The following is a 288,358-nucleotide window of genomic DNA, read 5'->3' as shown; positions in this document are numbered from 1 at the left end:
CTGTTCCCTGTCATCTGATCATCGGTCTGTGTATCTATACCCCTCTATCTGCTCTGTTTCTTTGCCAGTTCATCACAGGACTTTTTTCAGTCTCCTTCTTCTTCACAGGTAAACCATGGCCACTTTGTTCTTGCTGCATGTGTTTTTTCACATCATCGCTGTCACACTGTCATTAAGAGAGCTGTTTAGAGCAGGTCAGTCATTGTGTGCTGATTGCATTAACTGAACTTTCCATTACATTTACTTTTATCACCATGACAGAATGGATTGCTAGAGTCCTCTATAAACAGTACTCTACAAAACATTACTCTGTGTCTGTGTGTAGTCTGGTGCTTCCTGTGTAAAGTACTCTGTCTGTGTATGCAGTCTGTCTGAAGGCCCTGTTTCCCCCCTCTCACAGACCCTGAGAGTGCACTGAGTGTTAGCATCCCTGTGGAGCGCTCACTGCACCCCCTGGTGGTAGGGTCCCTGGTGGTGCCTTGCTACTTCCTGGACAGCACCTCCAACCAGGGACAGGGAGTCAGTGGTGGTGGTGGCCTCAGGGGGCGTTGTGCGGGTGGAGTCCGAGTACACAGTCCGGGTCTCCATGTTCATCTACCCCCAGGTGATGACAGACACCAGTATGGAGATCACACAACTGCGCTCCTCGGACTTGTGTATGTGTATGTATATATATATATATATATATATATATATATATATATATATATATATATATATATATATATATATATATATATATATATATGTATACACACACAAGTCCGAGGAGCGCAGTTGTGTGATCTCCATACTGGTGTCTGTCGTCACCTGGGGGTAGATGAACATATATATATATATATATATATATATATATATATATATATATATATATTTATTATTATTATTATTATTTATTTATTTTGATTTGTTGAAACTTTCCTTTTTTGATTGCCTGAGATTCTTCCATTTTATTGGCCAAGACTGGCTGTCTTTTTCATGGACAGAAAAGCTGTACTTTGTGATGCTGACACTTCCCTAGGGAGGGAAAATTTTAAAAATTAACAGACCCAAGTAAATTAGATAAAAATGGCCTTGAAATTTGATCAAGATGCTTGTTTTGATTGGTTGAGGCAGAGGGTCTCTGCAATAGAATGTGTTGATTACATTACAACAATAAGACTGTAAGGTTGTGTTCCACTACCGTGCCATCTCTTCCCACAATAGTCTGACTTTCGAGCAGGCCAAGATGGCCTGTTCCCAGATCAGCGCCACGATCGCCACCCCAGCGCAGTTGCAGGCTGCCTTTGAGGACAGGTTTCATCAGTGTGATGCAGTCTGGCTGGCAGACCGCACTGTCAGGTTAGGCAAACCGCTTCAGCTTCATCTGAGTGACCTGCCTTATGGGAGTACAGACGCATTAAATGAAGGCCTCACATCTATGATATCGTGCATGAATCATAAGTTTTGAAGGTGTATTATGAATATTCCTGTTTAATGTGGTCTCCTCTCCTCTCAATCCATTACCAATCACAAAGGAGCAATATGTACTATTTCATTAAGCATACTGCATCTATATGTAATAACAAAAGTGAAGTGGATAGATCACATCTTCAGGGTTTGGTAAGGTTTTGTAATGAATTTATGCCTTTCGTAGCACAGAAGGCATTCTGTCCACGAAAAAAGGTCTGTTACATTTGGTGCCCCATACAGTTACGGGTTAAACTGCCCCCTCAATTTCACTGCCCCCTCAATCTCTATCTTATAATAGTTTGGAATTTGGATTGAAGTGGGTTCACAGGTGAAACACAAGGACTTCTATGCCCTGCATTAAATGTATCAGTGATTATCACTTGACATATTATGCCATGATATTATTTCCCATGAGACTACTGTTGTGTTGTGTTGTGTCCCTGCACAAGGTACCCCATTCATAATCCATGGGAAGGTTGCTATGGTGACAAGGACAAGCTTCCCAGCATGCGAGCCTACAAAGTGAGAGACATCACAGAGACAAACGACGTATACTGCTGTGCATACAAGATAACAGGTATGATCCTCCCCTGCATATCTCACTCATTCAACCCACTGTTCCTGCCTTGCCTTGGTGGAGGACTGAGCAGCCCACACACCACTCTCCTCTCCTCTTCCTCTTTGTTGTTTCAGGGAGGTTGTTCTACTCCATGTCCCTGGAGACGTTCACATTTGCCGAGGCAGAGCAGCAGTGCAGGAAGCTGGGTTCACACCTGGCCTCAATGGGGCAGCTGTACCTGACTTGGCAGGCTGGCATGGACGTGTGCAGCGCTGGCTGGCTGGCAGATCTCAGCGTCTACTACCCCATGAGCGTAGCCCGACCCCTCTGTGGTGGGGGCCTCGTCGGGGTCCGCACTGTGTACCATTCCCCAATCAGACAGGGTACCCCCTTCCAGACTCCTGCTAGGACACCATCTGCTACCAAGGCAAGCCAGCCATCTCCTCACATGGGAGTTTCCCTTCTGACAGAAGAGCACAGACTCTTGTCACAGGAGATCTGGGGATAGTGCATGTTTTCCAGGCCTGCAACACTTTATTAATGGTTTAATTATGCAGCCACACTTAGAGCAGATCAGGCTGACTTCTTGTTTCGGGGAAGTGACCAATTCATCTGATTCATCTCTTTATCCCTGTTTAAATGATCCCAGAACACCCTCTCAAACATACTGTTCCTGACTGCAGATGAGGAGGAGGTGGACTCAACCATGCCCACACTGATTCCAGATCAGGTGGCCCCCTTTACAGAGGGTATTGAGGTCTTCCTCATGAGTACTGCCACAGAGACCGAGCTGTGAGAGGAAGTGGTGGCACTTCAGCATGGGAGAGTTATCAGAATCTACAGCAGGCTGCCCCTGGCCCCACCCCCTGCCCGCCTGAGGACCTATCCCAACCGCCCAAGCGAGGAAGTCATCACCACAGTGACCCCCCTGCCCTATGCAGGAGAAGAGATCCTCCAAGAGAATGACACTGAGGCTGTGCTGCCCTCCACAGGTCAGTAGCCACACTGGGGTGCCTGTGTCAATCAGTGCAGGTGAATTTAACCTGTGAGGGGATATTAGCTTTGTTATTGATTGTTATCTGTTTGGTGGTGGTTTAGGTTTTGTAGCGCGGTCATAGGTTGTTTTCTTGACTTCCTCTGTCATGGCATGTCCCCAGCAGGTGTGGTGTTCCACTACTGTCCTGGCTCCAGCCATTATGGTCACACCTGGTTGAGGCCCAGCGGGCATGTCAGAGCGCAGATGCAGTCATTGCCAGTCCAGAGCAGCTGCGCTCAGCACAGCAAAGTGGCATGCCTCAGTGTGACCCCGGCTGGGTGCTGGACCAGTCCGTGAGGTGACACCACTGACAGACTGACCGTCAGCCCCAGTGCACTCAGCCAAAAATGCCACTCATTGGAGAATGAGGCGTCATGAACCCCATGATGAGTGAAACTGCCATGTGCTGTCAATTTCTGATTTGGCCGGACCAATCGAAATACTGTTCACCACAGCAAAGTCATATTAGCGGTTCAAATCAATGAGTCCTTAACAACATATCCACACATTCTGGCATTCCTGGAGCCTCACACTCATGAAAAAGCTCATTTATGTGTTGTGTAAACAAGTACTGGTGTGAGAACATTGGGATGGTGGCCAGCAGACGAGCCCTACAATGTATACTGCTATGCCCATGAGCTGAGGGGTAAGAGCACCCCCTGAAGGACCAATGAGGTGCTTCTGTATGTGAAGTCATGTCTCTCTGATTAACTGTGTTAGCATAGTGGTTAAGGAACTGGACTTGTAAGCAAAAGGTTGTTGGTTCAATTCCCTGCTGGAGCATTGCTGCTGTACCCTTGGGCAGGGTACTTAACCCCCAACTGCCTCAGTAAAATATCCAGCTGTATTTGTTAAAAAAAACTAACATATGTAAGTTGCTCTGGGTAAGAGTGTCTGCTAAATGCCAATAATGTAATGTAATTTTTGTGCTGGGCCAGGAAAATTATATCATGGGTCATAAGCTCCTCGTAGTCAAAAGCTAGAGGCAAACAGAATCTCCAGGATCATAGTCACTGCAAGAGTAGGCACACATTACAGTATAGGCACCTGAGCTACAGAGCAAGAGGGACACACACCCACACACATACATACATGCTCTAGTTTTAAATTAAAATCCATTATGTTTCTCACTGATGACTGGTGTCATACAGTTATGATGAATATTAAACACAGGACTGGGTTCACACAGGAAAACTAGGACAAACAGGACAACAGCAGCCACACTGGGCTATCCCTAGTTCCTATGTAGCAAGTGGTGAGTGAGCTGGCTTAGACTGCTGTGAGAAGCATTTGCCAAAACAGACTCAGATATTCTAGCTGGTAGCTAAAATAGAACTAGATACACATGTACAGAGCACCAATGGTTTGAGCTTATGAATGAATTGTAAAAATTAATTTAGTTAAGACAAATATGATATTCCAGTATGATGTTCTCAGTAATTCTATAGATTTATAAAAGTGGAGCTGTCTGTGTTTGTATCTCAGGGGAGGTGTTTCATGTGGGCTCCATTGATGGATCCACGTATGAGGAGACTGTCTCTCACTGCCGTGAGCAAAGTGCCACCCTGGCCTCCACAGGACAGCTATATGCTGCCTGGTAGAGGGGTTTCGAGAAGTGTCATGCTGGCTGGCTATCAGACTGCAGTGTCAGATACCGAATGCACAGCACTCTGCCCCAGTGCTCTGAGGGAAGGACCTCAACCTCACAGGCTACCCTGACCTCAGCATCCACTATGACGCCTACTGCTTCCAGGGTACAGGCAGCTCCTAGCTAGCATCCCCATTCTCCTGCAAAGCAAACCCCTGCTCTCTGTTTCAGCAACCAGTCACTGAGCTGTGTGCATTTGTTACAAATTAGTTTCTCATCAGGTCAGCTCATTGTTAAATTGTATCACAGAGACAATGTTGATTTGCTTTCTAAGTGTGCAGTATCTTGTCTTCAACAGAGGGCCCAGGAGATATTTTTGCTCCAAAATGGTCTCGTTCGTTTGTGCCACGTTTGTGCCGTAAAATTTTCGTTTGTGCTGCTATGGATTTGTAGATATAAACATTGCATTTTTGGGCAATGACGTCACCCAGCACCCCAAGCTTCTCTGAATTGCTCCAAAATGGTCTCACTCGTTTGTGCTATGTTTGTGCCGGTTTGTGCCGTAAAAATTTTCGCTTGTGCTGCTATGGTTTTTTAGATATAACAAATTATATTGTATGTGCTGTGACGTCACCCAGCACCCCAAGCTTCTCCGAATTGCTCCAAAATGGTCTCATTCATTTGTGCTACGTTTGTGCCGGTTTGTGCTGTAAAAATTTTCGTTTGCGCTGCTATGATTTTTTAGATACAAACATTATATTTTTAGGCGATGACGTCACCCAGCACCCCAACCTTCTCTGAATTGCTCCTAAATGGTCTCGTTAGTTTCTGCTACATTTGTGCTGGTTTGTGCCATGATAATTTTCGTTTGTGCGGTCATGCTTTGGATAAACACTGTACTTCATGGCAAAAATTCTGTGACAACTTCCAGAACGCTGCCTTCTCCATAACGAAGAAAGTGGCTTCTACTGTGCAACGTTTTGCTGGTTGGTGCCCTGAAAAAACTTACATTACATTATTTCCTGATAGGCCTACACAGAGCGCTTCAATGCCAAGAGCAACTTCACGCAGGTCATTTTTGCATATCATGGGCATATAATCTATATGACATCTTACTCTAAGGAATTGTCGTGTGATCCCCAGGATATATCTCTGTCGACAGGCCTCATCAAATCTCATTTATTCCAGACATATCCATATATATATATATATATATATAAATATAAATTTAAATTAATAAATGTAAACATCTGATATTCTAATAGCTTGATAGCAATTGAGGCAACCGTACTTAAGTAGGCTACTTGAGTCGACAGTTATTAGTCATAGTCATAGCCATATTAGCTGCTCTTAGTAGTGATTTTATTCTGACACTTCTGAAGAGATTAATTATTCTTTCATTAATCATGTTAACTGTATGGAAAGTGTTTTGTGTAAAAAGAAATGATCCTGTTCCTATTTCCATCTGTCCACAGCTTCCCCTTTCATTGCCCTGTCTACGGCTGTGGACCCGCCCGGATCTGTGGAACCACACAGCTCTCGATCTGGACCAGTGACAGAGTACATCTCTGGGAGTGGCAGTATGGATCATGGGTCAGATGTTGCTGTGACCCTGATGGGGAAGGGGATGACCCTCTCTGGCAGAGGCTTGGTGTCTGGGACACTGCAGGAGGCCAAAGAGCAAGGCACAGGGGACATCACCTTCCCCATGGGGAGGGGGTCAGATAACCTGTTAACATCAGGCTCCAACTCTATCGAAGGTGGGCTCCCCTCTGGCTCTAGCAAAGGATTCTTGGGTTGCAAGGGTGGTGGGGACTCTGTGATCACTTTGTTGATGAAGGGTGGAGGGCCCTCCTCACAGAGTCCGTTAAGGTTGGAACCAGTACAAGGACCTCTGGAGATCAGCGGTTCTGGAGACGTCACAGGATTCAGGATTAGTGGATCTGGGATAGACAGTGGTTCTGGACCCCCAGGTCTGTCGTTTGTGGATTCCAGCTTTGTGGACTTGCCAGGAAAACCCAGAATAGATCAGGAGGCATCTGGAATTCTGCCATCAGGATCCAGCAATGGAAGCAGATTCCATTCCAGATCTGGTCTCCCATTGGGCAGTGGTGACGCCTCTCTTTAGCTCTCTTACCATGGAGTGACTATGCTAATGCATCCACAGTCACACAGAACAAATGACTAATCATCACTGTTTGAACCTTTGTGCACTTCACATGAAATTTATAAGTTTCTAGAAAATTTCTAACTTCAAACAAAAAATTGTGATAAGGATCTCACGTCTCTTTCATACAGACTAAAGCATTTCTTGTAACCAATCTTTGTGCAAAACCCAATCGATAGTAAAGAACCTTGTTCTCTCTGAGCTGTCACCACAGGTATAGATTTAGGGAGGGATGGAGGAATATGTCCTGTCCAGTGTCAGAAGGATGTAATTAAGTAACTACATTACAATGCAGCATTCACGTTAGGGCTGGGTGGTATAGCTGTCGCGACATATCAAATAGCTATTTTTAGTGCAATAACAGCTATCCCCAGGATGCAGTGTTAGGTTTCTTCCCGTATTGTTTTCCCTTTAGTCATACCTGGTGCGGGAGCACACCTCCAAAGTTCAGCGAAATGCTTCCGGGGCAGAAAAATGTCACTTGTATCTATATGTTGGTTAACTTACCTATTAGCTTTAAAAACACATAGCATATGTTTTCACTCTTTATCTTTGTAGCCATGTGTTTCTATCTACCACATGGAAGCAGTATAGTGCTGTTGCTCTGATATCAACATTAAATAGATACGAGTGGCGTTTTTTTCTCCTGGAAGCATTTCACATGGCCTCGGAAAACTGGAGGTGTGCTCCCGCATCAGGTTTGACTAAAGCAGTGTTTCTCAACCTTCTCCTGGAGGGCCCTCTCCCCTGCATGTTTTAGATCTCTGCCTGCTCCAACACAGCTGATTCAAATGATCAGTTTGTTATTAAGCAGCTTCAGGAGTTCATAACGAGTTGATCATTTGAATCAGCTGTGTTGGAGCAGGGAGAGATCTAAAACATGCAGGGCAGGGGGCCCTCCAGGAGAGGGTTCAGAAACACTGGACTGAAGCCAAAATAATGCGGGAAGAAACCTAACGCTGCATGCCGGGGATAGCTGTTACAGCGCTAAAATAGCTATTCAATATACTGTCATGGCTAGCTAGTTTTTCTGCCATTCCCATAAAATTTTTACAAGAATCAGATTTAAATGTGAAAAAATTATTCTTTGCAATTGAAATACATAAACGTGGTTTGCAATAAGCAAAAAATATACGAAGTACCTAATCTATAACTGCGGCTCTGTCTATACTGTAGGTGACAGGGGTTACGTGCTGCAAAGTGTTCAATTCTGTACCTCAAAGAAAACGCAGACATCAGCTCTTGCCACAGTTCACAGTTCCTAAACATTAGTTTAGGAAAACAAACTAAGATACAAAAGTAAACGAGCATATTGTTATTATCTGGGACTACATATACCCCAGCAAAATAGGCCTAAATAAGATAAAGGTAGGTGAAAATTAGCAAACATTAGTGCTATTCTCTTTTACATGTAGTTACATTCTGAAAACCTAACTGATAACACTGCTGGTATACCCACAGACACCAAGGAAGGTTGAATACAACCGCATACAAGCATTCGGTCAGTAATGATGTGTACTGTCAGTACACAAAATGGATGTGGATGAGTTGGACAGAACAGGTGGCATGACAGAGCAGATACTGTATGCAAGCTGACACTGGTCTGCTGGTTCCTCCACAATATGGCTATGAAAGAAGCCATTTGGTCACCACTAGATGGACAGCAACAAGAGGACCCTATGTCCGAATCGGGGCTACGATTCTGACCTTCACAGAGTTGATGGTATGGTACACATTACATGTAGCCGTGCACCTTCTACCCCCAGGTTACATCTGTAAAGTCTATTCCCACATGTGTCGGTTACAAATTATATGTCTAGAAAAGACAACATAAGGACAAACCTTTTGATCTAAAAATTTGATTTATATAATGGAGTCCTGTCAAAATCGTCCTTTATTTTAACCAATGATTTACCGATGTTCTGGATATTCCACTGCTCACACAACAATTTTTTTCATCCACCTTTGTCTGTCAGGACTGTCTACATCTCTGAATCAGAGAAAAATATCTTTTTTCTCTTTTGGCAGCATTGGCTTGACCTGCGACTCACAATGCCCTTATATGGGATTTTCAGGCGTTTACTTATGCTTATTACAGATAACATGCACAAGCATCTAATTTAAGAACAGTTGGGGTTCATCATCATGCGAACAAGGGTAAGAAAGAAATTGGGTGTTTCCGCAATGTTCATGCATTTGAAGTGAGTTTTTCGTACAGAACTTTGCCGAGAACAAAATACAAAATGTTTGTATCTTTAATACAAACATTTTGATGAATGAGCCCCCCTTTCTATTCTAATTCAATTCAATCCTGTCTCCCTCTCTCCATTTCTGTGCATACTAATGGTTCCTTCCGCATTCCAGAAAACGCACAGGACTACCAGTGGATTGGACTCAATGATAAGATGGTAGAGAATGACTTCCGATGGACAGATGGATCCACAGATGTACCATTCAACTACCACCTGCCGTTCACCTGCAAGACCAGCCCAGGTGAGGACAGTGGCCTGCTGCTTTGAGCCAGGATTCATATAGGGCTCTCCTAGCCATTGGGTTCAGTCAGTGACCTCTCCAATGGTGGAAGTTGTTCCCCGCTTAGTGTCACCATTTCATTCTGTTTGAGTGCACCAACAGATAGGAGTCATTGCCATGGTATCTTTCTGCCCTCCGCAAGCCACCTGCGGCCTGCCCCTAGAAGTGGAGAATGCTAGGACTCTTGGAAACAGGAGAGATCGCTATGCAGCTAACTCTGTGATCCAGTACCAGTGTAACCCTGGGTTCACACAGCACCACCTGCCTGTGGTGCAATGCATGCAGGCAGGCTGTGGGAGAGGCCACGGGTGGAGTGTGTAGGCCATGAGTGCATTCAGCTCCTTAACACGTAACGCATTCTCATAGACCAAAATACACACTCACACACACATCACCAAATACACACATACACTTTCACACAGTAAATACAAAAACACACTCTCACACACCAAATACACATTCACACTCATACACATAATCACACACACTCCTTCACAGACACGCTCACACAGACTAAATATACAACTCATATACAGATGCTCCTCAACTTACGATGGGGTTACGTCCCGATAAACCCATCGTAAATTGAAAATATCATAAGTCGAAAATGCATCTAATCCACTAAACAGCGTAGCTTAGCCTAGCCTACCTTAAACGTGTTCAGAACACTTACATTAGTCTAGAGTTGGGCAAAATCATCTAACACAAAGCCTATTTTACAATAAAGTGTTGAATATCTCATGTAATTTTGTAGACGTGATGGGATGCGAAAACACAAAACACAATATCCAAAAAATGCTAACAGCACAGTACACTGTAGAGTATTGATTGTTGCCTTGCTGCCGCTGCCCAGCATCACGAGAGAGTATTGTACTGCATATCACTAGCCCGGGAAAAGATCAAAATTCAAAATTTGAAGTACGGTTTCTACTGAATGTGTATCGCTTTCGCATCATTGTAAAGTTGGGGACCGTCTGTACACACTCTCTCACACACACTCCAAATGACATTAATCCCTTTATAAGAATATGAGAAAAGGCAAGTAAGAGCACAGGGCTGCCACAACAGTCTTGTCAGACTGGTTCAGCTTCATTCACTGTGTCTAACCGATTAGCTTAGTTTAAACCATTGCATCTAATTGGTCCAGCTTCATTCAGTGCACTTCACCTATCAGCTAACTCTCAATCACTGCATCTCTCTGATTGGTTCAGCTTCACTCACTCCCTCACTGTATCCTTCTCTCCAGCTGACAACAGCCATGGTCCCCACAGAAGATCAGCCCAGAAATGGCCAGGGATAAGACTGCTTTAAACAGAAAAGGAGGGAGGAGAAAATTTGAAGGGGTTCAAAGAGCATTTACACAAAGTCTTTTCCTGGAAAAGGGGGATCTCATAGCAAGCAAATACAGTCCAATGGCGCAAATACAGTCCAAACTCCAAGCAGGCTGAGATTAAAGGTTGTTCATCTGCCCACTGTATTCATTTCCGAGCACGCTCTACACTGTCTTTAGCGGGATGAAATGAGTCAAGATTTTTTTTTGTGAGTTCTATGTGCCAGACACAGTGAACTATTTGAACAAATACATTACTTATATTACTATTTAGTGGGGTTTGCTTTAATGGCAGAAGGCTTATACTAGACTTATGGTAGAGGACTTGTGTGCTGCTTGAAAGGTGGGAAAGGATGTTGATGAGATGTCAGCACATTAACATCCTTCAAACCTACTGGACCTCCTCAGTCAGCCTTTATTGGAAATCTCTGGGTATTTTCTCCCTTTGACAACAGCTTCTCCCATCCAATCCTAGCAGCAACCAGCCATTCAGCAAGAAGAAGTCAGCCCATGTGAAAATATACCAAGCAGGTAGAGACTGTATGATTTAAGACCACATGGTTATGTCTTAAGACCAAACAATTATACATTAAGACTACAGTTATATTTTAAGACTACAGGGTTCTGTGTCAGGGTGTGGGAAGGTCACCTGATTGGTGAATGAAGAACCATGATATTGGTGTCACATCAGCATGATGTCACCCAGAGATTCCAGAACCCCACTACAAAGTTTACTAGGAAACAGACTTTCTGTCTCACTCTTGCTCTATCTCCCCAGGTGTCTCCAGGTGTTTTGTGGCACAGTAGGATTGTTCATTCTAACTCATTGCCTCAGGGGGCTATAATTAGATACCAAAGCTGTGAGTAAACCTCTGCTCTTGACAATAGATTGTGAGACAGGACATGACAGGTGCCAAACACCTACATAATGCCATGTGGCACACTCTTTCACTACAAATTGCTCCTGCTACAGGTGTCACAGCATGTCACTTCTTATACATTCCATTGTCTCTGGATCAGACAGATAACTCTCTCTCTCTGTATGGCAGAGATTCATAGCATGGAACATGTACATGAAAGGTTGTCATGATTATTACACTTCAATGCTGTGTTTACAAAGATAGACTATTTATTTATTTTGCAAAAAATAGGGCTTCTTTCTACACACTATTTTTCATACAAAATGGAAGCCCAGAGCGTGTTCAGGAATAGATAATTAATATTAAAAGACAGAACAGGCAAAGACAAAACAGTTATTTTTATCATTTAGTCCAAGAGAGCCACAGATCATATTATGTACAAGGTATATAATAATACTTATAATATTAATATGTCAGTTACAGACGTTTGAAGCATAAAAGGTTTGTCGCCCCTCCAATAAAATGTAAGTCCATTTACAAACTAATGATAAACTTCTACAGTACTGTGTGGTTACTTCCTGTGATAACTTCTTGGTACTCTTGCTGTCTCATATTTCCTGTCCACTCAGCATGTGTGTTTGTGTGTGTGTGTGTGTGTGTGTGTGTGTGCACGCGCATGTTTGTGCCTGCGCCTGCATGTGTACATGTGTGTTTGTATGGGTGTGTTTAACAGCAGTTCACCCTGTGTGTCAGCGATGCTGTCATGAAGACCGAGAGTGAATGCTTAATCCAATTACTTGAACTGTATTCTGATTGACAGACCAAGGGAGGGTGACCCCACCCTTCAGTAGCAGTGGTGGGGTTCAGTGTGAGATGTAGCAGTACACTCCGTGCCTGTGATGGTAGTAGGGGAACCCAAAGCTGCGCACTCCGGGTTCTGGGGGGCCGCAGTTGGGGCGGGGATGGGCAATGGGGTAGCGTACACTCCCATCCGCCAGCCAGCCTGCATCACAGCGATCTAGTCCCATAAACCTCCAGGCTGCATACAGCTGGCCCACCTTGGCGATCTTGGCCCCGTCCCCCTCGCATATTTGCGTGGCTTCTGTGAAATTAAGCCCATGTGGCTGCTGCAGGAAATAAACATGTCCTGGGGGAACACAGAGGACATAGAACAAGTCAGCACGCTGCACAAAACATGGAAGCATCTAATACCCATAAATCACCGCATCAGAGATATCAAAACACTTTTGGCTGGTCCTCACCTTTCAGGGAGGAGGAGAAGCAGAAGGCATCGTAGTGGTGCGCGTGGCGGTGGCGTGCGCCATAGTTCCGGATGCCAGGAGCCATGTCTGCACCCCCGCAGGCCTTGCGGGGCATGGTGATGGGGTACTGCACTGTTCCATCTGCCAGCCACCCAGCGTTGCACCAGTCCAGCCCCTCCTCCCACGCTGAGAAAAGTTGATCGAAAGTGGCCAGAGCAGAGTCCTGCTCCTCGCATGCCTTCTGTGCCATTCCAAAGTTCAGATGATAACGCCCCCCAGAGGGCTGGTAGGGGAACACCACTCCTGAAGGGGGGAGAGGAGAAAGCAGGCCTCTTATTTCACAGGGGAGACACTAAAGGACCACGAGCAGTGAGCAGCAAAAAAGCAAGAAGCCCTTACCTCGCAGCGCCAGGTCGATGGTGATGCTCTCATCCTCCAGGCCATCGATGACCTTGCAGCGGTAGCGGCCCGTGTCATTCAGCTGCAGCTTGGCGATGACAAGGGACACCTCCCCTGGCATACTGCGGCGCAGGCGAACACGCCCCTTGAAGTCCCCAAAGCTGCGGTGCAGCTGGCCCAGAGCCACCAGCACATCTGTCTCATGGCCCCTGTCAGCTGGCAGCCAAGACCATTTCACCCTTGTCCGGCGGGGGATGCTGAGCTCGGGTTCATAGCGGTAATGGCAGGGCAGCGTGGCACTGCTCCCCCGCACAGCGAACACTGGACCTTCTGTTGTCTCCACATGGAGCCGCACTCCATTAAAGTAAACTGCAGCATGGACAAAGCACAGACAAAGCAAACAGAAAACCAATCAGGAGATGGGCTGACTCTTAGAGAGTTAGATTACTTATGGAGGCTACAAAATTACTATGCAATACATCTCCTGTTTGAAAAGTAAGGGGATGTTAATCTGTGAGCTTTGTACTAGCATACTCTCTTTTTCGCCGTTGCCGTTGCCATTGTCTTGGTAAAAGAAGCCGTTGGAGTAGCCCACAGCAGCTGCGAGGAAGCTGAGCAGCTGCAGTTGCAGCACTGTGACCAGCAGGGGGAGAGCATTCATCATCTCCCTTGTCATGCACTGAAACTTCACGGCGCAGTCCGTCTCTAGCAGTGAAGCTCTGCGTGGAATGCACGGAAATGTAGCATTACGTTGATTATGTAAAGTACTCACAGTATGTTCCTTTCAACAGTTGGTATATGAACATGTGGTATGAGGATGCCACTAATGGTTGTGCAGCAGAAGACAGTGAATCACCATTGATTGAATCGGACCTCACTCACTCCCTTATTACACTTTCTTATTATTGTAAGAGAACTGCTTGAAAAATCACTATGCTTTCCATACTTCCAAAGACATCCTCTGAATACAGTTAATATTTTATGTAATAAGATCAGTTGTAGACACAAGGAGTATATATATGAAGAAAGAAACAGACTGTCGAGGAAATGACTAATAAGATGTACAAGGAATAAACGTCACCTTTTAAAATGGAAAATACAATGCATTGCCACATGCACTGCAGGTGATCCCGAAAATGAATGACTTCTATATTACTGCATTGCAACAAACAACAATAGTGCAAATAAGTGTGAGGTGTAAGGCTGCTACTCAAATGCTTACCGACTTGGTAAGCTTATGATCAAATCACTTCTTAGAGAAGGCACTTTGTAGCCTTAGACTGAAGACCTGCACTTAACACGTAACCCTCTCCCAGTGAACTCCAATTCACCTGATATTCATTCCTCTATGCAAAACGACTGTGTTTGAACAGTGAGAGTGGCAAGTGAACAGGAGAAGTCAAGAGAAACTGTGAACCAAGTGCCATTGTTGAAAAGTTGGTGTAAATGAGGAATATGTGATGATTATATTCCTCTAAAAATGATTTAGTGCATCTTTAATTTACAGTTATATTCTGAAGATAGGGGTGAGGTTTTTAGGCTATTTGTAACAAATCCTTTTTGTTTACACAAATAAAGAATTGACTCTCATGATACTGTTTGATAATCATCTTACTGGAATAAAGTTTCAGAAGAGTTCACATAGCGCCTATTAAGAATTTTACCTGTACTGTTATCCAGCGAGTTGTGGGGCTGGCAGTTATCTAAAGCCCTCTGACTTAATGTTCAGTATTTGCCAGTCATTGATAGACCAACATTTGTTTTGTAAATGTAAATGTAAAAGTAAATGTTTTCAAATAGTGGTGTTTCTTTCGAAATGCTATTTGTCATCTACGTAAAAAGTCCTTTCAATATTTTATCACTGCCTCCTATATATTACAGCTGTTTAGTTATGTTAAGCCAATGATTTATGCAGCCTTGCATCAACCTAGCGAGCAATAATTTGTTAATAATTATGTTTAAAAATACCAGGGCTACATGGTTGGCTTTTGTTGCCTTGAAAAGATCAATGCAAAAGAGTAGAAACGCAACACAGTGCTTGACTCAATATCTCTCTGCCGCTAGGAGGTGCAATTACACCTAAAGGAGAGAGCAGCCTGTCTTCTGAAAGGACTTTGAACAATTGTCTTCTACCGATTACAAATTATACTAGTTCATCTGTGTGAATTAATATTAGTTAAATGTTTGATGACGGGTTTGAATACATAGTTTGTTTTCAGATTTTAATTTATTAGTCAAGTCGCTCGCTGTGAGGACTGTCTGTTCGTTTGTTTTAATGACCATTTGTGTCACATCCTTTTGTTACACGCCAGTCATTCTTGGTTAATCAACTCACAAATCGTTTATGAAATTAAAATATTTCAAAGTATTAACAAATCAGAATGCATCTTTCTGCGTCACTCGATTGCCAATTTTTAACTTAGGTTAAAGGAAACGTGTTTACATAATCATTCAAATGTTACCAATAAGTGCATTAATGTAACGTAAAATTCTACGCATTAATGATTACGTTCATTTGTATGATATTGGTGCGAGAAGACCTACTCATTGAAGTGTAATTTGGGATCTGATTACTCACAGATTTAGTAATGCGTGTCCGTCCAATGGACTGGGTGACGACTGAATTAGTTGTTTCTATTCCTGTTTCACCTTCCTCGCGCGAAAGTACGTTGTAGTAAATACAATTTATCGCACGCATTTGAATTAATCTCTGGAGGAAATGAAACGTGCAGCCGTGACGTCACCAAAGCAAGGCACCCCTCTACGAATTTGGTGACCGCCTGCTGTTAAAGCAACAGGACAACTTTTCCAAGAAGCAGTGCAGAGTTTACAGCCAACTTGAATATAATCCGGTTTAAATCTGAATCTAAATGGAATGCCTACCTCTGTGAAAAGAATTGGGAATTAACAACACCGTTTCATAATATGTTGTTGAAAAAAGGTGTTTGCAGTTGCACAAGAACAAAAGATGACCGGATTTAATCTGAACAATGAATACAAGGTGAGTAACATACTTTTATGTATCCATTTGTCCGTTCTCTAAGCCCAAATATACAGCATTCAAGACATGTGTAAACACAAGAAAATATTGTGTTGACCCCACGCAGCTCCTCTGGGGCCAAGAGGGGTTCAGGTTACTCTTTACACCCTCCCCATCGGGCTTGTTAAATACCCATTATGTCCACTTGAAAAATGACTAGTTTACTGCACTGACCTAAAGTGACACCATACACAGTAAGTCATATGAACAACTTCAGGCAAATTGTAATTATAGAACCTGTGATGGAAAAAGGAGATGAAATTCCATTGATCCCAGATGACTTCTGAAATGTGTTGATTTCCTATAGTTAATAGCTAAGCAAAATATTGTCATCGCTGCAGAAATGTTTCCTCTGTGAGTCATATGTCCCTGAACTGGGACTATCATTAGTATCCCCCTCATACACCTTGCCCTACATTCACCCCAGCAGTGTCATGAGCCAGGGAACACACATTCAGAGGATTCCCGCTTCCTACAAACATCAAGGTCTTTCCTCCCCATAGCCGTTATTTCAGCATGGGGATGGTTCTAGTAACACATCAGAAACTGTGATAAACGAATACATTGTCGCGGGAGGAAAAAGCTGCCAGGCGGCCTTTAATGCTAGCAGGAAACCCCATGATATACCTCTGCGCTCTGCGTGTCTAGGGCCGAGGGGGGGGGGGGGGGGGGGATATAGACTCGTGCATCCTTCTAAACCACAGCTGTGTCATGACATCACTCCCACTTTCTCTGTCTCTTTCTCTCGCTCTTTTTTCTCTCCTCTGAGAAACACACGCCCTTCTTCCAGATGCAACTGAAGCATGCCTGTCAGTGCTCTCAGATGAACCACGCTCAGATGAAAGCATTTGCCAGAGGTCACAAATACCAAGACAGTGTTGACCATGGGAGATCAGGAGGAGGCTATAATTTGTACAATAAACCTTGGCTCGGAGGGGCGCTCAGTGCTCAGCACGTCTGAATACAGTGCTGCGCATGAATGGAGCAGAATGAAATGCAGTTTAACCCACATTGACAATCCCACTGTGACAGGGCTTTTTTTTACAATAGAGCGGCAGTGCGTGGCTGGAGAAAGACTAGGGATAGTTTATGGACCTGGCATTTGATTCCGCCCATGGAATACTAAGACTCTTGGCTGCCATATAATTGTAAAGGACAAATAGCAAACTCAAAACCAGTTGTTTAAAGATGTGATCACACAGTCCAGGTCTGCACATTGAAAACGCAGTCTTCCATTTGAAATGGCCATTCGCCCCTTTCAAAAAATTAGAAGGTCTGTTCCCTTTCATTGAGTTACCTGGTCATTTCTCCCTCTTAATCTGGTCAAACATAGCCATGATACTGCAACAGCAAGACTAATCACGAATAGAGGCGTAGTGCGCTTTGGTATAAAATAGGCCTAATATACACTCAGTGACCACTTTATTAGGTACACCTATTCATTGATGCAAATATCTAATCAGCCAATCATCTGGCAGCAACTCAGTGCTGAGTGACTATATCACAAAGACATAGTCAAGAGGTTAACTTGCTGCTCAGACCAAACACCAGAATGGGTAGGAAATGTGATTTAATTGACTTTGACCATGGGGTGATTGTTGGTGCCAGACAGGGTGGTTTGAGTATTGCAGAAACTGCTGATCTCCTGGGATTTTCATGCACAACAGTCTCTAGAGTGTATAGAGAATGGTGTAAATAACAGAAAACATCCAGTGAGCAGCAGTTCTGTGGGCAAAAACACCTTGTTAATGACAGAGGTCAAAGGAGAATGGCCAGACTGGTCCAAGCTGACAGGAAGGTGACAGTAACTGTCGGGGCTCAGGCAGGGACTCAGGCGCGGACCACGGGAGCGTCGGGTTCCGTGCGTCTTTAATGGAATCGTCAGGCAAATCGCTAATCCGAAAACAAGCAGGGTCGAAAACCGGGAGACAGTCCGTGGACAAAGCGAGGATCGGGAAATCGGAGCAGGCAAGGTCGGGGAACCGGACAGGCAGGCAATCAAGCGAACGAGGCAAGGAGGCAGGCAAAAACGAGGTCAGGGTACAAGCAGGGTCGAAAAACGGGAAACAGGCAGACAGAAGCATAAAGCAAACGCGGGGGCGAAACAGGCGAAAAACACTGTGACGAACTAGCAACAGGACAGGGAAAAGCAGGGAACATATAGGGCAGGGCAGACGAGGGGATGGAAAGCAGGTGTGCAGGCAATCAGGCGGGCGGAGACCGGGCGGGGAGCGGGGCAGGAAAAACACAAGGAAAACAAAAGCACGACAGCTAAGGAGGCGGAGCACTGACAGTAACCTAAATAACCACACGTTACAACAGTGCTATGCAGCATTTCTGAACATACAACACGTCAAACATTGAGGTGAGTGGGCTAGGGGCAGGCGAAAGCCCCTCCAGGTACCACTCCTGTCAGTTAAGAACAGGAAACTGAGGCTACAGTGGGCACAGGCTCATCAAAACTGGACGGTAGATGATTGGAAAAACATTTCCTGGTCTGTCAAATCTCGATTTCTGTTGTGACATGCAGATGGTAGGGTCAGAATTTGGCGTAAACAATATGAATCCATGGATCCATCTGCCTTGTGTCAACGGTTCAGCCTGGAGGTGGTGGTTTAATGGTGTGGGCAACATTTTCTTGGCACACATTATGCACCTTAATACTAATTGAGCATTGTTTAAATGCCACAGCCTACCTGAGTATTGCTGCTGCCCATGTGCATCTCTTAGACCACCGTCTATCCATCTTCTAATGGTTACTTCCAGCAGGATAATGCGCCATGCCACAAAGCACATGTCATCTCAAACTGGTTCCAGGAACATGACAATGAGTTCAGTGTAGTCCAATGGCCTACACAGTCACCAGATCTCAATCCAATAGAACACCTTTGGGATGTTGTGGAACGTGACATTCGCAGCATGAATGTACAGCTGACAAATCTGTAGCAACTGCGTGATGCTATCATGTCAGCATGGAGCAGAATCTCTAAGGAATGTTTCCAGCACCTTGTTGAATCCATGCCACGAAGAATTCAGGCCATTCTGGGGGCAAAGGGGTGTCCTATCCAGTATTAGAGAGGTGTACCTAATAAAGTGGTCACTGAGTGTATATATACATATATGCATTATATTCAAAGGGGACACAGGGGCTTCCCTCTCTGTTTTCTAATTTGAGGGTTGCTTTTAACTTGATCAAAAATTATTGTGTTGCAAGTTTATCAAAACCTGTGTTCGCACAGGCTCAATTAATGCTACTGTATGGATGCACAGAGTAATTAATCGTAAGTGTAACAGGGAATCAATGTTAATTTTGATAGGAGCTTCTCCGACCGCACTGTTTGTTCAGTGCACGCGCATGATGTAGAGTTAAACAGAAGACAGTGGGGTACGTGATGAATAGTGGTAACCTGACTGTAGAGTTTAATCACAACCCAGTGGTTTAAAATAGAAGATATTTTCTGTGTTAGCACATACTTGATCTGAAATAACTTGTTTTCCAGGGGAGAATCCTTCCTGGCAGAGCCACCCTGGTGCCTGATTCTTCTGCCGATTCTGCAGTCCCGTTCTTCCTGCGGGTCTTCAGGGTGATACGCAATGTACCGCCTCCCATCCCCTTGGCCTGATAATACACCCTTTAAGGACAGGTCATGTACCCTCAGGTTATGACCTGTTTAGTCCTAGAAGCAAAACTGTCTTTATGCAAGTTTTGCTGAGCTCACCTTTCAAATCAGCGTGTTCTGTGGTGTTGGGCGGGCAAAAGATAGGAGGCCCATTGCTCCTCAATATTGTCAACCGCAACTACAAATTGGCATGAGGTTATCTTGCCATTTTACATTTGTACAAAAGCACATTGTTGTTGGGACAGATTTACAGGGCACCTTCCACTTAACACAAGGTTGCTATATTGCACTTGACATTGAAACCCAAAAAACCAAAACCTGGAAAAACAATCACATTTTCAGAGATCACCCACCTTTAATGACCCTTTAATTCCATGTAATCAATGCCTTTATTTACTATTTCAGTTAAAAACACCAAACATAATGGATTTTGCTTCAGAAACAAGACAAAGTCAACATTTTCTATGTATTGCTATTATTATCCAATTATGTAGTGTAAAAAAAAACATCAATTTATTTTTTGATAAATCATAAAAAACTCTGGTCAAATGGGGAAGGGTGACCGAACAAGTCTGCTACTGAGCTGATGTCAACAGAAAACCTTTGTGTTTAATGACAACTATCAAAGCAAGACATTCAAAACCCTGCACAGCCAGAGCCAGAATCATTATAGGGAAAACAAAGTCAGTGTTGAAACCACTGCAGAGTCAGTGCCAAAACACTACTGATTTCTGTTAACCATGCTTCGTTAGAAAACATCAAAATAACAATTTTGATGATAGCCTGTACAACACATATTTTACAGTGTTTCACAATATTAATCATTACCCTTACATCTATAGTTACATGGGCCTTAGTGCAACACAGCTCAATTCTAGCTCTATTTAGTCAGCAGTTTATTGCACATCCCCTGATTTCACAATCTGGTGAAGGTCTTTGTCGTTTAACTATATATGAAATCTATGTGGTCTTGTGAGAGCTTCAGTGCCACTAAAGAAAACCTTTTCAGTTCAATCTATTTTCCATTTCATTTGTCCAACCTCAGCTGTTGGTTCTCTGTACACTTCACATCCATTTAGTGCAAACAGGGGAGAGTACGTATGTGATGGATATTGCACACTCCTGTTGCAGGTTAAGTCAAACATTTTGTATCTAGCTGTTGGCAGCATTCCTTGGCACTGGCAAAGGAATGAATGGGTATTTTAAGAAATATAAAAGGCCCAAAATATCCTGCTTCTAACAAGAAAATATTCCAAATAGCAAATAAGCCTATAGGGGTCAGTGATTCAATTGACTGGAGGACAATTAAACTGCTAAACACCACTTGGATAAACATTTCTTAGAAACAGATTTATGTTTTCTATTAAAATTATTCATGACAGTAAATTTAAACTAATCACTAGCACTCTGATGCTCATTTTATAAATTCTCCTTCAACTAGCTTTCAGAGCAAATGTGACCCACAAACTGTACATATATTCTTCTTGCTTTTCCCCCCTTATGCAGTCTTGTTTTTGGAATCACTGGCTTTATGTTGTAATAAGCTCGTCACCACATCTCAACCTCTGCACCTCTGAGCAACTCTCAGTAGCCTGGGAAATCGCAGGGTGGCTGAGAACAGTGAAACCAGCAACCCCCGCCAACAATACCCACTCCCATCCCAGGCGGAATAAGGGTAATGACACAGCTGGGGTGGAACCCAGGCCACAGAGCTTGTGCTCAAAATTTTACCTATTCATGATACTGGTGCCACCAAAGAAATTGAAACGAGGTAAAACCTTGTGAAAAAAGGAACCACAAAAATATTTAAAAAATAAAACAAAATAAGCAAAACAATTCTATGATGTTATTCTGACAGGAGAGATATTAAATTGTCTACACTTTGGTAAACTTGCAATTCTAGCAAGAGTCTCTTCCCTGTAAAGTGCTAACTGTTGCCAAGGATAAATAAATGTCAGAACCTGAGTAGAACCAGATGTCCTTTTTAAAATTCCATCAAGTTTGAATAATTTCCCTCTTGTATTATGATACACAAAATCATTTTCACAACTCCTTCAAATAAAGTATGTAAGATGGTATCTGCATTAAGCTAAGAATTTCTAAGTTAATACCACCAAAAGAGAGAAAAAAATCTCCATAAACTACGCTGCAAAATCACAGAAACATAAGGGATGGACTTTTAAGAAGGCTACATCACTCACCACTCACCACAATCAGGGAGCAACTATGGTGACAATATTCACAGCATGCTTAATTCTTGGAACAGGATTACAGATTTAAAATATGGATCTGATGTGTGAAAGAGGATGAGTTTCAGGCCATGCAATGCAAGGTTTCAGCCAACACAATTCTGACAGTCTGCTGCTTCCCCCTGTGGTTGTGGACGTGGCAGTGCAGGCAAGGCAGGTGGGTGGGGCTCAGACAGAAGGGCATGGCTATGCATGACCATGGGGAAGACTTCAAGAGAGAGCGGGGCTGCATGAGGGGGTGGGGCTCTAGTCCTCACAGCCAAGGAGCTCCAAACGCAGCGTTATGCGCTCGTGCCACTCCCACGGGATCACACGCACAAAACGGGCGTAGAAGGGCGGCTCAAACACATTCCTTTTGTGCACATTGTTGTCACTGTTGCCTTCAAAAACCTGGAAATAAAAACAAATAAAAGTCAAAAATATACTGGCAATCAACAGTAAGGACCAGGTGAATAAAGCAAATATATCAGGAAGCAAGGCATGCCGATTTAAAGCTTTCAATTTAACAGGTTATTTTCACATACCCATCTGGTCCTGACCATCACTCAGCAAGAAGGTAAATGATGGGGGGTTAGCACATCACAGGAAAACCCTCCCAGGATGCCAGTCACTCTGAGTAGGGTTCTACACTGACCTTGTCTGTCCTTGTGTTCTCATCCTTCACCACACTCCAGGACTGTCCATCATCACTGTACGTCACCTTGTAGGCAGACACAAACTGCACCACTCCAAAGTCTTTGGCTCCCTGGGTGATGATGCCTGTCACACGCTTTGGGGTCTCCAAGTCCACCTGTCATATGAGGGCAAGGAGAGGTGGGGCAGGGCAATGCAGGGTGTGAAAAAGCAGAAATGATTTTAAGAAAGACTGAAAGCAAAGGTATTCTTACTATATGCAGGCATGTCCCCTACCCACTGAACCCAGACTGCTAAATGTGGGTGTGTCTCCACCTAAAGAACCCAAATTGCTAAATGTTGGTGTGTCACTCCCTACTGAAATTGGATTCCTAAATGTGGGCATGTTTCTACCTACTTTACCTGGACTGCTAAATGCGGGCATGTCTCCACTTACTGAACCCATACTGCTAAATGTGGGCGTGTCTCCAGCTACTGGATCCAGACAGCTAAATGTGGGTGTGCCCTGCTCCATGCTACTGACAGTGTGCCCCTACCTGCAGCCACTCTGTGCGCTCATTGGTGGCTGGCGACCAGGCATTGGTCTTGCCCTGCTTGTCCAGACGAGCGTAGTGTGGGTGCCAAGTAAAAGCATCAATACCCCAGGTGCGGAAGGTGCTAGATGCAGTGAGCTGCCTGTCTGAGATCAGGCGAGACTTCACACCCAGAGGCTCAGAGCAACCTGTCATGTTTAAATACACTGTGAACAAGACACCAGGGGGAGAGAGAGAGAGAGAGAGAGAGAGAGAGAGAGAGAAAGAAACAGCATGATAGACAGAGCGCAAGCACGGGCGCATGCAAACACACAGATGAGGGCAACAGGCAGTAATGGCGCATGGGAGTAAGACATGCATTGGCATGGTGAGCAGAGCAGTGGGCGACAGGCAGACGCAGCATGCAGCAATGCATGCTGGTGTGTACAGAGACTGGCCCTCATCCTGCACATCCTGCAATCATGTGACCTAATAACCTAACTACTGTTTTGCCTGGGCCTGGCATGTTAGCACAACGAATCTGCCTCCAGTCAGTTAACTCTAAGAACTGCAATTCAGGTAGAACAGACAATATATACAAAAACTGTTTTAGAGCTCAAAAAAGAAATGCACTTTGCCCACTTAACATCAAGCAAGGACATTGACTGGGAAAGCCCCTGCTGTTTTGCTGTTTCTCTAAATGCATGACACATTTAACTTTCAAAGAAGAATCATTTCTGGTGACTGGGGTCTCAGCTGTGGTCAGTGAGCCAAGAGAACCCCATGAATGAGCCAACGAGAGATGCACACTGCAAGACTGAGTCAATGAGAGATGCATTGCACAAATGAGCCAACAGGAGACAGAGAAAACACAGAAGAGGAAATAAACGAGAACTGCACCTACTAGCCAATGAGAGAAGCACTGCAAGGATAAGTCAATGATAAGTCATTGCTTAAATGAGCCAATGAGACAGAAATGAGTCAATGAAACACAAATGAGTCAATGAAAGTGAGAGAAGTAATTCAGGACTTTGCCATGTGAGAGACAGTCAATGTGACTGTGTACATTGAGGCCCATAAGTGGAACAGATTTAGATTCTACTGGAGCGCTGATCACCATCTTCTACAACCCCTGGCAAAAATTATGGAATCACCTCGCTTAAAGGATGCTCACCCAGCTTTTTTACTTCATAGCAAATAAACAACTCACAGACATGACACAAAACAATTCTTGTCGAATAGCTGAACATTCTGGCTTTGTGAAACATACACTATATGGACAAAAGTATTTGGCCACACCTGTTAAATATTTAATTCAGGTGTTTCAATCAGACCCGTTGCCACAGGTGTATAAAATCAAGCACCTAGCCTTGCAGTCTCCATTTGCAAACATTTGTGATACAAAATGGGTCATTCTGAAGAGCTCAGCGACTTCAAGCATGGTACTGTGATAGGATGCCACCTTTGCAATATCACGGTTCGTGAAATTTCATCCCTGCTGGATATTTCACAGTCAACTGTAAGTGATATTATTAGAAAGTGAAAGCGTTTAGGAACAACAGCAACTCAGCCAGGAAGCGGAAGACCACGTAAAATCACAGAGCAGGGTCAACGACTGCTAAAGTGCACGGTGCATAAAAGTCACCAATGCTCTGCTGATTCCATAGCTGAAGAGTTCCGAACTTCCACTGGCATTAATGTAAGCACAAAAACTGTGCGGCGGGAGCTTCATGGAATGGGTTTCCATGGCCGAGTAGCTGCATGCAAGCCTCACATCACCAAGTCCAATGCTAAGCATCGGATGGAGTGGTGTAAAGCACACCGACACTGGACTGTGGAGCAGTGGAAACGTGTTCTGTGGAGTGACGAAGGGAGTCACGCTTCTCTGATTAGCAGTCAAATAGGTGAGTCTGGGTTTGGCGAATCCCGGGAGAACGTTACCTGCCTGACTGCATTGTGCCAACTGTGAAGTTTGGTGGAGGAGGGATAATGGTATGGGGCTGTTTTTCAGGGTTTGGGCTAGGCCCCTTATCTCCAGTGAAGGGCAATCTTAATGCTTCAGCATACCGAGACATTTTGGACAATGCTATGCTTCCAGCTTTGTGGCAACAGTTTGGGGAAGGCCCTTTTCTATTCCAACATGACTGTGACCCAGTGCACAAAGCATGGACTATAAAGACATGGTTTGTTGAGTTCAGTGTGGAAGAACTTGACTGGCCTGCACAGAGCCCTGACCTCAACCCCATCGAGCACCTTCGGGATGAACTGGAACGGAGATTGCGAGCCAGGCCTTCTCGTCCAACATCAGTGCCTGACCTCATAAATGCTCTACAGAATGAATGGGCACAAATTTCCACAGAAACACTCCAAAATCTTGTGGAAAGCCTTCCAAGAAGAGTGGAAGCTGTTATAGCTGCAAAAGGGGGACCAACTCCATATTAAAGTATATGTATTTGAATACAATGTAATGGTCAGGCATCTGAATACTTTTGTCCATATAGTGTACTTCAAACAAATTAAATTATTTTAATTAATGGCATATATTTTTCCAGATCAAGTAGAGAAAAAAAATCATGGAATCACTCAATGTTGAGGGAAAAAATTATGGAATCATCAATAAAAAAATCACAATTAGTACTTTGTTGGGCTCGGGCTTTTATGATGGCCTGGATTCTTTGAGGCATGGACTTCACTAATGAAAAACAATATTCTCCATCAATCTGATTCCAACTTTTTTGAATAGCGGTTGACAGATCAGCTTTGCAGGATGGAGCCATGTCATGGACCATTTTTTTTTTAAATTTCAACCATAAATTTTCAATCGGATTGAGATCCTGACTGTTTGCTGGCCATGTCATTGAGTTGATATGCCTTTCCTGAAGAAAAGATTTAACACTCTGCTCTGTGGCAAGATGCATTATCATTTTGAAAAATGACTTCATCATCACCAAACCTATTTTCTATCGATGGAATGAGAAAAGTGGCCAAAATTTCAATGTACAGCTGTGCATTGACTGTTGAGTTAATGATTGCCATCTCTCCTGGTCCTTTACCTGACATGCAACCCCATATCATAAATGAAGGGGGAAATTTGATTGTTTTCATCAGAAAGTCATCTTTATATGTTTCATAAGAATGGTACCAAACAAAAGTTCCAGCATCATCTCCTTGGCTAATGCAGATTTATGATTCATCACTGAATATCACTTTCATCCAATCATCCACACTCCATGATTGCTTCTCGTGTAACCTTGTTTTCTTCTGTTGAGGTGTTAGTGCTGGTTTTCGTTTGGCTTTTCTGTATGTAAACCCCATTTCATTCAGTCCATTTCTTACAGTTCTGTCACAAACATTGACTCCTGTTTCCACACATTTGTTTTTCGTTTGTTTTGTTGTGCATTTCCTATTTTCAAGGCATACTGCTTTGAGTTTTCTATCCTGATGTTTTTACATCTTCTGTGGTCTACCCATATGTTTTACTTTTATAATCTTCCCATTTTTTTGTACTTGCACCAAATTGTAGACACAGCTCACTGGGAACAACCAACATCTTTTGCCACAGTCAGCGTTGGATTTCCTTCTTGAAGGAGTTTTATAATCCTTTCCACTGTTTCAGTTGACAACTCTCTTGTCGGTGCCATGTTTCCTTTCAATTAGCCAAGTCCAACAGCTTGTTAAGGTCTGCAAGCACTCTCTAGTAACTGCAGACTAATTTGCATTTTTGGACTTGTGCTGGTATTTGTTTTAGAAAGGAAAATTACAAGGTGATTCCATAATTTTTTCCTCAACATTGAGTGATTCCATAATTTTTTCCTCTACTTGATCTGGAAAAAATATGCCATTAATTAAAATAATTTAATTTAATTTGTTTGAGGTATGTTTCATGAAGCCAGTATGTTCAGCTATTCAACAAAAATTGTTTTGTGTCATTTCTGTGATTTGTTTATTTGCTATGAAGTAAAAAAGCTGGGTAAACATCCTCTAAGTGTTGTGATTCCATAATTTTTGTCAGGGGTTGTATCTCAGTTAAATATGCCATTTATTCATTCATATAAGAGCACAACACTACCCAGTGTTGTGTCCAGTTGCTGACACCCGTTCTATGCAAGCCAAATCCTACAGCTCAGACCTATGTTCCAGTCTCAGTCATGCCGTTCACTGACAATGGCCAGGACCAGGGGCATCATAACACAGTTGGTTTCATTGTGGCAGACTTAGGCGGGTTTTGTAGGCATGGGTCTCTGCCCCTCTTGGATGAGGTCAGTGAGCAAATCACTGTTTGCTGCAGTGCACTCTGGGACTTGTAGTGTGAAATATAGCTACTGGCAGGAGTGTATCTGAAGATGAAATTCATCTTGCTCCTAGAGAAAAGACTAGTGTAGTACAATAAGTTAAAGAAGGAAAACAGCACAAAGAAAATATAAAGAACAACTCCTTGGCCTGGCTCTTGGCTTATTATGTACGTGTGCAAAACATAATCAATCCTGATTCCTCTGAGAGGTTGAACATGGGAAGTTCTCCTGTTATGTGTGGAATCTAAGGGGAACCTTCCACATAGATATTGGGATGGAAAAACCATTTTAATGAAACCAAAGCAGTCTTATCCAAAAGAATAACCTAAGAGCTACTCACAGTCTGAATGCTAATGAACCAAACCTGTGACTTCATTGGTGACTCCTGACTGTGAGATAACTTCCGCAAGAGCGGCCATTGTCCCTGACTATGACAGGTGTGACAGAGCGGTCACTGTCTCATAGTCTGTCCCTGACCATGAGAGGCCTGAAAGAGTGGTCACTGTGCCTGACCATGAGAGACCTGAGACAGCGGTCACTGTCCCATGGTCTGTCCAAGAACATGACAGGCCTGAGAGTACGGTCACTGTCTCCTGGTGTGTCCCTGATCATGAGATGGCCTGAAAGAGCAGTCACTCTCCCTGACCATGAGAGGCCTGAGAGAGCAGTTACTGTCCTTGCACATGAAAGGCCTAAGAAAGCTGTCACTGTCTCTGACCATGAAAGGCCTGAAAGAGCAGTCACTGTTTCATGGTCTGTCTGTCCCTGACCATGAGAAGCCAGACAGAGCGGTCACTGTCCTTGAGCATGAGAGGCCTAAGAAAGCTGTCACTGTCCCTGACTGTGAGAGGATTGAGAGAGTGGTCATTGTCTCATGGTCTATCCCTGACCATGAGAAGACTGAGAGAGTGGTCATTGTCCTTGACCATAAGAGGCCTTAAAGAGCGGTCACCCTCCCTGACCTTGACAGCCCTGGTAAAGTGTTCACAATCTCTGACTATGTGACTGCTTTACTCAGGTGTGTCAGTGTCTGAAGAGGAGAAGAAAGTCTTTACCATTTAGCTCACAGCCCACCAGTTCCATGCGCAGCGTGCAGGCCTTGCGACAAACCAAGGGGATGATGCGGATGTACTGAGCCACGATTGGAGGGTCAAACATGTTGGTCTTGGTGCCATCGTTATCCACGTTCCCTACAAACACCTGCGGAAACAAAGAATAGCAGCTACCACACCACCTTACCCCAGACTAACATCTGAGCACCTTACCCAGAGACTGACCCTACACTTGATTTGGCCTCCAATGGGCTCCAGTTTCTAGCATTAAACTCTCCATTTAGATTATAGTGACAGGTACACTCCCTCAGGTGCTGCACCTTGTCCTTCCTCTGGCCCTCGCCTCTGTATATGCCATAGGTCTTGCCATCGTAGCTGGATGCCACTTTGAAGGCTTTGATGAACTCCGCGGTACCCATGCGACTGGCACCCTGTGTGACAATGCCTGTCAGTCGCATCCTCCTCCGCAGGTTGATCTGCAGCACACAGAGTGGCAGGTCAGTCACAGAAATCACCACCAAAGTGCTTAGTATAGGCGAAATGCAACTACTCACCAGGATGGCTTTAAGGGGCAATCTTTCATAACAGTCCAAAGTGGATCCATATTTCAATAGTGGTTTTATCTGTGTACAACACTGCGGATAATGCTGCAGTTTTCCTGTTCCACTGACACACACACACTCATGCACACACATAAACACAGGCAAACACACATACCCATGCATGCACAGGCACTCAAGCACACATACACACATACATATAGGCACACACACAGAGGCACACAGGTACATTGCTTGCTTGCGGTTGTCCATCGTATCCGATGATGACGTCCACGTCTTTATTGGTGAGTTTTCTGGTGGCTGAAAAGTCCTATCCTGGATCCACAGGTTCTATTGCAAATGTGGCATGTGCATGAGGTGTTTGGGGCAACCGTGGCTGTGCCTCCCCTGAGCCTCTTCTGCTGTTTCCTGGCTATCCACAGTGAGTGTGAAGCGTCTAGTGCAGTAGTGTAGAAGTCTAGAAGTGCTTGTAGTTATTGCATGTTAGTGCATGTTAGTGCATGCTGCATGCTGCTTTCTGCTTGCAACTTTCTACTTACAACTACCGCTGCTGGCTAGCCCCCTCTAGGGGTGAAAAGAGGAGCCGAGTGCGTAAATCTCCCCTGCCAGTACACAGCATCTCCACCACCAAGACTACTGTAGTGCCTCCTCGTGGCCACACACGGTAACTGGGCTCTTTGTGGACCCAGGCTAAACTACAGGGGATCTCGGAGCAGCAGTGGGCCCTAGAGACGCGGTGTGCAGGCCCACCATAGTGTGGACACGCCCTGATGCCCGTCAACCACAGCCCCAACTATGGATAAATAGTCACACTGCCTTGTGGGTTAGCGTTTTAAGGCAAGGCTAAGGGAGCACACCCTGACAGAAAAGCACTGCGCTGGTGGTGCGCAATAGGCGGGTCTTGATAGACCAAGGTCCTGGCAACCTCCTGCAGCCAAGATGAAGGACTGGTCGTCCTGGGTTTACCCATGCCATTGGGTTTACCTCATCATGGCGAAGATAGTGCTACTGGGAATGGTGCACCCCCTATGGCACTTTAAACACTTCCTCGCGCAGGTCTCAACCTCTGACCACACAGGTACATATACACATGCACACACACATGCTCACCTCAATCCAGGGGTTCTTGTCATGGGGAGCTGCAGTCCAGGCATTAACAATGCCCTTGTTGTTGAGCCGGGCGAGCTCTGGGCCCCAGCGCTGCAATCCCAACATGCCATAGTACACAGAAGAGGCGGAGATCTGGGACTCAGCAATGCCCCCACCTTCCATCCCCAGCAAGGAGATACATCCTGGGGACCATAAAAAGAGGGGGAGACAGGGGAAAAGAGAGAAAGGCTCATTCAAAATGTTTCTATTCATTGTTTTGGTCTTTCCTTTCCCCATATGTATACTATATGTACCATATGTATAATATATATGTATTCTGAGTAAAAATGATGGTTGCACTTTAGTGACAGGAATGTATGTGTGTCATACCAATAAAGCTCATTGTATTGAACTGACAGAGAAGGACAGAGAGACATAGTTACACAGAGAAATACAGCTAAAGAGAAATACAGATATACCCAGACAGAGAGAGAGCAATCAGAAGACACAAGATGGATGGAAGGACAGATAAAGAGGGAGGATACCCATTAAAACTGCCAAATTCCGACTGTGTATTCATCACCCTAATATCCTTTAGATGGGCATGTATGACATATAAGACATTCATAGGATATTATAATTATGAGGAGAGGGGTTGGCAGGTGATACATTTGGTGCAGATCCATGAATTACAAGAGTCCGGTCATTTCTGTTCCAGTTTTAGTTTTGGAAAAATGTATCTATTCTTGACACCAGGCACCATGTTAACTGGTAAGCATCATTCTTCCTGCATTTGTCATGGGTCATTGAGTGAAATGTCACAATTAAACAGTTTCTAGTGACCTATAACTCAGAGTCTCCCTGCAGGAATAGCAGGAGCATTTCCCCCAGTTACCCCACCAGGTGCAGAATGTGGGCTAGAGAGAAAAGAGCAAATAACCAGTTACTACGTGTGTGAGGTATACAAAGTTGGACAAGTAATAGCAATGGTTCATTCAATCACCACTAGAAAAGTAATATATAACACCGTTGACTCTGATATTTTCATGGGTACTAGCAGGCTAGTAAATGAATATACTGTTACACTGTGGCCTAAATAGTATCTGATGAAATACTATTTATACTACACTAGATACTATTACATACATAAACAGAAATAACAGAAAAGATTCAAGCCCTATCATGGGTCACTATTGCAGGATGTAAGGAAGATGAAGAAAATATATAGGAACTAATTGGGGAAATAAAAAGTAACCAGAGCATGAAATTCCTAACTACTTTTATTGGATCATGAGATACATGCTGGGCTATTACCAGCTAACATGACATCCAGTGAAACACTTAGCAAACCATGGTTCCACCATCTGTTAGTCTGGTGGAAAGACTTGCCACCAGCTGGCTCATCGATATCACTCTGAGCTGTAAACCGGCTTTCCCCTACAGTGTCTCTCTGACCCCCCCAGCCCAGATGATGAAATGATGATGATGAAATCACGCAGGAGAGGGGCAAGGCTGTAGCTCGGTGATAGAAGAAACTGATTGGTGCTTGTGGTGTTGGGGCAGGGGTGATACTCACGCAGTTGGCAGTGCTTCCCAACATAGGGGGAGGAGCACCTGCAGTTGTAGTCCCCATCCAGGTCGCGGCACACACCTCCGTTCTGACAAGGCTGTTTTGCGCAGTCATTCACATCTACAGAAACACAGCACTCCATTTCCATACTATTCGTACACCACAGGACACACTCAACAAAAAACATGCTTTAGCCTGGGTATACTGTCAGATCCACATACAGTAACAAATTTAATGTATTTTCAAATACATTCCAGATTTCAAACACTCTGCATTGGATCCATTTGATTTTTTTAATATGAATACTTAAAATGTAATATAAAATATTTGAAAATGCAGTGAAATTAGCTTTTAGTGTTTCAGATATATTTTCAAATAAAAATTATTTCATTCAGATATACTGTATGTTGTGGAATGTGGAATGACAAATGTTAATCATGCACACATCTATATGGAAATATATATGATTCCACCTCTATAGAAAATATCATTTTCTCACATTTATAGCCATATAAGTGATTGCAAAGCCATGTCAACCAAACAAAATATCACTGTGCAGCAACTGCAGTCAGTACTGTGTGAAATGTACATGTGAAACATATTAGCTCCTTATTCTGAAGTGTCTGGAATGCAACCACTATTTGATTTTAAAAAGATATAAAACTTTACTTCCCCTGACCATTTTCTCTGACCACACCATCAGCTCCTGGTTTCAGTCCCTGTACACACTCTGATGTCCACTAGAAGGCATTGTTGTCTTTCAAATTCTTTTTGGCATTTGGCAGTTCTTATCACCCTGTTCTGTAGTCAAGTGGTTGGATCATCATGTTGTACAGCAAAAATAAGTAAAAATATGCAGGACCATCACAACAGAGTGGTGAAAACAAGTTTAGTCTATACTGGTAGCATGAAGTCCAATATATAAAATAAACAAGTCTGATTGCCCCCCTGAAATGACTCAAGTGAGTTTCAAAGGAAAATGCACTGACATAATTTTCTCTGATCAGAAAGCCCTGACTGTGACCCTTATATCTGTTCTCTTTAAAGATCCAATATTTATCTCATCATGATGCAATCTGTTTATCACAAACAAACCCATGGTTGTGAATGCTCCTAGTTGAGGTCAGTTCTTGTCACTTGCAATAGATCTTTCCAGTGGCAACATGATGAATGATCATGTGTGCCACCAAGCCTTCTGCTGCTGCAGGGGGGACAGGTGGTGACTAACCTGGAGAACAAGGTAAAACCTGATGTCGTGGCTGTCTTGCTGTTAGACAGAGTGGAGGGACTTCATCTCTCATGAGGGTATGGAACACAATACTGATGGATGAACTGTCATCACAACACAGGCAGCAGAATCACCGGCAGCAAGCGCTTTAATATCATAAACCTGAATGTCCCTGTCAGAGACAGCACCCTGGATCGATAGCTGCTGATGTACATGGGACAGAGCAGAGCATGAGAGCTGAGAACCATCACACACTGGCAAAGAGGCACACACAATCGCCTAGCACTGCCATTCACTTTCCTCCTGCTGTACGCCTGTGTTCACAAATCCCTCTCATGTGGCTATTCACAAAAGCAGCATGAACTGTTCAGTAAAAGCCACAGCCTCAGAATGGAACAGACAGGGGGATGCTGCGATCTATCACTGTCAATATCAGCCTTGCTAGCACAAAGCACAAAAAACAAAAGGCTTAGAGATCTGTATAGCGTATAGTTTTCAGTATAGATTGAGAGGGCTATAGGACCAACATCAGTATGCAGCAATATCATGCAACACCTGCCTGTGGGACCACTATAACGGATCTGAACAGCATATACGGTCACCAGTGTGATTTCACAGTACAAATAGCTGCTTATTTATCCAAACCACTTCTCTTTTTCTTACTTAAAACTGTCATGCCACAACCCGAGGGAACAGAGAACCATGTGTTAGGCTACAGAGTAAAGCACCCTGACCTGGCCTAGACTGGCCTGGTTTGGACTGGCCTGGCCTAGTCTAGAAACCTGAGATGCCAGGAGGAATCACTAAATCATTGTGACAGTGCCCCAGTGGTGATGTGATGCAATGTGAGGGATTAGGTGCCTGACACAAGGGCTGGAGGGCCAGGCCACCCACAAAGGCCCAGGGCACCAGAAAGAGCCAGCTCTATACGTGACTTTTGTCAGATTGCTGGAATGACAGGTGCACACATCTTCGATGTAGGATTGTGGCAGGTCAATTTTGTAATTTTTTTCACTAAAAACACACAAACTGTCACTATCTTGTAAGTCAAGAGGAAAACAAATTAAAAAGAACTGATGATTAACAATTTAGCATGTGGTTAACCAGAAAGCAAAGCATGCAACACTCAGCACATCCACTGCATCACCCAGCAACAACAAATTGCACACACAAATACATACACACACACACAGCCCTGTATGCCACTGTGGCAGAGGAAGTTCCCCTGGGGCTAGAGGGCACACTATCCCACTCCTCTACAAGCAGATTCATTCCCTGCTCGGGTTTAAAAGAGGCTTTGACAAAGTATGAGAACCATAACTGGGTCTACCTTTCATCACAATGCAAACGCTCTGGAAGTGAGCCTGAATCAAGGTCCACAGATGGCAGTTTCCTAACCCATTTCACAGACTAAACAGAGCAGACAGCAGCAGCTGCTCCACTTGTGACTGAATCTAATTAAAGCAGCCACCCACACACCCCCTCCTTTAGCTCCCAGCACTAGTAGCAGTGCTGGGAGGGGGCTATCTTCTGATCAGGTGTGCAGGGCTGCATGTCCACCTGGCTTACACACACACAAACACATACATGCCAAATACGGTTGTTCCCGTTGAGACCCGTGGACACATCCAGAAATAGCTGAACAGCACAACATTGTAAAGAAGAAAACCCAACTGAATTGAAACCAAGCCGGCTCTCCCCATAGCCCAGGGAGGCTTGATGTCCTAAATGACACTGCAATCAATTACTGCAAAGAAAATGCTGTACAAGTCATGGACCACAACTCCCAGAGGTTCAATATGTTACCAGGTGATAGTTTATTAAGCTTTGTAATACCTAGAAAGTAAAGGAGTTGTGGCCTTAAAGGTTTCCTGGCTTAAAACTATAGCATCAATAGACCATGTACCTCTAGTTGTGATTTAAACAGGGTTTATCTGCTTGTTGCTCCAATACTCCTGGTGCAGTGTGGAGGTTTTGGCCATTGGACAATCTGATGGGTTAGACTTCACAATGAGAGCCGGATTCTGCCGACCACAGCCGGTTTGTTTTGACCCCCCAACCCCCCACCCCTCTCCTCAGGGGCTGTCAGCCAACAGAAGTGCAAACACAGACAAGTGGGTGCGTCTGAGTAAACAGAGCTCTGAATTGCTAGAAAACACTAAATCCACCGCTGGTGCTCACAGTGCCCAGCTACCCTGCAAGGCACTAGCTTTTCTGAAATTCACTGTGTGTCAAGAAATCTCCCCTGCCAAGAGTATGGAAGAGCTCCCGTGAGAAACCACTGCATGTGCACTACCAAGACTTTACAGCAGCAACTGAAGGCCTACTCTGCTCCCATAGAGAGAGAGAGAGAGAGAGAGAGAGAGAGAGAGAGAGAGAGAGAGAGAGAGCGTGTGAGAGAGAGAGAGAGAGAGAGAGAGAGACCCTGAACTGTGTCATTTCTGGGCACGTCAGTTATTTTTCTTGAAGACCGCAGGAATGACCACAGCTGGAGGGGACTCGTTGTGCTATTGGATGGCCGGGTGGGGGGGGGGGGGGGGCAGCTTACTGTTCGTGCAGTGGATGCCATCGAAGCCTGGCTGGCACTTGCAGACATATTCGCTGAACATATCCCCACGGCGGGAGTTGCTGATGACCTCGCAAGTAGCATCGTTTTTGCAAGGGTTGGGGCTGCAGGGACCTGGGCACACATTAAACAGTGTCCTCAGCACCAGCCATTGCCAATCAGGCCACCAAACAGTATTTACAACCATCGCAATGAATATTCATACCTAATAAAACATTCATATCACATCTGTAGTGTGCAAAATGTAAATCAGTTAATTACTGGTACTATCAAGTACAGCTAATCAATAGTAGAAATGTGTTGTGGTGTAAGGATTCATATCAATGCAGACTCAATGACACAGCTGTATCAATATTGCATGCAAGAAATGATACTTACCTTTGATTTCTTATTTATTTGTATTCATATTAATGTATCAGTTAGGATGAATGCTTGAGACAACGCTACTGTATGATAAATAACACACTTGATTATCTTTGAACATTCACTGTTATTTCAACAGAATATAATTAATCCATGCTAAGATACACATTTCTTTAAAAGAATGGCATCAATTTAAGGTTATATTGAATCATACTGTATTGAACTGAATTCTTACATAGACAGATAAATAGATCTTAGATAGACAATATATTTCAATACATTGTGTCATTTCTAAGGTACAGATAATGTTATATTGTTGTTAAGCTAGAGGTGCCTCATGAAAAGGCCCTGAAGGATATACACACTGACCATGTACAGCGACTTTCATCTTATCCATCTGCAGTATTATTACAGCTGGATACAAAGAGACACCGTTTAGGTTAAACACTTTGATAGATGGTGAAACTGCACTTTCACACCTTGGGACTGTAGACTGACACCTACTGGTTACAAGATTGGCTCCCAAGCCACTACAGTACCCTGTCATTCTCACCTGTCTCAGTAGAGTTGCAGGTATCTCCAGAGAAGCCGTCGGCACATATGCAGATGAAGGGGGCATCACCCACCCCTGTCACACAGGTGCCCCCATTGTGGCAAACGTTCACCTCACAGTAGTCACCTGGGAAGACAGAAAGGTTAGCACATTAGCATGTTTACCCTGGGCACTACCTGGTGTACTTTGGTAGGCCATCAACAGCATTCCCAATCCCAACACTACCCTCCTCTCAACCCACTAGCTCTCACAGTCAATGATAAAGGATTCAGAAGTGTAACTGGCTGCCATTTTACTGCATGATAAAAGGGCGGCAGTGTAGCATAGTGGTTAAGGAGCAGGACTTGTAACCGAAAGGTTGCCGGTTCAATCCCCGCTGGGACACTGCTGCTGTACCCTTGGGCAAGGTACTGAACCCACAGTTGCCTCAGTAAATATCCAGCTATATAAATGGATAACATTGTAAAGAACTGTAACCTATGTAAGTCACTAAATGTAAAAGTGAGATTTTTTTTTACTCCTGCTCTGCTGAAAACCTTGCTCTGGTGAGAGCAATCTCCTGGACACTAAAACCCATGAAGAGGTTACTCAGGGTCAACCCTTTTAGAAAAACCAAGGAAAAACAACCTCACAGAATCACAAGAGCAGCATCTTGTATCATCTTTGAAAGAAGGGGCACATTTATCTGACCAGTCTGATACACTAGAGCAAACCTGCTGAACTAAGGAGCTGTAATGCCACTCAGGCCTGGCTGGCAAAGCACTTCCTTATCTGATTCAGTCAGCTTATCTTTTCTGTGGAATGTCCTCTGCCCAGGTAAGGCATAGGCCTCATTTAGAGTGTTAGCCTTTAAGGTCAAGACCTGCTCATGTTTAAGATTGGAAAAGCTAAGCCTGCCTCTACTGCAGTACATGAATTTATTTAGTACTCCCACCTTAGCATTTCAACAAATATGGTCTGAATTCTTTCCCATTTTAGGAATTGCAATGGCATAACAGGGGAATGACATCAGTGACCACATTTACATAAGTGACCATATTTAGGGAATTGACTCCATTGACAGAGCGGACAATGTTCAGCAAGGAAAACATTCTTTTCACTTCAAATAATGGGTTTTTACCACACATTATTTATTATTTAATTCCATTTAATTTAAATGATACTCCTACTTGGTAAAACAGATTGAGTTTCTGGCTTTCCCCATTAATGCTTCTTTAAACAATTACAACTGCCAACACTCAACAAACACCCCAGCTGACTGGACTGGGAGCTTTTAAATCCATGTGCTCATGGTGGACCATTCACTTCCCATTAAAACCTAATACTATTCAATGCTGCAGTTTCCTCCAACAGCACAGCTCCCTTGTCATCTACAGGCCTCATTACAAAGTGAAAAGTATGTTTCAGCCCGTGTAACAAACCTTTGACCAGAACTGCTACAATGTTGCAACCATAGGTGGTGTGTAAATATTCATTCGGCACTTTGGAGCAGGATGCACAGAAATCAAGAAGGGCGGCAGTGGTGAAGTTTTAACACCACTGAAAGGACTTGTCTCAATGATACTGCAGGTTTCACTTCAATTTAACAAGAAATAAAAACCTCTTCATATATAGAAATGAAACCATGTCCTGCACGCATTGATTCTTCCTGAAATTAATCATGTGTCTGTGATTTATATTGCTGGGTTTTTTTCATATTAGTTGAATCTACTCTGAAAACGCCTACATTTGAGTAATGGTACCGCAAATGCAATACAAATCATACACTAGATTACAGACTGATGAATTTGGTGAAAGTTATATGCACATCAATAAATCCAAAGAAAGCTGCTTGAATGATTTTCTCTGGGCAGGAAGTACAATTCCCTGATATTTGGTGACTGTAGCACTCATGGGGTGCAGACTTCAACTCAGGAGAGAGCAGGCTTGCTCCCTTGTCCCAACACCATATACATCCAATTCTGCCACTGGCTGGACTAATCAGCTGTCACAACAAGGAGATACAATCACTGATTAAGATCAAAAAGAGACAAAACCGATCAGGGAGACCTCGACTTGACTGGAAAGCTACAGCACAGTGAGGCATGCATTTATCAGAGATATCACACATAAGCCTCGGTGCACATGACAATGCAAACACTCAAGAGTTGTCTGGGGCGGGCAGTTACACAACACACTCCCACTGAGCCTCAGAGGAAGATTTCAGCCACAGCGAACCTCTGATCCTTCTTAACAGCAGGTGGAAAAACTAATGAACAGACAGGCTCCAGGAATCTGCTTACATAAAATGCCGCGCTAAGTCTGTGTGTAACCAAGTTCCTGCCAGAGGCTGGAGACCATGCACCTATGTTAAGGAATAACATCACTGTATGAGTGATGTCACTGTGGTAATACAGTCATGTCATCTTGCGTTTGTTTTGATGTTTGTGCAATGAGCGTGTTAAATTGAAATTCTGTGATTGTGTACAGAGGTTTACCCTGGACTAAGGTTGCCAAACCAACCTGTTCTTTTTTTTGGGCACAGACAGATACATTTCTCCAAAGGAGCTTAGGGCCTGCTGGCTCACTGACCAATAGAACAACCACTAACAACTCCTCTATTCCTGGCATACAGATGGGAACCGTGTTCCACAGAGCACATTTTCAGCACGCACGCATACACACAGAAACACACACAGTCACCACCACCCTGATACCCTACATCCGTTATCATTTACGTGGGAACTTCATGTTCTTGAGCTTTCAGGCACATCACTGAGCACCAAACCTTTTAACAAACCCTATTAGAAGGACTTAGTGACAGGCAGGCACTCCCACTGAACAAGAACTGCAAAAGAATGGCTTCCCGAGACCACCTGCCGACATCACAGAGACCACGCACCCCAACATTCAGATGTCACCAGGGGGAACGTGGCTGAACTTATTCAAGTGACCATTGGGCATGTGAGCCGGGCATATCAATGCCTGTGGGCATGAGCTCAGAGAACGGCAGGAGATTCCAGCACAGCACTCCTTCGCTACTAAAAATAAACTGAGAAAATCATTTTAGTATTACTCGGTTTTGTTTTCCTTCACCCCACACAGGAATTTCAAAGAAAGATTAAAGCCAGATTAAACTCAGCAAGAAACCATGAAAAAGCAGCTCTTTGAAGTTAAAAGCATCAGCCTTTGCAGAAGGTATCCCATAATAAACAATCTTGGAATAGTCCCCACTCCCTAAAGTGCCCTAATGAGCTAAGCACTGGAAACAAGACAAAACAATTGATAATAATTGTGCTGGAATAACCATTTTAGCTCTCACAATGTTCAGTTATTTGTAAATACTCTTCAAAGTAACAGGAAATGTAAGGTGCTTCTCCTTCGGAGCAGGGTGTCATCACATGGACATGGTTGTACGGTGTAGACAACAGCACATAACAACACAGGTAATATATTAAAACTGGACCACATCACACAGGTGGACACATGAGTATATTAAATACAGTTCGGGGCAGCACCCATACAATCCAAGGAAGGCTCACACAAAACCAGTGAACAAGCTAAAGACTTCTTCCCTCCACTTGGCAAATATATCCTTTTCCTGATAAGATCTGAGTTGACCAATCTTTTCTGTCTCATTCAGTGAAACCATACAGCACTAGACGAGAGATGCATGATTTCACCAAGTACAGGAAGATTACGCTTGACTGATCATTTCTGGTTTTGGGTTCTTAGGAGTTTCTGTAGTGTACTTTGGAGAGCAGACCATTTCCTGGTTTGCAGTTGCTGAGCTACACCAACACAATGCAGTTTCCCTTGAAGCACAGTAACCTAGACTCATTGTGACATAATTACTTTTCACAAGCACTATCATTCTCACAGTATGCTGTGACATTATTGTCACAGGCACTATATTCTCAAGAGTATGCTCACTGTGATATCATTATTCTCACAAACACAATCATGCTTACAGTACACTCACTGTGACAACGTTATTCTCACAGACATTATTATTCTCACAGTATCAATGTGTAGAGCATATGTATTTTGCTATTACAGGAATATTTCCCTTCCTATAAAATATCAGTTATACTCATAAAGATTAAGAGGATTGACAAGACTGAAAATAAAAACATTAAAAATGCTCCTATCCTATTTATTATTTCTTTTCACAATGTAAACACAGTGCAAAAGAAGAAACGCTAAAAGAACACAATTTTTCATAAAGACACAAGATTGCAAAGCAAAGTGAATGCAACCAAGACCCTTCTGACACCCTACTTTTTGTAACAAGACGAACCAGGGTGTGCCAGGGGGCAGTGTTATTTAGCATCCTGGAAAAAGGCTGCATTATAATGGCAGGGCACATGCTGTGCACCATGCCCGTCCAAAGCGCCAGGCCTGCAGGGGTGCACCGCGATCCGCACACACGGAGGATGTGAGCTTCCACTTTACACACATATCCTAAGGAACATTAGCGTTAAAAAACCCTACATCTGCACTGTGGCGACACACAATGGGATCAGTAGTATAGAACATATGAAGAAGCACTTAGAGCTCTCAGATTACTGGAGAGGAAAAGAGATAACAGCTCTGACTTCAGAAGCACCTCTCTGCATGACCACATCTGTTGTTTAGGGTTTGTTTCCAACATGTGATTTACTATAGGAGGATGCTGAAGGCGGTTAAGGACCCAGAAAGTCACTCCTGTCCTCCCTTCAGATATAGTTGCACTTATGACCTGCCTAAAAAGAATAAAAAGTCATCAGAAGTTCATTTCAGCATATTTCAATTTCTGGCGGATCACTAAGAGAGAAGTTAAGTTAATAATTAGGAAACAAATGGCTTCAGATCGATTAGTGGTTACTACATGTACTTTCTCTGGGCCTGCGCTTTGTTTTTATTTATTTTTTTTTTTTTTCACTTTGACGGAGGCAGGATGGCAAGGGCCAGTTGGACGGACTGGACGAATGGCGAAGCGCCAAACATAGGAAAGCGAAAAACTCCAGCCCTCTGCCTTAACTGAATGACAACAGACATTACGGGACGAATTGTCCCGGCCTCAAAATCTCATGGGACGCAAACATTTCATTCAATCAAGCCTGTGAAGAATCGCGGAAAAGGGTAAAAAAAAAACAAACACACAAAAAATCAATGTGATCAATATTCTTGACTAAAACTAAAACTGACAAAGACAGGATACACTGGTTACTCCTCTACTAATATCCAGTCCGAAAATAGAATAGCTGTATAATTTTGATAATGTCGCAACAAAATAAGTAAAGAATGGGTTGCCCACTCAACAACTAGCAATTATTTTGCATCTCATGAACAGCAGACCAACTGGTTATTGCACTTAGCCTACCTATCATACCATATTAACATACATTTCTGTAAAACGCTGATACAGCTAATTTATTGGCTGAAGAAAACTAATCCCGATCCCCTGACTTTCCATATAAAAATTTCACTATCAACAAATTTATTTCCTACTCCCACTGTCCAAAACAACATCAGCAACTAGCATTCCCTAAGAGAGGTGGCGTAGTGTTTTGTAAACAGTGAAAACAGGCAAACTCAACAAAGCGGACTTACCCGTCGCTATCCAAACAGCACCAAAAAGTAAACAAGCGGTTAAAAGAGACGCAGAAAACGAGGTGCTTTGAGATTTCATGCTGGGTGCAGTTTCTCACTCGTCTCGTTCCGTACTGTGTACGTTGTATTATTTCCTTTGAGAACACTGCGCTGTTCGGTCTTCCTCGGACAAATTGATACATATAACGGACGGTTGTGGCATTAGCTGGGACGGAGGATTAACAGCAGCACGTGTGTCTGTGCAACTATCCAATTAGAAACCAGTTTTGAATAATAAACCCAGCCAAAGGGAGACGAAAGAGCGGACTCGCTATGTGCGGCGTCACGGGGTGCAGTTGGCCGACAAATAGGGTAAAGAAAATAGACAGCAAAGTAGCATCGAAGAAATAAACAACGACGGAAACACACTCTTCAATGCTCATGCAGATGTTGGCTACATGAAGACCAAGATAACGTGTTTCACGCGAACCCATCTTCTACTAGAAAAGCAATGAGTAGCTAGGTTTAGTTCACACGAACGGCGTAGATGTCAACGACACATCAGTTTTTAGAAAAAGAAGAACAAATTGGCAACCAGTTTGCGTTAAAATTCGTTTTGAACATCGTTTATGATTTAAAAAATGCAATGCAAACAGAACCGCTTTGAGCTCTGATCTTCTTGGCAAATAGTGGTTCTCAAAATCATTAGTAAAATAGATTTAGATGACTGATAATCCCCCTAAATAAAGAAAAACAAACAGTGAGCATCAAAGAAACCAATCTCTGTGTTTGATTCTGAAAGTGCTCTGATTTCGGATAGTCGTCCAAAGTTTTATGCATTCTCCTATAGGCCTATTCGTCGTCATTGTGACCGAGATACAGTACTTTGATTTAGACTGCTGCGCTATTGCCTCGTTAATCAGAGGCGACAATGGTGTAGGTAATGATTTAAACTGTTCAATGTCGAATGGGACACGACATCGTCAGTTAGTCAGTAACAAAATGGATGCGTTTCGAACCAAATTCCACCAGATTGCTGAAGATGGGTTCTGTCTCTATCATTGCTGCGGATTAGCTCACTGTAGCCGCTACCATCCTCATGTCTTTGTTGTGGGATGTGCAGTGTACCGACACAGACGAGATATATTTACATTCCGTTACGTCAGCGGTTGCTTTAAATACTACCAAGCCTTATGGAATGCCAGTGGTATCACGTAATTGTGAAGGAGCTGAGCTCATAAGCACGAGGTTGCAGGTTCAAATACCTATCAGAGCACTACTGTTGTTCTGCTGAACAAGGTTCAGAACTGCTTCAGTTAAATCCTGCAGTATAGGTAATATCTTAGAATGTAAGTTTTGGATTGTAACTCTAGTTAACGGTGCCTAAGCAAGTGGGTAATTATGTAGATGCCTTTATTTGAATCCCTTTATTTTCACAGGATGAGACACTGTCAGGACATACAGTAGAAGATAGAATGTTGTATGGCCTGTTCTATTGTCTTTGACAATACATACTTGCCCAGAGCTAAATATTTCTGCTGTAGTGTTCTCATGTTCATTACTAATATGAAATAATTACAGCACCTCCCGTGAGAGAAAGCATCCAGTCAAACTAGTCATCATGCTATCCTCAATATTCTCCCTTATACCATTTTCTTTTACCTGAAAGAGGCATTTCCCATCAATCATGTGTTCTCTTACCTCTCACCACTTAAATCCTTATTAAAATCATTTTTATATTGTTGTAAATACTATTACTATTACTACTACTCGACTATTTCGAGAAATGAACACAAGTACTGTGAGAAGGGGTCTTCACATGGAACATGCAAAAAAGCATGCATGCAGTTAAATGAAACTTGAGAAAAGAAATTGTCAACCTCATAAGATATTTATTTTATACCCAATACAAATTATATGATTGCCTCATTGTAATGAATAAACCTCTTATTGTATAGGTTATCGAGGATACACTGCATTTAAGGTGAATGGGGGTGTTGGAATAAAGATTTGGTATATTGTATATTGCTCACATTTCTCATCAGAGATGTGACAGTTTAGTAAGGAAAGCAGGCTGTTCAGCCCAGCTAGGTTATTCATTCGGCCTACAGTCTAGATTGTATTTAGCACTGTGCTGAGCCTGGTCTTGAACACTCCAAAGGTCTCTGCTGCTGTAAATCTTGGAAAGCTAGTGTATGCATTCAAAACTCTGATCCCAAAAATATTTCCCAATGTTGGTGAGAAATTTAACAAATGTTCTTGTTCTGCTGACAGCAGTTGAAATCCACTTTAGTCCACTTTTTAATCCATTTGAACACATTTTAAATGCTACACACCCTAGCATCCTATAGCATTTTTTTTAAAAATTGCTTTGGCAAAATGCCTAGACCCAGATAAATGTGAGTCAACTTTTACTGTATTTTTTGTGTTGTATTATTGTGTTTTTATTCTAGGTTGTGTTTTAATGACCATGCTTGACCTTGGACCTTTCACAGTTTTGCCTGTGAGCAAATAGTGGCCTGTTGCCTATTAATAGTAATGTTTCATTGGAACAACTTCAGCCTGCTTTGTATTTCTTGTGCCTATCAACAGGTGCCACAACTATTCACTTTTGGTGCACCAAAAAAAAAAAAAAAAAAAATCTGTCAGAGAAGTCAGACAAGAAAATACATTCATGAAGGAGTTGTCAGCTGTATTTTTCTGTATAGATGAGTCCAAAAATCAAAATGTTTTTGCACACTGCCTTGAGTGAAATGGGTTGAAATAGGAGCTCAGTCCACATCCACCTAACAAGGAGAGGTGGGTTGAAAGGTTAACCAGGGCCTATGTGTCGCTGTGTTGGAACCCTATTCACGAGATTCCTCATCTCAAACCACTGTCCAACAAATGATTTTTTAAAAGCTGCTTTTTGGCACCACTGCCAAGAGAGGAGTTGCTTTACCACCCAGGATCTGACCCTATGCTGGCAGAAATACAGGTCTGCAGTCAAATGGGGAAAAAGAGAAGCTCAGAGAGAGGAAAAGACAGCTGCTGTTTTCAGTGATGTAGAGCCAGCTTTTCTAACATGCTGCTTAACCTACTGTTGAAGGATGCAGCATATTCATTCACAGCATTTTTAATTACACATTTCAACTTGCTATGTGCTTTGTTGTCACTAATCTCAGAACAGAGAATTTATTCCCATTGGAAACTGGAGTTTGTCCATTCTGGCACTTCTGAGGGGCAGTAACTTCTAGAATGTGGATCCTAGATACCACCGCTCCTCACAGGAAGAAAAAGGAAGGACCCTGACCTGCAGCTGTTCAAAGGAATTCCTCATCAATTGTGACATCTGTAATTCAAACTTTTAAATTTTTTCAGAATAAATTTTGCAACAAAGGACTTTTAAATTGTTAAAGTAAATGCTAAGTTAAATCTTCATGTCAAGCCCTAGATAACAAGATGGTTGAAAGTTGAAACAATCCAGCAATTGAAATTCAAATGAAGTTTACAGTGCCCTCCAAAAGTATGTTAATGGTAGAATGGAATGTGTAATTTTTGCTGTTAACTGAGGTGTTTGGATTTTAAATAACAAGAATGTGAAATAAAAGTAGAAACTATGAACTTTTATTTAATGGTCTTCACATGCACATACATTTTACCATTATAGAGAAATGCTTGTTTTTGTGTTGAGTGCTCCCATTTTCAGGTGCGCAGAAGCAAGTTAACGAAAGACTGACAGGTGTAACTCATTGCTCAGGTTGTCAGTGCTCCGCCCCCTTAGCTGTGGTGTTTTTGTTTTTCCCTGTCCATGTACTTTTGTTTTCCTTGTGTTCTAGGCCTGCCCTGCTCTCCCACCCCCCCCACCCCCCCCGATCTCCCACCGCCTGATTGCCTGCACACCTGCTTCCCATTCCGTCATTAGCCCTGCTCTATATCTTCCCTGTGTGTCCCTGTCCTGTTGCTAGTTCATAGCTGTGTGTATTTCACCTGTTTTGTCCCTGCCATGTTTTCATCTGTATGCTTTTCTCGGTTTTTGACCCAATTCCTGCCTGCCGCTCTGCCCTGATCGCCCGGTTGTTCTGCCTGCCCGGTGTTTGACCCTGCCTGCTCCTGTTTCCCTGAATCTGGATTGCCCTCGGACTGCCTCTCTGGTTTTGACTCTGCTTGCTTCTCGATTACGATTCTGACTGTGATGTCAATAAAACCACCTGGAATTCGACGCCCCTGTGGTCTGCGTTTGAGTCTTTGCCAGAACCGTGACACAGGTGTCTCATTTTGCATGGATTGTTCACACACAAAAGGGCAGTGGGTGTCTAGCCTTGATCTTTTCATCTGTGTTGATTGCATTTGAAGCAAGAAGGCGTACACCAGCATGAAAACCAGAGAACTGACTATGGTAGAAAAATGACTAATCTGTAAGAAGAAAGAACAAAAATAGTCATTTAGAATCATAGCATAGTAAATGGATATATCAAGTACAGCAGTTTGGAAAGTGCTGAAAAAAAGAAACCACTGGTGGACTTCAAAATAACTGCAGCTCATGACAGAAAAATCATCTACAGACTGCAGGTGTGAAAGTATCACAATCCACTCTTCGCAGAAGACTTTGACAGCGGAATTATAGAGAGTGTACTGCAAGATGCAAACCTCTTATCAGCAGCAAAAATCAAAAGGCTAGATTAGAATTCACCAAAAAAAAAATTAAGACTAGCCAGACGAGTTCTGCAGCAAAGTTTTATGGACAGATGAGACCAAAATAAACCTTTTCACCAAAGTGATGGAAAGCCAAAAGTATGGAGAAAGATAGGAACTGCCCATGATCCAAACCATTCCACCTCATCTGTGAAACATGGAGGAGGTAATGTCATGGCCTGGGTATATATGGCTGCTTCTGGAACTGGCTCACTTGTCTTTATTGATGATGTAACAGGTGATGGCAGCAGCAGGATGAATTCAGAAGTGTATAGAGAGATTTTGTCTGGCTCTGTACAAAAGTTTCTCCAATCTCATTGGCCAGCACTTCATCCTGCAACAAGACAATGACCCCAAACACACTGCCCATGCAACCAAAGCTTTTATCGATGACAAACAGTGGAAAGTTTTAGACTGGGCAAGGCAGTCACCAGATCTAAATCCAATTGAGCATGCATTTTACTTGCCGAAGAGGAGATTGATGACAGAGAGCCCCTGCACTGCAAAAAATCCAAATCTCACCAAGCATATTTGTCTCTTTTCAAGTCAAAATATCTCTTTACACTTAATATAAGACACAGTCACCAAACAAGCAAAATTTCCTTGAGCTACAAGGACTTGTTTTTAGACGGTGCATCTTGAATATCTTGTTTGGTGAAACTGTCTTGAAAACATCTTACTTTGAGTGGTATATCAAATTAAGCAAGCCTTTTTGACAAGTCAGAAGGTTTTTAAACTGCATGACACAAAAACACTTCCTAATACCAGTTAAAAATGGATCAAAATTAGTTTTTTCCACCTAATTTTAAGATCCCTTATCTTAAAAATGCTTAACTATAACACCTTATTTCAAGAAATCTTAACAAGTGTATTTCCACTAGTTCCATTGGCAGATTTTTTCACTTATTACTAGCAAAAAACACCTTGTATTAATTATTTTATTTCTTATTTTTGAAGGGCTATTTTTTGCAGTGTGTAACAAACATCAACTGAAAGCAGCGGCAGTGAAGGCCTGGAAAAGCATTTCCAAAGAACATACCACACGTTTGGTAATGTCAATGGGTAATACCAATGCCTTTTTTCATTACAAAGGGGTTTAATGGCATTGCATAGCAACACATTCACAATAATGTGTGAGTAGTAAGGAGAATGTGAGTAACATTTGTTAAATAAAGAGACTGTACATACAAACAAAATGAGTGCACACCACAGAAGGAGTTCTGTGATGAAGAGGGGACCTTGTGTTCTTTTACCACAATCCTTTCTTGTCATTTGCATGTTCTCTTCATCATCTTATGTGTGAAATGCTTTGATATGCAGGTATCCATTTCCACCTGCATGCCACTTTCCATTTCCACCTGTATTTTCCAATGAAAATGGCTCACACTTTGTAAAATGGTTCTGAAACAAATTAACTGTTTACTCTGGGGGTCCTTGTCGCAACTCAGGCAGGGACTCAAGCGCAGACAGCGGAATGGGGTGCACCAAGCGAAGTATAACAAGCCGATACGGGGAATCCAGAAAACGAAGTCAAAAACAGGCAAAGTCGGAAAACCAGAAAGACACGGCAAACAGTACCAAACAGATCCAAAAACACGGTCGAGGGAAACAGGCAAGATCGGGAAAACAGGCTGGCAGGCAGAACAGGAAAAATAGCTTGTAGCGAAACAGATAACTGAGACGAACTAGCAACGAGACAAGAAACAAACGGGGAATATATAGGGCAAGGCAGATGACAAGATGGGATGCAGGTGTGCAGGCAGGCAGGTAGAGACAATCAGGTGGGCGGAGAACGGGGCAGGGCTAGAACACAAGGAAAAACAAAAGCACATGGACAGGGAAAAGAAAACAACCGGCTAAGACGCCGCAGTCATGACAGTACCCCCCCCCCTACGGACGCCACCGGGCGTCCCAGCAGGCAGTCCAGGATGCCGCCGGCGAAAGTCCGCGATGAGGGAAGGGTCAAGTATGTCACGGGCTGGGACCCAGCATCGTTCCTCCGGGCCGTAACCCTCCCAGTCCACCAGGTATTGGAGTCCGCGACCCCGGCGCCGGACTCCCAGCAAACGGCGCACGGTGTAAGCTTCGGATCCGTCGATCAGGCGGGGGGGCGGAGGGGCCCGCGGAGCTGGGCAGAGTGGGCTGCGGACGACGGGCTTGACCCTGGAGACATGAAAAGTCGGGTGGATGCGCCGGAGGGAGGACGGGAGCTTGAGCCGGACAGCAGTGGAACTGATCACTCGGGCGATGGGGAAGGGACCGATGAAGCGTGGGGCCAGTTTGCGGGATTCCACCCTGAGGGGAAGATCGCGTGTGGACAGCCACACTCGCTGCCCCCGGACGTAGCGGGGAGCTTTGGAACGGAGCCGGTCAGCGGCCCGCTTGATCCGGGCAGATGCACGTAGGAGCGCAGTCTGGGTGCGCTTCCAGGTACGCCGGCAGCGACGGACGAACGCCACAGCCGAGGGGACCCCAACCTCCTCCTCCTGAGCTGGGAACAGTGGGGGCTGGTAGCCGAGGCAGCACTGGAACGGGGACAGGCCGGTGGAAGAGGATGGCAGGGAGTTGATGGAATACTCCACCCAGGGCAGCAGCCGACTCCAGGAGCTGGGATCTTGCGAAGCGAGACAACGCAGCACCGTCTCCAGCTGCTGATTAGCCCGCTCGGTCTGGCCGTTGGTCTGCGGGTGGAAACCTGAGGAGAGACTCACAGATGCCCCCAACAACTTGCAGAAAGCCCTCCAAAAGCGTGACGTGAACTGGGCCCCCCTATCCGACACCACGTCAACCGGCAATCCATGCAGTCTGAACACATGATTGATCATCAACTCCGCCGTTTCTTTAGCCGTGGGCAGCTTTGCCAGCGCGACGAAGTGCACAGACTTGGAGAAGCGATCAACCACTGTTAGGATAACCGTATTACCTTCAGACGCGGGCAAACCGGTGACGAAGTCCAAGGCGATGTGGGACCAGGGTCGCTTGGGGATAGGCAGAGGGCGCAGCAGTCCAGCAGGGGGGTGATTGGAGGGCTTGTTCTGTGCACAGACTGAGCAGGCGGAAACAAAGCTGCGGACATCCTCTTCCATGGCGGGCCACCAGAAACGCTGCTCGATGAGGGCCTTGGTGCGTCTAACCCCTGGGTGGCAGGCCAGCTTGGAGGAGTGTCCCCACTGCAGGACCTGGGAACGAACAGACTCTGGAACGAACAGACAATTAACCGGACAAGAACTGGGGCAGGCGTCGCCCTGTTGAGACGAGCGTACTAAGGACTCGATGTCCCATAATGCCGCAGCCAGCAAGCACCGAGCGGGCAATATGGTGCTGGACTCAGGCGCCTCCTCCGGTGGGGAGGACTGGCGAGAAAGGGCATCGGGCTTGCCGTTCTTGGAACCTGGGCGGTAGGAGAGAACGAAGTCGAACCTGGCAAAGAACAGGGACCAGCGAGCCTGGCGAGGATTAAGGCGTTTCGCCGTACGCAGATATTCCAGGTTCTTGTGATCAGTCCACACCAGAAACGGGATACTCGCCCCCTCCAGCCAGTGCCTCCACTCCTCCAAAGCTAGCTTAACGGCTAGCAGCTCCCGGTCCCCGATGTCGTAGTTGCGCTCCGAGGTGGAAAGCCGGCGCGAGAAAAAGGCACAAGGATGGAGTTTGTTATCTAGTGCGGACACCTGAGAGAGCACAGCCCCCACTCCCACTTCCGAGGCGTCCACTTCGACGACAAACTGCCGGGCAGGATCAGGCTGGGCGAGCACCGGCGCAGTGGTGAAGCGCCTCTTGAGCGCCTGGAATGCCTCCGCAGCGACCGGGGGCCAGGAAAAGCGTCTGGAGGGGGAAGTCAGAGAGGTGAGAGGAGAGGCAACAGAGCTGTAATCACGAATGAACCGTCGATAAAAGTTTGCAAAACCCAGGAATCGTTGGAGCTCACGACGAGAAGTGGGCGTTGGCCACTCCTCGACCGCCTGGACCTTGCGACGATCCATCCGGACCCCTCCGGCTGTGACAACACACCCCAGGAAGGAAATCGAGTCCCGATGAAACTCACTCTTCTCCGCTTTAACGAACAGGTGGTTCTCTAGCAGCCTCTGCAGCACTTGGTGGACATGAAGGCAATGTTCAGCAGGTGAGCGGGAGAAGATGAGGATGTCATCCAGGTACACGTACACAAACTTGCCGAGCATGTCACGGAGAACGTCGTTTACCAGGGCTTGGAAAACGGAAGGAGCATTAGTAAGACCGAAAGGCATGACCAGGTATTCATAGTGACCCGTCGGGGTGTTAAACGCGGTCTTCCACTCATCCCCCTCTCTGATGCGGACCAGGTGGTAGGCGTTGCGCAGATCGAGTTTGCTAAAGATCTTCGCTCCCTGCAGGGACTCGAACGCCACAGACATCAGCGGGAGAGGGTATCGGTTTTTCACCGTGATGGCGTTTAACCCCCGGTAATCGATGCAGGGGCGGAGTCCGCCGTCCTTCTTGCCCACGAAGAAAAAACCCGCTCCGGCAGGAGAAGACGAGGGGCGAATTATGCCGGCTGCCAGCGACTCCTGGATGTACTTATTCATAGCCTCCGTCTCCGGTGGCGACAGGGAATACAGGCGGCCCCGGGGCGGAGTGGTGCCAGGCAGGAGGTCAATGGCACAATCATAGGGACGATGAGGCGGCAAGGAGGCGGCGCGGGACTCGCTAAAAACTCCCTTCAGGTCCAGGTACTCGGGGGGCACTCCAGACAGGTCAGGAAACTCATCGGCGATGGTGGAAGCTGCAGAGACGGGGACTGGAGCGTCTTTGAGACAATGAGATGCACAGAACGGACTCCACTCCGATATTCTGTTCTCCACCCAATTGATCCAGGGGTTGTGTTTGCAGAGCCAGGGGAGTCCCAGTACTAACGGTGCTTGGGGTGTGTCCATGATGTGCAGCACGATGTCCTCACGGTGGTTGCCAGACAGCAGAAGACTCACCGGCGGAGTAACATGCGTGATCTTGACGAGCGGCCTCCCGGTGATGGCAACCGCCTCTAGGGGGGTCTGGAGCGGAACCTGTGGCAACCCAAGCTGCAGGACCAGGCTAGCATCGATGAAGTTCCCGTCCGCTCCGGAGTCAATAAGAACAGCAACCACCTGTGGCTGGCCATGAACAAAGAGGGACGCTGACAGCAGTGGGCGAGTGATTGGGGAGTTTGGAACAGGCGTTGTGCTCACCTGTATCTCCCCAGTTACAGGTGCGCGCTGGCCTTTTACTGGGCACTTAGAGACGAAGTGCCCTGGGTTGCCGCAATACAGGCAGGACCGGGTCTGGATCCGCCTTTGTCGTTTCGCCGGAGAGAGGCGCGTGCGGTCGATCTGTACGGGTTCCGGAACAGAGGGCATCGCTGCAGCAGACAAAGGCTTCCGAAACTCCCCCGCTGATCCCCGAGACTCTGCTCTCTCTCTCCGACGAGCAGACAGGCGGTGGTCGATGCGGATGGCGAGGTCGACCAGGGTGTCGAACCCAGCCGGCAGATCCCGGGTGACGAGTTCGTCTTTGATCTCCTCCGAAAGCCCATGGAGGAACACGTCGTACAGGGCCTCTTGATTCCAGCCACTAGTCACAGCAAGGGTCCGAAAGTCAATGGCATAGTTGGAGACCGAGCTCCCTTGCTGACGGATCTGCAGCATCTCCCGAGCAGCCTCATGACCGGTGGTGGACCGGTCGAACACTCGCTTCATCTCCTCACAGAAGGAGGTGTAGGAGGAGCACACAGGCGAGCTGACATCCCACACTGCCGTTCCCCACTCTCTGGCACGCCCGGTGAGCAAGGTGATGACATACGCGATTCGTGCTCGGTCTGTGGGAAAGGTGGACGGCTGGAGCTCGAAAACCAGAGAGCACTGTGACAGAAAGGAGCGGCAGGTTCCAGGCTCACCAGCGTACGGTTCCGGAGGTGGCAGACGGGGCTCCCTTCCTGGCTGAGCGGCAAGAGGTTGCGGAGCAGGTGCAGGGAGGTCTTGTGCAAGCTGGAGGTGCTGCAGGTGAGTAGAGAGATTGTCCATGCACGCCGCGAAGCACTCCAGGGTCTTGCTAACAGATTCCAGCTGGACATGATGTTGGTCGAGCAGGGCTCCCTGTCGGTCTAACACTGACCGCAGCTGGCTACTGTCTGCTGAGTCCATAGTTGGCTAGTTCGTACTGTCGCAACTCAGGCAGGGACTCAAGCGCAGACAGCGGAATGGGGTGCACCAAGCGAAGTATAACAAGCCGATACGGGGAATCCAGAAAACGAAGTCAAAAACAGGCAAAGTCGGAAAACCAGAAAGACACGGCAAACAGTACCAAACAGATCCAAAAACACGGTCGAGGGAAACAGGCAAGATCGGGAAAACAGGCTGGCAGGCAGAACAGGAAAAATAGCTTGTAGCGAAACAGATAACTGAGACGAACTAGCAACGAGACAAGAAACAAACGGGGAATATATAGGGCAAGGCAGATGACAAGATGGGATGCAGGTGTGCAGGCAGGCAGGTAGAGACAATCAGGTGGGCGGAGAACGGGGCAGGGCTAGAACACAAGGAAAAACAAAAGCACATGGACAGGGAAAAGAAAACAACCGGCTAAGACGCCGCAGTCATGACAGTCCTACCATAAGTAGAATTATTTTAGTGTATATTTTAAAAAGGTTATGGTGTGCAAGTGCCCAGTTTGTTTAGAGTATCATTTAACAAAACACAATTATGGCATATGATTTTTCTGTTTAAAAAAAGATCCAGATTGGTTATGAAATTAATCCTAAATGAATTAGTTATAAAATTATTCATCCATATCCATTTTAATTTATATAACTTTGTATATTAATATATCCAGCACGTTACATTTCATGGTATTATTTAGAAGCTGGATTGACAAAGGAAAAATCAAATCTAACTGGAGGCTGTGTGGTTGTTCACTCTCAGAACTAACAGGTTACGATGGAGAATACGTCCTGATTTATGGCGCCATCAAGTGGACATTATTCCATTTTGCAACTAAAGCAGTTCACATGTCTAAAACCTTTCTCACATATCACCTTTTATCATCATGTTTAGGTTCCCACAACCTCTGAACTGCTTCAGATTATGATCCATTTTGAGAATCATGATGTCATCACAGAAATGTGGACATTTTTTTGGTATGTAGGTGTCTGTTGTTTAATTTGAACTGCCTTTGTGACCTTATGACCAACTGCAGCACCCCAGCCTGTAGTACATGCATAATGTAAGTATTTTTCAAAGTAAGTACATAAAAGAGAATGGAACAATATCCAAGCTGCAAAGAACGAACATTTATCCATGTTACCTTTGGTGCGAAGCTGGCAGCTGTTTATGAAATGCAAAAAATATAAATAAAATGGGAAAGATGAAATGAACAATGTGATCTTTTGAATAATAATAATCTCTCACAAAGAGTGAATGTAGTGTAGCAGGAATGACAGTGGGTTGTGCATGAAGAAGGTCCAAATGGACCTCTCACTGCTGATTTGATTTTAAGGATCTCCCTTTGGCCAGTTATGAAACTGCAACAGAGAAAGCATGAAAGCTTGGCTAACGACATGTTTAAATTGCTTTTCACGGGCTACACAACAAACCCTGCAGACAGTGCACCCCGGCTTTCCTTGCTATGTGGCAGTTGTCCTGCAGACGCCTTGACATGTACGTACATATCAACCAGCTTCCCTAACTGTCTTCCAGACCAAGCTCTCTCTCACATGCTGCGTCTGTCAGCCTGGATCAATTTGCATGGATCCAGGGGCTCAGACTGTCCTTATAGAGAGTCAGTGTGGGTGTTAGGAGATGAGACCCTTTCTGTGGGCAAAGAGGCCTCCCTACACACTTCAGATCTGGGAGTATCTGCAAAGGTAGCCATGTGAGAGTGTCTCCTGTTCCCCTACCCCTCCCCCCCCAGCACCAGGGTATTTGCGTTTTTACCTTGGACCACAAGAACTGGAGGGCTGTAAACAGAAGCCACTTAGAACAGTCTTGCAGAGTACAGGAAATGTAGTGGGTCTACAGGCTATTGTTTCTTCTGTTTACTTTCACATGTACATTCATTAATTTGGCAGACGCTTTTATCCAAAGCGACTTACGAGTGAGGTACAATGCAACACAAGTAGAAAACCATACAGAGTCAACAATATTAGAAGCACTGCATGAGCATGTTTCAAAGGTTGGCCAGGCAAGGTACAAACTAGCAGGAAAAGCTAGTGAGTGCATTAAACCATTAGATTACATTTTTTTATAGTTTAGTAGGAGACAGTTTGAGATATGAAAAGTTCCTTTAGGGGGTAGTGTTTCAGGTGCATAACTGAGAGTGGAAGAGCTGTGTCTTCAGATGTTTCTTGAAGACAGAGAAGGACTCAGCAGAACGGATGAAGTGTGGAAGTTCATTCCACCATCAGCGGACAATGGTGGAGAAAATCCTAGATAGTGATTTTATGCCATGATGTGACAGGGCCACCAGGCACCGTTCAGTGGCAGAACGTAGCGGTCGGAAGGGAACACAGAGTTGCAGCAGTGGGTTCAGGTAGGTAGGTAGAGTTTTGTTGGTCACCCTGTACACAAGCATCAGGGCCTTGAACATGATGCAGGCAGCTACAGGGAGCCAGTGAAGTGAGACCAAGAGAGGTGTAACGTGAGCCCTTTTTGGTTGAAAACCAGACATGCAGCCACATTCTGTATCAACTGCAGTCAGTGTTGACAGTCTAAATATGGACATGAACAATGTACAAGGTCCCTCTTCCTTTAGATGAAGGGAACTTACAGAACATCCAGGGCAGTTCTGGGAATCCTGCAACTTCCTACAGTGCCCATGGGCTTACCTTCAGTGCCAGCCCTCCAGATAGGTACTTGTGACAGACCCCATCTGTAATGGAAGCAGCCTCCTTGATCACCTATAGTAGGCAGCAAGGGGAGAGGCATTTCCACCTGAAGAAAATGGATACTGATTGGTCTTATGTCAGCAGGGTCTGGGCGGACCTTTCCACCTTGCTAGAGACACTAGAGTTCTATATGCAGGAGAGGTTTAGGATTAAGCTTCTCTGATGTGTCAGCATGCCTGCTGCCCCTTATCACCCCCCAGAGTCTGTGTGAGAGTCTCAGAGTCTAATACTCTTTTGTCAGTCTGGTCTGTGTTCTTTTTCTCAATCCTTACATTAGATCCTGTTTATACCTGGGCCCTTCTTGTTAAATGGCTTTATACTGAGGCTGTGAGGTTGAATACACCTAACTCAGACTTTGAGGTCACTTGCACAGAAGAATTCTGAAAAAACTGTCCATTGCTTTGTACATCACAAAGCTAAGGCACATCATCACATCTTTCCTAAGATGCACTCATACCAGTGGATTGTGGATATAATTTCACATGGTGCAGAGAAGTTCAGGTGAAATCATCCTTTGTGGTTGCTAGCCCACTCCTCTATGGTGGTGGTTAGACCCTGGCTGCTATTCTGGAGTGTCCCACTTGAGTTGCATGGGCACCTATTGGGCCTCCCCCTTGACCTCCATGAGATACCACTACCTAAATTTATCACCATTGTCAATGGCCTCCTCTGTCATAGAGATAAGTGGGATCTTGATCTTCTCATTATCCTCCCCCTGGCAGCTAACCTGGATGGAGTCACTGGTAGATGATGGAGTTATACACTGGCCCTGGGTAATCATGTTTAGATAGCTGATCTTGCGTAGAGGAGTGTTCACATCATTCAAGGAACCAAAGTAACCTGTTTTTTGTTCTGTTTTCCCAGCCACTTCCCGTGGAGCACATGCCTGACTGGCTGATGTTAAGGGGGGTGGTATTTATCCACCAACATTCACAGCCCCAGTTTAGTCTGACACAAAAGGATCAAGGTTTCAAAGGGAATGTTTAAAGTAATCTTCAATCTGAACAGCTAGAAATGCTCCAGTTACTGAGCACTGCAGACCACACCAAAAGGACTCAAATCTGATGTAGATCACCATCATTATATACATTTTTATTGTAAACAATTCAGTGTGTGCACATTTCTACTTTGCAGTTATAGCGTGCTGATCAATTTCAGAAAAGGCCCTTAATTACAGGGCTTTGCCATGTGTTTGCCGAGTTTGTGACCCCTGCGCACCTGCTGATCAAAGCTGTGCCCGCCTTCTACATATGTGAGCAGAAAGGGTCAGAGGTCAACGCACAAAGCAAACCACTGCAGCAGAGAGAAAACATCCTCTGCCCCCACACCATGACCCGTTCACTGTGCAGTCTGATGACAGCGGCGCCTCTGTCTTGTCCAAACTGTGCTGCTGCTGTGGTTTTCTCTTGTTGGGTGTGAAAAAGTCCATTGAAGACTGTTGTGTTCAGCTTGGTAAATATGGGCATTACCCTGAGGTTTAAGGCTACAAAGAGGATTCACTCACAGGCAGACGTTATCTGTCACATTGACCTTTTAAGGCAAACCAGGGTTTACAGGTAAAGAGAAGATATCAGTTCCACAAGTGGCTGAGTCTTTCTGCTAGTATGAGGGGTTAACTGGCGTGAGAGGGAGCATGGTGTCTCTACAGAAACACTGGGCTTGTCTGTGCCATTGGCTTTATATGGTTCAATGTATAGTTTTAATTAGCTTTGAGAAAGGACAAAAATGCATCATTTATACTTTAAAAGTATCCTTTAAAACAGCTTGGCAGCAGTCGCCTTGCCATCATAAGGTGGAGCCTTGCCGTCAAACTCTGCAGGCAGGATGTCTGCATCAAACTCCTTGAAATAATTCTCCAGCTCATCACCGTGAACAAAGACCTGAGATGGGGGAGACAGACTTAGATAAGCTTGGAGATAAGATAACATTGATAAAAGGCACAAAACATAGGATTCTGTCCATTACAGCCTTTACTAAAGTGAGCGCTAGCTTTAGTCAAAACTCCACCCACTTTCCTCCCCAACCCCAACCCCCCCCCCGCCCCGCCCCTCACCCCACCCCACCCCAACTCTTCCACCCCTACTCATTCACCCTCTGACCCCCTTCACCAGCTCCCTCTACTGCCCTTACCCTCTCCAGCAGTTTACTCTTCATGAGGGGCTTGACCACATTGTAGGTGGTGGTGAAGTACCAAGGCTGGTGGATGAAATGCACAGCTTTGAATCGGGCAGGGAAGGAATCCTGTTCATGTGGGAAAAAAACAGAGAGAGCAAGGTTCAAAACACAGTACTTCATCAGTCTGGGTGAGCAACACACAAAAATGAGCCATGCTGGAGTGTGTCTGCGGTCAGTAAAGAAATCTTGCAACAGACATTAAAATGGCTCTGTGTCTAGGAGCAACAGTGGTCTATGTAGTTAATAAAGAACTGCGTATACATTAAAGAGGTCTGTGTGCAGTCTATAAAGGCAGTCTGTGTGGTCCATAAAGTACATTACATTACATTTTTGGCATTTAGCAGACACTCTTATCCAGAGCGACTTACATAGGCTACAATTTCATCCATTGATACAGCTGGATATTTACTGAGGTAATTGTGAGTTAAGTACCTTGCCCAAAAGTAGAACAGTAGGGAATTGAACTGGTAACCTTTTGGTTAAAAGTCCTGCTTCCTACCACTATACCACACTGCTGCAACACACTATTGGTCTGTAAACAGTCATAAAAGTGGTTAGCATGTGGTCACTAAAGAAATCTGCATGCAGTCCTTACAGTGGTCTATATGTGCTGAGAGTGCTGTGGTCACCTGCAGCATGTCCACCATCTTCTTGAGCTCAGTGGGTTTGATACCAGAGGCCTGCTGCATGGTGAAGCCTTTGAAGTTCTCAATGATGCAGAAGCCATTGATCTGGGTCTCCTCATTTTCCAGAAGTTTTTCCAGGATCACACAGTAAGCACGAAGGATCTGCACACATACGGAGTCAAAGACTGCAAAAATACACCTCATAGAGACTGCCCCAAGCAGGTTAGCAGCACAGTAAATATAAGACCCAGTATTTTATGCATTATTTTCCCTGGTTATAACAATCACCAGAAACTCACTATCTGTTTGATTTTCCAGGAAAAACAAAATAAAAAAAATGAAACAGGAACTATGTGAGCATATGTGTGTGTGTGTGTATATGTGTGTGTGTGTGTGCATGGGTTAGCCATTAGCAGAGGGGGCAGGCACCTCATCAAAAGTGATCTCCTCATAGTCCCAGTTCTCAATGTTGAAAAGCAGCACTACACGGCCATACTTGTCCCTGCTGGACAGGATACCGGGGTACCCAGCCTCGATGGTGCTGCGCACCGCCTCAGGGGTCAGGTTCTCGAACAGCTCGGGGTACTGCTGCCTGAAGCGGACATAACCTGCCAATAAAATGCAGATACAGTCAGGCTTCTGTCATGGGCACAGACAAGTCTCAACCAATGGAACACAGCTCAGTATATATCACACTCACTGTGCCACAGCTCAGTATATCAGATTAGATCAGTGTGTCAAATCAGATTGACTACATTTCTGTATATCAGGCTGAAAAGGGCTACACTTCACTGGATTTAAAATTTTGTAGTTCTGTGTAGGTGATTGAGTAGAGTATAGCTTTGTACAGGTGACTGAATGCACAGCTACCAGGCTGAGGTTGTCAGGTACCCTTCATGAGCTCGAAGGCTCTAGCCACATCATATTTTCGGGCTCGGATGAACCGCAGCAGCATGCTGTCTGGTTGGTCACCAAACTTGTCCTTCACACCCTTGGCCAGGTCATCCCCTGCATCAGCTTTCTCCTTGATCATGGCACGGATCTCCTTCACCGCAGACACCTTTTTGTCATCTGTCTCGTTCAGTTCATCCTTTGCCTGCATCAAGCAACACATGTAATATGGTCTAATGTAGCTACTTTGTCTCACAGTGTGAGAGTGCAATTCTAGGTTTAACAACAAGCAGGCTTGTCAGGCTGTACCTTCTGTATGGTGTGGTCTGGCAGTTTTGCACAGGGCCCAAACACGGGGCCATGGTCCCTCACGGTCAAACGCTCCAGCTTTGCCCTCAGTGCTTGCTCTTCCTCTGACACCATCCGGAATGTTCCGGTCTGTGGGTAGATGGAGGCCCAGGAGAATGTTTAACAACATGAATGCACACATGTCCTATGCTGTCTGAAATAAACACTGAGACCTCTCAATTGACAAATCAGTGAGCTCCATTGTAAGAGCCCAAAATCTCATCATGGGTTGCGAGGGATCCTTGTAAAGCTCCCTTTGATTGGTCAGATTAGGAGGGCATTCGAGTGTTCACATCCATCACCAACAATGACTGCATTGAGTTCCCAAGGATCAGCAACTACAGCCATGTGAAGAAAATATCTGTATTTTTCCACAGAGTGGTTAATATCTACCCTGCTGTGGTCAGAGAATAACACCAGCAGCAAAATCTCACAAATGGGCAGTCCAACCCTAAAGCAGAGAGATCCATCCCTCATTTCTATGTCCCCTAAGATCCTCAGAACTCTCTCCCTACTGATTCACAGTACATTTATTCATAACTTATTAGATGGACAGATGTCCTTTCCAAGGAAGACCTGCATATCTACATGATGTTCTTTCACACCATAGTGTATGCATTTTTGTGATGCAAGGTTAAAAATCTTGCTCAAGCATACAACAGTACCGATGTGCAGTCTGGGGATTGAAACTGCAACTTCCAAGTTGAGTAGAATTGAAGTTGCAGGTCCAGCTCATATACCACCGCACCACCAATGTCTTGGTGTTGTATCATTGTCTAGCTGACTTTTGAATCTTTGTCTTTATCTTCCTTGAAAGAAAGGGTAGGAGTATTGTGGGAGAGAAATGCACTTACAGTTACAGCCATGTCTTCAGGATGTTATTGCAGCCTCACACAAAAGCTGAAAAATAAGACAATGTAATTTTAAGGGTGGAATTCTCTGGAGAATTTCTACAGAAAGAATTCATCATCAACTCCACTGCACCCCCCCCCCCCCCACCCCCAATAGACAGACACACTCACATGCACACACATCCCAATCTGACACACCTGTTTCAGTGAGAGAGGGTTCTGACCCCAGCTCCACCGCACTGGCCAGTAACAGGTGGAAATGTGTGGGAGAGTCAATGAGGTGGAGAGACTTGGATAATACTGTTCCATCTAGACGTTTAGGCAGCACCAGCAAAACCACAGCATGTCCCTGGTTCATTTCATGTCTGCAAATTGCCTAGTATTTAATTGATCATCACATGGCCATCGCCCAGTACACTGACAAACAGGCTAAGTACTCCACTGGGAGTCTAACATTCAAACAGAGTTGACTCAGCCATCAGCTGCACAGATTCCCATCAGTCTCAGCATGGCTGAGGATATTTTTTACATGTGCCCTTTTACATTAAATATTACATTAATGTAATTCAACAGATGCTAGAGGACTGTCTAACAAGTCACTTTAAAGAAATCTGAATCTTTCCAGCGAAAAAAAAAAAACAACTCTGTGATATTGATATTGACTGCTGTCTCACCATCCTCAATCAGATAGCATTATCTAAGTATCATCCAAAAAACAACAGCCAATTTTTAGCCTTGTTTAGCCTTGAGGAATAAATGTTGTCTGAACTCTTTTTCATTTCCAGCAAAGAAAAAAATAACATGAACTTTTTTGCTTTTGTTGAAGTAACAAAATGATACACTGATTCATCCAGCCCCTAGAGGGTGCTCACACATAGCAGTACCCTGAGTCCCAGAGTGAGATTGGCAGGAGCCAGGAAGAGTTTGTTGTCCCGCTCAGAGCCGCGAGATACTGACCCTTACCTTGCTGGGAGTGCTAACCGGTGCACTGGCCTGGACAGACAAAGTAAAACGTGGTACTGCAGTGTTAGAGGAGGCAAGTGAAGCAGTGAGGGGTGTAGAGTCTGAGCCCAATCATTTGTAGCTTCCCCCTCTGTAGGATTAGTCCGTCACACGGCTTTACTCAGAGCAGATTTTCAGATAATCAGCATAAATACACTACAGAAAGGAGGGGAGGGGGGAGCTGAACTGCCTAACCATGCCCAGCCAATGGCGGTATGGCTAAAACCGCGGGCTTCAAGGGAGGAGTCAGAAGAAAAGAACCTAATAGGAATAGAGCGGCAGCTTTGGGAAATGAGGGGGGTCAAGGAATATGTCATGTAACAAGAGGGACTTGACAAAATTCCAGCACTTATGAGGCCAAATAAGAAATGGCTATTGTTCGATCTGCAACGTGGGTGATGGTCTAGGAGAGAGCAAGCGAGTTCAAATTCCAGCTACCTCACATGGATGTACACACGTGTGTGAACAGAACTGTGTGTCCTGGACATGTGTGCCCTGTAATGCATGGATGGACCTGAACATGCGGTACCAACATGAACTACATTGAGTCATCACTATGGACTGAGGGGGGGGGACAGATCCTGGATACCATGATGAAACCCACTCTGAATCAGTTGAGCCCGGGACTCACCGTTCATAGGAAAAACAGCCCTAACTCTCTAACAACTTTTGGGAATGCTAACATTTGTCCTGATGTATTTAATTCTCTGATCATGTTGGGGTACAGGGGCTTGCCCCAAGGTGACACAGCGTGCATGACAGGTTATTTGGAGGCAGCACAATGTTGTCTCGGCCACCTAGGTGAATCCCAGATCCGCCGGGTTACAGACCCCGGCCCTGACTCTGCCACCACCGCATGTGACGCACCACCTATTCCTGATCTCAAACTCCCCGTGATAGGGTCAGCTGTCCTTTCCTCTGTTCAGGCAAGGTCGTTGGGTCAATGCAGATGGCCTGGGGTGACACCAGAGGCCCACATCACAGGCTTACGCCACTCCCCACATGTTGCCTGCTGTTGCAATCCGGAGTGGTGGTAATCTCTAAGATAAGGGCCTTATCCCCGTAAAAAGCGGTGTGTGTGACGACAGCAGTGGGATTGGCGACACAATGCAGGGCTCTGTGCTCCCAGGACTACCCAGCACCACAGCAGCTGAGGGGATCGGGCCCTCTAGACTAGGACAGGGGTTTGGGTCAGAGGTGCTCATGGGGGAAGGGGAAGAGAGGCCAAGGCTGGGTCAAATTTGGACACGTCAAGGACGCAGGGTTCCATACGTTCGCCATCATCATGATCACAGCACCAACTGTGTAAATGAGCATACGTCATTCAGTTTTGGAAACAGGTACTGAAATTCATTCATTGTGAAACAGCTCCCACACTACTCACAGGGATTTACAACTTGGAAGTGACAGGCCAGGTAGGGACCATCACTGCAAGAGGCGTCCAATCAGTTGCCCTTTTGTGTGGCGGGTTTGTGCTCGTTACAGCTCATTGGACAGCTGTTAATACGGCAGAAACTGATGTCTGATAATCTGGGCCAGAGCAACTGAAAAACATGCCTAACATAGTAATTACATTCATAAATGATCTGCATCTGGGAACATTTTTCAAGATGTGGTCAGATTTAAAAATTCCCCCGTATGGACTTCATCAGTAAAATGGTGTTATTATGATGGCAGCCTGTACGTAAAGGAGTTCAGGGGATTGGATCTGTCTCACACAAGAACTGATGAAGCTCTGTATCTCCACCATCAATCTTCATCAGGAGGTGGAATAGTATCAGGGGTGGAGGTCACCCCATTCACCCCAACATTGCACTTTGTTATAATGCAAATATTTAATCCTGTTGTAATTTACACTTTAAGACAAATAACTCAAAAATACACATATCTCAAACCATAGTCATAAATAAAATCAGTTTTCAGAAAAATGTTTAACCACTTAAAAGAGGAACATTGCCCATTTATTCACCAGGTGCCAAACATGGAATGGATGGCTTGTAAACAAAGGAAAACAAACACAAACATCAGGTCAGTATAAATCTTTATTTAATATAACAAAGTCGGGTGATACATGACATAAGTCTCACTGCAGGTGGAGCAGAGCAGTCATTGCCAAAGTTTCATGACATTTGTGTGAATATGTGCATAGTGACTCCACCATTTTAGCAAGCTGCTACCAATTTCAACCTTAACATTTTAATAACAACTGTTTTATGCTACACCAATACACCGCCACAGCAAACAAATTATGCAAACCTAATATTTCAGAAAATACAGCAACATGCTTCTGTTAAGACTTTACCATTTAAATCTGACACCACAATCACTTTCAGATCTGTGCATGAGGTATAAACAATATTTTATTTTTGTTCCTTGGTAACATTTAAATTAGTCTTGACATGGAGGCATAACAGTGTTGCCCAAATATCACAGACAAACACGCTGCATGTCACTAATGAGAAACTCCCCATCCACAGCAGATAATTTCCCATAAACTCGTAGCCAATCAGGATACTCACTGAACATCTGATATGGGAAACACTGCAGCTTAGCTGCACTTCCTCTCCCTTACCGAAACCCTATTACATACAGAGACAGCCCACCAGTCAGAGTATAGGTCCCCAGCAGTCCTCATCCAGCTGTTCCAATCAATCACTCCTTCTCATGTGAACCAGCCAAACTCCCCCCTGGGGAGAGGGCTTTCAGGGAGGAGCTAGTGACTCAATCCAGAGATGTCCTCCAGGACCAACACTGGGCAGCAACAACACAGAGGCAGACACCTCTCTGCTAGGTTCCTATCAGTGCATCAGTGTTCTATCAGCTCCGCCGGCCAATACTCATCCTGCATGTAGTGGCTAGAGGAGGAGCTAGATTCTGAGGTGCTAGTGTCCAGGTGCTCAGCTTGACTCAGAAAGTCTTGCTCCCACTGTCCCTCAACCAGTTTGTATAGATCCATCGCAGCCATGGCATCCTCCACTGAACTGTGGCCATTCATGCCCATCTGAGGGAAGACAACAGAGCAGTCACTTAACACATCACTCACCCAACTCACCATGTCATACATTCACTATATCAAACATATCCATCACTCACCATGTCAGACTCACCGCATAGTTCGCAACATCATACTCGCACATCACTCACCGTGTCATGCATTTGTCATGGCACACCCAATCACTCACTCATGCCAAAATTCCTCCTTCTCTTGGACATACACAGCCTAACTGATCATATCATCTCACACTCCCATTCAATCCAAACCTAATTCACTGCATCACCCCCACCCCCCAACCCACAGTCTCTGATTACTTAAAAGACATAATCCTTTAAATTCTTTTCAGATTATCCCCTTCTAAACATGATAGACTAAAATACTAATTAAAATAATATCATGCCAAGTACATTTCTATCCAAACTCTCATATTCCTCTCACAGGGTCTACATGTTTAAAGCACATTTAAAACATGAAATATGTAATGTTGCAAGATTAAAATGTTAATTAAATGGATCCTTCTCAAATCTCAGAGAACAATTCAAGTTTTATTTTTCATTGAATTTTACAATGTTACATGGTTCATCTGCCATTTCCACAGCTCTATTTTCATGAGGCTGTTTGAGATTAAAAACCTTCCTCTACAGTACAATGCCAGTTTTGCTTAAGGGACTGGAAGCCACAACTTCAATTCAGTCCCCCAAACATGACACCTTATGCCAGCACTGACCAAAAATAATAAAAAAAAAAACAAATAAAAAGACAAAAAGCAATTCATTAACAACATTATAACAACAAATAACTCTCCCAGTACCTGCATACAGCTAAACAGCATGAAAAATGTTATGTCAAATTGTTATGTTAAATATCACAAAGTCAGAAAATGACAAAATGTTTTGTGGCCCTAAGAACAAATTACAGCATGACTTTGACTGGCTGGAATATAATTTATATTATTTTCCAAAAAGATCTTGTCAATTGATTTTTTTCACTTGCTTTACTCATTCAGTCCACTAGTACTCAGTAGTGCTATCACAAAAAGGAATTTATAAAATGATCAGTTGCAATCCATCATTCCTGTTGGTCAGTTTGCATTCCAGCTGTGATAATATTATACCATGAGTGAATGGAATTTCTGTACATCGTTTCAATACCAGTGTCCATTGACAAACATGAATATTGCAACTGATACATTCCTCATAAAAAGGAGCTAAGATAAGGTACAGAGGGTGGAAAATTTTACCATCTCTGTTGAGAAATAAGTATTTCTTAGAGTTCCTTTGCTGGTGTACTACATGTGTAATGTTAGTATGAAATCAAGAAGTCTCAAAAGGTAGCTTGTTAGCTAGTTTGTTCACTAGCTGGCTAGCAAATGCAATACCACCATTTAAATAATGTAAGGAAAGGTATGGTACATGTTGTAACAAGGTAGATCCAACTTTCATTGGCAGTTTGGCAACTTGATCATTTTGGTCTTTCTTCACCAGGAAACACAAAAAACTTTTTTCAATCATGTTATATTTTTGTTTATTTGTCAGCATTGTTTCACAGGGAATACCATTTTATGTTAATTTAGGAAACATATCGTACTGTGAGTTGAATGTATTGTCTCATGCCTACTGCAAAATTTTCAAGCTACTTGTACAGGTCCAAAATCTACCAGGACAAAAGGACTAACCCTGCTTGCTCCCAATGCATCAGGCTTGCCTTGTTCAGTCAGCCCAAGATACTGTGGGTCTAATGCCAGGTTCTGCTCTGAATTCACCTTGACTGAAAGGAGTTTGCACTGTCACGACAGAGTCTTGACTGTTACACAGTCAGTACGTTTACATGGACAACAATATTCCCATATTAACCCGATTAAGACAATACTCTGATTAATAAACTACCATGTAAACCGCGATTTCTGATTACCTTAATCCAGTTAAGGTCATACTTGAAGTAAACGCTAATCAAATTAAGATGTGGAGTATTCCTATTTTAGTCGCATTATCGAAGACATGTACACACCTTAATCACACTATTAATGTCCTGTGGGAGTTTTTGCTGCATTTTGCGACAGGACACATACACACACGGCAGTGGTCAACCGTTTGACGGCAAACAAGAGCATGAAATTCTGGAGGGAACATTGGACGGCATGACGTGGGAACGTAATAGATGTGTGCCATTAATCGATCTATGCTCTATAACATGTAAAACAGGAACATGAAAGGAATATTCTAAAAGCAACTCATGTAAACACCTTAATTTTACATTTACATTTATTCATTTAGCAGATGCTTTTATCCAAAGCAACTTACATAGGTTACAGTTCTTTACAATGTCATCCATTTATACAGCTGGATATTTACTGAGGCAATTGTGGGTTAAGTACCTTGCCCAAGGGTACAGCAGCAGTGTCCCAGCGGGGATCGAACCAGCAACCTTTCGGTTACAAGTCCTGCTCCTTAACCACTATGCTATACTGCCGCCCATCAGAATCTTGTCTTATTCAGAATAAGGTCAATAGTTAGATTACTGCTGTCCATGTAAATGTAGACTCAGCAGGTGAATAAACCTCTGCTTCTGACTGACCAATGTGTTTGCGTTCACTATCTCACAGCTGTTGCCATAGGTATCATGAAAGAACTGATGTGACCATGAGGCAAGACTATGGTAAGAATCGAACCCCTTTCCCCTCAAAAGTGCATCTTCTGCTGGCTGCAGAGTGAAGTCTCACCTGGATGTTCCTATTGAGGAGTGCTCTGGCCAGGTTCTTCAGCGAGATGCTGCCCCTATTTGGGAACTTCGAGAGTCTTCGGAGCAGACGCATGCGACTGGTGTCCCTGATCATGTGACGAGGGGGCAGGAAGCCCAGAGCCCGGAAGTCATTATGCAAGGCATGCCCGACCACAACCTTCTCCTTCAGGATCTGGATTATCTGGAAGAATAATACAGAAATCAAACCCAGATCTCAGTAACACTGCCATCACACCCTGGGCAAGTCTCTCCCTTTCACTCAAAGCTCACCAACCAAACCTGCTGGAACACATGAATCTCAAAATGGGTAGGGCCAACACTTTGTTATACCATGAACTGAACAAGAGTTTTTCTTTACAACAGCACCTTTACTCACTATACGGAACCTCCTTTCCCATCACTAAAGCCAGCCTCACCTCTTTCTTTGCCTGGTCAAAGGGCACAGCATGGAGTAGGTGGCGCTTGCAGATTCCGCTCCAGCGTGTGCGGTAGTCTGTGACTGGGTGCTGAGGCTTGATGTATTTGTCATACAGTACTTCACCGTAGTAGTTCACAAGGCTGCATCGCGCCAGCTCACTGCAGCGGCCCTCGGGCCCTGTGCCCACCATCTCGCAGTCCATGGACACCAGCCGCGTCGGGCCGATTCCACCACAGGGAGAGCTGCGGCCACTGGTCGGAGGACTGACCTCCGAAGAGAACCCACTGTCAACCTCCCAACGCTCGCAACGCTTGGCCAACTTCACGTCTCTAAGCTGGCCGGCTAGTAGGGTTCCGGCCTCGGTATGCAGTGAATCAATTCCGGATTCTGCGTCTCCCTGGCCCCGAAGCTTCGTGCACAATTCTCTCCTTCTCTTCTTGAGAATTCTAATCTTCTGCAGCGTTGCTCTGCGCCGTTCTATCCTGCGTAACTTACTTGAGGTCCGCTTCCTCGATAAACACTCCTGTCCGCCTCTCTGGTTCTTACTGACGTGTGACAGGGAATCAGATTGACACGCGCTTGAGCAGGGTAAAGGTCGGGGGTTCGGTAGCATTTTCCACCCACTTCCGATACCTCTCGAGTCGTTCTCAGTTGTCATTCTGTCTTTGGAACTGACAGCGGCAAAACAGACACATCGGCGTATCAGACGTAGCACAGGCGTATTTGCATAAAATTAACTACTATGAAATTAATTCAACACTCAAAATCCAAATACAATGCTCTGTTACATTTTACTTGCCGCGAAATTAACTACGGCACAGTTTTAGTGGGGCAATAAATACTAACAAACTGTCTACTTAGACATATATTACATACAACTGTATCATTAACATTGTTGATATAGTTAGTTAGCAGCATTAGCAGCGTACATCGTTAGTTAGCTAGTTAGCTAGCTTTCATGGTACAGCGAGTGTACCAGCAAGTTAATTAAGTTATAAACATAAACCGGGCGAGCAAGACAGCTTACTGGATATCATTAGCTACATAGTATCACCACTACTTCAATGTTGCCACTTGTCGTTGTAATTTAAATCCACATTTAGCTAGCTACGCTTCGATAACCTAGCTGATACAACAGCAAGCCAGCAAGCACTTAGCTACCTAACAGGTTAGCCGGCTTTAGGCCGCCATTATTAAAAAAAACTGGATCCGTATCCTATAAGAAATGCATCCTCTTTCAAATATTCACACAGCAATCCGTTCATAAACACATAATTAATTTCTTTCATAACCTCTATTCCAATTACCACACACACATCGTATCACCAGTTACTTACCTTACACGACACGTGGCCTCTTCTCTGACTGTACTGGGAGAAGCATGCCAAGGCATGTTGGTCTCTCTATCCCCGTTTAGATTGGTTGGCTCAAATACGCCCCTCCCACTTTCAAGTGAGGTCACTTTGTTCGCAAATGTCAGTTCAGAGTAGGTGCCTTGTAGGACAGGGAAATATGTGGCACTGAGAATCAAATAGAGGACAGGGAGTGTAATGTGAAAATTACTGGAACCTGCGCTAAACTGTTGCCCGGTAGTATATAACTTATTCTGTCGCATAGAATCAATACTGCACATTCTACGAACACTCGACATTTACATTGGATTGGAACATTCACTGCACTTGCTGTTTATAAGACAATAGAAATTCAGGGATTCTTTAATAAAATAAATACTTAAAGTGATTTGGAATAATACTGAACGCTGACACAATCACACATTTCGAGACTCAAAACAACTAAATTAAGAGCTAACAGTGTCCAAAAACGTTTGCCTAACGTTGCCGTAATGTGAAGCCAGTGTCACTACCTGATCTGCCTTGACTTGCTTGCGTCGCGGCGCTTTGTATTCGAGCAAACATCGTAGATTCGCAGGTCCCTGTAGTCTATATTAATTTGAAATGCTTTGCCAAGCCTTACATATAGAAAGTGTAAGCCTGTCCTCATATTCATCTTTTGATCCACTGAAATGCAAATGGCGTTTATAGGCAAGCTGGTAAACACTGGGAAAGTATGGTGGACGCGTCAAAAATGACTCGTGACTCGTCTACACATTAGGTCAGGTTTAGTTCTTCAATGTCTTGGTGTCTGGGTACTGGTTAAGTAGTGTGTGTACGTCATTGGCTATGCTTTGTATTTAGCAGTTACATTTATGATGGATTTAACTGCAGATATTTAATGCTACTCCTCGTGTATTATAAAGGGTTGAGAAAATAATGAAAACACCTAACAAATGAATATATATTAACTAATGAGTTGTGCTGCCCTTTTCCTACTGACAAGCTTTAGTAATTCTTAGAATGCTGTAATATGTTTGTTTCTAGTGCAATACTGGGCATTTTTTTCAAAAAGGGAAAAACCTCCATTTGTTTGTGAGATGAAGAAAGTGTTAATCTAGTCTGCACTCTGTGTTCCAAATCTTCCCATAAAATAATGTTTCAATAATGTTTTTTATCTGGTGATTGGGAAGGCCATGAAAGGTGTTTGAATTCATCCCGATGTTCATGAAACCACTCTTAAATCCATACAATATAGGGGGATAGTGCAGCCTAGTGGTAAGGAGCAGGACTCGTAACCGAAAGGTTGCTAGTTACAGTTTTTTACAATTGATTACACACTAAAATTAAAACTTTCCCACAATTAGCAAAACCTTACACTCAAGGAGCAAAACACCAGCCCAGATTTGCACAACTGTAAGCACATTGTCAACTTCACACTTTTTGCAAAACACTACACACAGTGATTTGCAAAACACTAAACACACTTGTATACATTTGACACAGAAATTTATCATGATGCCATTTCCTTGCAATTTCAAAGCAAAGGCTTTCAAATGAACACACCCATGAACCAATTGGTTAAACACAGTCACCAGGTGTGCACACACACAGGTGCTTAATTGCAGACACACCAATCAGGTTTAAGCACAAAAAAAGGCAGCAGGTAAGTTCACCTGTCTTCAACAAAAATGGACGGTGTCAGAGGAAGAGGGAGAGTGCGGATGAGAGGGGGAATCCGGAGAGAAGGTGGAGGAAGAGGCCGAGGTAGAGGCCAAGGTAGAGGAAGAGGAAGGGGTAGAGGGAGAGGAAGACCTGGAGGAAAGATAGGACGTGCAGAGACATGCAGAATGTCGAGAACACCAAGGAGGGAGGGGCCCCATATTCACACAAGAGCAAGAAAGAGAGATCATAAACCTCGTTTTGGCCAATAATGCAATCAGACTTAGAGAAATTCAAACCCATATTGTCAATGATCACACAATTTTCAATTTCAATTGTCCAACAGGTCTCTCTGTCAACAATAGCCCGTATCCTTAAAAAACATCAAGTTCTGATGAAACAACTGTATAGAGTGCCATTTGAAAGAAATTCAGACAGGGTAAAAGTCCTGCGGCGTGAATATGTGGAGGTAAGTTTTGTTCACTGACTGTAGTATTGTGTACTGCACACACAACCTTTTTACTGTACATGTAATTTTACTGTATAGCAGACCTACACTATATTGACCTACACAATGTGATCTTTTGCTGTATTTCAGAGAGTTTTGCAAATGGAAGAGGAGGAAGTCCTGCATGAGTTTATATACATTGATTAGGCTGGATTTAACCTGACAACAGTGAGAAGAAGGGGAAGAAACATCATTGGCCACAGGGCTATTGTCAATGTACCAGGGCAACGTAGGGGTAACATTACCCCTTGTGCTGCCATTACATAGAATGGGGTCCTCTACCGCCATGCCAACTTGGGTCCTTACAACACTGACCTCATTCTTACATTTTTAGACTGATTACACAATATTATCACAGCAGCAAACCAAAGGGACCAGATGCAATACATTGTCGTCTGGGACAATGTATCCTTCCATCGTTCTGCTCTGGTCCAAAACTGGTTTCATCAACACCCACAATTTACAGTTCAATACCTTCCACCATACTCCCCTTTCCTAAACCCCATCGAGGAGTTCTTCTCTGCATGGCGGTGGAAGGTTTATGATCTCCGGCCCTATGTCCAGACACCCCTCATTCAAGCTATGGAGGATGCATGTGATCAAATTGATGCAGCATCAATACAAGGGTGGATTCGTCACTCCAAAAGATTCTTCCCACGTTGCCTTGCAAATGAAAATATAGCCTGTGATGTTAACAAGGCCCTGTGGCCAGATCCAGCTAGGCGGAGAGATGTTTAGTTTTCTTTTTTTTCAGTACTGAACTGGATACGTAATTTATGTTACAGTACTACTGTAAGCTTACAATACAATGGTACGTTCAGTAATACTGTATGAAAACTGGAAAATGTTTTGTTGAAATGTTCAGTATTGACTGACTTGAGTATATGAAAAGAAATAAATATTTTCATTAGTCTGCACAATTGGTGTCATGTAATATTGAATTTATTTTTACACTTTCACTGTGTAAATGCTAAAAGTGTTTTAGGTTGAGCACAGGAGTGTTTACCTGATTCAAACAGAATCAGACCATATGATGGATGTGTTTATGTTTTGACAAGAAAATAGGGTTTTTATAAGAAATTGTATAGTTTTGACTTAAGTGTTCCATTTTGCAAAAGATCTGAGGTGTTGTGCTACTTGGGTGTAGTGTTGTGCTAATTGTGTGAAGTGTTTTGAAAAACCAGGCCTGGTTTTCAAAATTGTGCTTAAGCAATTGAAAAAAACTGTAAATTCCCCACTGGGGCACTGCTGTTGTACCCTTGGGCAAGGTACTTAATTCAGAATTTCAGTAGATATCCAGCTGGATAAATGGGTAACATGTAAAAATTGTAACCTTTGTGAATTGCTCTGGATAAGACTGTCTTCTAAATGCCAATAGCATCTAATTTAATATATCCAGTAGGTCAGATTATGTAATATAGCCTATCACTCACAAAAATGAGTTTGAATTCTTTTGCCATAATTCTACCATGCAGAGTAATAATCTAATCTAATTAGACTTGGTTTTCTCCAAACACAAACCTGTCCCAATATACAAAAAGAGCAAAAGATGTCTCTGAGAACACCCTTCACCTGTTTCACCAAAACTGTTTGTAATTGTGTAATTGTTTAAATGTGTTCAAGGCTGTTGTCTTTTCCTTTTCAACCTTGTCAGTAACCGAGCTCATGTCAATCAATTGCATTGCAAAATGGAGTAAGTCTTAGTTGTCAGTTTGTAATTGTCTGCTCATCTTTGTAATGTTTTGAATCACCTTGTTATTTTGCCCCACCTGCCTAATTAAGGCTATTTAAATACAGGTGTGTGGCAGGAGATGGAAATTGTGATTTTTAAAACAAAGCACTGTTTGAGTCACTGCTTCATTGTCAGCCAACTTCTCCACAGATTCATCAGACCTTATTACTTTCTTCCATTACTCAGAAGTCCAGGTTCTATGCTCATTTCATCATTGTTGCACATTGGCCATGGTGACAAGCAGTTTCTGAATGGCATTGCTACTATAAATATCACCTTTGTGAAAGTCCCAGCATGTTTCTTCAGACTGGGTCACAGAGGTGTAGATTCAGTTCTGTGGCAATTTTTGAGGCCTTTTTGTGTTTTCTTTTTTTCAGTTAAATGTCTATTCTTGTCAGTGAGTGTTAAATTGTGACCACTGTTTCTTTCCTGATGCATGTGTAGCCCTGGGACCAAGGTGTGTCAGTCATAATTACCTGATGATCGCCGCCACTTTCTTGTTTCTATATGCATTGGGGTAGGTCTAAGGTAGAACGCTGGGTAAAGTACTTGTATTTCTTCCTGTATGCAGGGAATTCCTTGGCTTACATCAACTTTGGTGCCCAGGAGTTGCAGTGAAAGCAAGCAAATGGCTTGGGAAAACAAGCTAATGTTACCAATCGAGGGTAAAGTGCTTTCCATTTATTTGTTCTATCCTTTTAGTTTGTACACTTTGCACTTATGTGGGAATTTGCCACAGATGGAATAAGTGAGGAATGTTTCAGATCATTTCAGATACTTAGTCGTTTTGCATCAATGACTTTGTAATGTCAGCCACTGTTTGTTTTTTGTTTTTCATATTCATATTTTAAATTTGGTGCAGCCAGTGTCTAATGGCTCACGGAGGGATCCAATAACTGGCTCCACCTACGGTGGGAGTTCACAGCTGTGGGTGACTAACCAGTGCAAGGACTGCTGCAGAGGGCTTTTATCTCCAACCTGCTTTTTAAAATGGACATAAAAATAGAGCTTCAAACCAAAGTGGTTGTTTTTTAGTTTGTGTTTGCTACAGTGAAATGGAGCTCCCAGATTAACTAAGGGTTAAATTAAATACTGTTAAGTCACTGTATTTAATGATGTGACACACACCTGTAACTGATGCACCAACAATTTGACCTGTTAGATCTGTTATGTTGCTTTAAAAAACTCTTTTGTATATTGGTAATTAGTTGACATTAGTATACTTAGTTGACATTAACATGGATAGATTCCTTTTAAATTGTTTCAAAATCAGTCCTTTTTCATTTGGCATTTTATTTTGTCTACTCCCTGTACTGTGTAATGTTTACATTTACATTTACATTTATTCATTTGGCAGATGCTTTTATCCAAAGCGACTTACATAGGTTACAGTTCTTTACAATGTTATCCATTTATACAGCTGGATATTTACTGAGGCAATTGCAGGGCAAGTACCTTGCCCAAGGGTACAGCAGCAGTGTCCCAGCGGGAATTGAACCGGCAACCTTTCGGTTACGAGTAATGTTGCATTAGCTGCGTCAACAAATTAAAATATTGAGTTTATTCTTGTAATGTTTCTATTTGAAATATTGTGCCGTTTTTCTTCAAATATTTCAAGTTTAAACTTGATGTATATTAAAAATTCCCCACCATGACTCCACCCCTACTTTCTGAGTAAATTTCAGTTTATCCTGAAGAAATTTCACTTACAAAATCTCATACCTACAGTATGAATTGGCTTGCACATGCATCTGAAACACACAACACACACGCGCACACACACTTGTATGGAATGCTTGCACACAAAATGTGAAACATTCCATTTTTGTACAGGTGGGCATTCATGTTGTAAAGTGGGAGCAGGTGGAATCCAATTGCAGAGACCACACAGCAGCACAGATGGGTTGTGAAGAAACAAAGTAATTTTACTGGAGTCTTAAAAAAACCTTTGTGCACAGGAATGTACACATGGCAGGGCAGCTCAAGACTGAGCAAAGAAACAGGGAGCATGGGACACATGACCAGACTAACTATACACAAGTGAAATCAATAAGATTACACAAGGCACAAACACAAAGACAGGACCTCTAGTGGCAGTCCAGGGGGGCAGCAGGCAAAAGAAAAATCAGCTAGGTGGTTACGAAGACGCCTGCTGGTTGTTGTGAGCAGCAGTCTCTGAAACCCTGACATGTGTATGTTGATGTGAGTGTTTGATGTGTATATGTTTGAGTTTAGTGTGTAAGTCATATAAATCTGCAGTTTCATACGTCTGTGTGAGCATTTGAGAGTGTGTAACAAATTTTGAATGATGCACCACACTGCACCATCACTGGCATCATATATCACTTCAGTCAGCAATAATTATGCTTGACACCAGAGGAGGCTCCTCCATTGAGGAAAGGGAGGATCATCCTCCCTAAAATTCCAGGGAAAAATAAACTTCCAAAAGAAAAGAAATACTTTATTAATCCTGAAGGAAATTTGAATTTCACAACTGCACCGTCCGGCATACAAAAACAAGAATAAATTGAATAAAATAGAGGTATAAAATACACCAAATAGAAAGATGTTTGTGCAATTATGAAACAAGAATAAACAAGGGTAAGGTTATTGCTATTATACAGTATGAAGTGCAGTAGAAAAACAAAAAGTACACATAAATTTAACAGATTAAGCTGTTAAAATACTGATGTTTTTTTCAATTGCTTGAGCACAATTTTGAAAACCGGGCCTGGTTTTTCAAAACACTTCACACAATTAGCACAACACTACACCCAAGTAGCACAACACCTCAGATCTTTTGCAAAATGGAACACTTAAGTCAAAACTATACAATTTCTTATAAAAACCCTATTTTCTTGTCAAAACATAAACACATCCATCATATGGTCTGATTCTGTTTGAATCAGGTAAACACTCCTGTGCTCAACCTAAAACACTTTTAGCATTTACACAGAGAAAGTGTAAAAATAAATTCAATATTACATGACACCAATTGTGCAGACTAATGAAAATATTTATTTCTTTTCATATACTCAAGTCAGTCAATACTGAACATTTCAACAAAACATTCATAAAACATTTTCCAGTTTTCATACAGTATTACTGAACATACCATTGTATTGTAAGCTTACAGTAGTACTGTAACATAAATTACGTATCCAGTTCAGTACTGAAAAAAAAGAAAACTAAACATCTCTCCGCCTAGCTGGATCTGGCCACAGGGCCTTGTCAACATCACAGGCTATATTTTCATTTGCAAGGCAACGTGGGAAGAATCTTTTGGAGTGACGAATCCACCCTTGTATTGATGCTGAATCAATTTTATCACATGCTTCCTCTATAGCTTGAATGAGGGGTGTCTGGACATAGGGCCGGAGATCATAAACCTTCCACCGCCATGCTGAAAAGAACTCCTAGATGGGATTTAGGAAAGGGGAGTATGGTGGAAGGTATTGAACTGTAAATTGTGGGTGTTGATGAAACCAGTTTTGGACCAGAGCAGAACGATGGAAGGATACATTGTCCCAGACGACAATGTATTGCATCTGGTCCCTTTGGTTTGCTGCTGTGATAATATTGTGTAATCTGTCTAAAAATGTAAGAATAAGGTCAGTGTTGTAAGGACCCAAGTTGGCATGGCGGTGGAGGACCCCATTCTGTGTAATGGCAGCACAAAGGGTAATGTTACCCCCACGTTGCCCTGGTACATTGACAATAGCCCTGTGGCCAATGATGTTTCTTCCCCTTCGTCTCACTGTTGTCAGGTTAAATCCAGCCTCATCAATGTATATAAACTCATGTGGGACTTCCTCCTCTTCCATTTGCAAATCTCTCTGAAATACAGCAAAAGATCACATTGTGTATGTAACGGAGTGCCTGCACCTTTAAGCAGAAGCAACAGCAGCAGTGCGGTGTAGCATCGACTGACGTCACTGTATGCGACGCTAGTCATGCCAATTGTTTGCCGTGGGATTCCTTTAAAAGCCCGGCACTGCTGCAGCCAGGTAGGCGATTTGAATTCTGCTCTATTTGGCATTTTGCGTCCTCTGCTCTAGTCGCTATCGCTGTCGAGCAGTAGTTGGGTGCCCACGTCTCGACCGTGAAGGTATGTTGGTCAACGCTTGCTTTGACGCTGTGATTTTATGTATGCCAGATCAGGGTTGCTAACCTCTGCCTTTGGTTTTAGGGCAAAACATTTGGAATATTGCCCCTATTGTGATTCGCAGTGTGCTGTATTTGGGGTACAACTTAATCGGTGTGTGCGCGTCCTTGTTTAAGTTACTGGTACGTAGCCATTCAGCATTTTTGGAATTATTGTCAGCGATTCTTAACCCGCTTGTCTAAATTATTGCTATCTGCTTTTACTTAGGCTGCTTTGCTGTGTCGCTGTGTCAGTACCTCGCAACGGGAGTTCATCTCTTCTCGTCTTTGGCCGTGGTGGGTCGCTTACCGGAAGTGCACAAGATCAAGGCTACATTCTGTTCACCGGCTGCTGTCCACCATACGAGGGAGCATCCGAGTGGTAACGTGTGATTGTGTGTTGGTGTGTGTGTGCGTGCAGGTGATTGTGTGAGTTATTGTTGAGAGTGCTGGGTGTGTGTAGACATGCTCACTGTTGGTGCAGGGTGCATGCTTGTGCGTGTGTGTGGGTGTGTGTGTGGACAGTGGGTATGGGGTTCCCTGGTGGGTAGCATGAGGAATGGTCTAATGTTGTGTTGGATTGTAAAACATAATTTTCCTTGTTAGCTGTCCTGGTTGTTTTCTTTTGTTTGTTATTTTCGGTTTGGGTGTCTTGCGTCTGTTGCTAGGCCCCCCATCTGTGACTAGTCTTCAGTTAGACTACTTCAGTTTTTACACCTTCCAGGCTTGGTTAAGGCGCATTGCTGTGTCTATTGAGGATGTGTTATTTGTTATGATCTGGATGTGTGTTATTACCTGTGGCCATAATTGCGAATTGGTTAGCCCTGTGGGCTCAGACCTAACTGGTGGGGCCCTTCTGTGTTGTCTCATTATTGTGTCTCTCTTTTCTTTTCTGGCAGGACTGGGGACATCCAGCAGGGAGGCTTGACGCCTGGTGGTGGGTATTTGTGTCTCTGTTCCACCGTCATTTGCAGTGTAGTGTCACCGGGGTGTGCAGTGCAGTGTGTGTGTGTAGCCACGTGTGGTCCTTCTGACCCTCCTTCCAGACAAGGTCTCCCTCTGGTAAGCTCCTCCTCATTTTAGTTCATTTTGTGTCCATGTTGGTGTCTGTGTCGCCTTTAGTATCTGTTATCAGTACAATATTCCTCTGTGTCCAACTGGGTGTTTAGCCCTACTAATTAAAGTGTAACTTATAATACAAATAAAATAAAGTGTATATACAATTTTAATAGAACCCTGTCTCTGCTTCATCCTTGCACAAACCTGTGTGCCTTGGTGTGTATTATACGGGAAGCTGGTTGTATTTGGTAACCGGTGGTTAGTTCCAACCCAGGCTAATTTCCTACAAAGGGATCAGACCTCCAGTAGGCGGCGTAGTCGACACAAAACTCCAATCATTACCCTGGCTCCGCTACATGTAGATCAAAATACTGTCGGTCTGCTATACAGTAAAATTACATGTACAGCAAAAAGGTTATGTGTGCAGTACACAATACTACAGTCAGTGAACAAAACTTACCTCCACATATTCAAGCCGCAGGACTTTCACCCTGTCTGAATTTCTTTCAAATGGCACTCTATACAGTTGTTTCATCAGAACTTGTTTTTTAAGGATACGGGCTATTGTTGACAGAGAGACCTGTTGGACAATTGAAATTGAAAATTGTGTGATCATTGACAATATGGGTTTGAATTTCTCTAAGTCTGATTGCATTATTGGCCAAAACGAGGTTTATGATCTCTCTTTCTTGCTCTTGTGTGAATATGGGGCCCCTCCCTCCTTGGTGTTCTCGACATTCTGCATGTCTCTGCACGTCCTATCTTTCCTCCAGGTCTTCCTCTCCCTCTACCCCTTCCTCTTCCTCTACCTTGGCCTCTACCTCGGCCTCTTCCTCCACCTTCTCTCCGGATTCCCCCTCTCATCCACACTCTCCCTCTTCCTCTGACACCATCCATTTTTGTTGAAGACAGGTGAACTTACCTGTTGCCTTTTTATAGTGTTTAAACTTGATTGGTGTGTCTGCAATTAAGCACCTGTGTGTGTGCACACCTGGCGGCTGTGTTTAACCAATTGGTTCATGGGTGTGTTCATTTGAAAGTCTTTGCTTTGAAATTGCAAGGAAATGACATCATGATAAATTTCTGTGTCAAATGTATACACGTGTGTTTAGTGTTTTGCAAATCACTGTGTGTAGTGTTTTGCAAAAAGTGTGAAGCTGACAATGTGCTTACAGTTGTGCAAATCTGGGCCGGTGTTTTGCCAGTTATGGGCCCAACATAAGAAGCCGTCAAAAAGAGCAAATGATTCATTTGGCCGGTAGAAAACAAACAAGGAAATTTATTAAACAAAATTATAAATAAGGGTACAAACCTACAGGCTTTGCTGAGTTGAAGGGCCAAGATATGAGAGCTAGTCTAGGCTGGTCTAAATGTCTTGTGAACTCTTACCTCTCTCCTGTGCACAAAACACAGTGTCTTCCAGACCATTTCCTAGCCTGTGCTTTCTATCTACACTATGCTAAACAGAAGGATCTCTCACATCTTGCAGGGAAGGCCAAAACATAAAAAATAAAGACAATAACTTCAGGCTCAACTTTTTTAGGTTTGTGCTTTCAGAAATGACTTATGAGTGGAATTCCACAGTGAAGGTGGTTATTACCTATGTGTTGACTGGCTGTTGCATGAAGCTGAATTGCTGAAAAGCTTCGCAGGCAGAGTTGCTGCCGGATTCCATCTCCACCAAATAAAGCTTTTTCTCCAAGTGCGCTTTTGGTCCGGTTCGTTTACTTTTAAAATTAGAAGAAAATCCAACAGGACATTATGCCAGAGTGTGCCGAGCTAGGAAGGTCACAGAGGGGAACGTTGCCCTACTGACTGAAGATGTGGAGGAAGAGGTTGCATTCCTTGGCTCACTGACTGTTGATGCAGATGAAAGTCCATGGATGACAGAAATAAAAATGGATCACTGCAACATTGTGTGTAAAATAGACACAGGGGCAGAAGTAACGGCAGTGCTGGAGACATTGTGCAGTCAGGACCAGCTTAGTAGACTGAGAAGATCATCAATGGTCTTAAAGGGACCAGGAGGAATGCCATTGATGATAAAGGGGAAATTCACAGCCATGCTTAAGAGAGGAGAAAAGAGCACAACACAGGAAGTTTATGTCGTGGAGGAGCTGGCCACACCATTATTAGGCCGTTCAGCTGCCACAGCGCTGCAGTTGGTAGCCAGGCTGGATGTTGTCAGTTTAGACTCAGAAGAAGCAGTAAAAATAGAATTCCCAAAGCTATTTAGTGGTCTAGGGAAGATGCAGGGAGAGTACAACATTGCACTGAAGGCAGGGGCTAAACCTTTTTCTCTCTCTACTTCTAGACACATTTCCCCCCCTCTCCTACCAAAGGTAAAAGAACTAAACCGCATGGAGCAACAGGGAGTCATTTCAAAAGTGGAACAGCCAACTGAATGGTGTGCGCCTATGGTGGTGGTACCCAAGCGAACAGGCTTGGTGAGAATATGCACAGACTTCACGGAGCTGAACAAATCGGTCAGGAGGGAGAGGCATCCACTTCCCTCAGTAGAGCACACACTGGGACAGCTGGCAGGAGCCAGAATGTTTTCAATGCTGGACGCCAATTCAGGAGTCTTTGCTATTAACCAACTTCATAACACCACTTGGACGGTATTGTTATAATCGCTTGTGCTTTGGAATTTCCTCTGCTCCAGAGCACTTCCAGAAGCACATGACACAAATCCTTGAGGGTCTGGAGGGCATTTTGTGTAAGATGGATGATGTGCTCATCTGGGGAGTCACCCAACAGCAGCACGATGAAAGTCTATGCGCGGCGTTGTCACGACTTCAGGAGGCCGGGGTTACGCTCAACGAAAAATGTGAGTTTTCCAAGAGCAAAATCCTGGGGCAGGTCATCGAAGCATCAGGGGTGAGTGCAGATCCCGACAAAGTGAATGCAGTGAAGGCCATGAGAGAACCCAGTAATGTCAGTGAAGTGAGAGGGCTGCTGGGAATGATAAATCATCTGTGCAAATTTCTGCCTCACCTGGCTGAGAAAACTCATCCCCTGAGAGATCTGCTGAAGAAGTCAAACATGTGGGCATGGGAGTCCCAACAGCAGGAGGCTTTTGATAGAATCAAAAATGAACTAACAACAACACCTGGGCTGGCACTATATGACCTGAATGCTGAAACATTGGTCTCTGCCGATGCTTTGTCATATGGGCTGGGTGCTGTCCTCCTCCAGAAGCAATCAGATCAAGCATGGAAACCTGTAGCGTACGCTTCGCGTGCCCTCACCAGCACTGAGCAGAGCTACACTCAAATAGAAAAGGCGGCGCTGGCCTCCACATGGGCCTGTGAGAAGTTTGCAGAGTTCCTCATAGGGAAGAACTTCCACATTGAGACAGACCACAAACCATTGGTCCCTCTGTTAGGCTCAAAAACACTAGACACTCTCCCACCGCAAATACAACGTCTTAGGATGAGATTGATGAGGTTCTCGTACACAATTTCACATGTGGCCGGCAAGAACATTGCAACAGCAGATGTGCTTTCCAGAGCTCCTGTAAGCAGAACAGCGGATGGACTACCGGAGGAGGAAATAAACCTCTATGTTGACATCGTCATGGCGAGTCTGCCAGCTACAGAGAAAAGGCTCAGAGAGATCCAAACACACCAAGACAATGACCCCACACTTGCTTAAGAAATATTGTGTAGAAGGATGGCCAGATAAGTTCTCCATTGAAGGGGTGGTTTGGCCCTATCTGCCATTCTCAGGAGAGTTCACGGTACAGAATGGACTGCTGCTCAAAGGAGAAAGAATAGTCATCCCAGCATCACTCCGAGCAGACATGCTAAACAAGCTGCACGAAGGACATTTGGGCATAACGAAATGCAGAGAGAGTGCTAAACAGTTAGTGTGGTGGCTGGGCCTCAGCAAAGAATTGCAAAAGATGATAGAGAACTGTGACACGTGCACGTGAGAGAACAAACTTAAGGGAACCAATGCTGCCTACAGTGTTTCCAATGAGACCGTGGTCCACTGTGGGTGCGGATTTATTCCAATACAACAACCAACACTACTTAATCATTGTCGACTATTTTTCTAGGTACTTTGAAGTTGCCAAAATGTCATCAACAACGTCAGAAGCAATGATCCAGCACTTCAAATCGATCTTTGCCCACCATGGAATTCCAGATGTGGTGCATTCAGACAACAGGCCACAATTTTCATCGGGTTGTTTGCGAAACTTTGCACAGGATTGGGGCTTTAGCCATGTGACGTCCAGTCCTCACTTTCTGCAGACCAACAGGGAGGCAGAGAGAGCGGTGAGAACAATCAAAAATCTTCTAAAAAAGTCAACTGATCTCCACCTTGCTCTCATGGCCTACCGTGCTACTCCACTGGCTAATGGGTACAGCCCTACTGAGCTTCTCATGGGAAGAAAGATTAGAACGCCTGTTCCTGTCATCCTGTCCCAACTCACACCGAGATGTGTGGACATTGAAAAGCTTAAAAAGACGGAAAATACATACAGGCAAAAACAAAAACATAACTACAACCTTAGACATAGAACATATCACATGTCACACCTCCATCCAGGCGAACATGTGTGGATTAAAGACACTGTGGAGCAAGGCACAGTGGTGTCTACTGCCGACACACCCAGATCTTACATCATGGAGACACCTGGAGGTGCCCTTCGGAGAAATAGGTTCCACCTCTATCCAACCCCGGGGGCTCCTGAAAATGCAACCAACTTACCTGACACATCGCCAGAAGTAAACACCACATCAGATAGAGCAAAAACACCTAACTCACCAAAGGCCCAGGATCAACAGCAGCAGCAGAGCCAAACGACTTAGAGCTGAACGACTTTCTCCAGAGAGAAAAAGGCCCCAGGGTACCTGAAGGACTTTGATTGTACTCGTAGGTAGAGGTATGAAGAACTGAGTGGGTAATGGGGCAGAATAATCCCCACACTCAGTAGAAGGGCTGGGCAGTCTACCCCACCTTTCTTTAGAAAAGGAGAAAAATGTTGGGAAAAAAAAAGCTTAGGTAAATGAATTATTTTGTTATAATTGTTAAGTTCAAAACAGCAACAACAAAAGTAAATACAAGAAATAGAAGTTGAGTTGCACTACAGGTTGTGAAACTGTTTATGTAATACATCTCCCAAGAAAAAAAAAACAAAAAAACAACACTTTGTCTCAGAAAGGGGGATGTAGTATTAGGTCATTTACATAGATAGGAACCCTTGTATTGTTCACTCTTGACTGGGGGGAAAGAATAAAAAAGAGAACGGAGTTCCGGAGGACAGAGCATGTCGAGTCGTCGAGTCATCGTCGGGTCAAGTGTCGTGTCGTGTTATTGTGCTTAAGATAACAGAACGGAATTCACATCTCTGTGCTTCATTTAGTTGGAGGGACTTGTGTGTGGAACAAATATCTTATTAAAAAGGGTGTTAATTATTTCTTTGGGTGAAATTCCCAAAGTGGCGTAGTTCGGAGACTGGCACCTGTCACATCTACATCTTAATACTGTAGTTTGTAATTAACTTTGTTGTTGGTTTAAATTGTTGGTTACGTCTTAAAGTAAGATCTAAATCCATTTATTTTGAAAAAAAATTACAGATAGAACAATAGCCCAGAAAGACCAATTGTACCGGTACACAACAAAATGGAAGTGTACCCGGCAGAGTTACCCTTTTTTTGCCTCTTACAAGTTGTCCTCCTTGCAGCCACCATAGCTTCTTCCCTTCTTGGCCATGACCCCCAAGTAGCACTCGGGTGGCTAACCACTAATTAGGCAAGGTACCATTTTTATATATATATATATCCGCTTCCTCAGGTATGTCAGTTCGAGTCCCTTGGTTCATTGCTTTCTGGTCTGTACTGCGATTGATGCTGAAAGGTATGTGCTCCCTGTTTGGTTTTTAACCACTGTTAAATCGTTGCTGTTGTGCACGCATGTGTCTAAAACTGAACTGTTTGGTAACAGGTGTTTTGCGAGTCTACAAATGCTTCCCATTGGTGTGTATGCGTGTTCCGCCGAAGGTATTTGCATTGTATTCAATCTGTTGCACAGCTTTGTTTAAGTCCGTATTACAAACGAGTGATCTTGTATTTTAAATATGCGTGTATGTAACGGCGATGTTTTAATTTAGGTCTGTGCTGGAGACGCCGAGTAAGCACCAGTCTCGCTCGCGTTAACTGGAAGGCACGTAGAGGTAAAATTAAGGCAGATACTATTTGCACCCAGGCATCCATAGTCAACAACGCTACTTACACCCGGGTACACCTAGCCAATATGGCTATTTACACCCAGGTGTTAACCCAGTGTTAACTGTCTACACGCTTTTATAGTAAGGAATAGAACTACAAACAATTTCTACAAACTGTAGGATATGTAAAAAAATGACATATCCAAGCCCATTTGTCCAAATAACCATGATTTTATGAATAAATTCATGAATTTACCATGATTACAATGTGGCTATCTTTCTAGTCTAAATGGTGTGTTCAACTGAGCTGGTGTTTTTACCGGTTAAGTATTATTTGCATGTAACGATAAACTGTGTTGTGTCTACCGTGCAGTTCAGCCCTGCATCCTGCCCAGACTGGAACCCACAACTCACAGCACCTTGGATTGGGAGGGGAGTGTAACAGCAACTGAGCTAAAGGCCGCTACCTTTCTTGCTAGCACATCTCTTGAATCAATTTCAATTATACAGACATTGGGAAAGTAGCCTGGAAAAGTGAATGTTTTTTGTTTACTGTAACCTACCTTGTATTGTTCACACGTCCCCCCAAGTTCGACACAGGTCCACAAAAGTATGGGAGACACATACCATATCAGCCATCGACAGCGCCATCTACGGTTAGAGATGAAGCTATCCACTTACATAATGAAGTGACGTGCAACCAGGCACACAATGTTAGGCTTTTCTGGAGCTGGGTGTAAATGGAAGAATAGCCTTCATTCCACTATTAATACCCAGGGTGCAAATAGACACTCCGTAAAATTAAACTAGGGTTGCCTCTTCCTGTGTGTGTAGCTCATGGCCATCGGGGGTAACATGTGTTGTGTACTTATAGTACTGATATGTGAATGTACAACCATGGTGAATATATATATATATATATATATATTTTTTTTTTTTTTTTACCTCTTTAGGAAGATTTGCCATTGCTGCTTTGCCTCCTTTAATTCTAGTTTAGCTTTTGCCTTGCAGGGTTTCTAGATAAGTGGCCTGAACTGGTGTGTTTGGCCACCTGTTGTGTGTGATTTTTATCTGTGGACGGATTTTAGGCGTACTGGCTGCCCCAGTGTTTTTCCTTATTTCATTTCATTACTATTTTGCTCAGCATTTCTATACTAAGTTTGTATTTAAGCCTTTAACCAGCTGGTTGGGGCTGTAATTAATCTTCCCCCCCTTTTCCCCCCTACATAGTTATCGGGGAGTGTAGGTCTGCAGGGCGGGTCGCTGGATCTGGATCCCCTCCTTCACGCATTGCATGCAGTGCTCGTGGTGGTAAAGTGCACTTCACTATTTACTGTGGTCACTATTTGCTGTGTGTGGGTATATGTGCGTGTGTGTAAGCAGGCACCAGGAACAAGGGCACACGTGGTGTGTCAGTCTCTCCCCTTCCCAGCAAAGGTAATCTCCCCAGCGGTTGGCCTACTCATCCCCTGTAATTTTTTTACAGTTTTATCTCTGGTGGCAACCATTACCCCCTTCCTCTGGCGGCATTGCTTATTACATTCTCACCTAAGAGTTTGTAGCAATAATTTGCAGACTTGTATTTTAACTTTATTTAATAAACTTTTGTATTCAACCTGAAATACTACATCTCTGTCATCTCTGCTAACTTACCTGCATGTGAGAACCCTCTTGTCTCCGCACAATATCTTAGGAGTATAAATTGGAAACATTTCTTGGGGTGAAAGTCCCCAGGTGGCATAGTCGAATACCCTAGAGCCATGACCTTCTACTTTACGCCTACCAGTTCACAGAAGTAAAAAAAGAGTCTAAAAAGAGTAAAGTATCTTTTCCATTTTGTTTGTTCCATATGTGCTTATATAAGTGACTATCATCCATCAACTATGACATGTATCTAGAGAGAGAAATGAGCAGACAACCACAAAGTGGTCAGACTTTAGCATCACCTGCAGGTTGTGTAGAGGAAGAGAAATCTCCTGCAGAGGTTGTGCACATGTCTGTCTCTCCCTGAACATTAAATAAATAACCATAAACTTTCCTCTCACTGAACAATAAATTAAACAAGCCTTCACCTGCATTGTAAGGAAACAAGCCCAAATCTTTCCTGACATGCATTTGCGAAGAATCCACCCAAACATGTCCTTTGTATTCCCCCTTTTTTCTGTCCTGTTCTCCGTCTCTGTGGCACAGTTTTATTGTCCCAGTTTAGTGTGAATGGTAATGCCTACTGTCATATCATTTCATTGAGAGTTGCTCAAGAACATACACACTCCTGTAAAGGCTTGTTCTGCAGGATCTGGTGTAAAAAAAAATAAAACAAAGAACAGAAGGGAAATTCAAGTTGATTTTTGTCTTTCCTGTGGGGCAGGTGTCACTGGAATTTGTGCTCTGCTCTGAATGAATTGGGCCTCAGAGGCCACAGATACAAATGTAGGAACAGTGACCTGTGGCCTGAACGGTAATGAAATTGTGATTGCTCAAAGAGGAAGGATTGCTTGCTCATGTTTTTTCCAACATAATTCAATGTCCTTATTAACAAGTGTAACAAAAAGGGCTGTACAGGTTCTTGAGGTAGTTCATCACTGTAATGAAAGCAGTTCTGAGATGATTATCTGAATGTAATTGGATTATGCTAATTACTCCTGTCTGCCAAAGCAATTTGCAGTTTAAAGTCATTAAAAGCAAGTATGTAATCAACTGTGTTGTGATGGTAATTAGAGCTGTATTATGTTAGCTGTTCATTGTCATCATTAACTGTTCATTCTAGATTGTGATGATGACAGCAGACCTGTGATAGATATTCCAATAGGAGGCAATCAGGACTAGTGGTTTGTTGATACAGGGAATACTGTCAGTACTGTCAGCATAGCACTGACTGGAAACATCAGCTGTGTCCCAATACTAAGTCGGCTGCCTTAGAAGGGAGCATTTTCACTATTTTGCACACTTGCCCTTCATAGGCATGTCCCGAAGTCATTATAAAATGCGCCCTTCTAAGGTGCCTTATTTCGGTTAAATTTGAAGGCAGCATCTGATGTAACCCTCGCCAGGTAGGGTATCCCATAAGTCTTTGCAATTGCCTTAGGCTTCTCAACTTCCGTTAAATTAATGGCGGCTGAAAACCCTGATGAACTTGCGGGGGCGCTTGTTTTCAAGTGTAAGTATACAATGAACTTGATAATTTGTTATAGTTATGTTTAGAAAAATACATTTTAATAATTTAATACACTGGAATAATGTATCTAGTGTTTTTAAGCCTCGGTGAGCTTTCCATGAACGAGCCAGCTAACTTGCTAGTAATCACGTTACTCTCAAATAGAATAGGCGAACATAGCTAGCGTTTGTTTCGTTAATCAGTGAACGAAGTTTAACGTTAACTATTTTACAGCTACCAAAACACTTATTATGATAATCGTATTAAAACTGAACTAGTGGCTAGTTATGTAGTTTTTAAAGTAGCTGAACTGGTGGCTAGTTATGTAGTTTTTTAACGTAAAATTAATTTTCTCTTCAGGGACGAAGGAGGCAACGACAGCCTTTATAAGAGCTCGTGGAGTGTGAGAGACTCTTCACGGGCGAGAAAAACCGAGCACAAAGTGGATGGCAGTAAATCAAATTCAATTAAACAATAATCATTGCATTTTGCACCGGTACTATACACGCTTGATCTCGTAAAGCTGTCAGGTGTAATGTTGCATGAGTGAACATTAAACAATTATCAAGTGGATATTGTGATGGGACTACTCTCGCTTACTTTTCATTACTTTTTCCCCCATTTTATTTTTGTAGGACTGTGCTAGGGAGAAGTGGCCTGAGGAGCGTCGTTACCCCTCAGCAAGCCCACAAGGAGTGGGAAAACCTGAAAAAGGTAATTAAATTTCATGTAGTTTATTTGAAATGTTACTAAAGTTTAAACCCTTGATCAATACTTTTATATTTTTAAAGGGAGCGTTCGATTTCTAATGTTATCAACAACCAAATGGTTGTACTTGACAATCAACCATATGGAAAAATACCCAAATAATCTTTCTAAGGGAACTGATATTTCATTATAGCTGCTTTACATTTTAGGAATTGAAATGCCCTCCATCGGGGAGTGGGACCTAAACAGTAGAGGTCACTGCAGGTAGCTAGCCTTGGTTCTCCCTCATGGATAAGGTATTAGGACAGAGGCACTCCATCTCTCTTGCAGCAGAGAAAAGGAGCCAGAGAATATTTATTGTTTTGGAAAAATTAATTAATAAAATACAATAGTTTTTTTAACTGTCTTCATTTGGCTCCTCATTTATTTATATTGCATTTTGCATCAAATCAATTTCTACATTACTGACAGCAGTTGCAAATTGATACAATTCACAGTTCACTTTAGTAATGGAGTAGATTTCTAACTTAAGAGCTATGACTTGTGTACAAACAACAGCAAAAGAAGTAGTTACACAATTTTGATTTATTTGCAAAAATAGTCTTCCTAACATCAACAAGTGAATGCATTAAAGAACAATGAAGCAGAATAAAAAGGATTTGAAATCTTTGAAACATTTTAAAGAATAAATATAGAACTATTTACATATGAAATTGATTGGGCAAAAAAAAATTCACAAAATGTTATTTACATATGAACAAAGGCAATCTCTGAGAGCATTTCCATTAACTGCCTCGTGTACCACCTCAACATCCACCTCCTCGTCCCTTTCCTCTTGCTCTTCATCTCCTTCAGGTTGAAAGATGTCACAAGATGTGGACTTCAAGGGCTTTGAGGATGATGGCTCTCCACCTTGTCTTCATCATGCCAAAAGCTTGTTCGATGACACAGCGAGCCTTGGAATGTATCCAGTTGAATTTTGCCTGATCATTTCCCCTCACTGGTTGCTTGTAAGGAGTGATAAGAGCAATTGGGCGCTCCAGGCATGGGCACCCTCCGTCACCCAGCAGGAAGCACCCAGGGGGTGGGTAGGTGGCCTCTCTGTACAGCTTGCTATGCCGCAGAACATCATGCGCAGAGCCAGGGAAACCAATGTAAACATCAATAAACTTCCCTTCATGGTCACATACTGCTTGCGTTTGTATTGATGTGTACAATTTCCTGTTTCTGTAGCATTGTGCATTGGGCTCTCCAGGGGCCTTGGTTCTTATATGGCATCCGTCAATGGCGCCTACGGCATTGCGAAAAGCTGGGTGGTGACCAAGGTGGGCAAACCCTGCTCTGACTGATTCCAGCTCCTCCTCTGTTCTTGGAAGCCTTATCATTCTTGGTAGTACTGCCTTCAGCTCACGAGCCACTTTGTGGACCACCCTGTGGACTGTTGAGTGGGGCATATCAAAAGCCCGTGACACCACACGGTAGGAGGTCCTACAGGCGAACCAAAATGTAACGGCCAACACTTCAAGGGTGTGTCCCCAGCCATGATGTTCTTCCTGGTCCAGGAGGAGGAGCAATGCTTTCAGAGTTTCTCTGCCAAGCCGGAAGTCACGTCTGGTGTCTTGGGCCACATCCAGAAACACCTTGAGTAGGGGCACAGACCTGTTGAGGCAGCAGTAAGTCCTCGGGCTGTCCTCCTGTTGAAATAGACAATAAAATTTAATCAAACAACTATACCCCTTATGTTGTAAATTGTATTTTTTAAAATTAATTTGGTAATTAATTGCAAATAGTTTTGTTTTATTGAGAGTTTAAATACTTTCAACAAAATATTTATTAAAATATATTTTAAAATACTAAATATACAGGTTAATATTGTATTTATTGAATATTGTAATGTATTTTTTAAAATAATATCTTAAATTTAGGATTTTAGTGAAAATAGGTATCATTGAATAATCAATTATAAAACATTTAATACTGAGTATATTTTTTCTGGAATTAGCCTATGTTTTTTGTTAACATTAAAAAAAATGTAATATTTGGTAACCTAACACTTTATTATTTGTACTGATCCTAATGCAATAAATATTTTATCAGTTCATGACTGTTCTTTATATTGTGTTGTGACATTGAGTTGATAATTCCAGGTGGGATGAATTTTGATGTCAGTTACGTTCTAACTGAAAGTTCGCTATTAAATTTTATATTATTACATTGATTTATTTGTAACAAATAACTTCCTCCTCCTCGTCCTCAGTAATCGTCGTTGTGCGGCATTTTCGTTTTCTTCATTTATTAAATAGAAAATCAGGACAATTGCGTCTAGAATTACAGAATCCATTTGGGATGGATCCCCGGGGCCAGGATAGTGAAAGCCCTCAGCTGTAAGCGCCATAATTAATGACAGTAAACACTGATCTTGTGCAGGCACATGGATACTCTGTGACATCATTCTGCCTTCAAAGTGTGTCCCGATTTCGTTGCCTTTTGAGGTTCCTTTTCCGTTAGGACGCTACCCAATGTTGCCAGATGTACGATAATTATCGTATTTGTACGATAATTTTGACCTATATGATGTACAATCAATACTGAAAAAAATCACATAATGTACGATAATTTCTGAATTTTGTGACACTTCAAATAATGGTTGTTGTAATCATAGGGCTTATACTCTGATCTAGCTGTGGATCCTACGTCTACAGAATGTCTTCTCATGTTACATCATGATTGTGAGGAGAACGTGAATGTGGTGTTACGCATCTCTTCTCACGTTGCGTCTTTTCGGCCAATCATATCATGGAGAATGATTCTCTCACGAGTACAAGTCAACGTTCCCACCACTCCGCACTTAGGTCAATTCGTTTCCAAGCTGAGGTCGATGGTAGTTTAGCAATAAAGTATAGAAAATGAGTGCTGAAAAGGAAGGTGAAGACAGGGGAGAGGTGAAGAGGAAGGCAGAGTCTGTGGAGCAGCCTAAAAGTAAGCACCATCAACAAACATACAGAACTGAGTGGGAAAAGGACCCCAGTTTTGCAGGATGGCTAAGACCTGTTTCAGGCAATGACATCAAAGCCTTCTGCCAGTGTTGTAACGTGCAACGTGGCTGAGATCACTGTTTTAAAAAATCACGAAAAGTTGAAGAAACATCAGGACAAAAAGAAAAATCTAGCCCCAATTCAAAGGTCCATAGCACATTTGCTACAGAGACCGTTGGAGAATGAACAGCTAGATACAACAGTGAAGAATGCAGAGCTAAAGCTAACAGGGTTTATGGCAGAGCACAACATAGCATTGAGGACCTCAGACCATTTGGTCGAGGTCTTAAAAGATATATTTAAAGATTTGAAAACAGCTCAGCACATGAGCCTTGGTCGCACAAAAGACAACTGCTATAACCAAGCATGTCATTGGCAGCTGTTACTTTGAGAGTCTAACCGAAATCCTGAAAAGGAAAAAATTCAGCGTTTTGATTGGCAAGTCAACAGATATTGGGAATGTGAAAATGCTCTGTGTCGTTCTTTTTTTTTTTGTTGAGGGCACAAAGAGGATTCAAACTCGTTTTTGGAAACTGGTGCAGATCTGTTCAGATGAACACAGATAATTTGCTACTGAGGGGGCCACAGCAGAAAGGCTTTACAACGAGATGATGAAGTCAATCACCGATGCAGATGTACCGATTGAAAACATAATGGGGTTTGAGTCGGATGGCTGCAATACAATGATGGGAAAAAACAATTCTGTCTCCAGCCGAGTGAGGCATGCAAGCAACTCCCTCGCAGGTGTGAGGATTTAGCCAGAGACATTTATGGATATTTCAAAAACAGTGCAAAACATGTTGCGCAGCTCTGAGAATTTCAAGACTTTTGCTATGTTGAACACCACAAACTACTGAAGCCCTCCCAGACCAGATGGCTGTCATTGAGCGAAGTTGTGAAATGTGTGTCCACTCAGTGGAATGCCCTGCAGCTTTTTTTCACTGACCAGTGGCTTGAGGTCAGATTGACCACTGCGGACAATATTTTTCACTCCCTTAATGATGAGTCTCTTCGTCTGTACTACTATTTTCTAGAGTGGGCACTACCAAAATTCACAGACCTTAATCAATATTTTCAAAGTGAAAAGGTGGTGATTACTTCATTGAAGAGTAAGGTCTGCGAGACCTACACAGATCTCCTGACATTCATGGATAGGGACTATGTTCTGCACACTCCATTAAATCAGATCCACATAAATGACGGCCCAAAGCTCAGACCACTAAACACGATGTACTTGGGTGTAAAGGTGATGCAGCATGTCCAGCAGGCTAAGATTCCAGTAGCCACCGACAGATTTTCATGTGCGCTGTCAGAATTTTCTCAAGAAATGGGTTGACTTTGATGATGCCCTTTTAACCCAAATCGTGTTCCTCTCCCCTGCCACTGCGACCGATGCCAAGGCACGAGCAGAGCATCTGTCTCTGCTTCCCCTTATGCAACAAGTGCCACGGTTGATTGACATGACAGACACAGACCGTCTCCAAGCCATCGATGACCAGTGGAGGCGATTGCCACTCGTGGCCTTAAGCGAAGATACAAAGGCAATGGATGTTGATGAATTCTGGCACCATATCTCTACTTTGGAGGATTTCGAGGGGGTAACTGTATTCAGCAAATTGGGAAAGCTTGCCCTCGATGTTCTCGTGTTTCCCCATTCAAATGCATCATGTGAACGTGTTTTTTCCAAAGTCAACCTCATCAAAACAAAACCACAAAACTGGCTCATTACAGACACTCTAAATGGGCTCGTGCACACATCAGAGTGTGTGAAGAATGCAGGAGGATGCCCTGCCTTTAAGCCAACGAACACTATGTTACGCTCCATGACGGCATCTAATCTGTACCGCAAAGTGATTACCCCCTCAACATCTGGCAACACACAGGCAGTGGATTTGGCTTCTGATGACAGCGACTCAGAGGTGGAGTTTGGACCTTCCCACTAAGATACACCTAGTTATTTATCTATTGTGGTAATTTGCAGGTTGTGTCAAAAAGTTGTTTGTCTAGATAAATAGCTGTATTTTGTATGTTAGACTCGTGTACGATAATTTTCTTCCAAATACGATAATCTTGAGCTTCTGGTATGATACTTGGACATTTCCAATCTGGCAACACTGACGTTACCTTATAAGGGAGCTCACTTCTAAGGGTGCAGGCAGCAGGCAGCAGGCAGCTGACTTAGTATTGGGACACAGCCATCATCACACACTGAAATTACAAGATTTTGGTTCTGATGAAAGCATCAAGTCCAGTAGCAGGTGAATCACCCCAATATAATACTGGCAGTGACAGGTTTTGTGGCAGTGTGGTTTTGCAAAAATTCTTAGGGGTCCATTCTAGTGTCTGATTTCAAAGTCCCAGAGAAAGTTATGCTTGTTAAAGTTTTGAGTAGGGAGCCAGCCCCTAAGAAACAGTATTGGTACCCACATGAGGCACAACCGTACATTTGTCCAACTATGGAGTCTGTACTGGAACAGGGAAATACTGAAAAGTGTCAATCACCCTTTAGTGACCCTACTTTGCCTGTGAGCAAGCAAGACAGCTCTTTACAATTCACAATGGATTACAGAGCTCTGAATAGAGGTATGACTTCTGTCACCCCTCTGGCAGTCTCTATACCTAGTGTATTATCTGTCCTATCATGGATAGCTGAGTTTTACACTGTATGTGACTATCAAAATGTGACCGCACGCATGATTTAGGGGCACATTCGCAAAATTGCCATTTTTGTTTTATCACAAGATAATAAAGTACAGATTCAGAGCTACAAAATGAAGCATCACTTGCCAAGATTGACCAAATATTTTGGCCGTAATGCTCAATAGAACATCATGACTTTGCAAACCACACTTCTGAGAAATCAGCCCTTTTCTCTTCTGCTGTCATTCTCACCTACCCAGCTGTGATAGACAAGTTATCCCAGTATGCAATTGACTATGAAAGGTTGGAGGACTAATGGCTGCTGATGGTTGGAAAATCCTTGCCATTGTTCATTGTGGGTGTTCATTTGCATTTGAATAGTTGGAGGACTACCTGGGAGGACTACATGGAGTTTAGCAATTGTTTCAGCCACAGTGTTTCTCTAGGCACATGAAAGAAGAGCTATGATACTCTGAATTTGTGAATAAGAAACTTTTATTGAAATGCTAAAACAATTTCACAACATACATGACATAAAATACAAATTACAGTACATCCATACAGTACAATAGTATACTGAGTCCACTGAGGCTTTCTCTTGGTGGCAATTTGTTTGTTGTCGTTCGTCATGTCACTCCTTCTCCCGTTACTGAAAAGTTGTCCCATGATGAACATGTCCTTTTCCGACTGTGACAACACGCTGATCATATTGCGTAGTTCATATATGCGTTCGTAAGACAGTTTCTTTGTACAGGATTCATATCCGGGTTTTGAGATTTTTTTTCGCCTTCAACCGCAACCGCAGTTGAAATTGAGGATTGCCTCCATTTTTTGGTCACACTCAGAGTCAATGAAGTCAACAAACTTGATGGCATCTTCAGCTTCGTCAGTCACAACAGCGAATGGTACATCCTCTGATGGTTCTTCGAAATCCGCTTCGTGATCACTTTCACAAACCTTTTGTCCAAGTCCGGAATGCTTTCTTTGTCATTGCTGTCCTCACCTTCCGAGTCAGACAGGACAAGGTGCATCTGATCCCCCTCAAGAACCAATGAATGCTCAGCATTGTGTTATGACACCACAAAAGAAGAAAGCAATCGAAACTCCGCTGTCAACATTCCCACCAAAGAAGAAGGCCATTTCAGTCATAAATTCAGTATTGTTTAAATTACATTTTTATCAAAATGGCTTTGTGTTGTAAATTGACACCACAGGGAATGTGAGAGGGTGATCTTGAACTGCATGACTGTATTAAAAGACGGAAGCATACGATATGCCAGCACTTTTTTAAATATAATAGGAACATGCAACATAATAGGAAATTGACGACGTTTTCTCCCCTGTCAATTCTTGGAGGACCAACTTGCCTTGATACTTATTGTTTTTTTTTTTATATTTACAGATCACTTTCAGTTTCAAAAAGAAGGGGGATGATAGATAAGCACTTTAGGAATTTGAATCCACCACTATCTCATTTTTCACGAAAAATGGTTTTTGTGGTCTCCTGTAAAGTTGACGCGGCCACAATGTGGAGGGTTTGCTTGCGTCAGGTCACAAATGGTTTCTGGTTGATTTTCACTTGCCTGAATTCACAACATAAGTTGGCATTCATGTTTGATAATGTCCAACACACAGGGAGGAGCCCCCCACTAGGGTGGTTGAACTCTCCCATGTATTCTCACAGGTGTTTGGCAATAATCCTGAGACCCTTTTCTAAGCTTTCAGCCCAGAAGAGGAACATTTGTTTCTCTTGGATGAGTTTCTTCTGTTGCTTGCAAGGGGGCTAAAGGTGAATCCAAAGAATCTGCAAGTGATGAGAAGACAAGTGACCTTTGTAGGGACTCGGCAGGTGGATGGGTTCGTAATTCACACAAGGTGCAACGTGTTTGGAGACTGCCAATTGTGTTTTGCTTTTGCTCTGAGAATCAATGCAACTGGTATCTTTATTCACAAATTATGACCTGGTATTGTGAGTATGCCTCTTACCCGTTGGAGTTAGGCAAAATTTGGGACTGTGATGACCTGAGAGGTGATATGACCGGTGTGCCTCTTCCCTGTTTTCATAATTAGTCAGCACCACATGCTGTCTGTCCTCAAGGGGAAATGCCCAGAAAATATATTGTTTTTGTTTAAGTTCTGAAGCCCCATCTCAATATTTTATAAAGCCATAGAGTAATTTGTTTTATTGAATAGAAGGGCGTTGAGGCCTCAGCAGACTAATCTCTGATGTTTAATCTGTTATTGGGTGCTGTTTGTTTTTGTGAAATTGGTACACTATGTATGTGATTGTACTATGTGAGTGTCTTAACTGTGAAGAAATTTTGTCTTTTTTTGTTAGTGCCTTGTTCAGGTTCCATGCTTTTCCCTCAACTTAATGCTTTCATCTATGCTTTTTATTTCACCACTCAAAGCATGAAAGACTTATTGAATTGAATTCTCTGAATGAAACAAGCAAGATCATGTCCAAAAGATCATTTGCTCTTACACATGAAATATTCTTACATTCCCTTTAGCACAATGTTTGAAGCAGCATATGCTCAAAGAAGTGGTTGCAAATTCAGGTAAGGACTTAGCTAAGTTTAGCTCAGCAATAGCAAACATTTGCAGTGTGTGCGGATTTTCCCCTCAGGTATATTGCTGCATGTCCATGCACCCCTCCCCCGATTGGCCTATCTGCGATGGCATTGTCATGGGTCAAAGATCTCTGGCCCCACGCTGGAAATCCGGTGTGCAGAGATTTTAGATCAGGCAATAGGCCTTTCTCACGCTGCCATATTGGAAAGCAACAGGGGGTAAAGTTACTTCCGGTCAACAATGGCTACCTTAGGCGAAGATGTGTGTGTCTCTCTGATGTCTTACAGATCTTTGGCAAATCTGCCAAAATTTCCAGCTCTCGCAGGTTGCTGAAACGGTGGATATATATTGCAAAACAAAATGATCCAAACTGGATCGAGGATATAAACTGTTTCATGAACAGTTTATCTTTAATTATGAAGGTAATGTCAGCTAGCTATGGAGAGATGGCTAACGTTAGATAAAGCCACCTAGCAGCTTGTAAATGCACTTCAATAAAGCTGTGTAATGAAATTATCTAATTGTTCATTGTCATAACATGTGTCATGACAGTTTAATATTCATTCATGTCTGTTACGTGCATGCTCTTTTTGGTATAGTGTCCGACGTAGTAGATGGTAGTGTTGTAATACGAGCACGGTGCTACAGGTCACTTAAAAAGAATGAGAAGCCACACAAACTGGAGGTGTAGTGAAGATAACATTGAATCTGTTAGGGGGCAAAAGGAACAAAAGTGCAGAATAAATTATTGTTTGCATCAAGCTGTTGATGCTTTAGCTAAAATAATATTGAAAAGACGCGCAACAAATGGCTATGGTTTGTCAACAAAATTATGTTGTCCAGAGTATGCACCAATAATTGACAAATGAACGCTACGTACCATATATACCGCATATTTCAGTGTTAATAACAAATGCACCTTCCTGTGTTGACTAAACAAACAATACATTAAAGCAGCAGTAAGGAGTCAAACTAGCGAGCTAAATTCTGTTTAGACCACTAGTTGTTGTAAACAGGTCGTGGCTGTGAAAGTGCACGCTACAGACAACTTCCTCCCTCTCTCTTGATGGCTTGAATCCACACTCTCTTGCGGTCCTGATCACGAGGAAATGAGAAAAAATTTAAATAGAGCTGTTTTGTTTGCTGTTTGTACAAAGGTACAAAACACCACTTTTTGCTTCTTGACTGTGTCATTGTCAATTCGCTAGTCATAGGGAAGAAGGCTAACTAGAAGTAAAGATACCCCCTGTTGGCTCAGACCGGAAATTTGCCATCTTTACGTGAGAAAGGTGAATAAATTGTTACTAGCATATACAGGCTCTAATATTACCAGACTGGAATGCAATTTATTAAAAACGATCACTGACCTGATGTTTTTTCGGATGAGTTTTAACCAATGGTAGCCTGTTTAGGCGACAAGAGCACTGTTCTTATCCAATCAGCAACTAGTTTCAACTTTCTGTGAGGCGGTGCCAGGAAATATTTGCGGGGACTGTATCAGTTGATTACTGTGCAATATGCTAGCATGCATTCAAATAGATGGAGCATGGAATGGAAGCGAAACTTGTGATGGTTGGCGCAGACACAAGCACAATGGGGGGGGGGTGAAAAATGGCGATAGGCTTGGTTAGATGAAAACAGTAATGACGGACAAATGTTCGGCGTATGTTGTCACAAATTAAACGTGCCCGGGAGCTGCTTTGCACCGGGTGTTCGAAAAAAAAATACAGTATGGGACAAGTGGCAAAAGGTATTGTCTCTGCATGATACAGATCCCTCACACAAAGCAGATGTTCAGCTCTTCGTTATACGTCAACGTTGCCGGGAGCTGTGGCCACTGTAGCTGCTGCCACTTCATCCATCCAACCGCGTGTGCAATCATAGGCCCTGTTCACACCCGGTATTAACATTAGTCTTGCGTGATCCGATCACAAGTAGACAGCTCTAAATACGTCTGTTCACACCTGGCATTAAAATGCGTCCCTACATGCATCTCGAGCGACCACCTGTGATCAGATCTCACTTCTCCACTCTATATGCAAATAAACACGTACATTATTTCCATTCACATCATTTAAAGGTCTGCTTGAACGAATCTTGTTATGACTGTCACTATGAAATAATGCGTATTGTATCTGTAAATGAAAACCTAGTTGATGAGCAAGCTAGATTCCGTTCAATTAAATAGGACTACCCTTAACTCAGCTGCAGCTGATCTTTTGTTAAATTCTCTTTATTGTTGGAAAAAGCAGAAACGCTAGATTAGAACATTTTGAACTTCACCATATTTTTCTGGCACCTTGCCAGTATGGTTGAATTAAATAGGCTAAGCAAGATATTATGTTTCCAAAGTTTCTTATGTTATTCACTGCAATGAAAATGTTTGATAATGTAGTTTAATATCAAAGGGTGTTTGCTGATTTGCTAGTGTTGTGAATACATCTATGAATTACCTTTCTAAAACTGAAGCACGCTTGTTATGGAAGAAGGGACATTCTAAAATGCTTAATGTGAAAGGGCTTAACGTGGCTTAATGTTCCAAAACAGCGATCAATGATCACCAAATTTCTTTTGGACATCTCTTGTCATAAACACTTCCACCTGTCAAAAAATCAAAACCGAAATCCTATGAGTATGGATACTATTTGATAGGAAATAATGTTTATGACATGTGAGATATCAAACAAATTTGGTGATCATTGATCGCTGTTTTGGAACATTAAGCCACGTTAAGCGTTTTATAATGTAACCTTGATATTCATGATATCGTAAATCTTGACTCCCGCAATAGTCTAACATTTATTTGTAGAATTACAACACTTCATGTATTGTTCATAATACCATTTTTCCATGTAATATATTGCATTATACCTTTGGGGCTTGGAAGCATTCGAGGTAGCTTGTGAACTCTAGCTGTTGTTGTTGCCTGTTATCGCACTTAAAACCCTTTCGCACGTAACTTATTTTTCATGCTATGTAGTGCACATGGGTCGTTATGTTTTCATTAGCATTATTTAGCCTCTCATAGTTTTCAGTTAGCATTTGCTGTATTTTTTTAACCTTAAATCACTGTTACCTCAAAGCTAAAATTAGCAATAATTTTTTCAATCTCGTGTTCTAATCGCACCGGTTTTAGCTACGTGTTAAACACCTAATCACACCGGTGTGAACGCCTTTGGCACGCAAATGAGTAAGTAGCTGCTTCCACTACGCAGAGGATGTCAGTTGAGTAGGCAGACCTTCAACGTGGCCCAGGACGCATTTGTGTTTACACTGTTAAAAGAATGTGGCCATATGCGGCCCAGACCACCTCCGAATGTAGTCTGAGAGATCGGATCTCAGTGTGTCCTAAATGCGTCTTTGGTGCGTTCACACCTGTACTTAGTGCTGTCTACTTGTGATCGGATCACCCAAGACGCATGTTAATACCAGATGTGAACGGGGCCATAAAGTCCAGAACATATAGCGGAACATGACCTGCCTTTCAGGAAAGTGCCAGCCCTAGTTGACCTGTGCAGAATATCACAGGACAGAACTGCACTCTCCAAACTTAGCGTGTCAGATAGCCTACACAGGCCAGCAACCTATCCACTCATGACATTGCCTGTCACATTAGGCAATGTTTAGCGCACAAGCTGTCAAAACAGATGTTTTCACAGAATGTTGACAAGTCCACAAACCGCAACATGGACAGAATTTTCAATGTATTGGTCCGATTCTATGATGATGACTTGGACAAAGTTGTAACACAGCATCTTGCTACTGACCAACTTTTATTCCAGTTGCACTTTTCATTTTTAATAGCATTTAAGAAAAAAAGGAAGCACTCTTAATTTGAGCATGGTAATACAAAATTGTATTAATGTATTTTATTTGTTTTACAATTTTGTCCCATTTTGGAGAGGGTGGAGAGGGTGGGTCTGTGCAGTGTTGAAAGTCTGCTCTTTTCATCTCACCTGCTTTCACTCTGCAGTCAGCCAAGAGGGAGGAAACACACTTCTCTGTGGGAAACAAATGCCTGATACCACTTTTTTTTTTTAGGATTTTGTGCTTCATCAGAAGGGTGTCACTTTTTTTTAGAAAAAGAAAAGAAAGAAGGTGAGTAGCTGAAGATTGATTCTGAGTCAACTCTGCCTTTGTTTCCAGAAACAAAGAAAGTAATCTAGCATGAGGGAAAGGGGTGACTTCTGAGTTCCAGCTGGCTGCTGCTCAGGGTTGGAAAGACTGCTGGCAGCTTTGGAAAATGTCTCCAAAATGTCTGCCTTTCTCGAGTCAGCAGCTTACAAAATAATCTTTAATTAACTTGTTGACCACAGACACAAAATCTTTTTTTTTTCAAATGCCATGGCAGTGTTAGCCTGAATGCCAAAGAAGAGCTAACCAGACTTTAATAGCAACATGCTCAAAGACCTTTTATTTATTTCCTGACTCATGATACCTTCCTGTGAATGAAGTCTAGATTGACAGGGTTACAAATACACTGCATAACTCCCGCTTGGTAAATACTGGCTCTGTTGTGAAACTGTGCAAACTGGGGCTGAATGGCTTTGAGATTTTAAAGTGTGTTGGTTTAGTTTTCTTCAATGGCTTCTTCAGATGCATTTTTCATTGGATTTAATGTATTTATATGTTTATGTTTCTGGAGCTTTTCAGCCTGGCATTTGAAAAGCAGACTGGAGCAGGTGATGGGATTCTGTGAAAGGGGTGGTGCCAGCAGTGTTTCTTTAAATCCTGTGCAGCTCTTTGGCAGGACAGGAATTGCACAGTGCCCCTGCCTTTTTGGATGTTTCTGTGTCTTATCATTAATACAGTTTTTTTTTCAAAATTCTCCAGTATTTGGTTGTTGTGAAGGGTGAGGAAAGGTACAGCTATATCTGTAAAGAATGTTCCAGAGGGAGGGCTGGCAGAGTGGGTGCATGTCTGCTCTGCGTCTGACCTGCGTCTGGGGGTCAGAATGTTGTGTTTAAAGTCCTTTCATCTTTACAACAGGGCTTCTAATATGTAGCAGGTAAACATCAGCAGCTACTGTTGTCTGTAGGGTGTAGGACTGGATTTCCAGAACAGTGTGACTTACTCGTTCCCCTCTTAAACACTTTAGATTCATACGTTTGAAACTGCTTAGGCTATGGTCAGATAGTCGCCCACATCGACAGGTGCAAAGGTGAGATCATATATATAATGGACAAAAGTATTCGGACGCCTGACCATTACATTGTAATGACATTGTATTCAAATACATATACTTTAATATGGAGTTGGTCCCCCTTTTGCAGCTATAACAGCTTCCACTCTTCTTGGAAGGCTTTCCACAAAATTTTGGAGTGTTTCTGTGGGAATTTGTGCCCATTCATTCTCTAGAGCATTTATGAGGACAGGCACTGATGTTGGACGAGAAGGCCTGGCTCTCAATCTCCGTTCCAGTTCATCCCAAAGGTGCTCAATGGGAGCTGTTGAATCTGGGCTGTGTTCACAGAGGGCATTGTCTGACTGGTGCTCTAGGTGCTGTTCTCTGACTGGTTTGTACTTGTCCCAGTGGAGTCCCAGCCCTGCCTCATTGTCGTCTTTGGGGGCAGAACCTGCTTTTCCCACACTTTTGATTGGACATCAAAGATAACGGATTCTCTCTCTACCAGCTTAATTTATTTATTTGTTCATTTTCGGTGTGTGTCTGTATATCTGTGTGGGGGGTGATGTTCAACTTTAACATTAAGGTTCTCCCCTCAGCCCCCTCCCTCCTACTGTCCTTCTGTAAAACCCAGTACCAGACAGAAGCCACTTATACTCATATCATTGCTGAGGTGGGTGCATGAGTCACATAATTGTGTACGGGTTACAGATTATGAACTTCCGAGCCATTTCTACAGAAGCCATTGCACAGCTGGGGAACTTTGGAATCTTATGAACAATACTGCAACATTGCTGTCTGTAAGGACACGAAACTGCTGAATGGTTTGGTTATAAAATTGGGTATGCTGTGATCCGGTAGGTTACCATGGTTCAGGATGCATGTGTGATGGGCTGGATAGTGGTCTTTGACCTTTTACCTGGGCTTAAATTACCCCCATGAGGTATGAAAGCCAATACACAGGGGTGCAGAATAGAACTGGACTCCAAGCTATGGATGAATGACCATGTTGTTGGCGGTAGCCTGGGTCCTGGATACGGAGGGGTCAGGCTTCAGGTGTCACTGCGGTGGTGATTGCACAGCTGCTGGGCTGACACAGTTGTGTGTCCAAGCCAGAAGTGGTTCCCTGGCTAGGTCCATGAGTGCTGTGAAGCCCAGCAGGGCTGAAATTGCCCAACAATATAACAAAAACACATTTTTGCAATCACACAGCAGGAGGAAAGTGACATGCTTGACTGTAATGGAATGAAGCTACATTTTTATAAACTCTGTGGAAAACACTCCTCGGTGTAGAAGTTCTATGATTGGCTGAAAGTTAGACCTGGTTGCAGAGCTGGCCCCGCTTTGGCACCTTTTTGTTTTGTGATTCAGTGGTAGTGCCCTGACCTCATCAATATTAATATGACAGCCTTGATCTACTCCCTCCCAAATGACCCTCTTTATCTGTAAATACCCTTGTTTTTTTTGTTTTTTTTGCTATCCTGCTGTCTTTCAGGTCAAGGGTCCTGGCTCCACTCAGTGTAGCAGTTTTAAGAGAGGAGATATCACAGAGGGCACCACTGAGCGTATCTCATAGAAACATGAAATTATCGCAGATAGAACAACTTGGGAAGAGGAACAGCGATGCATTTGCAGTGATATGAAATCACCTAAAGACACAATGAACAGCACATTTTATTTGTATAATTCAATTCATATGACACTTTCTTGGCCCTTACTGTGCATCAGACAATAATCAACAACAAAACAAAAACAAGAAACAAACAAAACAAACAAAATGGCAAAAGTTAAATGATACAGAACTGTGTGGCATGTAAAATGAAGGCATGTAAAAATGTGCAAGTGTCATGGCCACATCAGTGTAATCAACACCGCATACAGCAACATGTGCATTATATTATTACTACCCAACATGGAGACACAATACCTTATTATATATTACAGCAGGGGTAGTGAATTTATTTATAGAATGAAAGCCACTTTATATAAAGAAAGTGCTTTTTAAAAGCATTGACATTGCTACTATCCGCAATGTCAAGAGAGAGGTTGCGCCAAAGCTGGGGAGAGACAGCAGCAAATTCTTTGGCTGCAAATGAACAATGCTTGAAATCAGATGACACTAGCAGAATGAAGCTGGTAGATCTAAGGTTGCAACTGGGAGCACATTACTAGCTCCCACAGATACGTGGTAGCCAGATCATTAAGGGTTTTATAGAAGGAAAATCCATGAGATGTGATTGAACTCTGCTGTATGTAAGACAAGTGTGACCTAATATGTTATAACTGCTTAGGGTACTAGTGGAAGATATCATATGAGCTATTTGTCTCTGAGGGGAGGATAACCTAATTAGCGAGTTATTGAGAAAAAAAGATGAAAATTTCTCCTTTGCCCCTCACTCCTGTTCTAGAAAGCAAAGACGTATTTTAAGAGCAAATCCACTTTTCCCATTTTACTGGACTAGAATCAGACTGACAATATGCTGCTGCAGACTATAATCTTAGCATTAACAGGATTCCAGCCACAGGTTTCTCAACATCGGTTTACTTTTCGTGAGAACAGGTTTGTAGAGCCTGTAGAGAGGGTGACATGTGATGAAGTGCAAACATTTGTAGTATGGAAATACACGCCCATATGTGTACCAGTGGTGCAGAGGTATATTTGCTCTCTACTCATAACCTACAAGTCTTGCATTTTGTTTCAGCTCAGGAGAATTGTGGGCCAGTGTTTAGTAAGCTGTGCTTGAAAGGTAGCAGGTTCAGATGCACCAGGCTGGGCTACAGAAAGCAGATTAACCTGAATTATCTGTTCCAACAAATATCCATCTGTTTTAATTGATAACAGACACTGTACACCGATGAGCCAAAACGTTATGACCACTCACAGGTGAACCGAATAACATTGATCATCTCCAAACAAGGGCACATGTCAATGTCTGGGAAGATTAGATTGGTAAGTGAACAATCAGTTCTCGTAATCAACGTGTTGGATGCAGGAGAAATGGGCAGGAGTAAAGACCTGAGTGACTCTGACAAGGGCCAAATTGTTATGGTCAGACGACTAGGGCATCTCTGAAACGGCAAGGCCTGTGGGGAGCTCCCGGACAGCAGTGGTGAGTACCTACTGACAGTGGTCCAAGGAGGGACAAACCACAAACTGGCAACACAGTGTTGGGCACCCAAGGCTCATCGATGCGCGAGGGCAACGAAGGCTATACCATCTGGTCCGAAGTGACAGAAGGTCTACTGTGGCACAAGTCACAAAAAATTTTAATGATGGTTGTGGGAGGAATGTGTCACAACACACAGTGCGTTGCACCCTGCTGCGTATGGGGCTGCGTAGCCACAGACTGGTCAGAGTGCCCATGATGACACCTGTCCACTGTCAAAAGTGCCTACAATAGGCATGCGAGTGTTGGAACTGGAGCTTTGGAGCAGTGGAAGAAGGTCACCTGGTCCAATGAGTCCCATTTTCTTTTAGATCACGTGGATGGCCGTGTACGTGTGCACTGTTTACCTGGGGAACTGATGGCACCAGGATGCAGTGGCAGGTGGCCTCTTTCAGCAGGATAATGGTCCCTGCCACACTGCACATATTGTTCCGGAATGGTTTGAGGAACATGATAAAGTGTTAAAGGTGTTGCCCTGGCCTCCACATTCTCCAGATCTCAATCCAATTGCGCATCTGTGGGATGTGCTGGACCAACAAGCCAGATCCACGGCGGCTCCACCTCACAACTTACAGGACTTGAAGGATCTTCTGCTAATGTTTTGGTGCCAAATACCACAGGACACCTTCAGGGGTCTTGTAGAGTCCATGCCTCAGTGGGTCGGCGCTGTTTAGGTGGCACACGGAGGACCAACAGCATATTAGGCAGGTGGTCATAATGTTTTGGCTCATCAGTGTATATATAGTAATGATCACAATATTACAAAATGAAAAATTGTGTTAAGTGACTAGCCACTGTGACCTGTTGCCAGATTGCTATGTAGCACAACAAAATCTACACTGTGCTCCCATTTTATAAAAGGAAGAATATGATTATAATATAAATACATGGTGACAGGAATATAATTTTCAGTCTCGAGTGCAATGAGTTGGATGCAGTATTTTGGACTTGGAGCCCTTGCTGGTGACGCGGCTTCTAGGAACACAGTTCCGAGGAACACACTTTCCTACCTTCGAATGGAATACTTGTGACCAAGGCATGTTTGGGAATTATGCACTTTATGACCATGAGGCCAAACGGGTTGTCCTCTGGACCAGTTTCAGGAAGATGTTGCAGATGGTTGGCGAGTGGTTCTGGTGGGACCGCATTTGGCTCCCTTCCAATCTGACCTGGTCTGACCTGGAAGACCAAGAAGGCCGTGTCTACGCCAAAGCGTCTGATCTCTACATCACCATGCCCTTTTCCATAGCCTTCCTCATAATCAGATACCTCTTTGAACGGTGAGCTAAAGATGTGCATATGTAATACCATACTCAAGACATTGTGTATTTATATCAAATTACCCAGAAAAATGGATGCATAGTGTTGGTATTTAATCAGCTGTGTATTTAATGAAGCAGTTAAATAATTACATTCATTTGTTTTTTGTTGATCCAGACCGCTATACTCAGCTCCCCAAAGTTAAGGCTCCTGGGGTGAGCAGATGGCTGCTAGCCAGATTATGAGGGTTACATGAGTGTTAGATGAGATAGGTGTTGTGATTTTGAGGAATCCACCATGGCTGCTGATGTACATGTCTTCACCAATCTGGTTTTCTCCAGGCTGATTGCCACACCTGTTGCGGCCTCGTTTGGGATCAGGGACAGAGTTCGGCAGAGGGTTGTTGTAAGCCCTGTCCTGGAGGGGTATTTCTGCTCTCACTGCAGAAACCCAACACAGGTATGCCTCCCCCCAACATCACAGTTCAACCACAGATATACCCCAGGCCAGCCACAGTTCAACCCCCTTCCCATGTTGATTAGTTGTTGATCAATTAATGGAGTGATGAAGACCTCCCCATTTTAACACCACTGGACATCTATCTCTTTTCATTCAAAACAAACCGTGGCTATCCTTAACCTGACTATCCATACGTACCAAAACATTCATGTTGATTTTCTTGCTTATAGACATATCAGAAGAAAAGTGATCTCACTGTTGTATGGGCAAAATAGCATTGCTCCATAGCTGACATAGTTGAGATAAAAAAATGACATTTTGTTTCTGATCTTCAAGCATGTAGCAGTGGGAATGCTGATAAGCAGCAGGTGCGTGTGTGCGTGTGTTTGTGTGCATTTGTGTGTCATTTGTGCATGTGTGTTTGTGTATGCATACGAGCCGGTGTGTACTCCAATAGCGTGCTCTTTCACCAGTGCTTATTGGATGTTTTCGTCTCAGTCTGATATCGATGGGCTGTCGAAAAAATGTGGATGGACCAGTAGGCAGGTAGAACGCTGGTTTCGTCAAAGGAGGAACCAGGACAGACCGGGACTTCTGAAGAAGTTCAGGGAGGCCAGGTGTGGGAACGATTTAATTTCTGGATCCAAAGTTTGGAATTTAAATCATGCAAAATCAGAAGGCTGCATTCACTTTTATATTTAATAATTTGGCCAGAATCCATATCTACCATAAATTACTTCACATGTCATACATTTGTACATCTTGACATTAACTGTGGCACATCAAGTTAAGTACAGCAATTCCTCCCTTTTGGATTTGATCCTCTGATGTTCTGTTTGTGTTGTCACTGCACTACACTGCCTGTACGTTTCAGATTTAAGTTAGGTGGTCACTTATAGGAGTATATTTGTGATTAGCTGTTTTTTTTCACTGCAGTTGGAGATTTGTCTTCTATTTATTGGTGTTCATTGGTGGATTCATAGCACTGTATGATGTAAGTATCCATTCATGTCGATTCAATATTTAGTGTCATTTTATAGTAGATTAATTCTCCTTGGTGTCCCTTTCAATTCAAAGACTCAGTCAATCAGAATAATGAAGAAACAGTCAAAATAACCAAGATTCAGTCAGCACAATAGTCAGTCAGACTGCCAAGTCTCAGTCAGTCAGTATAAGATTCAGTCAATCAGAATAAGAACACTCTGTCTGTTAGCAGAAAATGCAGGTTATTAGGAAAGCACTCATTGCACAGTTGGGCCATGGAGATAATCACTTTGAATGACTTCACATCTAAGTTGCACAACAAGCACTTGAGCACATGGGCACATGGCAGAGTGTGTGTTGTTTTGAACCTGTGTGTGTAATACTCCTTCTCACCTGCGCAAGGTGACTCTCCCCACCTACAACTTGTCAGTTAAGTTTTGAGAAATTTTCCAACAGTGCTCTGGGGCAGGCTCCCTCAGTGAGAGTCCACTCCCATGTTGAGCAGCGTCGCAACTTGTCCCTGTGGGATTTTGCTTTGTGAGATTTCACAGCTATTTTGTCGTTGAGCGTGCGGCAGCAAGTCCTCAGCAGTGCCAAAGGGGACAGCTGCGTCTCTGAATGAGCTCTGTCTCCCTGGGAGATACTGGGGGCCCTGAGAACCAGCATTACGAGATCAAATCCCAAATTCAGAGTGGGAGGTGGGGTTGCATGGGCTTGTTTCCTGCCAAACCATACAAACTGGACTCAGAAATTTTCCTCCACTCATGGAAAAGTGATGTAATTTATGTGAGTATACAATAAAGCAATCAAAAATTCCAGCATATCATGTGTTGCATATATCACAAAAGTATGTGAATATTGACTTTGAAAATGCAATGTAATCATTGAATAAACATTAGTTGATATGTGGGAATTATATATATATTAATTTATATATTTTGCATTTGTGAAATGATATCTGTGACAGAATCAAGGACAGAGATCTGTTGTTGTATGTTGGCATGCATTGCAGCATTGTAGTTTTCACATTTCAGTATGTGCTGTTCTGTGAGGAGTGCTGCCAGGGAATGTTTCCAGTCTTTGACCATGGCAAGTGTAACAGCAGAAGTGAATCGATTAATACAGATATGCTGGCCTGTGGCTGTCAGATGTGGGAGGGATATGTATATGTTCTCATACATTGGACGGTGAGATCATATCAGAGAGGAACGATTGGGGGGTTTGTAATAGATCTCAGATTTAACTCTGGTGGCTGATGTTCCTGTGTTGCATTGTCTGTTCTGCAGAAGCCCTGGTTCTATGACAGCCGGGAGGTGTTTGCCAGCTTTCCAAAACAGGTGAGTATGCTGGATACTCATGTGTATGCTGATTACTCAGGTGTGTGTAAGTGTGTATGCTGGCTGTGTAGTTGTCTATGTCTGCAGTGGATCTGTTGTTTCTGCCTGCAGAGTCAGTGTCTCTGATTTTGGTTTAATTTTGGACTCTTACTCTCTACTGAACTCCCAGTACTGGTATTACATCACAGAGATGAGCTTCTATGGTTCTCTGCTCTTCAGTGTCACATTTGATGTCAGAAGGAAGGTGAGTATCACAGTGGATTAGTACCATGGTCTCCTCACCTATGAACACCTGAGGTGACGGCATTGGAGTTCTAACAAAATGAAGTCATGAAGGAACGAGCATGGTCTTCTCCTAAAAAACAGGCCTTTCCACAGATTGACTTTTTTCTACTCTGCAATAAATGACTTTAATGTGTCAATCAAAAATTACTTTAATGTGTAGATCACTAAGGATTATTGCCATTGTGCGGAAAGCATGGAACTGTTATTCTAGAAATACTTAATTTTCCCCACTTTTTGTTTGTGAAATATTTATCTGATTTGCATTGCCCTTCCCCCTCCATATTTATCTGCCTTTGTCAGGATTTTAAGGAGCAGATCATCCACCATCTGGCCACCTTAACTCTGCTGGTGTTCTCCTGGTGTGCTAACTACATCCGCATCGGAACACTGCTGATGATTGTCCATGATGCCTCTGATGTTTTGCTGGAGGTAAACCTGAGAATAATTCTTATGCACAATGTGTAAAATTTCTTATGCAACAATTGCTGTTTTTTGTATATATTCTAGCACTGTGTTACAGTTAGATGTCTGGTTATTGTGTAGCTTGCCCCTCTTTGTTTATTCTCTTGTGCTCCTGCGTTGGGCATTTAATGTGTCAGATGGCCTTGTAAGTTGCTATGGATACAAGTGTATGGAAAATAAATGACAAATAAACTTTTCTTAGATACTACATGTGGTCCAAGCACAAGACATGTAGTTTACATCAAAATCAACAAACCAAAAATCAGTGGTGTGGGGTCCAAGAGCCCATTCACAGGGTGGCTATGGCAGTGACGTGGACAGAAATTTGATGTTGAAATAGAGAAGTGTATACATTTTCAGTCTAGTCTTTGGAGATAGGTTGGTGCTTAGCTTTAACTTTGTTGTGCTTTTCGTGGAGTTTTCTCTTTTAGTCTGAAAAGTTGTTCTACTATGCCAAGTGGGAGAAGACCTGCAACAGCATCTTTGTGGTGTTCGCCATTGTGTTCATAGTGACCAGGCTGGTCATATTTCCTTTCTGGTAAAGAGTCATGTGTTATCTTTTATATTACAGATTAAAATCATACTCACTGAATCATATGTGCATTTGTACGAGAGTACTTGTGTGTGTGCACTGTTTGTTTTTGCACGGCAAGTATGACTGTCTACATTATGTGTTAAATATTATCTCAGGATTATTATAGTTAATTAGCCTCTCTCATTAAGTTGTAAATGTTTATGGCACAACAGTGTGTAATAGCCATGGTCAAGATACACAATACAACCCTGACTTTCACATCAGCTGCCAAGCTTAGCACAACGTTTTGCCTCCTTTAACAGATCCATTTAGCCCATATTCATGTACACTGTCTGTTTAACTGGATTTTAATAAAATGAAAGCAGAATTTCTGAAAATGAAGTCTAGGAAATGGTTTTTTAGGGAGATCAACCTCCTACCCTACTCAATATGTTTATGAATGAGAGTGATATTTAAAACATGTGACCCAGTTCATGTGACCCTGTACTTGCTCTGTTTTTAACCCGAAGGAGTGTGAAGCGCTGGGACATTTGGTCAGCACAATGTATTTATGTTATGAAAGGTTGTTATATATAATTATAAGTTTTAATCAAACATTGTTATTATTATAAAGACAAAGACAGGCTGTCTTTCTCTCAACCTGTGTCTTTCTGTCAGTGTCCATGCAATGCATGTGAACTTGTGGTTGTAGTCATCATCTCCGTAACAGCCTCTCTGTGTTCCCACTCTTCCAGGCTCATCCACTGTACGTGGGTCTACCCAGTCCTACTCTTCCCCCCGTTCTTTGGCTACTACTTCTTCAATGCTATGCTGGTCATCCTGCAGCTCCTCCACCTGTTCTGGGCATACCTGATCCTGCGCATGGTCAGGAAGTTCCTCTTCAGCAATGTAAGTGCAGCCCACCACCCCAACCCTGCAAAGCCTACCTAGAATAACAAGGTAGAGTAACATGCTTTCCAGAATGAGTACTGGAGGCCAAACTCTAGCATGCAGTGATGTGAAAAACAAAAAGGATGAAAAATGGAACAGGACAAAGATGATACCTTAAAATCAATTTAACACAAAAATTTCTTTTGTGTTCCCAAATATTTAAAAAAGCAAGCTTTAACTGTTTGAGATAAAAAACATTCTCCATTTTAGAGGGGTGATGGTTGTAGGACAGGTAAAGACAATAATACTTTCAATTCTGCCATAGTATTAACTTTGGTGAAGCTTCTACTATCTGGGATTATACAGTATGTAGTTTTAGCTTTAGTTATAATGAGGAATGAAACTGAGGTAAGTTGTGAACTGTTGGGCAGGCGAAGGCCACAGGAGGTGAGGTTACAGACAGGTGAAATTTGCGGAGCCGGAATGTCCTGCGGACATGTACCTCTGGCAGGGTCAATCAGGAACCCAGCACCTCTGACTTCCTCTTCTCGGTGCTGATTCTCCTCTGTCGCTCGGCAGGGGACAGGCGAGTCAGGCGAGCGCGGTCGACCTGCATCGGCTCCGGGGAAGCAGGCGGCGGAATAGCAGGGCTGTGCACAACTGGCGTGGGCAGTTGTGCTCGAGAGGGGCTCGGCAGTTCACTGACTCCTCTCTCCCGGCGCCGCTGCGCCAGGCGCTGGTCGACTCGGATAGCCAGGTCCACCAGGGCGTCAAAGCTGGCCGGCAGTTCCCGGGTGGCCAGCTCATCCTTGACGGACTCAGTAAGGCCGTGGAGAAAAACGTCGTATCGAGCCTCCGTATTCCAGCCGCTGGAGGCAGCGAGAGTGCGGAAGTCAATAGCAAAGTCCGACACGGACCGACGCCCCTGGCGAATCAAGAGCATCTCCCTCGCAGCCTCGCGACCATGTCTGGATCGATCGAAGACCCTCTTCATCTCCTCCGCAAAGGCCGCGAAGGAACGGCAGAAAGGGACGCCGGCGTCCCAAACCGCAGTGCCCCACTCCCTGGCGCGTCCCGTCAGCAGGGTAATGACATAGGCGATCTTCGCCCGGTCCGTGGGAAACGTGGAAGGCTGCAGTTCAAAAACCAGGGAGCACTGGGAGAGGAACGACCGACAGGTTCCCGGATTCCCCGTGTATGACTCGGGAGGTGGCAGACGGGGCTCCCGGTTAGGGGGTACAGTAGGAGCAGATGGGGGGGCTGCAGCGGGCGGCGAGGGGCGGTTATCCTGGCTCAGCTGCAACTGCTGCAGCTGAGATGTGATGCTGGCAAGGCTGGCAGCGAATCCCTCCAGGGACCGGCCGATGGTTCTCAGCTGGGTTTGGTGCCCCCCCAGCAACGCGCCCTGCAGCTCCAGTGCAGCCCGCAACTGGGGTAGGTCCGCTGAGTCCATGATGGCTAGTTCGTGCTGTCGGGGCTCAGGCAGGGACTCAGGCGCGGACCACGGGAGCTTCGGGTTCCAAGCGTCTTTGACAGAATCGTGAGGCAGAATCGTTAATCAGAAAACGGGTAGGGTCGAAAACCAGAAGGCAGTCCGTGGACAGAGCGAGGATCGGGAAACGGGAGCAGGCAAGGTCGGGAACCGGACAGGCAGGAAATCAGGCGAACGAGACAAGGAGGCAGGCAAAAACGAGGTCTGGGGAAAAAGCAGGGTCAAAAAGCGAGAAACCGGCAGACAGAAGCAAAATGCAAACGCGGGGACGAAACAGGCGAAAAACACTGTGACGAACTAGCAACAAGACAGGGCAAAGCAGGGAAGAAATAGGGCAGGGCAGACGAGGGAATGGGAAGCAGGTGTGCAGGCACTCAGGCGGGCGGAGACCGGGCGGGGAGCGGGGCAGGACTAAAACACAAGGAAAACAAAAGCACATGGGCAAAGGAAAAAACAAAAACACAACAGCTAAGGAGGGGGAGCACTGACAGTACCCCCCCCTCTACGGACGCCCCCAGGCGTCCCAGCGGGTGCGCCAGGATGCTGGCGGTGGAAATCCCTGATGAGGGCAGGATCCAGGATGTCCCTGGCAGGGACCCAACACCTCTCCTCGGGACCGTAGCCCTCCCAGTCCACCAGGTACTGGAATCCACGTCCCCGGTGCCGGACCTTTAGCAGGCGGCGCACGGTGTAAGCCTCCGTTCCGTCGATCAGGCGAGGCGGCGGAGGAGCCCTCGGAGCCGGGCAGAGGGGGCTACTGACGACAGGCTTGACTCTGGAGACATGGAAGGTGGGGTGGATACGACGGAGCGAGAGCGGGAGCTTGAGCCGAACCGCTACGGGACCAATCACCTTGGCAATAGGAAAGGGGCCGATGTAGCGGGGTGTGAGCTTGCGGGAATCCGTCCTGAGGGGAAGATCCCTAGTGGAAAGCCACACCCGCTGACCCAAGCGATAGCGGGGGGCTCTGGAACGGTGGCGATCAGCGAGCCGCTTAACCTGCGCTGAGGAGCGAAGCAGGGCGAGCCGTGCACGTCTCCAGGTGCGGCGACGTCGCCGGATGAAGGCAGCTGCCGAGGGGACGCTGACCTCCTCCTCCTGGGCTGGGAACAGGGGGGGCTGGTAACCTAGACAGCACTGGAAAGGGGACAGTCCCGACGATGATGAGGGCAGGGAGTTAACGGCATATTCTACCCAGGGCAGTTGCTGGCTCCATGCTGACGGCTCCTGGGAGGTGAGACACCGCAGTACGGTCTCCAATTGCTGGTTCGCCCGCTCGGACTGGCCGTTGGACTAGGGGTGGAACCCAGACGACAAACTGACCGTGGCACCCAGCAGCCTGCAAAAAGCCCTCCAGAAGTGAGAGGTGAACTGGGGGCCCCGGTCGGACACCACGTCTGTGGGCAGCCCATGTAGCCGGAACACGTGGTGTATAAGCAGTTGGGCTGTTTCTCTGGTAGAGGGGAGTTTGGGGAGTGGGACGAAGTGGACGGACTTGGAAAACCGATCTACGATGGTGAGGATGGTGGTGTTACCGTCAGATGAGGGCAGACCGGTGACGAAATCCAGAGCGATGTGGGACCAGGGTCGTCGGGGAACTGGCAGGGGTTGCAGCAGGCCAGCGGGCGGCTGGTTAGATGTCTTGTTTCGGGCGCAGACCGAGCAGGCAGAAACGAAGCTGCGGACGTCCTCCCTCATGGTGGGCCACCAGAACCGCCGACTGATGAATGCCGCCGTACGTCTGGCGCCGGGATGGCAGGCGAGTCTGGACGAGTGCCCCCATTGCAGGACCTGAGAGCGGACAGAACGCGGAACAAAGAGGCGATTAGGGGGGCAGGAGCTAGGACCCGGTTCGGTCCGGAGGGCGGAGTGGACGACGTTCTCAATGTCCCATTGTGCCGCTGCAACCAAGCATCGGGCAGGTAAAATGGTGCTGGGTTCTGGAGTCTCGTCTGCTGGCGCGAACTGGCGAGACAGGGCGTCGGGTTTCCCATTCTTGGTTCCCGGTCGGTAGGACAGAGTAAAGTTGAACCGGGAAAAAAGCAGAGACCAGCGGGCCTGTCGGGGATTCAGACGCTTAGCCGACCTGATATACTCCAAGTTTTTATGATCTGTCCATACCAGGAACGGCGTCTTTGCCCCCTCCAGCCAATGCCTCCACTCCTCCAGCGCCAGTTTAACTGCTAGCAGCTCCCGATCGCCGATGTCGTAATTGCGCTCCGTGGGCGAGAGGCGATGGGAGAAGTAAGCGCAGGGGTGGAGTTTGCTGTCGGTGGCAGAGCGCTGAGACAGGACTGCCCCCACTCCCACGTCTGAGGCATCCACCTCCACGATGAACTGCCGGGCAGGATCGGGCTGGGTCAGAATGGGCGCTGAAGTGAAGCGGCCCTTCAGGTTGCGGAACGCCTCTTCCGCTCCCGGGGACCAGGTAAATGCCCTGTTGACTGATGTCAAAGCAGTGAGGGGAGCCGCGATCGTACTGTAATTCCGAATGAAGCGGCGGTAAAAGTTAGCAAAGCTGAGGAAGCGCTGCAGCTCTCGACGGGAAGTGGGGCGAGGCCACTCCTCTACAGCTCGCACCTTCTGCTGGTCCATTTGGATGTTACCCGCCGTGATCACGAAACCCAGGAAAGAGACGGTGTCCCGATGAAATTCGCATTTCTCTGCCTTGACATACAGGTGGTTCTCCAGCAGGCGCTGGAGAACCCGACGGACATGCTGGACGTGTTCGGGCAAGGAACGGGAGAAGACGAGTATGTCGTCCAGGTAAACGAACACATACTGGTTCAGCATGTCACGGAGGACATCGTTTACCAGTGACTGGAACACAGCTGGGGAATTCGTCAGACCGAATGGCATGACCAGATATTCATAGTGCCCGGAAGAAGTGTTGAAGGCAGTCTTCCACTCGTCTCCCTCACGGATACGGATCAGGTGGTAGGCGTTGCGGAGGTCGAGTTTAGTAAAGATGGTGGCCCCTTGTAGCGACTCGAAAGCAGTGGACAGGAGCGGTAGGGGGTAGCGATTCTTAACGGTGATGGCGTTGAGACCACGGTAATCAATGCAGGGACGGAGGGAGCTGTCCTTCTTCCCTACGAAGAAAAATCCAGCCCCGGCAGGCGAGGAGGACGGGCGGATGATCCCGGCAGCTAAAGACTCCCGGATGTAGCGATCCATGGCCTCCCTCTCTGGCGGGGACAGGGAGCACAGGCCCCCCCTTGGGGGTGAGGAGCGGGGCAGGAGGTCGATCGCACAGTCGTAGGGGCGATGCGGAGGAAGCGAGGTGGCGCGGGACTTACTGAAAACCGGCTTCAAGTCCAGGTACTCCGGCGGCACTGCCGACAGATCCGGGAATTCCTCGGGCGAGGGAGCGTCTAGCGACACAGGAGCCAGAGCATCGCGAAGACAGTAGGAGTGGCAGAATGGGCTCCAGCCCAGAATCTTGTTGCCCTGCCAGTCAACGTGGGGGTTGTGCCGAGCTAGCCAGGGATGGCCCATGACCACGGAAGCTTGTGGGGTGTCTAATATGTGTAGAACGATCTCCTCGCGATGGTTGCCGGAGATGAGGAAGCTCATCGTGGCGTGAGTGATGCGGACCAGCGGGGCCCCGGTGATGGCGTGGGCTTCTAGCGGTGAGCGCAGCGGGACACGGGGCAGCTGCAATTGGGCTGCCAGGCCGGCATCGATGAAACTCCCGTCAGCCCCCGAATCGAGTAGCACTGAGACGGCGTGGGGCTGGCCCCCGATGAGCAGAGCGGCCGAAAAAAGAGGGCGGACTTCAGGGGACTGGCTTAAGGGGGTCACGCTCACCTGTACTCCCCTAGCTACGGGTGAGCGCTGGCCCTTTACCGGACAGGTCGCCACGAAATGCCCTGACTGCCCGCAGTAAAGGCAGGACCCGGCGCTGATTCTCCTCTGTCGCTCAGCAGGGGACAGGCGAGTCAGGCGAGCGCGGTCGACCTGCATCGGCTCCGGGGAAGCAGGCGGCGGAATAGCAGGGCTGTGCACAACTGGCGTGGGCAGTTGTGCTCGAGAGGGGCTCGGCAGTTCACTGACTCCTCTCTCCCGGCGCCGCTACGCCAGGCGCTGGTCGACTCGGATAGCCAGGTCCACCAGGGCGTCAAAGCTGGCCGGCAGTTCCCGGGTGGCCAGCTCATCCTTGACGGACTCAGTAAGGCCGTGGAGAAAAACGTCGTATCGAGCCTCCGTATTCCAGCCGCTGGAGGCAGCGAGAGTGCGGAAGTCAATAGCAAAGTCCGACACGGACCGACGCCCCTGGCGACCTCGCAGCCTCGCGACCATGTCTGGATCGATCGAAGACCCTCTTCATCTCCTCCGCAAAGGCCGCGAAGGAACGGCAGAAAGGGACGCCGGCGTCCCAAACCGCAGTGCCCCACTCCCTGGCGCGTCCCGTCAGCAGGGTAATGACATAGGCGATCTTCGCCCGGTCCGTGGGAAACGTGGAAGGCTGCAGTTCAAAAACCAGGGAGCACTGGGAGAGGAACGACCGACAGGTTCCCGGATTCCCCGTGTATGACTCGGGAGGTGGCAGACGGGGCTCCCGGTTAGGGGGTACAGTAGGAGCAGATGGGGGGGCTGCAGCGGGCGGCGAGGGGCGGTTATCCTGGCTCAGCTGCAACTGCTGCAGCTGAGATGTGATGCTGGCAAGGCTGGCAGCGAATCCCTCCAGGGACCGGCCGATGGTTCTCAGCTGGGATTGGTGCCCCCCAGCAACGCGCCCTGCAGCTCCAGTGCAGCCCGCAACTGGGGTAGGTCCGCTGAGTCCATGATGGCTAGTTCGTGCTGTCGGGGCTCAGGCAGGGACTCAGGCGCGGACCACGGGAGCTTCGGGTTCCAAGCGTCTTTGACAGAATCGTGAGGCAGAATCGTTAATCAGAAAACGGGCAGGGTCGAAAACCAGAAGGCAGTCCGTGGACAGAGCGAGGATCGGGAAACGGGAGCAGACAAGGTCGGGAACCGGACAGGCAGGAAATCAGGCGAACGAGACAAGGAGGCAGGCAAAAACGAGGTCTGGGGAAAAAGCAGGGTCAAAAAGCGAGAAACCGGCAGACAGAAGCAAAATGCAAACGCGGGGACGAAACAGGCGAAAAACACTGTGACGAACTAGCAACAGGACAGGGCAAAGCAGGGAAGAAATAGGGCAGGGCAGACGAGGGAATGGGAAGCAGGTGTGCAGGCACTCAGGCGGGCGGAGACCGGGCGGGGAGCGGGGCAGGACTAAAACACAAGAAAAACAAAAGCACATGGGCAAAGGAAAAAACAAAAACACAACAGCTAAGGAGGGGGAGCACTGACACTGTCAATGTCACTACCCACTCTTTTTTTACAGACATAACTGAGTGCATACCCCATCAGGTGACAGCATACCCAGAAACAACATCCTCCTCAGGCTCAACAGAAAGAAGTGACTGCCCCCCAAAACAGTCACATGACATGTTGCAAGCAGTGCAGCTTGTGTGATTCAATGACCTCTTACACCACTGTTTAATTACAGTGCCTTGAAAAAATATTCAGCCGCCAATACTGTTTTCACAATTTATGGTCTTGGATTCCAAATCGAAAATATATTGAAGTAATATATTTTTTCCAGCTGAATGACGCAGTATTGTACGTCATGACAAATCAAAAGAACCCTCCACATCCTTTCAAAATTTTGAAAAAGAAATAAAACTTAAACTTTGAGATTTAAAAAGTATTCATGCTCTTTGCATTTATAAGGCTAACCTTGCGCAGGTGCAAGATTTTGTCTTATAAACTCATCAGATTTGTTGATGGTCTCTACCTGTGCTGGAAATTAGTGGATCACCTGTTTTGAATTACTTCATGAGCATAAATTCCCTCTCTATAAGGTCAAACAGTATGGTTTGATTTCCCATTGAACAAATCAAAATGAAGAGAAAAGAGCATTCAAAACAAGTTAGGGATATAATTGTGGGGAAGGATACAAGAACATTTCAAAGGCACTGAACATAAGTGGAATAAATATGGAACTACAGCCATATTGCCTAGGGCAGGCCAACCCCCTAAACCGAACAAGTCACCGAACAAGAATGGCGCTTGTCAGAGAGGCTACTGTGATGCCAACTGTCACTCTAACCAAGCTACAAAAGTCAGTGGCTGTAACTGAAAATGATGTCCATGGCTCAACAATCTCCAAGCTATTGCACAAAAAGGGCCATTATGGAAGAGTAGCAAAGAAGAAGCCCTTGCTAAAAAAAAAAAAAAACAAGCCCATGCTTGCCCACAAAGACTTTTCAAAACATCACTTGGAAGATACTACAAAGAACAAAGATATGGCAGAATGTCTTGTGGTCTGGCAAGACTAAAGTGGAACTTTTTGGCTCAAACACTAAGTGGTATGTGTGGCATAAGGCTAATGGCACACTGCACATCAGCCAGGAAACACCATCACCATGAGTGATTCATGAATAAAAAAAAAAAGTCTCTTATTAGTCCAAATCTCAGGTTGTGGATATCATTTCTGTGAAAAAAGAGTTTGGGGCTGAATGCTTTTTCAAGGCACTGTATATTGCAGCAGGTGGCAAGGTATTTGTTCCCCAACAAACATAATGGAAAATGAAATATGCAGTTGGGTACACTTCAAAAGTTCACATGCAGTCGAGGGACCTGATTGTGTGTGATTTAATGTACAAGGGATTCTTTACTTTACAGAATTAGAATTCTCAGATCAGTGTTCCTCGCTCAACTAACTCACAGTTTAATAATTATCTCTTGTTGAGGCTTGCATGAAATGTGTGCCTGCAATGCTTTCTTAAATTAAAAGTAGAAGGTGTTGATCCAGAAATCTGGTGAGAGTCTGGGGACACAATCTGGCATGGAGCAAGCCTGCATGTCCCAGGAATGATTGAATGTGATAATTCAGCATCCCAAAGTAATGATGTGTTGTGTGCCAAGTGATGGTACATTAGGTAAAGAATTGGGTCATAGTGAGGAAGATGTGCTTCCTCCAAGGAGTTAGTTCAAACTAGTGACAGTGAGCTTATCTCAGAGAGGTGACTCAGATTTCCTAAAATGCCACAGCTGTTCACACCTCTGCTACACCCAATATTGAAGTAACTGGAAACTGGCTACTGACAGAACACTCTCTTTTGTTTTCCTTCCCACCACAGCTGACCGGTGATGAGCGGAGTGACCATGAGGAAGAAGAGGAGGACTCCACAGAGGAGAATGGAGTCTGTCAGAAAGACTTGTTGGAGGAGAATGGAACATGTCAGAAAGACTCATTAGAGAAGAACGGAGCTCATAAAGTGAGGAATAGCACCGGAGGAGCTGTGCAGCAGGAGCACTGACACCGTGGAGTAGCAGGACTTCCTGAGGCCTCCAGGCGAACAGCCCAATTCCAGGGAGAGCGGGGGGTGGGAGCTGGGGGGAGGACTTTACACATGGACCTGCTGATGAGGAGAAACAAGCTCACATGAACACATACACTATATGGACAAAAGTATTTGGACGCCTGACCATTACACCAACAGGGACTGTAATGACAGTATTCAAATACATTTACTTTAATATGGAGTTGGTCACCCTTTTGCAGCTATGACAGCTTCCACTCTTCTTGGAAGGCTTTCCACAAAATTTTGGAGTGTTTCTGTGGGAATTTGTGCCCATTCATTCTGTAGAGCATTTATGAGGTCAGGCACTGATGTTGGATGAGAAGGCCTGGCTCACAATCGTTCCAGTTCATCCCAAAGGTGCTCGATGGGGTTGAGGTCAGGGGTCTGTGCGGGCCAGTCAAGTTTTTCCACACCAAACTCATCAAACCATGTCTTTATAGTCCTTGCTTTGTGCACTGGGGCACAGTCATGTTGGAATAGAAAAGGACCTTCCCCATACTGTTGCCACAAAGTTGGAAGCATAGCATTGTCCAAAATGTCTTGGTATGCTGAAGCATTAAGATTGCCCTTCACTGGAGATAAGGGGCCTAGCCCAAACCCTGAAAAACAGTTGTGGCCAAATACTTTTGTCCATATAGTGTACATACATCACTAATTTCAAGCACACTGACACACACAAATGTCTCACAAATGTACAGGCACACACTCAGTGGACTAAGCACATGCACCGGACATGCACACACATACACTGACGCATGCACACAAACACAGCATGCTTGCACATGCACTCACACACATACATATACACACACTCAAAAACTAAGAATCTGATTACCCACCCCAACCACAATTCCAAGACAGACATAGGATCATTACACAGTATTATTGTTGGCAGCACATGAAGGCCTCTCCCACAGTGATACACTGGAGCTCCCTGATTGAATCATCACCTCATCACTTCAATACTGTTGAGGAAAACAACATGACACGTCTCATCTCTGCTGTCCCTGCTAGTGGGGCAGTTAAACTCAAATTTTCATAACAATTGTGCATTTTATGATAAAAGCATCAAATTTGGTAGAAAAACTCACAAAGGGGGTCTGATCAGATTTAGAAATGGAGGTGCTTCAAATTTGGCCCCTGGGGGCCACAGTGGCCATTTTTCAAAATGGCTGCCAAATTATCATTTTATTTCATATAAAATGATTACATAAGTATACATAATAACATAAGTATACATTTTAAATTTTTTTAAGTCAAAAGAAATGTTACCTTGGCTTACATTGATATTAAATTGTATAATCATTCAATTGTATATTATATATATTCATATAACACTTGGTTATATGAAATTTTGTTTGTGCAGTCTTTTAAAGAAATGAATGGGAGTGAATGTGGAGACACTGAAAAGGTGAAAAAATAAAAATTAAATGTTAAATAAATTGGAGTTATTTAGTACACATAAGTGTACTAATGAATAATATTGGTAATTTATCTATGATTGATAGAGCCATTGTAGGTTTTGTCTCTTGGTTGCTATAGCAACACACACAAAACAATTCCAGATTTGAAAATATTTTCTTTAACTTCTAAACCTGGTATTTAAATCTTGACTGGAAGTGACCCATTCAGTAATTGTGACAACTGGGGATGGTGTACACACCTGTTAGATAAATTGCAAGCCATCACTCATGGAAGTAATGTCCTCTGCAAACCACAGTTGCATGATATATGTACTTTATCTCCATGCACCCATGAGGAGGCAGACAGCAGGATGATTTTGCACACATCTTATACTGCACAAAATGGCCATCAAAAGCTCATGATTCGAACTGTTGATACAGATGTTGTAGTGCTGGCAGTTGCTGTGGTGCAAAGTCTTGGTGACACTGAACTCTGGGTTGCATTTGGAACAGGGAGGAACTTCAGGTACTTAGCTGCACATGAAATTGCACATGGGCTTGGTCCTGAGAAGGCATCTGCACTTCCAATGTTTCATGCTCTGACTGGTTGTGACTCAGTGTCTAGTTTTGTTGGACAAGGGAAAAAACAACATGGGCAACACGGAAGGTTCTTGCAGAACTTACTCAGGCATTGCTGAGTACAGGAACAGTCAGGAACTGAGCTGTGTTCCATCTGACATTCCAGCACATGTAGCTGAAACCATTGAAAGGCTCACAGTTTTGCTCTATGACAGAACCAGTACATGTCTGCTTGTTAACACAGCCAAAAAGGCACAAAAAAGGCACAGTGTTCGTCGAATTCCACCTACAAGTGCAGCTCTTGAACAGCATGTGAGGAGGGCAACCTATCAAGGTGGCCTTATATGGGGCCAGGTATTACTGCCATCTCCTCTCTTGCCTTGTCCAACTAAATGGGGATGGGTCAAAACAGAGGGTGGTATTTTTGAACCACACTGGACCTCACTTGCTGAAGCATCTAAGGCCTGCTATGAACTTAATGCCTGCAAATGTACAAAAGGCTGTATTAATCAGCAATCAATCACGCACAAGATGTCGGTGCGCACAGATGCAGCGGCTCAGTGCATCCTGAAACGTAACTGTGTTTGTTGTTGTTTTACTCCTTTTACTTCTTCTCTTCCTGAAATTCAATCCGAGTGCATCGAACTTAGTGTATTAAAAATCTTCTACAGTGGGGAAGAACTTCTACATATAGGAACAACGCACCAAATTGCCACCACAAGCGCCTTCCAGCACTCCCATCAGATACCAGCGGAGATAGTAAGAACACCGGGGTCTCCATGGATTACCATACCGAGCAGCAGGCAACAAAGACGAGCAGAGAACAGAGACAGAATGCTGATCCGGTATCCGAGCAAGGCTAAGGAATGCCCCTCACAAACCACCCAGTCTCTTCATCGCCAACGCCAGGTTGCTTTCCAACAAAATGGATGAGCTGATACTAGATTTATCATCGCGAACACCCACCCGGGACTGTTGCATGATGATAATTACAGAAACTTGGCTTAATCCAGGAGTCCCGGACGCAGCCATCGAGCTAGCAGGCCGCTCAGCCCACCGCAGTGACTGAAACAAAGACTCCGGTAAGAGCCACGGAGGTGGCCTGTGTATTTACGTTAATAACAACTGGTGCACAAACACTGTCATCATTGACAAGCACTGCTCACCTGATCTGGAGTTTCTGGCATTGAAGTGCCGACGCTTCTATCTACCGCGGGAGTTTTCTGTTGTTATTGTTACAGCCGTGTATATCCCACCAGACACAAACGCTAACCTAACCTAGCACTCAGCTACATGCTAACAGCGATAAACAAACAACAGAATGCATAGGCCGAAGGGGTCCTCATTGTTGCTGGAGATTTTAACCACACCAATTTGAAGACTGTGCTTCTGAAATTTGACCAACATGTAAAGTGTGCAACTAGAGGGGAAAACACGCTGGACTGTGTCTATTTCAATATCACCAAAGGATACAGAGCCTCACCCCTCTCACATCTTGGACAATCTGATCACTTATCGCTATTCCTAACCCCAGCCTACAGCCCCATTATTAAGAAACAGAAACCCACCACCAGAACTGTTAACCTGGCCTGAAGGAGCATCTCTACAACTGCAGGACTGCTTCCAACACACCAACTGGGACCTGTTCTCTGATCAAGATGTGGATGTATACACCTTAACAGTACTCTTCTACATCAGGACCTGTGTTGAGAATGTCACCATCAACAAATGCATCCGTGTATTCCAAAATAGGAAACCATGGATGACAAAGGAGAACCAGATCCTTTTGAAGAACCGCAACGCAGCCTTCAGATCTGGTGCTGCCAGACACAACCTGAAGAAAGGCATCAGATGTGCTAAAGCCGCATACAAGAAAAGGATTGAGGGACACTTCACCAACAGGAATCCAGCACATGTGTGGCAGGGCATCCAGCACATTACCAATTACAGGAGCAACAAAGACCCACCTACAGACAACAATGCCTCGCTGGCAGAAGAACTCAACTGCTTCTTTGCCCGCTTTGAGGTAAAAGGGTTAGAGAACAATGTAGCCACACCCCCACCAGCTACCACCAGTCACTCACTTACCATACAGACACGGGAGGTAAGGTGAATTCTCAGCACTGTGAATGTTAATGTAGAGGAGCTGGGGCAATGATTAGAGCTTTGTGTCGACTACGCCACCTACTGGAGGTCTGATCTCTATGTAGGAAATAAGCCTGGTAGGAACTAACCACCGGTTACCAAATACAACCAGCTTCCTGTATAATCCACACCAAGGCACACAGGTTCGTGCAAGGATGAAGCAGAGACAGGGTTCTATTAAAATTGTATACACTCTTTATTTTGATTGGTCTGATGGTTACACTGTCATTAGTGGGGCTAAACACCCAGTTAGACACAGAGGAATATCGTACCGATAGCGGATACCGAAGACACAACATAAACTAGTATGAACAGGAGCGGAGCTTACCAGAGGGAGACCTTGTCTGGAAGGAGGGTCAGAAGGACCACACATGGCTACACACACACACTGCACTGCACACCCCGGTGACACTACACTGCAAATGATGGTGGAGCAAAGACACAAATACCCACCACCAGGTGTCAAGCCTCCCTACTGGATGTCCCCAGTCCTGCCAGGAAAGAAAAGAAAGACAATAATAAGACAACATCAGAAAAGGGCCCCACCAGTTAGGTCTGAGCCCACAGGGCTAACCAAATAGCGATTATGGCCACAGGTAATAACACCAGTACAAATCACAACACATAACACTTCCCCAACGGGCACAACAAGGTGCCTTAACCAATCCTGGAATGTGTGAAAAGTCAAGGTGAAGCACACGGGCCCAGGAGGGCAGACTAGTCACAGATGGGGCCTAGCATCAGACGCAAGACACCCAAACAGAAAATAAACAACAGAAAACAACAACAACAACAACCAAGACAGCTAACAAAGAAGATTATGTTTACAATACAATACAATACCACAGTAGATCATTCCTCATGCTACCCACCAGGAAACCCCATACCCGATATCCATACGCACACACACACGCACGAGCATGCACCTCACACCAACACGGAGCACGTCTACACACACCCAGCGCCCTCAACACTAACTCACACAATCACCTGCACGCACACACGCACCAACACACACGATCACACGTTACCACTCAGATGCTCCGGCCACCCTCGTACGGTGCCGCCGTGATAGAGCATTCGCTAAATAAGAGTCATAAAACGAAACGAGTTATTGATGACAAAACAGCAGCCGGTGACCAAAATGCGGCCTTGATCTTGTGCACTTCCGGTAAGCGACCCACCACGGCCAAAGACGAAGAGAGGTGAACTCCCGTTGCTAAGTGCTGACACCGCAACACAGCAAAGCAGCCGGTAACTTAAACAAGGACACGCACCCACCGATTGAGTGGTACCCCAAATACGGCACACTGCGACTCACGATAAGGGCAATATTCCAAGTGTTTGGCCCTTCACGGTTGAGACGTGGGCACCCAACTACTGCTCAACAATGATAGCGACTGGAGCATAAGACGCAAAATGCCAAATCGAGCAGAATTCAAATCGCCTACCTGGCTGCAGCAGTGCCGGGCTTTTAAAGGGATCCCACAGCAAACAATTAGCATGACTAGTGTCGCATACAGTGACGTCAGTTGATGCGACGCCGCACTGCTGCTGTTGCTTCTGCTTAAAGGTACAGGCACTCCGTTACATTAAGAAGGCTGCAGGGCCTGATGAGATTCCAGGAAGAGTGCTCAGAGACTGCGCCCATCAGTTTGTGGTGTTTACTGACATCTTCAACCTGTCCCTCTCCCAGGCTACTGTACCTGCCTGTCTGAAATCAGCCACAATCATACCAGTGCCCAAACAGACCAACATCAGCAGTCTGAATGACTATAGACCAGTGGCACTCACACCCATCATAGCAAAGTGCTTTGAAAGACTGGTTTTGAAGCACATCAATTCCACCGTCCCCCTCACCCTGGACCAGCACCTGTATGCCTACAGAGCAAACAGATCTACAGAGGAAGCCATCGCCACGGCTCTCCACACAGCACTGACCAACCTCGAACAGAAGTGGACATATGTGAGGATGCTTTTTATAGACTACAGCTCTGCATTCAACACTATTGTCCCCAGCAGGTTGGTCACCAAACTCCTTGAGCTGGGTCTCAGTAAACTACTGTGAATGTGGATCAAGGACTTCCTATCCAACCGCTCACAGACAGTCAGACTTGGCCCCCACATCTCCCCAAGCCTGACCTTCAGCACCGGCACACCACAAGGCTGCGTGCTGAGTCCCCTCCTCTATTCTCTTTACACATATGACTGCGTCCCCAAATATCCCTCAAAGACAATCATTAAATTTGCAGATGACACAACAGTGGTGGGATTGATCTCAGATGGGGATGAGACAGCCTACAGAGATGAAGTCCGCAGACTGGCAGGATGGTGCACAGAGAATAACTTATCACTGAACATCAAAAAAACTAAAGAGCTCATCATAGACTTCAGGAGACACCATGAGGACCTCTCTCCTCTAAACATCAAAGGACAAGTGGTGGAGAGGGTTTCTAGCGTCAAGTTTCTAGGAACCCACATCACAGAGGACCTCACATGGACAGTCAACTCCACTGCTCTGGTCAAGAAAGCTCAACAGCAGCTATACTTTTTAAGGGCACTTAGGAAGACCAACTTGTCCACGGAGCTGCTTGTGTCCTTCTACCACTGCTCTGTTGAGAGTGTATTGAAATACTGTATTATAGCATGGTATGTCAACTGCACATCAGCAGACAGGAGAGCTCTCCAGAGAATCATAAACACAGCCCAGAAAATAATCAGACTCCCACTGCCCTCACTGGAAGACACCTTCAAATCACGCTGCCTCCACAGAGCCAGCAGCATTCTGAAGGATGCAACTCACTCCTGCCATCACCTCTTCTCTCTGCTGCCATCTGGAAGGCGCTACAGGGCCTTAAAGTCCCGCACTTCCAGGCACAAAAACAGCTTTTACCCCAGAGCCATTACTGAACTGAACTCCATAAAACACTGACCCCACTACCCCCCGCCCCCTCCACACAACTGGAATAGTATTCCCATACAATCCGTATATAATGTGCAATAATGTTTATAAGTGCAATAATACTGGTACAGTTGTACTTTTTGCCTTTTTGCAATAATATTTCTTCATGGTGCAATAGCAAAAGTACAATATAAAACAGTAGCTTTTGATATGCAACTTCTTTTTTATTCTATTTATTTATTTTTATTATATATATATTTTTTTTCTTTTGTATATATTTTTTTCTATTGTGTGTTTTTGTGTGTGTACATGTGTAGAATGTTAATGTACCGTCTCAGGGGCTGCACAGCAAATTTCATTGTACAACAATGTGCAATGACAATAAAGGCATTCTAGTAACCAATGCAAATGCATTGTGTTTATGTGAGGGAGAGTGACGGAAACTATGAAGACCTCAATGCAGTTTGAGTAGGTAGGTAGGTAGCAGAGCAGGACAGTACAGTAAAATATGCTTAATCAACAGAGGAGTTCTGCAGGAATGGCATGATGCAGTTTGAATTTTCAACGCAGTTTGAGATATTTGTTGTATAGCTACCAAATTAAGATGAGTTTTTAAATGGTAGGGCTAGTTGGTTAAAGTTAACTTCACTAGTTCTTCATTCTGTTTCTTGGGCATATCAAAAAAGAGAAAAAAAGAAAAAAAAAATCCTAATCCTAAAGCGCTGGCACCTTGCCGTGGTGGATTAGCTTGCGTGTCTCTGTGACCCTATGAGCTATTTGAAAAGAGGGATCTTTTTTTTTCATCTATGGTGAATTGCTCTGGGGTAGAGTCCAGACAAAGATAAGGTCTTTATCAGTTATTATTATGTATATATATTTGTGATGGAGTGCTGTCACTACAGGTGAGTATGCGCTCTGACTGCCATACCAAAGAGCCTGGCTCTTTGGCGTTGCGGTCAAAGTGGCATGGTTGGTACCCTGTAGACCCGGGTTTGAGGCCAGGTGGGGTGACTGCTGTCACCCTTCGCTACAAATGGTGTCAGAAGTGGGATGGCTTGCCGCGAGTCCATCAGAGGCGTGCCCGGTATGTAAGACGTATGAGGGACCCCCAGGTTTACTTGACCCTGGTGTGTGAGGGGACCCCAGAGATGGGTGAAGCACAGGATGAGGGACCCCAGAGATGGGTGAAGCACCAGTGAGTGGGGCACCCTGGGATGGGAGAAGTATGGGTTCGAGGCTGGGTGGGGTGACTGCTCTCGCCCTTTGCTACAATATTTAAATTTTTGAATGATTCTTAATTCAGATCACACTACATGAATTTACACCTCAATTCATTGACCTGCATATGGTAATATTTGGTATTACAGGGGCCAAATTTGTAAATCTCTGATATCTAAGTATTTAAGGACCTCCTTTGTGAGTATGTTCCCAGAATTAGATTATATAATTGAATTAGTTGCTAGTTTCTGCTTTCAATCCATTTTCACCTAAGAAAAGCCATATTTGGTGGCCAAATTTGAAGTGCCTCCATTTCTAAATCTGATCAGACCACCTTTATGAGCTTTTCTACCAAATTTGATGCTTTGATCATAAAATGCACAATTATGCTAAACTGCCCCACTATGCTGCCTCCTCACATCTATCTGCGGAGAAACACATTCAACAAACGGGTATTGCCAGAATGGGCTTTTCCATCTGGGTTAAAGCCTGATCTCAGATCAGCCAGAGCAGTGTGACTTTCCGGCACTGAGGTCCCTTTTCATCCTGGTCTGCACCTCACTCAGTCTCTGCTAAACACAATGTTCTGGGAAATACATCTTCCACTACTCTTTAAAACAGGGCACATGAGACCACAACAGGACCAAGAACAAAGGGTGACTGTAGAGGAAATAATCCATTCTTTCAGTTTTTCAGTCTTCAGTGTTATAGGAATAGCCCTTTGTGATGGACTATCCTTTTTATGAGCTACAACATAACTCTAAAGATAGCTCTACAGGTAATGGCCACAGTTTTAAAAGAAGGTGTGTTCCTCGTAACAGCCAACCAATATGTAACGTTGCAGACTATAAACAAGGAAACCACATTGCTGCAGTCAGGAATGATATGGAGACTAACTAAAGCTAATGCATTCAAGGGAAAGCCACAGAATGAACCAGAGGAGACACATCATATATGTGGGAAAGAATGTATGGATTTTCTGTGTGAATTCCCTTTGACTTTTAAAAACACAGTACTGTTTTTGTTGTAGATCAGTGGATTAAAAGTCACTTTTGCCCTTTTGAAGGGTTCTGCTTCAAACACATGTAGACTGATAGAAGACATGTTCTGACTGCCAGCCAAATCTGGATACACCCAGAGCATTTGACACTAAAAAGAAAACACTAAAAGAAAAGTGTTTCTTTATATTTCTATGGCAACAGAACATTTCAGAGTCCCCACATGTTAAATACACATAAATGACAAAATTGTGAAATGTTAAAAATACAGATGAGCAACCAAAATTCCCAGTACCTGTGGTGGTTAGATGAAGACTGTTGAAAGCAATAATATACAATGGTGTGTCACAAAATCATATTCACCTCAACACTGACTGAGAGACCACAGATAACCAAATGGTAATTACCAGCACACGTTAACAGGAAACTCTAATGGGTTAAGTCTATGCTGGTAAGGACATTCTTTGATAAATTTCATTGACAATATCATTCCCTATAAGGATCTTAATGGTTTAGAGGTCAAATATGAAAAAAGACCCTGTATGACCATATAAGGACAGACATCCTTTATTAGTGAGGGGGCCTTATCATGAATGTGATTATTATGAGCCGTGTGTAAAACTTCTCTATGCAATAAACTTAGCTATCCAAGATCAAAATTAATCAACTGTTGATTTTCCTTCACAAGTTATAGATTTTTGTGTTCTGTGGTCAGTGGGATGCTGGATATCTTGCAGTTGTTTTCACTGCCACGTTCTGGGTCTAGAATGGTTTTGAAATGACATGAAGAGAGAATTTTGCCACATTTTCAGTGAGTCTGACTGATCAATAAAAGAATGTGCCAGTTAGTCTGATTGACCAATAAAAGCATGGCCTGGTGAGTATCAGGCTCATTGGAACATTGTAAGTGTGTGCAGGGCTTTTTGCTGATTCTGTCACAGATGATGAACTGAAGTGAGCTCAGTTTCAAATGTGAAGGATGGTTGGATATAGCCTTGAGAACATTTACGTGGAGGTTATGAAAACAAAGAATACCAGAAACCCCTGCAGGCATATTTGCCTAGAGAGGGGGAAATAGAGAGTATGACAATTAATCTAATTTAATACTTTTTTTTTTTTGGATTTAGCCCACGATCCTTGATTTTTCCCACTGACAGTATTGTTAAGTAAGCATACTTCATACACTCAACCTGTCCTCTGTATTGTTTACTACCATGGCCACTAGATGGCCCTGTTCACCACAATCTTCAGGGATTAGGCTCCCAGAGCCAATGAAAATGTGTTGTTCCTGGTTTCCCACGGAGTTATTAAAACATTATTATTAGGAATAAGCCCTTGAGATGTACCATCTCGTTTTCGAGGGGGTCCTCAAGGACAATAATACAATATAGACACAATTAGACAAACATTCAACAAAACAAAATAACAAGATAATTAGGCAATACCAAATGTGACAAAAAACAAACAAACAAAAAACAGTAAATATCAAATAAGACAAAATCAGGAGATCATATTCCAGACAGAGCATAAAAGTGGATCATTCATTCATAGATTATAGAAAGGTATTAATGTTAGTGATAGCATTAAGTAATAAAGTTATAAAACAAAACATAATTATAACTTAATTATAGATTATAGAGGTGTTATTATGGACATGTACAACTGATACTATAATAAGAAGACAGGGAATTTTTGAACAAGCTGAAAGATGATATAGGCCGAATATTTATGTGTTAGATTATTCCAATCAGATGTAGCTTTAAACATAAAGGCTTCCTTAGCTACTTACTTAGAGACTGCAGGTACAGAAAAAAGGGCTGTATAGAGTGTCTCAGTTGATAATCAGGAAAAAGGTACCATAAACTGTTTTAAATATTGAGGGTAATTGAAATGTATACATTTGAAAATAAACTGGAGCCAATGTCGCTGTCTTCATATGATGGGAGAGGGCAAATTAAGAGTTTCATACATTGTACGATGATGAGTTGTGAAAGGACAGCCAAGAACAAATCTGCATAGTCTATTATAAACTATATTGAGTGGAAGATTAGTTTTAGATGCAGTCTGATATATATACTGACATGTATCCCAAAGTAAATTAGATCCATACAGTAACATGGAGTTCCTGTAATTCTAGTTTGGCATCACTGACTGGATATGTCACAGTCTGTCATAACCCTATTTGAATAAAGTCCAGTCTTTGCAAAGTGTCACGTGGTGACAAGGCCACTAAACACACGTTGAGTATGCATGGATAAACCAAGAGAAACAACTAATAAAAGAAAATGCATTCTTTCGGCAACCTGAGTTTCTGCCTCAGTCCACCCTTCCCCATCTACTGTAACAAGCTTCTCAAAGAATATCACTCTATGACACATAAAGCTCCTGCTTGTCACACAAATATTGAAAGAAAGAAGAAAGGCTATACCTGATAATCATAATTTATGTCATGGTGCACTGCCAGTTTAATGCAGATCCTCTTTTGGCCCTCAGTTTCTCAAAAAATCACAACCTTCAAAAATCAAAACTTACTGCTTGCTGGCTGCATGTCATCTTTAAGTCTGCTTTGCATAAGTTTTCTAATTATTTTCTGGCTATATAAAATAAAGCCAGCCACGAGTTTCTCTCATCTTTCAAGAAACTGCCCCTGAGGATTTAAACATGATACTGAATCCCTACATAGTAATATATCAAACAAGACAAGCTGTAACTCCTTTGAGTCTACATATTATGATTTGAGTTTGTTTGAATCAGGAGATCAGGCTTTAATCAGGCCTTCTTTGTTTTGTGCAATGTGTGCTGTGCCCAATGGGCTCATCTGATTGGCTTTTGATTGTGTTTTTTTTTTAAACATCATCCATAGCTACTAGAACAATAAACCCAATACACCAACAGCATTATTAAATAGAGACCATCTTATTTATGTGTTGGAGAGGTAGGGTCTTGGAAGCCAACATATTGTACATGTAAAATTAATATCCTATGCAATGCCTATGCTAATTGCTCTCCCCTCCATTCCTAACTCTGTGTCCCCAAACACCGTTAACAGACTTCTGCCATTGATTCTGAGTGATCCCACCTATTACCTGCTTGTCAAGAGAATTTCACTGAGAGGAGTATTGTGGAATCGCTTTGACTTTAGCCCCATGTTTATGCTTAATCTGATCAACCAATTAAGATTATATTCCCATGTATAACATCATGGTGGGGACCTGTACTATATGCATTTTTTTTTCTTGAAGTGGTTAAAGTTCTTCTTGACATCTTGACTGCAATTGCTGTTTGTCACACGAAGAGAAAATTAATTTAGAGAGTGTAAAGATTATGATTACATCTTGATGGTACTGGATGATAAGAACACCCCCATAGTTCAGTTAATCTCACTGCACTAAAACCACGTGAACGGTCACCACTCACTGCAAAGACTGATGATAAAACGGTCGACTCTAAATATCAGAGGTCCTTTTCGTAACGTTTTCTAACCAATCCCTTAAGAGAAGAGGCGGTCCCGACCCAGAGAGGTGTGTTATTGGTTTCAAGTTCAGTTAGTCTAGTTTTGGTGATAACTGTAGGAAGTTTTGGAAATGCACTTTGCGGTCTAGGATTTCTTAGGAAGCCTGTTCATTGTCCGCTCTTAAACGGAGGGTCTCAGTTACCATGAGCGACAGCTGTGCTCTCCAGGTCTTGCTGTCTTCTCTTCTCTTCAGCGTCGCGCTGAGGGCTGTGTCAGGTGAGATCCCGTACTTTTTTAAGGTAGAGAGCGAATACTTGCGTTATTACTCTAGTGCCATTCAGTGTTTTCAAAAGATAATTTAACAGTAGTAAGCACATGCATGTACTGTAGCAATCTTTACTCAACGCCGTGCACGTCAAAAAAAGATAACCCGGGACGTTAAGACTAAAGGTTAATGTTAAAAGGTAATCTAAAATGGACCCCAAACCGTGTAAGAAAGTAAGTGATGCAGGCCATTCTTGCGTCCGTTGTGTCTGTAAGAACATAACAATAACAACAAAGAGGTACAAAATAATACGAATGAATTGAGTGGGTGGATTCACTGGAGCTACAAAGTGAGTCGAAGACGGCGTCTTGACACTCCTCACTTGCGTGAATAGATTTCATGACAGCAGCAAGAAAAAACGGAACTTTAAAAAGTATCATTGTCTGGAACGCATAATTTAACTGGCGTTGTGTACGTGAAAGTTTAGACTCTCCCAAACACTGCTTGTCTTTTCCATTTGAATAGCGGACACTTGGGATGAGACAGATCTGGTTGTGCCGTTGGCGGTAACCAAGGAGGCGGTTCACCGGCAGCAGAACGCGTTTGGGCGAAGCGGTCGAGGACGCAGCCACTACAGTACACGCCGTTCTAAGGAGGACAACTTGTTTCTTCTGTTGCCGGCTTTCGGTACAGAGCTGTATTTACACCTCAAAAGAGATGTCAGATTTCTTTCCGAAGGCTTTGTCATCGAAGAAAAGGACGAGAAAGGGACGACGCGGCTGACCCATATTTCCGATAATCATCTGTGTTTCTACACCGGACGAATTCTCAATCACACCAACTCTTTCGCATCATTTTCCACTTGCGGCGGCGGTTTGGTAAACCCTTTTTTCCTTTTCACTTTAAACACGCCAATCGTTAGTTCAGCGTATACATTGAATAGCCTGGAAATTGAGTAGTATCTGCTTAGTAGTATATGATTACCTTGCTTTTTATTTTGAAACGCTTAAAGATAGAACAGTAGGCTACACTTCATTTCCTCCTGCTCTCCGGCAGTGGGACGATATATTGCTTCATCAAAAGGGTTAGTATAAAACAGGCGCTACGCAGATCCACTAGTATTTTTATCATTTGGCCGCGCAAATCTCATAATCAGAATTCAGTATGTCCTGTCCATGTAGGCTACAGATCAGGGGGTGCATAGTGGCTACTCCGATTATTGTTCCTACCGAACACGGAAACATGCTACCTGTCTTCTCCTGGTCACTTGTGACGTGAAAATATGTTTTATATATACAGTGCCTTAGCAACTTTCCAGAAATTATTGTCTCAGATTCCATATTGGAAATATATTAAAGTAATATATTTTTCCATCTGGTCTACACATTAGGCTATTGTACGTCATGACAAATCAAAAGAACCGTCCACATCCTTCCAAAATTTTGAAAAAGAAATAAAACTTAAACTTTGAGATTTAAAAAGTATTCATGCTCTTTGCATTTACAAGGCTAACCTTGTGCAGGTGCAAGATATTGTTTTATAAAGTCATCCAATTTGTTGATGGTCTCTATCTGTGCTGGAAATTAGTGGATCGCCTGTTTTGAATTACTTCATGAGCATAAATTCCCTCTCTATAAAGTCAAACAGTATAGTTTGATTTTCCATTGAACAAATCAAAATGAAGAGAAAAGAGCATTCAAAGCAAGTTAGGGATATAATTGTGGGGAAGGATACAAGAACATTTCAAAGGCTCTGAAAATAAGTGGAATAAATATGGAACCACAGCCATATTGCCTAGGGCAGGCCACCCCCCTAAACTTAGGCTAGGGGGGGAGGCTCCTGTGATGCCAACTGTCACTCTAACCAAGCTACAAAAGTCAGTGGCTGTAACTGAAAATGATGTCCATAACTCAACAATCTCCAAGCTATTGCACAAAAGGGCCATTATGGAAGAGTAGCAAAGAAGAAGCCCTTGCTAAAAAAAAAAAAAAACAAGCCCATGCTTGCCCACAAAGACTTCTCAAAATGTCACTTGGAAGATACTACAAAGATATGGCAGAATGTCTTGTGGTCTGGTGAGACTAAAGTGGAACTTTTTGGCTCAAACACTAAGTGGTATGTGTGGCGTGAGGCTAACACTGCACATCAGCTAGTGTTAAAACCTACTCCCCTCTGCCAGACAGTGTAATCTAGGGAGGAAGTTTGTGTTTCAGCAGGACAACAACCCAAAGCACACTGCCAGAGCAATGCTGTATTGGCTTAAAATGAAGAAAATTGATGTACTTGAGTGGCCCAGTCAGAGCCCTTTCCCTAACCCCATCGCATATCTGTGGAAAGACCTCAAAATTGCTGTCAACCACCACTCAACTAACCTGGTACAGCTTGAGCAATTCTGCAAAGAGGATTGGGCTAATTTTGCTCCTTCACATAAAATTAATAGAGACTTATCCAAGAAGACTGATGTCTGGAATAGCTGCAAAAGGTGTTTCAACCAAGTACAAAAGAAGGGGGATGAATTCTTATTAATTGTTCAGTTCTTGATTTTTTTATTCATTATTAGTTTATAATTTCTTTTTTTGGGGGGTTGAGTGATTCACAAATAAAAAAAAAATCTCAGTCTAATTAGTCCAAATCTCAGGTTGTGGATATCATTTGTGTGAAAAAAGAGTTTGGGGCTGAATGCTTTTTCAAGGCACTGTATATTGCAGCAGGTGGCGAGGTATTTGCTCCTCAACAAACATAATGGAAAATGAAATATGCAGTTGAATTAGGGGTGGACGGTATAAACGGTATAGAAAGTACACCGGTATGAATTTGCCCTACGGTATGGATTTTTATGGATAGGACGTCCTCATAGGCCAAGTGCTAGGGATGAGGGGAAATTAGTGTGCGCATGCAGGTGAACACGGCGTTCGGGCTCATCTCATCTCGCACAGTGTGAGGGACCCCAGAGATGGGTGAAGCACTAGTGAGTGGGGCACCCTGGGATGGGAGAAGTACGGCAGGGGAATGCGTGAGGGACGCCATGGTGTGTGAAGCGCATGGGCTCGCTTCCCGAAGGGGAGGGCAGTGTGACGGAGTGCTGTCACTACAGTTGAGTATGCACTCTGACTGCCATACCAACGAGCCTGGCTCTTTGGAGTCACGGTCAAAGTGGCATGGTTGGTACCCCGTAGACCTGGGTTTGAGGCCGGGTGGGGTGACTGCTCTCGCCCTTCGCTACAGAGTTGGTCCCCCTTTTGCAGCTATAACAGCTTCCACTCTTTTTGGAAGGCTTTCCACAAGATTTTGGAGTGTTTCTGTGGGAATTTGTACCCATTCATTCTGTAGAGCATTTATGAGGTCAGGCACTGATGTTGTTCCAGTTCATCCCAAAGGTGCTCGATTAAAATACCTCTGTACTATGTGAAATATGTCTTAGTAATACAGTTGAGTACAATAATAGCTGCCATGCAGTTTCCTTACCAGTGCTTTACCCCATCAGAATCATATATAGAAATTTTAAGAAAAATGAATATACCGTTACCGTCCGTGCTTCAGATTATACCGTGATATAAATTTTAGGCCATACCACCCAGTCCTAAGTTAGGTACACTTCAAAAGTTCACATGCAGTCGAGGGACCCAATTGTGTGTGATTTAATGTACAGGGAATACTTTACTTTACAGAATTATAATTCTGAAAATGAAATACATACATACATACTTACCTGTGAAGGATTTTACCACCAGGAGCTAATAATGGAGCAATGTTGTCTTGTAAGATGGAAGCAAAGTAAGATCAAATTTGCTGTCTCTTTCAGGCTGTCCTCTTTAGTGCTCTGGGTCTCAGATCCTGAGAGCCACATCATTACAATAGCTGTGTCTAGGCGACTGTTTTGCTGTGGCTTTGTGTGGGACTCCGAGGTCCCATTTGGGAGACAGACACGGTCATGACAGAGGTTCAAGGGGTGGGGGTGGGGGTTATTCTGCCCTCTGCTCTTCTTCAGCTGAGCTGGGGTGTTTGGTCCTGTGATTGTAGTCCTGTGTGTGGATCATTTTGTGTCTTCTAAAGTTTTAGGTAACAAAAAAGGTTCATTTGGGAGACTGTTTTGTACACCTCAGAGATCTCAGCATTACTAAATTGTCTGCTTTTTTATTCAGGGTTAATTAATGAATATTGATAAGATTATTTAGTAATCAAAGAATATTGATAAGATTTATTTATCAAGTTCCTACTGCGTAAACAATGATTCACTTCACTTGCATTCATTCTCTCTTTAAGGAGAGAAAATGAATAGTAGTAGTGAATTATTAGGGGTGTCTAGGATTTATTTCATAATTAATGATGAGATTTTTTGTTAATCAGCAAGCATTTGAATACTGATCCAGGATTAGTTATCTCATGGAATAATATTTGAATAGTGGAACATTTAGAATACGGCATGTTTATCTAATACTCAAACGTTTTACTGGAGTGCAATGTGGGAAATTTACCAGCCAAAATGTGTACAGGTTATTAACGAATTAGAGCAATTATGCCAGGGCAATTGGTTGGAAAAAACCAAGAAAGACACTCACATAAACTCACAGGGCCGGCCCAAGCCTTTATGGGGCCCCCCACTGCCTCATCACCGCCAATACTATTGACTATTGTTAACATAATATTGCATTTTTGTATGATTACCATTGACACAATATAATAATGGCTGTCAAACAATTAAAAAAAAAATCTAATTAATTTCATGCTTAATCTAAATTAATTGCATATATCAATATTTGCCGGTAGAAGCATTTAAAAATATTTCAATTCAAATGGATTTTGGTAGATGACTGCATCAATGATAACAGACAGCATAAACTTTAAAGGTCAACATCTCTTTTATTTCCCATACATTCAGAACATTTTTTCACTGTTCAATGGCCATAACAATCAAAAATATTGCATAATGAATTGACAAAATAAAAAAATCAGAAATGTTTCAGCAAGAACAATGATGGAGATGAGTCCATAAGTTTCTCATTTTATCCTTGACATTGTAATGATTGTCAATGTGTCATATTTTAGATGCCAAAAAACTAAACTAAAATTAGTTAGGCAACATAGACCAACAGTAATGTATGGTGGATATATATAGTATAAAATAGGGATGGTAAGATTCACCATTTCGCATCAGTGCACCGGCATAAAATTTCACAATGCGCTTGCCCCGATTAAAAAAGTTTGCACCGGATACAATTTGGGATGAACTCGGGATGCATTGTTTCTAATATCTCTGCATCGGTAAAATCCGATTTATTTATATATAATTATTAGTAGAGGTCCTATGCCTTTATTATATAGAAATGTGACCAATAATTTTATATTTAGATTGATTCCTTCTCTCTAAACTGTTTCTCAAGTGCACTCTCTCATCTCCATTGCTGTCAGTGGCCAATTCTCGTGAAGTCTCTCGGCCAAGTCTTGTGTGAGTTGGAGGCGTGTCCGGGCAAGTCGGAGATCATCGTGGAGGAAGAGCTGCACGTTCCACTGAAGTGCTACAACTCAAATGTTTGGTGACACTTCTGATTTTTCAAGAGAGATGGACAATTTCACAAGACACATGCAAATTCAAAATATGCCATGCCGCTATAAAGTACACAAGCAGCACAAAACAAATATGTGAGGTAAAAATGGCACTTTTTTTAGTTAATTTATGATTTGCTGTCTGCTTAAGAAGAACCAAAGAAATAAAATAAAACTATCTGTACCATATTGAATTGCATAGCATCATATACTTTTGCATCCCATCGTATCCCATTTAATTGCATTGTGTTGAATCAAATAGTGTCGAATGGCACTGCATCACAATAGGGGTGAATCATATCATATCGCGTTAGTAGTTGCTTCATATGTGTCTTTAATGTATCGGATTGTTGGCAATGCATCGAGATGTGTATCGCATCTGCCTCAGTGATGGAGATGCACATCCTTGGTATGTAATGTGGATACGTTTCCGTGTATGATATAAAAGAACCTAGCTAGCCTGCAGTTGGGTATGATAAATAAGCTCTAGCTAGCAAGCCTACCGTATATCTAGCCCATCCATGTATGCTAAAAAGTTGCTCGCTAGCCTGTAATGGGCTATGATTAAAGTGGCTTGCTTGCCTACCGTATAGCTAGCCTTTATGTGTATGATAAAAAGTAGCTGGCGAGCCTGCTGTAGGGTATGAAAGAAAGTGGCTAGCTAGCCTTTTCGTGTATGATAAAAAGCAGGAAGCTAGCTAGCTAACTAACCTGCAGTCAAAAAACTTTATGTGTTGCTTGACAACAGGTGTAAATGTAATACTGAAGGAAGTATTTTTGTCAGCGGAGCCAAATAGACGACAAAAAAAACATAATTTGTTGTCTCAAATTATCATTGCTTGATGAACAGCCTTCTTTGTAGAAGTGTTGCATAAAAGCAATATCACACCAGAGGGAGTGCTGTTATGCTGAATATCAGCACGGCTGTGATTATCACTTGGCTTGCAGCCTCGTACCTACGACTGAATTGCAGCTGTGCTGAGATTCAGTATAACAGCACTCCCTCTCATGTGATATTGCTTAAATGCACAGTGAGGTAGGGGGTCAAGGGGCATCACAGAGTGTAATCTGCGTTAGTTTTTTTGCCGCGTTATTTTTTCTATATTTAATTAATCGAAATTAACACGGTATTTTGACAACCCTAAATATGTCACAAAAAAAAACAAAACATTTCAAGCTCTCTTGTGTGACATTTCAAGCACTCTTGGGGACCCCCTGCTGGCCACGGGGGCCCTAAGCCGCTTAGTTGGCTTATGCATCGGGCCGGCCCTGCACACTCACATTGTCCCAGCAGGCCCTGAGTGTGTTGTCCATGGCAATCTGTGTAAGTTGGAGCATGCAGTGTGTGTCTGAGGAGGAGGAGGCAATTCACAACCCTGCTCTGTGATCTGTTACAGTGCTGCTCATGGCCTGTGTCCACACTGGGTTTAAAAGTTGCACTAGGAGTCACATCTCACCACACCCATCTTGCAAACAATCTGAAGTCCTCCTGGTGCTCATGCTGGGTTTCAGTCAGTGCCCTGGATGAGAGTTGGGGTGTAGGGTATATGTTTAGTGACCTGCTTCCCTCTCAGCAGACCAAAACTATTGTTGAGTGTTTCAACTTTTTCATCTTCCTGCCTGGTATGGTCACCTAAATTGTAGATTTAAGAATAAACTTTCTAGAATTGTGTCAATGTCAAGCAAAATAGTTGGAAAACCCCAGAAGCCCTTAACTCAACTTTTTATAGAAAGGGCAAAGAAGAATGCGAGGAGTATCCTGGCAGATAGCGCCCATCCTCTCTTCAGCCAGTTCAAGCCTTTGAACTCCAGGAGGCACTATAGAGTCCCTCTGGCAAATAAAAGTGTATTTAAGAAGTCCTTCATCCCAAGTGCCATCAATATTCATAACTCTACAAGTGACTGATAAGATTCAAGCCACAGACATTAACATTTTTTTAAATGTGTAATATGACCTTGTCTATGTGTTTGTTTTATTAACTGCCTGTCTGTTTCTTATGTTGTTGTTCTTGTGTTTGGTGAGCCGAAGACAAATTTCCACCCTGGTAGACAATAAAGATATATTCTATTCTATTCTATTCTCCCTATTTGACTTTTGCACCCTGTTGGGTTAGGCTGGCCTAAGGGACAGACAGGGACAGGATTAATTCTTCCCATCAGTGGCTGTCTAGTATGGAGCAGATAACCATGCACCTTCCATTTGGAGAGGATTATAATTAAAGATGAACTGACAAGGCTGCTTTGTTATCACACTGCTCTAGAGAGTGCTACCAGCTTGTACGGCAGCATGGAGACTCTCCAGGTGCTGCAAAAAAGCACAGATGTTCAGGCTCTGGTCCATTCACTTTGATGTTTGAATTGAGATCAACACAGTCCCACAGCAACTGTGGATTTCAGCATCGATTACAGAATAGCCAGCAACAGATCATGTGTGCTTGTGGCGAAGAAAGAATTCTCTGCACAAACATGTGCATCCACCTCACTATGAGGAAGCGGGGGAGTGCGGCAATGGATGTATTTTGCGTAATGTTAAAATGATACACGGACTCTGTTTAAATTGCATCGGTTTATTTCTTTGGCTAGCAGTGTTGTGTTCAGTCCTGAAAAAGGAAAGAGGATTGTTGCAACAATGTATAGTATTGTTGGATTGTTTGTTGTTGCTCGGAGTTTACTAAAACTATAATGCAGCGAACATGAACGCTTGCTTTCGGTTGCACACGAAAACAAGCAATCGCGTTTGCTAATATTACAGCCAGGCAATTATGAGTGCTACTTTAAGACGAAATGTGATAATGGCAATTAAGTTTAAACGACTCACCTGTGGGTTAGAACTGCCGCCAGGAACAGGCAAAAGGAGTGCGTACACTGGTCATGGGAATTATATAGCACTATGGGTAGCGTAGTTTCCATCTGTTGGAACGCGGAAGGGGGAGGTTGTGCTGCCAATGTAAAGTTTATCCCGCAGTATGTTTATTTGAAGGAAAACGTGGGATTGTCAATGGAATGTGTGTATTTCATTATGGGATGAATTATTGTCATAATTTTGTGCTCTATTCATGTAATTGATTTTAATATTTTGACCCAGGTAGTGGGTTAGTCCAGGGTGGGGCTCACACTATGTAGGCACCCAAGTTCTGTCATTTGAGAGAGGCTGTAGGAGAATATAGACTCTGTAAGCCAGTAAGAGAAGGAGGCACCTGGGAACAATTGCCCGGTGTTATTTATTCATTATTGTAAATAGTTATTTCTTTGTCTTGTTCATTGTATAGCACTATTAAACGTCTTGTCTTCATTCACCCCAGTCTCTGTTATTGTCACCTGTTTGCTGCTCGCCGTCCCGTCACAGTGCTAAATTACAACAGAAGCTAAGGTGCTGATTAGAAAACACATTGACTTTCGCAGAAGCCAAAAAATTCATGGCCGATATACCAAACTCTACTGTTTATCTGTGGTTCATAGTTTGTCTTGCCAATGGAAAATAAATTGATGCTGGATTAGTATGTGTTAGCTGTGTTAGTATGTGTTAGTTGTGTTGGCTTAGTTTCTGAGCTGCCTGGGTTTAATTATGGAGGACTGTAATTTTGTAATGTGTGTAATACGTGAATTGTGAGCTGTGTGTGTATGTAATTTCAGAGTTCTGTGTGTGTAAATTCTTACACGAGGATGTGTAATTTCTGGGCAGTATGTGTGTAAATTCTGAGCTCTCTCTCTGTTTGTGTATGTGGTAACTCTTGCATGTCTGTGTGTAAAATTGTATGTCTTTGTATTAAGTTGTGTGTGTGTGTAAATCCTGAGCTATGTGTGTACATCTGTGCCTGTGTATAATACCTGTCTCTCCTGTTTTGGCGGGGGGGGGGGGGGGGTGTTAGACAGGTTTGGTGCAGACTGGAGATGTCAGTCTGTTCGTTGAACCAGTGGCAGGCCCTCAAGACTCTGATGTGGAACACAAGGTCACCCGGCGACAGCGGTCCCCCAAACCCAGCTCTCCAACTCCAGAGACTCGTCCCAAACACTCTCGACCTGTGCCAGGTAAGAAGAGGAAGAGGTGTCAGAGCTTTTTCACCACATTATGTTTCATCCCTAGTTTCTGTTTTTTAGTTTTTTTTCCTTAATACAACACCTTTTTGGAATTGCTACATGCCCATTAGCTATGTCTTACTTAGACAAACTCTGCAGTCTTGTTTTTCACACTACGGATCCCACAACACATCCACAGTGAAGCAACTTTCAACTGGAGGGAAGGTATGGCTCAAATGATGTCATCTGAGTGCCTTGTAGGTCTGAGCGTGGTGAGACAGGGAGGCCCTGCTGACAAACTGAACCTTACCCTAATTTGTTTCACCACTGTGGGCTCCTTTTCATTGTCAGCTAATGACAAGGCTTGGATCAAACTGGGGACAATCCTTCCTGTTCACATTTTAATGAGTTTATAAGATTTACTTCAGTGGTGTGTCTCATTTACACCTGTAAAGTGATGCACCATGCTAGCAACACCTGTCTCTGAAATCAGGGAAGGGGGATTCATTATGAATTCTCCTTGGGCTCTGCTTCAGTTCTCTCCAGCTGTAGCTCAGTGCAGCTCTTCGTCACTCCCTGGGGTTGAGCAGCAGGTTTGGAAAAACTTTGTCATGTCAATATACACTCAGTGAACACTATATTAGGTACACCTGTATACAGTGTGCAAAATACCTGGTGGCAATTGGGAGGTCCCCCCTACCCATACCTGCCAACATATAGGTTTCAAAATACAGGAGGTTTTTTCGGTGGGGTGAGGGTGGGGTGGGGGGGGGGGGGGGTAGTGAGTGTTTTGTGTGTGAAGATTGTGTTTCATAGACAATCTGGCAACTTGGGTAACGTTAGACAAACATACGAAACTTATGGGTCTGTGTATGGCAATTATTCATAATAAATAACAAAGAAACACCTGCGCACGTCTTTTGATCACAACTTTTGAATCATTGCAATGAAAAACAAATACATTATTTTGTGTTTATTTTTCATACAAAGTGGGATGTAATGTCAGCCCTATGTTGGAGACAATGCAGAAATTTGCTGTGATTTCAAAACTGGATTACTTGACTAGTATCATCGAAAAGGGTAAGTTCTGCTGTTTAGTTTGATATGCGGTACATTGTGAAGCGATAGGGACTTCATGACCAATTCAACTGAGAAGCAGGAGTGTGAAAAGCAGGAGGGTGAAGAAATTAGTAAAGATATTACTTTGCAGAAGTTTGATCTGTCTTCATAACGTGATTACTTCAGTCTGTACAAATATGTGACTAGCATCATTACAAAGCTCTGGATCCACTCTTTCTTGTGATATGTGTTCCATATCTATGCAATGACGAATTCATGAGTGATTCAAACAAGAGTAATGGGTGTGGAGATGGATGTAGAGCTGTATGCAGATTGTAACTAAATTTGATGTAAATTCAAGATTATTTTTCTCACCAACACGTTGTCGCATAGTCAAGCAACTAGCATTGTTAGCGATGAATACTACTTCATGAGCAATTCAACTGAGAAGAAGGGATGTGAATTTGGATGCAGTCTGTTGGGCTTTAAGAGTTAAAAGACATTTTTAGTTACAATTGCAAGTGACAAATAATTTTTTAAAGATTTTTGCAGAGACCCCCCAAAATTTTGCTGTTGAGGCTTTCAGGGGGTCTCAATTGTCAATCAAGGGGCCTCAGACCCCCTGAGACCCCCCATATTTCGCACCCTGCCTGTACACCTTGTTGGAATTTGGTGAAATTGCTTCAATATTAATGTACTCACAAGCTAGCTAAAAAAAACTTGACACAAAAAACTTTATTCTGGACCCCAGTTGAAGGAGAGAGGAAAGACTGTTTATTGATGATCTTCAATACAGCAAGGCTTCATAGGCGATGGTTGGCTCAGCAGAGTTTCAGCAGAGCTTCAGATGTTACATGCACAAGTCTTGCGCTTACAGTCTTACACCTTACACACTCCTCAACCTCTCGTGGTCCCATTTTTGTCCCGTCTCCCCTCGGGGGCAACTCTACAGCAACCTAAAATAGTTAGAAGTGCTTACACAAGCCTGGCAGGGTGTTTATGTTTGCTTGACCTTGCCGTGGCCTGGGCACTGGCGCCTAATTGGAAAAACATTCCCTGAAAGGTATCCTGGGATTGATAGTGAGCACATGCTGACCTGACTCCTCTCTGTTACAAACAATGACAGGGGAGGCAGACGTAGCAGAGTAGCCTGTGGGGTACAACCGAGTGGTATGCATCTATATCACCCAGGACAGGCCTAAAATATGAGGAGGTCTCATATCTCAGCACCCTTAAGTGGTTAAACATAAAGTGATTGAACTGAGAACAACTATGTGAGCATATGAAATCATGGGCCTCTCAGTTGGTAGGCCTGCACCACATACACACGATCGCAGTGTGTATGGTTGCGTGATTAGTTCAATATAGCAGCATTGCATTGGTAACCTGGATTGTGTCACATAACCTAATTATGTGATCACCCTAAAAGCTACATATACACAATTACCATTATACTGTTTATACTAATTATACTAAACTAATCATTATACTGCTTACTAAATATGGTAAATAATCACTAAATAATCACCATTATTGTTCAACTTTGATGCAAATATCTAATCAGCCAATCACCTGGCAGCAACTCAATACATAAAATCATGACGACATAGTCAATAGGTTCAGTTGCTATTCAGACCAAACATCAGAATGGGTAGGAAATCTGATGTAAGTGACTTTGACTGTGGGATGATTGTTGGTGCCAGACAGGAGTATCTCAGAAACTGCTGATCTCCTGGGATTTTCACACACAACAGTCTCTAGAGTGTATAGAGAATGGTGTGAAAAACAAAAAACATCCAGTGAGCGGCAGTTCTGTGGGTGAAAACGTCTTGTTAATGACAGAGGTCAGAGGAGAATGGCCAGACTGGTCGAAGCTGACAGAAAGGTGACAGTAACCCAAATAACCACACGTTACAACAGTGCCATGCAGAAAAACATTTCTGAACATACAACACGCTGAACATTGAGGTGGATGGGCTACAGCAGCAGAAGACCCCTCCGGGTACCGCTCCTGTCAGCTAAGAACAGGAAACTGAGTCTTACAGTGGGCACAGGCTCATCGAAACTGGATGGTAGATGATTGGAAAAACATTGCCTGGTCTGACGAATCTCCATTTCTGCTGACATGCAGACAGTGTTGGGCAAGCTACTTGGAAAGTGTAGTGGGCTAAGCTGCCAGTTACTCTACATTAAATGTAGCTTCACTACACTGAAGCTACCCCTAGAGAAATGTAGCAAGCTAAGCTACACCAACACGGCAAAAGTAGTTTGCTTCATCAAAAGCTACTTATTTATTTATTTTTTTTTATTTGAACCAACTTCATGCCAAGTCAATGCTATCTCAGTGATCAATATACAGTTGCAAGAAAAAGTATGTGAACCCTTTGGGATTACTTGGATTTCTGCATAAATTGGTCATAAAATATGTTCTGATCTTCATCTAAGTCACATCACTAGACAAACACAGTCTGCTTAAACTAATACCGCACAAAAAATTATAAGTTTCCATGTTTTTATTGAACACAACATGTAAACATTCACAGTGCAGGGTGGAAAAAGTATGTGAACCTTTGGATTTAATAACTGGTTGACCCTCCTTTGGCAGCAATAACCTCAACCAAACGTTTCCTGTAGTTGCAGATCAGACCTGCACAACGGTCAGGAGGAATTTTGGACCATTCCTCTGTACAAAACTGTTTCAGTTCAGCAATATTCTTGGGATGTCTGGTGTGAATCGCTCTCTTGAGGTCATGCCACAGCATCTCAATCGGGTTGACTCCAGGGCCACTCCAGAAGGCGTATTTTCTTCTGTTGAAGCCCCTCTGTTGTTGATTTACTTCTATGCTTTGGGTCGTTGTCCTGTTGCATCACCCATCCTCTGTTGAGCTTCAGTTGGCGGACAGATGGTCTTAAGTTTTCCTGCAAAATGTCTTGATAAACTTGGGAATTCATTTTTCCGTCGATGACAGCAATCCGTCCAGGCCCTGAGGCAGCAAAGCAGCCCCAAACCATGATGCCCCCTCCACCATATTTCACAGTTGGGATGAGGTTTTGATGTTGGTGTGCTGTGCCTTTTTTTCTCCACACATAGCGTTGTGTGTTCCTTCCAAACAACTCAATTTTGGTTTCATCTGTTCACAGAATATTTTGCCAGTAGTGCTGTGGAACATCCAGGTGCTCTTTTGCAAACTTCAAACGTGCAGCAATGTTTTTTTTGGACAGCAATGGCTCCCTCCGTGGTGTCCTCCCATGAACTCCATTCTTGTTTAGTGTTTTACTTATTGTAGATTTGTCAACAATAATGTTAGCATGTGCCAGAGATTTCTGTAAGTTTTTAGCTGACACTCTAGGATTCTTCTTCACCTCATTGAGCATTCTGCGCTGTGCTCTCACAGTCATCTTTACAGGACGACCACACCTAGGGAGAGTAGCAACAGTGCTGAACTTTCTCCATTTGTAGACAGTCTGTCTTACCGTGGACACATTGACATCAAGGCTTTTAGAGATACTTTTGTAACCCTTTCCAGCTTGATGCAAGTCAGCAATTCTTGATCATAGAGCTCTTTTGTGCGAGGCATGGTTCACATCAGGCAATGCCTCTTGAGAACAGCAAACTCAAAACTGGTGTGTGTTTTTTATAGGGCAGTGCAGCTTTAACCAACACATCCAGGTTGGCTGACTCCTGGCTCCAATTAGCTCTTGGAGAAGTCATTAGCCTAGGGGTTCACATACTTTTTCCACCCTGCACTGTGAATGTTTACATGTTGTGTTCAATAAAAACATGGAAACTTATAATTTTTTGTGCGGTATTAGTTTAAGCAGACTGTGTTTGTCTAGTGATGTGACTTAGATGAAGATCAGAACATATTTTATGACCAATTTATGCAGAAATCCAAGTAATCCCAAAGGGTTCACATACTTTTTCTTGCAACTGTAACTGTCAGTCAAACAGCTATGCAGGTAAAAAAATGTTCAGTTCAATTAGTGTTTATTAAACAGTAACCTGTGATCATGACTCTCACTGCTCCAAAACCAATTTGACCACAAAAACAAACAAACAAACAAAAAAAATGTGCTTCACATAATAACAAAATGCAGGTGTCGAGAGTGTGTGAATGTTCATCTGTGTTTGTTTGTGTGTGTGTGTGTGTGTGTGCACGCACGCACACCTGTGTTTGCATGAGTATGCTCAATTTATATTTGGGCACATTTGCAGGATAAACTGTAAGTTAACATTAAGTTAAGTTAACTAACATTTGATATATGTGTGTGCATCTGTGTGTGCGTGTGTGTCTGTGAGACATACAGTATCTCTCTCCATTGAATCAAGTTTCTGCATATCAAAGTTTCCTCCTCACTAGATGATGAGGTGGCCAGACTGGACCCTGATCTTTCTCACAAGAGATGTTTGTTCACACAACACAAGAGAAGCTTTTCAAAATTTGAATCGGAAAGTTTCTCTTTGGTCGGAAAATACACTATATGGACACAAAGTATTTGGCCACACCTGTTAATTATTGAATTCAATCAGACCCGTTGCCACAGGTGTATAAAATCAAGCACCTAGCCATGCAGTCTCCATTTGCAAACATTTGTGATACAAAATGGGTCGTTCTGAAGAGCTCAGCGACTTCAAGCGTGGTACTGTGATAGGATGCCACCTTTGCAATATCACGGTTCGTGAAATTTCATCCCTGCTGGATATTCCACGGTCAACTGTAAGTGATATTATTAGAAAGTGGAAGCGTTTAGGAACAACAGCAACTCAGCCATGAAGCGGAAGACCACGTAAAATCACAGAGCGGGGTCAACGACTGCTAAGGTGCACGGTGCGTAAAAGTCACCAATGCTCTGCTGATTCCATAGCTGCATAGCCATAGCATAACTTCCACTGGCATTAGTGTAAGCACAAAAACTGTGCAGCGGGAGCTTCATGGAATAGGTTTCCATGGCTGAGCAGCTGCATGCAAGCCTCACATCACCAAGTCCAATGCTAAGCATCGGATGGAGTGGTGTAAAGCACACCGACACTGGACTGTGGAGCAGTGGAAACGTGTTCTGTGGAGTGACGAATCATGCTTCTCTGATTAGCAGTCAGATAGGCGAGTCTGGGTTTGGCGAATGCCGGGAGAACGTTACCTGCATGACTGCATTGTGCCAACTGTGAAGTTTGGTGGAGGAGGGATAATGGTATGGGGCTGTTTTTCAGGGTTTGGGCTAGGCCCCTTATCTCCAGTGAAGGGCAATCTTAATGCTTCAGCATACCAAGACATTTTGGACAATGCTATGCTTCCAGCTTTGTGGCAACAGTTTGGGGAAGGCCCTTTCTATTCCAACATGACTGTGCCCCAATGCACAAAGCAAGGACTATAAAAACATGGTTTGATGAGTTCTGTGTGGAAGAACTTGACTGGCCCGCACAGAGCCCTGACCTCAACCCCATCGAGCACCTTTGGGATGAACTGGAATGGAGATTGCGAGCCAGGCCTTCTCATCCAACATCAGTGCCTGACCTCATAAATGCTCTACAGAATGAATGGGCACAAAATTCCCACAGAAACACTCCAAAATCTTGTGGAAAGCCTTCCAAGAAGAGTGGAAGCTGTGGATAGCTGCAAAAGGGTGACCAACTCCATATTAAAGTATATGTATTTGAATACAATGTCATTACAGTCCCTGTTGGTGTAATGGTCAGGTGTCCGAATACGTCCATATATAGTGTATGTGAAGTATAAGTTATTTGAAGTATAAGTTATTTCCATATGCTTCATATTTGGGGCTGAGTGCAGATTTCCACAAGAATTGAATCCTGCTCAGCAAGTGAAATAAACTAAACTAGGCTGCCGAGTGGCTCAGACAGTAAAAGTGTTTGTTCCAGACACAAGGCTGAACCCTATGGCTCAAATCTGGAACAAGCTATATCATTTGCTGACAATGACTGGGAGTCCAACATTGGCAGAAAAAGTTGGCTTTGTTCAGCCAGGGATAGGAGTGGGTAGGTAGGTCTGGGTTGTCTTTGGATTAGTGACATGGTTAAATACACAATTGCTAACCATTAAAAAGAGTTAAATAGGGCCAAAGTGCAAAGATACTGTATGAATGATAACAAAGTTCTTGTTCTGAAAATGTGAAAGAAACCCAGACTTTGGAGATGTGGCCTGCAAATGATCCCCCTACAGTCATAACGCGAGGCTGCTTTCTCAGACCAAGAGGGTAGCTGGCTTCAATATGATTTCAGAGTTATGATTATGAAATCATACTGGGATGGAGAATCCAGGGCTCAAACAAAAAACAAAAATTGTAAACAATATGAAGGGTACTTAGGGTAGCCACGTGCAAAAAAATGTGGTTTATACATGAAGAGCACAAGAATCAGGTCTAAGATTAAGTATTATTCATTAGTAACATCTAATAAGTAAGTAAAATGGAGTGATGGAATGACCTGTGTGGTTGTGGCCAGCCTGTGCATAGTCACATTTGCACAGGTATGATAGGTGCCTCTAGTTCTGTACTAATGCCTAATATCAGGAATGAAGCCTGCTGTCTTCGCAAGACTTGCGGTCTGAAGCAGGGCTTGGCCACACTTGGCCTTGGAATAGCAAGGAATCTGAAACATGTTGGGTCCTCCCAAACTGCAGCAGAATCATTTCCAGTTCCTGACTGTATTCCCCTGATCAAAAAATAAGGGGGGACAAGGTGAGGTGAGGGGTGTGGAGGGGGTTGAACCTGAATACAGCAGAACCTGGGAGTACTGTCTCAGTGCTGTCAGACCATGAAGTCCATTTCCTCCCATCTGTCTATTAATCTGTTTGATAATCTCTCTGTTTCTGAGCAGCAGGAAAGAGGAAGTCAAAGGCCCCCAGGGCCTCAAAAGATGGGTGGAGCCAGAGGAATGTGATCTCATTGAGCAGGGACTTCACGGTGGAGACGGTTGTTGTGGCCGACGCAGACATGGTTCAATATCACGGTGCAGAGACAGCACAGAGGTTCATCCTCACAGTCATGAATATGGTGAGAATGTTTTCCCTAACCATTAGCGCTTTGACCCTCAGTCCCTAACTCTTTATTGCTAACCCATATCCCTATCCCGTAAGCCTTTACCCTGTAGCCCCCAACCCCTTACCCTTACCCCATAACCCTTTACCCTTATGCGTAACCTTAACCCATAAACCATAAACCCCTACCCTTTAACCCAAAACTCCTAATCTGTAATATGTAAATTTTAAACGTTAAGATCTAAACCCCTTCTCTGTTCTTGCAGGTTTACAACATGTTCCAGCACAAAAGCCTGTCTGTCCCACTCAATGTCCGCCTTACTAAACTGGTCCTACTGCACAGTCGCCCTGTAAGTCCAATCTTTGTCCCTGACTTTGCTTTTTCAATCATCTCATTCTGTTCTCAGCATTGGGATGTAGGTGCAACTGAAGCAGCTGCTGCCTGTCTCTTCCTCCCTGCCCTCTGCAGAGAGCAGAGACCCCGTTACATCGCAGACGGTGCCTCTGATGGAGCCCTTTTAGCTGCACTGGAAAGCATTACCATTATCTGCACGTAAAAATATCACTGTGGGGAAATATGCAGCTGTAATAGGAATGCCATGATCTTCAACAACAACATTATAATCTCATGGATCTGAAGCTCTCATGATGAACTGTACATTGCTGCTTATTGCCTACCTGTATTTTTATTTCACTATAAATTATATCCTCTATTTATTTACGATGGGTGGCAGGAAGGCTGGCATAAAATAACTTGAGTACTCTTTGCTTTTCAGTAGCAGATGTGCTAACCATTTTCTGTAGAATGTACACCAATATGATCTTTTATTTATAATCGTTGTTAAATTGTGTTCTCAGTGTGCTACTTCAATGATTAATCACTGTGAGAATCTGTAATCAATAACAAGCATATTAAGATGTTCCAGACAAGTGTTTTTTTTTTGCCCAACATTTGCACACCATCCTCCTCCTGGTTAAGACCAGATAAACGCAGGTGCTGTATTTGATCAGTAATGCCGTAGCAATTTCCTTGTATGCATGGCTTTATGTGCAGCCAAGGGAAGAATGTGAGCACATTCCTATGTGTTGCTTTCTGTGAACACCCTGTGTAACCCTGTAACCCTGGTTTTTTGTCTCAGGAGAGCTTGCAGATAGGGCACCATGGGGAGAAGGCCCTGGACAGCTTCTGTCACTGGCAGCAACAAGAGTTTGGAACCCATTACCTGGGCAACAACCTGGTCCCTGGAGGAAAGAATGACCCACCTCCTGTGGATGTTGCCGTGCTGATAACCAGGTGCTGCCATCCTACTTGATGCTCTTCTGATCTCTCTCCAGATCTCACCCATTGATCTCTCTCTTGAACTCGCTCACTGATCTCTCTCCCCTGATCCTGCTCAGTGACCTCTCTGCTGATGTTTTTCATGATCTTGCTTAGTGATATCGCTTACTGATCTCCCCTTGAACTTGCTTACTGATGCCTTCCTTGATCTCCCTCACTTTCTCTTACAATGTCTCAATTGTTAGCATGTTATTAGCATGACAAGAGTTTTCAGTGTTACCAGGGCATGAGCATATTAAACCAACCGTCCCTTTATGCTAGCTTCATTCCTTGAGAATAAAACAGGACCATACCTCTGTAACTTTCTGTGTCCCTCTCGCTTTCCCTCTGTATTCTGTAATTGTTCTACATTTCCATATGCAGATGCTGCCAGTACTAAGCAATTTGACTGCTTAGTAAAAGAGGTACCGCATGCTTTGACTGTCCTAGTTTAAAGCCCAGCACTCTTCCTTATGTGTGTGGTGCTGGTGGCTTAATTACAGCTCACTGACACCAGTGACCTACTAGGTCTTGCAGTTTAATGTTAAAGGCAGGTGGGATTATGGGATGACAAACCCTGCCATCTGTCTGTATAGAGTTTTGAGTGCCATGTGCTGGAGTTACTGTGTATTAATGGAAATATAGGAAAACAACAGTAAAACATTCCTGTTACTGCTATGGTTTGGTTTGTGAAAACTGCCAGTACATAAGAAGAACATAAGAACATATGATGACGAGAACAGGCCATTCGGCCTAACTAAGCTGGCCATTTCTTAATTAAAGAGTATCCAAAACTGCATCAAGTCTAGACTTGAACACAGCAAGGGTCTCTGCCTCAACTACATGACCTGGCAACCTATTCCATGTATTGATAACTCTTTGTGTAAAATAATATTTCCTTACATCAGTGCGGAACTTACTCTTAACTAGTTTCCATTTATGTCCTGTTGTTTTACAGACTGAACTCACCCTAAAGAATCTATTATAGTTAACCTTATTGATTCCTTTTATAAATTTAAATACCTCAATTAAATCACCCCTAAGCCTCCTCTCGCTTAATCTAAATAGGTTAAGTAACTTGAGTCTTTCCTCATAGCATTTGTATTTCATGCCAGGAACTACTTTAGTTGCCCTTCTTTGAACCTTTTCTAAAGCTTCAGCATCTTTTTTATAGTGCGGTGCCCAGAACTGCACACAGTATTCCAGGTGCGGTCTGACTAAGGCATTGTATAATTTCAATATAACCTCTTTAGATTTATACTCAATACTTTTGGCTATATATCCCAGCATCCTGTTGGCCTTTTTTACTGCTACAGCACACTGCCTAGATCCTGTTAAGCTTGGGTCAACCATTACTCCCAAGTCCTTTTCAAATTGAGCACATTCTAGTTTTTTCCACCCATGAAGTAGTCTTGTTTAAGGTTCTTATTTCCTACATGCAAGATTTTACATTTATCTAAATCGAATGTCATCTGCCAGGTATCTGCCCACTTTTGGATGCTGTTTAGGTCTTCCTGTATTACCTTAGTTGATTCTATACTGTTGGCTAGACCCCCTAGTTTTGTGTCATCTGCAAATTTTACTATTTTACTTCTAACCTCTGCATCAAGATCATTTATGTATATAAGAAATAGCAAAGGCCCCAACACCGATCCCTGCGGGACTCCACTTCGTACAGGACCCTGCTCTGATACAATTCCTCCCACAGTTACAGTCTGCTTTCTATTAGACAGCCAATTTAGACAGTAATTTAAATCCTCTCTATTTCAAGCAAATTACGGATTTTTACGGTTTTATGGAATTTCTGGATGTTTCACTTGTGCACCAGTTTAGTGAAACAAAATTAATGTGGTGACTTGCAGCCTGTATTTTTTTTCAAGTTTTGGAGATATTTATTTGTTTTATGGATAGGTTATGTGTGAAGAACCCCTAGTGTCCCTAGTGGTCAAGCTAGACTGAGACATGCTGTGAGGCTTGCTGACTTGGGCTTTGTGTCTTCCAGTGAGGTTCTGGTTTATTTGAACAGTCGGACCAGGTGCTGTAGGTTTCAGTATTAGCAGGACTTGAACCATATTTGGCATTTTATGATTACTTTTATGACAGGGAAATAGTTTTGTGCCTATCTGTAACGACTGCATTTACTTCATTTTAGGACAGACTTCTGTGTCCACAAAGATGAGCCGTGCGATACTGTAGGTGAGTACTGATGCATACATTCATCAAAGCATACCAAGATTCATCTTTTCTTTTTACTGTTAAAATATTGCAGCACACAAAAAACCTTTCGCTAATGTGACAGCTGTTGCAAACCAAAAATACAGGCAAGCCAAAACAGCTTTAATTAAATCACGGAAGAACTTTAGGGGAGGAAAGCATGAAATGACTAATGAGTTTGTTTCAGTGGTGTTTGGCATTCTCTGCTCCTGTGTCAGCTGTGGTGTATTAATCCTTGTCTTTGCACTGCTGTTATGAGTATTGGGGGAGCTATTTGTGTTCCACACTGGGGATAGTGGTTGGGGCACTCATTGAAAAGTTCTCCAGATGGACGGGAGGGTGGTTTCCAGAATTCTTTTTTTTAAATATTGACCGCTCATCAATCTCTCTGTCCCTTCTGGAGGCCCTTGAATGCACAGTGGCTCTGCCTGTCATGATTACAATGATTGGCTAGAGCTAGAGTAATGTGATCCCCATATGTCCTGGCCTTTTATTGGCTTAGACACAGGATTACCTGGGCGTCAGACTTGGTGTTTGGAGAGTGCCTGTTGGATGTGTGTGGTGTTAAACTAGCATCTTCTCTGCACTTTCTCACCATTGGCCTATAAATTGGTCTCTGTACTCATATCTTCCATTGACTACTATGACTACAACTACTACTATTACTACTAACAATAATAATAATAGATGCACTGCTTAACCGTCACTATGCCTATTGACTCAAGACATTATTCAGAACAAAAGCAAGATTTAATAAAATTCATTATGTTTTCTTTTGTTGTTCTGAAAAAATGTTTAATATCTTATGTAATATTAGGAGGAATATAGCAAAAGAAATGAACAAAAAAGTACAAAAGATAAGATGATGAATCTGAATTCATACGGAAGCATATCTTCTCAGTGTTGCTAGCCTATTCAAAGCAAGCTCAAGGCAAATTCAAGTAAAAGTTGAAATGAATTCTTTCAAAATATTACTAACAATACATTAAACACAACATTTAAAATAGTACATGAACTGGTGAAAAGAAAAGGTGACCCACCCACCCTCACCCCTAGGGATAGGTTGAAGTGTGTATATGTTTTTTGTCATGTAGCAGACACTCTCATCCAGAGTAACTTACATAGATTGCACTTTTACCCATTTATACAGCTGAGTATTTACTGACGCAATTGTGGGTTAAGTACCTTGCCCAAGGGAACAACAGCAGTGCCCCAGCGGGGAATCAAACTGGCAACTTTTCAGTTACAAGTCCTGCTCCTTACCACTATGCCTCACTGCCGACATATTTATATGTGCTGTCTTTGAATTTTGTACATAAGTGGCTAATGTATGTTTTTTTGTTCCTGCATTAATTTCTTTGAAATTTTAATAGACCTAAATAAATAATTGCATTGCTTCCTTTAATTTGCACCTCAGAGCTCTTCTGGCAACAGTGATCAACAGAATTATTTTTAATTTTTTTATTTTACAGTTAAAGGAAAAACATTCATATTGACATGTATGTGAGGAAAATGCTCTACTTTGGGAGCTTTGATTTTATAGAATTGAGTTTAAGCTTTCATATTTTTAGGAGGGAAACAAAGTGGTGGAGCTATCGCATCTTACTGATTTGAACAATACCAGTGTTTTGCTGTAGAGAACCATATTTTTATTTTTGATTGGTTCATATCAGTCAGTGCTTGACAGCATATGGTAGCTCCACCCGTAATGGCATTGTGATGAAACCTCACTGTCCAGTCACAAGCAGTGATGTCAGCATGTAAAATTATTCAGATCATCAGATTTCCATTTTCATCTTCAAACAGTAGAGGCTATGTACTTGTCTGCTCTGCTACAAGGGCAATAAACAAGATTTTTCCTTTCCTTTCTTTAACATGCTTCAGAATTTATGGACACAAAAAAGAACTATATTTACATTTGCTCATCTGATAAATACTCTTAAAAAGTACTTTCAACAGGGGTAGGCAGTTAGCCACACAGGGAGTGAATCATTAGTACCATCCTTGAAATGTAGCACAATTTTGGAAAATAGTACCACAATATCTGTAAGTGGCATCATAGGGTGTACAACTTTATTTATTTATTTTAATTGTTACAGCCGGTGTGTAGACACAAGAATAAAGCAATAAACCAGTAAAGAGCAGCCAAGCACAGAATTGTGAGGAAATCTGGAAAAGTTACATAAAGATTTAGGAAGGAGCTTGAATGAGTGAAGTGCACATTATTATGAGACCTCAATGAAGACGGCAACCTTAGTCTGTATAATTGACCCACTTGTTCATAGGTATGCATTGCATTTGCATAATGTGTAATATTAGCCCAAATATGGCGCTGTGCTCTATAAAAATGCCGTCTGGGCTATGTCATGTCTGATGTGGCTATTTTTGTTTGTTATTCTTTTTTAAGTGTTCTTGGGCAGAATCGAGCTTTGCACCAGAAACCGGTGTTTAAAAAAAAAGGGCTGTAGAGGACTATACCATTTTGATTGGTTAACTTTTTGATGATTGACAGTCTTGACAGCCTGTTAAAGTGTTTCATTGTGATCCTGAGGGCTTTGGGGGTTTGGAGGTTTTACGATTTATTGACATCTCTTGCGTAACCCTGTTCAGAAGACGGCAACATTCAGAGGGAACTTGTGGTACCTTGACCTACTCTCTTTCCAAAAGAGAAAACTGAGACTCCGAAATTTCAGAGCAGGGACCATACAGTGTGTTAGGTTAATAACGGGAGAGTGAGCACCCTACCAGCTTTGTGTTATCAGCTTTGTGTAACCTCCTGAATTCAACCAATCATCATATCACTCAAGACTCAAGTCATTGACAGCATATGGTCTTGGTGCCCAAAATGTGGTTTGTGGAGCCTGTGGTGGAAAGCAAAAGGAAATGTCTGTGATTCTAGTCCCTCCCCCTGGGATAGTGGCTCTGTGGCATCCCTGCCTCCCTCCCCTTTTTCATGCACTTGCCTGATCAATCCTGCAGGAATTGCGTACCTGGGTGGGACCTGCAGTGCCCTGAGGAAGTGCGTGCTGGCAGAGGACAATGGCCTCAACCTGGCGTTTACCATTGCCCATGAACTCGGCCACAGGTGAGTGAGGTCCCAGGCTGTACCTTAGAGACGTACCTTAGAGACATACCTTTGGCGTCACTTCCATTGGAATCACTGTATCAGTTTGTGGTTTGTGTCAGTGATGTAACACTGGCAGTGTTCCCAGTTAAGATTCTGAGTTTGAACAAGGGCATTGCTGGTTCAGCTCCCAGGAGACACGCTGTTATGGCCCCCATGAGTCAGGGATTTAACCTGAATTGCCTCAGTAAATATCCAGCTGTACAAATCTCAGATATGTCAAAAAATGCAAGCTATGTAAGATACCCGGCGCAGGGGTGTCTGCTAAGCCAATGATAATCATTTCCTGGCAGAAGAACAGTGGATAGTCTAATGCCAGACACACATGGCATTAGCACAGTTGAGGGTTCTGAGGTCTGGCCAGTCCCCTCCGGAGTTTTGTGGGTTTTGTCCAGCCCCTGACTGCACGGTTGGATCAGCAGGTTTAATGACAGGGCTTTAAGAACTGGTTGCTGACTGTGCCAGCACGATGATTATGATCCTCACTCTGGTTACGCGTAGCTTGGCAAAAGTCCACTCTGCTGACTCTGCAAAATGCTCATTAAACAAGAAAATATTACCCTGAGGTTAAAACACCCTGTTTTTCTTTTGTAGTAATCAGCCCCAGAATATTAGATGCATGGCTTGTTGTTTTTCCCTTTGTGAGATTCAGAGCCAAGACTGGCTCACGCTGGGTTTTCCCTGACTGTAAAGAGTTAGAGGCCTGTCCTTTTACTACTAAGATCTGACCTATCAGCCAGGACTATCATATACAGAACTGAATCTCAAAGGACAACTCAGGTCAAAGATTGAAGTCTGAATTATAGTAATTTAAAAAAGTGAGGCTAGTCATGCTCAGCCATTGAAGTACATGGTAGATGTGTGACCATTTTGTATTGTACTCTGTGCTGTTTGGTGCAGGCAGCTATTAGTCTTTATGTAGTATAGTGACCAGAGCACTTAACATGCTTGTTTTACATAGAGATCCAGCAGAATAAATTTGTTGAGTTTGTATGTTATAGCAACCTTTCTCAAACGTCTTTGTCCTGGGGCCCAGTCATGTCAGACTTTGGGGTTACAAGGCCCCATACACTCCCCACCCCCAAACACCCCTTTGCAGTAAGGATAGATAGATAGATATATAGATAGATATTATTATTATTATTATTATTATTATTGCCTATGTGCCCATAGAAAATTATTAACAACAATCATATCAAGAAAACTACAACAGAAGTGCTTTGGCTGATCATAAAATCATTGCCAAAAATAACAATGCCAAATAACCTATAAACTGATTTTTATGAACATTCCCAACACACATCAGAGACGGATGGCTGCGATGTCCGCAGACTGTCATTTGACAGAGGGATTTCCCTCACCTTTGCAGCAGCAGGTGGACCCAGCCCCTCAGAGCAAGCACTGACTAGCGAGGGCATAACAAGTTTCTCCCCCATCGTGAATGAAGCCTGACATTTTGAAATGTGGTGTGAAATTATGTATGGCATTTTTGCAAGTTTCTCGTTTCCGTCAAATTGTTTCTAAGTACTATATTTGATTAGCCAATTAATCCCTTTTCCTTTTAAAGAAATCCTCTGATTTGTCTTTGAGATGTGCATGTTTTGTCTCTAAATGCCGGCGCAATTTCGATGGTTTCATAGCCTCGTGCTTAGCATGGTTTGACAAATGACATAGATTGGCTTTGGGGGGAAGCTATCGCTGGAAATGAAATCAAATTTAATATATGATGAGTCGTAATTACGAGTAGTAAATGGGCAAAGTTTTTGCCTCTGGTTCTTTGTTTAAATTAGCATCGTTAGATGCTGGTTGTTTCCTAAAAATGGAATCTAGACTGGCTTGCTTGGAACATGCCATGACTAAACGACAGCTCAAGTAGCGTGCGATTGAGAGAGAACAAAATGAGAAAACAAAGGGTGCAAGTTCTCGTGGGCAGGAACGCTTAACATTCTAGAACCTTGAATAAAATGTTACTATTTTCAAAGCAAGAAGTTCAGTCAAGGGGGCGGGGACCTGGCGAGTGACAGAAGCACCTAGCATAATTTGACTGGTGCAGCGGTAGGGCTCTGCGGACCGGCAGTTTCTTCGTCGTGGACCGGCGCCAGTCCGCGGCCCATAGTTTGAGAAATGCTGTGTTATAGCATTGTAAATACCCCTAGATGTGAGTGCCTTCTGTTGAAGTATACAAGGTATTCCAGTCATACACAATGAAAGAGAATCTTCTACACTGGTTTTAAAACATTGTAGAAACTGGTAAGGACTGTCTCACCTGTTACTTTTATGAGGAATTGAATCGATCGTAAAATCATTTGGTATCAGGTTGCAAAGCAAACTATCAGGATGGAGAAAGAGAGAGTAAAATCTGGCGCAAGAGTATGGAGGCAGTGCCACTGGACCACACAGCGATGGTCTTTGTTGTTGCTTTCCTGGACTTCAGCAGAGGGCGGTAGGCAGGGACCAGCAGGATGGAGATGTGGTCGGAGAGGCTGGGGTGGGGGCAGGGGATGGCTCTGTATGTCCCCCGTCTGTTTGTGTACACATGATCAAGTGTGTTCGTTCCTCGGGTGGCAGTGGTGACGTGCTGGTGAAACTTTGGTAAGATGTCTGTCAGGTTGACATGGTTGAAGTCACCCGCAATCACGTAGAGTGCCTCCAGGTGCTTGTTTTTAAGTGAGCAGATGCTATCATGAAGCTCTCTGAGCGCGTTGTTAGCGTTCGCGCTCGGAGGGATCTAAACGGCGACAATGAACATCGCTGTGAACTCCTGTAGCAAATAATGCGGCGGGCATTTTATTAAGTATTCTACTGCCTCAGAGCAATGGCTGCTAACCATGGAACAGTTTGTGCACCAACTTTTGTTGATATATGTGCAGAGACCGCCTCCTCAGGTTTTCCCCAACAGATGATTCCGATCTGCTCGGAAGAGTGGCATCCCGTCGAGCTGAACAGCTGAGGCCAGCATGTTGTTATTTAGCCAGGTTTCCCTCAGGAGAAAAGCACAACAGTTCCTCATCTCCTGATGTCCAACTGTCAGTCTCAGTTGGATCAGATCAATTTTGTTATCCAGTGAGCGAATGTTGGCCAGAAAGAGCGATGGAATAGCTGGCCTGTTCGCGTTAGCTTTTAGCTTGCCCCTCTTCTGCTTCCGTGCATACCGCTTCCTCTTGCCTCTGAGCCACTGTAGTCTGCTACACCAATCCGCTGCCACAGGGCATTGTGTCCTCAGGAGCTGCAGTCTGCAGAGCACCACTCTAAGCTTCGGGGGAAGTGAAGCAGGTGAGTTGTTATTAATGTACAGAAGTTCGGTTGGACTGTACCTTTTTGGACTAGTTGCATTGTTCGTGTTGTCTGCACACTTACTCAAGTTAAAAGAAAAGTCCCTAACACTAAACTTTACACCAAACAAACCAGGAGCCGGAGAAGCTGCTGCACTAACTGCACACTACCATCTTAATTACCTAAGAAACTGACTGGCAGATCTTCAGATAGGCAGCAACAAGCACTGGAGGTGTGCACCTGGAGGAGTATACGTCATCCATCATCAGCTACATCAGCAAGTGTGTGGATGATGTTATCACCACCAGAACAATCACCATCCACCCCAACCAGAAACCCTGGCTGAATGCAGAGGTCCACTCTCTACTGAAACCTGCAACTCTGCGTTCAGGTCTGGTGATGCATCTGCACTCAGAGCAGCAAGGACAAACCTCACTGCGGGCATAAAGAAGGCCAAAGCTAGGCCTGCATGATATGAGGAAAATCTGTGATGTGCGATAAGATTGTTCAATATTGTGATGACGATATGACTTGCAATAAATAAACAAATATTGAAGTGTGCATATTAGCTGTACAGTTCCTATGTCTTTCTGCTTTAATAGGTACACTGCTAACATAGACCCCAAACATTGAATAGCCTAGCCTAGCCCATTGAATAAAGAAATGAAATAAATTATTTCAAACATGCTTTTATTGAACAAATTGCACATGAATACCCAAACAATGAAACAGAATAATTTAAATAAGACATTATAACTATAAGAAATTAAAGTTTAATTTCCTCTGCTCCCTTTGAAATATTTTCTTCTAAACCAGAGGTGCTGAAATGCCCTATGAAGGGCCAAAAATTAATCTGGATGGAGGGCCGTGGGCCAAAAATAAATGTTGATGTTATGTGAAATTACATTACATTAAAATGTATTTTATAGAAAATTGACATTCTAAATCTGGGGGGGGGGGGTTGAGCCCGGAGCCAGGAGAGGTGTTGGAATCCTCAAAACGAGCACAAATGGTGCTAAGGGCATCAGGAAGGTCCTTGGGGCATTCTGTGTCTCCTCTGGTGTAGTCCGTGATGCCTTTGATTCTCCCCCACATACTCCAGGGGTCGTTGGTGGAGAAGTGACCCTGGATTTGTGCATATGTAGCTTTGGCTAGTGCTGACTGATAAATCGCATTTCATCGTCATCGCGATGTGAACATGCGCGATAAACACATTGCAAAAGACTGCCTGAAACGCGATGAATAAGAAAAATCATTTTCTTTACACGCGCCATGCATTCACACTCAGCGTGCGAACATTTGACCTATCACAGGCGGCCCAATTTCCCTCCCTTTGTTTTGGCCCGCCATCAGCTATGCGCTCCCGCCGCCACATTCTTCCGTGAAAGGTGCCACGCCCCTTAAAACTGATGTTCCACCAATGAGCGGAAAGGGACAGGGGCGTAGCTAGCGCTGGTTGAATTGGAAATAAAATGTACAAAAGAATTCAATTCAATTCAATTCAATTCATTTTTATTTGTATAGCGCTTTTTACAACACAAGTTGTCACAAAGCAGCTTTACATTGTTCCCAGGCCTGAGACCCCCTGAGAGCAAGCCAACAAGGCAACAGTGGCAAGGAAAAACTCCCTATCAGGAAGAAACCTTGAGCAGAACCGGGCTCATGGGGGGGCCCATCTGCTTCTGGCCGGCACTGGGCAGATAGAGTTAGACACAATATTATGCAATGTACATTTGTTATTGACAAACAATAGCAGTTAACAGTAGAGTGATTATAAGAATGTCTCCTAGGATGTCCGGGTCTTGGAATGCAGTTGGCTTTGATGGGCAGGGCAGCGAGGTAGCAGGACTGGAAAACGAGATGAGACGCTTGGGCTACAGCTCCGGACAGGAGCCCGGAGCAGGGAATAGGAAGCAAACAGAAAACAGTGGTTAGTGGATGATAAGAATGGCAGGGATGTAGAACAGAGAGGCAGGAGAGGAGGGGCAGAGAAAAAGGTGTGCAACAAGGAAAGACCCCGGCAGGCTAACATTATGGCAGCATAACCTAGGGGACGGGAGGCAAGGGACCGGCATAGTCATGAGGGCGACCCTAAGACGGTCAACACCAGATCACGGCACAGGGTCCATGAAAGCAATGACCACTTAGTCCACCAGAGACTCTATGATCCACGCCAGCACCAGGCCATGTCCCTCAGCTGAAGGATTTACTATATAGATATGTTTTGAGCCTAGACTTAAAGGTGGAGAGAGAGTCTGTTCCCCGAATCTCAGAGGGTAAACTGTTCCACAGGAGAGGGGCTTGATAGGAAAAGGCTCTACCGCCTACAGTAGTTTTGCCCACTCTTGGAATGGTGAGAAGCCCGGCATTTTGGGAGCGAAGGGCTCTCTGCGGAAGATATGGATGAAGAAGGTCCTTAAGATAGGGGGGGGCAAGCCCATTTAAAGCCTTAAATGTGAGTAAGAGTATTTTAAAAATGATCCGGTATTTAATAGGTAGCCAATGGAGAGAGGCCAGAACTGGGGTGATGTGCTCAAAGCGTTTAGTTTTAGTTAAGATTCGAGCAGCTGCGTTTTGCACCAGCTGAAGGGGTTTTAATGAGACGTTTGCACATCCTGACAAGAGGGCATTACAGTAGTCTAATCTGGATGTTACAAAGGCATGGATTAGTTTTTCAGCGTCGTTAATTGATACGATTTTCCTGATTTTAGCAATATTTCTCAGATGGAAGAAGGCAGTCCTAGAGGTGTTAGTTATGTGAGTTTCAAAGGAGAGCTCGGGATCAATAACAACACCAAGGTCTTTGATGGCTGCACTCGGGGCAAGGGAGACACCATCAAGGTCCAATGTAAAATGAGTGAGTTTGCTCCTGATTGAATTTTGGCCTATGACCAATATTTCGGTTTTGTCCGGGTTGAGGAGGAGAAAGTTTCGGGCCATCCAATTCTTTACATCTGTTAGGCAGGCCTCCATGTTTGAAATATTCAGAGGGACATCGGGTTTGACTGATATGTGTAACTGAGTGTCGTCCGCGTAACAGTGGAAATTAATGTCATGTTTACGGATGATATCGCCAAGAGGCAGCATGTATAACGAGAAGAGCAGAGGTCCAAGCACAGATCCTTGAGGTATACCATATTTTACTCTGGAACGAGTGGAGGATTCGTTGTTGATGGAGACAAACTGATATCGTTCTGATAGATAAGATCTAAACCAAGATAGGGCATGTCCACTTATGCCAACCAGGTTTTCGAGGCGGTCAAGGAGGATACAATGATCGATGGTATCAAAGGCTGCACTTAGGTCTAGTAGCACAAGAAGAGAGATACAGTCATTGTCACAGGAGAGTAGAAGGTCGTTGAGCACTTTCAGGAGAGCGGTTTCCGTACTGTGGTGAGGTCTAAATCCGGACTGGAAAACTTCCAAAATGTTGTTAGAGTGTAAAAAGGCACAGAGTTGCTTTGATACCGCTTTTTCCAGAATTTTGGAGAGGAATGGAAGGTTCGAGATGGGCCTATAGTTTGACAGGTCATTGGGATCAAGATTAGGCTTTTTCAGAATAGGCTTGATAACTGCTACTTTAAAGGGCTGAGGTACGTGTCCAGACATAAGAGAGGCATTGATAAGATTTAATAGTGGTGTGCCAATTGCAGGCAATAGCTGTTTTAGGAAGCCAGTTGGTATGGGGTCAAGTTGGCTGGTAGAGTTATTAGATGAATTGAGAAGAGAAGAAAAGTCGCCAAATTCAATGGGTATAAAAGAGTCGAAGCGCGGGGCGGGCCTAATAGACATGTCTACATAATCTGGTACGGGACTGGCCAGGCAGGAACCAGAAGTTGATGAGAATTTTTGTATTGTGTCTCTTATCTTTAAGATTTTACTGTCAAAGAAGTTCATGAAGTCACTGCTACTATAAATTGCTGGTATGGTAGGGTTAACTGATGCAGGACTCTTGGTTAATCTGGCAATAGTGCTAAACAGGTACCTAGGATTGTCCTTGTTTCTCTCAATAAGAGTAGAGAAATATTTGGATCTGGTAGCTGTGAGGGCATGCTTGTAATTTAGGAGACTTTCCTTCCACGCCAGGAGAAAAACCTGTAGTTTGGTGGAGCGCCATTTTCTTTCGAGTTTTCGTGTGGCTTGTTTGAGAGCACGAGTATGGTCGTTATACCAAGGTGCTAGCTTCTTGTCAGTGATTTTCTTCCTTTTGAGGGGAGCAACGGCGTCTAGAGTTTTACGCAAAGTAGAGTCGATTCTGTCCGCGAGTAGATTAATTTCAGTTGAGCTGGGGTTTGAACATAAACTAGAGGAGATTTCGTTGTGCAGGTAGTATGATGTAGGGAGCTCGTCGATAAAGGCATTTGCTGTAAGAGAGCAAAACGTGCGCCTGGAAGAAAATCTAGGCTCCGAGTATGTGAAGCACGTTAGTGGTAAATTGAAAGAGATGAGATAGTGGTCGGATAACACAGGATTGTGTGGCATGATTTCCACCTGGTTAATGTCTGCTCCATATGTGAGGACCAAATCAAGAGTATGGTTGCGGTAATGTGTGGGTTTGTCCACAGCTTGATAGAGTCCAATGGATTCGATGATGGACAAAAATGCTGTTCTGAACGGGTCATGTTCATTATCCATATGGACATTAAAGTCGCCTACTATTACAGCTTTTTCTATATTGACAACCAGGTCAGATAGAAAATTGGCAAATTCCGATAAGAAAACACTGTAAGGGCCAGGTGGCCTGTAAATTATAACAAGGGTAAATAGCTGAAATGCAGTCTTGTCAGGATGTGCAAAGCTAAGTACTAATAGTTCAAATGAATGGAAGTTATAGCCAGGTTTAAGGGTGGCACAGAGTTTGGAGCTGTTTGGAGCTGAAGAAGCGTGTAATAAACTACAGTCGGCCTTTTCGAGAGGGTTGTCGGTCTGATTTCAATTGACGTCACATAAAAACCTGAAATCGTGTTACACGCTGTCAAAACCGATTCCCGACAAGGTTCGCTTTGGAAAAAGCACTAAAACACTAAACTGCTAACCGTGGAAACAAACCGTGGCTATTTCTGCGCAGGAACGAGTGCTGAAATTGATGGCTAATATGCATGTTTTAATTTGTTAAATTGACGCAATCTCAGTAAGGAAACCAAACTATTCCCATTTCAGTCAGACAAGTCAGTGCGAAATCACTACCAATTAGGGAAAATAATTATGCCAAACCTGGCAGCCCGGGTTAGCGGATTCTGTTGTATTTGCGACCAATAAGCTGTTGTTGGGTTTATTAGTTAGCCAACGTTACTGTAAAACGAAATTACCAAATCGTTCCGAGTGACCCTGCTAATTTTCGTTAATACGTTTTGATATTGTGGCTCATTAGCTACCATATGGGGGCATTTTGTGATGATGTGTAACTTAAACGTTTGCTCAATGTAAACTTAATATCCAATATTGATTTGTTATTCAGTGTGTCACTATGAAGATTAACTTTATATTCTTGTCAATTTTTTAAGCTGAAGTCAAATTTCCACTCTTCATTGTGTGAGGAACGTGGGTTTTTTAATTACAACTCTCCATTGGCAGCAAAATTGGGCAGCGTGGGTTTTTCTAATGGACCAATGGCCGTGGGAAGTAGCGTTTATTTTCAGTGAGCCGGGATGAAATGAATTCTGTTACTGCGAAAGAACACAGTGAGTGTTTTGCGCTTAAAGTAGTTATTATCGCGGTGGAAACATTATTCGCGTTCGTATCGAACTGGTTATATATGTATATTAACGTATATATGTTGCCTCTTTGGTTAAACTGTGACTTGGCTGGAGGAATTGAAACAAACGTGGCACCTAAACTGGAGCTTGTGCAATTTTGATGGTACAAATCGTTTCATTCATTTACTGCTTGAATTGTTTTTGAGTGTCAATACTCACATGGTTGTTTTCCACAGTGTGCTGTTTCATGTGGGTAAACTTTGCAAAAAGGTGAGACTGCTTGGAAATCTAATTACATGTTTCATCCGACTTGTACCAGTGTTAAGCTGAGCTACGAACCTGTGAAGTACTTTGATGGTAAACTTGTGGATATGCATTCTTATTTAACGTGGCTGGCGATTCTAATGTTCTGTTTTCCTTTCTGCCAGCCACTGTTTCCAGTGTTATTTATTGTGGTGAACTGCATTGTAAAAATAGTCCGCTGTCTAAATCTTCCCCGACGAAAAGACGTGGGCTACTTAGCTGTGCTAGCTGGCTAACCTGTACGGGAGAAGGGGTTTGCTTTGGGGTGGTTGTTCCTGTCCTGGCCGCTCGGTGTCTGGGCGCTTGACTACACGATGTGTGTCATTGGGTGGTGATCTTTAGGGGTGCTGCGTTCACTTCGCGGATGCGATTGCATGACTGTAAAGGGCGATTGGGTGACGTGTGCATGCAGTGTATTCTCCTTCACTTTTCTTCCAGGCACAGTGGTCAGGGTGGAGCTGGCGCAACTGAAGCAAACTCTGGTGGTTCCTGCGAGGCGGAAGTGATCTAGTTAATTAAAATATTGTTTTTAAACTATTTATGAACTATTTATGTAATAAAGGACGCTTCTATTTTCCAATTAATGTCTCAGAGCGGTTTGTTCTCCGTGGGGAAATTGGAGATTGGGTCACTACAATTACAAAGGTGGACAATACAGCTGCACTTTCTGTCAGAAAGGTCTTTCCTTTTAAATATGTTTATGCTCCCAAAAAGAAGCATATGGATGTTTTATGTTTTTGACAATCATCTCTGCAAAGTAATAAAATTACTGTTAAAGAGTAGTGTTTTTATTTTGAATTATTTAGATTTAGAATGTCTATTCTATAAAATAGAATACATTTTAATGTAATGTAATTTCACATAACATCAACATTTATTTTTGGCCCACAGCCCTCCATCCAGTTAATTTTTGGCCCTTCATAGGAAAGAATTTGGGCACCTCTGGTTTAGAAGAAAATATTTCAAAGGGAGCAGAGGAAATTAAACTTTAATTTCTTATAGTTATAATGTCTTATTTAAATTATTCTGTTTCATTGTTTGGGTATTCATGTGCAATTTGTTCAATAAAAGCATGTTTGAAATAATTTAATTTCTTTATTCAATGGGTATAGGCTATTCAATGTTTGGGGTCTATGTTAGCAGTGTACCTATTAAAGCAGAAAGACATAGGAACTGTGTAGCTAATATGCACACCAATATTTATCGCAAGTCATCACAATATTGAACAATGTTATCCAACATCACAGATTGTCTTCATATCCTAATTCTAAATAAAAGGAGAAAAACAATCAAATATGAGTAAGTACCCACCGACACTGCTTTGAGTTTTGTTTTTTTATATTTTGTCTTTACTTTTGGCACTGGCTCAATCCAACTTACCACTTGACTTCCCTGTAGCACAGGATAAAAGGATGTGGCCTTACCTGAGTCAGGGGAGATTGGAGTACCTGTTTGTTTTGGATACTGGAACACGTAGTAACTACTGTTTGTGGACTGAGATGTCAGTATTGTTTTATGGACCAAAGCATTGATTGGTATCCTTTTTGTCAGGAATACAGTGTTTATTTTATTTTGGAGTGTTTTGGCCTCTCCTTAGTGTTGGACTTCGGTGAAAGGAATGTACTTGCAAGATAACTAATAAAACTGTTACACAAAGAACTTCAGTCTGGACTGTGGTTGAAGGAGAGTGCGAAATGTTTATTGATGATCTTCAATACAGCAAGGCTTCACAGGCAATGGTCGGCTCAGCAGAGTTTCAGATGTTACACGTACTAAGTCCAGTGCTTAGAATCTTACACCTTACACACTCCTCAACCTCTCGCGGTCCGGTCTTTCTCTGCTCACTGCTGTCTGGTGTCTGCCTTCTGCTGCCAGGGTCAACTTTGCAGCAACCTAAGTAGTTAGAAGTGCTTACACAAGCCTTGTATTGGATTATTTAGGAATGAGCAATGGAGCTAGTTCAGGCAGGGTGGAATCGCTGCGGGTGTGTCGAGCAAGAACACAGTCAACAATATACAGAACTGATTTTAATCAGGTGGGGTGTGTGTGGTTCTGCAAATACAAATACAAATACAAACATAAATATCTTATTGCAGTTACATATATAAATGATTCATATTATACATTAAGGTATAAAAGTATATAAATAAAGTAGCTCCATTTGCATATTTAACAGATAACTGTACAATAGAAAATAATACTACTTATTTAACGAGTAACCACATCATTAACTTGGCATGTACAAGCGAAATTTGGGTTATTCTACATCAACTGGAGCTACATATTATAGCCAGAGGTAGTAGAGACAGTTAAATACAATTCACTAGTAATTGGCTACATTGAACATACATGATCAACTACGAATGAATACTCAACATTCTTAACAGGTGTTCTGTGAGCCGGGCAGTGCAACAGCCCACTAAGTTATATTAAACTGAGTGATAAGTTTTACGGTCGGAACGAAGGATTTACATATACTAGGCAGCTAACGCTCACCACGAACTATACAGACATATTAATTCTACATTCCTTCACATAACAGGGAAACATTGTCCATAACTGATCCTAAAACATAAACGTTGCAGTACTTACATTTAGGATGCACTCACACAAACCGTAGCAGGAAAAGAAGACCATACGAAAAGAATCTCGCATCCCCGCTATACGCGATGTTTACTGCTAAAGTTGACGCAGTCTCTCTGGCGCTCCTTCATTAGGGGTTAGGCACATTCACATGATAGCTGCGTAGGTTGTAAGGACTGCTTATTGGTAGAACGATTGAAACTATATTCTACATGGGCTTCGCAACAAGCCTGGTAAGATGTTTAGGTTTGCTCGACCTTGCCGCGCCCGGGCACTGGCGCCTTATTGGAAAAACAATGCTTCAGAAGGCACCCTTAGATTGATAATGAAAACACACTGACCCAGCTCCTCTCTGTCGCAGACCTTGACAGGGGAGGCAGAGTGGAGAGAGTCAGTCGAGGGGTACAACTGAATGGTACCACCAAGAAACATGCCATGACATCATCCAAGGCACATCATCAAGAGTGGGCTCATAACTTTAGCTATGAGGTAGAAGACCATAGGTCACATTAAAGAGTGGGACCGAGCCTGGGAGCCCAAGCCTTAGAATATACAAAGAGTAGGCCCAGGCCTGGGATAGGAGGTACAGAACTAATATATCAAACAGGCCCTGTCAGTAATCATACATATAGTGATTGATCTAGGAACAACTTCGTGGAAATCAGGGGCCTCTCTGTTGGAGGGCCTGCAGCATATACGCACAGAGTACATGTGCACGTGATTCGTTCAATAGCAGCATCACATTGGAATGTGGATCACATGCCCTGACTATGTTATAAGGTGACTATGATCACCTTACAACTACATAGATACAGCCATATTATACACTGTACATACTAATTATACCAGAATAACCATCATACTGCTTACCAGCTACAATAAATGATCACTAAATAATCACCACTATTCTTCATTAGGAACTTTGTATTTATTATTTTTTTGGCATGGGGATTTTCTTTTTTGTTGGTGTTGGAACACTGAACTAACCAACACACCAGATACTCAGCATCAGCTGAAGGGTCTGGACAGAGCTGCCCCAGCAGGTTGGGCCCTCTGAGAACGGCCTCCCCAGGCCCCGCTTCTCAGGTGAGTCCCTCAATAACCTGTTGTGTCACCTGGGAATTGTGAGCTGTCTACCTTAGAGCAGTGTTTTTTATTTTGTTGGAGTTCTTTCTTTTCTTTCATTTTGTTATTGTCTACTTTACACATTCACAAACAGACACATACACCAAACATTTTCAAGATGTAACCAAACAAGGCTTCTATTGTAGGTGATATATCCAGCATTGGTGAGGCTGGTGGCCATAATATGTATAGGTCATAACACCATATACATCCATACACATATATGTGCACACACAAGACTTTATAGCCATCACACAGATGCAAGCCAGTGCCCTCTGAAGGACATGAAGCTTGTTTTACTCTGAGAAAAAACTGTCCCAACACTCTGTGCTGTAGAAATCCCACAGCATGTGGTTTATCTTTCATGCTTTCACATTTCTTTCATTAAAAATGAGCTACTACCTTACATAGGGGTTCACAATGACTTTTTCAACTCTGAGTTTGTCAGGTTGAGACAAAGTTAGTGATTTTGCTTGGCTTTGGAAGGAATGCGTGACTGTGCAACAACTGTAAAATATGGTGGCCGGACTGGGCAGAGACAGGAGGTGAGATCGCCTTGCTTTAATGGTTAGACATGCTTCTGTTTCGAGGCTAGTGTGTCCCTTATTTGTGTGACATAAAACAACGCTGGCATTGATCTCCTTCTCCACAGTATGGGTGTGAGCCATGATGATGACCATGACTCCTGCACAAGCCAAACCCACATCATGTCTGGGGAGTGGGTAAAGGGTCGCAACCCCAGTGACCTCTCCTGGTCTCCCTGCAGCCGTGATGACCTGGAGAACTTCCTCAGGCAAGAGACGAACCACGTAAATCTATTACACTCCTCCTGACCCACCCCTCCCCACCCAGACTCTGTTGTGAAAACAGGAAAAAAGCATCTACTGTATGTTACATCAAAGTACATCAACACTTTTAGAGCTTTATGAAAGGTTTGCTTCTTGTTACTGTGTAGTTTTGTAGTTTGTTCTAGTTTACTTGTCTTCATTTTCTGTACAGAGTGCATTTTTCTCCTGTGGCCTCTACTACCATGATTCCTTGTTTCAAATGACAAAGTTTGCTTGTTTTGTCCCTGACCCTGTTTACTTAGTTTGAGTGTCTATTTCTTTGTTTTACATGACCTTGTCTGCTTGGTTAGAGTGACCGTGTTTCCTTGTTCTATGTGACCATGTCTGCTTGGTTAGAGTGATTGTGTTTCCTTGTTTTACATGACCGTGTCTGCTTGGTTAGAGTGACCGTGTTTCCTTGTTTTACGTGACCGTGTCTGCTTGGTTAGAGTGACCATGTTTCCTTGTTCTCTGTGACCATGTCTGCTTGGTTAGAGTGACCATTGATCAAAGTGTCCTGCAGTCCTGATGTGGAGTGCTCCCATGTGGCTGTAGGTCGAATGCCAGTGCCTGCCTGCAACACACAGACCCACACAGTCACGTTGCCCCCCATCCATCTGCCAAGCTGCCTGGCATGCACTACAGTGCCGATGAACAGTGCCAGATCCTGTTTGGCACCAATGCCACCTTCTGCAATGAAATGGAGGTAATCCACCGCTCCTATCTGATTTAGTTCTTTAGATTACTGTCAGTTGCTCCTCTCTGTTCACTGAATCACCAAGATATAGAGATCAAGCTTGATTCCAATATAGGTTATCCAAAGTAAGGCAATCTTTTCTCACTTGAATGCAGGAGGGTGGTACAGGACTCAAAACTAGTTGGTAATAGCGTTGAATTGCAGTTGTGGCACTGCTGTTGAGTGATGTCCTCCTTCAGTGGATAGGAGTTACACAGTGGAGCTGTGTAAATAGGCGTTATGCAGAATGGTCCCCTTGAAAGCTGCCTTGAAGGAGGCCTTCTGCTGGGCAACATAAAAAATATCATGTCTATAGTATCATTGAAAGTTTAAAAGCATTGCAGTGTTAATCGTTATTCTGAATATAAAGAAAACCACATTTAGTTTTTGTTCCTGCATGCTCCACAGTGGATTAAAACAAAATTTGCCGTTCAGCACATCTGCATTTGCCACGCCTTTCAGTAATTCAGCCAGGTAAATATCTGTGCTGGAATTACGGAAGGAAGTTGCGGTCAAACTTGATAATATGATTAATTTGCATTAAAACATTAACGTGTTAAAGTTTCGCGATTAATTGTGAGCGAGCGTTAACGTTGACAGCCCTACTATAAAGACATGGTTTGATGAGTTCGGTGTGGAAGAACTTGACTGGCCCGCACAGAGCCCTGACCTCAACCCCATCGAGCACCTTTGGGATGAACTGGAACGGAGATTGCGAGCAAGGCCTTCTCATCCAACATCAGTGCCTGACCTCATAAATGCTCTACAGAATGAATGGGCACAAAATTCCCACAGAAACACTCCAAAATCTTGTGGAAAGCCTTCCAAGAAGAGTGGAAGCTGTGGATAGCTGCAAAAGGGGGACCAACTCCATATTAAAGTACATGTATTTGAATACAATGTCATTACAGTCCCTGTTGGTGTAATAGTCAGGCGTCTGAATACTTTTGCCCATATAGTGTATGTGCTGAGAGCTTTATGGCCCTAGAGAAATGTGTGTCCAGGAAGGCAGGTCACTGCAAACTGCAAAAGTAATGCTATACCACACTGAGGAAATGTTTTCACAGATGGCTATGAACACATTTCCTCAGTGTGGTATAGCATTACTAATCCCTCTGGGCAAAGAGATATCATAAGATATTAACCCCCTCCCTCTGTCACCCTCTCACCTTGTCACCTTCTGACTCATCTGTTTGCTCTCTCTCTCTATCCTATTCTCTGCCACATTCTTACCCTTTTACTTTCTCACCTTCTCTCTCTCACTCTCTTACCTTCTCACTCACCATCTCACCCTTACCCTAGAGGGCAATGGGCCTGCTATTGAGAGTGGGATGGGCAATGTTTGATGACAATTCCAAAAACTTTTTTTTCCTCTGGATCCACAGCTACCAGATGCAGCCCTGAGGAAAGGCCTCATGTACTAAACTCATGTATTGAACACCGCAACACATGAATCATGGGCAATGTGTATTATTCTGTGCAGTATGAACCCCTTGGTGTGGTCTTACAGATATGAGTGATTCTGAGCAGAGGAAGTTAAACTGGGCCAAGCATGCACACATGTGCGGTCAGTTTCCTTTGTGAAAGTCTGAATTTATGAGCTTCCTGCGAGGTTCAAGGTGGTGTGGCTCAGGCCCTGGTGATGTGATCACTTGCTGTTTCAGCACCTGATGTGTGCTGGCCTGTGGTGTTTGGTGGAGAGGAATAGCTCTTGCCAAACCAAGCTAGACCCCCCTCTGGATGGGACAGAATGCGGCACCAACAAGGTGAGGAGCAGTGACTGGCCACCACAGGCCAAGCCACAGGAATGCAATACTGCAAAAGCTCACACCACATAGTGTCCCCAGGTTGGCACCCACTGTCACAGTGTCCACAGTTAGCCTGTTCCATGCATCCCAACTTTGGTAATACTACGAGTAAAATATCTATGTCACTTATTTATCTTCTACTCTATAATACGTTCAAAACAGAGTTTCTTCCTCCTGTCCAATCTCACACTGATTGGTTGATTAAATGGACATTATTTAATGGAATTTATGTTAACCAAGTGTAATTGAAGACCTCTGTAAGATCAGTAGGACTGTACATGTGTGTATACCTGTGTGTGCGTGTATACTTGTGTGTGTGTGTGTGTACACCTCTGTGTTCCTTTGTATGTGTGTATCTCAGTGGTGCAGGGCAGGACACTGTGTCACTAAGGCGCCACTGCCCCAGCATATGGATGGAGACTGGAGTGCCTGGAGTAGCTGGAGTGCATGCAGCCGCACCTGTGGAACAGGAGTCCGTTTCCACCAGAGGAAGTGTGACAACCCACCGTAAGTCTGAATGCAATGACTGACCAAGCCCACTATTGACCGTATCTGCTGCACCATTGGTTTTCCTCAAATGACTGGATGTGCTGATGGCAATATAGCAACCGTTCACTTGTGATTCACCAAAGCTAGAAATCTGTCAGTTAAACATGCTTGTTTCTGAGTGTGGCCTGGCTTTGGGTCAGCACACTGTACTGGCCTAGACAGAGCTGACTATAAAAGCAGTCAGTTAGCCAGGGACAAGAAGAGGGAGTGCTTTTTGGCAAGAGAAACAGAGTACTGATCTTAAGTGAAAGAGAAGTCTTCTTTCCTGTGGAAGAAAGTGATTGATTCATAATCAATGTGATTGATTCATAAGCAGGCTTGAGGATTAAGATGTGTTCAGAGCAGCTGCATTGTGAATGCACCCCCTTAGTGCTGTTTCATCCAGGGTGAGATCAAATCGCATGCTCCAAGCACAGCTGAGGAGACAGTGTTCATTTAGACTGCTAGCCTATCTGTCGGTCTCTGAACATCTGTCTGTTTCTACGTTATTTCCAGAACCAGACAAATAAGAGTATGTGTGAGTTTGTCTTTGCATGGTGGGGGTATGGTAGGGGTCTGGGAGAGGGGTGTTATATGTATGTATAGGTGGTTAGGGCCTGAGGTTTAATTTCAGGAGTGGTGCCATTGCATTTGTGTTTCTTAATCTTGGGTTGTATGAGGTGTGGGAAAGAGGTGTTGTGTGTGAGCTAAGTTCTTGGCTCTGTGAGGAGTGGGAGAGAGGCACTGTGTGTGTGTGTGTGCGCGTGCGTGTGTGTAAGTTGTTAAATCTTGGGTAATTGGACACCTCTTTCCGGTCCTGCCGACAGCCCAGGGTTCGGAGGGAAGCTCTGCCTGGGTGGAAGCGTGGAGCACCAGGCCTGCGAAGCTGCGCCCTGCGCCAAGAGCCTGCCCACCTTCAGGGACCTGCAGTGCCAGTCACTTGAGCGACATGCCAGCAAGAGGAGTGCCAATATGTGGACAGCCGTCATCGAAGATGGTGAACTAACCTGACCCCCAACACTTTACACTAAACCCAGTCAGCCGTGAGGTGTAATGGTCATGAAACCTGGTGCGTAGTCATGCAATCAGAGGTTGTAGTCCCAGGTGAGGCTTTGCTGACATATTCATCCAGAACTGCTTCAGTAAATATTCAGCTGTGTACATGGGTAATGTTTAAGCTGCATGACTTAGGTTGGATAATGCTGTCTGTCAAGCAAGCCCATATTTTTAAAACAGTCATGCCATTGCAGGCAGGACAGCCCTATGGGTGCTTGCTTCATAGGTGTTGATATTGTCCACATCTTTATACTTACATGTCTTGCTAAGCTCTGCATTGTAAATGCTCCAAGGGAATGTTAAAAATAAGATCATGAATCTGTCCCTGGCACAGCTTGAGCTCTACCTCTCAGAGATCTCTGGGAACTCTGCAGCAATCCTACACTCTTATTATCCCACCATCCCTAACTAAAATTTTGTTTCAATTTAAAGGTGCTTTATTGGCAGGACAGACAATAACTGTGTTGCCAAAGCAACAATAACAACAGTACAGCAATTAATCAAATATAACCATATACAGGTTAAATTGATAAACAACAAACAATAATCAAGTGTAATTGGAATTGTTACTGCAATGCTCTCCTGATGCTGACTGATGGTGGTGTTGGCCTGCTCAGTGAGCTTTAGGCCCAGCTGGCTGAGTGGACTCTTTTCTGGGTTCAGCTCTTTTTGGAATGTTTATAACCAGTGGGTGCATACCTAATTCCTAACTGCATGCAGAGTTTTTCTATGAAATTTCAAAATATTTTTGCCGTATTCTACATGCATTGTTTCAGTGGGGTATTTATCCCAATTTGTGTGATCCTGTTTTGTGATGGGACTCCACAACTCATTGCTGTAAAGAGCAACTGGTTCAATGACACTTCACAAAATTTTGAGCCAAATGTAAATGGTTGGTTTAAATTAGTCTTCTCTTTATGGCATAAAATGCCCTGCAGGTTTCCTCCTTTATTGCATTCACTGCCAGGTCAAACCTCCCTCAGGCACTGATAATCAGTCCCACTTTGTATCCGCAGCCTTGCAGTAGGTGTGCTTTAGGGTAGTGTTGCTCAGAGGAAAATGGTATTTATTTAGCTGAAATCAGGCTTTTTTATGAAGTATCATGACTCTGGTCTTATTCATATTTAATGTCAGGGTCCAGGTCTGGCAGTACTGCTCCCATAGGGCAGTCTTCTGCTGAAGCCACTTTTCTGTGAGTGACAGCAGGACCAGGCCATCTGCACAGTGCAGGAATGTGATAATAACGCCATGAGCGAGTTCAGGGGCTTCAAACTGCTCCAAAACCGTAACATTGATGTAGATGTTGAGTACTGCTAGACTGAAGCTGCAACTTTGTTATACTTCACACCTTTGTGTGAATAAAGCAGTTTATTATTTTATTTCCTATTTTTACACTGTATTTATTTTCTGAGTATATTGATTTGATGATGTTGTAAACTTTACCCTCAATGCCACTTTGAATTTGATTTTTCATAAATAGACCTTCATGCCAAATTGAATCAAATCTAATAAATCTAATATAATCAAGTCTACAAAGCAGGCAAATATTTTTTCATTCATATGTTTGGTAGACATGTTCATTTATTAGGGTGTGTAAATATGGTCAGATGTACGGTGGTTTGGGTGAATGTCAATCTGACTCTTATTCCAGACATTGTGTTTGGTAAGGATATTAATTATACTGCAGAAAACTTTCCCCAGGTTACTGTTCACACAGATGCCTCAGTAGGTTTTGGGGTCAAATCCACTTTTATATATTGGTGTTATTAACACTTGATTGCAGATCTCACCTCATCTCTCACTGTCCCTACATCCCTAAGTCTCTCTCCTTGTCCCTCCATCCCTAATTCTCGTGGGGATGACCTCACCCTGTCCAGTTCTCTGTCAAATGCTTTTCATTTCTTCTTCAACCTGTTCTTTTCCTTCTTCATATAGGCATTTGGAGTATTTTTACAAAAAAATGTCAAAGTTGTGCAATTCATCGCAGCTCCCTCTGCCAAAGCCTAAACCCATGTTGAGATTAATAGTAATCTGTTTGGAAACTGGAGTCAGAGACACTTTAGCAGTTATATATTTCAATTTAGCTCTGTGAGGAAGACCTATTTATGAATGAATGAAGCTCTCCTCCTAGAGAAACCATGTGCACTCTTCTGCTCCCCCATTGGGCAAGATGAAGCAGTTCTGCTGGCAGAGCGGGTTCTGGATGGAACGCCCTGTGGGCCATATGAGACGGACCTGTGTGTGAACGGGCAGTGCCAGGTTAGGCCCGCCAGACTGGCCATCCATTTCAGTGTGGATGTGTGTGTGGTGTGTATGCGCGCACGCACGCCTGGTTTATGTGTGTGTGTGTATATATATGTATATATAAGCATAAATATGTGTGTGTATATGTGTAAGTTCTTACTTCCTATCATAGAACTCACTGCCAGGCACACACAGCTGGAAGGACTGGTGCCCTCCCTCTCTGACCTGTTTAATGTCAGATGATCACATGTAAACCATCCATTTAAGGTCATGAGTTCTGCTTGTTTGGCTTCAGGCCAGCACCTGTGTGGACACAGGTTCTAATCCTGACTGCTGCTGACAGCAGACCCATCAGTGTAACTGGCCCTCTTTCACAGTCTCACTCACTGTGGTTTGTAATGGTGATATCATCATCATCATTGTTATCATCAGCATCATGGTCAATTTATCTTTGTGCATGCGAGGGCAGAAAATTGGCTGCAATGGGATCATTGGCTCAGAGGCAGAGGAGGACCACTGCGGCGTCTGCAGTGGTGATGGCCAGTCCTGCCGACTTGTGACGGGACAATTCAATCACACCACAGAGATTGGTGAGTAACATGACTTTAGGCTGTGAATCATGGGCGAGGCACTAAACATGCAGCCATGGAAATGCATGTTTTGTGAAATCTAAGCCATGTATGTTAGGATAAGGACATCTGTGAAATAACAACAACAATAACACTGATTAACAACATCTATTTGATTTCATAATTCTTTAACTGTCTTGAAGACATCAAATGCTGGATGGCGAGGAACTTCCTTCAACTAAATGAAAAGAAAACTGAAGTAATTATATTTGGCCCTTCTAGCTCTGTCATTAGCCTAAGCACTGCGCTTGGTCCCCTGTCTACAAATTTGCACAACGTAGTTAGAAATCTTGGTGTCTTTTTTGACACGTCTTTGAATTTTAAAAAACAAGTCAGTAGTGTTGTGAGGGGCAGCTTTTATCAGCTTAGAATCATAGCCAAATTAAAGCCGTTTTTATCTCATAAGCAGCTGGAAACAATCATGCCATGCTTTTATCACCTCTCGGCTGGATTACTGTAATTCCCTGTATATGGGGTTGACCCATTCCACCCTGTCTCGACTACAGCTGGTTCAAAATGCAGCTGCTAGACTTTTAACTGGAACAAAGAAAAGACAACACATCACTCCTGTTCTGGCTCACTTGCATTGGTTACCAGTGAAATACAGAATCGATTATAAAATTTTACTATTTGTTTTTAAAGCCCTCAATGGATTAGCGCCACAATACATCACTGATCTGCTGACTCCATATTCTGCCCCCAGGTCACTTAGTCATCCTCACAACAACTTCTCTCAGTCCCCCGCTGTATGTGTATGAGTCTCTGACACCACTGATGATGATGGCACCGGTAATGGCGACACACAGCAGCAGTTGTGCAGTTCGTAGTGGTTTTCTAATTTGTTTTGATTTGTTTTATCATTATACTTTATACTTTACTTTATTATTTTTTCTTAAGTAATCTGTGGGTGTCAGAAGCAGCAATGACTTACCTGACTGGTAATTTGACAGGCTTTTTCCTTCTTATGATGTTTTTATGCCATTTTTTGAGTGGCCTTTGTCAGTACCGGGAGCCCCTGTATAGCCATGAGTTCCTCCTGCTATTGCGCAACTCCGGTGTGGGTACCATGGATCCTTTGGCAGCTCTCCCTGCAGAGATCATCCAGTTGGATCCTTCTGTGGGGAACCAAAGCTGGGAATCCAGGCCGATGGGTGAGAGGAAAAGGAAAAGGGGGAGACGTGGCGGCGTGCGCCAGAGACTCAAGAGACAGGGCCACCGTCGGATACTCCTTCCCACAGTTATCCTCGCCAATGTCCAATGGCCAAGTCACTCTGAAACAAAAGTTGACGAGCTTCGGGCAAATGTCAAGTTCCTGATGGAGTATAACAGCGCTTGTCTCCTTGCGTTAATGGAAACATGGCTCAAAAAACAAGATCCTATTTCTGATTTGGAAATCAATGGTTTCGGACTACCTTTTCACCTTGACAGAGACTCCACAGTGACCGGTAAATCATTTGGTGGAGGCTGGTGTCTCTATGTCAATAAAAACTGGTGTAATACAGTGGTCGTTAGGGAGACATTATGCACACCTGACATCGAACTCTTGTCTGTATCCCTACGACCCTTTTATTTGCTAAGGGAATTCCCACGCTTGTGTATATTCACCCGTAGGCTAATGTTGACATAGCAACTCAGGCTATGGTTAAAACAGTGCAATGGCTTCAAGGGGTTACACTGGACGCACCGAACTTTGTTATGGGTGATTTTAATCACTGCAAACCAGGAAAGTCCTTGTGTAATTTTTACCAGTATGTGACTTGTCTGGCTCATGAAATGTCTGGACCTTTGTTATGGATCTGTCAAGAGAGCTTATAAATCCCTTCATAGAGCTCCACTCGGTATGTCTGCCCATAATGTTGTGTATTTGGTTCCATCCTACAAACCGGTCCTGAAGAGAAACAAGCCAGAATGACGTTTAGTTCTGGTCTGGTTCGAGGAGTCTATTCAATATCTCCAGGACTTTTATCGTTGCACAGACTGGGACATATTTACAAATGTCTGTGCTGATCTTGATGAACTGAGACTGTGTCAGCATATATCACCTTCTGTGAGGATTTAGTCATCCCCCAGAAATTAATTTTCATGTATTCAAATAATAAACCATGGGTCTCCAAGTCTGTCAAAAACATAATTATCCAGCGAAATATCAGTTTTTATCAAGGGGATGTGACTCGGTACAGGGAGCTACAGAAACAAGTAAAAAAAGAACTAAAGCTGGCTAAGTGTAACTACAAGGACAAAGTTGAGAGCATGCTCAGTACTGGTGATTTACGCCCTGCATGGGAGGATGTGAAATCTATGATGGGGATGCAGTCCAAGAAATGTCCAATTTCCCTTAATGGCAAACCTGATCTTGACCTTTCTAATGAACTGAACACTTTTTATAATCGTTTTAACATCTATGATTTTAGTGAGGAGTGGTCAGTTGTCAAAAATGCTGCTCCTGGGCAGAACAGTGTACAATTTGCGTATAGGTCAGGCTGGGGTGTGGTTGATGGGATGAGCACCCTATTAAATATGATTTTGGCACACTTAGAAGGTGCAAACACGTTTGTGAGACTGATCTTTATTGATTTCTCCTCAGCTTTTAATTGCATCCAGCCTCATATTTTAGTAGAAAGGTTAGCGAGCATCCACAACATTGATCCTGGTTTGATGGATTTCTTAACTGGAAGGTCGTAACGTGTGAAGGTTAATGGTGTTTTATCAGACGTTCTTTTCTCCTCCACTGGATCGCCCCAGGGGTGCGTCCTCTCACCTCTTTTATCTGTGCTGTACACAAATGAGTGCCAAATCCAATGAGGCGCCATATCATTAAGTTCGCCGATGATTCAGTGATCGTGTCTCTCCTCAGCAGTAACGACCCTGATCATGGCCCTGTAGTGGCAGAGTTCACAGATTGGTGCAAGTCATCCTTCTTAGACATTAATGTATCTAAAACTAAGGAGATGACAATAGATTTTAGGAAAAATCCTACGGTCACCTCTCCGGTAGTGATCAATGACCAGGCTGTTGAGTTTGTGCAGCATTACAAATATCTTGGTACTGTAATTGATGACAAACTGACCTTTGAGCTTCAGGTGGATGCTGTGTGTAGGAAAGCCCATCAGCATATGTATTTTTATCGCAAGCTTCGAAGTTTTAATGTTGACAATACTTTTATGAGAATGTTTTATTCAGATCTGTACAAGGTCCGGACTCTGAAGAAGGCCCAGTCAATTCTGGCTGACCCTAGCCACCCCTTGTTCAAGGAGTTTTGCTTGCTTTCGTCTGGCCGCAGATACAAACTGCCAATATGCAGGACAAACAGATTCAAGAATTCCTTTGTCCCAGCCGCCATTGGCCTTATAAATAAATTAATGTGATTTTTTCATGTTGTAGTCGTTGTCCTTACCCAGTGGGACTTTTTATGGGATTTGTAATGGTTTCTTTTTTTATTATTTTGTGTTTATTGTTTATTTATTTATTATTGTTTGTCTGATGTTGTCTGATACTGCTGGCTGCACAACAAATTGCCCCTCGGGGATAATAAAGAATCTTGAATCTTGAATCACTCACACCTCAAAACCAAAGGTGACCGGGCCTTTTCAGTTGCTGCCCCCAGGCTTTGGAATAGTCTCCCGTCTCATATTAAGTCCTGTTCCACTATTGACAGCTTTAAATCAAATTTAAAGACCCACCTTCTTTCTCTTGCTTTTAGTTCAATCTGAGGTTGCCCCATGGTTTTTGTCATGTAGAACTTTTTATTTTTTTATTTTTTATCAAGTTTTTGTTCTCTGTTTTTATTTCTTGTGTTTTATTATTATTAGGGGCCAAGCACCAAAGGTGCTAGGCACCTATTGTAATTGTTAGAATTTTTCACTATTATACTTTCTCCTCTGGGAGCCTATGGCAGCCCATAGAACCCCTTGATGAATTTATCACATTGATAGAGGACAGTCCAAAGTATCCACGCCTCAAATTTGGGGTCAATCCATCTATCTCTGTAGTGCCACCAACAGGCCAAACTTCAAGGTACATTTTTGCTTATAGCATTACTCTGGCAGAAAAGCAGATATCTCAGCTAAATTTCTTGTGCTTCATCAAAGTTAAGGATCCTATCTGGGAACTTATGAAACCTCCACATCAGCCATTTTGTGTTTCATCCATCTTTGATTTTGTCAAAAACACATTTAACCACCTCCTCCTAGAGTTATGGCACAATGAGGTTTTGTGTATTACCTCTTTGGACCATTGTCTTAACAGTTGTTAAAGGATAGTTGCTAGGTTGAACAATATGGTCGCAGTGTACCCACAAATGCACCCGTGGAGTCGCCATAAGGGAAGAGTGGCCATATCTCTGCAATGTTTTTGTTCATTGGCATAAAAGTCGATACACATGCTTACAATTAGGCCTGGGTGGCACACACTATGTTTAGTGAAATTTGGCCACTTTGGGGTGCTATACTGAAAAACAGGTTTAAACACCCATGTGTCCATGTACTTAGATTTTAATGACATTTTGTTCTAATGGACATCACAAGGCACAGACCACACAAAGAAAAGCAGATATTGCGACCAATTTTTTGTAGGTCATTACATCATTACATATCAGGTCCTAACTGGAAAATGAACACATATGGCATGGCATGGCTGCTAAGATACAATCAGTTTGTAGCACTTAAAGTAGGCACATCTCCTGCACCTTTTGACCTATTGCCACAACTAATACAACTAATACACTAAATGCTGTTGAAGAAACACTTGGACTTTCCATATTGGCCTGAATGTTAGACAGCAGTTTTTTTTTTCTTCAGAAATTACATCTGAAAAGTGGGGTTGTCTTACATGAGAGGACTAGACTTTTTAATGTTATTATATTAAGAACAGCAGATGGCGCCATTTATCTGAGATTGAGTGGTATTAGAAATCCCAGTAGACTAGTTTATTTTTATTTTAATTTAAATGTGGTAATTTTATCTAACAGATCTAGAAAATGTATCAGAGTACCTTGTTTTATTCAGTGTATTTTATTAAATTGATTTTAGATTGAGATTTACTTCATTGTCATTTTATCATGCACTAGTGCAGAATAGTGTCTGTCTGGTCCTATGGGGGGATTAATGGTTCATTGGGGGGGGGGGGGGGGGAGCAAGAGTGTTCATGATCTTCACAGCCTGGGGTATGAAGCTATTTAGAAGCCTGGTGGTATCAAATGAAATCATTTCTTTAAATAAATAAGATTTGATCTTCAAAAAGTCTTTTGCCAAAAAAGGTGTTAAAAATGAGGGGTCAGGGACATTTTATTATATTCAGCTAATATGATATGTTCTCTGCCATTTTTCCCATGATTTTGGATTTTTTCAAATACCCAAAAATTGCACTCCTCCAACAGCGTTTGGTACTTCTTATTGCAATGCCCCAAGAAGGCACACTGCATTTTATGGCACTGCTTATGTTTAAGCTTGACAATATGTAGTGGGGGGCAGTGTGGTGGTGCAAATGGGTAGCAGTACTGCCTAACATTATGGAGGTTTCAAGTTCGGGGTGCGGCTGCATTCAGTTTGTACCTTGTCATGTTCATGTGGCTTTCCTCTGGGTATTCTGCTTTTCTACCACAGTCCAAACACATTCAGGTAATGTCAATTGGACATGCTATGTTGCCCATAGGTGTGAGTGTAAGAGAGGACGTCAATGTGTCTGTTCAGCCTGTGCTGGATTGGTGTCTTGGTCAGGGGTTGTTCTCATTAGTTGTCTACTTGGTGGCCCTGAGGTGCTTGGCCCCTTCATTGCTGCTTGCAGCCAGATTTATTATTATCATCATCATCATCATCATCATTTACTTATTTATTTATTTATGTGTTTCTCTTAATCCTGCTTTTATTTGTACTCTTTATTCCTTTTAATTGTGTATACTTGTATTGGTTTTCATCTGTCTCGACTGGAAAGCATTTTGGGTCAACTTCTGTTGTTTTTAAATGTGCTATATAAATGAAAGTGACTTGACCTGACTTATGAACTGATTTGGGTTGGGCGCGACTGGGTTTGAGGGAGTGGTGGTGGAGTTTGAATGACCTTCAGTCCAGTTTTGTGCATTCTCATGCCATCTGTGATACAGAGAAGCAGAAAACCCTCTGAGATCATTGGAATGACACTCTGTATAAACAGCTATGAATTCTAAGTTTATAGATCACAATAAAGTGAATTCTCAGAGAGGAGAACCAGCAGGTAACGTCTCTCTGCCATGGCATCTGTTCCTGCAGGTTACATCGAAGCAGTGATCATACCAGTGGGTGCACGGAGAATCAAGGTGGTGGAGAACATGCCGTCCCTCAGCTTCCTGGGTAAACGCTGGTTACATCTGGATGAAACATTTTGCTTGGCTCCATAAATTGTCTCAAGTCCTGCAGTGTGCTTCAGCCTCTCAGAGACACGCTGATAGGCCGGCTTTGCAGCGTGGAGGTCCTTCAGCCTCTCAGAACTCAAGCGATGTGCTCTTATTTCACTTTGGAGAGACAGCTCTCCACCATCAGGTGTCACACACTGTGGCTCAACACTTGTGACTTCTGTCCGGAAAGGGACAGATGGGAGATTCTGTCAGGTAGCTCATGGTAGCTGTATGTGCTGTGGGATCCATGAAGCACTGACCATCAACCAAATAAAGAATGAAAAATCTACTAATAATTAAAAGTTATTAGTGATGGGGTGCTTAGATCCCTGATTGTAATCAGTGGCCTCATTTGGGGCAGTTGCAATTATAACAAATGGTAATGATGATCGTGATCATAATAGTAAACATAAACATGTTGTTTATGAAGTGGGTACTGAGTAGCAGTTGGCAAGGCACTTGCTCTAAGGGCAGGCTGAGCCCTACATTAGCCAGGGATTCCTTGTCTCACCACTTTCAGGCACCCTGAGGTGCCTATGAGTTACTCAGATGACTTTAGTGCAGTGGGCATTTAACTTGCCAAAGAAACATGTTCTCATTGGTTAAAGTTATACGTGCAAATGAAAACAAATCACAGCTGGACCTGTTGTGGAGGTATTGGCACTGGTCCCAGTCTGATGACAGGCTCTTTCTTTTGAATGTTTCCAGCGCTGAAGGACTCTGCCAAGGGGTCCATCAACAGTGACTGGAAGATTGAGCTGCCTGGGGAGTTCCAGCTGGCAGGAACCACAGTGCACTATGTGAGGCGAGGACTTTGGGAAAAGATGTCTGCGAAGGGACCCACGAAGACACCCTTGCACCTGATGGTAAAGCTACTATAACCGTACGTTCACACCGGGAGCGGCGAGAAACCGGTTGGTGGCAACCAATCGGAATAGAAGTGCTCCACTCTAGAGAATTCTAAAGAACACAATGGTGTACTTTTGTTCCCACCAAACATTTGTTCCCAAGCACAATGGAGGAGAGGTTTATTTAATTAATGTAGGCTACACACAAATTAACGTTAATGTTAACTAAAGACCAAGGCTAGTAAACGTGTCGTATAAACTGCATGTTGAAATTTGACTTAGCATTTAGCATCAATACAAAAGTCACACCACACAAATGGCTTTTAATTAGTTTATTTTGTTAGTTTATTTTGTTGCCAAACATTTAATTATAATTGTTCATTTCTTTCCTTCATCGATTGATTTCTTACCTTAACATTGGTTAATGTTAAGGTAAGAAGTTAATAACACTACTTGTGGTCAGTCGGCACAAAAATACCGGTCGACATGTTTGTTTACTTTACGGCCTCTTTAAATAACGTTTACAGGCCCAAGCATTCCAAAGGAACTTGTAGCCGCCTTTTTCATCTGCGTCAGAGCGTCCACTTCTTCGACAGCGTTGTTGGCAGGGTGGCCAGAGCGAATTTTGACACTCTCACCACTCCCGGTGTGAACGTACAGTTACAAATTAGAGGTCACAAGCCACCTCAATTACTTCCAAGCCCCAAAGATGTAAAAACATTTAAACAAACTGATAAGAATTAACATCTTATTACTTAAACAGTCTCTTCATTGTGTACAGTGTTTTTTCTGCACAGCATGATTCCATAATTACATTAACACTTTCAGTGCTTTCAAAACAAATGAACAGCACAATTCAATGATATACATTCATTTAATCACAGCTATGTTCTGTTTTATAGTTACACAGATTTAAATATTCTGTAATAATCATCTTGTTGCAATACCAAGTTACGTGCACATTCTACATAAGGAGGACTGTTGTTACATGACCCACAGACTACTTCCTTCCAATACATTTTACCATATTAAATGAGGTACGCTTTGTTTTAAAGTTTGAAAAGTAGAATCTATGTACACAAGTATTTAAAAATATCAGCAAGCCAGCTAGCAACCTAGCACCGCTTTCATATATTAAACTATACTACAGACGGCACGCCGGTTAGAGTGAATGACACAAAAAGAGTGGAACAACCTGCTTACATCATGAATATCAGGATACGTAGACTCTTAACTCTGAACAAGTTGCTCCTTTGGTAATGCATGCGTTCCTTTCTTCAAATGCATTCTTCCATAACAAGCGCACTTACATTTTAGAAAAGTAATTCATAAATGTGTTCTTAATACTAGCAAACCAGCTAATGCATGCACTTCTTTCTTCAAATACGTTCTTCCATAAGAACCACGCTTCAGTTTTACAAAATGAATTCATGAATGTATTCACAATACTAGCAAAGCAGCAAACATCCTCTTATATTAAACTATATTATGAAACATTTTCATTACAGTGAATAACATAAGAAACTTTGGAAACATAGTATCTTGCTAAGCCTATTTAATTCAACCGGTGATATTAAAACATGGCGAGTATTGAAAAGAACAATGTAATCGTTCGCAAAGTGCAGGGAAATTAACTTAGCTAGCTTTCTAGATGGGCACAGAATGGTAATACAATAATGATATGATTGCAGACATAAGGATGACAACATATTCAACGTCCTCCCATGATATGCTAGCTGGCTAAGTCACTACGCGGTGATATTATGAATTGCAACGTGTATTGAGGAGAAGAATGTAATCATTTGCTAGTAGTTAAAAGTAGTTAGCTAGCATGTATTAATATTTATTAGAAGAATGGTAATACAATAGTCGTTCATTTCACTGTCCTATCAAGATAGAGTAATGAGAAGAATGTAATCGTTTACACATTAGTTGGCTACAAGGTAGCGCACTGAGTTGCTACGCGGTTATTGAAAGACTTGCAACGTGTATTGAGGAGAGGAAAGAAGGCTAATCGTTTGTAAAGTGCATGTTCATTAACTTGTACAACAGTTTCTTTTCAAAACGCGCTTGGTGCCTCTCCCGGAAGACTGCAGTACTGCAAGTATTGCCATAGATTCCCATTATATTTTGAGATCATATTTTATAGAATTTTTTATGGAGGAATGGACTTGCATACACATACACCACAAACCTACCAGGTTTGGTGTGAATAGCTATTACCATTTTGGAGTTATAGCCATGGGAAAAATCTGTTTTTATCATTTTATGGCACAGGTAGGCTTTTGATCCAAATTATAGCAATTTGATTAATAGACCCTTTGGGCTACGTCCAGGACCAGATTTCACATTCCCTAGACGTATCTAGGATATAGACGGATCTAGGATGCTTATCGCTTAGAAAAACCCCCTAAAAAAGGTTCATACCAGGGTGGAGAGGCCTTCGCCCACCCCACCCCCCCCCAAAAGTTTACATGCACAAGTTCATGTCATAACAGACATGCATACCAAATTTGGTGTAAATCGGACTTATATTTCTAAACAAGCCCAGTGGGCTTGGAAGCATAAAAAAAGAACGAAAACAATATGCTTCCCAGCCCAGTGGGCTTAGAAGCACAATAAAAAAAGAAAAAAAACCCAGAAAAGGAAAAAAAAAGCCCAGTGGGCTCGGAAGTGTAAAAAAAAAAAAAAAAAACAGGACGAAAACAATATGCTTCTCAGCACAGTGGGCTTGGAAGCATAAAAAAAACAGAACGAAAACAATATGCTTCCCAGCCCAGTGGGCTTGGAAGTATAAAAAAGAGGATGGAGAAGAAGAATATGCGTTGATGTAAAAGTCCATCTTTAATTCAATAAAAAGCAGTAACGAAACACACGAAAAGCACTGTCTTCGGGTTCAATGGTGTCAGAGTGAACCCTGATCATTCTAACCAATTCCAATATATACAGTTTAGGTTATGCTCTTGATGTAAATGGACCAGACCTATCGCCTATATGATAATGAAATCATGCCGTGTGTAAATCAGGATACCATTTGTTTGAGAAGGTTCTCGATTGCCTAATCCCGATCCCATGCTATAATTGATTACCATTTTGCTTGACCCAGTTGTTAGGGTGTCGGCAGAGGTGTGGACCATTCTGTCAGTGTCTCTATGATAATCAAGCCATTTCAGATGACGTGGCTATTCAAATTAGATCATGTCTGGTGGAATACACATTCTGGGGCAGAATGCTGTAATTTCTTACACTAACTTACAGCATCCTACACCTGATGGTAAAAACAGTAGGTTGCAGCACTCTACACATGATGGTAGCACCAGCTTCCTCTGTCCTGCACCTACAGGAGGATCTGCTGTTACACCAGTGCTGTCTTTACACTCCTGATAACATCACCAATGTGAGATGTTATACCTCTCTTGGTCTCAGTCCAGTCGCTCCCTGTAGCTGCCCACATCATGTTCAAGGCCCTTGATGCTTATGTACAGGGTGACCAACAAAACTGCACCTACCTACCTGAACTCACTGCTGCAACCCTGTGTTCCCTTCCGACTGCTACACTCTGCCACTGAAAGGTGCCTGGTGGTGCTGTCACATCGTGGCGTAAAATCACTATCTAGGACTTTCTCCGCCATTGTCCCCCAATGGTGGAATGAACTTCCACACTTCTTCCGTTCTGCTGAGTCCCTCTCTGTCTTCAAGAAACATCTGAAGACACAGCTCTCCCACTCGAGCACCTGAAACATTACCCCCTAAAGGAACTTCTCATTACATTATTGGTATTTAGCAGACACTCTTACCCAGAGCGACTTACATCAGTCACAATGTTATCCATTTATACAGCTGGATATTTACTGAGGCAGTTTGGGGTTAGGTGCCTTGCCAAGGGTACTACAGCAATTCCCCAGCAGGGAATCGAACCAACAACCTTTGGTCACAAGCCCTGCTCTGTAACCACTATGCTACACTGCACATGTCTCAACCTGTCTCCTACTAAACTATAAAATAAAATTATATAGAAAATTTAATCTAATGGTTTAACACACTCGTTAGCTTTATCTTCTAGTTTGTTCCTTGCCTGGCCAAACTTTGAAACCTGGTCATGCAGTGCTTCTAATAGTGTTGAGTCCGTATGGTTTTTCGCTTGTGTTGTATTATACCTCACTTGTAAGTTGTTTTGGATAAAAACATCTGTCAAATGAATAAATTAGGGCTCTCGATCGATTTTAAAAAAGTAACTAATTAATTGCACAATTTGCTGTGATTAATCGCGATTAATCATTTTTTTCTCCTTAAGACTGAAGCTTGTAATAATGGATATTTATTTAAATGTAAAATCACAGAATTAATGTAGAATCAATACAAATGAAGTATATTTAAATTAAAACACTCTTGTTTAATAGCATCTTTTTAACTTTGAACACAGATTCTCTCCTATGAACTACAGATTTCCAATAAAACCATCAAGGCCATCAAAACTGACGGTCAGCTTGAAAGACTTATTTCTTATATGCACTAACAGAAATAATAACAAAACCCAGGCCTGTATGTTAAAGTGCCAGTTGAATTCCAAAACCATCAAGGCCATTAAAATTAGATACCAGTTTAGAAATGTTTTCGTTTAAACGCATTAATTTTGACAGCACTAGAAAGATTGTAAATGTAAATTTAACTTTAGTCTGTAATGTTCAACCAAAAAACATTGTTTTAACCAATTTAAGCAGAAGTAACTTTGTCAGTGCTGTGCAATACTGTATTTTGTTCATTTTAGTAGTCTTAGTAGCTCTTTATGGTTAAAGCACTTGCTGAAATGTTATTCAAAGTTGCAGATGAACTGCAGTGTGTTAGGTGTAAAAACAAGCTTAATATGTTAAGCATTTTGTTAATATACAGTTATCAATTTGACATATTTAATTGTAATTGCAAGTTAGATAACTAAATATGATACTTGCTCAGCTATTTTATAATTCAGGTTCAGCACTGCTGTTATATACCACTTCAATTCCATTTAAGTTTAAAATGCATGCATAATGAGCTATTACTGTTCTGGGATATCAAATATTTCTTAAAGGCTGTTGGTTTCTCCAGGCTGAGAAGCTGCAGTAATGTTCCTTTTAATGGTCTTGGTGTTTGGGGTCTCTTCTACTTTGTAAGCACTAAATATGTCCCTCATTTATGATGTCTTCAGTGTTTATATAATGAGTAGACTGATAGCAGCATTGTCAGAACTTGTGTGGCAGGAATAAACAAAAAGCTTTTCAGAGCCTTATTGAGACTGAAATGCAGTGAGGGCTGGTATGTTGTTGTTTGTTGGTATGGTATGAGTGCTCACAGAATTAAATGCACTCTGTCCCTCCAGCTGGTGAGATGGCTGAAAGATATGCCCTAAAGAAAATGAGATTAACAGTTTTGAGATGTGCTTATTCAAGAAGCACACAGAGCCCTCAGGAAAACTGTAAAGATGGAAGACACTTGACTTCAAACAGCTGAAATGTTTTCATCCTCCTGTACTAAACTACCCACAAGCCTCTGGGCTGAAATGGAGTCTGTGATGTTCATGCTGGACCTTGAATGAATGTGGTAGTTAGTAACCACCTCTTTGTAACAAACTGTCTTGAAGTAACTATAAAATAGGGGTGGACGGTATAAACGGTATAGAAAGTACACCAGTATGAATTTGCCCTACGGTATGGATTTTGACTATACCGTGGTAACCGGTAGAGCCCTCACAGATCTAGGTGTAACTTCATCGAAAAGACGTGATACTAAGCTTTATCTACATACACAAATCTTTGTTGACCTGACAGTCATTAATGTTTTCTGAAGCATTAAAATATTGTTGTCCGGGACACAGTGAGCCTGGTGGCTGTATAGCCCACAGGACACCGTGAGTTTGCACTACTGTCAGACGCGCACCCATTTTCTCTCGCTCACACACGCACACAAAGCAATAGCCTAACCTCACAAAATGTAGCCTACATACAACGACGTGACAAAACCCTTCAAAACCCCTATGTCCCACTATAATGGCCACCCATTGAAAGTGTATCTGCATGTTATTTTCTTTTAATAATAACGTGTTATTCTCTTTCCATTACTCTTGAATTACGCTATGCATTGTGTGTGCTATCAGTTGATTATATTGTATAATGAAGACAGATAGGACGTCCTCACAGGCCAAGTGCTAGGGATGAGGGGAAATTAGTGTGCGCATGCAGGTGAACACAGTGTTCGGGCTCATCTAATTGCAAACTGTCACAATTCTTACCTGCTCGAATAAACTTTCCTTGTGGATTATCCTCTATCGGAAGATGTGGGTGGTTGCAAAAAGATTGCTTTCTTCTTGTGCGTCGGAGTGGTGAGATTGCAGGTTGCTCCTTTTTGAACCGTGGCTTCTCGCTCCTTCTTCGTCACAAACTTTGATTGCAATCTTAGTTAACTTTATTCGTATTTGAACGATTTCTATTGCTTGCTGAACATTAATACTATCGTAATTTGGGGGGTTTGTGGTATTTTGTCATGCGCATCAGCCGAGACACCCTGGGGCTATATTATCGTCTCCGATTGTTTTGATAGGATATACTGTATATCCAAGTAGATTGTATGCCTATACAAATCAGCTACCCATCACCTGATCACCAGGTAGTGCGATTCCTAAGTCCCGTAACACTCCCCCTCCCCTTGCTTTTTTTTCCCCTTCGGATCTACGCTGATCTCATACACGGCCTCTCTGGAATCCAATTGACGGAAATCCGTCATAGCGATGGAGAACTTTAAACGCTGAGTCAGTTTTTATTTTCACTTTGAGCAGCTTGAATTTATTGTATTTCAGGAAATTGTTTTTCAGAGATGGAAGTTACTTGAGCAGAGGTTTTGTATTTTTTTTCTATTTATTATTGCAGTTTTGAACAATAAATGTTCTTAAAATACCTCTGTACTATGTGAAATATGTCTTAGTAATACAGTTGAGTACAGTAATAGCTGCCATGCAGTTGCCATACCAGTGCTTTACCCTTTGAGAAGCATTTATATTGAAATTTTAAGAAAGACCAATATATCGTGATATATACCATTACTGTCCGTGCTTCAAATTATACCGTGATATAAATTTTAGGCCATACCGCCCAGCCCTATATAACAATGTGGGATGACTGTGAAGATTAGGGCTACATCGCTGGTTGTAACACAGTGGGCTGGCAGCAGTGTGCCTGTGTGGCTGTCTTTTTACTGGTAAGAGACAGCTGGAGGCATTTGGCAAGATGGTGATGCCATCGATAAAAGTATAAAATTGTGCACACCCTCCTTGTCGAGAGACAGGACGAAATGGGTGCCTCACGGGAAATTGCATTCCATTTGCACATCAATTTCACAACAGTTACACACAAAGACATTGCAGAAAATGAGTCCGGTATACTCAAATCAGATTCAGCTTGAGGACATCAATGTTAAGTTCTTTGGTGTGACTGAAAATTTACTCTCTGACTGTGCTGATGTGAGCCTCTGTGAAGGAAATCACTCTCTACTCCCAAACCACGAGCACACCAATCCTATGATTTGCCTTATAATGCATATATAATGCATATGTACTTGGTTTTAGCTGCTAGTTTTTCATTTAGTGCATGCTATTTGTACATGCATTTCTCGTTCTCTACTGTTTTTGTTGTCTTTTGTATTTTGATTGTCTGTTCTTCATTCCCACAAAAATACTTTTGCGCGAGTTTTTCTGTTATCACCTCTGGATATGGTGGCTGTCTCTACTAAGTAATGCACAGATCCTAGCTGTCAGATTGTTTTTCCCTCACACCTGGTGTCACTTGGTCCACTCAAGGGCATCCTGACATCAGACGAAAGCTGATTTTGTCACTGATATTAGTTTGTGAAATCTCTTGGTTGAGAGACACTGCTTTCAGCCTCAGAGGGGGATCGGTGTTGCTAAGTTAATCTCAGTGAGCATCTTTTTTTTCTTCCTCTTTTCACATGACTCTGGAATTGGTGGTATAAAGAGGTCACATGTCTTCAACCTCAACTAGCTCTTTCACCTTAAAGATACTGTTCAATGTATAGTAAACTCTATAGGGTCCAGTGATAATTATGTCTCTGTTCAAGTGTGATGTAATAAACAAGTAACAAACCACTGGTAAATGAGCAACAAACACTTGGTAATTTACTGATTTATTATGTGCTAGAAATTGTAAGGTTTTCATTTTATGTGATTAAAGGCCTTTGCACATCAAGTCCGTATTTTTTGTCCGAAATTTTTGCACGTTTAAAAATAAATACGTGTCAATCACGTTTACACACTGACTCCGAAACTTTCGTCCGCCATTAAAGTTTTTGGAACAGGTTTCTGCATTTTTTCACATCCGTCAAAAGCCGTTGACCACTCAGATTGATGGAACAATTTAAAGGAATCTCAAGAGGGTGTAAACACTGTGCATGCATGAACTAGGCAATTACGCACGACTAGATCTGGGATATCCGGCACAGCCTGGAAACACAAATACTATCAGCTCTGGCAGAAAGGTGTGATAAACAGACTGGTCACATGCAGGACAACTATTGACCATGATATTGTATGTTGCAGCGTTTTGAGGCTGTGCCTTGAATATAACTGCAGAGGCTGATCACCTAGCACGTGCTTTTCCGATGGCACAATTTGGATTGCCTATTAAACTCATGAACTGACATGCTGAAATAGACCTGGAAACGATCAGGATAATTCCGCAGCTCCTTTATCAGCGGATGAAACTGTCCTTCCTCTCGACACATTCTCAGGATTGGATGGACCCAATATTTTCTTTTTCTTTTTCTACGTTCAAGAAGTGAAAGGACCACAAAATCATCCTCACTTTTTGATGGCTCCATTTTGGCTCGTACTGCGAATTTTAACAAGGAATAGTATAATAAAACGCATCGGACTCAGTGTGCAAGGTTTCTGTGCATAACGATTTTTATTGGATGACGGATTAAAAAAACGCATACGAAAAATCTGGACTTGGTGTGTAAAGGCTTTAAGGCATGGCTGGCACTTACTCATAGCTGTGGCCTTGCAGTTACGCATGTAATTACCATGCGAGTACTCCCTAATACACATCATGTACTCTATGGAAAACCCAACTCACTTTATCTTAAAGGTCAGGACAAAGGAGAAGCTGTAAAAATATTACAGTGTTAAGTTGCAATTAACTGAACTTGTGTGTGTTGCTCATTACTCAAAATAAATATGCAACTGAATGGGTATCAGTGTTATAAATTGTATTTTGTCACACCTGTGTTCTTGCATAATGCTTTGGTGGTACTAAGGTTTACAGTTACACAGACACAAGGTCACTGGTGTCAACTGAGAGTAAGAGAAATGCTCATCCCCATGTCCTCATCTTGTCCAAATTCAAGGTGCTCCTGTTCCACAACCAGACTTACAGCATCCACTATGAGTACACTGTGCCACTCAGCCACTTGCCCGAGCATGACACGGACCACCATGAAGGGAAGCCGGACCACCTGTACCGCTGGACCCACAGCAGCTGGGCGGATTGCAGTGTGGTGTGTGGAGGGGGTGAGTCAGAGCCCCGCGCACACTGCAGAAACCTATGCAGGTTTCAAGCATAACCTGTGGGGATGAGTTGACTCTGAGCTTGTTTTTTGTAAGGGCTTGGAAGCTTGTCAGAACAGTCCTGTGTAATTTGCTTAGTATATGGTCTTTCAGTAAATTCTGAAAAACAAAAAGCATAGGAAACCCAAACACTTGAAGGGTACTAACTGAAGAATGACATAATAAGTGACTCTTGTTAGCCCTCCCAACATGGAGATAGCATCAACCACCATCTGCTTCAGATTATTTCACCAGAGACTTGGGGCTTTTTTTCTTTAGAGTTGAGTATATTTTTGAAAGGTCAGTTTTAGAATTCAGAACTCCAGCTGGAAAAAAAATCCTAAAACTTCCACATCTTCTGTGTTCCTTTTTTTCTCTGTGTTCTTGTCCCTTATGTCTTTGAGGAGATGCTGATTGGTTTTGACACCTAGTCAACATAAACTATTTCAGTAACTTACAGAGAACTGAAGGAACAAGAGTGAGTCTAGGGGAACCACTGATTTGCCTGGAGAGTTTGAGGAAGAGTTTAATGGGCGTGGTTTGTATGTCTGTTCTGGATTTTACAGTATTATGGATTTGGTTTTGGAGCTGTGACCTGGAATGTTCCGCATGTGTCCACATGCTGGTACACTCAGCATGGCATAAGTTACACACACATATATGCACTCACATGCACACATACACATGCAAGGTCACACATGCACACAAATGCATATACACCATCCAGACCAGCACATCAGAGACCTGCACAGTGAGGAGTGACTTCATGCTCTGATCCAGAGCAAAGGTGACTGATCCTTCAGCTTCAACGGACTCTAACAACCCTGCATTACAGTAATCAGTGTGCACTAATCCTGCATTACAACAAGCAGTCTGCTAGTAACCCTGCATTACAGCAAGCAGAATGTCCTCCTCTGTTATCTCCAGGATTTAATATTTCACTGAGATTAGTTTGTTGCTCCAGGATATAGATTAGGTATTTTCATGAGGATGACTGCTGTATTCCTCTCAAGAAGGTGGATTATCTGAGAGTTTTCATCATCATTTAATGGACTTGATCATTTGGACAGGAAGTCACTAGATCAGTTTCTAACAAAAAAGTTACTGTGAAGTCTGCAAGACTCAAAGTTACAGTCATAAATGTATGGACCGAACTTACCAAATAAGTTTGTAGGCATATGCCATTGGTCTAACTGGAACAGACCCCATAGGGCGATGAATGTTGTATTTTTCCTCTGTTTCAAATTGAATTTTAGATAAATATGATAGAAAATATATATATTCGTGACTGAGTGTAGGCTTGTTTGTTATTGCTAGAGATTACAAACAAACCTGAGACATAACCTCTTATGTAATTTCAAAATGTAAATGTTGGTACTAGAGGTACTTACATAACTTTGAAAAATTTCTGTAATATTGCTGGTATTTTTACAATTTGCTTTTCACACAGCAACAATAAATAGAATGTATGACTGTATGATATCGGTGCTTCTCTGAGTATTTCAGTTCATCAAGCACTGGCAGTGCCCAAGTCAGCTTCTGAAATATTCACCTTTATAACTCACCTTGAAAATATTCACCTTTAGAATTCACCTGTCGGGGCTCAGGCAGGGACTCAGGCGCGGACCACGGGAGCGTCGGGTTCCGTGCGTCTTTAATGGAATCGTCAGGCAATTCGCTAATCCGAAAACAAGCAGGGTCGAAAACCGGGAGACAGGCAGACAGAAGCATAAAGCAAACGCGGGGACGAAACAGGCGAAAAACACTGTGACGAACTAGCAACAGGACAGGGAAAAGCAGGGAAGATATAGGGCAGGGCAGACGAGGGAATGGGAAGCAGGTGTGCAGGCAATCAGGCGGGCGGAGACCGGGCGGGGAGCGGGGCAGGACTAAAACACAAGGAAAACAAAAGCACATGGGCAAAGGAAAAAACAAAAACTCGACAGCTAAGGAGGCGGAGCACTGACAGTACCCCCCCCTCTACGGACGCCCCCAGGCGTCCCAGCGGGTGCGCCAGGATCCAGGATGTCCCTGGCAGGGACCCAACACCTCTCCTCAGGACCGTAGCCCTCCCAGTCCACCAGGTACTGGAATCCCCGTCCCCGGCGCCGGACCTTTAGCAGGCGGCGCACGGTGTAAGCCTCCGTTCCGTCGATCAGGCGAGGCGGCGGAGGAGCCCTCGGAGCCGGGCAGAGGGGGCTACTGACGACAGGCTTGACTCTGGAGACATGGAAGGTGGGGTGGATCCGACGGAGCGAGAGCGGGAGCTTGAGCCGAACCGCTACGGGACCAATCACCTTGGCAATAGGAAAGGGGCCGATGTAGCGGGGTGTGAGCTTGCGGGAATCCGTCCTGAGGGGAAGATCCCTAGTGGAAAGCCACACCCGCTGACCCAAGCGATAGCGGGGGGCTCTGGAACGGTGGCGATCGGCGAGCCGCTTAATCTGCGCTGAGGAGCGAAGCAGGGCGAGCCGTGCACGTCTCCAGGTGCGGCGACATCGCCGGATGAAGGCAGCTGCCGAGGGGACGCCGACCTCCTCCTCCTGGGCTGGGAACAGGGGGGGCTGGTACCCTAGACAGCACTGGAAAGGGGACAGTCCCGACGATGATGAGGGCAGGGAGTTAATGGCGTATTCCACCCAGGGCAGTTGCTGGCTCCATGCTGACGGCTCCTGGGAGGTGAGACACCGCAGTACGGTCTCCAATTGCTGGTTCGCCCGCTCGGACTGGCCGTTGGACTGGGGGTGGAACCCAGACGACAAACTGACCGTGGCACCCAGCAGCCTGCGAAAAGCCCTCCAGAAGTGGGAGGTGAACTGGGGGCCCCGGTCGGACACCACGTCTGTGGGCAGCCCATGTAGCCGGAACACGTGGTGGATAAGCAGTTGGGCTGTTTCTCTGGCAGAGGGGAGTTTTGGGAGTGGGACGAAGTGAACGGACTTGGAAAACCGATCTACGATGGTGAGGATGGCGGTGTTACCGTCAGAGGTGGGCAGACCGGTGACGAAATCCAGAGCGATGTGGGACCAGGGTCGTCGGGGAACTGGCAGGGGTTGCAGCAGGCCAGCGGGCGGCTGGTTAGATCTCTTGTTTCGGGCGCAGACCGAGCAGGCAGAAACAAAGCTGCGGACGTCCTCCTTCATGGTGGGCCACCAGAACCGCCGACTGATGAATGCCGCCGTACGTCTGGCGCCGGGATGGCAGGCGAGTCGGGACGAGTGCCCCCATTGCAAGACCTGAGAGCGGACAGAACGCGGAACAAAGAGGCGATTAGGGGGGCAGGAGCTAGGACCCGGTTCGGTCCGGAGGGCGGCGTGGACGACGTTCTCAATGTCCCATTGTGCCGCTGCAACCAAGCATCGGGCAGGTAAAATGGTGCTGGGTTCCGGAGTCTCGTCTGCTGGCGCGAACTGGCGAGACAGGGCGTCAGGTTTCCCATTCTTGGTTCCCGGTCGGTAGGACAGAGTAAAGTTGAACCGGGAAAAAAGCAGAGACCAGCGGGCCTGTCGGGGGTTCAGACGCTTAGCCGACCTGATATACTCCAAGTTCTTATGATCTGTCCATACCAGGAACGGCGTCTTTGCCCCCTCCAGCCAATGCCTCCACTCCTCCAGCGCCAGTTTAACTGCTAGTAGCTCCCGATCGCCGATGTCGTAATTGCGCTCCGTGGGCGAGAGGCGATGGGAGTAGTAAGCGCAGGGGTGGAGTTTGCTGTCGGTGGCAGAGCGCTGAGACAGGACGGCCCCCACTCCCACGTCTGAGGCATCCACCTCCACGATGAACTGCCGGGCAGGATCGGGCTGGGTCAGGATGGGCGCTGAAGTGAAGCGGCCCTTCAGGTTGCGGAACGCCTCCTCCGCTCCCGGGGACCAGGTAAATGCCCTGTTGACTGATGTCAAGGCAGTGAGGGGAGCCGCTATCGAACTGTAATTCCGAATGAAGCGGCGGTGAAAGTTAGCAAAGCCGAGGAAGCGCTGCAGCTCCCGACGGGAAGTGGGGCGAGGCCACTCCTCTACAGCTCGCACCTTCTGCTGGATGTTACCCGCCGTGATCACGAAACCCAGGAAAGAGACGGTGTCCCGATGAAATTCGCATTTCTCTGCCTTGACATACAGGTGGTTCTCCAGCAGGCGTTGGAGAACCCGACGGACATGCCGGACGTGTTCGGGTAAGGAACGGGAGAAGACGAGTATGTCGTCCAGGTAAACGAACACATACTGGTTCAGCATGTCACGGAGGACATCGTTTACCAGTGACTGGAACACAGCTGGGGAATTCGTCAGACCGAATGGCATGACCAGATATTCATAGTGCCCGGAAGAAGTGTTGAAGGCAGTCTTCCACTCGTCTCCCTCACGGATACGGATCAGGTGGTAGGCGTTGCGGAGGTCGAGTTTGTTAAAGACGGTGGCCCCTTGCAGCGACTCAAAAGCAGTGGACAGGAGCGGTAGGGGGTAGCGATTCTTAACGGTGATGGCGTTGAGACCACGGTAATCAATGCAGGGACGAAGGGAGCCGTCCTTCTTCCCTACGAAGAAAAATCCAGCCCCTGCAGGCGAGGAGGACGGGCGGATGATCCCGGCAGCTAAAGACTCCCGGATGTAGCGATCCATGGCCTCCCTCTCTGGCGGGGACAGGGAGTACAGGCCCCCCCTTGGGGGTGAGGAGCCGGGCAGGAGGTCGATCGCGCAGTCGTAGGGGCGATGCGGAGGAAGCGAGGTGGCGCGGGACTTACTGAACACCGGCTTCAAGTCCAGGTACTCCGGCGGCACTGCCGACAGATCCGGGAATTCCTCGGGCGAGGGAGCGTCTAGCGACGCGGGAGCCAGAGCATCGCGAAGACAGTGGGAGTGGCAGAATGGGCTCCAGCCCAGAATCTTGTTGCCCTGCCAGTCAACGTGGGGGTTGTGCCGAGCGAGCCAGGGATGGCCCATGACCACGGAAGCTTGTGGGGTGTCTAATATGTGTAGGACGATCTCCTCGCGATGGTTGCCGGAGATGAGGAAGCTCACAGGAGGGGTGGCGTGAGTGATGCGGACCAGCGGGGCGTGGGCAACTGGCGTGGGCAGTTGTGCTCGAGAGGGGCTCGGCAGTTCACTGACTCCTCTCTCCCGGCGCCGCTGCGCCAGGCGCTGGTCGATTCGGATAGCCAGGTCCACCAGGGCGTCAAAGCTGGCCGGCAGTTCCCGGGTGGCCAGCTCATCCTTGACGGACTCAGTAAGGCCGTGGAGAAAAACGTCGCATCGAGCCTCCGTATTCCAGCCGCTGGAGGCAGCGAGGGTGCGGAAGTCAATAGCAAAGTCCGACGCTGACCGACGCCGGTGGCGAATCAAGAGCATCTCCCTCGCAGCCTCGCGACCATGTCTGGATCGATCGAAGACCCTCTTCATCTCCTCCGCAAAGGCCGCGAAGGAACGGCAGAAAGGGACGCCGGCGTCCCAAACCGCAGTGCCCCACTCCCTGGCGCGTCCCGTCAGCAGGGTAATGACATAGGCGACCTTCGCCCGATCCGTGGGAAACGTGGAAGGCTGCAGTTCAAAAACCAGGGAGCACTGGGAGAGGAACGACCGACAGGTTCCCGGATTCCCCGTGTATGACTCGGGAGGTGGCAGACGGGGCTCCCGGTTAGGGGGTACAGTAGGAGCAGATGGGGGGGCTGCAGCGGGCGGCGAGGGGCGGTTATCCTGGCTCAGCTGCAACTGCTGCAGCTGAGATGTGATGCTGGCAAGGCTGGCAGCGAATCCCTCCAGGGACCGGCCGATGGTTCTCAGCTGGGTTTGGTGCCCCCCCAGCAACGCGCCCTGCAGCTCCAGTGCAGCCCGCAACTGGGGTAGGTCCGCTGAGTCCATGATGGCTAGTTCGTACTGTCGGGGCTCAGGCAGGGACTCAGGCGTGGACCACGGGAGCGTCGGGTTCCGTGCGTCTTTAATGGAATCGTCAGGCAATTCGCTAATCCGAAAACAAGCAGGGTCGAAAACCGGGAGACAGGCAGACAGAAGCATAAAGCAAACGCGGGGACGAAACAGGCGAAAAACACTGTGACGAACTAGCAACAGGACAGGGAAAAGCAGGGAAGATATAGGGCAGGGCAGACGAGGGAATGGGAAGCAGGTGTGCAGGCAATCAGGCAGGCGGAGACCGGGCGGGGAGCGGGGCAGGACTAAAACACAAGGAAAACAAAAGCACATGGGCAAAGGAAAAAACAAAAACTCGACAGCTAAGGAGGCGGAGCACTGACATCACCATGGGAAAAGCTTCATGATCGTAAACATTCCTAGAGTGTAAGTAATGCCTAGTACATGACATTACAAATTTAATTCTGATTTAGCCCTTTTAAATACACTTGAGAGTTTGTTCTTTGAGTATTATATCATTTGAGTGAGATTCAGTGCTTGCACTCTGGGATCTTAACCCAGCTGAACACCTGTATGCCAGGTTTTAAAAGTGATGCCAACTATTGCTCCCAGTCCTTCCTGAGCTGGGAGTGGAAAATATTTTTGCTCATTTTTGATGATTACTGTTCAATGTCCACTGTCACAGACAGTGAGGAAGGGCCATTCATCCACTAAAAATTGCCTTTCAATAAGGCATTGAGCTGTGGCAAAAGGATGAAGGCCCATGTAATCTGTCTGCAAGCATGTACTACGTAGTTGTACAAATCTGAGTACTGTGTCCTCAAACTGACCTTGCTCCCAGCTGAGAACTGTCTCATTGTGGAACTATACACATCCTGTCCCCGTACTGTCACTATACTTACTGTATGCACTTTTGTACGTCGCTTTGGATAAAAGCGTCTGCTAAATAAATAAATGTAAATGTAAATGTGTCAGTGCAAACAAGGCATGATAATTGGAAAGACATGGCCAGGCAACTTGATGGAAATGATGACTTTGTGTGTTCTGGAGTTTGGGTAAGTGTAACCTTATAGATTAACCAGTGGGTGGAACCAGATGGCTCCAAACTGCGGAGTCTTAGTGTCACACAGTACCAACTCTGCTTGCCTTTAACCACTAACCCACTTGTAAATATGTTTTGTATTGTGGGTCATTCACTTGTAATACACTTGTTTGCAATTACAATATTAACAAATTACAAATAAGAACTAGATTTGTGTGCATTTACTGGAGAAAATGTGAAGTGTGGTTGCCTGTGTGCATTAGTGAGCATACATGTAATTAGGTAATTAAAAAAAAGGATTTGGAAGCGAGTTTTAAACCCTGGTCTCCCTGCTCAGTCAAACTCTTATGGCAGGTGTCATTACCAGTTGAGCTAAAGGCAAGTTGCCACAAGTTTGATTGGAAACAACAATATTTAATGAAGTCTTAGGCAGTGACGTAAGCACTGAAAGTGCACAGAGGAGCAAGTTCAGAGCACGACTCTCTGATGGGCTCTGTTGCAACAGGAGAAGCTTGACAATACCTGTCTTTCCGTTGAGGATATGTAAATGTCGGAATGCGAGCAGGAATGTTAGCATTTAACTTGAGCGTGTGGAGAGAACTTGGTGAGTATTTCGGCTCATAATTCATAAACCGTTCATCACAGCACTAAACTGAATCTGCACAAGTCTAGCTCTATTTTATTGTATTTTTATGTGTGTAGAGCCAGTATTCGTGGAGACGACAGTTTAGAAAGTTAGTAACAGAGGAGTGCGGGGCTTCGGCCCTCTAAACTCCTATCTTTTTGAATGGTTGTAAAATTAGAGTCGTTTTTGAATATCATTAAAACTGTAAAACTATGAATTTACAAAAATAGAAGCACGCCAATGGTGAACGAACTGGTTGATTTGGCATTTGGTGTCTGTAGAGTGAACGGTTTAGGCGCAGTTAGAGCTATAATAATAATAATAATTGCCTTTGGGCAACCACACTAATTACAATGTATGTGTGCTAGATTTAAAAGCTGATGTTGATGAGTCAGATAGAGGATACAATACAAATACAGCTCACAGCAATAGCAGTAAAAAGAGCAATAACATGATAATAGCACGGAAATTACTAAAATTTTAAATCCAGTAGTGGTATGCACCCAGCTATAGATGTATAGCTTTAAAATGTAGAGAAAAGCACTGTTCAGCTATTTGATTCCAGTTCATCTGTCCAGTTCATCATTAATTGTTTGTAGATGAATGGCTAGTGGAATCTATTTGACTGCCTCACATCTCAATTCTCTGCCCAGAAATTTCTGTTCTTTTTTGATCTGTGAATACGTACAAGTTGTGAAGAGGAGAGATCAGTGTGGGTTGATTAAGCGAGCCAGAGTGCAGGGCATTCTTGTGGTTCCTGATTGAATAAGCCTTCTAGAAGCTTCCCACCCACCTGTGGTTAAGCAGTATAGCCATGACCCATGTGTCAGACCACCTGACTGCCTGGAAAGGTTTTTTACAGTGACCATAGCCTGTCTGCCTGATAAGGCCTTGGTTTATTATGTGATATTTTTAAAAGATGCTCTGTTCCATCTCTCTGATTTTACTGTTTATAATGAACTGTGCTTTGTTTTATGATTCCCCTCCAGCTGTAGACACTGTGATGGAGTTTTTGGGAGTAAAATACATGGCAGCAGAAAGTGGGTGTGTTTGGGGGTGTGTTTTAAGATGCATTTGCATTAGATGTGTTTAGGCATATTTATAGAAGTTTCTTATCAGTGTTTAAAACTTACTTAAGTGTTTAAAACTATGAGACAGCATGATCTGAAGCTGTACGTGCTCTCTTCTCTTTTCTGTGGTACTGTGACAGCCACATTTAAGGTGTGTCATGGACTCCTTCGGTTTTTTACAGGTGAGAGAAAAACAGTTGTCTCCTGTGCAAAACTTGTCAATGAAACAATGACCCTTGTCAATGACAGCCACTGTCACCTGGAAAGCAGGCCACTGCCAGAAGTCATACGCTGCCACACCCACCCATGTCCCTCACGGTAAGAGCCATGTGGTCACCTGTACGCCCTCAGGTCACCTGTATGCCCTTCCCCTAATGCAATTTACACAGAGTCCATGTGTGCACAGACCACAAAGCCACACCAATGCATGTGAACACTTAATGCAGAACAAGCCTTGTACTTATATGTGCATATAACCTCATAAGTTCAGGTATCACCAAAGCTGGGAAAGGGCCAAAGCACCGAGAGAGACCTGTTAGTGGATGTTAGCAAGCACTGTGCATTTTCCTTTAGATTAGTGTAATAATAAGTCTTGAAGAGAAACCCTGAGAGGGTATTATATAAAGAAGTCATATATAAAGCTCAGGAACATGCTGTCGAGCATTTCAGTATTGTATGGAATTAGAGGACTGGAGTGATTGGACATGCTGTACTGTTCCCTGCCGAGTTGTAAGAAATCAGTTTGACATGATGGTATGAGGACTGCAGTCCTAATTATGCACATTCAAACACTCATAAACTGTTTTGGATACTGGATCCACCAGGGCCTTTTACTTAAATTCATATTGAGCTAGACTTTTTTGCTGTTAAAAGACTATTGAAGAGAAAGATGAACTGTTCCACAGTTATGTTGCATAGTGTTTTCATGTCTGTTCTCACCCACTTTTTTCATCCCAACTCCTCTGTGTGGTGGTCTCTAGGTGGATGGTGGATGAGTGGGGGGGGTGTTCTGTCACCTGTGGGGCAGGGCTGCAGCAAAGGGAGGTGGTGTGTGTGTCCCAGCTGCAGAATGGGTCCTACATTGGCACTCTGGACCTGTACTGCGCAGGGCCAAAACCCCCAACCACACACACCTGTGAGACCCAGCACTGCGACGTCCTCTGGGAGACCTCAGAATGGACCAAGGTTCACCCACGGTTTATCTCCTCATATCTCAGATATTTTAGAAATATATGCAACACATTAAAATACTTTTACCATCCTTTATTTAATTTTGATCTCTTTAAATAACATAAACTTAATGGATACTATGGGAATGTCGGAGGTATTTTTTTTTATCCTGTAGAGGGCAGTGTGACAGTGCCTGCATTGTTACAGAATCTCTCTCTCAGTTTAGGCGTATGTTTTATGGACTTTTCTCTCTCCCTTTCCTCAGTGCTCCTCAGAATGTGGGCATGGCACCCGTAAACGCACAGTCACCTGCACAGACCCACAGGGCAGGTGTGACATTGCCTCCCAGCCTACTGGCGAGGAGCCATGTGAAGACCACACCCACTGCAATGAGTGGAAGACAGGAGTCTGGTCTAAGGTGCTCATACAAGGACATACAGGGACACATACAAGCACATACACACTCACATACACACACATGCACATAATTAGACACACATTCTCACCCACTATTACATGCACACAGGTCAGATGTGGATCAGACTGTGGATACTCAAACTAAAATAATCTAGAAGAATATCAAATTTGAATTTGTAAGTGCAATTTCCATGCAAAAGAAGTGATAACTTAAAATGTTGTAGTTTCTGTTACATGAGTTTTCATCACCATGCTGCCCTGTAATTCTCCCCTGTAATCCATTCACTTGAATGATGGAAATCACATCATAGCTGATATCACATATAGTGCTCTGGCCATCTGTCTGGCCATTATTGAGGCTACAAATATTCTGATTTGCTGGCTCATTCTGAACATTCTTGAATGGGTTCTAACACAGAGCATCCATAGTCAGCACCAGAATCTTCTGTCACCATCCAGAACCTCCTAGGTGAAGGACAAAAGGGATGCTGGAACTGAATATCTGGTCATAGTAGAATATCTGTGCTGACATTAATGACACACTATCCATTGGTTTGCTTTAGTGCTCAACAACTTGTGGGAGAGGCTTGCAGTCCAGAGTTGTCCATTGTATGCACAAAGTGACTGGACGCCATGGCAATGATTGTCCAGTGTATTATAAGCCCCCAACGTACAGACAATGTTATCAAGGGGCATGTGATGAAAAAGTCAACACCAACACCAAAAACATCACATTCCCCCGTCTTGGTAAGCTAACAGACAATTGGGTGTCAATCAATTTGTTTGGTATTCCATGTTGGTATACTCAACATGTGTTTTAATAGCGTTGCTGGTAATGTTCATCCTGGTGGTGGATGTTAGTGCTGATGGTGATGTTGGTGCTGATGTTCCTCTCCAGTGGCTCTGACTCACATCTGCGCAGACCGCTGGCCTGTCTACTGCAGGTTGATTTGGGAGAGGGGCCTCTGTCAGGACAGAAAATGGTACCAACACTGCTGCCAATCCTGCTGGGACCTCCATACAGACAGCTCCCCACGAACCAAATAACAGCCTTCTCTGTCTGTGATGTTTCAGGAGACTGTTATACTTATTATTATCATGTTTTTTGTTGTTTCTATTTTTATCATATGAAGACATATTGCATAAAACATAGTTATTTGCACAAGACATTAATGGACAAGTGGAATCCAAAGCGAAAGTTTCTGTGATGACTTGAAACTTTTTTCTTGTAAAGACAAAGTGAGAGACGTCACTGCCTTGACTAGTTGCGGGACACGCCTGACTCAGCTCGTGACGACATGCAGCCAACACGGTCTTTCTTCTCCCTATTGTATTAATTATAACTGTTGATATTTCAGTATGAAAAGGAGTGCTTTACAGTACTTCTGCTGTGGGAAGCCACACTAAGAGCTGGGCAGCTTGATGCAAACTTCCCTCAGAGGCTTCTTAGAAACTCAGCTGTCCTGGTCTAAACCCTCTTACACACAGAAACTCAGAGAATCACTCATTAATCCTGTTCTAAACCTATATACACACACTCAGAGAAACAGACTCAGTAGTCCTCTCTTACACTAAATCCTCATTCATACACACTCAGAGAACAACCCCATAGTTCAGCTCTAAATCTTGTCAGGATATGAAGTGAACATCTGGATTCTTTGTGGCTGTCCCAGGTCATGCCACTGCCCCCCTACTCATATCACCATGGTCACTCCACGTTTGGCTCCAATACCAGTCCTTCATAGAGTGTGACAGAGACAGACAGACAGGATCTGACACAGGCAGACAAGAGAGAGAGCTGGACTAGGATAGACAAAGATCTCCAGCAGAAACTGGTCAGTAAAGGGAGACAGTCTCCCTTAGTCAAACTCCACTGTAGACATTTGGAATGGAAGTAACAGTGGAAGACTGGCACTTCAACCCAAGCAGGACTGTAGTTGATATTTCCAGGTGAATGATGATATAATGTGTACAGTGATCAGAGCCCCTGCCCAGTGTCCCTGAACAACCTGGTTGTTGAAGTAGGAAGGGCAGTGTGGTAAAATTAAGGACTTATACTTGCACCAAGATGGTTGCAGAGCTCCTGCATTGGAAAAGGCTGGCAAAAATGGTTGTGATTCCATAAAACTGCTGTGCTCTTGACAAATTCAGGAAGAATTTAACCTTTTTTTCAGCAAGGATACAACTATGTTGTTACTCTGTGTCAAATCAGTCATATGCCAAGGGTTTCTGTTAGGGGGTGCTCCTAGCCTTCAGGGATTAGAATGAGTTTGATTGCTGTTGTATGTTGTGGCTGTTGCTCTTATTATTGCTGGTAAATGGAATTTTTATTTATTTCTCATAAGTTGTTACCATTTGTTTCATTTTACTTAAACTCTAAACATAATGCCAATGCTTTTAGATATTTCAGTACTGTATGTCTTAAATTGCACAAATTGTTGGAATATGAACAACACTATATATTTTAAGGTGCTAATGTGGTTGAAAAAATGAAAGGTTACATTTTCAGATGTTCTTGTTTAAATAACTGTGATACAGGGATATAACAATCGGGTCTGCCCTGTGATGTCCACAGGGCATGTGAATCATATTACATATTTCCATTGATTGTTATAAATGTGAATATTGTAGATCTCACCAAAGTCAGAAACAGTAAACCCATGAATCCAAAGTATAGAGGTATTTACTTCTTAGTCGAGTACATTCAGATACTTTCATGTCTAGATTCTTTTAATGACATGCATTCATGTCTAGGTGTACTTACATTTTATCTTTAAATTTGACAAAAAAAGTTGGTAATCACTGAACTCACCAAACCATGTTTGCAGAATAAACAGATACACTTCCATGTATTTGCCTGTCAAAGTTAATGAAAAATGTTGATCAAATCGGGGGCCTCAGCTTTACACATTCATGTAACAGAGCCTCCAACAGTAAATTAAGTTGAATGGTGCGGTTACTTTTTCCTTCAACTAATGATATTGATGTGTTTATCTATAGCACTCATCTGTTTGTGCTCAGATGGATGAGCTCATCCTTGCAGATAATGACCACTGCTGCTAAAGGAGTCCTAAACAAATATGAAATATTACAAACAGAGACCCAGATTTTAATGAGATTTCAGTGTGATCTGAGACGTTGTAATTGTGTTTTAGGAAGAAAATATGGCCCTATTTGGAACATATTAAAATCTACACCCTGTTAATCATTTGTTAATCCACAAGTGTTATTTAATTGTACCTCTCTCTATATTTACTTGTCTACCCGTAATGTGTTTTAACTAAAACATGACAAAAATTGACAGTGGAATATTTCCTTTAGCTCAGATTATTTATAGACAATTTCAACTTTGAATAGAGGAATATCATCATTTCCAAAGAATAAAGTGTCTCTCAAGAAAAAACAGTGATCACAATCCTCCTTGAATATCTATTAATCAAATCCCGCAAAAATTTGTCTGTGTCAAAATTATAAATCAGGGTCTTACACAGAGAATGAATATTTTTATATTCAATGAATATAAAAATTAATAAAGTTAGAGCCCATTTTGTCAATATAAAACACAGATGATTTGATGATATAATTAATAAATGAATTAATGAGTAACTAATAATAAGACAAAACAAAAGGGGGAATGTAAAGGTAAAGCTAAGTGTGAGTGTCGGACTGGGCTTTCAGAGGCCGAGTCAAGCTACAGGAGATCATGAAGTGATAACGGCAGTTTGATGTGTGCTGATGAAACATTAATTAGACATGAGTCTAACTGTACAGGTTATCTAATTTGACATAAAATTAACTATTTGTAAGCTAATCTAATCAGTTTCATAACTGTAATGAGGAAATATATCACTATACAAATCTCACACAAGATGAAATCAGCTAGGCTACTCACTATGCCAGTATTACACAACAATACTCATTGGGTATAATCAAGAGGGCCAGTCCATTAGATCTGAGGGGATGGTAGGTCATTTGTAGTGCACCTACAGGGCAGGCCACAGTCTGTTGTCCACCAGAGGCTTCTGGGCTTGTCACAGGAGACAGAGAGGTAAGCATGGGGTTATCTGTTGCAGAAACAAACGCAGCAAGTCTGACACTAGAGGTCTGCTTCTTCTGGTTTCCTTGCCAGGCACACTTAATCAAAATGAGGGATGTTCCAGAGTTTCTGTTGTCTTCGCACCCATGATACCTGTCTTCGCACAACATATAACACACAGTTAAGTCTTCTGGAGACCTTGCCAGGCAGGAATGCCGTTGACACGGGAACGGTGAAAAGACACGCTCAACTTCGTACTCAGTGAGATAGCTGTCTTTACTGACAGCCTCCAGCTTCATGTTGGAGCATTTCAGTCTCCAAGAGTGTCATTTATTGTTGAGGGTCTTGCTTCCAGAGTTGGTTGTGGATTTGTAACGGAGCATGCTGGAAAGAGCTTTGTCGTCTGGACATCTGGAGATGAGCTCAGGATGCTATGGTGGTTGAGAGGTCTTCCCCTTCCAGAACTAGCTGAATTAAAAAAATTAGGTGCGTCTGTTTTAGGGGGAAAGACCACCCCCTAAACCAGATGCATGGAGCAAGGAGGGGTCCCATAGCAGAAGAGCTAAGAAGGAATCAGGGAACCAGGTGAGGAAGCTAAGGGAACCACACACTTTACATGGTTACACAGTTTGGTCATCTGATTGGACAATGGAAGCCCATGTAGACGCTGCATGGCAAATACCTGAGAATCTCTAGTAAACTCTTGTTGAACACTATTGGAGCTTCACCTGAGGTACCAGGTGCCTCAGAGGGTTACATACATACATACACATGCAAAGCTGCACCAGGATGTTTGTGTTTGTCATAAATCAAGAGCAGTGTTTTATGGCCTGATAAGGGTGAGGAGTCATACAGAGGATAATCCTCTCCTTACCCAGATGGCCAGGGCCATATACATTTTGAACATACTCAGAGTAAGCATTGTGATAAACTTGGTTTTGGTTGCAAGTATGTGTCCATATCCCCTACAATGGTTAAAGTAAGTGAGCTGTCTACAAATTCCAGGCATATACAGAAGCTCCTCGACTTACGATGGGTACGTCCCACTAAACCCATCGTAACTTGAAAATATCGTAAATTGAAAATATATTTAATACATCTAACCTACGGAACATCATAGCTTAGCCTAGCCTACCTTAAACACGCTCAGAACACTTACATTAGCCTACAGTTGGGCAAAATCATCTAACCCAAAGCTTATTTTATAATAAAGTGTTGAATATCTCCTGTAATTTTGTAGACATTGTAGGTACAGTGCTGTCCACTGACAGATTCGTCCATTTTATTCGTTTTTACTGTTCGTTTTAACTTTTACGGACAGTAATGCGTAAATCGCATTTAATGTGAAACGCGATCTCACGGAAGTGATGTTGCAGTTTTACGACCTCTCACCCAACCAAAAAAAACAGCTATAGTAAACAGGAAATGCCCCCTGTAGCGATGCTAGTAAAAAAACGGTTGCATTCCTTTGCGCCTTGTCTTGCTTTTTGTACGTCTGAAGAAGGCGGACGCATCACTCACTCTCTCCCGAAGGCCGCACCACGCGGACGGGACACTGAGAGCAGATTCTCCAAGATAGCGACGAATTACTCGCGGAGATCAATAACGCAAGAGCCGAGTTTCAGCGCCAGCGGTCAGAGCAGTGCGAACTTGTTACTAGCCGGAGACAAAGGTGCGACCGGATCCACCTCAACGCGTCTCTCGAACAAAACCCTCATCCAGACCGAACCAGACCAGCCCCTGCCACCCGACGACGGAACCGCAAGATTGGAACCTCATTTAATGAGCTACAGTAGGCTGTTAATCCTGGGCATAGGACTTTGCATAGCTAAACACCCGATTGTTAGCTACATCGATGAATGTTGTACATCCGTGTGTTTCAAATCATTACGAGTAATGTAACTAGCCATGTTTCGTTGTTCCTAACTGATTTCACACGCTATTCACCGCGCAGCGTTAGTTAAGACACCACACTGAGATGTAGGGTCTTTGCATGCGTATCGTTTTACTAACCCCCGGTATCTCTTTTTAATCCGCACAGAATAACCCCACGGTTATCAATCGTCCGAACATATCCTGTACCAGACAAAGGTTATGTTCGCTCACACATGCACATAAGCAACTCAAATTCGCCGCCACACGCATGTTCCTTTGTTCTCTTTGAACGCGTGTGTTCAGCAAGCACGCGCAGCACACGCATGACTCAAAGGAACACACACCCTATGACACGCTCGCACATTTGCGCAAGACATACCTACATACATGTGTAAATATACACAAATGCCTCACTCGTATTGTATATAAATATACTGCGTTACTACTTCGGTTTTATATTTCAATAAATGCATTATTTTTCCAAGGTTGTGTGTTGTAATATTACACGTGGAATGAATATCGCCAGCCTCCGGTGATCAGAATTCTGAAGACCTTCACCTCTTAGTTCAATCAACAGTGTTATTTGTTTAGTTAGCTAAATAGATAAGATTGTGATTTGATTAAGATTAACTATTGATGTGGTAATTTAGATTATGATTATTAATTTAATTATTAATAATTATTAATTATTAAGTTCCAAATTCATAGTTTACTATATTTTATGAGACTGATATACGAAGCGAATTTGAGACTGATATTTTATTTTAACCACTATGGTAGACGCCATATTCTGTATGGCGCCTCCATGTGTTTAATTTAATTATCACCAACATAATTGGTATCTCATGTAAGGATATTCCTTACACGGAAGTGGTACCCCTCTCTAATCGTAGGCATTGTCCCTACATAATTGGCATTGCCCCTGTGAAGAACACTAACTTCCCCCTACATCATGATGGGATGTGAAAACATAAAACGCAATATCCAAAAAAGCTGGCAACACAGTACACTGTAGAGTATCTGTTTACCCTCGTGATCGCATGGCTGACTGGGAGCTGTGGCTCGCTGCCGCTGCCCATCATCGCAAGAGAGTATCGTACCGAATATCGCTAGCCGGGGATTTCAAAGTACAGTTTCTACTGAATGCATATCGCTTTCGCACCATTGTAAAGTCAAAAAATTGTAAGTTGAACCAAGTCGAAGTCGAACCACCAGACAAGTCGGGGACTGTGTGTATTGACTAATCTCAAGGTCTTTGCCTACAGATTAGATGAGGCTACAAAAATATTATCATGAAGCTTAAACTGCTTCCTAACTTGCTGCTAAGATGCTCCCTTTCTCAACAATGTCTCCTGTTTTTAGGATCTAATGTGTCAAAACCTACAGCTCAGTATTGGCTGTGTGAATCTGGTGTTTGTGGCAGTGATGCAATTGGTCACATGGCTCTGCTGAAGTGTGTTTCCCTGCATCTGAGACACATGAATGTCAACTTTCCATCTCTGCTGGGAAGAAACATGTGCTTTGGGCTCAGTGTGCAATTGCTATGGAAACTTGTTCTTGCATAGTTAGCAATGCTCTCGGGTATCCTGGAGTTTCTTACTCCCCCCCCACAGCTATGGCCTGAGATCCCTGTCTCACCCCCCTACCCCCCCAGCTCTCACAGGAGGGGAAGTCCGGTGCTGGAGTGGTTTCCCAGCTGTCTTCAAATCAGTAACGACTCTCTGAATCATAGCTGGGAGGAGAGATGACTGAAACTCTTACAGGGAGCAGATCACCTCCATTTCCTCCCAGCTTATTTCCTCAAAGTATGCAGTGTATATGCAGATTGTTAGAGTCCTGTGAAAGAACACGTGTGGCATTATGGAGAGACAGCCTAACCATATATTGTTGATTATGCAGTAAAAAATCCCCCTCTATTGTAGTGACCACTCAACTCCCTTCCCTCATCAATTTCCCTCAGTGTACATAACATGCTATCTGGGCAACTGGACACCATAAAATGACTTACAGCCAGGAGGTTTGTCATTCGAATCATATTGAGTAATGTAGTTAAACTGAGCTGATTAAGTGAATATTCAATGGCATATGAATGGATAGAATGTAGGCCTTAAGCTGTCAGTAGGGTCAGTTAATCAAGTCAATGCTGTTGCCGCACAGATGCATTGTGCAGTCGTGGTAATAGCATGTGACACAGAGAGATTGTATCTTGTTGACAGGAGCATACAAAAGTGTGTCTTCCCATTTGCTTCTGTGTCATATTGACAGGGATGTTTTTAATGTGTGAAAATGACCCCACAGGTGCTTGATTGAAAGTGGATTCTCTCTCTTCTGTAACTGAATGCTCAGTTATAATGGTATAAAAGAATCCCTACTTTGACTACAAAATAAAAGTCACATGTATTCAAAATGCCTTTTCCCCCAGTCCTCTGTGTAGGATTTAAATATGAGTTTTAATTGGATAATTCCACAGCCTGACTCCACTGTTTAGCTCCTTATTCCTGAGGCGCTATGAGGGAATTCCCACCTTCTCGTTCAAAACTCTTAAAAAGAGATAGACAGCTAAACAGACAAAAACATAGACAGGTAGACCGTTAGACAGATAGACAGATCACCAGGAGACCCTTGATTAGAGAGATGGAGAGATTTTAAGCATGGGTCTTTTTTTTCATCAGATTTCTGCTGCTCTGTCACACATGCAATTCCAATCATCCTTTCCACTTGAGGGAAGAAAATTCTGCTCAGCATCTTGTTCTGTTTCTCCCAAACAAAAATCTTTTCCACTATGAGTCGTAGAGCTGGGTGGTTACTAAAGGACTCCACTGACAAGAAAATCGATGGCATTTACAGGGGCATAAACAACTTGTGCATGCAAATCCCAGTGATATTACTGTTGTTTTATTTTTTGTCTAATTCTTTCCCAAACACCTCACCACCTTTCTCTGGATAATAAAACCCCATTCCTTGGGGTACCAAGCCTGTGCCTGATGGGAAGACATACATACAGATCCCTCCATATTTTTCATACCATTGATTAAATGGGAACAAAAATAATATTCAAAGATGTAAATAAATGTGACCCTTGTTTTTTCTGGTGTTAAATGCATCAGGCTATTTGTAAGTACTATGCCATTGCTCTGTGCAATGTTCCTAAGAGTAAACTATAACATTTTTGTCTAATAACACATTATTTTTATATTTTATATACACAGTTTAGAATGAATGATTGCTTTTGTTTTTCTGCTTTGTTCCTATTACTGATCCAGGATTGTGTTTACCCATTCACACTATTCATTAATTCATGCTGAGGTGCGGGTCACAAAAATGCAAGACAACCTGACACATGAAAAGTCTGTGAAAATGTTCTAGATAGTTTGATTTAAATGTGTGATCTGAACACTGAGAGTATAGTGAAATTATACGAACACTTGGTTCAGACAAACCCTGGACAACAGCTTTGAATGAGGCAGTCATTGTGGTCCAGAGTACTGTTCAAAACCATTAGTCAACACATCACACTCACAACCATAATTCTGTCTTTCTATATAAATTATTCACACACCTTACTATGTTTTAGCAGTACAGAAAGTGCAGAATCGTTGCAATACTGCAGAAGGAGGTCTTTTAGATCTTTAAAACGGGGGATTTGCTTTTATTACCTCAAGAAAAAATTACCCTGTCAAATCGTAAATGCGCAGAAAACAAGACATGCTGACTATTTGCTAACAACCACTTTTTCAGCCAAGAATATTTAATGATGCTCTTGGAAAAAAAGAAGAGCGTTGGACTTCTAACAATTCCCCAGATAAATCATTCTTCTTAACCTGTATGTTGCCTGTGTCAGCAGTTTGCAAATCTTATAGCTTCAAGAATAAACAGCTCCTCCTCTGCACAATCAATAGATGGCCACCCTGACCTTTGAATATCTTAGAATCATTATTTACTAATATCCCTGCCCCAGATATCCAGTTTTTACATGGTCATGTCATAATCAAGGGGTATATCAAAAGGTCTGAAATGTATTACGACTCCTACATCAAATGGAAGAAAAACTGTTTACTTTGAATTCCTAATTAGTGCTTTATAAAATCGAGTTCATGGAGCAGTTGTACAATTTTCCTGCGATGTGTTGTATTATTTTACTCCTAGGTGTAATTACATTATGTTCTCAGCGGCTGTGAGACTTTCTTCTGTTCAGGGGAACATTTGATAGTGATTGCTGATGCTGAATCATCACAACTTGAGTTAGACTTGAAACTTTATGTTCATGTTGTTTAGCTTTCACATTTCATGTGTTATTTACTGAATATCTCTCCTTCATTTGAAAAATGTTCTTCGACCTCCCTTTCTGCTAAAACCCAGAATAAAAAATGCCGTTTTGATGTGAACAGTCCAGGTCAAATTACATGTCTTGCTCTACAACCAGTTGAGCTTCTACATTACCTTTCCCACTATCTGCCTGCATTCCTTTCTTCTAAGACAAGATGTCTGGAATGACTGTGTGACTTGGGACATAGAGCCGTCAGATGCTGCGGTGGCCGAGCTGCAGTCCAAATGACAGTTGTATGTCATTTCCGTCCCCCTGCCAAGACCCTACCTACCCTGACTAAATGGCCCTCTTTCTCTGGCGTCTGGTGGATTTATATCAGCAGAAGAGTTATTTTTCACTGGCTTACCCCCAGTTTGCATTAATGGGATTTATCCCTTTCTGTGGCATGGCAACATATAAGCTGAGGGACCGTTTTTCTCGACTAATCAGAGAACTGTCACATGCTCTGGAACCTGGACACATTGGCAGCACAAACTATTGAGGGTAAAAAGGAACTTGCTGCTGAAGTAAGACAATGCTGTAATCAACCGTTGGAGCTGTTGTTGAAATTAGACTTTGATAAATGCAAGGATACCATAGTACATTAAAATAAATGTATTTATCTATTTGTCTTCCCAGGTGCCTTAGTACCAGAGCCCTGTACATTCGCCTCTTGTGATATTACAGGTCATGGCCTAATTGGAAAGTTTCTGAAGTGATTAACAAGAATGCTGAGTCAATCACCAACTCAGTCTTAAGCAGCATGCAGCTGCAGCTATTTATGGAAATTAGTTAAGGTTTTAAGAGCTGTCTGGACAAAGTTATCTATCCATGGTGACAGGATCACAGCAGTGATTTTTCCACAGGCTACTTTGTACCTTACACAAATATTTGGCAGATTGAAAAGTTTGAAATATTTTATTACTGCCATTAGAAACCTTGGTGATAAAAGTTATTAGGGTGGTTTCCCTTTGGCAAGCACACTAGTGTTCTTGTGTGTCTTATTTTTGTTATTATTATTATTATTATTATAATTGTTGTTGTGGTTGCCCAAAACATTTACATGAAAACATAGGAGAAATTGTGCAGATTGACACAATACCTTCAGTTCAGCATTGTGATGAACTGTTTCTGAGTTATGAGCTGAAATAGTTACAGAGTTCAGCAGCCACTATAAGTCACGTGCATACACTCCTCTGTCTCAAGGCTACGTGCAGTGCGAAGCGCAGAGAGAGGGGTTATAAGAAGGCAGACGCAACTCCAATACTGACATTAACCCTTTCTCACGTATGGTTGATAATGTAAGCAGGCAACCACACATTGCATTTTCTTCAGGAAATGCACACAAATGTGGTTTGTGTTCTGTTGTGGTGTTATCCCAATTTACACCAGGCAAATGACCATCCGGAGTCGGAGTTGAAAACTATGCGTCTTCACTGAAACACTTGTTTCACATACATCATTGTGCAAACAGATTCCCCTAATGCTCTGCAGTAATCAAATACGGGTGTCAGAAAGGAACATAATACTCTGCAATAGTACCTAGATGATACATGACATACTCCTCCCCCCTTAAATGAAAAGTACTACCTTTTTAAAGATACTTTAGACTGTAATACACCATTACAGATTAACTCAACATATTACCGTACTGCAGCTACATTACTCCATGCACATAACATTTCAAATGACATTTCACAATGTCACAACACAATGTAACAAACCTTTTTTTCCAAAACAAGTTAGCTAAGCTACATAACTAAATGAGGGTAGCCTGCCTCAAATCCTGACATTACCCTGGGGTTTATTCTGCCCCAACTCACTGGGTATGTCACTACTATCTAGTAACTCAAACATTTTGGGAGTTGGTGTTCCCCGACTGGATACCGACGAACAGACACTTCTTTGGGTGAAGAAACACCTGAGGTGACGGGCAGTGTCACAGGTGTAGGTGGAGATGGCGTAGGCTTAGCTGTTGGAGAGACCGGGCCTGGAGTGGCAGAAGCAGACTTCGGAGAGGGCAGCACTATACCGATGGCAGTAGGCACCTCAGTGATGAGCTGTGGTGCTGGTTGTGAGCACACCACAGGTGAAGATGTTGCTGGTGCTACAGTTCCCTGTAGCAGCTGATCTGTGTGTCTCCTCCAGACAATGTCCTCTGCTGTCTGTACGGTGTAGGACACGGGACCTGTCTGTACGATGATGGTGCCTGGAACCCATTTTGGACTGCCTGTGTAATTGCATGCCAGCACAAAGTCTCCAGGACAGAAGATTCTGTCCTTGGCTGTCTTCTCATGCCTTTCGATCTGTGAATGCTGTTGATACAGCACAATGGACTTGGTCTTGGGTGGTTTCAGCAGATCAAAGTTGTTACGCAAACGTCGTTTCAGAAGAAGTGTTTATGGAGACTCCTTTGTCGCATTTCTGTATGACAGCAAGAAAGCGTGCAGTCGTTGATTGAGTGAGCCTTGTCCTTGCAAAGCCTTGAGTGAGTGTTTAATGCTCTGTACAAATCTTTCTCCTGATCTGTTAGTAGCAGGGTGATACGGAGCAGATTGGATATGCTGGACTCCATGCATTTCAAGGAACTTTGCGAATTCTTCAGAGAGAAATTGAGGACCATTGTCGCTTACCACTTGTTCCGGAAAGCCAAAACAACTGAACATTTCCTCAAGCTTCTCAATGGTTTTCTGGGCTGTGGTTCATCTCATGATTGCAACTTCTGGCCACTTACTATGTGCATCGATAGCTACCAGCAACATTCTCTCTTCAAACGGGCCAGCAATGTCGACATGCATGTGTTGCCGCGCTTCCTTGGGCCAGTCTCACGGATGTAGAGGGGCTAACTGTGGTGTGTTGCGGACTCTCTGACAGGAGGAACATGACCTTACCATGTGTTCGATGTGACCATCGAGTCCCGGCCACTAAAAGTAGCTCCTTGCAAGTTCTTTAATGCGGACCATTCTGCAGTGCCCTGAATGTAACTGTTACGGCAGTGCTTTCCTCAGATTTGGTGGAATGGTTACCCTCTGCCCACATACTTGGACTGAGAGTTCGTTCATCCTTGAGAGGTATGGTTTCAGTTCAGCAGAGCTCTCAACCTTAACTCCACTGATCACGGCATCAATCAGCTTAGAGAGCACAGGGTCATTTCTGCTATGACGTTTCACTTGTGCACAGGTAACTGGTGTCCTTTCCACTTGCTGGAAATAGAAGATGTCCGCTTGATTTGACACAGCATGGGTGTCCGGCAAGGGTAGTCTGGAAAGACCGTCAGCATTTGAATGCAGCTCAGACTTTCAGTTCTTTATGTCACATGTGTGAGTGGAGAGAAGCAACGCCCACCCTTGCATATGACTCGCGGCTAACGACGGAATGCCTGTGTGTGGCCCAAAGATGGTGCTGAGAGGGTGGTGGTCCGTTAAAAGGGTGAGCCTCCTCCCGAAAAGGTATTGGTGGAACTTATGGACACCAAACACTATCCCCAATGCCTCTTGCTCTATTTGGGAGCAGTTGCTTTTGGCCTTGTTAAGTGAGCGTGATGCAAGCGTATTGCTCTTTCCTCACCATTTGGCATGATATGTGACACTACGCCACCTATTCCATAAGGTGACGCGTCACAGGCTAATTGCAGAGGAAGCAAGGGGTCAAAGTGTGTCGGCACATCAGATTTCAACGCCTCCTTGGTTTGTGCAAAAGCTCACTCACATTGAGCTGTCCATTTCCACACTTTGTGTTGGCATAAGAGCTGATGGAGTGGCTTCAGCATGGATGCCCAGTTAGGAATAAAGCTACCGTAATAATTAAGCAGACCAAGATAGGACTGTAGTTGACTTACGTTTTGTGGTGCTGGTGCTTCTGTGATTGCCCGGACCTTTGATGGAGCCTTGTGTAAGCCCTGGGCATCAATCACATGCCCCAAGTACTCCACAGAAGGTTGGAAGAATTCACACTTAGCCTTATGGACTCTGAGTCCATACTCTTTCAGTCTTTGTCAAGATTCCTCAAGTGACCGTAAACCAATAGGAGAAGTGAAGGGAGAAAAGATACAATAAGCATAGACTGTAAACCAATAGGAAAAGTGAAGGGAGAGAAGATACAATAAGCGTAGATTATGAACCAATAGGAGAAGTTGGCATGACTATAGAACAGCAACATAGTGCACAAAGGTTCTGGGGTGACTTCCAGGGAGGGCCAATGCTGAAGGCAGTGTTCCTTCTCCAAGGTCACCCACTGTCCTGTAATAGCCCCCAACATTACCCCCCTAACGGTGTCTTACAATGGCCTACATGCAATGTTTATGACCTAGGGTAACCCCCAGCATTATTTAGGCATAGAATCACATCATATTACTTTTCAGTAGTAGTGCTTAATGCAAACAATATTTTCCACTATACAAAGTATGATAGAATACATATTATTTAAGGCTAACATATTAGATTGTCTAGTTTCCTTATACACTTCCAGACCTCCACATGTACAGTAAAGATAAAATAAATAGCTAATGTAATATATCAATAACTTCAGCAGGGACGTGCACAGGAATTTTGAGGGGCAGTTGCTCTGACCTGAAGAAAGGGCACCCCCCCCCCCCCACCCCCCCGGGAAAAAAAAAAACAACCTCACAGGCTATATGAAGCACAGGGTCTTTATTAATATATTGATACAAATAAGTAAACCACCCTAACTACTACTAATTGAAATATAATTGAAAACAATATCCTATCTGATAAGTTTCTCCAAATCATATTGAGAATGCAAAGCTTCAAAGGAGAAGCTGCCTATTAGGGGCCATTTCAACAAAAATCTTCAGAACCTCGTTTTTGTTGATTGCTATGTCCTTATCTATGGCCAGCAGGAGGAGGTCACACAGCCGCTCTTGACCACACTAATTGCGGAGCCTTGTTTTTACCAGCTTCAGCTTTGAGAAAGAACGTTCTACTGTTGCAGTGGAGACGGGTAGAGTGGCATATATTTTAATGAGTTTGAACAATGTGGGGAATATGATGTGAGCATTGTTTTCCTTGAATATTTCAAGCATAGCCTTGACTGTCTTCTTGGGACACTTGTACGACGCATGGAAGACTCTCAACTCTGTTTGAAGGTTGGTGTCTTCCCCCTGAAGTCCATAAAATTCACATAGTGTATGTGCTGTATCAAGACCTTGGCTGCTAGTGCTATCCTTCCACTGCTCTGGGTCAGTGAGTCTCTGCAGTGACATGTGACACAATGTCCCGAGTCTTCCCTTCTCCGTAAAATCTTCTCTCAAGTTCCTGTCTCAGTCTGTCCAGAAAGGTATAGTATGTCCTTCCCCTGTAGTATTCCTCCAAGGTCTGGACTTCATCATCTTCTCTTGCTGATTTGGAAGTGTATTTTAGCTTTGCAGGGACTTTTCTTCGTCTACCTAGAATGTTTGTCGGAATGTTTATGTCATTTTCCTCTGCAATTGTTGTGGCAGTGTTGTATATTTGTGAGAATTGGCTGTCTCTCCTCAGTTCCACTACTCGCTTCAGGACACCATCCAACACAGAGTAAGCAGCAGCCAAGTCCAGGTCATCCTGCTGGAGTACTTTTGAAGCAACTGATGTCTACATGAACACTGGCGTTGCTATTTCAAGACAGAGCAAAAATTCAAAATCTATGCTGCTCAACAGCATTTTAGCCTCTCCTGCAGCCAGATCGGGGGGGTCACACTCTCTCAGACCTCTCAAGTACTGTAGGATAGCAGGGAGGACCTTCCTAATTGTCTTTAAAGCATCTTCCCTGCAGCTCCACCGGGTGTCTGAAAGCCTCTGTAATTCAAGGACACGTTGGTCTGGATTCATGGCTTTTTGAGTATCCACAAATGCAGCATGGCGCTTTGTAGAGTTGGCAATGAATGTGTACAGCCTCTCAACAACTGTAAAGAAATCCACAAAGTGCTTGTTGGATTTTGCACTCTCAACTAAAACCAGATTTAAACAATGTGCATGGCAGTGCACATACAATGCTCTCTCATTTAGTCTCTGAATCCGGGAGTGCAGCCCATTGTAGCGTCCACTCATATTGGCTGCTCCATCATATCCCTGTCCACAGACATCTTGAATGTTGAAGTTGTTTTCCTCAAGTAACTTCATCACTACATTCTCCAGTGCCTCTGCAGTTGTTGATGCCACATCACATAATTGGACAAAGCGTTCCTTCATAGTCATGTTGTGGACATATCGCACAACAAAGGACACCTGCTCAATATGTGACACATCAGTGGTCTCATCCAGCAAAATAGAAAATTGTGATGCTTCTATCACTTCCTTCTGTATGACTCGTTTGACATAAACACTAAGTGCTTTTTTTTTTAGGTCATTCTGAGTCCTATTGGATAGGAGAGACACCTGGCACCTTTTGTTTGATGCTTGTTTTTCCGTCAAGATGAAGCCCGAGTACGCTGTCATATTGGCCGAGCAAATCCACCAGGTTCAGGAAATTTCCTTTGTTTGAACTTGACAAGCCTTCTTCATTACCCCTAAAGGCCAAAGCTTGTTTTGCCAGATATAATGTGATGTCCATTAAACGGAAGATAATCTCTCTGTTTTTATGCCTCTCTCTTTCTTTGGCTGCTTCCATCTGAGAATCAGCTACTGCAAAACCCTCTGCAGTGTATCTTTTTTAAAGGCATTCCACCTGATCATGCTTAGCATATGTGATTCACTGCTGCGATGCTCCTTGATCTTCACTTTGGCCTGCCTCCACAAGTTTATCCCTACAGACTTCCATCCTGTCCTGCTCTGAAACTTTTCCTCATTCATAAAATTCCTGCAGCTAAAGCAATGCATGGCATCAGCGGAGAATATTCCAGCCAGGGGTCATCGTTATACCATTGAGCTTGAAAAGAGCGCCCATCTGAATTTTTAGGGAACTTTACCATAGGACGGCAAGGCCCGACTGAATTGCAAAATGTGATGAAGGTCTGATCATATTTAAGATTGCTGCTCTGTAAATGAGCTGGATCTGTGGGATTAGCCAACCTCAGCAAAAAATCAAAATCTGTGGATTCTGCCAAACTAGTCATCTCAACATCCTCCCTTGCTGATGCTCTCCTCTCCCTCATCTCATCCTCTTGCTCATCTCTTCTTTCTCTGTTTTGCCGGTCTGTCCTGATCTCATCTGGGATTGGCTCTTGCTCTGGCTCTCTGAATGCAGCTGATGCACTGGGCTCATCATCTGTCCAATTACATATTATTGTTATTACCATTGTCCTTATTATTTTAATGCCCTCTAGAAGCAGTGGTATTTATATTCTGCTCAGCCAAGGTCTTTGAAAGGATCTCTAAAATAGCCTATGTTTTTTTTCTTTAATATATATATTACAATTATTAAGCTTGCTGCTCTTTAACCCTGCACTTTCATCTCATATTTGGTGATCAGCACTTAGGCCTACCTGCCCTAAGTGCCTCCTCCTGGTCCACATTTTCCTCATGTCTGGAGGCTTGTGGCTGCTCCTCGTCTTAAATGTAATGTAATTATGAAAGATTGCCATTAGTAGGCTAAAATATGAGGCTGATTAATTAATCAATTAGCCTACACAGTGTCATCTTTATCACAATGCAAAGTCTCTGTCTCACCTGCTGGTTGGCTTTTCCGTAGCCAACCCTGCAGTGATGTGCTCCCCTTTGCTGCCTCCTTGAGTTGTCTCTCTCTCTCCTGAATCCGCCTCTTTTCAATGGGCATTTCGGCTTCACTTAACATAACACGCATTACTCAAAATAGCGATAAGATTTAGTCATTTAACCATTTTGAATGAAAGAATTCATGTGATGCATTACTTCCATCATTCATTCTGCTTGCTAAAACGAAATGTTAGAAACTAACTATCAGCAGACATGTAGCTTAGTTTGCCTACCACAAAATTAGCAGCCTATGTAAATAACGGGCTGCTTGTCTGCAAGCTAGCTAGCTGTCTGATTATTTAGGCTAAACGTGGCAAACTGAACCTGGATTTATGAACATTTTTATTCAATTCATAAAACTTGATGGTGATCATTTGTTATACATCTCAATCTCACCTTTTCCGACAACGTCAAGGCAGTCGTCTAACAAGACAACCGCAACAATCTCTTTGGACATGCGGGCTCAGGTGCCGGTCACGTGCAGCGCTGCAGCTATGTAAACAGAGCCCCCTCCCCCTTCTGACTTTCACTCTCGGTGCCCGAATGGAAGTGAATGAGGCAACTTTTATTTTATGAAAAATGTTTTGAGTGGTGATTTTTTTTGTTTTCATTTTCAAATCTAGGCCTAGGCCTACATGAAATTCTGTATCCATTGAACGATTTATTATTATTATTATTTTTCCCTCGGAAGGGCAACGTCAGTCGAGGAGGGCATATGGGCAGTTGCCCGGGCAACCTGAGCAACCCCCCTGTGCACGTCCCTGAACTTCAGTTAATATGTCAATAACTGTGGTTAAAATGAAAAGCTAACATCTGTTGGCAATGCTTATGATGTTTGCTGGCAATAACTTATTTCCACCATGTAACAAGCTTAATCGTACCACGTCAAGCTCCGCTTTTCTCTTGGGGGGGGGGGGGGAGGGTGAGTGCGGCAATACTCATAATTTACATATGGGGTATACACTTTATCAAAAATTTTCCACCACATTCCCCCCTTTGTGACTTATAAGTCACACCATTAAACTATCCCTAAGCAACACATCATGGAAAACATCCCATCCCTGCGGGGCGCGGGTAAAAACCACACTGTACCTGTCCCTACACAATATCATCATCAATAAGAATTATTACAAGCTAAATCATATAAGATCAATAAACAGAAATCATTGTCAGTAAGGCATAATGCACATAACACTTAGTCAGATATAAGAACCTGAAATATAGTCAGTCAGATATGAAAACATAAACATCGTCAGCCCCAATCAACCCCCAGTGGGTTAAACAACTAGGCAGACTCCCTAATCGGCCTTCCTGCCACTTACATAGGCCACCAGTAAACCAATTTGCCCAGCAGTCGTCACCCAGGACCCCCAGGAGTACCAAGGCCAGATGCAGGCTTTACCGCTGTGTGCCGCCAGGGCATGGCCCCCGTGTCTTAAAAGAGTATGTTGTACAATGTCATGTGGCCCCCCTCCACATGGATATCAGATGCAGCTGTCGCCCTGCCATCAGGATCTTGGCCATCATCCACCTGAGGCCCCCAGGACAACAGCAACAGGGCAAATCATGGCCATCAGTACCACTCAACGAGGCTTGATGTGGGCCGACCTGCATACACTGTAATGCTATCAAAAAACATACTAAAATACATCAAATAAATCACCTGCTAAGCATGGTTACATTAGTAATGGGACCAACCACAGTGTAATCAGTTTTGATCAATCACATTTCACATCACAGTAGTAAAATCACCCGAGTAATTGTATTAAACATTAAATCTAGGCAAACAATATTAAATTACATAAGACAGCTTTAGCAGAGTGACATCTTCTTTTCCTTCAAGGCCTCACCGGGGCGTTGGACCTGTGGACAGAGGAGAAGTTCCTAGCACATCACTCAGCCGTTGCTGGTCACGATTTTTCTCAGCAGCGGTGCAGGAAAAAACTATGTGTGGGTATTTAACTATCTGCCATAGGTCAGAGTTGCTGAGCTGAATGAGGCATCTGAGTGCACACATAACATGAATCTTTCACTGTAGGATATGTTCAAGCAGTCAGATTATACCAGTTCCACCAGTCATTTTCCGTGTGTGAGTATATATGTTGAGACTTCAAGGCTCTTCTCTCCCACTTAGCATAGTCAGTGTGTGTGTGTGTGTGTGTGTGTGTGTGTGTGTTTGCATTTAGTAGGCCCGTGCACCTCGGTTCATCTGCTTCTGGGGTACTACTCCAACCCTGCAGTGGTGCCGTTGGCTGGGCACTCATCACTGTGCGGTTATCTTTAGAGTCCCACCGTTGGACTGAGCGGCTATTATTTAAGTCCTGCCGTTGGACTGACGCTGCTCGCATTGCCCATAGGAGGAGGGCCCCAACTAGGAATCCTGTCGCATGGCTCCAGGGTCCCATCCTTTCACTGCTTCTCAGGGGGGTCTGTCGAGGTGGCCCCCTCACAGCTGACTTTCCTGCACTGAGTAGCATGTATCCAGGCATCTCTCTCGGCCACCCGGACAGCCGTCGGGGTCGTCAGCAACACCTGGTATGGCCCCAGCCACGTCAGCAAACCAGCCAAATTCAAAACACCATTAAGTGCACTACAATACTGTACCATCTTGTCATCCAGTCCAGTCTGTGTTTACCGGTTCTGGGAAAAAGGGGTATTTATCATGCGCATCGGTCTTCCTGTAGGAAAGTTTAGTTTTGCCTGCTCCACTGTACCTCCACTGGCCAGGTGGGAAGCACAGTGGGCTTTCAAATCAATTTAAAGGCTTTCAGAAAGGCTCTGTATGACTGTATTTACAAAATGCAAGCTATTGTCACTTATCAACTTTGTGGGCAGGCCCCATCTGGGTATGATTTCTCTCATCAGTGCTTTAGCCACAGACTAAGCTGTAGCTCTTTTACATGGAAAACACTCTGCCTGCTTAGAAAACATGTCTACTATCACCAAACAATAACGGTTACCCTGGCATGGTGTCACCTCAATAAAGTCCATCATTAAATGTTCAAAAGGCCCCTCAGGTTTTAGATGAACCAACAAAGGTACAAAAATACCCTTTCCCACATTGTTAGTCACACATATCATACATCATAAGCAGAAGCCTGGCTTTGCACAGTACTTTTTTTTTTTTTTACACAACCGTATCTCCTTGAAATCTGTAGACATTAATTAGACAACAAAATGTAGGAAAGATTGTGCAGATTCTCACAATACCTTCAGTTTAGTGCTGTGATGAACAGTTTTTGAGTTATGAGCCTAATTAGTTGCAGACTTCAGCTGCTGCTCTAAGTCACATGACCACACTGCTTTGTCTCAGGCTGTGCAGTAGCATCAAACAGAGAGGGACGGGGGATGGGCTATAAGACAAACCAATACAAAAGCTTGAACAATGAAAGGTTATGAGCCTAATTAGTCCTGGACTTCAGCCACCAGTCTAAGCCACAAGATTTTGCCTCAGAGGGAGGAGGGATGTGGGCCGAAAAGGGGGACACTGGTCTAAGTCACACTGCTTTGTCTCAGGCTGCCCAGTAGCCTCAGACACAGAGGGAGAGGTGACGGGCCATAGAACAAACAGAAACAAAAACTTTGGACACATGCTCACACATATGTGCATGAATGTGCATGCACATATGCACAGTTAGAGAGATAAGAAGGCAGACAGCAACTCCAATAGTGATATTAAGAGCAGTAGTAATGCACACACATACATAATGCAAACATGCAACCACACATCACACACAAATCTAGTTTCATGATTTACAAACACTCCAATTTCAGTTTTGGAATTTCAGCATCCATTTCAGTCTTCAGCTGATTCTGCTTTACTCTAATGTTTTCTCTAATGTTCTATCATCACACTACCACTTCCCAAATCAAAGATATTTGTATATATTGTATATCTTTGATTATTTTATTCACTTTTTTACTTTTACAAAAACATTTTTCAGTTTTTTTTTAACATGTTACAATCTATTTGTTTTTGTTCTAATGTGCTATCACAGATGTACAGTAAAAATACATCAGTTTCTAATGAGTGATGATCATTTATAGTGGCACACTTGCTAATAATGCAAAGCAATGAAAGATTCAGGATAGTCATTTGATAAATGTGAGATCTCTGCCTCTTCCTGTATGTTGCTCACTAACTGACAACACTCCATAGCAAAGAGAAGGGGTGCACAGTACCCATAGTCAGAGCAGCAAGTCCTCTAAGGATAATCTGAGACTGTTTCTCCTTCTAACTCAGATTATTCTTGTTTCATGAAAAAAAGGGGGATAAATGTATATTAAAACCCACAAACAAGCTGAGAAACTGTGATTTTTGGTTGGTCTGAAAGGCAGAGCCACATGAATCTGTCTGAATCTGGACCACTTTGCCCATGCTGTTCCAGTAGCATCACCGCATGTACAGAGACGGATGAAACAGTTTGTTTTTCTCCAGCAGAACTGAGGCAGCCATCTGGCACTACACACAGAGTGCATGCTAATTACTAAACACAGTCTTCAGCCAACAGACTTCAAATGTCCTAACTCACTTCCACTGGGCTGGGCTGGCCAATACATCTGTTTTCAATTTTGATGCTGGAACTACCCTGGCAAATTAACTGAGGCAGGGTCACAGTATGGACTTTAGACATCACCCTGGAGAGTAGTAATTAATAATTCAGTCTTGCAATATGATCTTGGCCAGTATATAAAGAGAGAGGCACAGGGAGAAGCAGCCTTCACACTTTTGGGAACAAAGCTGTTACTGCCAAACAGTGTGTCTGTGCAGAAGGTGTGACTGTGTGGTTTTAAATCTGTTCAGAATCACATACACATATAAATATGCTCACAGAATAAAATGTGTGATTCTACAGCAGCTCAGATACTGTTTGTGTGTAAGTGACAGCTCATAGTCATGTGCAGAGTAGTGTATGGGATGAAAGATGCTCATTTTAAAGATTGAGAGTGTGGACTCTCCCTTTCTCTGTTTCTCTCCCTCTCCATCTCTACGCTCCTCTGTCTGAAGGAGGCCCCAGATGAATTGAGTGAGAGGTATAAACCTTCCTCTTTCTGACTCTCACATAGCGCTGTACTTAGGTGCTTTTCACATCAGTCCTTGTCAGCATTTGCATTCCAACGTAAGGCGTGGAACTTTAGAGTGTGAGCACCCATTCCACTATGCCTGGGTTACACACACTTCCCTAACTTCCTAAAAAAGCACAGAGCCAATACCTCATAGTCGTAGAACCCCAGAGCGTTAACCAGACAGTCGGAGATTGCTTATGGCATAGGACATCACCGCTGTGATGGAGCTCCGTGCTTTAAAAACATGGACTGCCCAGCACCACACCCCTTCCTCCTGCTGATGATGTCACTGTATCTGATTCAGCTCTGGGCTGCTGCTGCTACATTTTGCTGCCAGGGGGAAGTTATCAGCAAAAATCTGTCTTTTTTATCACATTTGGATCTGATTGCTTCAAAAACTTTGCAATGAGTGTACTGATAATCAGAGAGTGTTTGAGTATATAAATATGCTCTTTGTAAGTTGAATATTTTACTGATCTGAAACACTGACTGTTGATAAGGTTTTGGTTCCTGCTGCTGAGCTGGTTGCAGTTCATACAAGACCCATGGTCCCCTTGAGCTAGATAGGACTGTGGACCATGCTGTCTGAACAGAATGTGAGAGAGGGAGGAGTTCCTTAGTATTCTGAGTAGCAGCCATCAACTGTTACAGTAGAGGGTGAGAACAGAGCACTCATATAGAGGTGCCAAATATTTCCATTTTTGTGTTTTGGTGTTATGTGCCATGTACCCAGGATTGTAGTGTATAGACTACCTCAGAGAAAAGCCAGCTTGTGAGATACTGCTCTGCTGGAATGATTATTGGAAGCCTGTCCGTATGGAAGAAATGCAGCTACATGTACCCATAAGGAAAGACAAGTGTAGTACACCAATAATAATGTATAATGCATTTGCTGACAATGCAAGGGAGAATATGATGTCGGCCTCCTACAATGGAATCTTTTCTGTAACTTGTATGTTTCAGTTTGGATTCAAATGTATATTTGTACAAATGTGTGTGTGCTTGTACAGTATGTGTGATGACACATAGAATGATTAAAGAACATGGCAATAATGATTCCCATACAAATGCATACGAGTATCTGATCTATCTAATGCTACAAAATGTGATAAAAGCACACTATAGTCATACTGTATCTGGGCATCAGTACATATGTTTGCTTGGGTGTACCTCTGCATGTATATATGTGCATACGTGTGTGTTACGGCCTGGTCTAGGGTCAGACCGTAACAGGGATAAAAGGGGAGACCAAAGTCGCGACAGGGAAAGCGTAACAAAAATTTATTACATAAGCATAAAAAAGTATAACATAAATAAAGGGGGTGACAGGGAACACAAACTCAGGAGTCGATAACGCCAAAATAGAACAGAACACACTCTAGCTGACAAGAGAGGGAAACTAACTGACCTAACACAAAATAAACATCAAAACAAAAAAAAAAAATACAGTAAAACTTCCCTTTCTCCCTTTCTAACAAAACCAGTGTGAAAAAAAGAGATTGAAAAGAAAATGGCATCAACTCCCTACTCCCCACACCCAATAATAGTGTTACGGAAAACCGAAAGCAATACTCACAAATACACATGAACGAGGACCTAAACATACACACGACGAAGTACGAATAGCAACTACAAATACATAAGCGAATAAGACAGCGAACATCAGGGGGCGACAAGTGATCTTCTTCTTGAGCAGGCTGAGCCTCTTTGAGTCTATCCATGTGTAAGTGTGAGTGAGTGTGCATTAGAGCACAAAGAGTAACTAGAGAGCACTGCAGTGCTGCTGTTTGAATTGTGTTCAGAGATAACTGGATAACACAGCAGTAACATTCACAAAATCATTTTAGAGAGGCTTAGCAAGGCTGGAATCGCCTAATGACCACCTGTTCTTATACAGTATGCTACACAGGCACTGGCATTGTCCCCAGGTGTAACAGCTGAGCAGGAGGGACCCAGATGCAGAGATCATACAAAATACAGAAGAGTTTTAAAAGACAAAGAATCTTTACTAGAAAAACAAGTGAACTTGAGCATAGGAGAGCACACAACAGGGGATAGCTCAAGACTGAGCAGAGAACCAAGCCACAGGTAGGGTTTAAATAGAGCAGCTACTAGATTAACTAGATTAGGCACACAGATTTCAAGCACAAACAGGAAGGCAGTTTCTCTGCTGGAAGATCGTTGGACAGGCTGTTACGATGATGCCTGCTGGTTGTTGCAGGAAGCAGTCTCTGAAACCCTAACACCAGGTGCCATTCAGGACCTGACGTGAGCAGGATGCTCCAGGTAAAAACAGCACTGAGAGTTTAACAGATGTCTTGACCTCAGGGCCAGCTCAACACATAAGTGAACTAAGCAGCTGCTTACGGCCCCCGTGGCCACCAGGAGGCCCCCAAGAGCGCTTGAAATGTCCCACAAGAGAGCTTGAAATGTTTTTTGTGGTATATTATATTCAGGGTTGTCAAAATAACACGGTAATTTTGATAAATTAATTACATAAAAAAATAACACATCAAAAAAATTGTTTTTTCTTCATTTTTCCATTTTCTCCCCAATTTGGAATGGCCAATTCCCCGAATTTTTGGAATGCCCAATTTGTCATCGATGTTCAGTCCCATTGCCCAACCCCCACTGTCAATCTGGGAGAGCGTGGACAAGCATGTGCCCTCCTCCGAGACACGTGATGTCAGCCGCTACTTCTTTTCACACTGCGGTCCACAAGCTAAGCTAGCATAGAGATGAGTCAGAGGAAGACATTTTGTATGCAGCTTTGGCACGTGGACCACAGGCACCCGATCGACCAGCAGGGGTCGCTGAAGCCCCTGCCGACGTACCTACCCCTATCCCCGGCGGAACAAAGCCAATGTGCTCCAGGTCTCTGTTATCTAGTGACACAGTCGGGATGGAATCCGGGCCGTAGCGTTCAGTCTACACTCGGGACGAGTGTCACGTCAAAAAAATTAATGCAGATTAATCACACTCTATGGAGCCCCTTGACCCCACACACCACTGTGTATTTAAGCAATATCACACGAGAGGGAGTGCTAGGATTTGGTCGTAGGTACGAGGCTGCAAGTCGAGTGCAAAAGATAATCATAGCTGTGTTGATATTCAATCAGTATAACAGCATGACCTCATGAGTGATATTGCTTTTATACAACAGTTCTGCAAACAAGGCTGTTTATCAGGTAATGATAATTTGAGACAACAAATTATGTTTTTTGTCATTTATTCAGATCCGCTGACAAAATAGTTCCTTCAGGATTACATTTAGACATGTTGTCAAGCAACACATAAACAGTTGACTGCAGGTTAGTTAGCTAGCTAGCTAGCTTCCTGCTTTTTATCATACGGTAGGCAAGCAAGCCACTTTTAATCATAACCCATTACAGGCTAGCGAGCTACTTTTTAGCATACATACACGGGCTAGATATATGGTAGGCTTGCTAGCTAGCTATTGTTTATCATATCCAACTGCAGGCTAGCTAGGTTCTTTTATAGGCTATCATACACGGAAATGTATCCACATTATGTCTTATATATATGCACCATATATTACTGTTGGTCTATGTTGCCTAACTAATTTTAGTTTAACTAATTTTTAGTAATTTTAGTTTTTTGGCATCTAAAATATGACACATTGACAATCATTACAATGTCAAGGATAAAATGAGAAACCTATGGACTTATTTCCATCATTGTTCTTACTGAAACATTTCAGCTTTCCTGTATTCCAGTTCACTCCCCTCACACATATCACATATCCAACGATGGCTGTATCATCCGAGAACTTCTGGATGTAGCAGTTGCTGGTGTTGTGGCAGAAGTCTGAAGTGTAGAGTGTGAAGAGGAAGGGAGAGAGCACCGTACCCTGGGGGGCACCTGTGCTACAGGCCAACACATCAGACACACAATCGCAGAGTCTCACAAACTGTGGTCTGTTGGTGAGGTAGTCAATGGTCCATGTAGTCAAGTGGCGATCAACTCCTGCTCCCTCCAGCTTTGCCCTCAGTAGTGCAGGCTGAATGGTGTTGAAAGCACTGGAGAAGTCAAAGAACATGACTCTCACAGTGCTCTCCAGGTGAAGCAGTGATCTGTAGAGGAGGTAGATAACTGCATCCTCTACCCCGATACCCCCTACCGCGCCACCTTAGGCACTGGAACCACACAGGAGGTCTTCCACAGGGCTGGGACTTTCTCCAGACTAAGGCTCAAGTTGAACATGTACCTGACCACACCACAGAGCTGATCCGCACAGTCTTTGAGCAGTCTGGGGCTGATTCCATCCGGGCCCACAGCCTTTCTTGCCTTGATCTTTGCCAGTTCCCTTCTCACCTGGTCAGCTGTTAGGGAGAGAGGGGAGGAGGGGGGAGGGGGGTGGTGGAGGATGGCCTGGGGTGGTGTGAAGAGGGGGCAGGGTAGCGGGTTGAGGCAGTGGGGCAGAATCAAATCTGTTGAAAAAACAGATTCAGTTAATTTGCCCAGTCCTTAACTCCGATGGGTTGGTCTCCCCCTCTCCTTTTCCATGCCCAAATATGTTTTTCAGTCCTCTCCAAACATCCCTGATGTTGTTCTGTTCCAGCCACTCCTCCAGTTTCCTCCTGTAGCTGTCCTTCCCCTTCCTGATGACCTGTCTGAGCTTCCTCTGGACCCTCCTCAGCTGCTCTCTGTCACCCAATCTAAAAGCTCTCTTCTTTTCATTCAATAAAGCCTTTATCTCAGAGGTCACCCAGGATTTATTGTTGGGAAAACACTGCACCTTCTTGGAAGGCACAGCGTTCTCCACACAGAAACTGATATAGTCCGTGATACAGTGAGTCAGGCTGTCAATGTTCTCCCCATGAGGACTGCAGAGTGCTTCCCAGTCTGTTGTTTCAAAACAGTCCCTCAGTCTTTCCCTTGCCTCAACAGACCACTCCCTCACAGACCTTTTCACAGGTGGTTGTTTATTCACAAGGGGGGTGTAGTCAGGAAGCAGACAAACAAGGTTGTGGTCTGAGCGACCCAGTGGGGGGAGGGGGGTTGAGGTGTATGCATCTTTGATGTTTGCATACAGTAAGTCCAAAGTTTTATTGTCCCTGGTGTAGCATTTCATGTACTGGGTAAAATCTAGGAGAGTTGAGGACAGAGAAGCGTGGTTAATGTCACCGGAGATGACAAGGAGAGATTGGGGGTGCCTTGTCTGAAGCTGAGAGACGACAGAGTGAATGAGCTCACAGGCTGCAGCAGCATCGGCAGAGGGGGGGATGTACGCAGTTATTGCAATGATATGCGAGAATTCCCTCGGGAGGTAGCAGTTCAATGTCTCTAGTGCAGCGTTGTTCTTTAACACTAATGTGTCCTGGGTTGCACCATCTCTCATTAATAAACATAGCTTTACCCCTGCCCTTCCTCTTACCACTCTCCGTTGCTTTCCTGTCTGCCCGCACGAGTTGAAAGCCATCCAGGGCAATCAGAGAGTCGGGAGAAAGTTCATTTAACCACGTCTCGGTAAAGCACATGAGACTGCACTCGCAGTAATCCCTCTGCAGCCGCGTAAGCGCCATTAGCTCTTCGATCTTGTTAGGGAGAGATCTTACGTTCCCTGTAATGACAGACGGTATACATGATTTATATCATCTTTTCCACTCCCAACGCTTTTCTCCAGCTCTGCAGCCTCTCCTCCTTCTCTGTATCTCCGCGGGGATCGCCGGTCTCTCCGCGCAGAGAAGTCGTGTGTGGCTCAGAGCTAACAGCTGAACATGAGTGTAAACAATGGAGCCGTGGTTGAATGGCTCCCCCGACGCCGTGTCCAAAAGTCCGTAGAAGAGCATGAGATAAACTGCGATTGTCGCCAAATGTACATCCATAATTACGTTCTTGCTAAATGTACCAGTGTGTAAAAATAAATTACACAAAGTGAAACCAAAAACACACCAAGAACTAAAGAAAAAAGTAGAAAAGAGTACGGAGCTGCCGTAACAGGCTGCCACTCACGCGGCGCTGGAAGACAAAAAAAAAAAAAAGACTAAAATACAATCCCAATGACCTATCATTCTGTACTGTTTGTCTATTTGGCAAACACTCTTGTTCTAAATGACTCATAAGGCCAATATTTAATGATACATTAAATGCACTCAATAGACATGAAGGTGAACAACAGTGCTAAAATAAAAACACAAGCACACAAGCACAGTTCTTCACAATTTTTCTAAAATGAATGTAGAAGCAAATACTAATACTAATCTCCAGCCGTGTCTATGGCAGTCGCTGACTAGACCATTGTATTTCTCTTTTTTCCACTCAAAGGCCCTCTCCATATGTTCTTCCCAAGGTACAGTGAGCTCCAGCATGACTATGGTCTTGGTTGCCTCTGACACCAGCACTATGTCAGGCCTGAGAGTGGTCTTGGCAACATGCTGCGGGAATACTGCGAGTTGCTGTCCCAGGTCCACCAGCAGCCGCCAGTCCTGAGCTGTGTTGAAGAGCCCTGGTGCCGCTTTAGATATTTTTATCGGCATCTCTCCAGCCTTAATGAAGCTGATGACTGGCTTTGCTGGATTTTCTGTCTAGCAACTGGCTGCCACCCGTCATCCTTCAACCAGTGCCTTTGGGCAGCAGCTCAGGATGTGCTCAAGGGTCCTTTCCTCGGGCAAAGAGGACACTGTGGTGAATCCGCCAGACTCCAACGGTGCAGGTTAGATGGGCTGGGGAGGACATAGTAAACTGCCTAGAACCAGGAACTTGATGCGGTGTGTTTCAGTCCTCCAGAGGTCAGACCATGTGATCTTTCTCTCCAAAACTTGTTCCCATCTCATCCAGGTGCCTTGCTGTCTCATCCCTGCTGCTCTGCCCTCATCCTGGATAAGATTCCTTTTTTCCTTTCCCTGAGCTTTGTCATAACAGGGGGTTGGGAAAGTTCCCAGTCCCGCTCTTCCCCTGGCCACTGCCCCCACCAGGAATCCATGGTGCAGTTGCGACTTCCTGCTGGTCCTGACTGTTACCCCTGTACCAGAGACGTTCGGGTTGACTGACTTCCAGTATTGCGGCACCTCCCTTGCATACAGAACCTTGAACTCCTCCTCAATGGATTTCAGGGTGAGCCTAAGTTTGCAGGTGTTTCTGTATAGGACGATGCTGCTTAGTCTTCTCAGCAGACCCAACCATCTCCTCAGGTAGTGGCTGACCCTCCTCTCTACGTCAGCAAAGGTGGAGAACTTGTAGAGAACCTGGGAACTTGTAAATGAGCATTGGCCATAGGATCATTGGCCATAGGATAGGACCATGCCTTAAATCCTCCTTGGAGGTCTGTCTTGTCCACCTCCTTCAGCCATCCATCCAGCTCCTCGCATTTGCTCTTGACTGATGTTGCATCCTTGAGGCTGCTGTTGAAAATCTTCCCCAAACTCTTCACTGGCTTCTCAGAGATGGTTGGAATTGATGTGTCTGAGATGGAGAATCGGAATCTGTCCATGACTCTGCCTTTTTTCAGCACCAAGGATCTTGATTTCTCAGGCTTGAATGTCATTCTGGCCCATCCCATCAACCTCTCCAGCACCTTCAGGATCCATCTAGCTCTAGGCACTGACTCAGTAGTCACTATTAGATTGTCCATGAAGGCCAGGATTGGTAGCGGGATGACCAAGGAATGATTCTTAAAAGCAACATTGATGTTTACCTTGCTGTCCTACAGTGTATACAATGTGACCTTAGATCTGAAGAGCATTACTAAACTACAGAATAATTGATTCAAGTTAGGACTGATGACACTTGATGATACAACTGGTCTTGTCAGTTGTCAAATTTGATAAATCAAGCTGGAGTATGTATAGGTGTGTTTATTATACTGTACTTTTATTTTTTTTTCTTTGTGAACCTAAATAATCATCTTACTTTAGGAAGACTTACAAGAAGTATATTTAAAAATCTGTAAAGCAGTCACTTTTTAGCCCTGTGCCTTAGTATGATAGTAATTCATTGCGAAAGATGACATCTGCATGAGTAGCTGCAAAATAAATGCAGAAAAAATATCTCAAATGTATGTGTGTACATTACTACTGCTCTTAACTCTTTCGTGTGTACAGTCAAACAGGTGTGATCATTCTAGAGTGGTCCCTACAGTGTTTGGTCAAACCGATGTGATTAGAGCAGTATAGCTATTTACAAGTAGCTATTTACAAGTCACGCAACAAAGCAGCATTCATTCTAAACCCCCCACTTTTCCACATAAAATGTTCCACAATGCACAATGTTCAATACAGATTCACGTAAGTTACAACATTAGCTGCAGTTCTCACTCAAAAAATGGGAAAAATTCGAGCTAACATTAGCTTTGAGAAAACAGTGATTTGTTGGATCTTCTTCTAATTTTAAAAGTAAACAAACCGGACCAAAAGCGCGCTTGGAGAAAAAGCTTTATTTGGCGATGGAATCCGGCAGCATCTCTGCCTGCGAAGCTTTTAACTCAGAGAACTGTTACCGTGATCGGCCTTTTATACCATGAAACAAATGGCAACAAACAATAGATTTACACTGCTGCAACATCAACCTATGTTCCCAATGCAAATTAGGATCCTTTGATGCTGAACGCCCCTTTGTGTGGTGATGGTTGCCAATTGCCCCCCCCCGGTTGTATGCTAGACTTGATGGCTTTTGCCTGTCTTAATCAATTGCTCTTGGCTCCAACTGTAACATGGCGCCAAGAGGTGTGGTGCTTCCTTTGTAACTATGATAATAAGGCCATCAGGTTAACGGTTCTCTGATTCTGAACCACGTCTGGTCAGAAGTTAGAAGTATTATAATCTTACAGATTTAATATTAGAAAGTGTAGCAAATGTAGTGAAAGTAGTAGTGAAAACTATGAGAATCTTAATAACACCCGAGTTATTAAAATACTGAAATTCCGTGTTCCTGGGTGTGACTAAATATTTCAATACATCAAATACAATGGTATTCCCTTTTTTTACATGTTATCCTTGTTATTTGAGTCAACCGAGCAGCACGATTGCACTGACTCATCCACGGATGAAGTGAGCTTATTCATCTTAAAAATGAAGTATACAAATATTGCTATAGACAATTCATATCATATTATGTATTTTTAAAATTATATTTACAAATAGGACAGTTCACATTTATGTATCTATATTTCTGAGTACCACAAAGCATACCCACATTTGTAGGGTTTGGGTATACATCTGATGCAATTCTATATGTAAAGGATAGTAAAGGCTATTAGTTGAGATATTAACCAATTTCCATGCCTGGTTAGCATGTATAACTAATTACAGAATTCTTGTAAGTGGAATTATAACATCAGAATAATTTATTATGAAGTCATACCTTCTAGATATTCTAGAACAGCGGGTGTGCACAAGCTGAAATAAGTCACACTGGGGAGCAGTTGGAAATATTTTATAATTTGTGTGGGAAAGAATTAATATCACTATTGGAGTTGATGTCTGCCTTCTTTTCTCTCTAACCATACATACATGTGCAGGCATTCATCTGTATGTGTGAGCATGTGTCCAAAGCTTTTGTTTCTGTTTGTTCTATGGCCCATCCCCCCCTCCCTCTGTGTCTGAAGCTACTGGGCAGCCTGAGACAAAGCTGAAGTCCACAACTAATTAGGCTCATAACTCAAAAACGGTCCATGTCAGTGCTGAACTGAAATATGTCGTGAGAATCTGCACAAATTTTCCTCCATTTTGATGAATAATTTATGCCTCCAGACTTTAAGAAGATGACAGAATGACAGAAGTATAGCTGCAAGCAGCAATGAGGGGGCCAAGCAGTGAAGCAGGCCAGAGTTGCCATGTGATGTTATTACGTCACACAACTATAAGCATTCACAAGCAGTTGCATGTTAAATATAAATCCCAACTTATTAAGTTATCAGCCAAAATACTTTTTTGGTAATTACAGCACCCCCTAGAGGCAAAATACCACCAAATTTTGTGAGCATCCCCCCAATGGGGTCCTAAGTCTATGTACCAAGTTTGTTTTTGATACATGAAAGTGTTGCAGAGATATAAGCTCACTTCCTGTTTGGTGGCTTCGCTGCTGATTTCGATGCTGATTTGGCTGTGTTGGGCGAATGCTTTCAAAAATGAAAAATCCATTCGATAACTTTTGTGAGGATTGGTCTGAAGATCACGTGTGCCAAATTTGGTGAAGACTGGAGAAAATTTGTGACCTGTGAAAATTTTTTGTGTTTTCAAAAAAATCCAATATGGCAGAAAATTCAGTATGGCGGAAATTGACGTTGAAATCGGCTTGACCCAAGGATTCCAACGACACCTCATTTTTGAAAACCGGACAAACGGTTCAAAAGTTACGTGCATAAACAAAGGTCCAACTTTGACCTGTTGGTGGCGCTAGAGCGCTTGGCGCATGGTGCAAATATGAAACTTGGTCAAAAGAATCAGGGGAGGGTCCCGAATCAGTGTGCCAAATTTCACAACTTTTTACCAGATGGTTCTATGGGCTAATGGCAGAAGAAAGATGTTTAATAATTAAAGGAAACATTGGTGATTTCTTTAAACAAAATAAGATCTTTAGGGAAGATGCAAAGAGGTTCTATCGTGAACTAAGAAAACAGAAGACTGTTGTCAATGATCCACCTCCTATCAAAGCTGTGGAGGAGTTCTGAAGCAAGATTTGGGAGAATGAAAAATGTTACAATGATAGAGCCACCTGGATCCTCGAACAAGCTGAGCAGCACAAAAATTTAGAAAGTCAAGAGTGGACTGATATAACTGTTACAGAAACTGCTGATGCCATCAAGAAAACCAGTAAGGAAGGCTCCAGTGATATATGGGATGGCCAATTTCTGGATAAATATCCTGCCCAGCATACACAAAGACCTTACATATGCATACAACACCATTATCAGGAATTCAGAGAAAATCCCAACTGGCTGACAGGAGGTATCACCTACTTATTCCCTTAGACTAAGACCCAGAACCCCAAAAGCTGCAGACCCATCACCTGCCTGCCCACCATGTGTAAGATCCTAACCTCCATCATCACTGAAAGGACTTACACTTTACTTGACCACTTAACCTTCTACCAGCAGAACAAAAAATGTTGCAAATGAGGTAGCAATGGATGCAAGGACAAATTTTTCACTAATAAGGCAATCATAGAGGAGACCAAATCAAAGAAAAAGAACCTGTCTAATGTTTGGGTTGATTGATAGTGTGCCACACTCCTAGATCTTGAAAAGCTTAGATTTATATAAAGTTTGGCTAATTAACATCCAATTTATTAGAGAAAGCATGAAGACCTGGATGACCATCCTAAACCTCCACTATGTGGATGGAACACTAACATCTTCTAGGGAGACTCACTGTCACCATTGCTCTTTTGTATTGCATTAGCACCCCTTATCACTTAACAACTGTGGTTTTGTTTTTGAAATGCAAAAAAATAAACCATCTTTTTAATATGGATGACCTAAAAACATTTGCCAATAATGATGACCAACATATAGGTCTACTTAACATTGTAAAGACCTTCAGTGATGACATCAAAATGGAGTTTGGGCTTGTTAAGAGTGCAAAAGACACCTTTAAAAGAGGAAGGATCACCAATAGCTCTGACGTCAATCTTGACAACACCATTAGCTAACATTATTGTGATTAGGCTACTGTAATCTGGCACAAAATATTGGCCTATCCCTTAGCATAATGACTGAAACGTCAGCTGAAATCTTCTTATACGTGCAGCACGATTAAATGAAAATTGTTGCATTGCATAATCGATAAATCTATAAGGCATGTGAGAGGGCCATGTGTCACTTCAAATAAGCCACAAAGTAAGTACAATCATGAACTCCATTGTAGTGTGCGAGAGTGCTTTTCTTCAACACAAAAAGTTGCATTGTGATGACGTAAGCATGCTTGGGCCCGGAACGTTAAGCGCAATGTGAGCGCAGACCAGCGGGGGAGTGGGGAGGGGTGACAATTGTACTCGGGCACGGTACAAGGCAACTGGGCATAATGTGAGTATGCCCTTAATGTCTGTGAAGTGGGGGACTGCTGTTTTATTTTTGGATCAGGCAGCTTAAAGATTGTGTCCCCTAAACAGTGCCCCAGGATCAGTTGATGCCTAACTCTCAAAATATCTCAAACCATTACATCAAAAAATGATCCAGGGTTTAGGATTGAGACCACAGACTGACTGCACCTTTAAATGGAAACGGGTATGTGTGACTGCAGTTAATGGAGCAGAGAGTGGCACATCTCCCAACTGCAGTGCTCTGGCAATTTGGGTTGCATGTATTGATCACCACTACCATTGTGCTGATGTGCTTAAGCAAACACTGAAAATAAACATTCAGGCCAGCTGTAATTACTTAATCCCAACTAATGTGATTTGAATAAAGTAATGCAGGTTCTGCAAGCCTTAAAGTGTGCCTAAAATGTCAGAAGCCAGTCTGAAATGCTTATAGAACTTCATGGGGCTGAGGAGCAGAGAGAACTGGACTGGGCTGACATGCTGACAGAACTAGGCTCGGTTCTGAAATTTAGTGCTTCAGCAGCATTGCTTATGTTCTTCAGCAGACTCCTTGATCAAGTTTATATTATCCACAGTAACACATATCAGGTTAAGCGGTTTGCTCAGGGGTGCTGGGCTGTGGTCTACCTGCAATTCTGACCTGTGTCCCTAACCATGACATTAGTCCCATTGCCAACATGACTCACCTTTAACGTAACTTTGCTTCCCATGTACTAATATTTATGTGGTGACTTGGAAACAAGGCACAGGCAAAGTGAAGGGGACAAAGCCAGAGGAAGGCCCGTGTATGAACAGCTGACCATAGCTCAGCACCACATGCACGTGCCACATGTGAGTTTTGATGAAACTCACTCCTTCACCTGAATTAGAACGCTGCCCTTAGCTAAAAACTGCATTCCAGCTGGAACAGGAGAAAGGAAAGCTTAACTAACTCATGATCAACATTTTTAACTTTTAACAACATCAGAAGTGCTGCTCCATGGATGAGCACAACAGAACATTTTAAAACAGAAAACCTTTGTGTCTCTAAAGAACACTATCAGACTTGAGACATCAGGAATTGCACAGCTACAGTGGACAGGTGGAAGTAGGGGAGGGTAGGTGAGAAAACCCAAGATCGTCTGACAACAATGGCAAAACTGCTTGGGTAACTGAACCAGGCCCCCTTGAGAGTCATTAGTCCCTTTCAGACATACATTGCAGCCCTGAACTCATCTAGACATTACCCGGAGGAGCTGTATGTGAGAACGCAAATGTCCGAAATAGTTGGACCGGACATGAAACGGACTTTAGCCTGCCAGCTCCCTAGTACAAAATCTGTGTAATGTCCGATTGAGTCCATGTGTGAATACAGCAAGTCATTGTCCAGAGAATTCACAGCAAGCAAGTGGACATGTTGATGATGTTCCTATCATGTGACTGGCGTGGAACTAGAAGAATACAAACATCCAAGGTTGAAGAAGAATAGTCATTTACACGAAGACGCCAATGAAAATGTCTAACTGGAGAGACGACGAGATTTGGGAACTTCTGTTGATATGCCGAAATCCTCAGACAAATTCAAGGAACGGCAACAGACTTGGTTGTTTATAACCAAAATATGAACCGGCTATGTGACTGCTGTGCTGTAAACAAAACACTGCGATTTCTGCAGCGTAGTTTTTGCGTCATGTCCTGCCTCCTGCACGCTCTACCCAGGCACCGCCCCTCACCTAAACCAAACCGGAGTATTTCCTGTAGGTGAGAAAGCGTCTGACATGGACAATCTCCTGCTGTGTGCTACATGTGTGAAAGGGAAACTCTGGACAATGTCCGGACCTGACTGGTGTTCATATAAGAAAACGGCTGTTGTTATTCAGTAAGACAATTTTCTGTCTGTATCACCAAAGCAATAAAGTCCTGATAAAACTAAAAAAGACAGCTTCAGAACTACACCTTGGACCTCACCACTTGTGATGGATGGGCTAGCTGGAGTATAGATTTCTGCTGACAGCTGGGGCCATATGTATCAATCTTTGTGTACAACTTGCCGTAGGACCATGTGTCCGCACAATCCCACAATTTGTGTATGGAGGTTTTTCGTCAGATTTATCAAACACCACATATGCCTAATTGTCTTCATAAATCTGAGCATAAATCAAATTAGTATGAAATTATGTGCACATGAACATGCTTAAAGTCCACTCCCAGAATTGTTCTTATATGGACCGAGACACGCCTTTAATTCATCGAATTAGCATATTAAAGATCCCAGGAAAATCTGAGTGAAATGCAGAGATTGATGTTGAGGATCAATAAATTATTCAAACACGGAGATAGGGGTGATGGTTGATGAGGTGGAGAGGAGAAAAAAATGTCCTTTTTGGAGGCCAGACTATCGGCATTTCAAATCGACGGAAAAATGCGGAGTGGCTCAAATGGTGACTGCTATGAATGCAGTATCACCAGAGGTGGAGGAGGTGAAGAAGAAGTGGTCGGATTTCAAAAGAGAGGCCAAAAAACGAATAAGTGCACACAGGACCAGTGTGTCTGCACCCAGCGGCAAGAGGGGGCTTTGCCCCCTCAGTTGTATTTTCTGCCAAAAAGCAAAAACAACAAAAATATTGGAAACATTGGAATACTCTTTGGAAACAACACAGGGAAGTGAAGTTTTTGTCAACGAGAGAGGGAGAGAGAGAAAACGAGAGAGCTGCATGGCATGAGCAGAAAGACAGACAAAATGATCAAGGCAACAAACAATTTTAGCGGTCATCTCTCAGTGGTTAGCATCGTTCATAAATGCTATTATTTTGCGTCTTGTAGACATATGTTCAGAGTGTTCCAATTCTCTAAATTGTGCGAGGACACTCAGGTTTAATACTGGCTTCACCACTGCTGTGAAATAAATGTATTATTTGATTCTAAAACAGTAGTCTTGTGTTGTTATTTGGCCTTTCAGAGGCTATTGCATGGTTAAATCAATGAATTTCATTAAACCTAAAACTAGACCAATTTTAGGTGACCTGGCAATCTCCCCCAAATATTCCTATTTCATATTATGGCCATAACGCACAAACACATGGAAAAGGTGAGGTAGGGAATTGTTCGTATCTACAAGTAGTCAAAACGCCACTATATTGCCACCTGCAGGATGAAAAAAAAATGCAGAAATAGGCATAGGAGGATGATAATCAACTGTTTTACTATATAAAAAGATTTGCCCCCTCATCATTTTTAACTGCCCCCTCAGTCACTTCATCCTGGTTATATTAAAATATATAAGCACAGGGCTTTGGCATTTTCGTCTCATAAACTCCAAAACACGTCACCAACAAGGCATTAATTTTGTGGCTGACCACTTCTGCTGAATATGCCTGCTCATCTTTTGCTTTGTGTCTCGCCTCCACCTGAAGACTCAATGAATTCATACTTACCCTTTCCCCCATTTCTGTGGCATTCCAGTTATGAAGCCAGCACACTTAGACTCTTTGTTTTTTTTTTCCTTACATTTTCACAAATCAGAATCTAATTCTTGTAGTAGTAGTCCATCTCCTTCTGAATTCCTCAAGTACAGAGAATTTGTAATCCTTTAGCATTAATGTATGCCATACTCTAAAAAGTAAAATATCCAGCTGTATAAATGGATAACGTTGTAAAGAACTGTAACCTATGTAAGTCGCTTTGGATAAAAAGCGTCTGCCAAATGAACAAATGTAAATGTAAATGTCTAAAAAGACATTCAAGAACAAGTTTTAAACAACAAACCAGAAAATGGTTATTACTGCTCATTATCATTACAAAATAAGCATTGCGTACTCGTTTTGTTATTGTTCATTAATTACTTCCAGTTAAAACATTGAAACATATAAGACATCATCAATATTATGGGGACATATTGGTCAATAATAGTGGTGATTTTAAATATATACAGATATACAGGGATGGAGCAAGAGAGAAAAGAGGGAGATAGAGAAAGGAGCTGAGAGATGGATAAAAGAACTGATAAATTAATGAACGCTGAAGTGTATAAGCGTCAGGAATAGCTTAAGATAGGGGGAGATGTTGTTAGGGGGATATATTATAAACTGGTGTCTAGCTGCCTGAGAAATGCTACAGCAGTGGTCTTATTGAAATGAGTAACCCTATCTCCATTTCTACCCTTGCAGTTGATGTGAAGGTATGCTTATGTCAGGAGTGACACTATGCCCAGGTAGTTCGCCCTCCTAGGGATCCGCCCGCCACAAGAATGCCAGGACAAGGTGAGTAGGAGCAACTCTTTATTCTTTTAAAAAAACACAAAATTTAACAAGGCAATTCATAAAATCTGAGACGCCGCTATCCCTCTCCCAGCGAAGCCCTTCCCCCTATCCTTCTATCCACCCCTGTCTGCCCTCCCCGGCTACAAACAGGCGGGAACGCTACCCAGCCGCTCACACCAAAAGAAGAAAAGAAAAAGAAAAAACAGAATCCCCACACACACACTTAGCCTCACTGCACACACCCGTGATCTGGCGTCCCCGCCCACTTGGACGCCGGGAGAGAGAAGACTACTCAATCTCACTGCCGAGGGGGAAGTGCTGCCGCTGTGGGGGAGGCTCCTCACACGCACGCACACACACGCACGCACACCACACAAGACGTACAAAAATGAAACGAAAATATAAGGGGGGACGTAGCTCAGCCCGCGCCACACTGCCGGGCTTCGCCTACGTCCCAAAAAAACAAAAAAGAAATTAAATAAACTCCAGACAAGGCCCCCGCGTCACTCCTGCGGGGGCTGGCGGCTCCGGCGGCGACCCACGTCTTCTCCCCGGTAGTAACTCCGCCGGCTCCGCGGGATCGCACTGAGGGAGACACAGAACAGCAGCCGGTCAGCCCTCCCTCTCCACCCCATGCTGGTGACCCACGCACTCTCTCAAGGTTTCGCGGTGCCACCTCCCTTCCAGCTAGGGGATCACCCCCCCCAGCACGCGCTTCCACGGGGTGGGGGCTCCCTTCGGCCCCGGCTGCGTCCGGAACCAAGCGTTGTTTTCCCCGCTCCCTCAGGGATTCACCGCTAGAGCCCCTTCGGTCGCCGCTCTTCTGAAGCCGCCTAAAACACACAAACACGCTCGCGCATCTCGCACACCAAAACAAAAACCAAAAGACATTAAACAAAGCAAACTCAAAACCCGCTCTGGGTCGCGACTCCCAGAGCTCAAAGAAAAAAACAGCAAACCAAAATAAACCCTAAACTCAGCCGTGCCGGCACGTTCAAAAAAAGAAATCAAAAAACCTGGCTCCACGCTAAAATCCCGTGTGATAACCTCCGTTAGCGTCTCTGGCGTGTTACTCCCACTCACCTGCCTAAATAGTCCCAGCGAAAATTACACACAGACAGGCAACAGGTGCGGAGCACACACCAGGCAGCGAACACCGTCAATTACCAATTATTCCATCCCGAGCCCCCTCGCTCTCCCAGGGAGTGCAGCGCGGTCATGTCGGGAGGAACTCCTGACAGATTTCCCCCCCGCTTTATGGGTAGTCGCCCCCGACTACACCTCCTCAATGTACCGGCGCGGGGGCTGGCCCCTCGTCTCACGGGAGGAGCGACGAAGGGACGCATCTTCCGGCTGTGCAGGAGGCCCTGCCACTGCCTCCTGCTCCTGTTCCTCTAGGGGAGCAGCGGGCACCACTCCAGGGTTCCGGGCCGGGACCCACACCGGGTTCCACCCCCATACCCGACCTCGCTCCTCCGGCTCGGCCACCCGGCGGGTCTCTTCCACAGGGGGGCCCCCCTGAACGTCGCCCACCGGGCAGGTGCGCAGGTTGTTCCGGTGTAGGGTCCGTTCCTCACCACCGGCCTCCGGGCGGACCACATACACCGGCTTCTCCGGATCGACCTGGCGCAGCACAACAAACGGTCTGGGGCTCCAACGAGGGGCCAACTTACCATGCTCCCGCCGCCGGAAGTTCCGCACCAACACCCGGTCACCAGGCAGCAAGGGGAGGTCCCGGACTCGCCGATCATACCTCTCCTTGTCCCGGCCCTGTTGGCGCCGCACCCCCTCCAGCACCCGCTGGTACACCCGTAGCAGGGTCCGATGGTGATCCTTCACCCATCCCTCCAGGGTCCATCGCCGCTCGGGGGGCGGCACGTTGAGGGCCAGGTCCACCGGCAACCGGGCGTGGCGCCCTGTCAGGACAAAATGCGGGGCATACCCTGTGCTGCTATGGACCGAGTTGTTATAGGCCTGCAACAGGGCCGGCAGGCGCTCCGGCCAACGGGACTGCTCATCCTCTCGCAATGAGCCTAGGAGAGACAGCAGTGTCTGATTAAACCGCTCGCAGGCCCCATTGCCCTGGGGATGGTAGGGGGTGGTGCGGATCTTTGTACATCCGTACAGCTCACAGAAAGCCGCGACCATGGAGGACTCGAACGCCGCCCCCCGGTCAGAGAGGAGTCGCTCAGGGCAGCCCCAGTGCTGTATCACCGCACCCCATAGTGCCTTGACCGTGGTCGTCGCCGACTGGTCCCTGACAGGCACCGCCCACCCGTACTTCGAGAACAAATCCGTCAGCACGAGCAGGTAGGGGTACGGGTCGCCCGGGCGCCCCAGCGCAAGGTGGTCCATGGCCACCACCTCTAAGGGGTAGGAGGTGGAAAGAGGGACAAGGGGGGCCCTTACCTCCGGGCCGGCCTTGGCCACCACACACTGGCCACAATCTGCCGTCCAACGCCGCACGTCCGCCCCCAGACCCGGCCAGTAAAACCGCCGGCGTAAGGCAGTCTCCAGCTTGTTGGCGCACAAGTGACCCAGGGCCTGATGGTACCGCTGCCAGACACCCTGGGCCTCGCCCCAGGGCACCAGCACCTGCCACAACGGCTCCCCAGCAGCCCCATCCTGCACCCGGCGGCAAAGGACCCCCCCTCGTAAATGGAGCCGCTCCCATTCCCTCCACCACCTACCTTCCTCGGGTGAGGCCTTCCTCCGCTCCTCCCGCCGAGGGGGCTCCCCGCTCTCAAGCCGCGCCGCCAGAGCCCGCAGATGCTCATCCCTCTGCTGTAAGGACGCCCAGTCCCACGCACCCTCAGCTGCGGCATCCAAAGCCACCTGCGCCACAACCACCTCCTCCCCAGGCAACCGAGACAGGGTGTCCGCATTAGCATTGCGGGACCCAGGGCGGTACTTTACCTCCAGATCATAGCTGGCCAACTGTGCCACCCACCGCTGCTCGGTCGCCCCAAGGCGCGCCGTCCCCAAGTGTACTAAGGGGTTGTGGTCAGTGAAGACCGTGACCTTTGTGCCCCAGAGATAGTCCTTAAATTTCTCGGTCACGGCCCACTTCAGTGCCAGCAGCTCCAGCTTGAAGGCGCTGTAGTTCTGGTCATTCCTCTCCGCAGGGTGCAGGCTCCGGCTGGCATAGGCAATCACCCTCTCCTTACCCTCCTGAACCTGCGACAACACAGCCCCCAGCCCGTCCATACTGGCATCCGTATATACCCGGAAGGGCAACGAGAAGTCAGCATAGGCTAGGACTGGGGCGGAGAGCAGGGCAGCCTTCAACTCCTCGAAGGCGCGCTGGCACTCGGGGCCCCACTCCACCCGCTGTGTGCGCCTACCCCGAGCTGCCGTACCCACCAGCAACCGATGCAGGGGAGCCGCGATCTTAGCGAAAGCGGGGATGAACCGCCGATAGTAGCCGGCAAACCCGAGAAACGCCCTTACCTGCCGCACAGTCTCAGGGGCCGGCCAGTCCCGCACTGCAGCCGTTTTCTCCGAATCCGTGGCTACCCCCGCCCGACTGACGATGTGCCCCAGATATCGCACCTCCTTCCTCAGCAACTTGCACTTCTGAGGCTGGAGCTTGAGCCCAAAGCGCCCCAGGCGCTCAAACACCGCCTCCAAGTGCCTCAGGTGGGTGGAAAAATCTGGGGAAAAAACCACAACATCATCAAGATATATCAGCAGAGAGTCATGCAGCAGGTCACCCAAGCACCGCTGCATGAGGCGTTGGAAGGTGGCCGGGGCATTACATAGCCCAAACGCCATTCGCTCAAACTGATATAAACCAACGGGGGTAGCAAACGCGGTCTTTTCGCGGTCCCGTGGATCCACCGCCACCTGCCAATACCCACTGGCCAGGTCGAGAGTGGAATACCACTCTGCCCGCCTCATCCCCGCCAACGACTCCTCGATGCGGGGCAGAGGGTGGGCGTCCTTGTGGGTAACGGCATTCAGGCGGCGGTAATCAACACAGAATCGCCACGCGCCGTCCTTCTTTTTCACAAGGACCACGGGGGCTGCCCAGGGGCTGGAACTCTCGGTGATCACCCCACTCTCTAGCATCCCCTGCAACAGAACCCGCAGCTCGGGATAAAGGCCAGGGGGAAGAGGGCGATACCTCTCACGGCTGGGTGGAGCATTACCGGTCGGGATGCGGTGATACACCGCGTCGGTACACCCGAAGTCCTCCTCGTGGGCTGCGAACACCCCCGCCCACTTCTGCAGCAGCTCCTGTGCCTGACGGTGCTGCTCCCCTGTGAGTCCCTCTAGTTCCGGCGGGGGCAATGGACTCCCCACCCCCAAAGGGGCCTGGACGGTCCCCACAGTCACCTCTACCTCCCCGGGGCGGGGGCTCCGCAGCACCACATCGCACTCACCCTGAATCTGCGAGGGGTCAAGACAGGACAGGGTTGCCAAGGGGCGTCGTCGGGGTAAGGTCAAGGGATGGGGGTGCACATTCATCACACGGAGGGGAACCTTGCCCCCCCGTGGCCGAACCACGGCCCGGGCCACCTGCCACTCACCACCTTCCTCGAGCCCCTCCAACAGGCAGGGCAGGCCCTCTAGGTGTTCACCCCCCTCCACGCGGACCCACTGCACCACCTCGGAGCCGGCCGGCACTTCAGTGTCGTCGCTCCGACCCAGCCGCAGCGTTCCACGTTTCGGGGAGAGGGCCTGCACCTGGGCCCGGCGGCACAGGGCAAAAGCCCGCTCCCAGGCCCGCCGAGCACGGCCCTGCTGAGAGGCAGAAAAGGTTAGGGCACCAGGCTGTACACCCCTCATCACCTCTTCCCAACACTGGGAGATGATGTTCATCCCCAACAGGACGCTATCTGACCCTAAACAATGGTCCTCTACTACAATAACGCCCTTATCAGGGATGCGGACCCCCCCGACTACAAAATCGAAAACCACATACCCCACAAAGGGTATGTCTAGCCCATTGGCTGCCCGCAGGGACAACCACTGCAGAGCACCCGTGTCCCGCTCAGGAAGGCCCCCAAACCACTTCCTGAAAAACCCCTCACTCATCAGGGTGACCTGTGAGCCCGTGTCCAAGAGACACGGCACCTTAACCCCACCTACCTCCACCTCCACCTGGGGGCATGGCCCCAGGACCACTACATGCTCAGGGCAGTCCTCGCCAGTGTCCCCTTGTACCCCGCCCGCGTGCCCTACCGCGGACGGGGTCGGGAGTTTAACGGCGCACGCTTGAGACAGTGGCGCTGCACATGCCCGGACTGCCCACATGCAACACAAATGGGCTGGCCATCAGCGTCCCACTGAAACCGCGCCGGCCCCCGACCCTGCCCGGCAGAGCAACGGCTCTCCGGGCCACGGGCCTGGGGCTCCCGTTCCTCTATGGGCGGGGTGGCTGGAGCCTGCGGCCACTGCTGTCGAAGCTCTGCGATCAGTGCTTTGCCCAGTGCGGCCACCTGTTCTTGGAGCTCCTGCCGCATTTCAGCCCGCACCTCGTCCTTCCAGCACTCCAGGTCCCCTGCCTGGAGCGGAACAGCCGGCAGCCGAGGTTCCTGCGAACGAGAAGCACAGCACATTGCCCCGTCCCCCCCCCTGGGACTCCAGCTCAAGCTCGCGGGCCTCACGACTCACCTGCTGGAAAGTGAGCGCAGGCTGCCGCCTCACCTGCCTCTGCAGTTCCTGTTTAAGGGGGCCCCTCCGCAGGCCAAGCAGAAACTGGTCCCGCAACACCAGGCTGTCACCATCCACCGCCGGCTCCCGGGCCCGCCATTTGGCGTGCACCTCCCGTAGCCGAAGGAGGTACCCATCCAAACCCTCCTCCCGCTCCTGCGCACACTGGAAGAAGTTCTGGCGAACCACGGGTAGCGGTGTGGGGCGGGCAAACAGCTCCTCCGGCATGGCCCACAGAAGGGCGACCGTGTTGCGCTGCTCCACCGGCACAAGCAGCACCTCCCGGCGGGCACGTCCCTCCAGGGCCCCCATCAGAAAGTCAACCCTTTGTTCCTCTGTGAGCCCTTGTGCCCGGAGCATAGCCTGAACCTGTGCCCGCCACTCCCCATATCTGACCGCGCCTTCCTCCCCGGAGAACTTAGGGACCCAGGGCGGCGCACATAAACCAGGGGACGTTGACACCCACCCGGCGGAAACGCCGCACCTGCTCCTCCCCGCTCATCCATTCTTGTGACAAGGCGGATCCTGCCGACTTACGCCAAATTTGTTAGTGTCAGGAGTGACACATATGCCCAGGTAGTTCGCCCTCCTAGGGATCCGCCCGCCACAGAATGCCAGGACAAGGTGAGTAGGAGCAACTCTTTATTCTTTTAAAAAACAAAAATTTAACAAGGCAATTCATAAAATCTGAGACGCCGCTATCCCTCTCCCAGCGAAGCCCTTCCCCCTATCCTTCTATCCACCCCTGTCTGCCCTCCCCGGCTACAAACAGGCGGGGAACGCTACCCAGCCGCTCACACCAAAAGAAGAAAAGAAAAAGAAAAAACAGAATCCCCACACACACACTTAGCCTCACTGCAAACACCCGTGATCTGGCGTCCCCGCCCACTTGGACGCCGGGAGAGAGAAGACTACTCAATCTCACTGCCGAGGGGGAAGTGCTGCCGCTGTGGGGGAGGCTCCTCACACGCACGCACACACACGCACGCACACCACCAAGACGTACAAAAATGAAACGAAAATATAAGGGGGGACGTAGCTCAGCCCGCGCCACACTGCCGGGCTTCGCCTACGTCCCAAAAAAACAAAAAAGAAATTAAATAAACTCCAGACAAGGCCCCCGCGTCACTCCTGCGGGGGCTGGCGGCTCCGGCGGCGACCCACGTCTTCTCCCCGGTAGTAACTCCGCCGGCTCCGCGGGATCGCACTGAGGGAGACACAGAACAGCAGCCGGTCAGCCCTCCCTCTCCACCCCGTGCTGGTGACCCACGCACTCTCTCAAGGTTTCGCGGTGCCACCTCCCTTCCAGCTAGGGGATCACCCCCCCAGCACGCGCTTCCACGGGGTGGGGGCTCCCTTCGGCCCCGGCTGCGTCCGGAACCAAGCGTTGTTTTCCCCGCTCCCTCAGGGATTCACCGCTAGAGCCCCTTCGGTCGCCGCTCTTCTGAAGCCGCCTAAAACACACAAAACACGCTCGCGCATCTCGCACACCAAAACAAAAACCAAAAGACATTAAACAAAGCAAACTCAAAACCCGCTCTGGGTCGCGACTCCCAGAGCTCAAAGAAAAAAACAGCAAACCAAAATAAACCCTAAACTCAGCCGTGCCGGCACGTTCAAAAAAAGAAATCAAAAAAACCTGGCTCCACGCTAAAATCCCGTGTGATAACCTCCGTTAGCGTCTCTGGCGTGTTACTCCCACTCACCTGCCTAAATAGTCCCAGCGAAAATTACACACAGACAGGCAACAGGTGCGGAGCACACACCAGGCAGCGAACACCGTCAATTACCAATTATTCCATCCCGAGCCCCCTCGCTCTCCCAGGGAGTGCAGCGCGGTCATGTCGGGAGGAACTCCTGACACTTACGTCATTCCAGAGGGCAGAAACAAAGCCGTTTTCGTCCTCTCAGCACCGTGCACCAGGAGTAACGCGAATACCGCTGTTTTGCTAACACTTCAGATCGGAGAATAACATTCACTGGCCAAAAAAAAAAAAAAAAAAATTCTGGAATGAGGAATCTTGGCAATGAGGCTAATGAAAGGACAGCGTTCTCAAGCTGTGCAGTGTTACGCATATTCACAGGGTATACAAGAAGCGGTTTAATACGCACACGATAACTTTGCCTTGCCGTTATGTTAGTTTGTAGATTGGTATATGAAAATGTAACACGGATGGCTGTAGATGGGACGGCGTGTGAGGTATGTTTTTTTCCTCCTTCAGCCGTTTTAGTGTTGCATGAACAGGATTATTGGGCTGACAAATGACACCCATTTGTGGGCACAAATCCTGCGGGACGCACAGGTAGTTTTAGACGTCTTTGTAGTCATGTTTATACATCACTGTGAAGCATCTTTTCTAAAAATGAAAACATAAAAAATGATTTTGTGCTTGATGAGTTGTTGTTACTGTGTGATTGAAGAGCTTCATTCTCCGCTGGATCTATGCACTATTTTACCCTGTGCGCTAGCTTTACTTCTTCTTTTCTCGTGCAGTCTCGGACGAATCTTTATTTTTTTCTTAAAACACCATCTCTTTTGGTGTGTGAGGGATCAAACTCTTTATATGATTATAACATAATGCATGCCTTTTAAATCATTCTAATGCAACTATATGGCTGTAGAGACGAAGCCATGAGACGAAGGTAAAGCAACGTGAGGCAGTATGATTTTAATATGCTGGCGAATATTCTTTGTTCTTTTTTATTATTCTTCTTTATAAATGTAATTTATAAGGCATAGGTTATTCATATGGGAGACTGAGTAAAAATTCTGTTAGTAGTTGTTTGCTAATCTGAAATCTTTTTTTTTCTACAGGATAATAGTGTAACATATTTCCCTTGGAATAAAGGGTAAGATCAGATATGGATCCCCCACCTGAGTGTTCTCTTTTTCTGGCCAGGATTCTGGAAGAGCTGGACACTAAATACAGCAGTGTCTCCTACCAGGATCTGTGCAAGTCCCTTTGTGCCCGCTTTGACCTGGTCCATCTCACCAAGCTGCAGAACCTCCTCTTCTACATGGCCTGCCTGGACCCCAGCTTCCCTGCGACACTGTTCAGAGAGAAGATGAAATGCTCCCTGGAGGACCAGCAGTCTAGGAAGCTCAGGGCAGCAGCTGACATCATCACCATGTTCAACCTGATCCAGATGAATGAGGGGGTGGCCAAAGACAAGCTGCCCACTGTCTACAGGCCCAAGGTCCACAAGCACCAGTCATTCGAGTCCTGCCTGTCGGGCACTGACGTCTACAGATATTCGGGCTGTGATAGGACAGCCAGGGCCCCTCCTCTTCTGCAAGGCTCACCCTTCCCTAAATCTGACTGCAGCAGCTGCCAACATTTCATTCCAACTTCTGACCTCAAAGTCCTCCTGGGAGTGAGAGGGGAACTGATGTGCAGGGCAGCGTCTCTTGACAAGCTGCAGCACCTCCCGCGCTACATGAACAGCAGTCCTCTGTCGCCCAGAGACATGCAGAGCACGTATTTCCCCATGAATGTTGACAGTGAGTCCAACACCAACCAGGACTCCCTGCATATCTCCACCACCACAGGTGCCACTAAGGAGACTCTGGACTCTGACGCTGAGCCCTTCACTATGCATTCCTGTGTCCAGAAGAGGAACATCTTCAAGGGGGACTTCCACAACCTCTCTGCTTTTACACCCCAGGTGATTGGCTATGACCCCCAGACGGCTGTGCCAGCAGGCGGGGGTTACCAAAAGAATGAGCCGAGGAAGTCCCCGATGTTCTTGAACCACAGTTTTGAACTACCCTACAGTAACCCATACTGCGAGCCAGCACGTTGCCCCGGTGCGGACTTGCGGCAGGTGAAGCATGAGAGCCTGGATGACCTGCAGACATCCGCATACTTTGGTCCAATGACAATGACTGATTGTGTGAACACTCGGCGAGCTCCAGGGAAGCAGGGGAGGCAGCCAGCCTGGCTAATCAAGAGCCTGAGCCTGAACACGGAAGAGGGTCCTAACTTTGAGCACTCTTTCCTCAGGCAGCCCAAGAATGACCGCCCGCACCCTGCTGACAGCCTGGACGAGGAACAGCGCGACCAGGGTGCCAAAGAGAAGTCGGTGGTCTCATTCTCCAGGTTTGGCAGCAAAACCATGGTGCCTAAGACTAAAGACGCAAGCTCCATGGCTGGAGGAGGAGGCACAGAGAGGAGGGAGGGCATGAAGAGGTTCAAAGACAAGAGTATAAACTGCACCTCATTCCAGGGAGGGAGTGGGGAGACCGTGCTGAGTGTGGCACCCCAGACGGAGCACTGTGACCAGCGGCACTACTGGGACTTTGCTGCTCTCTGCAAGTATGGGGATAAGCATCCGTTCACCACACAGTCTGAAGAGGACAGCGATGACATCAGTGAAATCTTCCGCTTCCTGGATGACATCAGCATGTGTGGCTCCACAGGAGTCATCCAGTCATCCTGCTACAACAGCATTGCGTCCCTTTCTCAGGCCACCAAGTCAGATGGGGACAGTTCACCTGAGCACAGCACTGTCAAGCTGGGCAAGGGTACAAGAAAGCTGGAGCGGCTGTTCCACTCCCTGGAGAGCACGGACAATGAGCTGAAAGCCAGTGTCTGCAAGATGGTCCTGCGGATCGGGCAGATTGAGAGGAAGCTAGAGTCGCTGTCGGGCGTCCATGGAGAGATCTCCCAGGTGCTCTCCAAGCTCAACAAGCTGGATGAGAAGATCCAGGAGCCAGAGGCAGAGGGCAGCCGGCAGGGTGAGGCTGGTGAGACCATTGAGGCACATGCAGTGGAGGGGGGGGCCCTCATATGGTGGATTCCACTGCCACACCACCGGGCACAGTGCCAAACCTGATGCCAGCAATGCAGACTGGTGCCATTTTGATGCCAATGACGGAATGGAGGACAGCCAGTGGGGCAAGATCCCAAAAAAGGGGCTCTTCCCTCGGCGGTCATCACGGTGCCTGACCAAGCATAGCGCTACTGAGTCCAAAATTGCTAGCATCTTGAACTCGCAACAGGACTGGCAAGCTATATCCAGGTCAACCCAACCAGGGGAGGAGAGCAATGCGAAGGACCATGACAGCAAGGACTGGCACAGGAAGTCTAAAGAGGTACCTGGGGCATTTAAGCTGAGCTCTGGGGATGTCCTTTTACGCCATTGTTGATTAGTATGAGACTGTCTGAGTATCAGGGGGATGGGTACAGAGTAGTACCTAAAATAACATGCTGTCTTGTGACTAAGCATGTTTTGATTAGTATTTCAAATGTATATAAAGTAAATAAAATAATGTAATATTAAATGAAATAGCCTGCTTTCAGCACCAAGCTATGGTCAGACTCCAAATTTACAGAGCATTCTGTGAAAGCTCTCTTCATGTGACTGAATGATATGAGGCAAGTGACTTGATAGAATAACTTTCTCCTTTTTGCTAAACAAAATAATCAAGGGTTCAGATAATTTGTTTTACCTGAAACAGCTGAAAAATGTTTAATGTTTGTACAGTGAGTTGTAGTATTCCTGTAATACACTCTAGGGGAGCAGTTTCTCAAAGAACCGAGGATATTATGCCACACATAGGGTAACAGTATGATTAGTACACAGGTGATAAGATGCCATAGATGTGATCTTATGGTAATCCTGCAGTGGACGTTGCTATGTATGTTTGGCACTCAGATCCAACCTAGATGGTGCAGTATCTGATTGCGTTTCACACTGTCAGATCAGAACCTGGAGCTTCCCAAAGCAGTGGCCAGCGTGCCAGCAGGATACTTGGATATTTCTGAAGTTACAGATGTAAGCAGTGAGAATTATTCAGAGGCAGAATCATAGCCACAGACACACTACACAGGGTGGATACATTCTTTTAAATTTGATGCACGGAGGGGGGGGGGGGGGGGGGGTAGAGAGAATTTGGCAGAAGCCAGAATGATTCGGAATCCTCTCACATTTATTACTAGACATCAGGTGTCAAATTAGTACCAGCGCCCACAGGAAAAAATGTGGTGAATTGCAGCAGTGGAGACCTGTAAGGTGAGCACTATTGTGCTCTATTCTCCTGGACACCAGATCAGGACCCGAGAGCTAACTGGTATGCTGATAGATCAGGATCTCCTGAAAGGTGCCACACCGATGATTGTTATTTGTATCTTTCCTAGATGCAGAGGAGTTGCTGGCCTTAGATCAGACATTTATTAGGGCTGGTCATGGGGTAAAGATGTGGAATGTGTGTATTTCTTGACCGCTGTTGGCTGGTTATAAGGTAACGCTGCTGAATGTCTGTATGTCTGTGAGTGCTGATGGCCAGTTTCTTCACCTGTTTCCTTATTTCGTTTAAAAAACGTGCACATTCCACATGTTCTTCCTCAATAGTTAATCATTCTGTAGGCTCAGCTTGGGATCAGTAGCTTATCCTCTGGGCTGGGCACGAGTCAGGCTGGCAGACCAGACACACATCCTAGTGTCATTATCATTCCCTCTCTATCAGTCACTAACAATATGAGTCACCGCCTACAGAAATTGTTAAAACCTTGTCCTTCCCCTTTCTTGTCACGCAAAGCTTTCTCTGTTTTTCCCCAGCTGGATTACTGCCAGCTCCTCCTTCTATTACCCTCTTGTGCTCCAAGTATTGTTGGGACAAAACTTTGAATTTAGTCAATATTTGTTCTTACTTTGACAAATCAATGAATGCAAGTTTGTCTGCTCAATGTAAACATAAGTCTTATAGGTAATCTTGCCAATCACCAGAACTGCAGAAGAGTGTTTGCCAAGACCAAAAAGAGTGTCAGTGTGTGGTTTAGAGTCAAAGCTGAGGACGAATGTAGACGGAATCCTGACTGTGGCCTCTACAGCAGTGCACAGGATCCTGGCAGCCCCATTCAAACTTTCCACTCTCCTTGAAGGATTTAAGACTCCCTGAGACTGAGCTCAGGGAGATTTACTTCAGGGGTCTTTCTTTGTCAGATCCAAACTCTGACACACCCTCAAGTGCAGCCTGATGGCAGATAATTCATCCACACTGGCTTATTGATATCAGGTAAATTTTTGCAATTTGTGGCAGACTAACCATTCTAATGATTTCAGTCATTTTGCTCCTGGGTATTTTACCTTCAATAACACTAACATAAAGGTTATTTCAGGCAATCTCACTGGGGTACCTCACTGGGGTACTCAGGTTTGAGTACACAGCAAATTGCACTGTGGAGTGTTTTATCAGCAGATCTCCTCTTGTGTCTTGACAGAAGATAAAAAACAGAAAGTAACAGAAAGTCAGAAAGAAACTCATTAGCAGTACAGGAGTAAAGGGAAGGAGTGCTGTTTCAGAAGAGCAGAGGGTAATGCATTCATAATCTAATCCAGTGTCATTATCATGCTCTTTTGGTGTGTGTGTGTGTGTGTGTGTGTGTGTGTGTGTGTGTATGTGTGTGTGTGTGTGTGTGTGTGCGTGTGTGTGTGTGTGTATGTGGACGTGCTGCCTTCTGGGTATAAATTGAATTTCATTTGGTTTGTTGCCATTCAGGTCGTTTGGAACAACTGTGCATCTTGGCTACTCAGTGCTGATTCTGGAAAACCATAACCCAGGGGGTTTTAGAGACATTGTGGCCTTCCAGGACTAGAGTGGAGTAGGGCTGTTTTTTGTGAGGCAGTGACTGGTGTCATTAAGCCAACAGACAGAGAGACACCACTAAGCAATCCTGCAAACTATTAGTGACTGCCCTAATTTGTTAAAGGCTTTTCAAACAATCATAAGGAATTTAAAGAGTAAAGAGTATGCTAATATCTACAGCTGCACACAAATTCAAAAACATTTTTGTGCTGTAAATTCAGTGCAAGAATTCAGTTGAGTACTTTACAGTCATGTACTATTGTAAACTGTTTTTTCTCACAATGATTTTTTTTTTTTTTTTTTTGCTTTGGAAATCAGTCATTGACTAACACATATCAAAGAAACAAGAATTTGTCTCATAATTTGGCATCTGTTTTTTCATAGATGCAAATGCTGCAGCAAAGCATTAGCCTCTGTAGCTTGGGTTGTATTCAATAATTGTTCTAGTTAGAGTGACCCAGACAAGAAAAGCAACAATCTGTATGCTTGCCTGCCTGCCTGTTTACAGGGCAGGGTTTGCACCTGTGTCTTGTACCCTGATCTAACCTTTGGGCTTTGACTGGCAGGCCCCAAAGGACTCATACCTGATTGAGCAGGTGTTCAGCCCACACCTGTTTGCACCACCGGTGAAGCCACACCTGAAGGGCAGCCCACTGTACACAGACATGAGGCTGACCGACCTTTCAGATGGCAAGCAGCCGACACACCCACCCTGGACCCTCAACGAGTACAAGCATAGCTCTGGTGACAAGAACAAGCTTGCTGCGCTGGACCTGCAAGTGAGCACTGACCACCACACCTGCCCGTCCCCCCTCAGCCATCTTGGTCATTTTCTGATGACAAGCAAGGTTTTGTGCTAAAACACAGCATGAGTACTCACTCCCAGGGAGGTGAATTAAATGCATCTCTGAGAGGACTAATAGAATCTGATGCTTGGTGCAGGGGGATGAGGGTGTTGAAAGCCAAGCAATGTATTACTTATGACCTTGGCCATCTTACTAGGATGTAACTAATGGGGAAGATCGATGGCCACGCACTCTGTATACACATCTGTATACACAAGGTTATATGCTCACATTTTAATATGGCTGTTGGAATTCAATAAAGTAATAATCAAGCACTGCTAAATGCTAAAACTCTATTCGCAGCAAATCTACCCCTATCGATGGCCACTCAGTTTAACACAGCAGGGATGCGTGTGTCTCATATTAAGATCCTGATTGTTGTGTTCGTCAGAGAAAGGGAACTGCCTTTGGTAGTGATCATGTAGTTACACCACAAATGGGGAAGTGAATCAACAGGACACCCCTGCCCAACAAGAAGGGGTTCCTTCACTCTGCAGACTGCAGTCGTGTCATTTGAATGATGTGAATCTGCTGAGATAAGTTAAATTTCCCTGCTCTATGCTACACTAACCTCCAGCCTACAGGTTAGCATGGCATAGAGTAGGGAAATTTATCTTAAGTGGAATAATCTGCTTCACACCATTAACAGCTGTAATCAGTCATTTCTGTTTGTTGCCACATTCCTTTGCTGTTACCTTACTGATTAGGTTTAACTGACCTGTTAATCAGGACATATTAAAAAACAGAAACAACAACAGCTTGAAACCACTCAGCTCCAATAATTAAAGGAGCACTGAACATCAGATCTGTTGCGGTTTGATTAATGTTTATGGTCCCTCACCACTCACCTTCATTTTTGAGGTCAGCCTCACAGAAGATAGGGTGGGAACCCCATTGCTGTTGGGAAGCTCTGAAATTCAATTTAGCTATGATTGATTTAGACAGAGCTCTAACGGGAGGCGACAGAACATTGCTCATCTCCGTACTAAAGGCTCAACTGTAAAGCTGTAAAGCTGAAGGACAGGGAGGGGAAGCGCTGTTAATGCCAATCCCAGCATGCTTTGGCTACATACTACTCAAGACACATACTAATTAAAACAGAAGACTCTAAAGTATCTGAATACCCCTGAATACCCCTGAAGCAGTGGTAGTCAGGTGTATCACTTCAAGTGCATGAACAGCACTACATACAGCAACATATCAATCATACAGCCACAGTGGTTGTGCCCCTCCACCACAGGGCCAATGTATGAGGATTTCAAACTTTGAACTTGAAAAAGTTCAAAGAAGGGCAACTAAATTAGTTTCTGGCATGAAATATAAAAGCTACGAGGAAAGACTCAGGTTACTTAACCAATTTAGACTTAGCGAGAGGAGGCTTAGGGGTGATTTAATTGAGGTTTTTAAATTTATAAAAGGAATCAATAAGGTTAACTACAATACATTTTTAGGGTGTGTTCAGTCTGTAGAACAAGAGGACGTAAATGGAAACTAGTTAAGAGTAAGTTCCGCACTGATATAAGGAAATATTATTTTACAGAAAGTTATCAATACATGGTCCAGATTCAAGTCCAGACTTGATGCAGATTTGGATACTCTTTAATTAAGAAATGGCGTGCTTAGGTGGGCCGAATGGCCTGTTCTCATCATAATATGTTCTTGTGTTCTTATGAGATATAGATGTTAAACTTCATTCCCAAGTATCTCACTTTTAATTGTTGCTTAGAGTCATACATCAACATGACACTGGCAACAATATTAAGATATGAATTTGCCAACAGGATATTTCATATGCATTGTGTTTTGACAGTTTTTAATTTCCTAAATGGATAATTGCTTTGATAATTGCCATGCACAGTGTGTCTTGGAGTTTGATTATTACAGTTCATTTAAGCCTCTGTGCCTTGCTGATTAGCACTATTTTCATATCAAAACTGTGATACAAATCAAATGGCAACACTAACACCATCTGTGTATGTAGTCTATAACTCAACAGTAACACAAATTGAATGTTAACACTAATATTGTTTGTGCGTGGACTCTATGGCCTCAGGGATCTTTTTCTCTGAAACTAGAACACACTGCCCAGCTGACAGTTGCATTTTCAGCTACAACAATGTATTTCCCGGCAGATTCTGTCTTTTGGATATCTAAATTCATGGTGTTTTTTTGGTCAGACAGTTAGGAGGCAAGAGAGAGAAAACTGATAGAGAGAAAAGGGTGATATTTCCTTGTGTGCAGTGACAGCCCGTATTGTTGTATCATCGCTCTGGGGTTGCAGGTGTGCATGGTCCCCCACAGGTGTTTTAATAAAAGCCACATCAACAGTATAACTACAGATTTGTACTGTAAATGCACAACATTGATATGCACTGCCATGTTTTCAAGCTAGAACTGGCAAAAACATTTGCACATTATTAAATGCACAGCATGACCACCACATATGAATCTCACATGTGGGGGGTGATGTCCCTCAGGTCAAAGTTTTGGAAGATAGCTGAGGTTTAAGAAAGATCACCATGCATGTATTACATAAGACTGATATTTAAGCCATATGACCTATGTATTCTAACTGAAGCCAACTAAGTGAATGGTTAAACCTGAATATTTCTTGCTTTCTGGAGCTCAGCTGCTATACCTGTGAGCATACTTCCTGGGCTAGTATTCCCGGCTCTTCCTGCCATCTCTCTATCTTGCTTCCCAATCACACTTTATTGCTGAAAATGTGGCCAAACAGCTGTCAGACAGTGACAGTGGAGCTTTGCTAAGATTCCCATCTTGACAGACAGCCTTGGCAGTTATCTCCCGAGAGCTTGCTACGTAGACAGGGATTCAAATCAATGGTCTGCAAGGCCTGTAATTACTGGGACTGAGGTGCGAGTCCTTCTGCCTCAGAACAAAACATGTTCTTTTGTTTTTTTTCACAGCTGTTTAATTTTTTCCAGGTGCAGGAGTCACTGAACGCCAACAATCTGGAGTACTGGATGGAGGATATTTACACACCGGGCTACAATTCGCTGCTGAAGCGCAAGAAGGCTGAGTTCCAGCGGGTGTGCAAGATTGGTGCACTAGTCGTGGTAGTTGCCTGCACAGTGATCCTTGTCATCGTGGTGCCCATCTGCACCATGAAGTCTTGAAGAACTATGAAGAACTATGTATATGTTCATTTTTGTAAAGATTATACAGTAATGGAGAGAAGCAGCTTCATAGTTTGTTCGATTTTAATTTTTTTCATGCTAGGGTATTGAATTTTTGCATTTTATCAGTAAACTAATTGAATAATTGAACGTAGGTAAGTAAGGACCTATGACAAGCAGAAAAAATTCAGTAACAGATGGAAGCTGTAAACTGAGTTATTAATCCTTGCCGTTTTACTGATTTTAATTAGCAGTATTAAGCAACTCTTGGTTTTCCCTTGTACTGAAAATAGATCATTACCTGACCAACCAGGCTGTAAAGTGTACAGAATGTTGCTACTTCTTTTGAGTAAGGTCTTTCCTGATTGGGTGAAATCTTGACCATCCAGACATACTTGAAGTTCCCTTCTTCCCAGTAGTGGGCACGGCCCAGTGGTGGTCAAATGTCTTTTTCAGTTTATTTGACAACATTTACCGCTCTGGCCTGCCCAGACTGCCAATGGCGAGGTGCAGTAATGTGTGAGAGGAGACCATCCTCCATTAACACTGAATGCAAATTGCCTGCTGCTATGAGCACTCCAGCCCACACCTGCCCTTGTGACAATGTACAAGGAGAGTGGGATATATGTACCTGGATGTGAAATATGCTTACAGAGGCCATCTAAGGAGATTGGTCTGGTTGCCTCACCTTCAACATCTCGGCCTGTTATGAATAAGGGCAAACAGTTATGCTCTGTAAATGACATGACCCAGATAGCTGCAAACTGCAGTGACACGTGGATGGAACACTTGGTACTCTCTGTATTTCTATAAGGCTGTGGCTCTGTGTCTAGTGCCTTTAAATTACTCTGTGTGACTGATGTGACTCCATCTCTCTAATATTCTCTCCTGGCTTTTGACACATTTTCCCACTGTCTCTAACACCCTCTCCTACCCTCCATCATGCTCTCCCACTATCTGGCACACTCTGATCTCTGTAACACACTCCCCCCTTCTCAATAACTGCAAATGTTTCAGGGTATCAGCTACATAATACACTATCAAGTTTGCTTCAGCTTAAACTAAGCCAGGAGGTAGAGCTCTAAAATGCCCAGAAAGACCTTTCAGCATTTGTGGTGTCATTTCATTTTAGGGGAATTTGAAGAATTCAGTTCCTTGAATAATTTTATATTAATATCTAAGATTAATTCCTGTCATGCCCAATTAAAAAAGCTTGATGTTTTCCTGAAAAACAGAAAAAGCTGTTAACGTTAACGTTCAAATTCCAGTTTCAGGAAATTCAGCAGTCAGCTGCACATGAAAGCCACTGTCTCAAAGCCTCTGCCCTTGTCCTCAGTCTTAAAGCTATGTAAGCAGTGTGTCTCCCTGGAGGAAATCACACAATGGCCTTCTGCAGATTTGTACCAATAGCTCCAACAAAAGCACATGCCTCCCCTGAAACAGTTACTTTGGATGAAACTGTACAATCAGAGGTAAATTTAAAGTAAAGCACTGCTAAATCGGTGGAAAGAGGCATGTGGAATGTGGAGCATTCCTTTTATACTGTTACTGGTAACAGAATGAAGAGGCTGTGGATTTTTCTTTTCTCTGTCCTAATTTCTAACATTTTAAAATTTATGGTCATTAAAAATAATGAGAGTTCTGTCCTTGTGAAACAAATTACATATCTCAGTTGAGGGTTTGAGTCATGCCAATGGCCACTGTCATGGAACGTAAGGCAGGCAGTACAGTAGTTGTTTCACAGAGAGTTCCCTGGGGTAGAGTTTGGGGGGTGTGTAATCTGCAGCAACCAGCATGTCCACATGGTCAGTAGAGAGAGGATGTGGGGCTAAAACTTTCAAGCAGTGGGAGAGAAGTCTGATGATGCAGCCTATCAAGAGCTGGGAAGAATAAAAGAGAACAAAAATAAATTAACAAGACAACAAAAATATAAACATTAACTCTGCACATTCAACAAAGTCTACACCATGCTCATAATGACTGTTAGCACATTTCCTGTTATATTCCGAACAAGTTAATGTAATGGTTTATGCAACAGCAAATACTATATCTCATGCCCCACAAATCTTTTCCAAAGTTCAGCTCAATATGGCATACTGCACCTTAGGGCTTGAGGTTGAATACAGAGTTCAGCTAAGCAGAAGAAAGACCCCTCCTAGTCCTCACCCATGCAGAATTTTCACATGCTGGATCATTGCCAGTTTCCTTCCTCTGTGGTAAGGTTCCACCAGAATGGCAACAGGCACTCCAAATCTACCAGAGCTTATCCAGCTCTGAGTCCAAATAGCGGTATTCTCAGATGGACACAGGGTTATGCAAGGTGATTAAGAACTCTGGAGACTGTTTAAAGCAAATGAAATCAAAGGCAGTTATTGAACCAAAGGCAAGTTTGTCATGCATCACTACATTCCTCATTGCCACACTACCAGAACCTGTCCAGACAGATCTGAATGGAGGGTTTTGCCTTTAACCCCAGGTCCTGTGATGAAGATTATGCCTGAACCAGTGATCTGTGAGGCCATGCCTCTCTTTAACCTAATGGGATGTGTGTGTTTTCAATCCAGCTTTATAAATAAAAAGGAAGAAATTCACTATCTGAAGCTTGTTTTAACTCTGTGGGAGGTAAATGTAACAATGGCCTTGCTGCTGTGTTTTAGAAAACAGTAGTTTTAAGTAAATGCATTCACAACATGACAAAACCGTTCAATATATTTGACAATCACACAGGTGCCAGACTGCGGATGTTGTTTTTGCAGTGTGCTCATGTAGCAGGATTAATACTGATATGATTATTCCACTAGAATTTCATATCTATGTTGCTGGGATTAACTATTGATAGTTATTCTTTTCTCTGTGATCACCTATCTGCTTTTATTTTGTTGTATTGTTTCAGTGTTCTTCCTGTGTTGAGGCATTTTGGGATTTTAGTGATTCATGGGAGGTCACTTGAAAAGGGGTTGTGTCTAACAAAGGGTTAAGTCTCCTGCGTATCCATATTTCTCCCCTTTTACTGTACGCTTGGATGAACGAGGTGGAAACGTTCATTCCATGTTGCAAATCATCATCTTTTCTTTCAAAATGGAGTCTTATGCAGATGGCTGCCAATAAATACAGATGCAGCGACGTTGTTGTTGGTCTCCTTCTTTAAAACACATCACAGAGTGAAAATTGAGCCGGTTACACTCAACATGTGGACAGTTCTGTTGGTTATGACACTGGGGCACAGCCATATGTGAAACTTAAATATCCTCAAATACCCTCAAAGTGAAATGTGCATTGGATGAAATATCACATTTTTAAAAACTGGCTTTTTCTCACCTGATTGTAGCCAACACCTCCCCGACACACACTGTTTGTTAGTTGATCAAAACAGTTCATAATGTTTGGGTGCATCCCACCAATGTTTGAAGCATTACCCCTCATTTCTCCAATTACCACTGACCTCTGAATATTTCTCAAATATTTCAAAAAAATCACCAGTCATTAAGAAGCTGGAGCTATTGACCTAGGATGTCTGACGTTAACTGCTTCCTCTCTGATACCAGAGGAATTACAATACAAAGTGGTTTTATTTTCATTCATCCCCTTGCTATGTCTTTCAAAGCTGCATAAATTACTGCTGACTGGTGCATGTAGTTGTTCAATTTAAGGACACACTCATTCTCAGCCCTCAAATTCTCTGCTGAGGGCTGAGAATGAGTGAGCAAAGTGACAGTTTGACAGTTTGTCAGGTGACACTTTGAGGGAAACAAGGCACTACTTTTGAGTCACCGTGGGACCTTTCATGCATTATAAATTCAGCTGTTGCCTGTGAAGGAGGCACAAACCCCTGGGTTCTTGTGCTGCTCCTGCAATATTGAACAATTAAATAATTAATGAATTTATCAATCATTTGTTGTATGGCTCCTTGTATCAGGGTTTCAGGGAATGCTTCCTGCAACAACTAGTAGGTGTCCTCGTAACAGCCTGTCTGGCCCTGTTGCCTGCTACTTCCCCAAACTACCACCAGAGGGCCTGCCTTGTCTAATGTAGTTTATCCTTTTCACCTGTGTGTATTTATTCTCTTCATGTGTTTGGTGCTCTATATAGACCCTGCCTGTTGCTTGGTTCCCTGCTCAGTCTTGAGGTGCCCAGCCTGGTGTATGTTCCTGTGAACAAAACTTGGTGGGTTTTTTATTTGCTTGCATGCGTGGCTTCTTTACAGCCCATCTGTGCTACTGTGTGGTCTCTGTGATTGGATTCCTCCTGCTCGCTCATCACACCTTGCAATTAAATTGGCATATTTGTTTCATGGAGTTGTAAGGTTTATTATTCCCTGTGTAAATAATGCAAACAGGTAAATGCGGAAAAAATCACTGGCCCCTTACAGAAGGTGATGGAGATACTGTAAAGGATACAGGAAACATGGTGTTATATGTGTATGAGTCACTTAGTCACATGACAGTGACAGAGAGTAAAACATGAAGGGGTGAAAGTATCTCTAGGACATAAGAATAAATGGGCACAATCTCTTCAGAGACTGTGCCATTGCCAGGAAATGTGGAGGTATGACATACTGGAGACTCAGGCTGGTTCCCCACATGAGATAAGCAGCCAATCATCATCTTCCCCCCAGCACAGCATCTTTCATCGCAAGATGGAAATGTGTGGAAAAAAATCACAAGTGGCCACTGTGACATAAAATGAAAACAGAAATAAGAATTTGTTACAGATATGGCTGAAATATGATTAAGATTGCTGAAACAATCCACCAACTTCCAAACTCATGTGACAGCACACTCTATGAGTTTCAGAATCCTGCTACATACACAGATATGTGTATCAAAAATTGAAATTATTAACTTTTTGGTGGTTGGATTACAGCGACATACTTGTCTCTACCTCTTTTATTCAGTTTGAAATGCCTCTTCATTAACAGTCTGAAATGTCTCTTCACGACTTCATTAACATTCAGATTAACACAGGTCAAGATGCATAGTGTTTGTCATATCAGTTTTTCAGTGCTGGCCAGTCTGGGGGCAAAAAAAAACTTGCTGCTGCAATTAGAATGACTCCTGAGACTGCGGCTCCAGCGTTCTTCCTTGTCGATCAATTTTCTCAAACATGTCGGAAGAGTGGAGTAGAGATGGACGAGAAGCAAGCAAGTCTGACTATTAAAGTCAGTTTCCAAAAGGCAATGAATAATTAATTATGCAACTTGCCTGAAATGGAAATGGAATTAAATAATTCCACTGACCTATGGTATTTCTCAAATTAAGAGTAAACAAATGCATTTTAAATGGAATTTAAATCTGAAACAGTAAATGAAAAATGCACATGCTAGTGGTACTACATTATCTCCATATGCAAGACATGCAAGTACTTTGCAACATTATATATTTTTGTCTGCCTATACTTAAACTTTTTACACTGTGAACTAGTTTCCACATCTGTTGTTTTGCGTCTGGATCACATCTAGACAACTTCACTCCTCTGTGTGTCTCCTCGCCATGACGATGGAGTCTGTGGGTTCAGTCCGCAACCAGGTGGAGCCAGCGACGTTAGAAATGACACCCTCTACCTCTCTTGTCATTTTAATTTTGAGGTTTGTAAAAATGAGTCAGGTACCTGAGATTTCCACAATTCTGAAAGAACTGTGATCCTACGACTTGTCCTGCGTTGGACGTGGTTTTGCACCATAAATTATGGAGCGCGTGAAGCATAATTAGAAACAATACATTGAGCAGCGAGACGATGTAATACCTTGTGCAGTCACTCATGCCAATAGCGTTAAATAGTATTACAATGCCACAGTGCTGCACTGTGCTTACACATTCTCCTAAGTGCATTGTTATAACTGAATTCGTTCATTCCCTCACTCCCCCCTATAAACGAAACCATCACCTCCTCCAGTCAGGTCATAGGGCCAAAGAAGCCATTTAAAAAGAGTAACGGGCACGGGGGGGCACAAAAAGTCATAAATACTATGTAGACATCGGGATGTAAGGAGACAACTAGAGGAGCACTGAGCTCCCTAGGCACCCCGATAGCGCCAGGCCTGGGCTTACCAACTAACTTGGTCAAATATTTACCTTTATCCCTATATAGAGAAATAACAGATTTCCCCAAACAGAGGAATGACAGTTCTTTCCTGCACTTAGCGTTGTTTCCAAAGTTGTGGTCATGTGACCACTCACAGATCCACCCACTGCACACAGGGACCCAGCCGGGAAACGTAAACTATTGCTATTTCAGTCACACAAGTCAGTGCAAAATCACTACCAATTAGGCAAAATAATTATGCCAAACCTGGCAGCCTGGGTTAGCGGATTCTGTTGTTTTTCCGACCAATAAGCTGTTGTTGGTGTTACTAGTTAGCCAACGTTACTCTAAAACGAAATGACCCTGTGAATGAGAAGCTAATTTTCGTTAATACATTTTGATATTGTGGCTCATTAGCTACCATATGGGGACATTTTATAATGATGTGTAACTTAAACGTTGCTCAATGTGAACCTAATATCCAATATTGATTTCAGTGCTGTCTCTATGATGTTTAATTTTATATTTTTGTAAATTTTTCAAGCTGAAGTCAAATTTCCACTCTTGGTTACAAAGGTGGACAATACAGCTGTTTTCATCTTAATTTTCTGAAGCACCTTGAGTTGCATGCACTTTCTGTCTTTCTTTTTAAATATGTTCATGCTCCAAAAAAGAAGCATATGGATGTTTTATGTTTTTGAAAATCATTGCTGCAAATTAATAAAATTACTGTTATGCAGATTAAAGAGTTGTGTTTTTATTATTTTGAAATTTTATTTTAGATGCTTTAAATGCTAATTTTCTATAAAATGTATTACATTTTAATGTAATTTCACCCAACATCAACATTTATTTTTGGCCCACAGCCCTCCATCCAGATTAATTTTTGGCCCTTCATAGGAAAGAATTTGGGCACCTCTGGTTTAGAAGAAAATATTTCAAAGGGAGCAGGGGAAATTAAACTTTCTTATAGTTATAATGTCTTATTTAAATTAATGTTTTGTTTAATTGGTCGGGCTGTCAGTACTCCCGCCTCCTAGCCCTGCGCTTTTGGTTTTTTTTCCTTTTTTTTCTCCTTGTGTTTCTGCCCGGCCCTTCTCTCCGCCCTGTCTCCGCCTTATTACCTGCGCACCTGCATCTCATCCCCTCGTCGGTCTGTCCTTATTTATACCCTGCTCGCTGTGCAGTCATTGCTAGTTCGTCTCAGTGTTTTTTGCCTGTTTCGTCCCCGCGTTTTCTTTACTCGCTATTCTTGTGATTTTTCGACCTGCCCGTTTTTGACTCCGTTGTTTGCCTGCCGCTTTTGCTTAGTTTGCTCGATCGTGCCTTCCTGTTGTCTGACCCTGCCCGTTCTGACTATCCCGCTTTGGATTTGCCCACGGACTGCTTCCCTGGTTTTTGACCCTGCCTGTATTCTGGTTTTTTGATTCTGCCGTGTGTTTTTTCTCTGCCCTCGCGTCTTTTGGGGTCTGCGACTGTGTCCTACCCTGTGCTGCCTGACAGTACGAACTAGCCATCATGGACCCAGCAGACCTACCTCACCTGAAGGCTGCACTGGAGCTGCAAGGTGCGTTGTTGGGGGGGCATCAGAACCAATTGGACGCCATCGGTCGATCCCTGGAGAGCTTCGCGACCAACCTAGCGGGCGTCACTGCACAGCTGCAGCAGCTGCAGCTCAACCTGGGCAGCCGCTCCCCTTCCCCTCCGTCCGCAGCGGCCTCCCTACCTGTCCTGCCCGTGCCCCCGAGCCGGGAGCCCCGATTGCCACCTCCGGAGTCGTACGCAGGCGATCCGGGAACCTGTCGATCGTTTCTGTCCCAGTGCTCCTTGGTCTTCGAGCTCCAGCCCTCCACGTTCCCTACTGACCGTGCGAGGATCGCGTACGTCATCACCTTGTTGACGGGCCGAGCCAGGGAGTGGGGGACTGCGGTCTGGGACGCCGATGCCCCCTTCTGCCACGTCTACACCGCCTTTGCCGAGGAGATGAAGAAGGTGTTCGACCGCTCCAGGCACGGGCGCGAGGCCGCTAGGGAGATGCTGCTGATCCGCCAGGGGCGCCGGTCGGTGTCGGACTACGCAATCGATTTCCGCACCCTGGCTGCTACCAGCGGTTGGAACACCGAGGCTCAGTATGACGCCTTCCTCCACGGTCTTGCAGAGACCATCAAGGATGAGCTGGCCACCCGGGAGCTACCCCCCAGCTTCGACGCTTTGGTGGAGCTGGCCGTTCGTGTGGACCAGCGCCTGTCGCAGCGGCGAAAGGAGAGAGCTGTCGGTGGACTGCCTGGTTCCTCTCGAGCCTTTCCGCTAGCGCTCGCATCACCGAGCCCCACGCCCCCGCTTCCTGCCTCCCCGGAGCCGATGCAGGTCGACCGCACTCGCCTGTCCCCCGCCGAACGTCAGAGGAGACTCAGCACCAGGTCGTGCCTGTACTGCGGGCAGACTGGTCACTTTGTGGCGACCTGTCCGGTAAAAGCCGGCGCTCACCCGTAGCGAGGGGATTACAGGTGAGCGTTACCCCTATCTGCCAGTCCCCTGAAATCCGCCCCCTGTTCTCTGCCTCCCTGCTCGTCGGGGATCAGCCTCATGCGGTCTCTGTTTTGATCGATTCAGGGGCCGATGGGAGCTTCATTGACGCCGACCTGGCGGCCCGCCTGCGTCTCCCCCGCATCCCGCTGCATTCACCTCTGGAGGCCCACGCCATCACCGGAGCCCCGCTGATTCGCATCACCCACGCCACTCCCCCGGTGAATTTCCTCATTTCTGGCAACCACCGCGAGGCGATCGTGCTGCACATCATCGACTCCCCTCAAGCTCCCGTGGTTCTGGGTTACCCATGGCTGGCCCAGCACAACCCCCACATCGACTGGGAGGGAAACAAGATCCTGGGCTGGAGTCAATTCTGCACACTGCCTTCGCGACGCTCTGGTCCCTGTATCGCTGGTTGCCCCAGCCCCTGAGGAGTTCCCGGACCTGTCGGCTGTGCCGCCGGAATACATGGATCTCAAACCGGTCTTCAGCAAGTCCCGCGCTACCTCGCTGCCCCCGCATCGCCCTTACGACTGCGCCATTAACCTCCTGCCCGGTTCATCTCCTCCTAGGGGCCGCCTGTATTCCCTGTCTGCACCGGAGACCGAGGCAATGAATAAATACATCCGGGAATCCCTCGCCGCCGGCATTATTCGTCCGTCCTCCTCACCCGCCGGGGCCGGGTTTTTCTTTGTGGGCAAGAAAGACGGCTCCCTCCGTCCCTGCATTGATTATCGGGGCCTCAACGCCATTACGGAGAGGAACCGCTATCCCCTGCCGCTTCTGACATCTGCATTTGAATCGTTACAGGGGGCTACCGTTTTCACGAAACTGGATCTTCGTAGCGCCTACCATCTGGTTAGGATCCGAGAGGGGGATGAGTGGAAAACGGCATTCAACACTCCATCTGGGCACTATGAATATCTCGTTATGCCATTCGGTTTAACTAATGCCCCTGCCGTGTTCCAGTCCCTGGTAAACGACGTCCTTCGCGACATGCTTAATAGGTTCGTGTTCGTTTACCTGGACGACATCCTCGTTTTTTCCCGTTCCCCGTCAGAACATGTCCAGCATGTCCGTCGTGTTCTCCAGCGCCTGCTGGAGAACCACCTGTACGTCAAGGCGGAGAAGTGCGAATTTACCCGTAGCACTATCTCCTTCCTGGGTTTCATCGTCACGGCAGGGAGCATACAGATGGACCGGCAGAAGGTCCAGGCTGTGGAGGAGTGGCCTCGCCCCGCCTCCCGTCGGGAGCTGCAACGCTTCCTGGGATTCGCGAACTTTTATCGACGCTTTATTCGCGACTACAGCACGGTGGCAGCTCCCCTCACGGCTCTAACATCGGTCAACAGAGCGTTCGCCTGGTCCCCGGAAGCTGAAGGGGCGTTCTGCAATCTAAAGACCCGTTTTACCTCGGCGCCCATTCTGACTCAGCCTGACCCTGCCCGGCAGTTTTTGGTGGAGGTGGACGCTTCGGATGTGGGTGTGGGAGCAGTCTTGTCGCAACGCTCATCGGCTGACAACAAGCTCCACCCCTGCGCCTACTACTCCCATCGCCTTTCGCCCACGGAGCGTAATTACGACATCGGCGACCGGGAGTTGTTGGCTATCAAGCTGGCGCTGGAGGAGTGGAGGCATTGGCTAGAGGGGGCGAATCTGCCGTTCCTGGTGTGGACAGATCACAAAAACCTAGAGTACATCAGGACGGCTAAGCGCCTTAACCCTCGACAAGCCCGCTGGTCCCTGTTTTTCTCCCGATTCCACTTCACCCTGTCGTACCGCCCGGGAGCCAAGAACCGTAAGCCAGACGCTCTTTCCCGTCATTTCACCCCTGCAGATGAGACCCAGGAGCCCGGCACCATCTTGCCCGCCCGATGTATCGTCGGGGCGGCGCATTGGGACATAGAGACCACCGTGCGCACCGCTCTCCAGACTGAACCGGGTCCCAGCTCCTGTCCCCCTAACTGTCTTTTTGTTCCCCAGCCAGTTCGTTCTCAGGTCCTGCAGTGGGGGCACTCCTCGAGACTCGCCTGCCATCCCGGTGCTCGTCGCACCGCGGCATTCATCAGTCAACGATTCTGGTGGCCCACCATGGCTAAAGACATCCGGGACTTCGTAGCCGCCTGCTCGGTCTGTGCCCAGAATAAGACTACCACCCGACCACCCGCCGGCCTGCTGCAACCCCTGCCTGTACCCAGACGACCCTGGTCTCACATCGCCCTCGACTTCGTTACCGGTTTGCCCCTGTCTGACGGTAACACCACCATCCTCACAGTCGTCGACCGTTTTTCCAAGGCTGTTCACCTTATTCCGCTGCCCAAACTACCCTCCGCCAAGGAGACGGCCCAGCTAATGGTGAACCATGTATTCCGTTTGCACGGTCTGCCCACCGACGTCGTGTCTGACCGGGGTCCCCAGTTTACTTCTCATTTCTGGAGGGCGTTTTGCAGGCTACTGGGCGCCACTGTCAGCCTGTCGTCCGGCTTCCACCCCCAGTCTAACGGCCAGACCGAGCGGGCAAATCAACAAATGGAGACGGTGCTGCGATGTCTGACGTCCCAGGAGCCCACGGCGTGGAGCCAACACCTGTCTTGGGTGGAATACGCCATTAACTCCCTACCCTCTGCATCCACGGGTCTGTCCCCCTTTCAGTGCTGTGTTGGCTACCAGCCGCCCCTGTTCCCAGCCCAGGAGGAGGAGGTCGGCGTACCCTCGGCGGCGGCGCTGATACGACGCTGCCGCCGTACCTGGAGACGTGCTCGGCTCGCGCTGCTCCGTTCCACGGCCCGGATCAAGCAGTTTGCTGATCGTCACCGCTCCAAAGCCCCTCGCTATCGCCAGGGCCAACGAGTGTGGCTCTCCACACGGGACCTTCCCTTGAAGGTGGACTCCCGAAAGCTGGCTCCTGGTTTTATCGGCCCCTTCCCTATCGCCAAGGTTACTGGTCCTGCAGCGGTCCGGCTCAGGCTCCCGCTCTCCCTCCGTCGCATCCATCCCACGTTCCACGTCTCCAAGATCAAGCCCGTCATCCGCAGTCCTCTCTGCCCTGCTCCCCGGGCTCCGCCGCCACCTCGCCTGATCGACGGAGCGGAGGCGTACACTGTGCGCCGTCTGCTTAAGGTTCGGCGCCGGGGACGTGGATTCCAATACCTGGTGGACTGGGAGGGCTACGGCCCTGAAGAGAGATGTTGGGTCCCCGCCAGAGACATCCTGGACCCTGCCCTCATCCGGGACTTCCACCGCCGGCACCCTGGTGCACCTGCTGTTACGCCTGGTGGCGTTCGTAGGGGGGGGGGTACTGTCAGTACTCCCGCCTCCTAGCCCTGCGCTTTTGGTTTTTTTTTCCTTTTTTTTCTCCTTGTGTTTCTGCCCGGCCCTTCTCTCCGCCCTGTCTCCGCCTTATTACCTGCGCACCTGCATCTCATCCCCTCGTCGGTCTGTCCTTATTTATACCCTGCTCGCTGTGCAGTCATTGCTAGTTCGTCTCAGTGTTTTTTGCCTGTTTCGTCCCCGCGTTTTCTTTACTCGCTATTCTTGTGATTTTTCGACCTGCCCGTTTTTGACTCCGTTGTTTGCCTGCCGCTTTTGCTTAGTTTGCTCGATCGTGCCTTCCTGTTGTCTGACCCTGCCCGTTCTGACTATCCCGCTTTGGATTTGCCCACGGACTGCTTCCCTGGTTTTTGACCCTGCCTGTATTCTGGTTTTTTGATTCTGCCGTGTGTTTTTTCTCTGCCCTCGCGTCTTTTGGGGTCTGCGACTGTGTCCTACCCTGTGCTGCCTGACACGGGCATTCATGTGCAAATTGTTCAATAAAAGCATGTTCAAAATAATTTATTTCATTTCTTTATTCAGTGGGCATAGGCTATTCAATGTTTGGAGTCTGTGTTAGCAGTGTACCTATTAATGCAGAAAGACATCGGAACTGTATAGCTAATATGCACTCTTCAATATTTGTTTATTTATCCCAAGTCATATTGTCATCGCAATATTGATATATATATAATATATATAATATATATGTTATTGCACATCGCAGATTTTCCCTCATATCGTGCAGGCCTAATGTTAAACTTAATGTTGATATGGCACACTAATTAATAAGAATATTTCAAACTGGCACTTCATATCAAAAAGGTTGCCAACCCCTGGTATAGCACATTCTGCATTTCATGCCACAATAGCATAAATGCTGGCCTAATACATCTATTACGTGGACAAAATTACTTTTGTCTACAAAATGAGTTTGTTTTGTCCACATAGTGTGAAGTGTATTCAGCCTTTTGTCCACAAGCACAACGGTCAATTCAGCGCACGACAGGAATTAACCGTTTTCTGTGCACGAAAGTATGTGCTCTCCTCAGTATTTCATGGACGCAATGCTAACGTACAGTATTTGTGTTTTCCGTGGACAAAACACGTTACAGTGTTACATGGTTTCGTAATGAATGTATGCATTTTGTAGCACAGAAGGCATTCTGGCTACAAAAAAAGGTCTGTGTTACAACCCAAGACCCAAGGGCAGAAGATGGCCTAGATGGACTCTTACTAACCTGTACTCCATTGGTCTAGGGAATTCGGTAACCGCCCTACCTGAGCTTCGGTTGTAACCTAAGCTAATGTGTGCTTTAACGTGGACATTAGTATGTACGAATGTAATGTTGAAGGTGTAGCACTGAGGGGAAAAGGTGAGCTTACCTCCACCTGGGCAAAAACCGGGCTTGCTCCTTGGTGTGACGCCAGAGTCGGCCAGCCCTCGCTCCTTGTTGTGGGTTGTTCAGTTTTTTTTTATTTTTCAATAAAATGGCCTAAGGTTGTTTAGCCGTTTTAATTAAGGTGACAAACGAAAAAAAAAACAACGGGTCAAACAACTGAGGAGTTCTCCACGCGAACACGCTGTCTCAGCTTCTCCTTGGAACTCCAGCCCCCCTTGCCCTTTGACACCACTGCCCTTTTTATCCATTTTTTCTTCCAGGAGGCAAACTTCACCCTGACCCCCAGTGCATGAGGTGTGGTACTGGAAGTGTGGTGTCTAAGCTAAGGTGCATCCCTAACCGTAATAGTCTGTTACACTTGGCGCCCCATAAAAGAAGAGGTTAATAATTTAAATGCTTCACTTAAAGAACAACTGTGGTGTTTACACCATCACAATATTGCAGTTAAAGCCTGTCCATGAATGCTTTGAGTGCGGAATGAGTCTCACTTCAACGGGAAAACCTTTGACTTCAAAGTTCCAAAAGTTAAGAAATCCGTTGTGCTTCCCAATTATACTGCAGCATTACAGCAAGAGCGCTGCAACTCTCCTCTTGTCGTATGAAACCCTCTCTCAACCTTTTCACTGGTGTCTGTGTGGCGATTTTTCTGTTTAAATGTATTTGCTTCGATCTTTCTCTCCAGGCTGTGCTGCAGGTAACCTTCAAGCCTTCAGGAGAAAGAAGCAGCATGGGATCACATTTAGGATTGTAGATGCGTGCCGGATCAGCGATCTTTGTTCGCATTTCAAGGGTATACTGTCCACAAAGTCTCCCCACTGCCATTGCTGTGAGATGAAATCTTGTGTTACACACTGTGTTGTTCATGTTCCCAAAGATGAAACCTTCTTTGAATGAACAATGAGCTTGCGCTCAACTTTATTTATCTAGCAAAACATCCGCACATGTTAACCTGTATTAACCATCTCTTGCTCGTATATCCCATACTAACCTCATTGACCTTATCTTAACTAGGTAGGTCCCCCTGCAGGTCACATTTGGAATTACAGTTGATACTGCATATCAACACACACACCTGTTATGTTTGGTAAAATCAGACAGACAACTTATAATTCATACAGATTTACTGCAGCTTGTGTTTGTGCAACAGTCCAGCGTATCCAAACCTCTCATTATTTAGGTCAAAAACACCATTCTCTGTCCTGACTGACAAGTGGCCAATAAAGCCTTCAGCTGGAAATGTTGATGTGGGCTGCAGACCATCCCTGTTGCCTAATTTAAGTTGTTTTTCAACTTCTTTCCCAGACTGTGGTAGAGGTCTGCAGGCTGTAGCACTGTACTTGTAAAGAAAAGAGTTAGATAAAATCATCAGGACTGAGTGATTTAGAAGGAGGGCAAGTCAGTTGTCATTCCCACTGCATAGGGCTTCTATGGGTGGCTGCTCTTACATCAGGCAGTGTTCTGCAAGCTCTGATCCAGGAGAAGGTTCTGGTCAGGTCCTCAACCCAGAACTGATAAAATTGGGCCTAGTTTAGAGTCCACTGTAAGGATCTCGTTATAAACAAAATCAAGGAGAAGAGCCATGTGGCTGACACGTACTCCTATGCGTGTCTGATTATTCTAAGAATGATTCCCTTTCTCTGTATTAAACATTTAACTGTAGACATGAAACAAAATAAATTGCATCCAAGTAATGAATTGTATCCAAGTATCACCAAATGAAATATATTTCTAATGTAGTCTAACACGGCCAGAAAACCGTGAGACTCCACTCTTCCACTAAATATCCAATAATACACTCCCAAGAGCATGTTAATGTAGTGAAACTATTTTCCTGTCCTTAAAGCAACAGGCACCATTAGGCTTACACACCATCACAATACAAATATAATTTAAGTATAAAGATGCAGAGTGTAACTCATAATCAACACTAAATATTTAAATGACTAAATATGAACTATTAGGAGACATTTGGCTCCTACATCCACTTTGGGCCTGATTTACACCATGCTGTCAGGGCACAGGCATGGACTCAAAAGCAGACCAGGCGTACTCAGGTTCCAAGTGGTTTTATTAGAAGAGGAAATCACGGGGCAAGTTTGTGGTGGCAGAACAGGCAGGGTCAAAAGGTAGAACAAGGAGCAGGGATCAAAACAGGAACAGGCAACCAAGGCAAGATGGCAGGCAGGGACGAGGTAGGAAGTCAGGCAGAAGTCAACACAGGATCAGCAACACAAGAAATCAGGCAGGTATGCAAAAGAGAAAACATGGAGACGAACTGGCAAGACAGAGACAAGCAGTGTATATAAAGGGCTGGGCCGACGAGATGCAGGTGGGCAGGCAGGCAGGTGGAGCTAAGCTCTTCTCTTTTCTTTAGCAGGAAGTGGATAGGAGAGGGTCTTTCTGTAGACAAGGAGAGTACTGCCACCCAGATGGGGTATGGGGAACTGTTCTGTAGGCTGTCTACAGTTACAGATTTAGCAAGTTTATTCTGTGTCTTTGTGGACTGCATAGATCCTTCATGGTAGCTCAACTGCTTCAACTGTGGATTCTCCATTTCTGTTCAGCTGACACACTGACCAGTGGCAGGTCATGCCATTTCATCACTTCTGGCATTGTGGTGTGTGGCAAGTGGTAATCTGCACCCCCTGCTCCAGGTTCAGAATTCAGGGGAGTGATGCATGACCCCACTGTGGAAGGCCTCTGGTGACAGACATGCTTGCTGTGAGGACTGTGGGTAAAGAATAAAACAGGGAGGTTTGAGGTCACCTGACATCAGCAACTTGTAAAGGGAAAAATGACTGAAGTGCATGCACGTGCACATGCAACATCTGGTTTTTCAAATTTTCTTTCCAGTATAACAGCTGGTTCTGAATAATATGCCATTCACATAATCCCAGACTGGGACAGCAATCTGGTAACTGTTAATCATATTCAATGTTGTCATTTTGGTCAGGTTATTTTTTCCTCTCACTCTTATACCAGCATAACTGTTGTGCCACAGTCCATCTTAGAGGCTTCATCTATACAGGAGAGGCCAAGTATGAGACTGAATACATAGCATTCCAAATATTTTAATGACATTCTTTCTGAATTATTCATTGTGACCTAAATTAAAGTTTAATTTCATTCTCAGTAGGATGTGATATGTTTTCACATAAAGGGTCAATTATTTGTCCAAATGGGGTCCTTTGGGGCTACTGATAAAGCCTTGTGACCCCTGGCAAAGGATCAGGTTTGTCTGGAAACTGTCCACAGGAAGTAGGAAGCACGCTTCCCTCACAGACACATTTGATATTGCACATCCACCATCACTACACACACACACACACACGCACACACACACACACACACACACACACACACACAGTTACATACATACTTATGCACACATACTCCTATACACAAACTAATGACACATACACTACATACACACTCACATACAGACACTGATGTACATACAGTACATGCACAGCTGTATTAATGAGTAAAACTGTATCCTGTGTAAGCTGCCCTACATAAGAGCATCGATGACAATAATGTAAATGTAAAGACTCGTATACATATATTCACATACACCCATACAAAAGCATGCTCACATGCACACATGCATGTATATGCACATAAAAGAATTTTCAAGCTGTACAGCATCCAAGTACTGTAAATTAAGCATGATCTTTGATGAGTGCTGTCGTTGTGCATTCTTTTTCAGCATCGGCACTGTTGTATTGCAATCCACTTTAAATGATGCAGCAAATTACAGGCCCCTCAGATAAAAGAGAAATTTGTTTTGCTAGTTTAATTAACTTGACACAACACACTGTCCTGGAACGCTTAGAAAGGAGGGACACCTACGTCAGGCTGTTGTTCATTGACTACAGCTTCACGTTCAACACCATCATTCCCTCCAAGCTGGTCCTGAAATTGAGGGAACTGGGCCTGGGCACCCCCATCTGCAATTGGATTATGGACTTCCTAACAGGCAGGCCTCAAGTGGTAAAGATTGGTAACAACACCTCATCCACTCTGGTCCTCAACACAAGGCTGCTGCCTCAGCCCACAGCTGTACTGTCTGTTCTCACATGACTGCACTGCCATACACAGTAACAACTGAATCATCAAGTGCAGACGACACCACAGTTATTGCCCTGATAAGCAACGATGACGAGACGGAGTACAGAGATGAGGTAGCCCAGCTGACACGGTGGTGCAAGTCAGCAAGACTAAGGAGTTCATCATGGACTTCAGGAACCACCGAGGGACCCACTCCCCCATCAGCCTAGGCGGAACACCAGTGGAAATTGTCAGTTGCTTCCGTTTCCTGGGCCTATACAGGTCTCCGACGACCTAGCGTGGACCCACAACACGAAGGTCATGCTCAAGAAGGCACACCAACTCCGCTACCCCATATGGTGCCTCAGGAAATGTTGCATAAGCATACGATGGCTTGTGAACTTTTACCGTGGCACCATAGAGAGCGTTCTGACGGGTGGCATCACTGTGTGGTATGGTAATACCACTGTACAGGACAGGAAAGCCATCCAGAGGGTCGTGAGGACAGTGGAAAAGATCATCAGGTGTGCACTTCCATCCATTTAGGAGATCTTTCAGACCAGGTGTCGGAACAAGGTTCCATCAAAAAGGACCACAATCACCCGGGGCACCAACTGTTCTCCTCTCTGCGGTCTGGTCGCCGGTACTGCAGCATCCGTGCCAGGACAAGTAGGTTCAAGAACAGTTTCTACCCACAGGCAGTGCGCCTACTGAACTATTAATCACTCAATTCTGGACTCATAATTTCACTGGGAACTCGGCTACACAGCATGCAGGCACTCTCACTGTCCTGTACTGCTCTGGCCACTTACCATCATCATGTATCATTATACTGCACTGTACTGCACTGGTCACTCTATCATTATCATTATACCTTTTCATTATTACATTTTTTGTTAATATTTATTATGCCATTACCACCCTATTGTTAATATTTATTATGCTGTTATTATCTGCACTTGGTCACTTTACCACATTTTAGAATGTAGAAATTATGTTACAATTTATGTTTAGAAGTTTTAAAATGTAAAGAGTGTTACTGCAGGAGTGAGTGGGGAGTAAGAATTCCATCGTACTTGTCACACATGACAATAAAGAATCTTGAATCTTGAATCTTAATGGGTTCGGTTGCGCGATGGCTTCTTGGTTTTCTTCTGCTAATGTGGTGTTCCTCCTTGTGAGATGTTTTGCTCTTTAAGACAAGTTCTTACTTTGAGAGAACACTGCACAAATGCTCTGGAATGAGTCCGTGATCATTAATGCTTTGTGTTCTCTGGGCCACTGCATAATTAATCAATCCAGCTTCCGGATCAATAGAGCCAGATGAACAGAGAGCCCACATTTTCTGAGGAAGGACATTATTAAAAATCAGTTCAAGTGCATGACTGTAAAGGCTGTAATGTTTTGGCATGTGTGTGCATGTGTGTACACAGTATGTATGGGTATGATGTATTTAATATATCATATATATGTATATGTATGTATGTATGTATGCATAATCATGCATTTTTGAGATTTAAGATGTTATGGTGTCTTAAGATGTTAATGTTGTCATAAGGGCAAAGCAAATGAATATTCATACAGCAATAGTAATCATAACCTTTAAATTACTCATAAAAATATTATCCTTGTATTAATGTGAGATGGGGTACTCCCTTAGTGAGAGCAGGCACATTGCCAGCACAATGAATCTCAACCTTAAAGGAAGTGCACATAGAGGCCTGCAGGGTATCAGTTATGTGCTTACTGGAGAGCCTTTCCAACAAAGCTTGGCCCTTTTCTTGTTTTTTTTTTTTCCCAGTCATTCCAGGTTAGGGGGCCAAGCAACAGTTTTGAACCTCTCTGAACAAAATTCCTCAGTGGGACTGAGTGGTGCCATGCACTTACAACATTAGGAGCTCCTTAGAGTGCCAGTCAGTCTGTCCACATTGAAGTCCTGGAATAAAAAAAGTCACTGGAAATAAAACCCATTTGACTGGTCAGGGTCAACTGCTGCACTACAACATTCTGAATACAGCTGTTTTCAAAGGATTTTTCAAATCTGTGTTATCATTCTCCTTTGGTCTGTAAGTCTCTCCCCCTGTCTCCATTCAACGGAGCAGGGGGATATAGAATTGTTTCTGTGTTGAATGCGAATTCAGAGCTCTCAGAACAAAAAAGATCACTTCACACCTTTGTCCTTAAAGGTAGGTGACTAAATACACTGTTAGAGCCATTTTTATGTTTTGGTGGAAGATGTGTATTTGGATTTTGTGTTCAGAATTGATACTTTTGCAGAATTAAGTTGATGTAGGAATGTAGGAATTGTTGTATGCATATTTAGAGACATAGGAATTTATTTAGTCGTGTAGAGTTTTACTTAGATACTAGTTACTGTGGTGCGGTTTTGATTGGCTGCTGGTTTGATGTAAAACCGTCGGGACGCATGAAGATTCTAGAACAGAAGCCGCGAGCCATAGGAGCATCACAGTCTTTTGACCGGCACACTTCGTCACGTTACATAGGGATAATTATTTAGAAGTTAGGGATTCATGTTTTGTTTTGTATGATTTTAAGTTTCAGTAAAGAAAGACATCAAACTCAAGCTTTGAATTCAAGACTTTTATTTCTGTTATGTGTCGCGTCCGAAAGTACTTCGAGGTTCAAGGCTAGTGAGTCACCAGCGCTCACATACACTCTATTCATTTTTGAACAACACAACAATAAAACTGCAAGGAAAAAGAAGTTTGAAACGATGAGGACTGGGGCTGTACTTTAGCATTTAATGGAACACAGAATTAATGGTTCATTGGCTGTTACAGCAGAAAACACACCCTTGCATAGATTAAATATAAGTGCAATGCTCCTTTTTCTTAAGTTGGAGCTGCATGCTATTGTTGATCAGGGGGGCAAAGCTAATCTGCACTCAGACGCCAGTGATATTTAATTTTTTAATATCCAGATCTGGTACACTCTTATCCCAGAGGCATGCTAGGACATAGCCTTTCCCAGACTTCATTCCTCTGAAAATGAATCACAAATGTGATTGATGTGATTTTATCCTGGAATTTTATCATGATATTTGCATGATTCATATATCTGATATTCCAAGGAATGCTTTTCAGTTCTCTTGCAGAGATTTCCTGCTGGTACCACAGGATCCAGATCCATCATTTCAGCAATGCGGTTTCAGCACAGTAAGAGCCCTCCACCATCAGCAGTCCCCTCCCGCTTTGCCTCTGTGGTGCTTTGACTTCGCTGAACACTGCTGGGACTTACTGCATAGTAAAACTAAGAAGTAGCATGATGCACACCTATTTTCCAAACAGATTAACTTCTATAGTGTCTGTGATTTGTGATTCACTGCTTTCTGGGATATTCATGAAAATGCATTTAAACTTGCAGTGAGTTCTTCCAGTTCTTCCACTGTCACAGACAGTACCAGGCATTCATGCAGCCCCAGCAGTGATCTAAAGCTGTCCTCTTCTTATGCAGTGTGTAGCATAAATAACAGTACATGCAGCTGCCAGAGGTTTTTTGAACATCCTTATTACTGCATGGTCCCTACCAACCTTTCCATGTTTCTTAAAGACACACTCGCAACCAGCCCTCTACATCTCCCTGCCATCAGATACACCCACTCTGTTCACATCTTGTAAGAGATCCTGGGGAACAGGGTGACATGACACCTACTACCCCACTGGACGCCTCAGCAAAGTCAAACTTTATTTGGCTTCCCGAGGTCATAGGTGACCTAATTAAAGAAAAAGTACAGGAAATGATGTTATAGTGTCCCCCAGATAGTGATGTAATTTTGTCCCTCAGGAAATGATGTAATACTATACCTTAGAAAATAGTGTAATGACCTCTGCCATCACTGCATATGATACCTCGTTTTCCATACCTAGCCCTCCTCGTCCACAAAGCTCCCACGTTGTGAACCTGTCTGTTCTCATCTCTCATGTAACTTTTGTAGTCCCTCATAAACCTGTCTGTTCTCATCTCTCATGTAGATTTTGTAGTCCCTCATAATGAGGGCTGTCATATTGAGCTGGCAACCCAGCATTTTTATTTTATTAATCATTGCAAGAGTCCTGCTATGTTTGATTAAACAAGAAGCTCTGGCTAACTGGGAGTGATTCAGAAAAAAAAAAATTATTGAAAAAGCTGGTGCTTTTTTTTAATTATTATTTCTCCTAATGGAATTTGTATGAAGGGACAAGAGTAATAATGTTTTTTGTACTCCTTTTCAAGCTGAGGGGAAAAGAGCTGCTTTGAGAGGTAAATCCTCAGTACTATCACTGCCATTCCTTCCAATACTACTGAAATATGAGACATATGACACTCCCAGTTAAGACAGAATTTGACGCAACCCTGTTTTATTGGGAGAAAAAAACACAGAAATCTGAAGGACTTCTTGTCTATTGCTGGTTTTTCATGCATGGGTCTCCTCATCTAAAATATAAGAAGCCAGACTTTGGGATTGCAGTATTCAGCGCCACTGCACTAATGGAGGAATATTCAGTGAGGTGTGTCCTCAAAGGTCCTAGCTAATGGCTACATATGACACACAACCTATAAATTAGTTTCATAGGAATATACATAAAATGTTGGTCCTATGTATATTTCTGTCTGTCTATTTGCAAGGCTCACATTATTGGTTGATTAGATGCTAGATGCTGGTTTTTATTAAACTAGAGAATGGTTAGACAGCCAAAGTAGGAATCTTGCCAGTGTATTGGGGAATCCCAGTTCTTACCAATAAGTACCCCGGGATCTTTGTTAACCACCAATATGGTAAGGCATGAGATGTAATTCATCTGAATGATGGTCTCAGAATGGTTGTGTAAGATTTTAATATAACAAAAACCATAATATTCCATAACAATAAATCTCATAACACCATCTCAGTTAAAAATTCTCTTCCTAATACAAGTAAGAGGAAATGCCAAAAGTAACCTGTTCCCATAAATGTTTCCCTCACTTACCCTCTGAAACTTCTCACCATCAATATTTCAACAGCTAAGTGTCCTTGCAAGGAAGCTTCTGTCATTCATTAATAATTTAGTAAAACTAAGAAGTAGCATGATGCACACCTATTTTCCAAACAGATTAACTTTTGTGATTTGTGATTCACTGCTTTCTGGGATATTGATGAAAATGCATTTAAACTTGCAGTGAGTTCTTCCAGGTTCCTGTGGGAGTGATTACTGTGAAACTCCTCGGATGAGCCCAGACTGCATGGCACTCGCATTTTTCCTGACCATTTTCTTGTGCATATTGCAGTTGTATTTTCAAATACAGTCAAATATTATAATATACAGAATGTTCTGTATTGCAAGTAAGAATATTCAAAAATGTAAATAATGAAGCAAAGTTTGTAATACATGTGAAGTTCATTGCCCAGCTTTTCAGTTTTTTTCAGAACTATACAGGAATCTTCCCTGAATTTTCTCAATGTGTTCAATACTGGGTCTGAAATTAGGATCCTCCCAAACACTCACTTTATGAGGTGTGACAACTGTTTGACATCCAATCCACACTGGTGTTATCTTACAAACTTGAAAAGAGGAAGATTTCTTAGGAGATTTGCATATTTGTGTTAATGTCTGTTCTCCTTCTCCTGAGTCTACCAAGGGAGCCAGACCTAACCATATAGTGTTTCCTTTCTCTCCTGAGGTAGAAGCTGGCATCTGGTGAATGAAGTAGCTAGAATTCAAGTCTTGGTAGCTTGTGATTTTGAGTGATTTTGAGTGGGACTGTGCCAACCACTCAGAATCTAGTTTCAGTGAGAATTCCACCTTCAGTGAGAAACTAACTTAGAAAGACATTTGAGATTGTATGATAGAACTCTGTGATAATCCAGACCCAGAGCATTCCCTCTGAGTCCACCCTAAAACCACAAACAACTGGAAAAAGAACCAGGTGTCCTGTTCAAAGAAGGACAGAGAGAAAGGGATCTAGCCAGTCCTGCTCCACCTCACACAGTGATCAGTGATCTTGCTTTACCCAGCACACAAAGAGCCAGGCAGGAGATCCAGCTTTACCCAGCACAGAGAGACAGCCAGGCCAGAGATCCAGCCCTACCCAGCACACTGAGAGAGAGCCAGGCCACATAGCATTTCTTGCTTTGCACAAAGAGAAAAGGTTGAGTATAACCCATCAATACAAAAAAAGTTTAATGTCTTGCTCTCTATCAGCAATAATGTCAATCTGAAGATTTTAATTTACTTTATTTGGTGTTTAACAATATTTATACACAACACTTCCACTTACATTATTTTACATAAGGTATGAAAGTTATTGTCTTATTACTCAGAAAGCAATTTAAAGTTTTCTCCCTTCAGATATTAATTATTCTCATTTGAGCAATTTTTTAAAAGTTTAGTTGCAATTACTAAGCTGGTGTCCCAATAATTTACTACTATTTGTCTCCATAAGAGGAATATAATATGTGTGCACTACATTGATAATGCACTGCTTATGAATCTCTCTGCTGGAAAACTACTTGTTTGTTACATCTTTTAATGACTATAAACCCACAATACATAGTTGTCTCCATTTCTGCTTCCAGGAGGCCAGTCAAGATTGGGACATAATGTAGTAACACAATGTTATTCAGGTAAACACCAAACCTCTGTTTGCTCTATGTTTTAGAGGAGTTTTTAAATATTTATATGTTAAAAAGCCTATATCTATGTTAAATTAATGTGTTAATTTGCTACTTTGTACTGTATGTAAAATGTAAAACATTCCATAGCAAAGCTTCCTATCTGCATATTTTAACATCCAAGCATCTCAGCATCAGAACATTTGATAACTCTGTATGATAAGTTGGCCCATTTATAAATACAGTACTTGATTTATGCTTGAGGCTTTAATTACTGTTTTATGCACCTTTAAAATATATTGTTATGTTAATATATTGTTACTGTATGTATAGTCCAATATTAATACATGTCATTATACATGTTATTATAGGGGAGACCATGGCCCAGAAAGTAAGTCCTCTCCAGGTAAAGAACATCACCCCATATGCTATTGGTTTAAAATCATAATCACATTTTGCTTGTTATTACATAGAGTCAGTTATAGGTTAGTCAGTGTAAGCACATGATTTGTAACATTATTCTTATCAGGATCCTCTGCCTTGAGCATTACACAGCTGTGCTCTCCAACCTGGTTGGTGCTCTCTGTGGTCTGACAAAAGTGGAGGCTTTAAGACTAATAATGAATGTATTCATGAAATTACTGTGCAGCTGTTTTCATTCTGCATCAAGCTGACTGCCCCATATACACCTCCATCTCCAGAAATTATTATATTCTACGCTTCAGTCACGAGCCAATCCTTAAACTCCAATCCAATTCATGGGCTGAGCTTTAATTATACTCCCTACCATGGCAGTGCTTTTAATATTGCCTTTGCTATTGATCTTTTTTCTCTGTTCCTGAAGTAACTCTGCAAAGGGAAAGAGAGCTCCTTGTAGTCAGCAGAGCGGCACTATTTCCATTCACTCAGCTTCGTTTATAAGTAAACATCTATGTCCCCTGAGGAAGGGAAAGCATATACAGGTGTGTTTCACACTGAGCATTTTCATCTCTTTGTTTGTGCCACTCAGGTCTTGAGACCCATCAAACACACATAATAGTGATTGCATAATAGTGATAACAAGACTACCTACATGATCACATCAGCACACCCTAGCTGAGGGCTCAAAAATGTGCTCACAGTAAGCTTAGTGTTGAAACAGCAGTTCTCTATCACTATGACTGTAAAGTCTCACCCTGAATTATAAAATTTCACTCCTAGCTCCTCTACCACATATTGCAGTACTTCAACCTACCATTTTCCCTTTTTTTAGGATAGTATTACAGTGCCATCTTCTGGTAACATCTTCAGTAAGGTGTTTCATTTATGACATTCATGAACATTACTCTTAAATGGAGCAATTAGAATGTTTTCATACATGCCTGCCATTTATATATACACATTTCACATAACCGTAAAGACACAAACACATTTTGGTGATTATATCAATCATATTCAAATGAATCCTTTATGTTAATAACCCCTCATGTTAATAAGATATAATATTAACTTTTAAATTAAGTTTGTTAACTAATATTAGTTTAATATTATCACTGGAGAAATGCACTTGAAATTTAAAGCTCATCCATTGAAATATTACTTGCAACATTCTCAAAGGCTCAAAATCTGTAATCTAAATGAATTAGCAACTGTTTGCTGTACTAAGACCATTCCACATTCACAATTATTCTTATCTGCAGACTGCAGCTTCCCAACCAAAGTCATAACAGTCAATAGGAAATACTGTACCCTTATGGTGTAGTCACACAGAGGCATGTTGCAAGTGTTTTGTTCTTTCCGGTGTTTAACTTTTAAAATTCAGTAGTGGCTATTTCTAATAAGGCTCTTAGTGGTGTTAATTTTGGCAGTTTTTTTAGATTTAGTTTTAGCCTTCTGACTAAAAATACACATTGGACACATTTTAGTCATTTCACCCTTTTTAGTTTAGTTTTAGTTGATGAAATCCCTGGATATTTTATCTTTCTTAAATTTCAATTTTAATTTTAGTCATTTTTTCATTATATCATTTCAGACCTTAACCTTTCATCAAGCACACACAAATGCACCTAGACTACATTCTTTTTCATATTTCTTTAATTTCTAAACCAACAAAGCAGCTAACTTTGCTATTGTCAGATTTTATAGGGTCATGAACTCCCATCTGTATATTTGCCAAAACCAGCAAACATATTTAAAGTAACAAAGGTCTTGCTTATTAGTTGACAGGTTGAATCAGTTGTGCTACTACTTGAATGAATCCAATGTATGGAATGATTAGGTCAAGTGTTAAATGAATTAATGAATGCAGGAACAGAACAGACATATCAATTACTATTCTAATTTAGAATCATATAAACTATGTACAATTCAGTTCCAATATATTCAAATTAATTACACTTTGAGGGCAGTTACTCACTAGCTAATATCATTTTGCCTTAATGACAAGAGAACATCTCATTTAGATTTTATGGGAAAATTTGTATGTTTCCATTATATGTTAAATTGTACTTGTCCTCTAAAGCTAATGATGAATTTGGCTCCAAAATGAATATGCAAGCCAGACTGAATGGAAGCAAGTTAAACCAATGAGGAAGGCATGCAACTTGGTTAGCTTGCTAGCTGGCTATGAAATCACTATTCTCTCCATGCTCAAACAACTGCTGCCGGTTTCCCCCCCAAAATATGTACTGTATTATCATAACGATCGCGTTGTACTTTCCATACCTCCTTCATAAACATATACTGTACACGTTAGATGAGCTTGCAAACCTATATAAATTTAAATTTAAACTAACGCTAGAAAACAGTGTATGGGCAGCACAAGCTTTAACCCGGATTCTAGCGTTATTCAGATGATTGCATCTGATTTATGCATGATTTAGAGCTGGGAAGAATGGTACAATAGCACGTGCATGCGTGCTCTGCATTTTAAACAAGTTGCATTGAGGGTTGCACCTTTTTCAGTAATTCGGGATTAGCAGATAGTGTTATCGTTATAACACTATCTAACTATATAATTGACATTTTTGCCTGAAATACGACTACACTGATATCCAGTCTTATTTTGCGACTATTCTAAACAGTACGACGATTACTACTACTACTACTAATATAATGCCACAATAATAAAGAATGTAGCAGTGGTAATAACAACAACAACAATAATAATAATAATAATAATAATAATAATGATAATAATAATGAGAAGAAGAAGAATAGAGCGTCTAGAGTTATGACACTGTTTGGGTCAATTGCACAGCTGGAATGTCTGTTTAAACTCGATGACCTTGCTTGTTAACCCCA

The 288,358-nt window shown here is 44.0% G+C and overlaps 7 protein-coding genes and 1 pseudogene across 7 annotated transcripts; 4 read left to right on the top strand and 4 right to left on the bottom strand.

Annotated features, from left to right (window-relative positions):
- Window positions 1-115: 115 nt before the first annotated feature.
- On the top strand, window positions 116-9,687 carry LOC118781688 (annotated as a pseudogene).
- Window positions 9,688-11,949: 2,262 nt separating this feature from the next.
- On the bottom strand, window positions 11,950-15,864 carry LOC118782049 (hyaluronan and proteoglycan link protein 3-like). The gene is made up of 5 exons (XM_036535280.1): window positions 15,764-15,864; window positions 13,720-13,904; window positions 13,186-13,554; window positions 12,787-13,089; window positions 11,950-12,671 (listed from the first exon to the last, which is right to left on the bottom strand). The coding sequence occupies exons 2-5, from the start codon at window positions 13,859-13,861 to the stop codon at window positions 12,388-12,390; spliced, it is 1,098 nt and encodes a 365-aa protein (XP_036391173.1). The 5' UTR covers window positions 13,862-13,904; window positions 15,764-15,864; the 3' UTR covers window positions 11,950-12,387.
- A 4,424-nt stretch (window positions 15,865-20,288) lies between these two features.
- Window positions 20,289-42,489, bottom strand: LOC118781881 (lactadherin-like). The gene is made up of 10 exons (XM_036535012.1): window positions 42,087-42,489; window positions 36,513-36,638; window positions 35,579-35,710; window positions 31,809-31,922; window positions 30,254-30,435; window positions 28,904-29,059; window positions 28,587-28,731; window positions 23,264-23,448; window positions 22,729-22,884; window positions 20,289-22,484 (listed from the first exon to the last, which is right to left on the bottom strand). Exons 1-10 carry the CDS (start codon window positions 42,163-42,165, stop codon window positions 22,341-22,343), a joined length of 1,419 nt encoding a protein of 472 aa, XP_036390905.1. The 5' UTR covers window positions 42,166-42,489; the 3' UTR covers window positions 20,289-22,340.
- A 14,897-nt stretch (window positions 42,490-57,386) lies between these two features.
- LOC118781940 (retinaldehyde-binding protein 1-like) lies at window positions 57,387-64,516 on the bottom strand. Its single transcript, XM_036535101.1, has 7 exons — window positions 64,508-64,516; window positions 59,634-59,762; window positions 59,325-59,529; window positions 58,863-59,041; window positions 58,437-58,595; window positions 57,763-57,873; window positions 57,387-57,512 (listed from the first exon to the last, which is right to left on the bottom strand). Exons 1-7 carry the CDS (start codon window positions 64,514-64,516, stop codon window positions 57,387-57,389), a joined length of 918 nt encoding a protein of 305 aa, XP_036390994.1.
- Window positions 63,560-69,157, bottom strand: LOC118781941 (apoptosis-enhancing nuclease-like). Its single transcript, XM_036535102.1, has 4 exons — window positions 69,015-69,157; window positions 67,676-68,348; window positions 67,240-67,440; window positions 63,560-64,526 (listed from the first exon to the last, which is right to left on the bottom strand). The coding sequence occupies exons 1-4, from the start codon at window positions 69,068-69,070 to the stop codon at window positions 64,332-64,334; spliced, it is 1,125 nt and encodes a 374-aa protein (XP_036390995.1). The 5' UTR covers window positions 69,071-69,157; the 3' UTR covers window positions 63,560-64,331.
- A 36,643-nt stretch (window positions 69,158-105,800) lies between these two features.
- On the top strand, window positions 105,801-119,708 carry LOC118781687 (ceramide synthase 2-like). Its single transcript, XM_036534688.1, has 10 exons — window positions 105,801-105,973; window positions 106,295-106,412; window positions 106,911-107,029; window positions 107,349-107,406; window positions 108,683-108,728; window positions 108,880-108,977; window positions 109,319-109,447; window positions 109,912-110,018; window positions 110,750-110,903; window positions 119,529-119,708. Exons 1-10 carry the CDS (start codon window positions 105,801-105,803, stop codon window positions 119,706-119,708), a joined length of 1,182 nt encoding a protein of 393 aa, XP_036390581.1.
- Window positions 119,709-123,497: 3,789 nt separating this feature from the next.
- LOC118781686 (A disintegrin and metalloproteinase with thrombospondin motifs 17-like) lies at window positions 123,498-231,958 on the top strand. Its single transcript, XM_036534687.1, has 21 exons — window positions 123,498-123,769; window positions 132,706-132,728; window positions 150,173-150,348; window positions 150,599-150,682; window positions 151,472-151,626; window positions 153,803-153,846; window positions 156,844-156,949; window positions 170,621-170,761; window positions 171,351-171,501; window positions 173,196-173,297; window positions 173,701-173,846; window positions 174,695-174,864; window positions 177,055-177,182; window positions 177,637-177,757; window positions 184,039-184,119; window positions 184,872-185,029; window positions 194,402-194,564; window positions 203,375-203,510; window positions 204,173-204,377; window positions 204,628-204,814; window positions 231,810-231,958. Exons 1-21 carry the CDS (start codon window positions 123,498-123,500, stop codon window positions 231,956-231,958), a joined length of 2,898 nt encoding a protein of 965 aa, XP_036390580.1.
- A 20,509-nt stretch (window positions 231,959-252,467) lies between these two features.
- On the top strand, window positions 252,468-261,175 carry LOC118781573 (major intrinsically disordered Notch2-binding receptor 1-like). Its single transcript, XM_036534539.1, is given in 4 exon segments — window positions 252,468-254,350; window positions 254,352-254,733; window positions 257,760-257,972; window positions 260,984-261,175. Coding segments are annotated over 4 exon segments (2,670 nt in total).
- The last annotated feature ends 27,183 nt before the right edge of the window (window positions 261,176-288,358 follow it).

This window comes from Megalops cyprinoides, chromosome 8 (genome assembly GCF_013368585.1).
Source record: "Megalops cyprinoides isolate fMegCyp1 chromosome 8, fMegCyp1.pri, whole genome shotgun sequence".
Classification (NCBI taxonomy): Eukaryota; Metazoa; Chordata; class Actinopteri; order Elopiformes; family Megalopidae; genus Megalops; species Megalops cyprinoides.
The sequence above is the reverse complement of the archived record's forward strand: the minus strand, read 5'-3'. Positions and strand labels throughout refer to the sequence as shown.

Bases quoted from the DNA above. Each gene is read 5' to 3' on its own strand.
- LOC118781941 (XM_036535102.1), bottom strand. From the start codon at position 69,070: ATGCCTTGGCATGCTTCTCCCAGTACAGTCAGAGAAGAGGCCACGTGT. The intron at 67,441-67,675 runs GTGAGGCTGGCT...TTATTCTTCCAG, and splicing joins TTGACCAGGCAAAGAAAGAG to ATAATCCAGATCCTGAAGGA. The intron at 64,527-67,239 runs GTGAGACTTCAC...GTCTTCCCTCAG, and splicing joins TCCTCAATAGGAACATCCAG to ATGGGCATGAATGGCCACAG.
- LOC118781881 (XM_036535012.1), bottom strand. From the start codon at position 42,165: ATGAAATCTCAAAGCACCTCGTTTTCTGCGTCTCTTTTAACCGCTTGT. The intron at 29,060-30,253 runs GTGAGCATGTGT...TGTGTGCTGCAG, and splicing joins ACAAGAACCCCTGGATTGAG to ATCAACCTGCGGAGGAGGAT. The intron at 22,485-22,728 runs GTCAGTGTAGAA...TTTTATTTCCAG, and splicing joins AGAACACAAGGACAGACAAG to GTTTTTGAAGGCAACAGTGA.
- LOC118781687 (XM_036534688.1), top strand. From the start codon at position 105,801: ATGTTGCAGATGGTTGGCGAGTGGTTCTGGTGGGACCGCATTTGGCTC. The intron at 105,974-106,294 runs GTGAGCTAAAGA...GGTTTTCTCCAG, and splicing joins ATCAGATACCTCTTTGAACG to GCTGATTGCCACACCTGTTG. The intron at 110,019-110,749 runs GTAAAGAGTCAT...CCACTCTTCCAG, and splicing joins CTGGTCATATTTCCTTTCTG to GCTCATCCACTGTACGTGGG.
- LOC118781686 (XM_036534687.1), top strand. From the start codon at position 123,498: ATGACAAAGGAGAACCAGATCCTTTTGAAGAACCGCAACGCAGCCTTC. The intron at 123,770-132,705 runs GTTAGAGAACAA...TCTTCTCTTCAG, and splicing joins GCCCGCTTTGAGGTAAAAGG to CGTCGCGCTGAGGGCTGTGT. The intron at 173,298-173,700 runs GTGAGGAGCAGT...TGTGTATCTCAG, and splicing joins CAGAATGCGGCACCAACAAG to TGGTGCAGGGCAGGACACTG.
- LOC118782049 (XM_036535280.1), bottom strand. From the start codon at position 13,861: ATGACAAGGGAGATGATGAATGCTCTCCCCCTGCTGGTCACAGTGCTG. The intron at 13,555-13,719 runs GTATGCTAGTAC...TCCATGCTGCAG, and splicing joins CGGCAACGGCGAAAAAGAGA to TTTACTTTAATGGAGTGCGG. The intron at 12,672-12,786 runs GTGAGGACCAGC...GTGTTCCCCCAG, and splicing joins CTTCTCCTCCTCCCTGAAAG to GACATGTTTATTTCCTGCAG.
- LOC118781940 (XM_036535101.1), bottom strand. The intron at 59,042-59,324 runs GTACCTGACAAC...TTTTATTGGCAG, and splicing joins AGCCTTCGAGCTCATGAAGG to GTTATGTCCGCTTCAGGCAG. The intron at 58,596-58,862 runs GTGCCTGCCCCC...GTATGTGTGCAG, and splicing joins AGGAGATCACTTTTGATGAG to ATCCTTCGTGCTTACTGTGT.